Source organism: Puma concolor, chromosome B1 (genome assembly GCF_028749965.1).
Source record: "Puma concolor isolate L17-30 chromosome B1, mPumCon1.1.hap2, whole genome shotgun sequence".
In the NCBI taxonomy this organism is placed as follows: Eukaryota; Metazoa; Chordata; class Mammalia; order Carnivora; family Felidae; genus Puma; species Puma concolor.
In genome coordinates, this window is record NC_141670.1 from 144,380,984 (window position 1) to 144,669,341 (window position 288,358).

The 288,358-nt window shown below is 40.3% G+C and overlaps 4 protein-coding genes, 2 long non-coding RNA genes and 1 pseudogene across 13 annotated transcripts; 4 read left to right on the plus strand and 3 right to left on the minus strand.

The window, feature by feature from the left end:
- Positions 1–7,898: 7,898 nt before the first annotated feature.
- Positions 7,899–73,094, minus strand: CCNG2 (cyclin G2). 4 transcript variants are annotated; one of them, XM_086704819.1, is made up of 9 exons: positions 16,456–16,762; positions 15,575–15,601; positions 15,352–15,489; positions 14,606–14,743; positions 13,087–13,337; positions 12,819–12,897; positions 12,632–12,730; positions 10,503–10,708; positions 7,899–9,346 (listed from the first exon to the last, which is right to left on the minus strand). In XM_086704819.1, the coding sequence occupies exons 3-9, from the start codon at positions 15,487–15,489 to the stop codon at positions 9,226–9,228; spliced, it is 1,032 nt and encodes a 343-aa protein (XP_086560945.1). In that variant the 5' UTR covers positions 15,575–15,601; positions 16,456–16,762; the 3' UTR covers positions 7,899–9,225. The 4 variants fall into 4 exon arrangements, with proteins under 4 accessions (XP_086560945.1, XP_086560947.1, XP_086560946.1 ...); XM_086704821.1 differs by lacking the exons at positions 15,575–15,601; positions 16,456–16,762 and adding an exon at positions 72,845–73,094; XM_086704820.1 differs by lacking the exon at positions 15,575–15,601 and having other exon boundaries at positions 15,352–15,527.
- LOC147581913 (uncharacterized) lies at positions 17,134–28,287 on the plus strand. Its single transcript, XR_015250397.1, has 2 exons — positions 17,134–17,433; positions 27,784–28,287. It is a non-coding gene; the product is annotated as an uncharacterized LOC147581913 (long non-coding RNA).
- A 7,701-nt stretch (positions 73,095–80,795) lies between the features above and the next one.
- CCNI (cyclin I) lies at positions 80,796–117,733 on the plus strand. 2 transcript variants are annotated; one of them, XM_025921445.2, is made up of 7 exons: positions 80,796–81,351; positions 90,349–90,505; positions 105,639–105,767; positions 108,735–108,809; positions 108,963–109,103; positions 109,395–109,625; positions 116,170–117,733. In XM_025921445.2, the coding sequence occupies exons 2-7, from the start codon at positions 90,392–90,394 to the stop codon at positions 116,617–116,619; spliced, it is 1,140 nt and encodes a 379-aa protein (XP_025777230.1). In that variant the 5' UTR covers positions 80,796–81,351; positions 90,349–90,391; the 3' UTR covers positions 116,620–117,733. The 2 variants fall into 2 exon arrangements, with proteins under 2 accessions (XP_025777230.1, XP_025777231.1); XM_025921446.2 differs by lacking the exon at positions 90,349–90,505.
- Positions 117,734–121,931: 4,198 nt separating this feature from the next.
- On the plus strand, positions 121,932–124,047 carry LOC147581914 (uncharacterized). Its single transcript, XR_015250399.1, has 2 exons — positions 121,932–122,970; positions 123,865–124,047. It is a non-coding gene; the product is annotated as an uncharacterized LOC147581914 (long non-coding RNA).
- Positions 123,828–213,698, minus strand: SEPTIN11 (septin 11). Of its 4 annotated transcripts, none has more exons than XM_086704814.1 (10): positions 213,497–213,698; positions 168,570–168,684; positions 156,888–157,083; positions 149,947–150,133; positions 146,657–146,818; positions 141,901–141,997; positions 140,490–140,658; positions 134,519–134,651; positions 132,848–133,035; positions 123,828–123,991 (listed from the first exon to the last, which is right to left on the minus strand). In XM_086704814.1, the coding sequence occupies exons 1-10, from the start codon at positions 213,521–213,523 to the stop codon at positions 123,988–123,990; spliced, it is 1,278 nt and encodes a 425-aa protein (XP_086560940.1). In that variant the 5' UTR covers positions 213,524–213,698; the 3' UTR covers positions 123,828–123,987. The 4 variants fall into 4 exon arrangements, with proteins under 4 accessions (XP_086560940.1, XP_086560939.1, XP_025777234.2 ...); XM_086704813.1 differs by lacking the exon at positions 123,828–123,991 and adding an exon at positions 124,500–124,679; XM_025921449.2 differs by lacking the exon at positions 123,828–123,991 and adding an exon at positions 125,540–126,733.
- On the minus strand, positions 202,825–213,481 carry LOC147581915 (mitochondrial import receptor subunit TOM5 homolog pseudogene; annotated as a pseudogene).
- A 35,619-nt stretch (positions 213,699–249,317) lies between the features above and the next one.
- Positions 249,318–253,873, plus strand: SOWAHB (sosondowah ankyrin repeat domain family member B). The gene has a single exon (XM_025922404.2). The coding sequence runs from the start codon at positions 249,854–249,856 to the stop codon at positions 252,194–252,196; it is 2,343 nt and encodes a 780-aa protein (XP_025778189.1). The 5' UTR covers positions 249,318–249,853; the 3' UTR covers positions 252,197–253,873.
- Positions 253,874–288,358: the final 34,485 nt, after the last annotated feature.

The following is a 288,358-nucleotide window of genomic DNA, read 5'->3' on the forward strand; positions in this document are numbered from 1 at the left end:
GCCCTTTAGGAATCTAATGATCCCAATCACTTTTTCTGACCCCCTTCCCCCGTCCCCATCAAAATCCTCTGGTGCAGAAGTAAGGAAACGAATTGACATGCTCATTGATGGAAGTATAAATTCTGAAAGTATAACGTTTCAGGAGAATAGGTCAACAATATAAAATTTTAAATGTGTATTCCCTTAGAATAAACCCAGGAATTTCACTTCTAGAAATGTATCCTGAAGAAGGGCACCTGGCTTGCTCGGTGGGAAGAGCATGCAACTCTTGATGTGGGGTAGTGAGTTTGAGCCCCACATCGGGTGTACAGATTACTAAAAATAAAGAAACTTAAAAATTTTTCAATGTATCCTAAAGAAATTATTATATGGATAAACCAAAATGTATGCATATGAATGTTTACTGCTGCTTTGATTACAAATACTGAACAATTGGAAACAAAATAAACATCCATTAGAAGGGGATCTTAAATAAATTGTCACGTAAGCATACAATGAAACATTCCACCGCCATTAAAATTAAGGAAGGAGATCCATACAATTGACACTGACTTTTGCCCTGGCACATTGTTAAATGAGAAAAGTGGGTTATAGAAGTGTATAGAGAGTAGAGTCCCAGTTATATTAAAAAAAAAAAAAAAAAGTTTATGGGTACCTGGATGGCTCAGTTAATGGTGTCTGACTCTTGATTTTGGCTCAGGTTATGATCTCATAGTTCATGAGTTCGAGCCCTGCATCAGGCTCTGTGCTGACAGTGAGGAGCCTGCTTGAGATTCTCTCTCCTTCTCTACCTCTCCCCAGCTCATTCTCTCTCTCTCTCTCTCTCTCTCTCTCTGCCTCAAAATAAATAATAATTAACTTAAAAAACTTTTAAAAAGTTTATATGTTTATACTTGTATAAAAAGAATGAAATGATAAATAGCATTTTGTTAACAGTATCTCTGAGGGGTAGCATTGTAGGTATTATCACTTTCTCTATATTGTTTACATTTTTAGAAAGGAAATTTATTAACAGAAAAAATATTTTTGATGTAATTTTTAAAACTGTCTCTCAGGAAAATATATGCAATGCCTTCACACTGACAACCATTTATATTTGTAAAGAGATTCCCAGTTTACAAAATAACTTCTATTTTCTCACAAACTCATTCAGTCCTCACAACATTGTGATGTAGGAAAATCTTAGCATTGTCAAAGATTAGCAAAACTAGGCATTAGTTAAGGTGGTGAAAAGAGAAACCAGGAGAGAAAGAGCTAAGCAGAGGCTCAATAAAAAATGACAAAGTTGGGGGCGCCTGGGTGGCTCAGTCGGTTGAGCATCTGACTTTGGCTCAGGTTGTGATCTCACGGTCTGTGAGTTCGAGCCCCGTGTTGGGCTCTGTGCTGACAGCTCAGAGCCTGGAGCCTGACTCAGATTCTGTGTCTCCCTGTCTCTCTGTACCTCCCCCACTTGCACTCTGTCTCTCTTTCTCTCAAAAATAAATAAACATTAAAAAAAATTTTTTTTTAAGTGACAGAGTTGGTGAGTGTAAATGTGGTTAGGCCAGCTGTGCCCTGTATCCAGCAGCTTTCAAAGTTAGGATGCTAGCTTCCCACAGACACTGGGAGACAGAAGCCCTACTCTTCCTAATGATTACATCGCAGAGGTTTTCAGATACTTGAGAAAGACACTCCTGAGTATCACACATCAAAGGACTAGAAAAAGTGTCACATGTCAAAGGATTAGAAAAAGGATTCACAACATTTGGACCTTTTTAGTAAGTGCTGTAGGAAAGGGAAGTCCTAGGTGTTGGCTAGAATGGACCGTAAGTTCTCTTCCCAGCTGTGGGGGCTGGGGTTGTCCCAGGGACATAACCAAAAGCTAAAGGCCTGCTAAAATTTGCTCAAGTCTCTAGTGCAGGGGTTTGGATGGAGTGATCTTGCTAAGAATTTTTGCAGTTCTCGGTATCTCCCCTTTTCAGATTAAAACACTTGTTCAGAGATGGTAGGTAACACCTTGGAGATGCACCAGTTGCATCTTTCTCTGGAAAGGACCTGCCATCCCCTGTAAGGAGACCAGTAGCCAACAGCCACCAGGGGCAGCCCCTTCAGGAGCCACCTCTGCACCAGGCCACGCTCTTCGAGAACAGACCCCAGCCAGTGACTGAGCACTGGGAGTGCTGAGCCTGGCCATTACCACCCATGGGGCTGTTCTAACTGGCAGCTGGAGTTCCCAGGTTAGGTGAGTCTTTGTCAGACCTGCCTCACAGCCCCAGGCTCTCCCTGTCAACCCACCTTCCTCCCACTTTCTCATTCACAGGCACCACCCCTGAACAAACCTACTGCACTTCTGACTTCTCAGCATCTGCTTTCTAAGGTTCCCAAACTAACACATGTTTCTTGCCCAAAACTATACTCACAGTGAACAGGTACTCAAACCATAGTTTCTGAATCCCATTACAGTATAAACCCTGCTGGAGATATTTGCATTTCCTCAGACTCATACTCTTTAGCTAAAAGAAAGATTTTCCAGAAGTGAGAATGACAGAATGCACTAGAGGGAAACAGGGATGTGAGGGGCACAGGAAAGAGGATGGACCATCAAGGCCTCCCTGAAATTACCAAAATCACACCAAATGATTATCAGAAATCATTTGGTTCTATCCAGAAGATGCTATACTGTGCCTTGAACATATTTCTGTTATTGTACTTCTTACATTGCATAGTAATTGATTGTCTGCCTCTCCCTTTAGAGTATGAGCTTCTCAATGGTAACACCTGGGTTTTGATTCCTTTTTGTATTCTAAGTGCCTAGAGTAAAAGTCACTACATCATAGCAGCTCAACAATAGTTGAATAAATTGAGTCTTATCTTAGCAGGGAAGTAAGAAGATTGGGCAAAAGTAGGGTAATAATTATTATAGCCAATATTTACTGGGAGCATATCAAGCACTGTTTCAAATTCTTTATCTTGTGTCATCATGTCATTCTATACACATAGTAACCCCACCAGTTAGTGTTACTGTGGTGATGTCCAGGAAGCAGACTCTGAGACAAAGTTTATGCTGCAGGATGTTCCTTAGGAAGCACCCTTGGGATCAACATCCATGGCAGAGAGGGAAAGGAAGCATGTTAGGGTGTAGGGAATTGAGCCACAATGCAGGCCCAACAGCAACCTCAGCCAACCCCCATGGGGAGCACTGAGACCAAAATGATCCATCTGGGTTTTCCTGTGTTGGACCAAAGTGACCAAGCCTTTATGCCTCCTCTTGCCTTAATCTGGCGTAGATGTGGGCTCTCCTGGGCAGGGTATGACCTTGGGTGGGGCTGTTCTGGGTGCATGACCTCAAAAGGGTTGTTAGCTGAAGGTTTTGTGTCAAAAGCACTCCCAACAGCTGAAACATCTAGGCAGCACATTTCTGTGTCCAAAACAAGTAAGTAATGTCACTTACCCCTTTACACAGAGAAACTGAGGCACAAACACTTTAGTTTAACAGCCAATCAGGTCACATACTGAATGGCCAAACCAGGATCAAATCTTGACAGTCTGGTTAGAGAGCCTGTGTTCCTGATCACTACATCTTACTCATGAATAACGTGTATAAATTGTAGCAGTGGGCTATGGCCCCCTGCCTGCCTAGTAATGATGTGAAATCCTAACTTTGGGAAAGGTGAATTCATCTTTGCATACAAGGAAGTTCATCTCCACAAGCTATAAATCACTGCAATCAGGAATGGAAAAGGCACCATCAGGTGAGATACATGTAGAAGATGTTGACACCTGTTTTACCCAGCATTATACTAGGCACCATGAAGGATAAAAAGGAAGCATATCACATGGTCTCTTCTCAAGAGCAGCTTAGAAGTTAGGCAAAGGAATAAACCACAGACACATTGAAATAATTATTGGAAAAATCCCAGAACAGTAAATGAGCAAGTGGGAGATGATGGTTACGTTGGATAATAGTAAGACAAGCAAAGGGCAAGCAGACCTTTAACCAAACAGTCCTTTATTGATACAAAGTTCCACCCCCTTTAACACCGAATGACTGCGGGCCTTGGAACCCAAGATAATGATAAAGTATAAATTATAACCTAAGCATAAAAAGGAACCAGGAATTGGGAAGGGCCCACATTGGGAAGGGCTCAGGAGAGCACAAAGAAGTTTCCAGGGCAAATTAAAATCCCAGCTTTTGAGAGACTTCATCTTCTCCACCAATATACGGTCTTGAATTTTTCTATTACCACTTGTAACTCCTGGGCAATTAAAGACATTTTAACTCTAAATCTTAGCCACTTTTTCTTCATATGGGTGTAAGCACTTAGAAGGTGAAGAGAAGAATACTGTGACTTATTTTACTGGTATAATGAGCAGCATTTTCCTTATAAGAACTTTTATGTCACTCATTCAACAACTGTTTAATGAGTGCCATCAACATCTGGGTAGTAGTTTAGCATTGTGGTTAAGAAAGAGCATAGGGTTTGGCAGACGGGCTTGGTTTGGATCTCAGCCCTGCTACTTATCAGATCTATGTCAAAGTACTTGTCTAATCCTTAGCTTCTTTCTTTGTAAAATGGGACCAACAGCAGTATTTGTCTAATAGATTATGGCAAAAATGAAATAATTCTTGTAGGGTGCCTGAAACATATCAATTGGTCAGTAAAGTTACTTGTTATGAGTAACAGCCAGAGGAGAAGGAGGGCCAGATACTATGCTGGGTGTTAGGAATGCAACAAGCAGCCCCTGCCTTCCCAGAGCGGACAGGTAAGGTAAGCAAACAAGGGAGACAGACAAGCAGGGTATTGACTGCTAGGGTAAGGAAAATATAGTTTTATGGAAACATGTAGCACTGAGAAAGAGAGGAAAATGAAGGAGCTCCAGAAAGATTTCTTGGAAGAAAATATCATCATAACCTTTAAAAGTCATATTCTTTGCTGTGCATTGTTTGGTTTCACCACTAAGTTGCATGAGGGCAGGGACATTGTGCGTTGTGTTTGGTTTTATGTGTAAAGCTCTTATTGTAGTGCCTCGCACATTAATAGGCATTCACATATCGGGAGGAAATGGAATGACTCTGAAGGTGGAAGGTAGGAGTTTGCCAGATGAGGATGACAGGAAAGGTGTTCCAGGCAGATGAAAGAGTATGCATGAAGCCACTGAGGTGAACAGAAGCATAGTGAATAGGAGGAGGTAAAAGGCAATCAGGCTGGAGCACCTGGGTGGCTCAGTCAGTTATGCACCCGACTTTGGCTCAGGTCATGATCTCGCGTTTTGTGGGTTTGAGACCCACATGGGGCTCTGCACCGACAGTGCAGAGCCTGCTTGGGATTCTCTCTCTTCCTCTCTGCCCCTGTCTCACTCATGCTCTCTCTCACAAATAAGCTTAAAGGCAATTAGGCTGGAAAGGTGTACATGGCTGCCATGAGGGATGAAGCTGAGAAGGGAGCAGGGATCAAATCAAGCAGGGTCTTGTAAGCCTTGGTAAGCAGTTTGAACTTGATGCAAAGGAACAATGTGAAGCCATTAAGGATTTTAATCAAAGAAAGGATATAATCAGTGTGGGTTTTTTGAAGCTCATTCTTTATTCTGTTAATACCCTAATAACTCAAATCTATTTTAAAAGGAAAAAATGGAAACTACAGATACGCATTATTAGACAGAAAAACATAATATCAGCACTCAGAACTAACCATCAGACAATAAATAACAAGCAGCCTATCTCAATTAACTCTTGCTGTATATAACAAACCACCCCAAAACCTAGTGGCTTAAAAAAATTCATTGTTTTCATGAGTCTGTGGATTGAGTGGGATGAGCTAGGTGGTTCCTTGGCTCTGTGTGTTGTAGCCGAGGACACCTGTGCAAGTTGCATTCAGCCGGAAGCTTAGCTAACACTAGAACATCCAAGATGACTTCTCATCCTCAAGAAGCACCTCTCTCCACCTGGCCTCTCCTCTTTCAGTAATCTAACCCAAGCTTCTCTGCAGCATGGTGGCTGGCCTCCAAGAAGGATAAAAGGGAAGCTGCCAGTCTTCTTAAAGCCTTAGGGTTGGACATACACTGAAATTCTTCCACTGCACTTTGGTAAGCAAAACCAGGCACGAGGCCAGCTGAAATTCAAGGGGAACAGACTCCACCTCTTGATGGGAAAGAGCAGCATGTATGCATAGGGATGGAAAGAATCATTAGCTATTAGGAAACTATCTACCACACAACCTGATTTGCTAAACACAAAAACAGTAAGTTGTTGACCAATTTCTGGTACAAATAATTAGAAACACTTGGTTCAAAAGTGACAAATGCAAAGTACATGGTCTTTGTCCATGTAAGAACCTGGTAAAATGGGTTGCCTAAAAAAAATTAAAAAAAAAAAAAAAAAAGAGTTGCCTAAATAAGCTAGCAATTTGTATGTGCACAGGGGAAGGTGGGAGGCAAGGGGGAACATCATGTTAGAACTTAGTGTTGAAAGAAAAGGAATTGAAGGGAAAAGTCAAATCTTTGACAAAAAAAAAAATCAAAAAAACACTGGTTAAAATTGTCATGAATTCTACAACCAATGCCTCTATAGTTGACCTGAATATTAACTGAGTGTGACAGGTGATTAAAACATGTTATTTGTTCAATCTCTCTTCCTGAGGGCCAAATGGGTGGAGACCAGGGAACCAGGCAATGATACAGCAGCATGAGGCAGCAGAAGCAATGAAGTATGCATGCCACATCCTAGGAGATGACTAAGATCTTGTAGTGACTCTGCTGTACAGGGTTAAGTACAGGGTTCAACCAAGCCAGTGGCAGAAAAGAGGAGACAGAGTAGTACGAAGAGCTATACAGTATAAATGAAATCATATAAATGGAAACCTCCAGTAAAGAGGTAGGAGGAGATGTGGATATCCCTTAAGTTTCCAACTTGAGTAAATGGAATACCTATTCACCAAGATAAACATACAGGAATAGCAGGTTTGGGAGTATTCAAAAACTTGCAATTGGGGTGGCCAGTTGTGAAAAAACAAGGTGGGAGCTCAGTAAAGACGGCTAGACCAAACGTACTGAAAGCCAGAAAGGGAACAGATGAAACCATGTGTGCAAATTCACAGTAAGAGCATCTAGTAAGAAAAGCAGTGAAATCCTGAACTGAATGAAGAGGGTTGTGAGATTTAGAAAACCACCAATACCTTTTATGTTTCAACAAATCAAAATCTGAAAGCAGAATATATTGTCTATTACCCAAATTACCTAAGGAGAAGGTTATCCTCAAGCCAAGAGTCACCCCTAGGAGGGTTAGGAAAACATGGCCCTATCTTATCTCCAAGGGAGAAGAGGTATTAGTATTAAATGAAAACCACATTAGTAGATCTGATTTTCTAACCAACTAGAGAAAACAAGTCTGCAAAATTAACTAGACGGGTAACATATGCTCCTACACACACACACACATACACACATGCCATGACTTTCAAAACAAGCCTAAGTCTTGGAAAAAGAGGTCCAAAGAGCCAGAGGCTGGCAGGGTCAGTCATAATAACACCCCTCGTGTTTACTTGCCAAGCAACCTTCTGATTAGAATTTGGCGTGTCTGCAGAAAGAAAACTATCGATCTCCCAACCTGAGTATTCCAGTGTACTTGATACCTGTTGCCTTTCGCTATAAATTAATAGGCATTCAGGTCAATACATCACTCTTTTGTTTCATATAAGTCCACCCCAGAGAGCGGTCAATTCTCGAGTGACAGATTTGCTTTCAGTATCTCCAAGGCTGAGGGCCAAACTGTGATGAAGAAATATTACCTAGAGGACTTCTGGTAACCAGATAGACAGCTTACCTTGGAGGCACTCCAGCCTCACTTCAAGCCTTCCCACTGAAATACAGCAAGCACTTTTTCTTTTTGCCAAAAAAATTAAGATAAGATTGCAGACGAAGAGTATAATTCATTAATCTTTTTATTTTGAGTTGTAATCTATCATTACTTCAAAAAGATTCACTTCAGAAAACATCCAATGGATGTTGACTGACCATTTAAAAAGTCATCAATGTATTATTTAGAATAACAGAATACACAATAAATTATATTTACATGCAATGACTAGACTACCACACACACAAGGTAAAAAAATACAGTATTTTTATGTACATTTTTAAAGATTTACATTTTCATATACAATTTATAAAGTTAAAAAAAATTCTCTGTACAAAATCCCAAGTGTACAGAGTTTGTAAATCCCTATTCTCATGGCTGTACCACCACACAGATATGCTTAAAACTAGAATGCTACAAACACTTAACTTTTTTTTTTTTTTTTACTTCATGTTCAGTCTTGGCACCCATACACTAATACCAATATTTTTAAAACGTGAATTATAAAGGGAATAAAACATAATCATGCAGACTTTTTTTAATATGAAAATGAAATAAAATATGCTACAAAGATCAACATTTATCATTCCAGTTACCTATAGTTCTCTTCAACTTCCTGTACTGCTTTCATATAGATGCATGCATAACTAATAGATTATGGATTGTTTTAATAACATTAAAATAATACTATAGTCTGACAATACTTAGGCATTAGAAATGCAACTATCTAACAACCCTAGCCTGCCAATGATTTCTGCTTTAGCAGAAACCTCAATTAACACATTATATACTAAAATTCACAGAAATGTCACTATTATAATTCCTAAGTTTATAGAGTCTGCATCAGAGAGTAAGTGATCATTTAGAAAACAACAAAGCAACAAAAAAAGTTGTCTGACATTTAAGAGTATATTCTCTGTTCTGAGAATGGAAAGTACGGGAGATCTATGATAAACCATTAAAGGATTATCCAATGTCCCTGCTGAGGAAGCACTTTTATGCTCCCAATCTGTTTAAAGAAAGACACGTGAAGGCTTTATAAAAAGTTTAAGATAAGCTACACTATTCATCTTTAAAAATCTTCTTGAAAAGTAATAAATTGAAGGTATCAGCACCTTCCCTCCTCCCCCAAGTAGCTAAAGATCAATGAGAAAAATAAAGTGCCAATGTGTAAAACATTGTTAATTGTTTACGAGGCACTAACCCATTGGATGGCTTAGGATTAAATATGAAAATAGGCCAGATCTGATCTGAATAATAAATAGAAGGTAGGTATTCTAGTCTATGCGATTCCTGCCTAGGTGGGGGATGGACCAGAAAACTACCTACTCCCCCATTTATTGCTTTGAAACCTGTATACACACTTTAAATTCTGACACAGAACAATTACATTTCTAAGATGGAAAGCACAATGTCTGTGCCACTTTGAAGTTGAAAAAGAAAGTGCACTCTTGATCGCTGGAAGGAGAGCTGCTGAGACTCTCTTCACAACTCATATCTTCACAAGAGTCCTCACTAAAGGGAGAACAAGACACAAGAAGAAGATTCCATTATTTAGAAAATACTTAAAGGTTTTACAGGCCAAATGAAACTGCTAAATGGGTATCTTTAGTCTCAGGGTTTCTGTATCAAAATTTAAACTTTATAGAGACAAAATTTAACTTATAAGGACTTCCTAAAATGAATTGTAATCTATTGTAATCTTAGAAAATATAGATTCTAAGAGATTTAGATAAATTACCATCTGCCAAACTATTATTCTTGTACCAATTAATACATATTAGCAACTAACTACAATTCTAACCACTTTAAATCCAATAAATGGAGACTAAGGACAACATATCTTCAATCACATGGTTTTGATATCTTTCTTGCATTAACAATTGTATCCCTATTACTCTCAAATATCAAACCAAGAAACCAGTAAACTGTGAAAATAAAACTCGTTATTTCTAGATGGTAAAACAATCAAATTTAATAAAAGTATTCATTTCATGAACGAAAATGAACTCTGAGCAAGACAATGGCATCTGACAAAACTGTAAAAATATCTACATAAGTCTGCCACATTAGTGGCGGTGGTTCCCTCTCTTTTCTGGTCATTTAACCCACAGCACCATATTAGGAATCCATACTAACCCTGAAAAGCTGGTAAAGCCATTTCAGGTTTTGTTTGTTCTTAAACTAGATTTCAGAGAGCAAGGGAGATGTGAAACAACCAGTTTTCAAAAAGGGAGGCAATGAAACAAGTCATACTGAGAAAGACAAATACTGTATGATCTCACTTCAGTGTGGAATCTAAGAATGAAAAAAACAAAAACCAGAACTCATAGATGCAGAGAACATATTGGTGGTTGACAGAGGGAGGGATAAAATAGACGAAAGTGGTCAAAAGGTACAAACTTCCAGTTACAAGTCCTGGAGATGGAATACAGAGCATCATCTTTTGCTTTTTTTAATAACGAAAAAAAAAAGGGAGGGGGGGAAGTTGGGAGCATATCACTAAATCCTCACCTATTTTAATAAAACTATCTCTAGCTAATTTTCTCAGCTGAAGAGATGATGCTATTGGCTTTCTCTAATACTGTGTAGTATTGCCAGGTTCCATTTTGAGTGTAGAATCAGTGTTACTTCCTCTGAGGAGGTCTAATTTGTCAAGGAACCTGCTTACCTTTCACTTTCATCAAAACAACCCCCTTCTGGTATTGTTGGCAGCTCAGGAACACTATAGTAGCTGTTGTGGAGGTTCTGGGCTGTGCGCCTTGAAACAATCCAAACCAGTTTCTTAAGATCTGGTTTGCAACATTCAGGAGAAGAATATTCAGCTAAGCATTTAGAAACCAACTCCCTCCAGTAAATGAACTCGGTGTCATTAACCTGGAAAAAAATATTTTAACGAAGAAGTTAAATACCTCAGAATCACCTGTGATGCTTAAAATATACCGATGCCTGGCTCCCACCACCAGATATTCTTATTTGATATGGGATGTGAGCTGGACATCAAGATTTTTTTAAAGCTCCACAAGTGATTCGAATGAGCAGTCAAAATTTGATAACCGCTGATTTAAGGGAGGAGCATCACAGATACAAACAATTTACACAGAACCTAATAAAATGCTTTGCCTATTTTAAGAAAATACACTGACCTAAAAACATTAGGTCTGCTAATCAGCCAATTATTAAGTATATCCTTTAATAGCCTCAATGAAAGGAATGTAACATGATTTAGGTTTCCGTGACATAGCACTGTTTGGATTGCTAAAGACACCAGATATATGCTAATGGGGAAGTTAGCAATATGACAGAAGAGGAATTTCCCCAAAAGGGCATAGCCTCTCCACCACTGGGAAATGCCCCAATTTATTAATGAGTCAATTTTCACTTAAGATATTTCCAGATAACGTTATTATAAAAGGTTTGGATTAAAACTAGTAAGTTCATTATTTAAATGAAAGCTAGAATTCATCTGCTAAAAACAAAACACTTCACAAATACTTTTGCCACAAACAGAAGATAATTTTATATCATCGTGGTCTCCATTTCCACCTAATCCAGCTACATCTTAACCCCTTTGCAATCTGGCTTCTACCACTAGCTTCTCTTTCTACTGACATCTCCACTAGGTATAGAATAGCCTCCTTCAATTCTTTTTATACTGGGCATCTCATCTAAATTCAATATTCCTGACCACCTCCTCATTGGTAACTTTTTTCCAACCTGACGGCGCACTTACTTGTCTCATGTACCCTCCTTCACTGGACTCTTAAGGGGAAACCACCAACACTGAAAACCCAGAGTTTCAACTGACCCCTAAACAAAGAACTCCCACAAGTTTCTTCTGGTTTCTATTATTATTTCTTCATGAGAAATTTCATATTTCAATCTCCAACTACAATTTACCTTCTGAGTTTTTATTCCAGGCTGCCAAATATCTGCTAAATATCTACCTACCTGAAAGATATACAAATACCTAAAATCAATTTGATCACAAATTAGTGTCTCTCAAGCTTCCTTCAATGGGGTCAACATTCTCCCCATCACTAGGTTCAAATCTTGGTCCTTGTCTCATTTCCATGCTTGGCTTCCAAAATCACTATTTGAGTTGGATCTCCTTACTCCTGGCTTCTGACTATCACCTAGACATTCCAACTATAAGCCAACCTTAAAATGATTCCCAAACTCTTCTAGTCCACCAACCTTCTGGCCACAAGCCTCTGCTACCCAAACTTTCATTGTCTAAGATTTTTTTGGTTCAATGAGACTCCCAGTCATAGTGCCTCTCACAGTCTGCCCTGCCTCTGTGCTAACAGAACCCTGAGGCACTCCTTTTAGTACTAACACCCTTTACTGAAAACTTATTGAGCTGGCTTAAAGAGGTTTAAAAAGAAAAACACTGTTGAAGTTATTTTGGTAATGCTACTAATGGGATAATGATTCAGCCCTACAGATGTAACGGGCTGCCATTAGTATATTTACTAAGTCTATTTCCTAGTATGTATTTTTGAATAATCTGCATGTTGCACTGCAGAACACTGTTATCAATAAGTGAGAATACCAGAGAAGATACAACATCTGAACATAGAAAGAAGCTAGGGTAAGTGATCAGGTTCCCTTCCAGTTTAATACTGTCTGGGTCAGAGCTGCATTTTGAGAACGTCAACACATGAGGTACAAAACAAAAGTGGAAAAGGTAAAAGGCCCATAAGGTTATTATTTAATGTTTAAATCACCACAGGGGTAAAAAACTGATAAATTAGGTAACAAGTCTGCTTTAAAGAATAAGAACTGAAGATCAATTACCTTGGAATGTTTTTTAACAAGCAGAAGAATTTCCAGTAATTCAATGGATTTCAAAGTTTCTACTTCCAAATTGAGAAGGCACAAAGCTAACACAGATGGCTATTAAAAAAAAAAAAAGAAAAAAATATTTTTTTAAAAAATTAAAAACAGAAACAGCGAGACCTATGTAAGCAAGAAATCAACTTACTTTTGCTTTTGAAAAGGTAAGTCGGCAGTTGCAAGCTTTCAGTTGAGCTTCTAGTTTATCTAGACTCAGTATTTCTTTCCTATACAATGAAAAGGTAGGACAAAATATTTACTTATTAAACTTCCAAAGACTTAAATGATTCTAAAAACTTGCTGTTGAAAATCCAAGTTGAAAGTTTAGAAAAGTAAAAATATAAACTTCACTGACATTACAACTGTTAGCTACAGGAACGCTAAAGCACAAAATTTTTACTTTTAATCCCACTGACCTTTCTGATGTATGACACAGTACGATAGTATGGTATAAGTGCAAAAAGTTTAAGGCAGTAGTAGCTTCCAATTCATAGTGCAATTTTTCTGAAATAATTTTTTCCATCCGTTTTATGTCAGAAGCAGTACATTTACATTGACTGATCCGGATTACGTCATGAGTGGATGGAATATTGCATTCTTCTTCAACTATTCTAGCAGCCAGCAAAAAACAACAGACTCCAATGCAAGACAAATGTTTAGGTTTCACCTGAAAAGCAAAGAACAAAAAGCTTCTTCTAACAACTGTCACTCTGATTCAGTAAAGCCGACACTTAATATGATGATGTCCCTAACTCTTAAGACAGAACACAATCTGTTACCAATACTTTACCCTTATTCACAATTATAATTAATCATTTTTACATTTTAAACTGACTTAACTTCCTCTTTTTTAAAAGGCATTTTAAGCATTTAAATTAAGTAATTTAAATGCAAATTTAACAGCTAGGTTTCTAACACTGAATTATACTTTGTATTTCAAACATGAAATTCCTAATAGTGCAATCTCCCCCAAAATAAATTAAGCCTTTCAACTCCAAGAAAATATATACTTCTTTGAATATAAAAATAATACGTGTAACTTATTTTTTTATCTTCTTCTCTACTTATCTTTAAATATCATCCTACATTTCAGTGCAAATTTGCCCAAGAGAAATATTGCATCAGTTGTGCAGAACAGAGCATATGTAAAAGCTGCCATGGACAGATGGCTGCCCTTTTCTTTTCAGTGCCCTGAAAACTGACCCAGCAGCTGACAGCAATCCTATTGGCAGAAGAATTGCCACATTTTTCTAACAGTAGCTGGTTAATAAGACTATGGTTCCCCGCTTTGAAAAGACTTCTCACAGGGAAGGCAGTAGGTCACCTTTAACATACTGCTATACTTGAATTTATGTTTCAGTATTAAAAATACCTAAGCTCCAACAGAAAATGTGATGAAAGATGAAAATGTGAAAACCTTATTTTGAGAATTATATACGTATATAGGGAATACCTAAAAACAGTGTTCTTCATTTTATCACGTCTGCAAAGAGAAGGCATAGAAGAGGTACAGCAAAACCAAACTTAAAATCCAACACAGTTAATTCTGTAATCTCTTAACCTGGCACTAAAGATCACAATTCCAATTAAAAATGTTTATGCACAGTGACATAATTACATTCACTTGTCAAACATTTATCGAACCTCTGTATCCTAGGCACTGTGCTGTGCACCAGGTTTAGAAATATAAAGATATAGGGACGCCTGGGTGTCTCAGTCGGTTAAGCGTCCAACTCTTGATTTTGGCTTAGCTCATGATCTCATGGGTTCCTGAGTTCAGGGCCCTGCACTGGGCTCCATGCTGACAGTATGGAGCATGTTTGGGATTCTGTCTCTCTCCCCTCTCTGCTCTTTCCCTGCTCGTTCTCGTTCTCTCTCTCTCTCAAAAACAAAACAAAACACACACACACACACACACACACACTAGTTAAATACCTTCATAAGAGCCAAGAATCTGTCCAAAATATTGACAGCCAGGACAAAAGTTTCAGTGCAAGATCCAAAAAAGTTGGTTAAACTCCTTAAATCTTCTACTTTGGCATTTCTCAATCTTGGACACAAAGTGTTATCATCCTGAAATAAAAACCAAGAGCCAAAGTTATGACTTTCTTAGAACTAGATAAATACACATAATTAGATTCAAATAGAGTAATTTTTTCCCTTAACCTTTAAGAATATGGGGGGAAAGAGTGGAATCATTTAATGCTACAAACCTTTTCAGGTACAAAATATGTATACCTATCACTGCTTTTTTAAAATCTACATTACAGAAGAGCTTCAGAAAACTGTTGTCACTTCCAGGGGTTATAGCAAATATAACTCCCTTGTAATGGAGATAGTTAGATTTTTGTTTTTTCTAATAAAGAAAAGGCCCTACTATGAAGTATTTCACGGGCAAAGGCTATTTCCACAACGGAACTACTCAATTACGACGTTGAGTCTCTCCCCCCCCCCCCCCCCACCCCAGAAGCTGCAGGTTGGAGGTACCACATTTGAAGAAACACTTCTCGAGGGTCAGTATCACTCTCGTGCATAAGATTGTAAGATTTATCTTAGTACTCTAGAAAGACAAAATTTTATCTTAAGAAACTTTGCAGCCTTTAATCTTGATTCAACTTAAAAGTTATCCTTTTCCAAGCCCTATCAGCTGTTTGAGCAAGACATCTTTTCTGGGAGCTTACCTCCGGTGTAGCCTCGATCAAGCTCAGCCCTTTTTCTCGAGGTTGGAATCTCTGTTCCTGTTCTAAATAGAGGTTCAACAATCCGAAGAGCTGGACCCCTTCACGACCCGCCAAATACTCTGCCCCTAAATCCTTCATCTGCAGCAAAGACACCACGCACAGTTAGAGTAGGTATTCTGGGGAGGGGGTGGGGAGTGGGCAAAAAAAGAGCTGGGGTCAATACCTCAAGCTAGAGACGCCCCAGCACACCCTAGGTAGGAGCGGATGAGGGGATCAGTCACGTCCTCCAGAACCCCGGCGCAATCCTCCCCCACCGCCAGGGAGGTGTGGCAGGAGGAGGGGCCGCGCTGTCGTCCGCCGGCCAGCGCTGGGTCAGACCGGCCAGCCCCAGCCTCCCCGAGGTTTCACAAACCGGAAACTGCCCTGGAGCGGCAGTGTCCGTCCGCCCTACCTGAAGCCGTGGGGGGGAGGGGCTTCTGCCCGCGGAAAGCACCCGGGGAACCTAAGGCAGCGGGTCTTGGGAGTGGGCGCTTTACACAATAAGGGGGAGGGGAAAGAAAGTCTCGCGACTGAACAAAGAACCGGAGGGAGGAGACTCCCGAGCCCCGCCTCTCCCGGGGAGCCCAGCTCCTGAAGCCCCTCTCGCTGGAGTTCAGCCCCCAAGCCTTCTCATCTGCTTCGGCAGCGCCTATCCCCGCTCCACCCGAGTGGCAAGACCCCGATCCGAGAGAGCGGTGGGGTGGCGTGGCCCACCCAGTCGGGGGACAGAAGTCCAGCCCACCCCATGCCTGGACATCACCCGTCCATCCACTGATCCCAGGTTCCTCAACCGTGCTGAGCCCTGGGGCTGTCAATCCAGGAAGCACCACCCCAGCGAGCCCCCGTGACAAAATGGGGGTGGGTTGCAACTAAAGAATTGTCTTCAGCCTCCTCGACTCACCACTCCTCCTTCCAACATCTTTCCGTCTCCAGTGCTCACTCCCCCGGAGCAGGGCTGAGGGCAGGACCGGAGTCGCTCCAGGGCCGATTGGGTACTCCCACATCCCCCTACCACGTCCCAACCACAAACAAAGAAACCCCGCGAGCCCGGGCGAACCCACTCACCGTGCCGGAGAGGAGCCTCCACCGGCCCGCGGCGTCACGGTCCGGTGAGGACTGGGCACGGCGGGGGCGTCCGAACCTGTCTCCGGAGGTCGGGGACCCGCCGCCTCAGCGGTGCCCCCGGACCGGCATCGGACCCTTCCCCCCCCACTGCCACCTCCGCCTCGGCCTCACAGCCGGAGCTTCATCCCGCTCCCCGTGCGCCCACCCTCCGGCTGGGGCGCAGTGCCGGCCCTTCTAACCCTGGCCCTTTGCGGGCACCGCCGCCTCCACAGCGGAGGCCGAACCAAACCCCTTGTTTTTGTTTTGAGTTTTCGACGCCCCCAAGGGGGCGGGGCACGTGACTCCCCGCGGAGGGATCCGCGGCTACCGCAAAAGACTTTGAAAAAGAGTCCCACCCCATACTGCTGTCCCCAGCCGGATTTGTGCCCTCTTCAGCTCGGTTTTGCTTTGCCGAGCCATCCCTCCCTCTCGGTCCCTGGGCGGAGGGTTGAATCTGGGCGTCGGCTTTCCGCGATTGATCCGGAGAGGGGAAAGACAGGGAGTGATAGGCTTGAGAGGCGGAAGGAGACGGTTTCTGGTCGCATTGCACCTTTTAAAGGTCCCCATTTGTTTTGTTTTCGCTGTTTTGAAAAGTCCGCCCAAAGCAGCCAGCTCTCCGATTGGATACTGGTACAGAGATCAGAATGCTGAGCATCTGATGCACTCTAGAATCCGGATTGGCTAACTGATTAGCCTTTGAGTCCTCTGATTGGCTTTCGTCTTATCCGGAGCCTCTATCTTCCTTGGGGCCTTAGCAACTCTGGGGTCTGGATTGCGCATGCCTGATGGCTCCGGAGGAATTTATAGACCTTACCCCGGGGGTCTAGTCCCTCCCACCCCCACCTCCACTCGTCCTGGGGGTATGCCACTCTACGCTCTTACCTTAGAAGAGCCGTAACAGCTAGAAAACATTTATTTGTTCTGCGGGTCCACTTTACGGTAATAGTCAATCAAGTTATTATAAAATTTTGGGGGTGTTTACTGGAATATTTACAAGTAAAATGCTATCTCGTGTTCGCTTTAAAGTTTTTCCTACCAAGAGGAAAACAATGGAGATGATAAGTGAAACGAAATTGGGAAAACGTTAAGAGGTGATGAAGCTGGGAGATGGGTACAAGAGTGTTGGTTATAAGTATTCTTTTTACTTTGATGTGCCTTCAGATTTTTCCATGTACAAGAGGGGACTTAAAAAAACAACTTAATCTGTGTATGTGGATAAGGGCACATAAACTTTTAATCATTATATATCATGCCTCCAGAGGTTGTCATTGTGCTGTTGTTTTAATGAAGACTCCCAGAGGCTTCTTGGTCTCAGGCACCCATAAATTATAACTTATTGTCCATTATAATTAACGTTATTAACAGGCCACACCTCTTATGAAGCAGAGCAAAAAGGCAAAACAAAGGGTGCCTTAGGCCAGAGAAACAAACCTGCACACAGAATGTCTTTGAGAGGTGTAAGAGACTCCCTTCTAACATTTATACTTTCTTCACTTTCTCTGTCAATTTCCAGCCACAGTCAGCCAAATACACAAATCAGTAAATAGTAGGTTCTTGAGTTCTCATCTAAGAAATCAGCCCTGAGGAACAGATTCTCTTTTCTGTTCATCTGCATGTTTTCTGTGAGTTGTTTTATTACTTGTAGAATATGAGAAATCATACAACACTGCTTTAGAAGCAGATTCTCTTCTTTTCAGAGCAGCTAAGGAAGTTTAGAAATAGATCCCTATGCATATTAGAGGGGACTAGACACGAGAGTCTCCAGCACAAGAGCAACTGAGTGGAAGGGAAACTCAAAGAGCAAATCCTATTTTAGAAAAAAAATAAAATTACATTAACAGACTACTTTTAAATGATTTACAGACTGCATAATTTTGTGCAATGCCTGTGATCTTGTAAACACTATTAAAACTATTGTTTTTATTTGACATAAACTTTTTGCTGGAAATCTGTGCTGAAAAACATAAGTGAGGATATGTAACTAATATGGAAAATAAAGCTAAGATTAGAATTAAGTAGATAACAGCTCATTGTGGTATATAAGGAGGCTTCAGAGACAGAAAGCAGCTGGACAGAAAACATACATCTCAAGAGAAAGGAGAGTTTGTGGCCAAAACATGAAAACTTTTTTCAAGTAGGAGGGCAAAGATAGAAAAGGAACATAAAATAAGTGATGTGAAAGAGGAAATGTAAAATTATGTGGTAGAAGATTTTTTAAATAGAGATGGTATAAAGCAAAAGAAAGAGATCAAGAAATTGTATTTGACTTAGATCACTGTTATAAAGTTATACAAAATGTGTACTATATGATATTTCATAATTGGGTTTTTTTTTAATCTTTTATCAGGCAGCCTTTTGAATGATGAGCTGTTCTCTAAGAGTAAGACAAGAAAGCTTGGTAATCTGTGTTCAATTTCCTGCTCTCAGCAGGCTCTATTCAGTAAGGGAGAAAAGACTGATCAACTTGTCCAGTATGGAGCCCTTTACCCACCTCAATCCACTTACCTTTTTAAGATAAAGGGAATAGCAATCATCAAAAAATAGTGGACAAGTAGTTACATCATCCTCTTTTTCAAAACACCTCCTTTTAACAACAATGATATTCTGATAATGCAAGTTTTCTTTTGTTATGCTCATTTTTTTGGTTATTAATATGGCCTTCATTTTTTAATTTTAATTTTTAAATCTTTTTTTTTTTTTTTTTTTTTTTTCCAGAGAGCAAGAGTGAGCATGTGCATGATAGGGGTGGGGGAAAGGGACAGAGGGAGAGAGAGAATCTTAAGCAGGCTCCATGCTTGGTGCAGAGCCTGATGCAGGGCTTGATCCCATCACCCTGGGATCAGGACCTGGGCAGAAACCAGGAGTGAGACGCTCTACCAACTGAGCCATCCAGGCGCCCGAAGCCTTTATTTTTTAATCTTTAAAATTTTTAAATAAGTTATTTTTGAGAGAGAGGGAGAGAGAAAGAAGGGATGGGGCAGAGAGAGGGAGAGAATCCAAACAGTATCCTTGCTATAGCACAGAACCCAATGTGGGGCTCAACCCCATCAACCATGAGATCAGGACCTGAGGTGAAATCACGAGTCAGACACTTAACAGACTGAGCCACCCAGGTGTCCCAAATTTTTAACCTTTTTTAATGACAGACCTTCTCCAGGCTCCATTTGTCTGCTCTTATCACTTAAGTTTACTTTCCTGCAGCTGTGGGTCTTATTTATTTAAAAGACATTTTCCTCTAGGTGCCTTTAGGCTACCTTTCAGTGTTTCCTAAGCTTTCTTGGGGGCGACTTTCCTGCATTAGGCACGCATACAAAACAGGGAATCAGAAATCTGGCAGTTCCTGGGATGCCTGGGTGGCTCAATCTATTAAGTGTCTGACTTGGGCTCAGGTCATGATCTCATGGTTCATGAGTTCAAGCCCTGTGTTGGGCTCTGTGCTGACAGTTCAGGGGAAAAAAAAAAAAAAAAAGGAATCTGGCAGTCCCCAAAAAGGACTTTGAGGGGATTTATTTCATTACAAGATACTTGGTGTTCTACAGCGCAGTGATAGGGGTGCAGTGTGATTGGGTAATAATCTGTCCCCAATAACCCCATGAAGGTCAGACAGGGAACTTGTCCTCAGTGACATCTGAGACTGTGAAACTAGAAAGTGGGCACAGAGCAGGAAATAAACAGCACACCCACAGAAACACAGCCTTCATTCAGCGAATCCTTGACTCTTGAGGAGTGTCCTTCAAACCACTCAGCACTTAAGCTTCTACCTTGGAAATAAAATAGAGTATTTCCACGCAGCTGCTGCACTGCTTCCCTTAGTGCTTTATACTTGGACTTTCCCGGAACTTTGTAAGGCATCAGAATCCCCATACAACTTTTCTGATAATATCTTTCTTCTTACAAATGGTAGTTTTAAACAATGAATCCTAGCTTTTTATTTAACAGACATTTAATGAATATATACTAGATACCAGGCATAGAACTAGGCCTCAGGGATACAAAAATAGGTAAATAAAACACAGTCCCAGAATATGCCCAGAATATGCTGGTACATCTGAGGTGTAGGGCAAAAGCCCTAGCCGAGGGATCTGAATGCCTGACTTTGAGTCCCAGCTTTCTTTTTTAAAAAAATTTTTTAACGTTTATTTATTTTTAAGAGAGAGAGAGACAGAGTGTGAATGGGAGAGGGGCAGAGAGAGAGGGAAACACAGAATGTGAAGCAGGCCTCAGGTTCTGAGCTGTCAGCACAGAGCCTGATGGGGGCTTGAACCCACGAACTGTGAGCTGGTGACCTGAGCCGAAGTCAGACGCTTAACTGACTGAGCCATCCAGGCACCCCCTTACTTAGTAGAAATAGCACCTGAAATACCTTGAATAATGTGAATTGTACTGAACCTCAACTTTGTAATATGGAAAGAAAAATAGGAATAATCACCAGGGGTAGTTGTTTCCTCTTCTTATGTAAAGAAACATTTGTAAAAGCACTTTTACTATATCCACCTATGTATGCTGTCAGGACTTTCACAATGCTGTGACTTCTTGAAGGAAAAGAAGGGACCATCCCTAGCTTTGTCAAAGGAATCTAATAGCAAGCAGCCCTGAAAGGAAACAACCTCAGGGTGGGGACTGGTAAAGCTGACATAATGCCACACTCCCTCTTCCACTCATGCACTATTTCTGGCTCTGAGCCTTGGCTAGTTTCTGTCATTTAGGTGTTTTGTAGACCCAAACCTCCTGTTTAGATTAACCTTGCTGGCAGAACCTGGCAAAGGGGACAGGAATGCTTTCTGGAGGGAAAGGAACAGAGAAAGCATAAACTAACCTGGGGTGCCATCTTGAAGTAATTCAGGTTTTCAACCAAGTGCTCCTTTTTTTTTAAATCCGAACTTGAAGGAATGAGATGATTTTATATGCAGACAATTAATTCCTTTCTTCAAGCAATCAATAAATGAGTGAACATCTCATATATTCTGCCTTGTGACTTTTTCTCATAGACAAGCCCCCAAATCTGAAATTAGCGAATTCAACATTTACCATTTATTTACTATATATAGAACTTGTTGTTTTTGTTGTTGTCAATGTTGGAGCATGTTGTATCTTTCAGAGGGAGTGTTTATCCATGAGAGGGTTAGTGATATTCATAATACAGTTAATCCCCCAAAAGTGATGTGCTCAGCCTTGGAATTGTGGGACCTACCACACGGTAGGGACCTTCTGAAGAGACCTTTTGCCAGCCAGCCAGGTTGGGCCCTCCCAGTCCTACTATCCTGCAAGTGAGTCAGCCTTAAAAGAACTATCTCTGAAAAACCCTCGAACTCAATGCACATTTAACCTCAGTGTCCTGACTCATTACTTAGTGTCCAGAACTCTTTCTGTTACGCTAAAGTTAACTGAAATAAATGGAGTCGCTTTGACATGGCATGGAGAGATGAGTAAAGGAGCATGCAACCGATAATTTGGCAATTCTTGAAATCAGAGATGATTATCTCAAAATGGTATATCTGTCCCAAAGCAAATATATTTTAAGTGGTCCAGGCTGCATTCTGGGACATTGTACATTATTAATTACATAACACATTCTTCTTTTATGACTTGTTCCAAGAACCATAACCTAAGTCAGATATTTCCTGTCTTTTCTTGCCATCACAGCGCTCTGGGAAGTTGATACTGTCAGTAAAGAATCATTGAGGAGACATCTGTTGAATACATCGTCTTAATGCTAAGGAAGTTTTCATTTTCTGTGAAAGTAATTAGCACTTATTTTAATCTCAGATGAAAAGGCAATTGACATTTAAGGTGATATGAATAAGTAATATAAGCTTAAATTTTGCTTTTGTTATTTTAAGGTGTCTTCAAAATGAAGGATTTTTTTTTTAATTTCTAAGAAGAAAGGTTGCATAATTTCAAAGATCCTCAGGTCTGCTTAATTACATATATTATGTTTTTTAACCACACTCTGAATAAGAAATTCTGTCTACATTCAAGAACAGAACTAACTTTTTTTTTTTAGTTTACATCCAAATTACGTAGCATATGGTGCAACAATGATGTCAGGAGTAGATTCCTAAATGCCCCTTACCCATTTAGCCCATACCCCCTCCCACAACCCCTCTAGTAGCCCTCTGTCTGTTTTCCATATTTAAGAGTCTCTTATGTTTTGTCCCTCTCCCTGTTTTTATATTTTTGCTTCCCTTCCCTTATGTTCATCTGAACAGAACTAAATTTTTAAGGAGGGGTTGAAGCTTTCCAATTTAGAGGAGTTCTCTCTAGGAAAAAAGAGTAGGATTAACAATACAAAATTAGATACGAGCGTGAATGTTTATTTAAGATGAAGCAAATCAAGAAAAATTGTAAATTTTTAAAAGCTGATATATGCTAACTGGCCCAGTTACTTATTGCTGTGCAGTGAATCGCTCTAAAACTTAATGGCTTAAAATAACGATAATCTTATTATTGTCACTCACAGTTCTCAGTTGGGCTGAGCTCAGTGATGCAGTCAGTCCTTTCTCAGGGTCCTTCATGAAGTTGCATTGAGATGGTGGTTGGGGCTGGAGCCATCTTGTGGCTTGCTCCCTCACATGTCCGGAGTGGGGGCTGACTTGTGGGCTGGGCTGAGGCTGGTGGCCAGAATGCCTACATGTGTGGCCTTTCTCTGTGGTCTTTTTACTTCCTCACAGCATGGTGACAAGGCTTAAAGAAACCCAGGTGAACGCTGCGGCTCCTTTTACAAACTGCCCCTGGCAATCACATTGTTTCTATACTAGTTTCATACTGCTACTATAACAAATCACCATAAATTTAGTGACTCAAAACTACACAAATGTATTATTGTGTAGTTCTGGGGGTCAAAAATTTGAAATGAGTCTCACTAGGCTCAAATCAAGGTGTTGGCAGAGCTGTGTTCCTTCTGGAGGCTTCTATGGAAGAAACATTTCCTTGCCTTTTCCAGCTTCTTAAGACCATCACATTCCTTGGCTTGTAGCCCCTTTCTTTATCTTCAAAGCCAGTATCCCAGAATCTTCAAATCCTTCTCAACTCTGACTCTTCTGCCTTCCTTTTCCCCTTTTGAAGATCTTTGTGACCTTTCTCATTCACAGTATGAGCTGTAAAACTTCAGGGCATCATTGAAAACTAGCCATACTCATTAATTAGCTTGTCTGTTTCCTTATTGCAGAAACATATTTTGAGTTTCATGTTGTCTGTGTCAACATCAATATTTTATATCAAATCAGCAATAAATTTTTTATTAATAAACTGCTCAATGCATGGTTATAAAACTCTTTGCCAAAGTTAATGGCTTCAAACTCTCCGATTACCTCTTCATAAGATAATATTGTAATATAATTTCCTATAGAATTTTGTAAAATTTAGTCTTTCCTCAAGCATGGCTTAAAAATTAAAATAAAAAAATTGTTGCTACCTTAAGATATTTCTTTCAGTTTTATGACTCATTAGGAATATCATAATACATGAAAAAACTGGATAAAGTTTTTCTTAAATAAGACATCAATCCTAAAGTATAATATTTGCATGTTTCTAAGTTAAAAATATTAAAGTGGTATGTCCCCACATCAACTTCCCCTTAGCCAGATCCCAAAATACTGGTGGACACTCAAATACCTCCAAACACAGGAGAAAATGGTGCAGTGGAATTTGACATGGAGAGAGACAGCAGCCTTAACTGACTACAATTAAAATGTCTTCCTTTTGCAAAACTAAACAAAAAAAGGGGGGGGGGGGTCTGCTAGACCCCCACCCCCCTGCCCCGAGACCTCAGGAAGAGCCTGTGCAAGTGAGGTCCTCTAAAGCGACACAATAAATCCACATCAGCTTCACGATAAATCCACACTTAGTAATCAATAATTAACTGTCAACCATTATACCAAGTGATTTATATGTATTGACATAATTTTAATGGCTGTAACACACATAGAGGCAGAAAAAGAGGTCCAGAGAGTTTAAGTAACTTGATCCCACACCAGGTACTGGTGGATTCAGGTGGATTCAGTATGCACTAGCAGACTCCATGACCCACACTCCTTTTTTTTTTTAAGAATTTTTTTAAAGTTTATTTATTTTGAGAGAGAGAGAGAGCCAGAGGCGAGGGGGCAGAGAGAGAGAAATGGAGAGAGAATCCAGCAGGCTCTGCACCACCAGTGCAGAGAGCCCCATGAGAGGCTTGAACTCATGAACCGTGAGATCATAACCTGAGCCAAAGTCAGCCGCTTAACTGACAGAGCCACCCAAGCGCCTCTATGACCTCACATTCTTAACCACTATTTTACATAGTGATTCTGGTATCAGGAAGAAGGAGCATAAAACTCCAAATTTGGACATAAGCTTGCTCCATTTAGTGCATTTCTTCTTAAATTCATGTAAAATGGTTGCATCAGTAGTTTAGGTTAGCCTAAATCAAGGCAATTTAGATTTGGATGTTTTACTAAGAAAATTAATAATTAGCCACCTGCATACTTGTGCAATGTGTTTTTCTTTTGTTGTTATTTTTTTCTTAAATAGCAAGAAATCAGATTTTTCTCTGCCAAAGTAATCTGAAAAGAAGTTGTCCAGGGGTGCCTGGGTGACTCAGTTGGTTAAGCATCCAACTCTTGGTTTCGGCTTAGGTCATGATCTCATGGTTCATGGGTTTGAACCCTCTGTAGGGCTCTGCACTGACAGAGTGGAGCCTGCTTGGGATTCTCTCTCTTCCTTTCTCTCTGCCCCTCCTCTCTCTCTCTCAAAATAAATAAATAAACTTAAGAAAAGAAAAAAGAAATTGTCCAGATAGAGACCAGACCTACCTGGATTAACTCTTCCCTGGAATTTTGAATTAATGTGTTTCCAACAAAGAGGCCAATTGTTTGAGCACAATTTCACCACTCCAATCACAGGAAAGCCAATAAGGGAAGAAAAAAGAGGCACTTTCTCCTCTGCCTTTCTTTAGACATTGCAGGGAGATGTCTAAAGACTTAAAACATCATGTGAGAATGTCATATCAGTAGTTGGCAAATGTCCGAGCACTAGAGGGAAACTGCTGCTGTGTTCCTACTGGTCTTAATAAGGGGCTATTTTGCAGATATCTGGGCTGTTTTCCATCTTAGGATATGTAAATATTTTTTCTCTTTATAACAGAAGATTGTAATCAGCAAATACTCTGATTGCCCTACCATGGTTAGTTGTACTCTCCTCAGAACCTTCATGAGGAAGTCAAGCTCTCTAATCATTCACTGCTAAAAATAGCAGTTTTGAGCCTTACTGCCTGCGCTGGACAGAAGGAAGGTGGACCTGAGGAGGGGTAGCACAAATACTATGTGGAAGATACTTCTCTTGGCATGAACCCAGAGGTTACCAATTTACTGTGCTTATTGTGTTGTGCAATGTTTGTAAGTTTTTATGATGGACATAATATCTGATCTTCTATTTAAACACAATAGAAACTTATTGACTCATTCTGCATGAAGATTAGCCTCTAGAATATTCAGGTTTTTGTAGCCATGTGCTTTATAAATGCAGCCCACACTGCATTTTAAAATTGTTGCTGCTTCTTTGTTCAATTTAATAAACATTAACAGGGCAGCTGCTCTATAGGAGGCACAGTGGTAGAAATAAGAGATACAAAGTGGCTACGGTTAAACACTGCCCACAAGGAGCTCCCAGCCTAGTAGGGGAGAATCAAGTCTACAAATAACAATATTACTCTGTGATCTAGGACTGTACCCAAAGTATAGCAAACAAGACCTGGGAACAAGTTGTATCAAGAGGGGGAAGGGAGATTAGGTAAATACGTATATAGGACAAGATTATTGCTTGCTTCTAGAAAAGTTGCTTTTACTCTATGGCTCTATCTTCTCCATTCAACTCAGAATGTTGTATTTATTTTTAAAACTGAGCTGTTTCTGGGGCACCTGGGTGGCTCAGTCGGTTGAGCGTCTGACTTTGGCTCAGGTCATGATCTCGCGGTCTGTGAGTTCGAGCCTCACGTCGGGCTCTGTGCTGACAGCTCAGAGCATGGAGCCTGCTTCGGATTCTGTGTTTCCCTCTCTCTCTGCCCCTCCCCCACTCATGCTCTGTCTCTCTCTCTCTCTCTCTCTCTCTCTCTCTGTTGAAAATAAATAGACATTAAAAAAAAAACAAACAAAAAACTGAGCTGCTTCTGTCCTAAGAACAGATTAGGAGCCTCTGAGTTTCTCAGGTATTCATGTTGGTAGAACTTCTACCTTCAGAATGTTCTTTTAACACTGGTGTTTGTCAGGTATTTGTGATATTCATTATCTTAACTAAAACTACTTCAAATTACATTTTATGACTTATTTAGGCTAAGTCAGAATATTGCCATTCCCTATAAATGGATTCCTTTCATGTATTTTAATTATGAAGATAATAAAAACACATTAGAGAAAATATGGAAAAAGGAATCACCTATAACCAAACCATCCTACACAACTAATGTTATTGTGGTGATATAAAATCTGCTGGTCTCTTTTCTAATGTTCTAAAAAAAATTTTTTTTAATGTTTATTTTTGAGAGAGAGAGACAGCACAAGCAGGGGAGAGGCAGACACAGAATGAGAAGCAGGCTCCAGGCTCTGAGCTGTCAGCACAGAGAGCCCAACGTGGAGCTTGAACTCACGAACTGTGAGATCATGACTGGAGCCAAAGTCGGACGCTTAACTGACTGAGCCACCCAGATGCCCTTCTTTTCTGATGTTTTTAAAAAATCATACTGCTGAGGGCCCCCTGGGTGGCTCAGTTGGTTAAACGTCCGACTTTGGCTCCGGTCATGATCTCGCAGTTCGTGAGTTCAAGCCCCGCATCGGGCTTTGTGGTGCAGCCTGGAGCCTGGAGCCTGTTTCTGATTCTGTGTCTCCCTCTCTCTCTGCCCCTCCCCTGCTCGTGCTCTGTCTCTCAATAATAAATAAACATAAAAAATTTAAAAAAAAGTCATACTGCTGAAATATACATACAAGAGAGTATGTATAGTTTACACACCATTTAAAGACCGATGATAAAACAAGTGATATATCCACCACTCAAGTTAATATATATAGAATATAATCTGTACCTTTGAAGCCTCTGGATGCCTTACTGGGGTCACATCTCCCACTCTCTCTAAAAGTAGTTCTAGTACTAAATTTTCAGTTAATCATTCTCTTCCTTTAAAAAATAGATTGGTTTATGTGTATCCCTGAACAAAATATTGTTTTGTGTCTGAATTTTATGTAAGTAGAATCATATTGAATGCATTAGTCTGTGACTTCTTTTGACATTATGGTTTGTTGGTTTGTTTTCCTTTTTAAGAGAAAACCTGAATGGGAGCCCAGCCTCAGAACACTGGATGCTGTTAGCTTTTGCTGCCCTCCTGGATCAACTTTATGTTTTTGAGCTTCCTACATGTTTGCCTACAGCCATAGCAATTTTAATTGCTGGATAATGTTACATTGTATGAAAATACCACATTCTATCCATTTTACTAAGTGGATGGATTTTGGATATCTTTCCAGTTTATCACGATTATAAAAACTGCTGCAATTCATGCCTCCCCCCCCCCCGCCCCCCGCCCCACCACATCTCTTTGTACATACATCCAAGAGTTTTTCTATGTTAGATACCTATAAGTGGAATTTTTAAGCCTCAGGGCATGAGCATTTTCAACTGGATTGAGTAGCATCAATGGATTTCCTGAGAAGTTGAACTAACTTCCACTCCCATCAACTCTCTATGAGAGTTCCTGTGGTGACACATCCTCACCAACAGGTTACCTGTTTTTTGATACGTAAAAATAAAATTCAGAATGACTTACAAGTCTGTATCTTCTTTATATAAAGCTAACCACAGAGCAGATGCTCAGTAAAAATTCTCTGGTTGCTAGATTTTGGAGACTATATTCTAGAACATTCAAGACCACTATACTTAAACATACAAGTTCTATTTCCATAGATAAGAGAACGCTCTGCTTTTATTTTTAAATTAACAAATACGTACATACATAAACATATATGCAGACACATACATACACTCAAACACAATATGTAATGCTTGATTATTAACAAAAAGCATGGGGGCAAAGAAACACTATTTCTTCAGTTAAAAAAAGAGAACCTGAAATTTTTCTACCGTACACACCCACACACGTACATGCATGGTGTATATGGCACACGTGTATGTGTGTGTGTATATGTTCCTCCTTAGATATTTGAATCTGTGAATAAATGGGTTTTAAAACCTTGTAATTTGAACATAGTAGTCCATTTCACATGTTCCTCATTTGAAACCACTGATTAGAGGTTCTCAAATTGTGTAGAAATCAAATTAAAAATACATAGTTTAGAGGCACCTGGGTGGCTCAGTCGGTTGAGCATCTGACTTTGGCTCAGGTCATGATTCCACAGTTTGTGAGTTCCAGCCCCGCATCAGGCTCTTGCTGATAGCTCAGAGCCTGCAGCCTGCTTCAGATTCTGTGTCTCCCTCTCTCCCTGTCCCTCCCCCACTCATGCTCTGTCTCTCTCTCTCAAAAATAAATAAACATTAAAAAAAAAAAACCCAAAACATAGTTTAGGGGCACCTGGGTGGCTCAGTCAGTTAAGTGTCTGACTTTGGCTCAGGTCATGATCTCACGGTTTATGAGTTCAAGCTCTGCATCAGGCTCCGTATCAATAGTGCAGAACCTGCTTGGGATTCTCTCCCTTTCTCTCTGCCCCTCCCCGCTGATGTGGTCTCTCTCTCTCTCTCTCTCTCTCTCTCTCTCTCTCTCTCTCTCAAAATAAACTTAAAACAAAATAGATACAGAGCTCCTGGGAGGCTCAGTCGGTTAAGGGTCCGACTCTTGGTTTCCGCTCAGGTCGACATCCCAGTTCCTGGGATGGAGCACTATGTCGGGCTCAGAGCTGCCAGTGCAGAGACTGCTTCTGATTCTTTCTCCTTCTCCCTCTGCCCCTTCCCCACTTGCAAGCTCTATCAAAATAAACATTTTTTTTTAAATTAAATAATTTAAAAATACACAGTTTAAAGTGATCTTAATAAAAAAATATGACTCTATCCAAGAAGAAATAGTTTTGGTGAATTACTTGAAACTCTAAATTTACTGTTTCTCTATATCAGATTTTCATCCTCCTGCCATTGCTGCCAATTTAAAACCAAGTTTATTTAAAAATATGTATCTTTTATTCATCTGTCAATACAATCAATTTCAACTTAAAACTTTGGTAATTTTAAAGCTAAAGACAGTGGATTCATGCAATTTTGACATATTTCAAAATCAGAATATAAAAATTTTAATGATAGTTGTAAAAAAATAAAGCCATTTCTTACTAGTTAAATACATGATTCTTATCTAAAGTTTAAATGACTACTAAGTGATAATACATTACAAGGAGTAAGACAATTGCCTTTGTTATCTAATAATTTTGAGAATTATTAGAAAATCAATACTTTTCAGATACTTCAACTGCACAGAAGTTGTGTTTTACCAGTCAGGAAAGATAATGAAGTAAGCAGCAGAGAATATAAGCTTTCTAGTATCACACCTGATGAATTGTATTGGATCTCATATTTAAAGTAGTATATATTCTAATTTTCACTGATAACACTTCATTCATGTTTTTAATTTTTCATTAAATAAAAATGGAGTGGCTGGGCCTGATAGGGCCTGAGTAATCTGGGTAATTATGAAATCTACATTATACTTTGTACTGCATAGACTTTAATTTCACAATAAGTATGCATATGCCTGACCTCAGCTGTCTAATAGTTGAAAGATCCTGAAACCTCTAACCATCACACTTAGCTCTGAATATTGTCCCTGACACCTACTAGCTGAGTGATCTCTCAGAGTCTCCATTCCCACATTTGTAAAAACAGAAAATAACTCCTGACTATCTTAGAAAACTGTCTGGGAAGATTAGGTGAAAGAACGTATATAAATGCCATTAGTAAAACATAAGATGCTAAACAAATGTAAATTGTTGTTGTTGTTATTGTTATCATTATTATTGTTTTGGGGGGTTCAAACTCCAGTTTTATTGTTTAATATCTCTATGACTTATATGGCAAGTGACTTAACTTTTTAAAGCCTTTTTTCTTATCTGAAAATATCAGTTTTATGAGGATTAAATGAAATAATACATATGGCGAGCTTAAGCACAGAGCAGATGGTGAAGACTTAGCAAAGGTAACTGTTACTTCTTATTGTAACTTATTACCATATCAGGAGAATAATTGCTTGAGTCATTCTTCCAATAATCATAATAGATAATACTGAACTGTCCATATGGTCGATGACCTGCACGTTAGAGAGATCTGATTTGGACAGCACCCAAGCCAAAGCAAAGAAACAGATGTTTTCTCTCTATAGAGCTAACCTGCCATTATGAGAACTGACCCTTGTTCTTATTAGTTAACTGGCTGAATCAACCTGGACATAAACTATGTAAACAAATTTCATATGCCAAGAATATTGTTGCAAAGCCCAAGGATCAACATCACTATAATTTGATGACTATTACACTCATAAAATGTTTAGATAAAAATTAATATTGCTTGTTTACTTCATACAAGGACAATTCAATCATGGCCTATTTCTTTCTTATTCAAGATACAATTCTGTACTCTGTCCTTCCTTATTGCCCATTTCTACAACCAAATGACTTGGGCTGTCTCTTCCCAGTTGTCTTTTTTCCATGGTTTTTGAGAGGTGGACAAAATGGGTATCTATGGAGAAAAGCCACGTGCTACTTCTCACAGGCTTAATTCACTTTCCCCTCCAGCCTTTGAGGTCAGACATCTCCAAGAAGTTTATGACCCAAATTCAGGTCAGCCACGTGCCAGGGAAAGCAGACAGCTGTATGGGACAATTCTGGCTCCAAATGATGCTAACCCTTTATGTTATTCCATTAAAAAAAAATAAAGTGACATACATTTAAAAAGTATGAAATTTTTGGTATATTGTAGTATGTGGCATACAGAACAACAGTAATGTAAACCAAGTAAATATTGTTTTATTTCTCCATAAATATATAACAGCGTGTGTTCCCAGCAGTCACTGAATCATGGTGACTTCTGATCTTATCCCAACCAGTTGCACAAGTACTGGGAATCAAACACCTGTTTATTTGTTAATGCAACTGAAGGAACTTGATCACTGGGTTTCAATGACTCTAAAATAGACGCACACATTCTGCTTCAGATCAAACAATATATTTCCTTTCGTGTATAGGTTTGTTGTTAATAATCTGTTTCCTATTTGAAAAATAAAATGGTGTGATTCATATATTTACCCCACTGCTGATGGTAACTTATTTTTTTTGTTCTCAGGGAATAATAAATTCTATATGAATATTATCAGCCAGTTTTTAAGTTTTAGGGATTGTATATGGTGTCAATAACTGACTTGGCCTTACCTTGGGGTGTAAGACAGTTAAATGCACTTACATCACATCATATCCTAATATAGGAAATGTATTCGCTTCCAAACTATAGATTAATTATAGACTTTGGCCTCTTCAATATTCTTTTGGAAGAAGTTTTTCCCTACTACCCAAAGAGATTTACTGGGTTATATATTAGTTGTTACTCTGCCACTTCTGGAAGAGTTTTCTAAAACAGCACAAAAACATTGATGAGGAGAAAAACATTCACTATGGCTCAGTGAGCACTTACTGAGCAACTACTGTGTACCAGGTACCATGATGGACACTGGAAAAAAAAGAGAAAGGAAGACGAAAATGTAGCCCTTCACTGGTCAAAAGGCAAGCACATAGGTCATTCAAATAAAACATTGTAAATGCTATAATATAGGTGAGCACAGGGCCGTGGAAGTACAGAGGAGAAACTGAAGCCTTCTTTACTGAATTTCAGACTCACTAATCCAACAGCCTACTGGATATCATTCACTTCTCAACACGTGCAACACAGAACTCAGAAACTGTCCCATTCAAATACCTGTGTAGCAGAAGCTGCAGGTAACCTGTTCATTTTCTCTGGCCTCCAGAGTCTGTCCAGGCTGTATGTGAGAACAGCCCTGAACCAATGACTGAGTGGGTGGATATATAACCCATCTGTCTCCCAACACAGGTGGGATAGCTCAGAGATGGGATAATTCTTTCATTTGTTCTACAATGGTCTCACTGAATCTCTGCATAGTGAGGACCATTATCGTAAACATGGGTCAAGTAGAAGACCCCAGAAATTCTCATCCTTACTAGGACTGTAGCCTAAAAACAATGCCTCAACCCTGATGGAACTTCAGAGATTAGCATTCCCATCAAAGATTTAACAAAAAGCAGGGGTAACGAGACCTATAGTATTCCCATTTACTTTGCCTGTTTGACCTATAGGGAAGTTGGATGGATCCTTGCACATGACTGTACAGTATGGCAAACTCCATCAGGTGCCTTCAACTGCAGCTGCTATTTAAATGTAGCCTCTTTCCTGGAACACATCAAGCGTCTCTGGCACCTGGTGTGCGGCTATTGATTTGAAAATAAATCTTTTCCCATATCAGCGTGCACCGACCACCAGAAGCCATTTGTGTTTATCAGATGTAGCCTCAGTACTATGTCAGCTTTCCTGCTCTCTGCCACAATGTATTTGGCAGAGATTATGCTGATGTCACAGTCCACATAAAATCACACCGGGCTACTGCATTGAGGGCATTATATTGGTTGGGCCTGATCAGGACCTCAAGAGGAAGTAGCAGGTATTTTCTGTGACTTAGAAAACACATGTGAGTCAGAGAATAGGAGATAAACCCCATGAAGGTTCAGAGGCTCATTACATACGTGAAGTTCCTGGGAATCAAACAGTATAGAACATCTCAAGATGCCCTTCAAACTGAAAGATCGTTGCTGCACCTTGTAACGGTCTACCTCTAAAGAAGAGGCACCTCTTGGTGCCTTTTTGGATTTTAGAGGTAATATATGCCATATTTGAGTGGGCTACTTAGGTCCCACTTACAAGTAATCTGCAAAGCTGCCAGCATTGAGGGGGACCAAAATAAGTATGGGATGAAGGGCAAGCTGCTATTCTTGGTGACCCAGAAGACTCAATGATACTTGGACTCAATGATACTTGACAAATGGGAGGTTGAGTGAAGTTTCTGGCAAGCAACAGTTGCAGAATCAAGTGTAGAACTCAGGGTTTTGAAGCAAATGCATGCCTCATCCACCGATAAAAATTCTTTTCAGAAACCACTTCTGCTGTGATACCGGTACTGAATGCCTTACATATATTCTGAATTTCCCATTATGAACTAGGTGACCTTCCTGGCCGTAAGATTGGGTATACAAAGAAGCGACTATCATCAAATGGAAATAGTATACAAGAGATTGAGCCCAAGCAGGTCCAGAAGGGCACAATTAAGTTGCCCAAGCAGGTGGCTTACTCCAATATCAACTCCTGGCTCTTCTTCAATCCATATCTATAGCCCCATAGGGGAGTTTCTTATTACCAGTTGAATGAGGAGGAAGAAGATCAGTCCTGATTTACAGATAGTAAAACAATATCCTGGGACAAACTGGAATAGACCGTTGCAGCGTTATAGTTCTACTCAGAACTATATGCCCCAAAGACAGAACTTCGAGTAATATATTTGGTTGTCCATGTTTTTTGAACTAAGAGATGGCCAGAAGTATGGACTTACCCTGGTTCATGGGCAGTTGGTAACAGTTTGACTGGATGTTCAGGGGCTTAGTTAAAAAACAACAACAAAAAAGGACTGGAATAATGGTGAGAAGGGATCTGTGGCAAAGATGTATGAATGGATGTCTCATAATAAGCACAGAGTATGAAGTTGTTTGTGAATACCCTCCAAACAGCATACATCACAGAGGAAGCTTTCAGGAATCACGTTGGTAGAAAAAAATGACATAGTCTGTATAAATCAGTTTCTTTCACCAGCCGTTGCAGGGCTTGCTCACTGGGCCCATATATAACATGGTCACGGTGGCAAGAATGGAACCTATTTGTGGACTTAACAACATGGACTGGCCTAGCCACTGTTACTGATGAGTCCATAATTGGCCAACATAAGGGATCAATACTGAGTCCCCAATGTAGCACTGTTCCCCAGGGGACCAGCCAGCTACCAAGTGCAGACTGATTAAGGTGGATCCCTATATTATAGAGGAGGCAGAGACTTGCCCTCACTAAAATAGACATGTATTTTGGAGATAGATTTGCCTTTCCTTGTTGTAATGCTTTTGCAAACATCACCATTTGTGGACTTTAAGAATGTTTTATTTGCCATAGTGGCATTCTGTACAATGTTGCTCCTGGTCAAAGAATTCATTTCACAAGCAAAGAAGCAATGGGTTTACCCATGGAATTCACTTGTCTTACCACATGTCTATCAGTCAGAAGCAGTTAGCTTACAGGAAGAGTGGAATAGCCTCCTGAACTCACAATGTCTCCCAGAGAATGGGGCTCTAGCATACAAGATAAAAACACTCTTAATCAGCAACTAATATGTAATGCAGTCCCTTCCATAACCAAAATACACAGGTTCAGGAATCAAGGGGGACATGGGAATGCATCCCCTCAATATTACATTTAATGACTATTCCCAGAAGTTTTGTTACCCATCCTTGCAATTTACAGTTCTGTTGATTTGGAGATCTTGGTTCCAAAGAGCAGAATATTTTTGCCAGGAGAAAGAACAATGGCTCCATTGAATTGGAAGTTAAAATTGATACCTGCCTCTTTAGGACTCTTCTTATTACTGGCTGAATGCATACTTTAGACTACTGGAACGATGGATCCAGATTACTGAGGTAAAACTGAATTGCCACTAAACAACAAAGGAAGAGGGTGAGGACTATGTCTAGAGCCCAGGGGATACTTTGAGGAGCTTCTCACTACTTCAATGTAATAGAACACTACAGCCATAAAAAAAGTCAGGACAAGTGAATATTTAGATGCCTCCATACTGAAAGTTTACATGAGGCAAAGTTTACCACCAGGCAAAGAATTCCTATCAGCTGAAGTCCTACCCGAGGAGAAATAAAATATAGAAAGAAAGAGAGAAATTATTAGTATCAACGATGGTCTTGTGACAAGTTTTAGAAATAAAGACTGTAGCAGCTTTGTATATTTTTTCTTGCTTGTCATGAATGTGTGTGTATATACAGAGAGAAAGAGGGGAAAAAAATGATTTTATTCTCTCTCCTTCTTCCCCTTATTATTTTACACAAGTTTTGCTGGAGGTTACCTTTACAAGTTAGTCTATAGTAGAAGAATATTCAGGTGAGACTATGACTGAATTTGAGGAATACTTGACATGGTCCAGATGTAGGTGGTGCAACCGACGCCCAGAAACTGATTCAATGATTATCAGCACCTTGTGTCTCCTCAATTTGACAAGAAAGGAAAAATATCTTCAATTACACAAAGGATAGTTGAGTCTTGCTGAGTGGAAATATAGAGTTCTTTTCATTTTCCATCTGATCGAATACCAGGGTGAGTATGGATGCTGTGTAGCTGAGGAGTAAACTGTGTCAGTTACTAAGCTGTTATCTCTCAGCTGCAAATGCACTCTTCTCTACTCTTGTTTTGTGATGCTGATACAGGAACTCCCACACTTTTGTTCTGCCAGCTGGCTGCCTGTTAGGCACCACTAAGAAGGTATTCGAGAAGGATACTGCAAAACTGCAGGAGGATGAGGGCACTTTCTGCCTGCTTTCTGTGCCTGTGAGTATTGCTCTAGCATCATGTCTTCACCCTAGCAGCACTATTTCTTTTCCTCCCAAAGCAGCAGCTTAACTCTATTTGCAGTTTTTCCTCTTCCTGTAGAACCATCCTCATTTTGCCCTACTTTAAAGAGAGCAGCAGGCAGCAGGCACCTTTTCCTCAGAGATCTGGCTTCCAGCCCAAAGGGCGCCTCTTCCAAACTTGAGAGATACCAGCACCAACTGAGCAATCCCTCAGGCTATGATATCTGAATTTCAGCTCCAAGCTTCTAAGTTTTAATAAACCCAACATCTCTCTGTTCCACCAGCCTTGGAGTGGTAGCTGCTCCCAGCAATTGTTACTTCCCTAGTAATTTGGTGGGTTTTTTTTCTTTCGTCTTTTTTGGTTCGCTAGGTACCAACATTGTACCTAGATAATAATTCCTTGTGTTACATTTTGGTGTGCTTTTTGTCTTCTGACTGATACAGACACCTTCCTAGGATTCCCTCACCTGCTCCATCCTCCATTCTAGGCTGGAAATTTCTCTCCCACCGTACTACCATTAACAACCCTCTAGCACAATAATTATCATATAATTTTGTGGTTGTCTGTTTTCTTATATCCCTGATAAATGGGGAACTCTGTATTCCTAAATTAGTCATCCTGGCATCTCCATTTCCCAAAATAATGCCTAGAAAATAGAGACATTTGATGGATATTTTTTTGGGTGAGTAAAGGAATACTCTAGGAAGTTTCCTAATGGGAAGATGACAGAGGAAAGAGTAGCCAGCAGACCAGTGGTTCACCAATATATTGATCTCAGCATTCCTTTGGAGAGTAATATACTGGCAAATATTGAATAAACAGCTTTAAAAAAAAAACTCTGATTTGTAGCATTTGCTGATTTTTCTTTTGTAAACACTTCCTCCATTGCTGATGTCAAGCCATCAACATGATGTCATTGAATGCAGAGCTGGAAGGAGATCCACACAATTGGCTCCCATGAACCAGTGCCTTCAAGCTCCAACACACCATTGCTTTACAAAGTCATTAAGGACTTCAAAGGACTTTGGTTTATGTAAATTACATCTGCAAATATTTACAGCATTAGTAATTAGAGCTGAGAAATTTTTCGACTATTTCTTAGCTCTATTAAAAATAACAATAATCCCACTACTTGTTAACATAAATAACATTTTTGTAAAATATAACTATACTTTCAAAACAAAAAATAATTAGTGAGAAGAGGAGCATGGTTTTACATTTTGGCAAATCTCTTAATTATGAATTATGAGAAGACAACTGGATTCTCATATCTCCTTCAACATTCATTCTATTGGGATATGTTGTTTTGGTTTAAGTATATGACGAAAATATGGTCCCACGTAGATATGTTATTACAAAAAGGAGGAAGAATGCATATTTTAATATCCATTTCAGATCATTGAGGACATTCTTCTTTGACAATACACTAAAACTCAGAAAGTGGTAGTTTCTTTTTTTTTTTAATGTTTATTTATTTTTGAGACAGAGAGAGACAGTGTGCAAGTGGGGGAGGGGCAGAGAGAGGGAGACACAGAATCTGAAACAGGCTCCAGGCTCTGAGCTGTCAGCACAGAGCCCGACGCGGAGCTCAAACCCACAAACTGTGAGATCATGACCTGAGCCGAAGTCGGACGCTTAACCGACTAAGCCACCCAGGCGCCCCGAAAGTGATAGTTTCTTAAAGGTTAGTTATAATGTGGAATCTGAAACCATACAATAAACTTTTAAACTCTACTACAAGAATGTCCATTTGTCTATCTTGCATTCTGAGTGGATCTTTTACCCAGCATGATTTTGTAAAATAAAACATTGGTCATTTGGAAAGTATTGCTTCACTGAGTTATACAGCTCTTTCAAATATTGACATGCTTCATTATATAAGGTCAAAAATTATTTTCACTAATATCACCACCAATCTCATCAGTAAAGTTTTTTTTTTTTTTAATATTTTTTTTCAACGTTTTTTATTTATTTTTGGGACAGAGAGAGACAGAGCATGAACGGGGGAGGGGCAGAGAGAGAGGGAGACACAGAATCGGAAACAGGCTCCAGGCTCCGAGCCATCAGCCCAGAGCCTGACACGGGGCTCGAACTCACGGACCGCGAGATCGTGACCTGGCTGAAGTCGGATGCCCAACCGACTGCGCCACCCAGGCGCCCCAGTAAAGTTTTTAATACTCAGAAACTATCAAGCTCACTGCGGTGGAGATAAGTTTCCCAAAATTCTAATTTTCACTCCTGTTTTTCTCATTGGCAAAAACCACCATCAATTGTTTTCCTTTAAGTGACAGGTTCACTTCATGCATTTTTAATAAAGTGTTTGCCAATGCCCAAGTCTGAATAACTATAATTTTCTGTCAACCATTTTTTCAAGAAATAATGTTCCATGTGAAAAGCAACCAGTTCAGCTTACGTCTACAGCAATTGTCCAAATGATATTACTCAAGGCAACTATTGTACTCTTCTCTCTGCAACAGAAGTGCTTTATGCATATTTCCCACTTCTTTACATAGAATATTGAAAAATATATAACCAAGTGTCAAGATTCAATAAAATTTATTTTACCATTCCATCTAGGACTTTTTTTAAAAAATATTTATTTATCTTTGAAAGAGACAGAGACAGAATGTGAGTGGGTTAGGGGCAGAGAGAGAGGGAGAGACAGAATCAGAAATAGGCTCCAGGCTCTGAGCTATCAGCACAGAACCCAATGCGGGGCTGGAATTCATGAGCTATGAGATCATGACCTGAGCTGAAGTTGGACGCTTAACCAACTGAGCCACCCAGGCACCCCTCCATCAAGGACATTCTTAAGGGAAATTGGCTTGCTTGCTTTCTTGCTTTCTTGGTTTTTACTGCGAGTGCAAGATGGTGAGAAAATATAATGACTCCTAGTACAATTCAGTGCCACTGCCTTGAGACATACTAAGATGCCAGCAATTTTAACCACTATTGCTTTATCCCATTAGTGCAAATGTTAACACAGAGAAACAGTATTATAATATTGTACTATCTTAGTATTAAAATAAAAATAATTTGGGGGTACTTGGGTGTCTCAGTCAGTTAAGTGTCCAACTTCAGCTCAGGTCATGACCTCACAGTTTGTGGGTTCAAGCCCTGCATTGGGCTCTGTGCTGACAGCTCAGAGCCTGGAGCCTGCTTCAGATTCTGTGTGTGTCTCTCTCTCTGCCCCTCCCCCACTTACACTCCATCTCTCAAAAATAAATAAACGTTAAAAAAATAAAAAATAATAATAATTTTAACCTCACAGACTCCAAAGAGGATCTCCCGGGGAGTCTATTGACCACACTTTGAGAATCACTGCACAAGACAACTGAAAAAGTATCTAGCCACAAGTCATCTTCTGGGAGGTTTGCATATATATAAGGGCCATACAAATGTGAATGACTGAACATTTTTGGGAAGTTGTTTTACCAGGTCACTATGAAGGAAGGAAAGAAAGAAAGAAAGAAAGAAAGAAAGAAAGAAAGAAGAAAGAAAAAGAAAGAAGGAAAGAAAGAAAGAAAAGGAAAGAAAGAACTTATTGAGAGCTATATTAAACAAATGAATCATGTCCATGGTCTCTCCTGAGACAGAGCAGCTCTGGAATGTCATGATTTACCATGAGACCATACAGCTTTTTCATAACACCCAGCATCCCTATTACTGTCCAGCTATGACTTTGGACTGAGGACACCCAATATAGAGGATCATAGCAACCAGGATATTATAACGACATTAATCCAAGAGCTATTCTGAAACAGAGATTAACTAAACAGAAATCAGACTCCTTCTCTCCAAAATTTAAATATAGAAATTAAAAAAAGAAGAATCACAAAAATAGGCACGTAGATCAGGAGAACAGAACAGAAAACCCAGAAATGAACCCACAATTATGTGGTTGATTAATCTTTGACAAAGCAGGAAAGAATATCCAATAGGAAAAAAACTGTCTCTTCAACAAATGGTGTTGGGAACACTGGATAGCAACATGCAAAAGAATGAAACTGGATCACTTTCTTACACCATACACAAAAATAAATTCAAAATGGAATTAAGACCTAAATGTGAGGCCTGAAAAATCTTAGAAGAGAGCACAGGCAGTAACTTCTTTGACGTCAGCTGTAGCAAATTCTTTCCAGATATGTCTCATGAGGCAAGGGAAACAAAAACAAAAATAAACTATTGGGACTTCACCAGAATAAAAGGCTTTACACAGCGAAGGAAACAATCAACAAAACTAAAAGGCAACCTTCAGAATAGGAGAAGATATTTGCCAATGACATATCTGATAAAGGGTTAGTATCCAAAATACACAAAGAACTTATAAAACTCAATAGTCAAAAAGTGAATAATTCAACTAAAAAACAGCAGAAGATATGAATAGACATTTTTTCAAAGAAGACATACAGAGGACCAACAAGCACATGAAAAGATGCTCAATATCACTCATCATTCTGGAAATACAAATCAAAACTCTGATGAGATATCACCTCATACCTGTCAGAATGGCTAAAATCAACAACACAAGAAACAACAGGTATTGGTGAGGATATGGAGAAAAAGGAATCCTCTTGCACCGTTGGCAGAAACGCAAACTGGTGGTGCCACTCTGGAAAGCACTATGGAGGTTCCTCAAAAAGTTAAAAATACAACTACCCCACTATCCAGCAATTGCATTACTAGACATTTACCTGAAGAATACAAAAATACTAATTCAAAGGGATACACGCACCCTGATGTTTACAGCAGTGTTACCTACAATAGCCAAATTATGTAAACACCTCAAGTGTCCATCACCTGATGAATGGATTAAGAAGGTGTGGTGTGTGTGTGTGTGTGTATATATATATATATATATATATATATATATATATGCAATGGAATATTAGCCATAAAAAAGAATGAAATCTTGCCATTTGCAACAACATGGATGGATCTAGAGAGTATTATAAGTGGAATAAGTCAGAGACGGGTACCATATGATTTCATTCATATGTAGAATTTAAGAAACAGAACAAATGAGCAAAGAGGAAAAAAGAGAGAAGGAGGCAAACCAAGAAACAGATTCTTAACTGTAGAGAACTGATTATTACCAGAAAGAGAGTGGATGGGGGTGAGGGGTTAACTAGGTGATGGTGACTAAGGAATGCACTTGTTGTGATGAGTACTAGGTGATATATGGAAGTGTTGAATCACTATAGTGCACACCTGAGACTAATATTACACTGGATGTTAACTAACTGGAATTTAAATTAAAAAAGAAAAAGAAAAAAGAAAAAAATATGAACTAGAGAAAAAAAGAATCAGCAAGTGTAGATGACATAGAAACTGAGAGGGAAAAAAACACTCAGATCAGAAATGGGGTAGTCAGGGCTATAATGGCTCACAAGCATACAAAAATTGTAATAAGCTGAAGCTACAAGAAAGAGACAATGAGTGAGGGAAAACAGATGAAGTAGAGAAAGGGGGCTGAAGAGAGGGTGAGCAAGTTGGTCAGTAGAGCTGCAAAAGCAATTAAAAAAGAGGTGAAGAGGAACCAAGTCATCATGATGGTAAAAGGGCAACAAACTCCTGCTACTGAAAGGCTAACTAGAAAATCCAGTTCTTAGAGTAGCTGTGCCAGGCCTCAGCTCTCTGCTGAGATTCCTTTTGTCTATGTATTTCCTTCCAAGAACCCAGTGTTTAAAAAAACAAAAACAAAAACAAAAACTTGAGTGTTCCTTGTAACCACTGCAGTCCGATGAACTCCTAACTACTAGGGAAGGCATCATGCTGGGTACTTTCACATCATTGTCTCAATTTAAGCCATATTTCTTGGCTTAAACATATGTACCAACAATGCTCCCACACATCAGGTGCAATGGGAACAAACAAGGTTGACATGACTTTCATTTCCATAAGCCATAAAATACATAAAATACAGAGGCTACAAGCCAGAGGGAACTGTGTAGTTGGAGAATTTGTTGCTTTCTGGGGTGTCCCCAGTTGGGATTATTTTAGTTGCAAAAAAAAAAAAAAAAAAACTCCAAAAAACAAAAAACAAATCCAGTTGAATTAAATTAAGCTAACAGGGAGAATTCATTATAAACTGCAGGGGTATCTCATAGAAACTTAAAGAGATGCTCAGCCTCAGAAAGAGCCACCTCTGGATTCCTTGTGTCTCCATCATGTTTCTCTAAGTGTAACCACTGCATTCTTCTGTCCATGTACCCTACCTTTCTGCCTCCCCGGTAGAATGAGGCTACCCACAACTCCTGACTTTGCAGGTCACCATCTAATTCCCAGGGAAATTGAACCAATTTCCTCCTTCCTTGCCTTCTTTGTTCCCTCTACTCTTCATCCACCTCAATTCCAAATTTGTAGAAAAAGTGCTCTGATTGGTCTCGCCTCAGTCAAATATTCATCACTGGTACAATGAACTGCAACTGAGAGGCAGAGTCAAGGAACCACCTTACACAAAATGGAATTGATGGTTGGAATAATGTGGGGGTTGGGGAGTGCTTGGTTTTACTACCATGAATCACCAGATGGGGCAATTAAGTGAGGGGTGGTGTTTATTATTAGTTGGCTGATTCCAAAAGATGTCCACTACAAAGGATGAACCATATATCACCACCACATTAAGCGAAAACAACTCTTCAGTGATTCCAAGTTGATGAGGCTCCATCTCACAGCTTTGGAAAAGGACATTTGAGGTCTACCACCCTCAAAATACAAACAATAACAAAAACCACTTTCTGACACCCAGCAATAATGTCAAAATATGTTTTGAGAAATCTCTCCCTTTGCAGACTTCCCCCAGCATGTGCCTTATGCCTCCCACAGCCCACTTTGTCACTAAACCTGGGCTGGCCATCGCCCATGCACTACTCCACCTTCTAGACCTGTTCTTCACCCAAGTATTACCTATCTGTTCTATATTGCAGCCTTTTCCTCCATGATAACAGCTGGAAAAATAACCTGTGTTAGAGTTTTAATTGTCTGATGCTGTTAGCCATTCCAAATAAGACATATACCAATTATATATATATATATATATACAGAGAGAGAGAGAGAGAGAGAGAGAGAAGTGGTTCTGACAGTAGCAACAACCACCCTGGGCCACTTAAAAAAAAAAAAAAAAGATACATTAAGAAAGGAGGCCCATCAATGTACTACTTCTAATGCAGCCCATTTCTCCTAAAATGTGGATCTTGACCTTTCCTTCTGTTCCCATTCCAAACAGTAGTCTTGTTTTCCAGACCTACTTTGTAATTGCTGTGTGTTTGCACATTTTAGCCATCACGCTGTGTTCTTTGCAGAATAAATAATATTATAAACAGAAGGCACTACATGCAAAATCCTAAGGAGTCTGCATTTGTGCAATACCTTCTAACATCCTAAAGAATGAACAAATTTAGTTTTTAATGAGCCCTAAGAGAGTTTTCAAAGATAGGAATTTTCCAAAATTTGCAGTTTCTGTCCTCTTAAAATGCAAATTTACAAGCGTCCAGCAAGAGCTGGTTTTTTAAAAAGGAACATGGGTGTTTACATGCATTTTAATAAGTATTACCCATATTTTCAGCTCCTTTCTCATTTAAGGGGCTGCAAATCATCTTAGAAACTGACCTACTTAATCTAAAATTCTGTAACTGTGGTACAGTAACCAACAAAAGGAGATTATAAATTATTCTGTCATAGCTTCCACCTCACTCTGTCAGCTATAAAATCTATACGCAGATCATAGACTTGAATTCTACTTCTCTCTTGCACAAAAAGACAGTATGCCTTACTGGTCAGACTGTGGACACGTAACCAGACTCCCTAGATTTAAACCCTTCAGTCAACAGTTGGGAGGCTTAGGGAAAGTCGCTTAAACTCTCTGTACCTCACTTTCCTCACCTGCAAAATGGGAATCATAACATTATCCACTCTCACAAATATTGTGAAGATTATTTAATATCGCAAAGCTCTTTGAAAAACACTGGTCAGGGTGCCTAGGTGGCTGTTAAGCGTCCGACTTCGGCTCAGGTCATGATCTCATGGCTCAGAGCCTGGAGCCTGCTTTGGATTCTGCGTCTCCTTCTCTCTCTGCCCCTTCCCCGCTCATGCTCTGTCTCTCTCTCACTCACTCAAAAATAAATACACATTAGGGGCGCCTGGGTGGCTCAGTCGGTTAAGCGTCCGACTTCAGCCAGGTCACGATCTCGCGGTCCGTGAGTCCGAGCCCCGCGTCGGGCTCTGGGCTGATGGCTCGGAGCCTGGAGCCTGTTTCAGATTCTGTGTCTCCCTCTCTCTGTGACCCTCCCCCGTTCATGCTCTGTCTCTCTCTGTCTCAAAAATAAATAAACGTTAAAAAAAATTAAAAAAAAAATAAATAAATAAATACACATTAAAACTTTTTTTTAAAAAAAAAGAAAAAACACTGGCCATACTAAGCATTACTTATTAATGCACTAACTTTATAACCTCCACTGACTCTTGGTTATTGCTGATGAATACTCTTTCCCTGACCTAATTTTAACCAGCCTCCTATGAGCTCTCTGCTGGGCTAGGTCAGACCTTAGGTTTCACTCTTTGTCCTGTAGAATCCAGTTTAAGCAAGAATCCTGCTAAATCAGTTTAATGATCTCTTATCACCCTGGCCTGCTTTCAGCAAGAATTCTATTGAACCTGCTAGCAAGAATCCTCCTTAACTTATAATGTTTCCTCTTAGTAATTTTCCATCCACTGACTCCCCCACCTACCTTGGCTTGTCCTTACTGGAGTCAGAGTGGAGTCAGATCTCTCTCCTCTACTACAGAACTTCACTGAGGTAGCCCCAACTTGAATAAAGTCTGCCTTACCATCTCTAACAAGTGTCATGAATAATTTTTTCTTTAACACTGCCCTGTTTTTATTTTTAAATGATTAATCATCCTTGTGCAGCATGGGAGAAGAGATGTATTTGGGAGATGGTTCTAATATTTTAATCTTGTCTTGAATAATTTAATCTAATTTATTAATATTTAGGAGTTAGTACTAGAATGTTTATGCCTTAACTACATAGGAAAGTTGAAAAGGAATATGTAATTATTTAGAAGGACCAGCCTGTGAGAGTTAGAAGAGACAACAAGAATTACCTCCACCAGAAAAAAAACATGGTCTTATGATAAAAATTATTTTAATTTTGATAAGGTTTGCATTGATATTGTTCTTTATCATGCAGTCATAAGCTCATTTGTTGAGATGTGTAAATAAGGAATGTAATAGCTAAATCTCCCAACCTTGTTAGGGCTCTGATAAAGATGATTGCCTCTCCAGGAAGGTTACCAATTTCCCCTAGATAGGTTTTATTCTATTATCTTGCAAAAGGAAGCATGGAAAAACATTTGACTGAATGGCTTTTAATGACCACAAATTTGTGGGAAAGTGCTAAAACATATATCATTCATGTAGATACATACATATTTACTGTTCTGTTAGAGATATTCCTTGGAGGACAGACTAAGTGCCAAAAAATATTAAAAAGTCACATTAAAAAACTAGTTGTTTAGTCTTCAGAAGAAAAATAGAGGGGATATGAGGCAACATGTTAAAATGTTGAGGTCTCTATTAAAACTTTTATAGACCTACATAATGTTACCAATCCTATCCCAGACAATGCATCTAGGAAACTATTCAATAACTTAAAACAACACCTGTTGCCTTAGATCAGGTTTTGTAGATGCAGAGGCCAAGAAAGGGTTCTGATATGTATACTTTATTGAGTGAATGCCGTTTAGGAAAAAACTGTAATGTAAGGAGGAGAAGAAGCAGGATAGAAAAGAGTTGAGTAAGGATATGGTCCCTGGTAAAATCTGGGAAAAATATGAAAGAGTGGAAATGAGTTAGTCCTTGGTTACACTTGGAGAAGGGAAGGTATAACCACTCAGGAATCTCCAGTGAAGGAGCCCTACTTAGCCCAGGTCAAGTATCTGGAGAAAGTCACAGCTATAAGCTATTAGCCCAGCTGCTGAAGGATGGCTGCCCCAGCCTATAAAGGGGATCTGGGCTGGGATAATGCTCCTCATTTTTCTTTAGTGATGAGTTTTAGCACATGACAATAGAGACTTCACTTTGTACATGCTCTATATCCCTGGTACTTATCACAGTGCCTAGTTATAGTAGGTTTTTTTAAATAAACTGTTTCATTGATTTAAATTACATAGTGAGAGTAGCCTATTGAATTTTTTAAAAATATTTTATTTATATTTGAGAGAGAGAGAGAGAGAGAGAGAGAGAGACAGAGTTTGAGCAGGGGAGGGACAGAGACGGAGGGAGACACAGAATCCGAAGCAGGCTCCAGGCTCCTGAGCTGTCAGCACAGAGCCTGACGTGGGGCTTGAACCCATGAACTGTGAGATCATGACCTGAGCCAGTCAGACACTTAACTGACTGAGCCACCCAGGCACCCCACCTATTGAATTTACAAAAGCAGTTTCTTAAAAGAGCCATTTAAAGTCAGATTTTATTGGGGCACCTGGGTGACTCTGTTGGTTAAGCATCTGACTTCGGCTCAGGTCATGATCTGACAGTTTGTGGGTTTGAGCCCCATGTTGGGTTCTGTGCTGACAGCTCAGAGCCTGGAGCCAGGTTCAGATTCTGTGTCTCCCTCTTTCTCTGTCCTTCCCTCACTCATGCTCTGTCTCCACCTCCCTCTCAAAAACGAATATTAAAAATAAATAAATAATTTTTTAAATTCATATTTTATTTTGCCCATTGCTAAGTAACATTGTGGTGTTTCCCTTCATGCCCTTGTTACCACCCCAGCTGCTTACATTTTATATTGCTTTCTGCATATCAGTAAGAGAGGAAGGAAATGTGGTCTTGTGGTTGGAAGAGTAACTTGAGAACCCAGAGATTCTAGCATTACCTCTCTCATTGGATGTCCAAGTGAAGTCACTGAACCTCCCAAACCCTCAGTTTTAGGAAGGGAGAGTAATAACTCCTTAAAATGGTCTGTTTTATTTCAGATTGACTACATCTTTCGAACCTTTTTATGTTAACCCTTTTTATGGTATACACCATGAATGAGAATTATCTTAAACACCTTTCTACAGGAGAGAGGAGGCTAGAAGCTCTAATGTTTACAGAACACATTCCTGGAAACTTAGAATCTGCTTACACACTCTGCTGTGGATAGAGAAAAGCTCAGATGAGCTTGTCTTTGCTTATAACGCACATGGGCAATGCACATGGCCCCATTTTGTATGTATATACATAGAGGGTAGAGAGATCTCAATGGTGAATCTGATGAGGTTACTGCCAAAGGGACACTGCTCCCTCATTAGCAAGAGCACTGGGCTTCTTTCACTCTGCTTCGGGTTTTGTCCATCCTCCTCCTTAGACCTAGAGAAACTGGTGACCATTTTCTCCCTGTCTACAATCATCTGACCATACCTCATATACCTCACTGAGTGGGGGCCAGATCACATGCAAGAAAGTCTTCATTTTTAAAAAAAAATTTTTTTTAACGTTTATTTATTTTTGAGATAGAGAGAGACAGAGCATGAATGGGGGAGGGTCAGAGAGAGGGAGACACAGAATCTGAAACAGGCTCCAGGCTCTGAGCTGTCAGCACAGAGCCCGACGCGGGGCTCAAACTCACAGACCGCGAGATCATGACCTGAACTGAAGTCGGCCACTTAACCGACTGAGCCACCCAGGCGCCCCGAAAATCTTCATTTTTTAAATGGATTGAGATAGGTTGGCCAAAATATCATGTTATAGAAATTATGTAACTGAAGCCCTTAAAATTAGAGAAAATTGGGGAATAAGGGCCTATCAGAAAAATGCAAAGATCTTACTGCATAGGATATATACATGCAAACACGAGTGGAATTAATAGCCTAATTAAAATGTTTGCTCATAAATTACATATAGATTAAATTATAAATTAATAAAAGCTTTTATAACCACAAATTATGCCAGGTATTTACCTCAAGAATAATCATCTGGCTCCACCAGGACCGAGGACTTGGGGGTAGAGGCATAGAAGGTTTTGCTACTTGATTTAGAGAGAGAATTTCTGAAGTTGACTCTGTATTTGTGTGTGTTTTTACTGCAATTGTAAATAACTACATGTGTGAAGTGGGAGGGAAAGCTGGTTTGGGGGAGGCAGGGATAAATAGGCATGGGCAAGTAAATGGAAAGTTCATAGGTCTCTAAGGATAAATCTTAAACATTTCCCATCATTATACAGTGACAGGGTCAGATGGAGAATTCTACTACCCCCATTATCATATCACGGTAGGGTTAGATGGCAAATAGGTTTAGGGCAAGGAAAACTGGTTTTGACTGGCGTCTCTCTTCTCAAACATAAGAATCTTGTCCACTGAAAGATTTAGTCCTTTATATATATCACGCCCAGTGTCCAAGCCCTCTCCTTTCTTAGCCTCTATCCTAACTCAGCTAGCTTACTGCTAAGGATAGTCCTCAGGAGTGGGTATAAAGATACCTACAAACAAGTTAAGGACATTTGGGGTCATCACTGCTGCGTGTCTGAGTACTGGGGTAGAAGGGACATTAGGAAGAGAGAAAATATGGTAGAACCTCAGTAGTGGTCATCATAATTGGGTTCCTACTCAGTCTTGGACACACAGAAACACTTTCCAGCTTCCCTTGAAGTTAAGTAGGGGCCATGCATGGGCTCTGGCCAATGAATGGAGAGTAGGAGTGATGTGTGTTATTTCCAGTCTATAGCAATTGAGAGCACATGTGTGTTCTCATTCTCTCTCATCCCCTGCTTCAGTGCTGCTGGAAGTCTTGTGTTTCAGATAGAGTAGCTGTTAGATGAAAGCAACCTGACTCCTAAGTCATCACTTGCAAGGAAGCTCCCTGAAAAGCTACTGGACCTATAGTACACTTTGCACGAGTGAGTTAAGTGAAGGTTTAGGGTTTATTTATTGCTGCAGCATAGCAGAGCCTCCCCTGACTAATGCAGAGAGAGATGAAGAAACAGATGCAAGGAGGTATATATACCCAGCCCTGCTCTCCTCACCACTTTCCAGAGCTACAAAGAAGGAGCCTCTGTTCTAGAAAAGGCATAAAAAAGTCTTCAGTGAAGGTGGACTTTTATATCTGTCTGCTTCTGTACTTTTACAATAAGAATGTACTTGCTATGTAAGTTTTAAAATAAAAAAGTTACCAAAAAAATTCCCTGGGCAACTTTCAGAAGGCTTCATAATGAGGAATTTGGAAGACCTCCACAACCCTCAAAAATGTTTCCTCCATTTATAGAAAGATTTATTTGGGTTACCAAGTGCTCATTTAAAAAAAGAAAAAGAGTCCGTGAGGCAGCATAAACAACTGAATTCCTGGATTGGTAGGATTTGCATCACAAATCCTGGTTGTTGCTGCCTCAGGTCAGCTAGATTTGACAGGTTGATGGTGTGCACCATCTCACTCCACCTCCCTCCAGTTGGTGAGCCCCGGCTTTTTTCCCCCCTCACAGTGATTAGCAACAAGACCCCAACCTTCTTTAGCAAAATGACATGGTTTCCATTGATAAAGTGTATTTCCCGCTAGCAGCCTGAAACGCTTCGTGGAAGGAGGTAGGATATAATAAAATACAATTGTACATAATAGGCACTCCTGACTTGTGTAAAAAAAAAAAAATGTGGGATGACCACTCTGTTGAGTAAACCACGAGAAATTAGAGTAGCTCCTTTGAATGCATTCCATGAGACATCAGCTCACTGGACTCTGTGAAAATGACTTCTTTATTAATACTGTTGGTGTCACTAGCAACTGCATAAGGCAATAAAATCATCATAAATTCTGCTTCACAACCTTGGTAGCACAACGGGGCCTAGAGGCAATACTCCTGAGTCATCCGCGTAAAAATACCTTCACAGACCCTTGTGTTAGCAAACATTGACAAGAAAGAGGCCCAAATAGACAAAAGGACCCTGAGCTCTCTCCTTCCTTAGCTCTGCCCACTCGACCCCACTGCTACCTACGCTGAATTCCCTCTTCCCAAAACTCTGGGAACTGCTCTAATCAGTAATTTATTCTCTTCAACTGATTAACTGCTCACAGGTAGGAATACATTTCTCCCAGTGAGCTACCACAAGCAGGAATTTTCTCTGTAAGTCTTTTATCTCTGCTTGTGGAGCCATAGAGCTATCTGTTGATGGGATTTTACACATCCACACTCAGAATGTTTTGGGGACAAAGGGTCTATGAAATCACACAGAATTATTAGTAGCGTGGCCCAGAAATGGGAGCTAATCAAGATCGTTTCATGCTCCTGAAGTGAAGGTCAAAAATCACAGGTCTGAGGGCGCCTGGGGGGCTCAGTGGGTTAAGTGTCCGACTTCAGCTCAGGTCATGACCTCGTGGTTTGTGGGTTCGTGCCCCACATCAGGCTCTGTGCTGACAGCTCAGAGCCTGGAGCCTGCTTCGAATTCTGTGTTTCCCTTTCTCTCTGTCCCTCCCCCACTTGTGCTCTGTCTCTTTCTCTCTCTCCAATCACAGCTCTGTGAGTCTCTCCTCAAAAGGCTCTCTCTCCTAAATGAAGATCTGACAGGTTTCTGGGAAGCCTGTCCCCAGGAGTCCTCAGTGATAGCCAAGTTTTCTCCCCACCCTGGACCCGGCCTTGCCCTTGTGTGGATTTTTTTAGAACACCCCTTCTTATGGACCTCCCCTTTCTCAGCTGTCTGAGTAGGAATTTCCACTGCCTTCCTTATTTCCAAATTTTAACATTTCTCCTTCCTATGTTCTTAAGAACTGAGATGCATAGTCGACTTTTTCTAGGAAATCTGATTTTATTTTCATTATGGAAATATATTTTTATACCACCTCTTTTCTGAAAATTTGGAATGTTCTGATTTAATAAAGAAGTGCCCTAACTTACTCAGAATATAAAAGTATGAGATTGTCATATTTTTTGAAGTCTCGTTTTAGCATCCATTATTAGAGGGCCCAGAATCTCCAAATTCCCCAACCAAATGCATATACATGTCATCACATCTTTTTCAATTAAAATTGGTCCTGGTACCAATTCCTATGTGTGTGGGGTTCCTTACATGTCAACAAGCAATTCCGACACTATCTGACTGGAGACAGCATCAGATTCCACAGGTTAAGAGTTCAGTCCTACAAGATTGTCCTTCCCGCACATGTGCCAGTGGTAAGTCTAGGTTATTACCCGTGCTCCTGATCCAATGGCTACAGATTGGAGGTTCCCACCACCCTCTCCTGGAGCTCCATTAATTTGCTAGAGTGGTTCACAAAATTCAGAGAAATATTTTACTTACTAGATCACAGGTTTTTTAATAAAAGGATATAACTCAGAAATAGCTAGTTATATGAAAGAGATGCAGAGGGTAAGGTGTGGGAAAAGGGTACAGAGCTTCCATGCCTCCCCAAGCATGACACTCTCCCCAGAATACCTATGTGTTCACCAACCCAGAAACTCTCTGAACCCCACCCTTTTGGGGTTTTGTGGAGGCTTCCTTACATAAGCACACCTGATTTAATCATTAGCCATTGCTTTGATTCAACATCCAGGCCCTCTCAAGGCAGTCAGGGTGTAGGACTGAAAGTTCCATACCTCTAATTGCATGGTTGGTCCTGCTGGCAACCAACCCCCTCCCTTAAATACTTTCCAGAAGTCACTTTATTAACATAACAAAAGACACCTTGATCATTCTCAACACTTAGGAAGTGACCTGGGTTTGGGAAACTATGAGCCAAGAACTGTGGAAGACCAAATATATATAAGAAATATATTTTGCAGGGTGCCTGGGTGGCTCAGTCGGTAGGGAATCTGACTCTTGGTTTCGGTCCAGTTCATGACCTCACAGTTCGTGAGATTGAGCTCCACATCAGGCTCTGTGCTGACAGAGGGGAGCCTGCTTGGAATTCTCTCTCCCTCGTTCTCTCTGCCTTCCCCTGCCTGTGCTTGTTCCTGCATGCATTCTCTCTCTCTCTCAAAATAAATAAACAAACATTAAAAAAATACATACATATTTTGGTTATTCAGATGACCAAAATGTAGTTCTTATAAGTCATAGATCAAACACATGTGAAGACTATTGTATTAAGCCTGAGTAATTATAATGAAGTTAAACTGGTCTGAAAGAACAGACATTGTGGCTCACTCGGTACTTCAACCCAATTCCAACTTTCTTTGATAAAACAAGTATTTGTTCCTGATTCTTCATCAAGTTTCTGTGTTATCTCCAAAAATAATTTTAAAAAATTTTAGAAAAGCCTGCATCAGATTTTCATGGAGGAAAATTGATTCATTGCCTATGTTGTAAAATTGCAACTAATTTGAGTAATAAATTATGATTCCTTCAAGTTTTCTATTTATTAAAATTCCAAAAATTAGATGGACTAAAGGGTGTTTTTCTAATTTAAAATATCTGAATAATGTAACTGCCCTGAAGGTTTCCCTGTTGCAACTTCACATTGCCATGTTATTTGAGTAGCTTAAAACCCATGAATCTTTGGTAACATACAATACACTGTAGATGTTAAATATAAGACAACGGGCCCAAAACAGAATCAGTTAATTGTAAGCCCCATGTCACCAAACCTATACTTTATTATAGTTTCAGTTCTCCCAGGAATGGAACTCAAACCAATCAGAAGTCACCTCATCAGCACTTGTTAGGTAATCTGCCTGATAGAACCGTGCCGTCCCCTAAAGGAAAGTGATCTTGCCATAACCATTTGCTTTTTTGCCTAGTATGACTTCCTTGTTCCAACTCTCATCTGTCTATAAAAGCCTTTCATTTTGCACAGCTCCTCGGAGCTCCTTTCTGGATGCTGCTCAATTTATGAATTATTGAATAAAGCCAATAATATTGTCAAAAACCGACCTCCATGCTTCTGAGCCAAAATATAACTCAAAGACCGAGTTTGGGATAAAGATGAAATAGAACTTTCTTGCTTTGCCGGGCAAAGGGGGCTGCAGCAGGCCAAGTCCTTCAAAAATTGCAAACCCACCCAAAAGAAGGGGCTGAAGGCAGGGGTGGGGGGTGGGAGGGTTTACAGGGAAATACAGGATCTAGCCAGTTTTGACAGCAATTGTGCACATGCTGTCAGCCAGCTTCATTTGTCTCCTCAGGGTGATATGGGATTCCTAAAACAAAAGGCTAAGAAAGGAGGAGAGGTATGCAGAATAGAGAGGAAAAGGGTTACTTTAAAACTGAGTTTCACTGAGGCATTAGTGCAGCCATTTTGACTTTTGTTCAACTTTATGCTTTTAAGCAGTTTCAATTTGATCTTTAAAATTTACTCAATTCAAATTTGTTTTTTTAGCATAGATTACACATTGACCTATGTAGTGTCATTTATAGCCAAAACAATAAGAGGCTGTATTGTTAAAAGATGTGGAGCCACACAGAATGACACATGGAGGTGTGTAAAAACTTGACCTGGCCTAAAACTTTCTCCCCTCCAACATCACCCTAATAACCCGAGATGTGAACTAGGAAAGACAACAGAAGAAATGGGGTTTTCTTGACTCTATTTTCCTCTCTTATGTTGTGAATGAGTGTTGAAGAGCAATGCATTGGTCAAAAGGGAGACAGCAGGAGAGAAGTCAGAAGAAACATAGAAGTTTCAAAAAACACAAATTGAATAGCCAGTCCCTTCATAAATTATTAGTAATGGTGCTCTCAACTATTGATTAACCACATGAACGGGAGGGAGTTCCTATACTAGTCTGCTAGGGCTGCTATACTGAAGTCCCACAGACTGGATGGCTTAAGCAACACATTTATTTTCCTTCACAGTCCTGGAGGTTAGAAGTCAGATCAGGAGCATCTGGGTGGCTCAGTCGGTTAAGCATCCCAACTCTTGATTTTGGGCTCAGGTTATTATCTCATGGTTCGTGAGAGAGTGTGGAGCCTGCTTGGGATTCCCTCTCTCCCCCTCTCTCTCTGCCCCTCCCCTGGCTGCGCATGTGGTATCTCTCTCTTTCTCTCTCAAAAATAAATAAATAAACATTAAAAAATAAAGAAGTATGAGATCAAAGTGTTGGCAGGTTTGATTTCTCGGTGAGGCCTCTCTCGTTGGCTTGTAGGTGACTGTCTTCTCCCTGTGTCTTTATATCATCTTCTCTCTATACATACGTGTCTGTGTCGAAATTTCCTTTTTTTCTTTTTTTTAAGTTTTTAATTTTGATTCTAGTACAGTTAACAGAGCGTTATATTAGTTTCAGGTGTACCATAAAGTGATTCAACAACTCTATATATTACTCAGTGCTCATTGTGATAAGTGTACTCTTGATCCCCATCACCTATGTCACCTCTCCTCCCCTCTAGTAACCATCCATTTGTTCTCTGTAGTTAGGAGTCTGTTTCTTAGTTTGTCTCTCTCTTTCTCTCTTTTTCCTTTGCTCACTTGTTTTGTTTCTTAAATTCCACATAGGAGTGAAATGTATGGTATTTGTCTTTCCCTGACTGACTTATTTTGCTCAAAATTATGCTCTCTAACTCCATCCATGTCATTGTAAATGGCAAGATTTCATTCTTTTTCATGGCTGAATAACATTCCATTGTATACATACCATATCTTCTTTATCTATTCATTTATTGATGGACACCTGGGTTGCTTCCATAGTTTGACTATTGTAAATAATGCTGCAATAAACATCAGGGTGCATGTGTCCCTTTGAATTAGTGTTTTTGTATTTTTTGGGTAAATACCCAGTAGTGTGATTGCTAGATTGTAGGGTAGTTCTATTTTTAACTTTTTGAGGAAATTTCATACTGTTTTCCAGAGTGGCTACACCAGTTTGAATTCCCACCAACATTGTAAGAGGATTCCCTTTTTTCTACATCCTCACCGACACTTGTTGTTTCTTGTGTTTTTTATCATAGCCGTCTTGACAGGTGTGAGGTGATATTTCATTGCAGTTTTAATTTTTTCTTCTTAAAAGGACACTAGTCCCATTGGATTAGAACCCATTATAATTATTTATTGTAACTTAGTCACCTATTTAAAGGCCCAATCTTCAAATACAGTCACATTTTGAAGTGCTGGGGGTTAGGACTACAACATATAACTTTTAGGAGGGACACAGTTCAGCTCATAACAGAGCCCCAGCACCAAATTTTGGTGCTGAAAACCACCAACATTCCGTTTATAATAAGCAATGCATCTTTTTAAGTGCATCAAGGGGCTGAGAGGGAAAAAAAAAAATACACACAAACAGGCCAAAAACTAAAGTGGAACCTAGGTAAATAAAGGGAACAGTGAAACTGTTTTCACTTTGAGATTACTTGTCAAAACCTGGTAAATGTAAACATCCGTTTTTTTGCTTTTGCTTTTTAATTTACAGGGAAAAGAGAACGGGAGATGAAACATAAGACCTACCCAAAGTATGGAACCTAATAAAAGCCCCCTCAAACCGAAAGGATAAGCATTCAGTGTAAGGGTGAGCTAGAAAGAAACCTGGCCCCTACTCATACCTGCAAACCATGGATGGTACCTCCAGGAAAACTCCCACTCTTCAATCATGGTGTTGAGTGAAGGGAAAATTCCTTTTCTAATAATTCATAGTTACAAACCAGCCTCAAGCAAGTCAGTAGCCAGGAGTCGTACTATTTTTTTGCCCAAAAAACTCTAAAACCTAGAATTTAAGTTAGAGTCTTATATTGGTCTTATTCCCAGGTATCTGGCAGAAGTATTCTGGTCACTGATTGCCGAATAAGAACCCACATTCCTCCAAACTTTGTACTATAAGACAGTGATATTATTATACTTATGGATTCTGTAGGTCAAGAATTTGGAAAGTATACAACAGGGACAACTTGTCTTTGCTCCATGGTGTCTGGTGCCTATCTGAGAAGACTGAGATCAGGGGGTCACTGAGGGGCTGGAAGCTGGAATTATCTGTAAACTAGTTTACTCTCATGTCTGGTGGTGGATGCATCCTGTTGGCTAGGACTTCAGCTGAGCCTGTTGGCAAGTATACCTGCATATGGCCTTTCCTTGTGGCTGCATGGGCTTTCTCATAGCATGGTGGCTGGTTCCAAGTGCAAAGCATCCCAATAGAACCAGGGGAAAACTGTCTTGCCTTTTATCTTCCAGGCTTGGAAGTCCCATAGAATCATTTCCACCCTCACCCACAAGGCCTCCCAGATTCAAGGAGCAAGAACATAGACCCCACTTCTCAATGGGAAGAGTGTCAAAGTCACATTGTAAGAAGAGCGTGTGGAATGCATGATACTGTTGTCACCATCTTTGGCACATACAATCCATTATTCAAAAGCATATGCAATTTCTTTTTGGAAGAGCATTTTTTTCAACTCAGAATTCAAAGTATTTCCCCAGAAAACATCCCAAGGAATAGCAGCACAAAAATCACAAAATACATAAAATTCATAAAGAAGACATTTTTTGCAAAGTTAGCAGAAGCAACCAACAGAAGAATCAGACCTACAAACCTTCAGATATTAGAACTATTAGGCACAGAAAATAAAATAATTGTTTATTTAATGTGTTCCAATGAATAAAATAAAGGCAAAAATATGAAAATGGAAGAAAATACCAAAAAAATGACAAAGCAAATTTGAAAAAGAACCAAGAATTTCTAAAAATGAGAATATAAGCATTAAAATTTAAAACTCAGTGGGTGAGCTAAACATCAGATTAGCCACTATTAAAGAAAAAAATCATGAACTAGAAGATAGATTGGAGGAAATTGCAGAGTGTAGCACAAAAACTTAAAGGCATGCGAAATATAAAAGAAGGATTAGCATGGAGGATAGAGGAAAAGGCCTAATATTTACCCATTCAGAGTTCAAAAAGGAGAAAAGAGAGAGAATAAGGTGGAAGCAATATTTGAAGTGATAAGATCTGATAATTTTATGAGCCAATGAAAGACACCAGTCTACAGTTTTAGAATTATCTATGAATCCCAAGCAGGATATATAAGAGGAAATCCATACCTAGACATATCATAGTGAAACTGCAATCCAGAAACAAACAAAAAAAATATTTTAAAATCTATTCTCCCAAGGAGTTAACAGTTATGCTGACATCAGACTTCTCAATAGGTATATGAAAGCCCTGAGTCAATAGAATAAAATCTTCAAATATGTAAATCTAAAATTCTATATCTAGCAAAAGGGTGAAATTAAGACATTTCCAGAAGCAAGAAAATGCAGAGTTTATCACCAATATATCTTAACACAGAATGTCCAAAAGATTGAAAGAAGAAAAGTAATTCCAGATGAAAAGTCTAAGATATAAGGATGAATGGTGAGCAAAGAAAATACATCTAAATAAATATTGCCTATATATCATAAATATATAGTTCTATCTAAATATAACATATATAGATATAATATAACAACAATAATGTGTTCTTGGGTTAAAATAGCCAACAACAATTGTATATAAGTCAGGAGAGGGGTAATCAAAGCAAAGGTGATCCAAAGATCTTTCTATGGTTTAGCAGGAAATTAAAGATAGTATAAATTTCTAAAGTAACCACTAAAATAATAGAGATGGAATGAGAAAAACTGCTCAAATAATAAAAAAGAAGTCATGACAGAAGAAAAAAAAAACATAGGTAATGTGGGAAATAAAAGCTGAGAAATAAATTACAAAAGCAATCTCAATTAATGTAAGTAAATGGACTAACTGCTCCATTTAAAAGAAAGCTATTAGGGGCGCCTGGGTGGCGCAGTCGGTTAAGCGTCCGACTTCAGCCAGGTCACGATCTCGTGGTCCGTGAGTTCGAGCCCCGCGTCGGGCTCTGGGCTGATGGCTCAGAGCCTGGAGCCTGTTTCCGATTCTGTGTCTCCCTCTCTCTCTGCCCCTCCCCCGTTCATGCTCTGTCTCTCTCTGTCCCAAAAATGAATAAACGTTGAAAAAAAAAAATTTAAAAGAAAGCTATTAGACTGGATAACAACAACAAAGTCCAGCTGTTGAGCTGTTTACATGTGTGTTGGGTCTTCTCTACTCTTCTCTGTCTGGCTCTATGCCCAGGTCTGTGCTCTGCGTTCCTGAGATCCTTTGCTCTTTAACTTCCAGTTGAGTTTGGTCAGTAGCTGATAGTGGCAGAAGATCACAGGGCAGGAGGAGAGAGAAGTAGGTGTTATAATTCCCCCAGCTTCCCTTATGCTGGGCCAGAGTTTTTTAGTGTTATCTCTATTTAAGATCACAGATCCTGCAGGTGTCCCCTCTCCCAGCAACAGCTTATACTGGGTTCTACTAACAGTGCTCCCTCTCTTTGACCCTTCAGAACTAGGGTATAAATGCTTTTCTGTATTTTTAGTGTCTGAGTATTTTACTATCTCTTATTTCTTATTCCTTAATGCTGTCAATACCTCTCTAAATAAATTTTATTAAACTCTCCTCAATGAACATTTTGAGGGTACTGCCTTTTTATTTCCTACCAGAATCCTGACTCACAACAGGAGACACACTTAAAACATAATAACACTAAAAGGCTGAAAAGAAAAGGTTGAAAATGTTAGCGCATGCAAATACCAACTAAAAAAAGAAAAAGCAAAAGCTGATGTCACTATACTAAAATAGACTTTAAGATTAAAAGACAGTATTAGAGATAAAAGACATACATGATGGAAAATTCACCAGTAATATAACATTATTAATACCATAGCCTCAAATTATATAAAGTGAAAAAAAATTGAGACAAGAATTAGATAAATATGTCAACCTAATGCAGAGTGAAAAAGATAAGAATGATCTACAAATAAGTGTTTTTAAAAAGTACACCATATACTTGAATGGTTTTATAACAGGCCATTTATATTCCTAATTTTATGTTTTCTAGATTAATATCACCCTTAGTTTGCATTTACCTTAGAAAATACTGGTTGGCAGTGGAGAAAGGCAAGTACAAATGTAGAGGATTGAAGAGCAGAGCTGGAAAATGCATCTGGATCTGGGCAGTTCTGAAACTCATGTGCTAAACTATTATGCAACACAATGCTCCAATATTATCACTTAGAGCATATTGTAATAGTTTAGTTAACGTATCTACTGCCCCCAAAGATTAAACTCTTTCAGAGTCTGAATCATACCCATCTTTGTATTCCAGCACTTAAACAGTGCCTGGCAAATGACAAGGGCTCAGTATTTTCTTCTGGGATGAATGAATAGCAACTGTACATGTATCAGTTAAATAAAAATTTAAGGTGCTCCATAATTGAATGTGAAAGTTAATGGGACAGACAATAAGTGGTTTTAGGGGCTCCAAGAAAAGATCCAGCTGTACTATAGCATTTGTGAAGACTTCATTGTGCTCTGGAATGAGACCTTAACTCAAGAAGGGATTTGATTTGATGACAAGAGAAAAGCTGCAGGTGCAAAAGTAAAGGCAAACAACTGAAATGAACATGGTGTGTTTACAGTATATTGGCAAACTCAGTGTAATAGAGAGAAATAAAAGAAAGATTAGCTCAGAAGGGTGGGAGCAATTTGTGGCATGCTTTGGAAGTCATGTTGAAGGATGTGGATAGCATAGAAAAAAGATTAAAAGCAGACTTCTAGTTTCATGTGGGGCTTGCATCCCACAACCACCAGTAGCTAGGTGATCCTGGGAGTTTCCTAAATGTTCTAAAATTCTTCCTGCCTTGCAGAAGCCACCACTCCTGAGCTGCCTGTGCTGCTCAGTCATGGTCATCCCCATGTTCTTCAACATGGCATCAATGGTGAGCTCTTGGGCTGCATCTCCTTCCAGCTGTTTGCAGACAAATTTCCAAAGACAGCAGAAAACTTTCAAGTTGTGAGCACTGGAAAGAATTTTGTTTTCATAGAATTATTCTGCACTTTTTGTGCCAGGTGGCGACTTCATTCATAATGGGACTAGTAAGTTCACCTATGGGGAGAAGTTTGATGAATAGAGTTTCATCCCAAATCACATTAGTCTTGTTATCTTGTCCATGGCAAATGCTAGACCCAAGACAAACCAGCTTTTCGTGTGTACTGAGACTGAGTGGTTGGATGGCCTTTGGCAAGGTGACAGAGCACTTTGGGTCCAGAAATGGCAAGATTAGCAAGAAGAGTATCATGGCTGACTGTACAATTATGCTCATCATGTTAAGTGTACTCTTTAATCCTCTTACCTATGTCACCATCCCCTCATGCACCTCCCCTCTGGTAACCACCAGTTTGTTCTCTATGAAAAGTTCTTAGAGTAAGAGGAAAACAGGGTAAAGCCCTGCTAATGAGCCAGATGTGTTATGTGCTCTGAGAGGTCAGGATTAGAGGTGAAAGCAGGCCATTACATGGACTACTGTTAGTAAAGTGATGGTGCAGACATTCAAGGAATGCCAAGAAAGCTGAGAAATAAAGGCCTCAACCTCAGTAAAAAAGGCAAGACCAGTTGCTGAGAGTGAATGGAAGAGGATGAGGCTGAATGCTTAGTTGGGACCTTGGAAGAAAAGATACAGACCATTGGAATTTGGGTAATTTGAGGGGAGTTTACAGAACTGTGAGCAAGGCTTAGGAAGAAGAACAAGGGACGGGGCATTACCCCAGGGCTGGAAGTAGGTGGGACTACGACCATCCGTAGGCCTGAAGAAACAAAAGGAGGGACACATACTGGGACCAGAGATAGCTCTTTGGAGAGGACCATCTGACTGGAACTATGGCCTTTCGGTAAAGGGATATAGCCCACCTGCAGGGAACTGGTAAGGAGGTAGCTCGGGAGTAAATAATCTGATCCACTCTCCTCCCACACTCTAGATTTTAGCTAAAATCATTCGTGGAACTCAACTAGAAGCCATAGGGCAAGGGATCCAGGTTGTTGCAACCTCATGGTCAGCTTCCTGGGCACAGAGCAGGGTAGGTAAGGTGTAGAATGGGTCCAACACAACTGCTTAAGAAGAGTGGGAAAGGTTCAGCAATGACAGGTGAGAAAAAGGATGGGGAGCCAAAACATGAAAAAGAATTGCTGGGCTTCTCCAGAAGATCCAGCTGATCTAGGCCATACTTTAAAATAAAGCTATTCTCTTTATCTGATTACAAGGATCATACATGGTCATGGTAGAATATTTCAGAAGTATTAAAATCAAAGAAGAAAATTAAAATTACCCCAAATTCCATTCTCCAATGGTAATCAAATCTAACATTTTGAATATACTTTCATTATTTTCTCTGTGGACAAATAAACTTTTCAAACAACAAAATGAGATTACATTATACACACTTGAATCATCTAAAGTTCTTTGGATATAAGCAACAGAAACCAAATCAGATTAATTTAAGATTAATTACTTAACTAATTCAATATTTATTGCCTGCCTAGAATGTATAAGGAATTTAATAGTATTACAAAACAGATTAAGTTTATAATTTCATGGAATTCACATTCCAGTAGAGAGAGATATATTATATATATATATATATGGTGAAGTGCCCAAGAGGTAGTGGAAAGACTTTACTCCCTGTAGGCAGGAAGGAGTGGGGAGGGTTTGCCAGAGCCAGCAAGAGCTATAGCTATGGGAGATTATATAATATATGTAATATATTATATATATATAATATTTTTGGGGGAGTCATAAATGCTGTAAAAAAATAAAACTGGTGGGGCACCTCTGTGGTTCAGTCAGTTAAGTGTCTGATTCTTTTTTTTTTTTTTTTTAATTTTTTTTTCAACGTTTATTTATTTTTGGGACAGAGAGAGACAAAGCATGAACGGGGGAGGGGCAGAGAGAGAGGGAGACACAGAATCGGAAACAGGCTCCAGGCTCTGAGCCATCAGCCCAGAGCCTGATGCGGGGCTCGAACCCACGGGCCGCGAGATCGTGACCTGGCTGAAGTCGGACGCTTAACCGACTGCGCCACCCAGGCGCCCCAGTGTCTGATTCTTAATTTTGGCTCAGGTCATGATCTCATGGTTCATGGGTTTGAGCCCCATATAGGGCTCTGCATTAACAGCGAGGAGCCTGCTTGGGATTCTCTTTCTCCCTATTTCTCTGCCTCTCCCTCAATTGCACTCTCTCTGTCTCTCTCTCAAAATAAACATTTTTAAAAAACTGAGTGAGGGATAGAGGTGGGAGGCTAACGCAATCGTCAATGTGAAAAATCGTGGCTTGGACTAGGAAGGTAATGAAAGAGGTAGTGAGAGTTGGATTCTGGATGTATTTCAAGGTAGAGCTGACAGATTTGCTGGTGAGAGTGCATAGATGTTCTCTGATTGCCCCTTCAGATCCACACTCCATTCTCTCCCATAGGCTGGAAGTCTGACCTCCACAGACCACACACCTGCATTCTCCTGTCCTTCTTTGGTTGGGTTCAGACAACTGGAGATTGGAGGGCAGGAGGAGAACAAGACCAGGACGGTTATTCTCCTGGATCCTTCCCCGCCACCCTTCAGTCTGGCAAAAACTACCCTTCTCTCCTGTTAGGCAGCAATCTCCCATAGCTATAGCTCTTGCTGGCTCTGGCAAACCCTCCCCACTCCATGCTCCTTCCTGCCTACAGGGAGTAAAGTCTTTCCGCTACCTCTTGGGCACTTCACCATTTCTTACTAGTTTCCCTCAACCAGACCACATATTTCTAAACAATCTTTTGAATTTTCCTCAGATACCCTTTTAGTATGCTATTTGTATCCTGCAGGGACCCGGAGGTCACAGCAGGTGAAAAAGGAGTCCAAGATGACTTGGAAGTTTCTGGTTTGACCATCTGGAAGAATGGAGTTGCTATTTACTGAACTGAGGGAAAAATTAATAGTGTAAAATGAACTCATTAGAAGGATATGGGGTAGCCCACAGAAGAGAATAAAAAGAAATGTAAAAGAGTGGATTGAGGCTCCCAGTTGGTGGAGAGCTCAGATTCAGAAGTTGGCAATCATTAGACTAGGGTTCCTAAAGGAAAAATGGGCTCACAGTATTCCACTTAAACAGAAGGCACCAGAGATCAGCTCTTACTGCCTGAAGGGGGAAATAAAACAAAACAAAACAAAACTTGCTGACTACATTTAGCTACAGCATTTAACAAGCTTAGGGCCTAGAGGAAACCAAATACTGCTAAGCATCCTTCAATGCACAAGACAACTCTTTCAACAAAGAATTCCTCAGCCTAACGCACCAATATTGCCAAGATTGAGAAACCTTGCTCCAAATGGAGGCTATCACTTGCTCCAGTTTCTAGGTCTGAGGACAACAAATCAGATTACGGTACTCTAGATCCATGACCTCAAAATTCTATTGGTAACCAACTTTAAAAGTGGTAGTGGTAAATATATGGGTACTGCCCAAAAAAGGCTGTGCAGGAATAGGCATCACATCTGGAGATCTTAGTTTAAGAGTTGAGACTTTATCTTTACAAACCTATAGTAAACTGCAAGGGCCCAACTGAACACAACCCCACTCACTGTAGTGTTTAAATTAGTGTTTTAAATAGCGCATTGTGTATGCGCTCACATTTGCAACTAAAATTAATAAAGTTGCACATCATGTAACAACTTTAAAACTCCTGCAGGAACCTCTCCAGGAAGCAGAGAGCTATGGTATTGTCCAATGACAGTTTCTGAAGCAGGCTCACACACAGGTTGCATTCATCAGGCACAACATGCTTTCTGTGTCCCAAGGATCCTCTTGAGACATTCTGATTTACCTGGAGTAGGTAGACAAACTCATTAGAGAATGCAGCATACACTTCAGACATACTTTTGTCCTTAGCACAATGGTAGAACTGAGAATTTGAGACTGGCCCGGGGCCAGGGAGGAGGCACTGAGAGCAGATGAAGAAGAGGAACTTTGCAAATGAGCCACAGAGCCTCAGTGCTTGGACGACTCACTTGTTTCCTAACATTCTGGCAGAGACATTTTTCATAAAGTAAGAATGATTTTTTTTTTCTATTTGGAGCTAGAAAGTTTTGCGTCTAAAATAAACATGATTCATGTCCCAAGAAAGCTCCGTTCTAGAGAACTCTGTATCCTTGGCTGACTTATGACTCCCAAACCCTCAGGATCTGATTTCTGATTCCCAATTCTGAGGTACTACCTCTCTGCCATTTATTTTCAAGGTCCAGGAGGACCTCGCACCTTAAAAGAAAAGGGTAGAAATTGTGCAGCTATGTTCCAGGAGTTTGAGTTTCAATTATCAGAAAAGTGAGATCATTCTACGGTTTTCCCCTCCTCATTTTGCTACCTCTGGAAGTCCCCTAAATTTACTTAACAGTATTTCCTTGAAGCTATAAAGGCAGGCTTTTTTTTTTTTTTTCCTTAGCTCAGGAATGTTTTCATTATAAATATGAGATGCACAGAGATCTTGCTTGAGTACTAACAGTTTAGGCTGTCAAGTTAGTTCAGTAACATAATTCAGTCAACTCTATTAACTGATTTTTTTTTCTGTCACAAATAAATATGTAAGTCCTCTTTTCAGACATGTGTGGTTTGAACTTTATGCATATTAATAATCAGTGTGAGTTAATTAGCAATTATTCATTCAAAATATCCTTAACTCATAAGGTTAACCAGAGTATATTTATACTATTATTAAATCTTTGTGTGTGTGTGTATGCTTTATACATGTAACATAAACACTTCACATTTTAAAACATATTCTATATTTCTTTCACAATCATTATAGTACTTGGAGTAATTTTAAAAAATTAATTTCATTAAAATTTTTTTTAATTAATTTATTTTTGAGAGAGAGAGACAGAGAGAGCAAGCTGGGAAGGGACAGAGAGAGAGAGAGAGAGAGAGAGAGAGAGAATCACAAGCAGGCTCTGCACTGTCAGTACGGAGCCCAATGTGGGGCTCGAACTCATAAACTGTGAGAACATGACCTGAGCTGAAACCAAGAGTTGAACGCTTAACAGACTGAGCCACCTAGGTGCCCCTCATTTTTTAAAGTTACATTTGGTATTCATGTGTTTATTTCTTATTTTATGATATGGAAAAATGACATCTGTGGGGCATTTTTATTCCCCAAATACAGCAAATATTCTGTGAAACATTATGATATTCATTGTTATCTTTTGAAGCTTCTGATTTTCCTTCTCTTCATTGACTTATTCTTTCTGGTTATAAAACAGCTAAATTAAAATATAAGTTTATGACAAATCCCTCTTAAATTCCGTATACAAAATTAGTATTCTTTCAGGCACTGATAATAATGGAAATCCCTATGGGGCTCCTGGGTGGCTCGGTTGGTTGAGCATCTGACTTTAGCTCGAGTCATGATCTCCTAGTTCGTGAGTTCAAGCCCCACATAGGATTCACTGCTGTCAGCTCAGACCCTGCTTCAGATCTTCTGTCTCCCTCTCTCTGCCTGCCCCACTTGTGCTCTCTCAAAAATAAACATTTAAATAATAATAATAATTGGAATCTCTAGTAAATGTATCATTAAAATCTTATTAATTCACTACAGAGTTCACTTAGCTTATCTCAAAATGCAGTCTTCAGCCTACCTGAGGGTGCAGGAGTTAAAATGCAGATTCAGGACTTCATCTCAGAAGTTCAGATTCAGTAGTCCAGACCTGACCCAAGAATCTGGTTTTTCTCTCAAAGTAGCCAACAAGTAGCACTCTTACAAACATCTTTTACACATGTGTGCTTACTCAGCTTGACTGAGCTATAATTGACAAATAAAATTGTAATATATTTAAAGTATATAAAGTGATTTGATATGTGTATACATTGTGAAAGGATTCCCACATTTGACTTTATTAACACATCCATCACCTCACATATTTACCTTCTCCCCCCCCCCCCCCCCCCCCCGCCCGCTTTGGTGAGAACACTTCTATTCTCGGCAAGTTTCAATTGTACAATACAATTTAACAGCTATAGGGACCAGGTTATACTTTACATCCTCAGACCTTATTCATCTTATAACTGAAGGCTTGTGTTCTTTACCCACCTGTGTCCACGCCCCCTACCCTCCTGGCAACCACCATCCTGCTCTCTGTTTATATGGGTTTGATTTTTTTCCTTTAGTTCCACACATAAGTGATACCGTGCAGTATTTGTCTTTATGTGACTTATTTCACTCAGCACAATGCCCTCCCGGCCCACCAATGTTATTACAAATGGCAAGATTTGCTTTTTTTTTTTTTTAAAGACTAAATAATATTCCATTGTAGATTTAGAGATATAGATATAGATACATAGACATAGACATAGATATACAGATATCTCTTATCACCTGCTGATGGAAACTTAGGTTTATCCATACTTCAGCTATTGGGAATAATGTTGCAATGGGCATGGGAGTGCATATATCTCTTCAAGACAATGATTACATTTCCTTTGAATATACATACCCAAAAGTGGGATTACTGGGCCACATGTTAGTTATATTTTTAATTTTTTGAGGGAAACTCCATATTGCTTTCCACAGTGGCTGCATCAGTTTACATCCTACCAACAGTGCTCAAGGATTCCCTTTTCCTCCATATCTCACTAGCAATGAGGGACATGGGGAGAGATCAGTAAAGACAAGTCTTTTTGGTAATAGAGATCCTAACAGGTGTGAGGTGATATCTCATTGTGGTTTTGATTTGTATTTCCGGGATGATTAATGATATTGAGTATCTTTTCAGATGTTGGCCATTTGTTATGTCTTCTTTGGGTCTTTTGCCCATTTTTTATGTGTTTTTGTTTTTTGTTTTTGTTTCTTTGTTTCTGTTTTGTTGTTGTTGTTCTTTTGTTTCCATTTTTGTTTTGCTATGTAACTGAGTTCCTTGTATATTTTGGATATTACCCCCTTATTGGATGTGTGTTTTGTAAATATTTTCTTCTATTCTGTGGGTTGCCGTTTCATTTTGTTGATTGTTTCCTTTGCTGTGCAGACTTTTAGTTTGATGTGGTCCCTCCTGTTAAGTTTTGCTTTTGTTTCCTTTGATTTTGGTGTCAAATCCAAAAAATCATTGCCAAGACCAATGCCAAGGACATTTATCAATGCTACTCACAGATCATGTAATTCAAAGGAAATGATGGAAATCATGAAAGATTTCAAAAGGAGATAAAGAAATCTATTATTTCTTCCTATCTGTTATTATTTATCCAAACTAAAGAAGAAATCCTGGTGATAAAATGCACCACATTTTCATAAACTGATGCCACCTGAGAGGAGACTGAAGCTGCCAATTCTAGGGCATAAAGTGGATGAAGGCAAGGGAGGAAAGTTATACGGTCATGGGAATAGATGACCTATAGTGCCTTTTGGGGGATCACCCCTGGTACCAGTTATGGTATTTGGTCAGATGGTATTTTGTAACTAACCAGAGGTTTAACACTATTCTAGGACCAACTCTGATCAGCCCAATTTGAACTGGGATTAAAAACATAAAAAAAATATTATGTCTGTACTAGATATATCAGTCATATTTCCATTCACAGCCTATTCTAAGAGAATCTGCCTTCTAGCCTTTGGCCATGACTATTCTAAAAGACTCTGCCTTTGTGGGAGAGAGCCAAAGCATAAGAGACTGTTGAGAACTGAGAACAAACTAAGGGTTGATGGGGGGTGGGAGGGAGGAGAGGGTGGGTGATGGGTATTGAGGAGGGCACCTTTTGGGATGAGCACTGGGTGTTGTATGGAAACCAATTTGACAATAAATTTCATATATAAAAAAAAAAAAAGACTCTGCCTTTGGTCATGCTTGTCTCAGGTGACTCTGCTTTCCTGGCTACAACTGATTGAACCAGGGGTAGACATCTGATTCAGCCTGAGCCAATTAGATGTTCTCATGTCAGAAGTTGAATGAGAACACAGAGATTGAGACTAGCCAAATTGTGCAGAGGAGCTCTCAGCCATGGAGGATTGGGGCAAATATGATACCATGGCAAATCAAAGTCTCAGAGGAGAATTACAGGGGAGTGAACTTCCAAAGCTTTAGAAAGATCAGAAATGGGGATGTAGAGGAGATGGAACAAGTGGACATGCCCAGAGGAGCAGAGATGAGAAAAAGTAGTTTTTGGACGGCCAGCTACTTCCTGTGAAATAGGACTCTACCTTCTGAAATTAGATTCCCTGATATTCCCTGCATCCCTTCAATAAATAACCTTCCCACACATGGTGAGAGAGTTAAGTCGAGGGGGTTTCTGCTGCCATTGGCAGAGATCCCTAAGCAAGACTATCTGAGCTTATCAGCCACAGTTTTCAGAGTTAACTAGGAAGGAAGCACACATCCTGTGAATGTGCTCAAGACTGCAGGGCTTCCTGTGGGATGCACGTCGAGTGTTGAAGCTCAGCCTGATGGGCTGGCCCTTTGTGACAGTGCAGTGACGGTGCAAAGGTGACACTTTTTGCAGCGACGGTCAGCATTAAGGGATACTGCTGCACAGTGGGCTGAGATTTTTCTTTACTGTTTTCTTACTACCTCCACTCCTTTGCTCCAAAGACTAGTAAGAACCTCAAGGGAACTAGGATGAAAGTGATGTATCCGCCAGAGCACCAACTGCTAGGTTGTTTTCCCAAAAAATGTTTTTAAGAGATACAGATCATATTAATATGTGGCAGAGTTTGCTAATTGTCCTCTCAACATCCTTTGTCTTCCATACTAATGACAGCTTAAGCTACATCTAAATATAGCTAAAGACAGCATAGTAAATGGAATGTAAGCAGAATGACATCTGCAACTTCTGGGTCAGGTGTTTTCTTCACTCTTTTTCCTTCAAAGTGAGCTTGGAATCAGGATGTGCTGGTGAGCTCTTTTCGGGGCACAAAAATGAAGCCAAATCTCTAAGGCTGGAAAACCAACAAGACGGACAGAGTTGATTCTCTATATTATAGAGCCACCACTTTGGTATCTTTATTTTTGAGTCTTTTGTTTCAACAACCTAGGCAGTAGCCTAAATAAGGCCATCATTGTGCAGACCTTTCAGATGATTCTCTCCCCATTTACTGGAACCTGATATAAATCTAAGGGAAGAGCACAGAACATGTTTGAAGACATGGTAGATATAACACTGCACAGTAAATCCGTATCAGGGGCAAGAAACAGAGCCCCGGGAGGTGAAGCAGATCCACTAAGATTTTAACAGGATCTTAGAATAAAGAGAATATTTAAGAATACTTAGGGAAGTGCTAGCTAGAGGGGTGGGGAGGTGGGCAAAATGAGTGACGGGCATTAAGGAGGGCTCTTGTTGGGATGAGCACTGGGTGTTATATGTAAGTGATGAACCACTGGTTCTACTCCTGAAACCAATACTACACTGCGAACTAACTTGAAATTAAATAAACTAAAAAAAAAAAAAAAAAAAAGAATATTTAGGAAAGCAGAAACTCTAAGTATTTTCTAAGAATACATAGGAAAGTTACACAAAATATTTGCATAGCTATTCTCAGTTTTCCCTTAAAATTATGATCACTGCATATTTCCCAATAAGTATACTTGTGTTTGTAACATTATCTCCTGCTTTTGTGGTCAGCTTGTGCTCAGCTTAATGTTTCAACTCAGCCCAAGGCCTTATACACAGTTGATACTCAATAAATATTTACAGAGTCAGACGGAGTCCCATATGACTGCAGCTCTTACTAGTAAATGTAGCTTGCAAAATCAACTGACATTAGCCTCAGTCTGTACCATACGATGTACCAGGATATGTTTAAATATGCCTTCAAGAATTTATTGCATTCATCTTAAAGAATTTGGAAGTTACTTAAAATGTATCTTTTACAATACTTACTCTTGAAAGAAGGAGAAGGGGGGGGCTGTAATGAAAAGGTATAATCTCATCAACTTACTGGCAAATACAACATGGAGTGATGTTGCTCTGGCCAGGATATTTCATCCCAGGAAATAATTCTTTCTAGCAGCTTCTCTGGGGGTCCTACTCAGAAAAGAGGCTTGACCCAAAAAAAGCTATTGAATGATAGTGGATAACAGTTTAAAAAAACCCAGTTAACTCTAAAGAATGGAGATGGTCAATCTAAATACAAAAAGTTTCTGATAAGAAAAATAAAACTTACAAAACTGAATAATAAAGATTGATTTCATATATAATCTTCAGCTACAACAGTTTCTCCTTATCTCTTTCTTATCTAACCATAATATTAAATGAAAAGTCATATTATTGTTCATAGTAATAATTCTATTAGTAAGTAATTATAAGTCTATTATAAAAAGAGTTTTATGTTTCTACTCCTTTGTTAACAGAAAGTGAATTTTTCTCTTAAAAAGTGAGAGTTATGTTTAACTCGGGGGCTTTACTTACGCACTTTATAGAAAGTAGGGCCACCAAAGGCTCTAATGGATCTTGAGAAAGAGAGATGGAGAGAGGGTCAGAGAGAGAGAATACTTTGGAACTCACAGTAGTCTCTACAGGAAAGGATCAGGTGAGAGAGAGGCTGCCCCCTAATTTCTTTGGGGGTTACCTAACGTGGGCAGGGAACTCACTCCGCAGAGTTGCAAGTTAAAGTGTCCAGACACAGACACTTCAGGAGTTAAGTAGTGTCACATTAAATGTTACCTGATCCAGTGCCACATAAGTCGACAACAGAGCATTAAGAGCTAAAAGCTGTAAGAAATGTGTCAACATAAAATTTGACACTGTGAGCTCTATAAAAATGGAAAGCAAGTCCACACCGTTTAGAAATTCATTGAAAGGATTATAACACCAGCAAAGAGAGAATCCCTCAGTTCACCTCACTCTTTCTTTACTTAGAACAGCATAGATACTGACTTGCAAGGGACCTAATCCAACAACAGCAATGAGGACAGCGATGGTTGGCTAAGCGTAAAATGTGAGGCAGTGACCCCCACAGGTCATGCCAAGGTCAGTACACATCTGAAGAGAGCCAGCAGCGCAGCTGTGCAAAGGCAACCAGGCAGAGAGCAGAGATGAAATTCTTTCAATGTCTATCAAACAGATCAAAGTTTACTCTTCTCGAAACTGCCAAGGGAAAGCAGAGAGTTTGAGTGCCAGGAGGATTGGGGCACCAGCATTGACAGGGGTTGCTCAGAGCCAGCAATTCCTGTTGTCATGCCATCTACCCCTTGGGTTATACCCCTTCAAGCTGCTGTAGGACATGAGGCTACGTACTGATTGCAGCAAGCTTTAACGAAATTTTTTAATGTAAGATGGTTGACTCTTAATCCAAAAAAAGCCCCCCACTCAAAAAAAACCTGTTGAAAATCTTTTCTAATGCTGGCTTTTACTGTAATTCAACTCCTGGGATTAGAAATAATTTTAGTATTATGATAAAGGATCCTGGTTTTGTTAGCATAGAAATTACATTTTGTCTCGGTTCCTTAGTTTAATGTGTATCAAACTTATAAAAGTCAACAGCTACCACTTGACATTAAAAGTTTTATAAATTCATTTTGAATTCAGTGAATAGTGAGAACTTAGTGAATAACTACTTGGCTTTTGAATAGTTTTAGAAACTAAAGCACTAAAATATGTTAAAAGCAAAGGCAAATAGCAAGATACTATGTATAAATATAAAAGCAACATTATCAGTAACATAGATAGCCTTGTTTTTTCACATAGACAAGATCCAGTTTCTGTGGCCTTAACTATAACTTTCTACAGTAAAGAATATGGTGCATATATTATAATGCATGTGGGAGTAGTTGTCAAAAGAAGTCTGTTCTATTCAACAATTCTCTGGGTGGAAAAAAAAAAACCTGACTTGGCATTCAAATCGGTCTTTTAATATTCATTACCTATTTATATGTATGTTATAAATTTCTTATAGTGGTCAGGAAGCCAAGTTTCAATGGACCTATAAAAATTGATCAGTGGCTCTCTCTGAGAGGCATGATGGAGAATATCTGATATCCTAGGAGGAATGGAAGGTCCCATGGAATACTGCAGTCTCTTTAGCACAATAGTTGTTTCCTCTCAATATTATTTCTGCAGCATTATTTTTCCTCCTTACCAACCTTATCCCCAAGCATTCAGAAGACAATATGGACTCAGGAATAGAAATTATCTTACAGAATAGTGAGTTTGGGGTTTTTTTTTTTTTTTTTGCTTTAAAATGCAAGTGGTTATAAATATAGATAAGATTTAAGTCAAAATTAGCTGATCATTTTCTACACAGGTTGATCCAAAGAGTATTTTGTTTAGATTTTGGGGTCTTCATTTCTGCCATCACAGACTTCAAATGAGTAATAGTATAAGGAATAGTTTTCTGAAATATGCAAAGGAACACAATTAAAAGGAGGAGTATATTCCTTTAGAATGGATTAGTTAAGAGGATTTATGGAATACCTCCAGTGGCAATCTTTCTAGGTAAAACAGGAAAACTATTTTTCCGAGATGGTTTAGATTTAATTTTACTAAAGACAGAAAGATAAAGAAACAATCAAAATCTCCTTTATTCATTGACCTCGTATTTGTGTTGATATATTTGAAAATAAAAGAAACTGATTTTGATAAAAGCTTTGTTTCTTCATACTGTTAATGAAGCCCTTTTCCTAACGCACTAAATATGGAAATCACACTTGGTTGAGCTTGTAGGATGATCAGTAGCAACGAGGAGATGGTGGGGGAAAGAAAAGAACACAGAGCAGCACTGATGCATTAAATATTTCTTTTTTAGGAAGCTAGCATCTCTTTCAAACGATGTTGATGTCTTCTTTACTCACCCACAAAATCTGCTCATTTGATAGAATTCACCAACCCATCTAGTGGTGTTATCCACCCATGGGTGCTCTGAAACTCACAAATTATATAATGATGTGTTTAAGAGGGAAAGTGAAAATTGGCCTATATCCATAGAACTAACTCCCAAACTCTCTTACCTTCTTTTATGCTTTACCACCAGGTCTCTGCCCCTATTTATTTTGCAAGTCCAGCTCTGTTTCCCTTCTAGTTTGTTGCATCTTTGGCTCTGCTGGTTGTCCAGACTTTGCTTCCTGTTCTCTCCGGCTACGGCAGGATGTAACCACAGACTTGTAATTCAGATCACTTTCCAGTGGCCTCACAAGACTCTCCTGCCCACGCTATATGTGTCTTGTTCTCGACGAAGGCCCAGAATGGAGTGGGCCAAAAGAATAGGCTGGAACCATTATGACTTCAAGTTCTGAAGCTCCGAGATAAACATAAAGAATTTCCTGCTCGATGTTAGCTACAAAGAAAAATATCTCCAGCAGCAAGGATGAAACAGCTTTTCTTTTATGCACCCTCTGCAAAGAAAAGATGCTTGAACAATATTTATACTTTTAGAACCACCAAGTCCAGCTGGTATACAAACTGGGTCCGTTAGTTCCCACCTACATTTTTGTCTTTCTTCCTAATTTTGCATTTCAGTCTGGTAGGAGGCATGGCTTAAAAGGAATCCTTGAAAAAAGGCACGAAAACAAAAGAAAAAGTTAAGAGAAAAAAGTCCAAGTGAGGAGAATAGAGAAAAATAGTTTTGAAATGAGTAAACATTTGAAATATGGGAAAGGCTAATTACTAAAACTATGTGGATTGGAAATCATTGAAAGGAAAAAGTGTAATGTCAATAAAACCAAATTTTTCACTTGTCAAAATAGTACTGAAGATGAAGCATGACAAATATTCCAATATACATTCCCTAATAGAATTACAAAATTCTATGGGAATGCCCCACCAATATCAGATGTTCAAAGTCATGTCTGGTTAGACATCAGAAAGCCATGAGAGAGCCACTGGTTAATTTTTGTAAATTCAGCAATCTGCTGAGTATGGCATTTGGGGCCCTTTGCAATCTGAACCCCAAATTGTCTGTACTGTACAAGGTGTTATGATGGTTAATTTTATCTGTCATCTTGGCTAGGCTGTAGTCCCCAGATATTTGGTCAACAATTATCTTGGATGTTTCTGTGAAGGTGTTTTTTTGGATGAGATTTAACATTTAAATTGGACTTCGAATAAAGCAGATTACCCTCCATAACATGGGTGGGCATCATCTAATCAGTTGAAGGCCTTACTAGAACAAAGACTGACCTTTTCTGAACAAGAAGGAATTCTGCCAGCAGACTGCATTTGGACTTGAACTGCAACTCTTTCCTGGGTCTCTAGACCACCGGCCTACTCTGCAGATTTTGGACTTACCAAACCTCCATGATCATGGGAGCTAATTCCTTGGAATAAATTCCCCTTTCTCTCTCTCCATATAGAGATAAATGTAGATATAGATGGAGTTGCATCCTTTTGGTTCTGTTTCTCTGAAGAAACTTGCCTAATACAGGTAGTGATAAGATCTGGATTCTAGAACTAAAAATAGGGTTCAGAATCTGGCTCTGCCACTTACCGTTTAACACATGATGGGAAAGTTACTTTACCTTTCTAAGCCTGTTTCCTCATCTTTAAAATGGGAATAACAATAACTCCCTTAATTCTGTATTCTTTTGTTTCTGTTCTTCCCTTGCCTGTCATAAGTTTGTTCCTGTCTACTGAGCTAAACCTTACTCTTCTTTCCATACCTGTGATGGTTCTAAAAATATGTTCACAAATTCTTTGATGCTCTTCAAGTTTAATTCCCTTCTCCTTAAGTATGGCCTGGTTTTAGTGAGTTGCTTCTAACTAGTAGAAGAATATGGCAGAAGTGACAGTACATCATTTCCCAGTTTAGGTTATAAGATGACTGCAGCTTCCACCTTGGTATTCTGATTCTCTGTTTCTGTTTGCCTCTGTCTCTCTCATTACTTGTATGAGGGAGCCGACATGAACAGCCCTTTGGAGAGGCCCAGTGGCAAGGAACCGAAGCCTCCTGACTACAGCCACACGATGAACTTGCAAGCAGATTGTCCAGGCCCCTCATGGCATCAGCTCCAGCCAACAACTTCCCTGTAGTCTCATTGGAAACCCTGAATTAGAACTACCCAGCTAAGATACTCCTGGATCTTGAGCCTCCAAGACCGTGTAAGACCCTAAATACTTGTTTTATATGGCTGTTATTTTGTAAATATAAATTTGATACACAGCAAATAATGCCACATTCAAGTTTATAAAAGCACCCCTGATCAACAGAATTTCTCTTCTGCTTACCCATAGCATTCTGCATAAAACTATTATAAAACTTTTCATGTTATATGAATAATGTTCGTTAATGCAATTGTCTCACTTGCATGGCTGAGAGCTGCTTGAGGGTGGCCATCTTTAACTGTATTAAGTGTAAAAAAAAAAAAATCACACTCAAGCCTGGCACATAAAGGACTCTTACAATAGTTAGCCTGTTAGTGTCTCCAGTGTCATACGTTGATCTAAGTCTTTGCAAATATTTTCCCGTTTAATCCTCATAAAAACCTATGAGACGTATTATTACCCTCATTTTACAGATGATGAAACTGAGGTCAAGTTATAGAGAAGCTGATTAACTTGCTCACAGGCACACAGCTAGTAAATGTTGCTGAATTACAGAATGAATGAATACGTTTCTTACAAACAGGACCATGTATGACTCACCTTCCATACAGTGCCTAGCCCAATATGCGACTGGGACTCAGTATTTACTAAATCACTGTCTGGTAATAAAAGTAGCTTAGCTATGTGAGAAAGTAGTTTTGGAAACCCTGCTTGTGGATAATTTCAATTGATTCCCCAAATAGTTCTTTTCCTTTACTTATAAGAAGAAGGGTTGCAGTAAACATATGTTGTGATGAGACTAAAACTTTGGAAGACATTTACCTCTCTGTCCATACATCCCCCATAAATGTTTGACAAGAAACAATATGTATTGGTAGTTTGATTATATTAGATATGTTTAAAAAGATTTTTTTCCCTGAAGTTACTAAATTTGGTCGTTCAAGATTCAAAACAGTTTGTGAAAGAGTAAAGTGGTGGCATTTGAATGGTATATTTTTGTTCCAACAAGAACAACAAAAGAATATTTCTACTGAAGACTCTTTGACTTACAAATTTAAAATAGGTGACTGCTGTTTGACTTCTGAGGCCCTTCTTAATGAAGCATGCAACCAATGATCCCTTTGGGTGAGGTCTTTCTAAATAAGCACCTGAATATGAAAAACCTAAACTAAAGCCAGCTTGCCTTCAGAGTTGGTCAGTCTGGAAAGCAGCTTGTGGCTTCCTATTTTTGAATTTTCGACTTGTTTTGTCTGAGCCCTTTCTCCCCACTTACTAGTAAGTAGGAGGTCTTTATATTATTTGATTTCTCTTGATGTCTATTTGGGAGGTTTATTCCTCTTACATTCTGTCACCATAGTGATTAATGAAAACATATTTTGGAAGCTGTAAAAAGGATCCTTAAGTGTAAGCAGATGCTAAAGATAAGTGGTTATAGTGGAAATAAATCATTTCCTTGGTTCCTGTAGGCCTCAGTATTTCTCCTTCAAGACAGTACCTTCATAAATCTTCTGCTGGGAACATTATCCTAAAAGTTTCATTTAAGACAAAGGAGACCAGAAATTTCTGTCATTAAAGATTTAATAGCCTGTCTTCTATACTCATAAAAATGTAAGCCGTGTACTTCTAATTATTTTTCTTTAAAGATTAAGGATGGCAAACCATTTTCTGCTCATCAACTTGATTCCCTTCAGTTGTCTCACTTTACACTATTTTGCATTTCCGAACAGAGCCTTTCTTATGACAGTAACACTGTTTCTCAGGTGTTTCCCTACTCTACCACTCTGCATTTGGAGCAAGGCAGGTTTATTATTTCAAGATTCAATATTCCAGTCATGAACTAAAACAGGTCTAAGAAAATTTAATAACCCCTTTTCAAGCAGAAATCAACTCTCTAGAAATACAAATATAAACTGCTAACTAAAAACTTAAAAAAAAATTATGTGTTCTAAGATTAAAGGCAAGACAAAAATAACCAGAGGGTTAGTATTTTTGTTCAAAGAGTTAATGTAGGCCAGAAATATCCACAGGGTGAGGCAGGAAAGGGTAGTAATTGGAAGCACACCAGGCTCCAGAGTTAGACATCCTAGGTCTGAATCCTGGCTATGCCTCTTCACGCCTGCAGATTTACTTTACCTCCTTATCTTCTGTAAAATGGGGACAACAAAAAATACCTACTATCGAGGAGGAGGAGTGCTGTGGGAATAAAAATGAGAGAATGCAACATGAGTGCACTGCCTGTACATAGTAAGTAATCAATGTATTTTAGTTATCATTATTTTCAAGTGCCATATGGAAAGATATTTATTTTTACTATTAGGACAAAAGGGAAACATTTCTAAAAAGACTGAAAAAAATGAAAAACGATGAATTTCTTGCCAATACATAGATATTAATATATTTACTTCATATGCCTTATTTCTTTTCTAAGGGAACTTCGAAGGCTTTCCTTTTTTACAACTATACTCATTGTAAAAGCAATTTCACAATTATTAAGAAAATAGAGATGTTGATTGCAAGGTCTTATGGGTGAACAGGGTAGAAGAAAGTTGATAGTTTTTGTTGGGACAACTGAAACTTGTTCTTACCACCTATAAATTACTTGAAATTCCGTTTATAGTATTGTAGATTAAATTGTCACTGGCACTCTGACAGACAGACAGTTTTAATAAACATAAAGTTCAAAAGGGTTAAGTACATAATGAAGTAGAAGCTCTTAAATGTTCCCAGTTACATTTTAATTGGTTTAACCCCTCTGCCAAATGGCCTGGCAAATTGGTATTCATCAAAAGCCATGAAGCTGTAAGTACTATTGGACCCAGTAATAACCCAAAAAAGGTCACAAATGAAGATGTTAATTGGATTCTTTTTGTTGCTTTCATTTTTTTTGACAACTGCATTATTGATACATAATTCACATTTCATTCCATTCAATTAAATGTACAATTCAATAGTTTTAAGTATATTTGGAGTTGTGCAACCATCATCACAATCAATTTTTAGAACATTTTCCTCAAAAAGAAACCCAACATCCTTTGGCTATCGTCTCCCAATTCCATCTTTGCAACCAGTGCTAAGCAACACTAATCCTTTATGCCTCTATAGATTTTCCTATTCTGGACATTTCATATAAATGGAGTCATTACACTAAGTGAAAGAAACCAGGCACAAAAGACAACATATGTTTTCAAGGATTATCCATGTTACATCATATATCAGTACCTCCTTTTTTATGGCCAAATATCCCATTGTTTAGATGTACCACGTTTAATCTATACATTTATCAGTTGGTGGACACTTGTGATACTTTACTTTTTTGGCTATTATGAATAATACTGTTATGAATATTCATGGACAGGTGTTTTTTTAATTAAAAATTTTATTTTTATAGTAATCTCTACATCCAACGTGGGGCTTGAACTCACAACCCTGAGATCAAGGGTTGCATGCCCTATTGACTGAGCCTGCCAGGTGCTCCCCATGAACAAGTTTTTGCTTGGGCATGTTCTCATTTTTCCTGGCTACAGATCTAGAAGTAAAATTTATAATGATTCTTACAGGAGTGAAAATCATGGTCCAACAATGTAATTATGCTGCGCTCCCAAAGGTATTATGCAGAAGTGTTACACTCTCAAAAGTATTCTGCAGAAAAATGTTTGCCATGTAGAAGGAAAGCCACATAGTAATATGGGAAAAGGCCACATGAAGTGCAAAAAAAGCAGGATACAACCCACTTAAAATCCTTCCTGGGCTTCCCATTCTCTGCTCTGTCCTATGGACCTGTGGTCCTCAGTTCTCTCCCCCTCAATTCTCAAGACAGCTATATGTACTACCTTTCAGAGATTTTTAGAACATCTCAGCTTCAGACCCTTTGTACGTGTTGTTTCATCTGCCTGTATCACTTTTTCCCCACTTCTTTGCCTAGTGGTTTCAAGTCTCATCTTAAATGTCACTTCCTCAGAGAAACCTTCTCTGATATCCCTAACTAGGCTAAGGTTAAGTGTTTCCACTGCAGTCTGCAATTTTCCATCTTAATACTTTTGAATCTGGTAATTTTCTAGTAATCAAATATTGAGAGGTTATTAAAGGGACAGGGACACAGGATGAAACAAAATATGCAAGATCCCTGTCATCCTAGATCTTGTATTTTAGGGTGGGAATACATCTACATGTATACAACTCAATATACTGGGTAATTTTATTCTTCATTTCATTTTATTTTATTCCAGTGTAGTTAACATACAGTGTTATATCAGTTTCTGGTGTATAATATATTCAACAATTCTATGTATTACTCAGTGCTCACCCAGTTAAGTGTACTATTAATCCCCTTCACCTATTTCCCCCATCCCCCCCCCCCCCACCTCCCTCTGGTAACTCATTTGTTTGTTCTTATAGCTGAGTCTGTTTTTGGTTTGTCTTTTTTTGTTAGCTGTTTAGTATCTTAAATACCACATGAGGGATATATGTCTTTCTCTCATTAGCTTATTTCACTTAGCATTATACTCCATAAATCCAACTATGTTGTTGTAAATGGCAAGTTCACTTTTTATGGCTGCATAATACTCCATTATATATATATATATATATATATATATATATATATATATATGTATACTACATCTTCTTTACCCACTCACCTATCAATGGACAGGTGGGCTGCTTCCAGTTTGGCTATTGTAAATAATGCTGCAATAAACACATGGGTGCATATATCCCTTCAAATTAGTGTTTTGTAATCTTTGGGTAAAAATGTACTGAGTAATTTTAGATAGTGATAATCAGATTAATGTTTATCCTGTTTGGATTGTACACTCCATGAAGGCAGGAGCTATTTCTGTCTTGGTTACTTCCAGTTTGCTAGACCTTAGCACTGAGTCTAAGTGCTGAATATGCTCAATATAATTTTTGTCAATGACTGGTAAAATAGGCCTATAAAAAATAGGAGCTACTCCTGTAAATAGTTGACTTTGAGGGCTTTTTTTTCCTTTTTGTAATTTCACATATTCTTTCTATAATTGCAGCAACTAAAAGATGAGCCCAAAATTATCATAGGTGAATAAAAGAACCTCAAATAAAACACATTTATATGTCCCCACACACTCATTAAAGACCTGGTAATAAAACCTACTCAAATACTCAGATGTGTTGGTTAAGCGTATAGAATGCCCTTGGCGCATTACCAAGAAGGTTCCCCACCATCAGGAGTATAATTTACGGTTGTAAAAGACGACTTTAGCACCCAAGAAGGTGCTTATGGATATGAACCTCTGAATTGCCAGATTTCTAAAGCCCTTGAGAATCTACCTCCATCCACTATGCGCCACAGAGAAAAACCGCAATTCTACTTATACGTAATTGTCAGACACTTTTTTGCGAGGTCAACAAAGAATGCAAGATCTTTACACAACAGAGTACCAGCCCCTTCCCAATAAACCCTTCTTACAAGCTCTAGAGACCTATTAGGTTGGATAAAATCAGGTGGCTCTGGGGTCGTCCAGAAGAGCATCCAGACAAAACCCCACCCCCCAAGCGGAGCTCTCAGCCGCTTCTTTCTTCCCCGGGGCGCATGCGCACAGCGCACTCTCCGGCCACCGCACGCCTCTGCCAGCGAGTGGAGAGCGCTTACGTCACTGTGAAGCTGATGATGTGCCCTTCCGCTTCTCCAAGGAAAATGAGTCCGTGCACTTTTGACCTCCCTTAGCACACAGAAAACGTCTTCCTTTCTTCCACCCCAGTGCTAAAGACTTCTCCCTCCCGTCTCCAACAGCTCAGCTTTTTTTTTGCCGGGCTCCTCTGTACGTTCGTAGGACGAGGAAGGCGGCGGAGAGGAAAAACGACAGGGCACGAGACCAGTTTAGCCTTGTTTACAGGGAGTGAGCAAGTCTAGGAATCGGTCCGCGAGGGCGGAGCCGAGGAACCGGCACTTCTTCCTTCCCTCCCCTCCCTCCCCAGCCTTCCCCGCGAGCGGACGCGGCAGCGCCTCTGTCTCGCTTTTTCTTATTTTCCCCCCCTTCCCCTTTTTTTTCCTTTTTCTCCCCTTCCCCCCTTTTCACCATTTCCCCTCGGAGGCGCTTCCCCCGGGCAGGGGCAGAGCCGGTCTCACCCCCCGCCTCTCCCCGGCCCCCGCCGCCCTATGGCGAGAGGGAACCCCCTCCCCACCCGGGCACTAGCGGCGGCGGTTGGAGGAGTGGGACCGGCGGTGGCCGCGGCAGCCTCAGGTCCGGGGAAGTCATGGAACTAATTCGCTGACCCACCGGCCACAGCCGTGCGTCCCGCTCGATCGCCAGCGCCCGCGCTCCCCCGGCCCGGTTCCCCCTCTTCTCCCTCCTCAGTCGGTCCGGTCCTCGTCCCGCGCGCCCCGCCGACGCGCGCTGAGGAAAATGGGGTGGTAACGGGCCCCCGGATGACCCCGCGTCACCACTGTGAGGCCTACAGCTCCGCCGGGGAGGAGGAGGAGGAGGAGGAAGAGGAGGAGAAGGTGAGGGGGCGGGGGGGGGGGGGACTCGCGTCTCCGCGCCCCGCGCTCGCGCCCCCCCCCCCCATTGCCCCTCCACCCCGTGCCACCTGAAGGGAAGCTCCGGGAGCCGCGCTCCGCGGCTGAGGCCCGGCCCCCGCCTCCCCCTCCAAAGGAAACCTTCGCGACCACCCCCCACTCCGCCCTCTCCACGCCAGAACGGTTCAGCACCTGCCCAGTTTGTAAACGGTTCTGCTGTGTTCCCTTTCGGGCTAGTTTTTTGTCAGCGAGTAACTTTTTTGTAGCAGCAGCAAATTGTCTACTTTGGTGCACTGGGCACCTCGAGCCTGTGTAACACACAAAGAAGGAGACACACCCCCACCCTTAGACTTCAACACTACTGCGGGAGCCAAAGGAAGATAATTGACATTGCAAAGCGGAATGAATGCCAAAAGATCCGTTGAACGGCCAGTACTGCGGGCACTCGCGGGAGGGGAATGTTACCCCGGGTGTGAGTGGGTGGGGGAAATTGGAAAGGAGGTGAGATAGAAAGGCGGGGTTGAAGTCCCCGAAATTTTGAAAAGAGGACAGAACGGCCCCCTCTTGAGCTCGAGGTTCCATTGCAGGTCATTTGGGCAAGGGTTGAGAGTTGGGTAGCAAAGTAGTGGAAGGTGTTCCTGGGGAGGTAGAATGGAGTCACTGAAGGCCTCTGAATGTCAAGCTCAAGTCTTCAGCTTTTTTATTCTCTCAGTGGAGAGCGCCTCCGTTTGAGGAGCAGGGTATGATGTTAATAAATAACACTTGTTGAACCTTTTTATCTGACGGCATTGTTCAAAGCAGTTTGCAGCTCACTGAAGCCTCAAAAGGACTCGTGGTGAGGCAGGTAGTTCGGGAGCCTTAGTTTATCCAAGAGGAAAACTGAGGGTCCACAGGATGAAGTAATTTACCCTGTAGGTGACAGCTAGAGCCGGGTGGCCAGAATTCTGGCCCGTACAGCCTATGTTGTAGAGTCTCTAATTTACCGAAAAATGCATTTGTTGAAAACATTAACGATAGGATTATCTGCTTCTGCTTTTTCCACGTGATTTGTGGTAGATGAGATAGAAGGTAGTGGACAAATAATGAAGAATGAACAGGGTTTAGATTTGCAGATTTGGAACCAGAAGGATGGGAGATTCTGAACTTCTGGACTGGGATAAATTTCTTACTACTGATGTAGAGCAGACTAGTTAGAATCAGCATGTGTGGGGAAGGCACGGTAGCGATGATTTGCAGCGACCGATAACTGGGTTTAAGCGACAGTGTGACTCCTAGTAGGTTAGAATGGAGCTCTACGAAGGTTTTTGGTGAAGACTGGAAGCTGAGAGCGTGTACACGTTTTATTCCGATTGTAAAATACTTTAAAAACGAAAGGTACCTTTCTGTACGTTTCTTCATCTTTAAAAATGGGTGTAATAATAATACCAACTTTGTTAGGTTGTATAAGGATTAAATGAGTTCATATGGTGTAATACTTTGAACAATACCTGGCTGAGTCGTAAGCACTGATTGCTTTTTCTTATTCAGAACTTAAGCATAAGCTATTTATTAGGCATAGTGCTAAACTCTGGAGTGTTTGCTATCAAAGAACTCAGGGTTAGTAGGAGAGACAGGTCTATCACAGAGCAGATAAATTCAAAAGTAGGATTATGTCCAAGTACAGATGTGAGAAGGCAGGGTACTATTTACAGACCTGTGCAAATGACAGCTCCGTAGAAAGGGAAGTGCCAGCTAGAGAAGGACATTTCAGGTTGAAAGACCAGTGTGTGGAAAGGCATGGAGCTAGGGAAGCAAACAGCAGGCTGTTTTGGAATTACAAGTACCTGCAGTTCATTATTAGGTTAGGAACATAAAGTCAAGATGGTCACATTAAAATCCCTCTTTTTAGAATAGGAACTTAGTTCCAGAAGTCAGCATCAGTACAGAATTATTTTAATGGAGTTGGTGTTATGGTGACAATAAATATAAGAATTCTGTATTAATAAAGTTTCTGTTGTTTATCCAGCCCTGTGCAGCACGTTTTCTTAGAAGAGCAGGAGGCTCTGTATGTAGATTTGTAATTTAGTTTATACTGTACAGTAGGCATTTTATAAACTATTCACTCATACATTAAGTTATTTGATAAACATGGAGAAAGAAGCAGCAGTGGTAATTGAAAGAATGGCAGGAGAAATGTGAAACTACTGTAAAGTTAGAAGTGTATGGAATATGCCAACCAAAACAATCTTTTTGTTTCTTAGTTCCTAGAGACTTCTAGCTGTCTGAGCATTCAAAGTTTTGGATGTAACTAATGGCATAAAATAATAAGATATATATAACCATAAAGTTCTAGTATTTCAAACAGTAAAATTATATTTTAAGTGTTTGTATTTTAAAAAAAAAAAATTTTTTTTAATGTTTATTTTTGAGAAGGAGAGAGCATAAGTGAGGGGCAGGGAGAGAGGGAGACACAGAATCCGAAGCAGGCTCCATCCAGGCTCTGAGCTGTCAGCACCGACGGGACATGGGGCTTGAACTCATGAGCAGTGAGATCATGACCTGAGCCGAAGTTGGATGCTCAACGACCTAAGCCATCCAGGCGCCCCTGTATTTTATTCTTCAGCAGGTTTCATTATTCATCTAACTTAATCTATTTTACACATCAGAAAACAAACTTGTGCATTATCAGAGAAACAAAACTCAAGTTAATGTTTTCTTCACTGTACCATTATTTGTCTTACTAGAATCTTAAAAAAGGAATCTAAAAGGTGTCCTGGTAATATAAATACTTCCATAACTTGTCTTCTGTTGGGGGGGGAGGGAGGTTTTCCAACATTCTTAACTTGAGAGTAATTTCAAAAAGAAACCCTATTCCTAGATTCATCTATCATTAATATATCACCCCACTTGTTTTATCATTTATCCTCTCTTTCTTTGTCGCATATATATGTTGCATGCATTATGGCCCTTTACTCCTAAGTATTTTACTGTGTATTTCCCAAAAAATAGGAATATTCTCTTATAGAATTGCAGTAAAGTTATCATTAGTAAGTTTAACATTGATAACATTTTTAAAAAATCTTTTTAAAATGTTTACTTTTTGAGAGGAGAGAGCATGAGGAGCAGAGAGACAGAATCCAAATAGGGTCCAGGCTCTGAGCTGTCAGCACAGAGCCTGGCATGAGGCTAAACTCCCAACCGTGAGATCATGACCTGAGCTCAACCCAACTGAGCCACCCAGGTGACCTTAACATTGATAACATCTACTTTAATTTGTCTGTTCCCATTATGTCAGTTGACCCAGTAATGACTTTTAGCAGTTTATCTTCCCAGTACAGGATTGAGTCTACGGTCAGATATTGAACTTCCATTTTTCTGTAGCCTCTGATCTGGAATATTTCTGCAAGTGTCCTCCATGCTTTTTTCTTTCACTTGGATTATTTATGTCTTATTTTTGAAAGATAAAGGAAGTTTTAACTCTTTATTTTTTGTTACATTCCCCTAGTGTGAGCAAAGAATGGTTCCTTTATTTACTCATTTTCATATGGTGTATTACATAAATTGATTTCCTGAATGTTAAAGCAACTTTGCATTCCTGGGCTAAATCCCACTTGATTACGGTGTATAGTCTTTTATTTATTTATTTATTTATTTTTTTGCTAGTATTTTGTTAAGGAATTCCACATCTGCATTTAGAAGAGATGTTCATGGGGCACCTGGATGGCTCAGTCGCTTAGACGTCTGACTTCAACTCAGGTCATGATCTCATGGTTCATGGGTTCGAGCCCTGCGTTGGGCTCTGTGCTGATAGCTCAGAGCCTGGAGCCTGCTTCGAATTCTGTGTCTCCCTCTCTCTGTGCCCCTCCCCTGCTTGCTCTCTGCCTGTCTCTCTCTCTCAAAAATAAATGAAAATTAAAAATTAAAAAAAGAATAGATGTTCATCAATAGTTTTCTAGTGCTGTTGTCTTTGCTTCACTGGCCTTATAAAGTAAGTTGAGAAATGCTCTTTACTTTTTGGAGGAGTTTGTGAAGAATTTTTAAAATTTTTCTGCAGATGTTTGGTAGAATTCACTAGTAAGCCACTTGGGCATAGGCTTTTCTTTGACAATTGTTTGTTTATTGAATCAGTTTCTTGTATGGCTGTTCAGCTTTTTCTGTTTCTTTTGAAGTCCGTTTTGATAATCTGTGGTTCTAGGTGCTTGTCCATTTCATGCAAATTGTCCAATTTATTTGCAAACAATTCATAAAATTTCTTTATAATACCTTTTATTTCTACAGCATAGGTGGTAATGTCTTTTCTTTATTCCTGATTTTAGTACTTTAACCTTTCTGTTTTTTCTTGGTTGGTGTAGCTAAAGGTTTGCCAATTTTGTTGATCTTTTCAAAGAACCAACTTTTGGTTTCATTGATTTTTCTCTATTTCTCTATTCCTTCATTAATTTCTGCTCATATTTTTTCTGATTTGCTTTTGGTATAGTTTGCTCCACTTGCACCCTATAAGTTTTGGCATATTAGGTTTTCTTTTTCATTCATCTTGAAGTATTTTCTAATTTCCCTCATGATTTCTTCTTTGACCCAGATTCCTTTGTTTTAAAAACAGTTGTTAAATTGTTTTTAAACAATTGGAAAATAGTTTCTCAAAAATACCCAAAAAACAGAAACTACCCTATGACCCAGCAATTGCACTGCCAGGTATTTATCCAAAGGATACAAAAATGCTGATTTGAAGGGGCACATGCACCCCAATGTTTATAGCAGTACTATCAACAAAGTATGGAAAGAGCCGAATTGTTTGAAATTGTTAAATTTCAAATCTAAATATTTGAAAGTCTTACTTAGAATCTTAACTGTAGAAGATTGAAGAACAGGAATCTCTTGAATCTGATGTTACTCTTCTTTACATGATTTGATGCTGTGCATGCATCTCTGTCCCCTATTCATCCGATTTAAAAGTAATTTTCAAAGCAAACATTTTGAGGGAAGAGTAATCACAGGGGCAGCTAGCCATTGGAGAATGTTGAGAAAGTTGGGGGATCCTGGTGAGCCACCCTGTTGGGTGTAGCTAATAGAATGAAACAGGTAACTTTCGACAAGAGTTAATTATGTACTAAAATGGTAAAGAAAAAGCCTTAGAACCAATGAAGTTTAATCTCCAACTAATATAGGTGTTTTTTCTAAATATCTCTTAACAGATGGTCATCTAGCTTATACTCCATTTCCAAGGTTAATATTTATATCTGCTTCAGATGAAATTATAGTGACTTTGTTCATCTAATTTTAGAGAATCTGGGAAAACTACCAAGGCAACAAAATTGGAATCTCAGAACACCTCAGCGTAATGTAACAATAGTTAGAATCTAATAAGGTGACTCTCCTTCAAGATGATTTTTTTAAAAAGAAAGAGTATATTTATGGTCCTGAACAAGGTCCCGTCTACCTTCAAAAAAAGGGCACCAAAACTGCACGCACAATGGAGTGGGGCAGGTGAAGAGAATTTGCCTGAGTGTACCTTAGTAAGTCTTAAGAGTTTTAGTTGACCATAAATTCTATCTGAATTGATAGTGTGATGCAGACTCCAAAAAAAATAGCTAATGATCTTAGACTGTATCAATACTGAAACTGGTGCTAATTTAGAAGAACAAAAATCATGTCATGTGAGGAAACCTTGAACAGTTTTACAGCTATGAAAAAGATGAGTTGGTGGGCATGGTAGCCGCTTTCAAACATTTGAAGGATTGGCTTGTGAAAGATTAGATTTGGGTTTGTTCGTTTTGCTTCTTGGTGGTTTTTGTTTTTTGCCCCAAGGATTGAAACCAGCCTTTGGTTGAGTCCCAGTTTTATCAGGGTTCTATGAGTGATAAAAAGGTAATATTGGTAGGTATCATTTCATTATCCTATTGTTTATTATTTCATAGGAGGTATAGTGGGAAGGGATAGAACCTGGTACTGGCACAAAAACAGACACATGGATCAATGGAACAGAATACAGAACCCAGAAATGGAACCACAAATGTGTGGCCAACTAATCTTTGACACCGCAGGAAAGAATATCCAATGGAAAAAAAAGCAAGTGTTGTTGGGAAAACTGGACAGTAATGTGCAGAAGAATGACCACTTTCTTACACTGTACACGAAATAAAGTCAAAATGTATGAAAGGCCTAAATGTAAGACAAGAAACGATCAAAATTCTAGAGGAGGACACAGGTAATAACCTCTTTGACTTCACTGTGACAACTTCTTACTAGACATGTCTCAGAGGCAAGGAAAACAAAAGCAAAAATGAACCATTGGGACCTCATCAAGATAAAAAGCTGCACAGTGAAAAAAACAACAAAACTAAGAGGCAGCCTACAGAATGGGAGATGATATTTGCAAATGACTATTGGATAAAGGGTTAGTATCCAAAACCTAGGAATAATTTACCAAACTCAACACCCAAAAAACAAATAATCTAGTGAAGAAATGGGCAGAAGACATGAACAGACACTTTTTCAAAGAAGACATCCAGATGACTAACGGACACATGAAAAGATGCTCAACCTCACTTCGTCATCAGGGAAATACAAATCAAAACCACAATGAGATACCACCTCACACCTGTCAAAATGGCTAAAATGAACAACTCTGGAAATAACATGTTGACGAGGATGCAGAGAAAGGGGAACACTTTTGCACTGTTGGTGGGAATGCATACTGGTGCAGACACTCTGGAAAATAGTTTCTCAAAAATACCCAAAAAACAGAAACTACCCTATGACCCAGCAATTGCACTGCCAGGTATTTATCCAAAGGATACAAAAATGCTGATTTGAAGGGGCACATGCACCCCAATGTTTATAGCAGTACTATCAACAAAGTATGGAAAGAGCCCAAATGTCCATCAACTGATGAATGGATAAAGAAGATGTGGTATATATATATACAACAGAATATTACTCAGCAGTTAAAAAAAAAAAAATGGAATCTTGCCATTTGCAACAGTGTGGATGGAACTAGAGTGTATTATGCTAAGCAAAATAAGAGAAAGACAAATAAGATTTCACTCCTATGTGGAATTTAAGAAATGAAACATGAAAATAGGAAAAGGGAAGGAAAAGTAAGAAAAACAGGGAGGCAAACCACAAGAGACTCCTAATTACAGAGAATAAACTGAGGGTTGCTGGAGGGGAGTTGATTGGGGGGATGGGCTAAATGGGTGATGGACATTAACGAGGGCACTTTTAGGGATGAGCACTGGGTGTTATATGTAAGTGATGAGTCACTTAATTTTCTTAAAACCATTACTATGCTGTAAACTAACTTGGATTTAAATTAGAGGAAAGAGTACCTGGAGTTGAGGATAAGGGTGGCATGGAAATTGAATAAGTTTATTTGTTTTAAAAAATTTTTAATTTTATTTAAAACAAATTTTCATGTCAATTCTAGGCATTTAAATTTTTTTTTAATCCCATAAATTTGAAGCGCATACATAATATACACAGTTGAAAAATGAAATAGTTATATGAGGTTTATAATGAAGAACCGCAGTCTCCTGCTTCTGGACATTCTCACCCTTTTCTCACTTTCTTGAGGTGAATCTCTGAGCACTTATCTGTTTCTCTTGTTATTTAAGATATTTTCAAATAACTTGCCCTACCGTTTTTTTGATATTTCAGTTTTAGGTATTAATAGTTTTCCTACTGTGACATGTAAAGGGGTGGCTCTCGTTTTACCTTGTAATACCTCTCATCTTCTCAGTGCAGTTTTATCCGTTTGATAAAGTCCCTATTTAGTATATTCATTATTATTGTTATGTACATGTCGATATTATTACGTTTGCCTTCTTGCATAATCTTTTTTTCTGATATTAATTACCCTTTCATTTCCTTAGCTTTTATCAAATCTAGTTGAGTCTTGCCACATTTTAGCTTCTCAGTCCAATTTTTTTTTATTTTGAGAGAGACAAAAGGACAGAGTGTGAGTGGGGGAAGGGCAGAGAGAGAGAATCCCAAGTAGGCTCTGTGCTGTCAGCACTTGGGGTGGGGTTGGGGGCGGTGGGGTTGTGCTTGATCTCACAAACCTTGAGATAGTGACCTGAGCTGAAATCAAGTCAGATACTTAACCAGCTGAGCCCACGTAGGCACCCCTCAATCCAATTTTCTAAGCATGGTTGTACATCTCAGTCTCTAGTTTCTTTTTCTTTTCTTTCTTTATTTTATTCTATTATTTTTTTAAAAAAAACTTAAAGACCTTTCTCCTGGACTTTCAGTTGCACTGCACTGATCTGGACTGTTGCTCTTTAGACTTGCTCATTTTAGGGTGCCCGTCACTTTATCGTTGAGTTTTCTAGATGATCACTCTCTAGTAGAACTTTCTGCAGTGATACAGATGTTCCTTTTCTGCACTATCTGATGCAGTATCCACAAACTACATGTGGCTATTGAGCATTTGAAATGGGGCAGTAGTGACTGAGGAATTATATTTTAACTTCATTTAATTCTAATATAAATAGTTCTGTGTTTAGTTAGCGGACACTGTATTGGAAGCACAAATAAAGACGATTTCATACTGATTATATGGGAATGAGTGGGATATAATGCTATGGATTTCATTTTTTTTTAATGAAAGAAAAGGTTAGTAACCTTTATCTGATTAGATTTTTAAGAGGAATATTTGGGATAACTACTTCTAAGAATTACTAGTATGAAAATCCAATGACTTAAAATTTGTTGGCACAATTTGAGATGTAATAATATATTTTCTTCAGAGTCTATAGGTTCTATCAATTTTATGTCCATGTTTTTATTGTCTTTACTACTGGGTTTCATATTAAAAGTGAATATGTTTAGGTAACATAATTATTGTAACATTTTAATGTATTTTAAAGACCTATGAAATCCTATACTGCCTTGTAACATTCTTATTTTGTTTTATGAATTGCTTAATAAGAACAACAGATTTGTACAATGCTACATGTACTCTATAATTAAAGAAAAAGCATTGTTTTATATTTGATTTTATAGGTAGCTACATCAAGCTGGGAGGCAGGCAGATCCAAAGGATATCATGAAGTTTCCAGGGCCTTTGGAAAACCAGAGATTGTCTTTCCTGTTGGAAAAGGCAATCTCTAGGGAAGCCCAGATGTGGAAGGTGAATGTGCCGAAAATGCCTACCAATCAGGTAATGATTTTTCTCTTCACTCTAGATAGATGACTTAGAAATAAGTGTACTACTCTCATATAGTGGTGTCTTGACACTGCATGGGAGAAATACATACTATTAAAGGATATGCTCTATTTTTTATTTAAGAAACTTCTTGTTTCATTCTGAAACAAGAATGAACTTTTTGTTAGTTTGTGTTATCTGAGTTACAGCTTTAAGAAGATACATTTGTTCTCTTTCACTATAGCCCAGTGCTAACACCAATAAGCCTTCTTTATTTCTAGGTATATAGTTAGCTATGGAAGCTGAAATTATCTTTAGTACACAAAAATTGTTCTTTCTTTCTTGAATATTTATAAGGGGTTCAAGTAAGCTACTAAGATAATGCCAATGTTGGATGCTTCTAGAGAGATAGGCTTCTTACCACTCAATTACTATTAGCCATATGCCTTTTCTTTTAGAAATGTTTATGCTTCTAACATATAATCCTATTAATGTTTTTTTTTAACAAATAATTATTCAGTTTATGCACTTCCAAAGCTTATTTTATAAGCTCTTTTTTATCCCTAGTATCTTGCATTGTGCTTGGGATAAAGAACAGTGGCCAAGAAATTTTTGATCTGTGTAGGTAAATGAATAGCAAATATCTGAGTTCCTCCTTTGTTGGTTTAGGTTAACCTTTGTTTGTAGGTTTTTGAAATCTAAATGCATCTTCTAATTCTAACCTATTTCTGTCATTCTTTGTCACAAGCTGATGAAAAATGTTTTGCATTTATTGTTACTTATTTGTCATTTAGCAGATTGAAATTAGTTAACTGGAGTGTGTTACCATATTTAATCCTTTGAAATAGGTAATAGTCCCTTTGCTCAAGACTTTATAAATTATTTTTAACGTTTATTTATTTTTGAGACAGAGAGAGACAGAGCATGAATGGGGGAGGGTCAGAGAGAGAGGGAGACACAGAATCCAAAGGAGGCTGCAGGCTGTGAGCTGTCAGCACAGAGCCTGATGCAGGGCTCGAACTCATGGACTATGAGATTCATGACCTGAGCCGAAATCGGACGCTTAACCGACTGAGCCACCCAGGCGCCCCAGGACTCAAGACTTTAATAAGTAGTAGAGTTATAATTTGAACCTGAGGTAGTTCTCTTCCCATTATACTTTGTTTTCAGTTTTTACTTTTATGTACTTGTGTGATTTTTAATTTTTTTATTACTTTTTTTTTTAAAGTTTATTTATTTTGAGAGAGAGCGAAAGAGTGCAAGCTGGGAAGGGGAAGAGAGAGGGAGAGACAGAATCCCAAGCAGGCTCTGCGCCATCAGCACAGAGTCCGATGTGGGGCTCAATCCCACGAAACATGAGATCATGACCTGAGCTGAGATCAAGAGTCGGATTCTTAACCAACTGAGCCACCTAGGCACCCCATCTTGTGTGATTTTTTTAGATTACTTGGGAATTCAGTCATTCAGTAAATGTTCATTAAGTAACTGTTACATTCTGAGCACTTCTAAGCATTGAAGATACATCAGTGAGAAAACTGAAATTCCTGTCCTTGTGTTCTGACATTCTGGTATGCCTCAAAGCTTAAATACACCTGGCTTTAGAACCATTTCTTTCTTCCTTCTTCTGCCGTCTCCTTGAGTCAGCATGTAACCAACAATAATATTCTTTTACAACATAGTCTTTAAAGGTGATACTCTACCAAGATTATAGTATATTGCTATGTTATCACTTAACCTGGCCTATTTCTATAGGTGACTTAGTAAATACTACTGAGGTAATACCAGAGAATAGAACAGTATTAAACTTCTAAGAGGGAATACTTAAGGATTTGCTTTTAGTAACATCAAGTAGAAGCCAAAGTTAATTCTCAAATGTGGATGGGCTTGTTCTGATGGAGATAGGGAATAGGGTAGGGATAAGAGGAAAGAGCTGTAAGGGCTGGAGCCACTTTCCATAGTAACCCCCAAAGACACTTCTGTATTCTAGTTCTAATTTTTTTATTTTCTTCTATCACTCTTCACGGACTGGCTTTTTTACTTCTCTTTCCACGATTACTTCTAATCATGTTTTCCCTTCTTGATTTCTTGGAGAAAAGAAACAGTCTTGTTGTTAAGCCATATACATACTTTGTCCAACTTTTCTAATGTTTTTTTAAGTGCTGGTAAAAATGGAAAAATAAAATATTTTAATTTTCTGCTTTGCGTCTTTCCTTCAGTTTCCTTATGTTTCTTTCTCTACCTAAACTCTACCTCTGGATCACTCTCTTACAGTTCTCTTTTAATGTGCAGCTCGTATCCCCAAGTTTAGAACAGAGTGGTCACACGAGAATGTTATACACCTATCACTCCCTGTGTGTGTGCTTCTACAGCACTTTTTATTTCCCTTATAGCACACAATATTATTTCCTAATGATGTGATTGTGAGTTCCTTTGGGCTAGGGTTGTGTTATTTTATTTACTGGCATATAATAGACATATAGTAGTAAACATTTACTGGCATATGATATAGTAGTAAACATCTTTTAAATGAATATTATCATTTCTTTGTAATTATTTCAGGTTAGAGAAGTTCTTTTACATAATAGTACGTTCAATTACACGATAATTTTGTTATATGAATTTGGGGGAAAAATTGAAGACTGGTCAAAGTGACATGCACTTTCAGATATTCTTTATTTTGCTAAAGTGCTTTTGATATGCAAAGACAAAACTGTGCTTGAAGCTGTTACTATAAAGATGGTTTTCATTAGAAGTTTGAAACTCTAAGGAATCTTCAAAGGCCATATAATTATGTAGTTTCCAATACATGATCTTGAGCCACTGGGCTTCTGAGTGTATCAGAGTCACCCAGGAGATGTCTTACAGAGATTCCAGGCCTCACTCAGACTTCTTGGGCTTGTGGTGGCAATTATGGAAATATGTATTTTAAAAAGCTTTATAGTTTTATTAACATGAATTAGATTTGGGAATCACTGATTTACTCTAACCACACAGTAGAAAAGTTCTCCTTCTAACATCTCTGGTAAGTGATCCTCTGTTTTGGATATTTTATTCATTCTACTATGGAAAAACTATAAATTATTGTCAAGTTTTTCCTAAATTGAACCTGAAAACTCCTTCTTTCTAGTGGCCACTTACTGGTTCTAGTTTTGTCCACTGGAGCAATACAGAATAAATTTCCTTGTTTTAAGTGGTAGCCCTTTATCTATTCAAAAATGTGTTAAGCCCAAAAAGTCATCTCTTTTCCTTTTTTTTTCTTTTTTTCTCTTTCTTTCTTTCTTTCTTTCTTTCTTTCTTTCTTTCTTTCTTTCTTTCTTTCTTTCTTTCTTTCATTCAAGTTAGTTAACGTACAGTGTAGTCTTGGTTTTAGGAGTAGAACCCAGCGACTCGTCTCTTACATATGACACCCAGTGCTCATCACTAAAAGTGCCCTCCTTAGTGCCCATCACCCATTTAACCTATTCCTCTACCCACCTCCCCTCCAGCGACCCTTAGTTTGTTCTCTGTATTTAATAGTCTCTTATGGTTTGTCTCCCTGTTTTTATCTTATTTTTGCTTCCCTTCCCTTATGTTCATCTGTTGTGTTTCTTAAATTCCACATAGGAGTGAAATCATATATTTGTCTTTCTCTGACTTATTTTGCTTAGCATAATACTTGCTAGTTGCATTCACATTGTTGCAAATGGCAAGATTTCATTTTTTTAATTGCGAGTAATATTTCATTGTATGCATATATGTACACACACCCCACATCTTCTTTATCCATTCATTAGTTAATGGACATTTGGGCTCTTTCCATACTTTGTTGATAGTGCTGCTATAAACATTAGAGTGCATGTGCCCCTTCAAATCAGCATTTTTGTATCTTTCGGGTAAATACCTAGTAGTGCAATTGCTGGGTCGTAGGGTAGGTCTGTTTTTAATTTTTTGAGGAACCTCCATACTGTTCTCCATAGTGGCTGCACCAGTTTGCGTTCCAAGTAGCAGTGCAAAAATGTTCCTCTTTCTCCGCATTCTTGCCAACATCTGTTGTTTCCGGAGTTGTTCATTTTAGCCATTCTGACAGGTGTGAGGTGGTATCTCATTGTGGTTTTGATTTGTATTTCCCTGATGACGAGTGAGGCTGAGCATCTTTTCATGTGTCTGTTAGTCATCTGGATGTCTTCTTTGAAAAAGTGTTCATGTCTTCTGCCCATTTCTGCACTAGATTATTTGTTTTTTGGGTGTTGAGTTTGGTAAATTCTTTCTAGATTTTGGATACTAACCCTTTATTCCAATAGTCATTTGCAAATATCTTCTCCCATTCTGTAGGCTGCCTCTTAGTTTTGTTGATTGTTTCCTTCACTGTGCGACATCTCTCTTGTTTTTTAACCATTTTTTGATTAAGATTTCTCTCGTACCACCCCATGGTTTCTTTTTCAAGATCTACTCTTTTTAGTGTGTTTCTTAAGTTGTGATCTTTCAGTTGTAGTTAATAATAAGCAATGAAGTGAAACTATTACTTTATCTTGGTTTGATAATTTCATTAAAGCAGCCTAAATTTAGTTTAGTTTTGGCAGCATCATGTTGGCTTATTGAACTTGTTTTTAAAGCCGCCTTTTTTTTTTTAAACATTTTTTTAAAATGTTTATTTATATTTGAGAGAGAAAGACAGAGGGTGAGAGGGGGGAGGGGCAGAGAGAGAGGGAGACCGAATCCGAAGTAGGCTCCAGGTTCTGAGCTGTCAGCACAAAGCCCAATGCAGGGCTCAAACTCACAAGCAGTGAGATCATGACCTGAGCCGAAGTCGGACACTTAACCAACTGAGCCACCCTGGTGCCCCTCCCTCTCTTTAAATACTGCATTGCCTTAGTTATTATAGCATTATAATAAGTGTTTGGTGGCATAAACTTTGTGTTTTTCTCAAGATTGTGTTGGCTATTCTTAGCCCTTTGCTCTTTGAATATATTTTAAAATGCACTGGTCAATTAAAAAGTTTGGGGAGTCAGTTACTGAATCTGTCAGTTTGGGGAGAATTCTTTGTAATATGAGTCTTCCATTTCATGAACATAGACTATCTCTCCATGTTCTTTAAAGTTGGTCCTCTGGGGCACCTGGGTGGCTCAGTCCGTAAAGCATCTGACTTCGGCTCAGGGCATGGTCTCACGGTTCATGAGTTTGAGCCCCTTGTCAGGCTGTGTGCTGACAACTCGGAGCCTGGAGCCTGCTTCAGATTCTGTCTCTCTCTCTCTGTCTCTCTGTCTCTCTCTCTGTCTCTCTCTCTCTCTCTAGCCCCACTTCCTCTGCTTGCGCTCTGTCTCTCAAAACTGAATAAATGTTAAAAAAAAAAAAAAATTAAAGTTGGTCCTAAGTTTCTTTTAATAATGGTTCGTAGTTTAGGTTTATTTCTAGATATTTGAGTCTTGGTGAGGCTATTACAAATGGTATTTTAGATTTTTTATTTTTTTAATATGCTGTTTCTGTACACGTATATGGAAATAAAATAGCTTTTTATATATTGATTATACTAAATTAGCTTACAGACTGATTTGTATTTTTTTATTTAAAAAAATTTTAATGTTTATTAGTTTTGAGAGAGAGCTAGAGCGCGTGAGCTGGGGAGGGGCAGAGAGAGAGCGAGAGACACAGAATCCGAAGCAGGTTCCAGGCCTCCAGCTGTCAGCACAGAGGCCAAGGTGGGGTTTGAACTCACAAACCGTGAGATCATGACCTGAGCCAAAGTCAGACACTTATGCAACTGAGCCACCCAGGCATCCCAGACTCATTTGTATTTTTGTATATTATACATAGACATGTTTACTATAAATAATCATGGTTTTGTTTCTTCCTATCCAGTTCTTAATACTTCTTATTTATTTTTCTTGTTTTATGGAATTAGCTAGGGCCTCCAGAATCCCACTGAATATAAGTAGCAAGTATCTTTGTCTCAGTTTTAGTTTGAGGGGAAAGTTTTGAGTATTTCACCATTATGTATAATATTTGTTATATATTCTTTAGGTCATCTTGATCAGATTGGGAAGATTATCTCCCTTAATTTGTCAAGAGATTTTTTTCTAAATAGGTATTAAGGTTTTTTACATCATTGGATTTTGTTAAGTTTGCTTAGGAATATTGCATTTATGTTCATGGGTAAGATTGGTTTGTAATGCCTTTTGTCAGGTTTTCATAATAAAGTATGCTGGCTTTGTAAAGTGAATTGGGAAATGTTCCTGCTTTTTTTAAAAAAAAATGCTCTCAATTTGTTTAGGTCGGTGTTATTTCTTTCTTAAAGGTTGGCAGGTTCCACTGGGGGCCTAGAGATTTATTTGTGGGAAAGTATTAAATAATTCAATTTCTTTGGTAAATGTGAGACTAATCAGGTCTTCGTTTAAATCTTATTTTAGTTTTGTAAATTGTGTTTTTCAAGGAATTCATTTATTTCATTTAAATTGTCAAATTATTTGTGTAAAGTTGTTTAATATCATGTTTCTTTTTTTTTAAAGGTAGAGAGAGTGCACACATGAGCAGGGGAGGGGGAGAGAGAGAGAGAGAGAGAGAGAGAGAGAGAGAGAGAGAGAATTGTAAGCAGGCTCCATGCCCAGCACAGAGCCCCCACATGTGAGTTGATCTCACAACCATGAGATCACGACCTGAGTGTAAATCAAGAGTCAGACGCTCAACCAGCTGAGCCACCCAGGCAGCCCTATAATATCTTTTTAACATTGAAAAAGTTCATAATGATGTTCTTTTTTCATTTACTTAGTGATTTGTGCTTTTTTTTTTGATTAGTGTTTCTAGAGATCTGTGGATTAGTCTTTTAGTTCTGTTGATATTCCCTGTTGTACATTTGCTTTTTTTTTTTTTTTTTTAAGTAGGCTTCCCACCCAGCACAGAACCCAGTGTGGGGCTTGAACTCAAGACTGTGGCATCCAGACCTGAGCTGAGGTCGAGTTGGATGCCTGAGCCACCCAGGCACCCCACACATGTGTTTTCTTTGCTCTTTTTTTCATTTCTTGCTTCTGTTACCTTTGTGTAATTTGCTGTTCTTTATCTTGAAGTAGATGCTTAAAAAATTGATTCTTCTATTTTAAGATACACATTTAAAATTAAGGTTTCCTCGAAGTGTAGTTGTTCAACCATGTCTCATTTGCCTCATGGGGTTCTTAATTTCAGTTACTATATTTTTTAGTTCTAGAATTTCCTTTTGGATTTTTTTATAGGTATCATTTTTCTAGTGAAATTCTTCATTTTTTCATCTATTTTCCTGCTTTTCCTCTATTTTCTTGTATGTTAAGTCCTTTTTTCCTTTTTTTAAAAATGTTTATTTATTTATTTTGAAAGAGAGCACGAGCAGGGGAGGGGCAGAGAGAGAGGAAGAGAGAGAATCCCAAGCAGAGGCTCTGCACTGTCAGCACAGAGCCTGATGTGGGGCCCTATCCCATGAACCACGAGATCATGCCCTGAACTGAAACCAAGAGTTGGATGTTCAGCTGACTGAGCCACCCACGTGTCCCTTAAGTCCTTTTCTGATAATTCAAAGATCTAGGTCTTTTTGTTGTTAATCCCTTTTTTCTCTTGGTTTTTGGTCACTTCGTTCTTTTATCATACCTCCTTAATTTTTCTTAATTAAGTTTTTAATTTTAATTCCAGTATTGTTAACATACAGTGTTATATTAGAGTCCAGATGTACAATATAGTGATTCAGTGTATCTATTCCTTACTCAGTGCTCATCAAGATAAGTGTATTCTTAATCCCTTTCACCTATTTCACCCATTCCCCCCCACCATCCTCCCCTCTGGCAACCATCAACTTGTTGTCTGTAGTAGAGTCTATTTCTTGGTTTGTGTGTCTCTCTCTTTTTCTCCCCTTTTGTTCGTTTGTTCCATTTCTTAAATTCCACATATGAGTGAAATCATATGGTATTTGCCTTTCTCTGACTGACTTTGCTTAGCATTATACTATATAGCATACCCAATAATTTTTAATTGGATGCTGAACATTATGAAAAATTGTAAAGGCTCTAGATGTTTTCTTGTTACAGAAGGGTTCAGTCTTTTTTTGGTGGGCAAACTGAGTAGGAGATGAATCGCTTTAACCCAGTCAGAGATGGTGCTGATTGAAGTCTGGGCAGCAGTTGGGTATGGCTTCATCTGCCTCTGGTTTACCCCCCTCCTAGAGTGTAACCAAGAATTCCACCGGAGAACTTGGGAGGTTGCTGAAGGGTGCTGAACTCATTCTTCCTTTTCAGAGGCTTTTGCTTAGCTTCTTACATCTCTATCCTTCCCAACTTCAGAATTTCATTCAAGGGATTCCTGGGTGGCTCAGTTAAGAGTCCTGTTTTGGTTTCTGCTCAGGTCACGATCTCATGGTTCATGAGTTCAGGTCCATGTCAGGCTCTGCACTATTAGTGCAGAGCCTGCTTGGGATTCTTTCTCCCTCTGTTGCCTATCCCCCATGTGCTCTCTAGTTCTCTCAAAATAAATAAATAATAAACTTAAAATTTAATTTCAAAATTAAGGGGGAAATCAACTGAGTGTCACATTTAGTTCTCTGACCCTCCCTGTCCCTCTAGGTTCTTGGCTCCTCAAGTCTCCATATTTTGTCTCTAGCCCTATAAAAGCCTCAAAAGCTCTGTAGGTTTCCTTGCCCATACTCAGTCTTTTGGCATACTCACAGGAGGGGCAGATGCCCTGAAGGAAAACTACTATAGAATATTGATTCCTCTCGTTTAAGGTTTCCCCATATTCAAAAGTGAATAGAGCACTCCTGTGAAAACTTTTGTAAGCTGAAATGTTGTAAAGTGAAGAAACAATTACCATTAACTTATCAGGGAAATTTTTTGAGTGTTCCTAAACCATCTCTTTGGCTTTTCTGATACCTTAGGAGACATCTTGCTAACAGATGGACAAAGTAACTCAAGATAGTACTGATGCTCACAGACAATGTTCAAGGCCATGGTGGCTTGATGCTGAGATACTGAGTATAGTACTGGGGAAAGGAGATTGGCAGTACCGATCTGCTGCTCTGGGTGTGCCATCACCATCTCCTTAACATCTTGTTGCAAAACAAGTGCCGAATGCTGTGTTTACTTTTTGCCTTTTTTCGTAAAAGTGAAAATTCTCTTCAGAGTTTTTCATGTACTAATGTAGATTTTCAGTAAAAGCTAAGTGACATAACATGGACTTTTGAAATTTGAGCGTACCTGTACCTCACATCCAGGATCTTAGATCTGCAAAGCCTGGTGGTCCTAGAAGTTCTGATGACTTCAAAACAGGTGGTGGTGGTGGTGGTGGTGGTGGTGGTGGTGGTGGTGGTGGTGGTGGTGGTTAATAGCTTTTCTAGTTCTCCGCTGGACTGTAGGTTATTACCTAATCTGTCATAGCGAAAAGCAGAAATGTAACTTTTCTTAATGTTGAACTTTAGAGATGTGACAGGAGAGGCTGTGGGAGCAGAGGAAAGTACTTTGCTCAACTAGAGTTACTAGGAAAAGTGTAGTGAGGAGTGACCATTGAAATAGCTCTTCAAGGATAAATAATAGGACAGGTAAAAGAGAAGGGGTGTGTTCCAACCAGAGGGAACAGTATGAACAGAGGAGCAGTGATATAATAAAATAGCATGGCAGAAGCAAGGAAGGACTATAAATAATACAAGTGCTATCCTTACAGTATGAATTTTAAGGCAGAAAGAGATGGAAGGTGAGTGAGGCTGGAGAGGTAGATCATAGGGATTTGTATGCCATGCCTGGGGGATTGTACTTAATCTTTTAGGTAATGGTGAGCCTTTTAGAGTTTAAAGCTGGGGAGGATTTGTATTTTAATGATCAGAATGTAACATGTGAAATATAAAGCCCTATGTTTTACCAGGTTGAATCAATGCATTATAAATTCTCTTGAGGATTGGTTGTTAACCAATGAACTGAACTCTCTTAACCCTATTTGAGGAATCCACGGAAAAGAAAACATCCCTTGATCAAGAAGTACTATCTGCGGTGGGCAGGCAGTTCTGCTTTCCTTTCTTCCTTCTGTCCTTCCTTCTGAATGGGATTACTTAGGCACAGAACTTAATTTTTCTAAAGCTATCCTAATAATATTACTGTTTCATAAGTACATGCTTGAATCGATTTGAAAAAGTGATGTTAGTATGACTTCCCTAAGAGTGAGTCTTAAACTGTTACCTTTTGTGAGTTTTTTGTTGTAGTTGTTATTTTTGTTAATTTTGACTAGTGATATTAATACTAGCCATGCAAGAATGCTTTCTTGGCTCTGTTCCCAAATTTTTTTTTTTTTTTTTAAATTAAGTCGACTGTAGTTTCTAATTTTTTTTTTTCAACATTTTTTATTTATTTTTGGGACAGAGAGAGACAGAGCATGAACGGGGGAGGGGCAGAGAGAGAGGGAGACACAGAATCGGAAACAGGCTCCAGGCTCCGAGTCATCAGCCCAGAGCCTGACGCGGGGCTCGAACTCACGAACCGCGAGATCGTGACCTGGCTGAAGTCAGCCGCTTAACCGACTGCGCCCCCCAGGCACCCCCCCCAAATTTTAATATAAGATGTAAAGTCTAAAGATCCTGTTATGATCTCTTTTATAACTAGTTGTATTATACTTGGTTTAAAAATTATATGTAATATTTTGTAAATTTTTTCTGGCATCACTAGAGCATCAGGTATTTTTAGAAGTGGAAAGAACAAAACTAGTATTTTAAGTGCCTTTTGCATTCTGTTTCTACATTTAGTTTTATAGCTACGATATGAAATCTATATAACCATGTTCCCTATGTTACATACTCTTATAGCACATTATGTTCATCTTTTGTGGCACTTCTTACAGTTATATGTTTGTGTTATCTGTTTAATGTCAAAAATACCAAATAAACACACTATGTAATATAATTTATGAGTTAGGGATCTTTTTCTCCTCTATCCCCATTGTGTAGATGTCTGAGCTGAAGGTGGAATTAATGGTGTCTTTGTTCTTTGTTCTTTCACCTCCCTAAAACCTCCCCAGTTCCATCAGATTCTGTCACCATCTGTTTCTCCTTGCATGCATGTATTTCCATGTCATTGATTTGTTTGGATGGCTTGCTTAACATTACTTTTCTGTTTTGGCATTTTATTTTTTTTAATTTTTTTCAACGTTTTTTATTTATTTTTGGGACAGAGAGAGACAGAGCATGAACGGGGGAGGGGCAGAGAGAGAGGGAGACACAGAATCGGAAACAGGCTCCAGGCTCCGAGCCATCAGCCCAGAGCCTGACGTGGGGCTCGGACTCACGGACCGCGAGATCGTGACCTGGCTGAAGTCGGACGCTTAACTGACTGCGCCACCCAGGCGCCCCATGGCATTTTAGATAAAAGCTCATCTTGGTAGGAATTTAATTTCTCTTGAATGCTTAAGTCTCTCCATATACAAGTATCGTGACTGCCTTCATTTGGCTCTCAGGGAGCCCCTAGACCGGAACTAGTTCTTAAAGTAGCACCTGAGACATGAAAAGATGTTCAGCGTCGCTCCTTATCAGGGAAATACAAATCAAAACCACACTCAGGTATCACCTCACGCCAGTCAGAGTGGCCAAAATGAACAAATCAGGAGACTATGGATGCTGGAGAGGATGTGGAGAAACGGGAACCCTCTTGCACTGTTGGTGGGAATGCAAATTGGTGCAGCCGCTCTGGAAAGCAGTGTGGAGGTTCCTCAGAAAATTAAAAATAGACCTACCCTATGACCCAGCAATAGCACTGCTAGGAATTTATCCAAGGGACACAGGAGTACTGATGCATAGGGGCACTTGTACCCCAATGTTCATAGCAGCACTCTCAACAATAGCCAAATTATGGAAAGAGCCTAAATGTCCATCCACTGATGAATGGATAAAGAAATTGTGGTTTATATACACAATGGAATACTACGTGGCAATGAGAAAAAATGAAATATGGCCTTTTGTAGCAACGTGGATGGAACTGGAGAGTGTGATGCTAAGTGAAATAAGCCATACAGAGAAAGACAGATACCATATGGTTTCACTCTTATGTGGATCCTGAGAAACTTAACAGGAACCCATGGGGGAGGGGAAGGAAAAAAAAAAAAAAAGGTTAGAGTGTGAGAGAGCCAAAGCATAAGAGACTGTTGAGAACTGAGAACAAACTAAGGGTTGATAGGGGGTGGGAGGGAGGAGAGGGTGGGTGATGGGTATTGAGGAGGGCACCTTTTGGGATGAGCACTGGGTGTTGTATGGAAACCAATTTGAGAATAAATTTCATATATAAATAAAAAAATAAATAAATAAAGTAGCACCTGAGGGCTCTGTGGAAAATGTTATAACCAGTGACTATGCTAACTGCTTTTTGACTCAGGGCCTAGCTGTCAGTCTGTGTCTGCTTCCTCTCGCCTTTCTCAAGAAGCTACAGCTCCAGATGATAATGTTTTGCCACCCTTTTGAGACTCTTTGAGAGAGAATTGAAGCTCCTGGTTCTAATGGCCTAACTCCAGTTTCCTCTGTCATGTTGGACGATAGTCTGTGCAGGATATAAATTCCCTTGCTACTCTATGCACCCAGAACCTGTCAAGCCCATAGCTTCAGTTTCATGAACTGCCTTATGTTTCTTTTTGATCAGTGGCATTATACCACTGATTCTCAGAGTATCTGTTTCTAGCAGTCTTTTTCACCCACCTTGATTTAATTTGTAAGTCAGAAGAGCTTAACAATAGGTTATTTCCTCTGTGTTAACATCATTCCTATGCTTCAGAGTAAAGTTCACAGGCTTAAAAAAACAGCTCTTTTCCGTGCCTTTAAAATGATCATATTGTTTCCTCACTTTTAAGATGCAGATGTGTTGTTGTCTCTTATAAGAAGCTTTCATTCTACCTCCACACAGGACCAAGTGCCCTTCCAGTATGCTCCCTTATTGCCTCCTACATACCTCTCTTTTTTATGCTAATCATAGTTGATTGATATTTTCTTAAGTTTGCCTCACTATGAGACTTTAAGTTTCAGAGTTTAAATAGGAAGTTTTTTTATTCATCATTGTATTCCCAGGACCTGTCATATCATAGACACTAAATATTTATTAATATGAACTGAATTAAATGTTTTGATTGTCAGATGTTTTCAGATTATTGGTCATAGTTTCAACACCAGTTTGGTGGTGAGATGTTAACATGAGAGGTTGTAAACCATTTTTATCTCATTTTCTTGTCCATATTTCTTGTGTAGTATTCTAGGGTCATTCTTTTTTTTTTTTTAATTTTTTTTTTTTTCAATGTTTATTTATTTTTGGGACAGAGAGATACAGAGCATGAACGGGGGAGGGGCAGAGAGAGAGGGAGACACAGAATCGGAAACAGGCTCCAGGCTCTGAGCCATCAGCCCAGAGCCTGACGCGGGGCTCGAACTCATGGACCGCGAGATCGTGACCTGGCTGAAGTCGGACGCTTAACCGACTCCGCCACCCAGGCGCCCCTAGGGTCATTCTTTATTGACAAAAGGAGTTGACCAGTAGGTAGATATGGCAGTTAATCTTCTAAAATACCAGTTAAAACTGGGTTTAGAGTTAGATGTAAAAATGATAATAAGTGTGATTAGTTGGTTTGACCCACACTAAGAAACACTTTACTATGTTGTGCCAAAGTGAAAAGTGACAGAGAAGTTGGAAAAAAAAATGAGAAATTGGCTAGCCAGTTCAATGGCAGAGATTTTAATGAGCACCAAGTCATGTATTTCTCACAAGACTAAAGAAAGCCAGGAGGAGGGAGAGAGAGAAATTCCAACTTAAACTTGGAGGAGATAAAGTTGTTAAGATATACAGCCCTCTATGTTTTAAAAAAAAAAAAAAAATTTTTTTTAATGTTTATTTATTATTGAGAGACAGAGAGAGACAGAGCATGAGCATAGGAGGGGCAGACAGAGGAGGAGACACAGAATCCAAAGCAGGCTCCAGGCTCTGAGCTGTTACCACAGAGCCCGAAGTGGGGCTCAAATTCACAAACTGCCAAGATCATGACCTGAGCCGAAGTCAGACGCTCAACTGACTCAGCCACCCAGGCACCCCAGCCCTCCATGTTTTAATAGCTCTTAATGTATCTTTCTGTGCTATAAGAATTAATTTCATAAAATTGACCCAGAGTAATCAGGAAAAAGGTTTAAGCTATGACCTCTCTACTTTCTAAGGAATTAGATAAATAATATATTTTAAAAGCTTTCCATGTAAAATGGTTATGATTATAAAGACTGCAGTGCTTTATAACCTGGGTTAAGGATTAAACCTTTACTTGTCTGGAACCCTCACTTACTAAAAATACTTTTTTCCACTAATCACAGTCATTTCTGTACTTTGTTGTGTTTACCTGGCAGAAGTAGTACTTACAGATCTATTTCGTTTATTATAAGTATTAGGTTTTATTTATTTTTTTTTGTGGGGCCTGAAAAACTCAAGGGTAAAGTTATCTAATAATTACTTTAAAGTGTATACCATCTAAAAATTAAGCCTATAAAGCAGTTTAAAATAATATATAGGAAGCATTAACATTATATGTTTGTATAGTAGTATCTCCATTGGTAAATTAGTTCAGGTGATTTTCTCTTCAGTATTCTTCTGTGATCTTTAAATTTGTAATTCATTTGTTGTCACTGGTATCTTTCATTTATTCTTGTTGATTTTAGTTTTAATTTTAATGGGCTATTATCCTATTACCATACTCCATTTGTATTTCCTAAGATGGTTTAATGGCTATTTGCTGCCTTAGAAAGAAATTCCCTGTATTTTCTTATTCTCTAGAATTGGGAAACTTAATTCCAAAGTTACTATCAGTTGATAATAGTGATACCTAAACTTTTAAAGTCTTATATATTCCCTGAACACCTTAGATTAATTGAAGTATAAGTATATGGTGAAATGACATAATGAAGATTATTTAATAAAGAAAAAGAGACTGGTGGATATTGATAATAAATGCTATGATCAGTAAATAACATTTTATCTTCATTCATCTCAAGCTTGATAGATTTTGAGTAAAGTTAACATTTTTAACATCTAAATGTATTCCATTGCATTTGCTAACCTTTTATAAGAGAGAATTCATTCTTGATGGTAACTTGGAACTTCACTTGTTCTCTCTCTCTCTCTCTCTTTTTTTTTTTTTTTCTCTTTCTCTTTTACTTGTTCCCTTATAGAATGTTTCTCCATCCCAGAGAGATGAAGTGATTCAGTGGCTGGCCAAACTCAAGTACCAATTCAACCTTTACCCAGAAACATTTGCTTTGGCTAGCAGTCTTTTGGACAGGTTTTTAGCTACTGTAAAGGTAAATATTTTAGGATACAGTTAAACACAACCTCTTGTTTGAGGGTTTATATGCTAAACCAGGGGCAATTAGTAAACATTCTGGAAAGTGAAAAAGATTGGAAAACCTTCCTGGAAATGGTATATGTGCCTATTAAGACATGATGTTTTTTGCCATTGCTTTAAATTTTTGGAAATATTTCTAATTGTATTCTGTAATTTTCTTTTTGCTACAAGTATTCATAACTTATACTTAACCTGTGAAATTTTTGATTTCCTGATTTTAAATACCGTATATCAGCAGAACGTTGTCTTTTAACACATTGGTGTACTAGAAGTGGACAGTGAACTAGACTAGAAAAGTGTAAGCCTATTGCACATTTTTTTCTTTATTTATTGAATATCCATATTGTGTAGTGTTTTGAAAATATATAAATACATTCTAGAGGCATACATTTGGAGTATAACAAGATGAACAACGTAAAATAAGTTTGTTATATTTTTGTTGAATGACAGCATACAAAAATACATAAAGAAATTTATATTGTCCCTGTTGGTGTAATATATCATTGGCTATATTATGTGAAATTTGTCATAGTAGGCCCTCAATTGATTTAAATCAGAAATACAGCATTCATTTAATGGCAAGGCATGAAAAAGTAGAAGAGTAAATCATTTGTTGTCATTTGTATGCCTAGGAATATGTAAGCTGAGGGAACTACGAATTCAGTGTCGGGGATGCTGTACTCTTTGTTATAAAAAATAGAAGCCAGTGGAAGAATTTGGATGGCCACTCAGTTACCTTTTTATAAAGTTTCACACTTGTACTCTTAAGAGACTTAAAGAATTTTTAATTATAATGATACTAATTGCCTGAAATGTAGGTAATCTGAGATGTCTACTTTTATCTCTGTATCAAGTCCCCCCCCCTCACATTCCCCCTACTATAGCTAACCTCCCTTACAGAGAAAGATAGTGTCCTTTCTTGATTTTTATGTTCTTCACAAATTATTAATAACCTTATTGTAGCTTCTGTCACAGAAAAGGTTCTTACCTTATTATTGAACATTTTAAACAAATTTGGGGGAGTTTCTGGATCAGTGAGAGAATGTTGCCAAGTATAATGTCATTATTTTCATGTTTCTTATTTAATGGGTCCTGTCATGTTATTAGCATAAGATTCTCTTAGATGGTTAATCTGTGTTGAAATATGTATTCATGTTTTAAATAAAAGCAGACCATACAAGGTTGCAGCAATGAATGGAGCCTCAATCCTAGCTGTGCAGAAGAAAATGCTACGTAGCTCTTGAAAAGTATGGACCCTGATGGGGCACCTGACTGGCTCAGTTGGAAGAGTGTGCAGCTCTTGATCTTGGGGTTATGAGTTTGAGCCCTACTTTGGGTGTAGAGATTACTTAAAGAAACTTAAATTTTTTAAACAAGTATGAACCCTGAGCCCTATTTAGCTTCTGAATCTGAATCTCTAGTTGGTGATATCTGGATGTCTGTATTTAAAGAAACAAAACAAACTGCACAGATGATTCTGATGTACATCCAGGAATGAGAACTACTGTTTCTTTAAAAAAAAAAAAATCACACTTGCTATTGGGATTCTTTTTATTATAAAATTTATTGGTGCCCTTGATTTAAGGGTTGCATTACCTAACCTAAAGTTGTTAACTGTTGGGCTCTTCTTTATAGTGAACTCTGATTACCTCAAGGATTTGGTCTGTTGTATACTTGGGGAGATAAGGGAGCCTGGAAAATGGTCTTAGCTACAAGATCTGCCTTCACTTCCTATATCGCTTGTGTGATGTCCCTTAACTGCTGAGACATAATAGACATGACAATATTTTTGGAAGTGCTTTCTAAATCATAATATTCTGATTAATATTAATGGTTGTCTGAAAATGTTGATAGTTTTGAACCAGCTGTTATTTTTCATGTAGGCAGAGGACTAGAAGGTTCTAGACAGTATGCCACTTTAAGGCAGTGGTCACTGGCGTGTTTATTAAATAAGTTAATCAAAGCTGCATCAGGTTACCTGAAGATTTCCATAATTTCACAGGAATGTAATATTTGAGTATAAAATAAATGTCAAAACAGGGCTTATTTATGTTACATAACTTCTATGTCATTCAGTATAATTGGACTTAATTGTCCTGGTTATTTGAAACTGTATTCTGATGCTGGGTTGGCAAACTCTTATACTACCAATAAGATAGAAAGTAGGCCTACCTTGTCATAGATCAGTAAAACAGGCAAATTCAAGCCCTCCTATGTGTGTTAAACCCTTTAGAAAGATTTCCCCCCTACTAATTGATTCTGTATGTATTTAGGAACCTTTCTTATGGAACTTGAATATATGTATATGTATATATGTATATGATGCATATACATATGAATATATGAATATGTATATATGTATATATACACACAATACACACTTGTTTTTGTGGACACTTAATTAGAAAATTTCTATTCATCTGCCAACCTTAATTTTTAAAGCATTTGGAATGTGTTTATAGTCTTTTTTTTTATATTCTTTCGGTTTAATTCTCCTAACGTCTAGTAGTTAGTATTACTGACGTGACAGGTAAAGAGAGTAAGATTAAAATTAGCTCAAAAAATACACACATGTACAAAGAGTTAATTTTTGGAACTTTATTAAATAAAAATTGTCTTCTAAAATTAAATTTTTTTTTGCTGGATAGAAATTTAACTTTAGCTAACTAGCATTGGTTGAATTTTTAGCAATGTAGTATAGTATTTTCATAGAATATAATATGGCTAGGGTTGTGAACTTAAAAAAGTTGGTCCTGGTCTTAGAAAACAATGGGTGGGAATCAGATTAATTATTCCTAGAATTTTGTGCATACTGTCTCACCTGTATATCTAGTTTTGTTTGTTTGTTTTTTTTTTTTAACAAACTCTTACAACTTTTTGAAAAATCACTGAAGTTGCTTTTTTCTCCTCTTCAAAATTTTAGGCCCACCCAAAATACTTGAGTTGTATTGCAATCAGCTGTTTTTTCCTAGCTGCCAAGACTGTTGAGGAGGATGAGGTAAATATTTTCCTTTAAAGATTAGTTATGTCTTTTTCTTGAAAATTTCTCTCCATTTATTAGCTTGCTTTCTATTTATCTGAACAAAAATAGAAAATTAGCTTATTTTTTTCTGTCCTCTTGCCCTGCCGTGTTCCTCTTTGCTTTTGACAGAGAATTCCAGTATTAAAGGTGTTGGCAAGAGACAGTTTCTGTGGATGTTCTTCATCTGAAATTCTGAGGATGGAGAGAATTATTCTGGATAAGTTGAATTGGGATCTTCACACAGCTACGCCATTGGATTTTCTTCACATTGTAAGTATACCTGATTCTCTCAGATTTTTATTTGAATATGTAGTCTTGTTTTAGTAACCTAGAAAGTAGATTGCCCACTCATTTTTTTTTGTTGTTGTGATTTTTAGGAAAAGAAAAATTATAGATAACCAAGGAAAACTGGGAAATTAACATATATGTCAAATTAACATGAAACTAAAACTACAGACTTAAGAAATTGAGTAATACACCTGAGGTTATATCAGTTTCTGTGCATAATTTACCTAAAACTTAAAATAAAACTAGTATGATGTTCTTACGATTTCTTTTCAGTTCCATGCCATTGCAGTGTCAGCTAGGCCTCAGTTACTTTTCAGTTTGCCCAAACTGAGCCCATCTCAACATTTGGCAGTCCTTACCAAGCAACTCCTTCATTGTATGGCCTGCAACCAACTTCTGCAATTCAAAGGATCCATGCTTGCTCTGGCCATGGTTAGTTTGGAAATGGAGAAACTTATTCCTGATTGGCTTCCTCTTACAATTGAACTGCTTCAGAAAGCACAGGTAGGTGCCAATCAAATTAAGTGTTCATTTTAAGTTCATCTCTCATTGGGATACGTAGGGTTGCTAGATGACTATAAAACTAAGAGACATTTCTAATCTTATAATGGCAAACTGCTTTTAAGAGGAGACAAGAGTAAAGTAATACATACTTCAAACTTACGGGCTAGGTGAACTTTCTTCTCTTGTAAAGCTTAGTCTTTTTTTTGCTTCTTTTCAACCCTTCTAAGTTACTTAAATTTTTAAGAATCTTGACAAATTAATAAGAATCTCTATAATATATTGTCCTTTAGTTTTGTACGAAGAACCTTCTTAGCTATATTTGTAGGTTTCACCATAGTACTTCTATACTTCGCTTATTTTGTAAAAATCAAAAACATAAATGGCAAGAAGTTTGCTTTTTAGACAAGCAAATAATTGACTAGAAAGTGAAGTATTTGTACTAGACTTTGTCAAGTAGAAGCTAACTTTCTGAAAGAGGTTTTGTCCTGGTAGTTCCTATTATTGCCTAAAATCAGTCAATCACTTCTATCTGCAAATTGGTATAAAATTTTACAGGCCAGTTAAATTTTTTGTCAACTATCTATATAAAATGTAAGAGTTTTAATGGAGAAAATTCTCAAATGGATAGTTAGTAATGGTACTATATGTTAGCAAATGCTTTGAATAATCTTATGTCACCCAATAGAATGTAAAGTTTAGATCTGCAAACCATACTCCTCTGCCAACTGAGTCCATAAAAGACTTATGAATTCACTTTCCCTTTATATGTCCTTATTTATTCTTATTTGGTAGTAGTTATTCTGATATATTTTATTGGATTTTATTTAGAGAAGAGACTTAAATTCTGAGTTAAAGTAATTATATTTTATAATAAAAAAACTAGTCTTAGCAAAGAGCTTCAGTTATTGAACTAATAAAACTTAGAATACTATTAAAGAAAAATGAGAATAATACTTGAATTTGGCGTTTTGTAAGATGCTTATAATTGATGTCATAGATATGAACTGTAAAAGTTAACAGACATAGAAATACCTCAGTGCTACCTCTTAGCTCTGAAAATTTTAGGCCCTAGTCTGTGAGCAGAGAAGGATTGAGGGTCTTTTCATAAAAGGTTGGTGATCAACACAGTATATTAGCTAGAGGCCCATTCCTCTTTTGTTTTGTTTAGTTTTTAGCATGGGTCAGCTTGTTCTATATCCCTGGGATAGATAGGCATATGATGTTAGTTAGAAACACAGGCTGTTTCTCCTTTACAGGAGAGAAATTTTTTTTTCTTCAATTTTTTTTTTTTTAACGTTTGTTTATTTTTGAGAGAGAGAGAGACAGAGACAGAGCGTGAGCAGGGGAGGGACAGAGAGAGAGGGAGACACAGAATCTGTAGCAGGCTCCAGGCCCTGAGCTGTTTGTCAGCACAGAGCCCGACATGGGGCTCGAACCATGAACTTATGAGATCGTGACCTGAGCTGAAGTCGGACGCTTAACCGATTGAGCCACCCAGGCACCGTGAGATAAGTTCTTCTAGCGTACCTTAGATTGTTATAATTGAAAAGTATTTTTTTCCATTGAAATAAATGCTATAGTGAAAGTAGATTCTAGGAGATAGTTGATATTTAGTGAGAATTTTTAGAAACTATCACAAATCATAGAAGAGAATAGTGTGGTACAGGAAATTTACTTTGCTTATCTATTGTATTGGAAAGTGAAGTTGAATGTTAGTCATTTACATTAGACTATGGAAGTGGGGTATGGGACATTAATAGAAAACCTCTACATTTCATTTTTCATTTTTTTATTGGGACAAATGACATCTTTAAATGCTGTGACTTGATCTCTGTGCTAATTCCCAAAGCTAGTACAGGAAAAGTTGTTATATGAACTGTTACTGTCACAAAGAAAGGACGGACTTTGAAGCATAAATAATAAGAATGTTATAAATAGCATATGTATTCTGTAGCTTTGAGAGTTTGTTTCTAAAAAACACTGGAAAATAAGCTTATCTTATTCTCTTTCATAAGTCTTCTGGTGTTTTGTGTTAAGAAAATGTTCATTGAAACTTGTTCCTTTTTTACTGAAGTAGTATTATAGACTTGGAATTCTTGGAATTTGAAGGGATCTTCTTAGAAATTCCATTCAACTCCTTTATTTTAAATCTGCAGTTCAGGGTACTTGGTACTTTCTCAGAGACCCACAGGACTACTTCGTAAAGGACCAATGCTTTGTCCATACAAACCTTAAAGATTTAGTTCAGTGGTTTTCAGCATTTCTTTTAGAACTGGAATCCTTCCCTTGACTCCAGTAAAATCTTGTACACACACAATCCCAGAATGTAAGGTAGGAAAGTATTTCTTTGTAATATGTATTTGGGGCAGAGAACTGTTGGATGCAGAGTCTGAACATGGCCCCTTCCCTTCTGCATATTGTTTGGATATAGTTTGAAAACCAGTGTTTAATTTTCTTACACATACATAAATAGTTCTATTCCACAAACTTTTACTGGAAAATCTGTGATCTGGGCACTGGGAATACAGTGGTTGTAAAAAAACAAAAAAAAAGGTTCTGCCCCGTGTAGTATTCAAATTCTAATGGAGAAGATAAAAACAATGTCACAGCACTTGAGATTTTGGTACTTGGTCTTAACAGTTCTCTAAAACCAGCTGGGACTGATAGCCAACATATGTGGCCTAAACCTGGTGGATCTGGATTCTTGAAGGCTCAGTGCTATGTTTGCTAAGTTCATTTGTGTTTAGGTAGGAATACGAGGTCTAATATCTTTGTAATTAGATGTGTTCAAATAAATATTCCTCCTGGATTCTTGGGTCTAGTATAGGAAATTTTTGTGGAGTATTGGTGAGACCATGCCAGAATTACTTATAACATGTTTCCCAGTATCCTGGTTTGAGAGGACTGCTGATTTTTATCCTAAATACCTCATGCTGTGTGGGAGCCACTGTCACTGGCTCTGCCTTTGTTCCCTCTGGAATTCAGACAAAGTTTCCCTGGTTTGAAAGGCAAGCCTAGTTGACCTCCCAGTTCCCTCCTAGTTGACCATCCCTGCCTCTTAGCTACATGTTGGTCGCCATTTTGAGATGGCCAAACCTCTTTCTCTTACCCCTTTTTTCATTGCCCTACTTCTGTAGCTGTACTCACATCTTCCTCTTTCTGACTGATGTGGCCCACCTTTGAGAATCTCAGGATGTTAACTTTGCTGAAAGAGTGTGGTGGTCTTCCTAGTCCCTAGCCAAGCAGTAGTCACAGTTGATGTTCTCTCCAGTAGTTTAAAACTAGAGGAGGGAGTTATGTGGTGCCTGGGTGGCTAAGTTGGTTGAGGGTCCAGCTTTTAGCCCGGGTCATGATCTTGTGATTTGTGGGTTGGAGCCTGGTGTCAGGCTCTGTGCTGACAGCTCAGGCCCTGGAGCCTGCTTCAGATTCTGTGTTCTCTCTCTCTCTCTCTCTCTCTCTCTCAAAAAAAAAAAAAAATAAATAATAAAAAAAATAATTTTTTTTTTTTTTTTTTTTTTTTAACTAGAGTAGGGAGTTAAAGAAGCAGGTCTTCCTCACCAGGATCTCCCAGTTCTTCTTTAAGGTGCCTAAGATCAGACTGCTGCAGCAGATGTTTTCAGTCCTTCATGCTGTCCACCAAACATGGGTCCTTCAGAACCTATCATTTATGTGATGGTATTCTTCGCCCCTTTCCCATCTGGATGTCTGCCCTATAATTGCTCCACCTTCCTTGGTGAGCAACATTACAGTTGTGTTTGTTTCCTTAGCAAGCGATACTTAAAAATGTTTACCGTATTTGAAGTCTGTGAACGTAGTCATGAAAAATAACAATAGATGTTCTCTTAACATCCTACAATTAGAATGAGTTCACTTTAAAACAGTTTCATTAGAGGACTTGTCTGGTGTATGAAGTTGTAGTAATTCCAGTTTATGTGCTTGTTTTGTTTCCTCCACTGGATCTCAGCAAGGGTCATACTCTTAAGTAGAACAAATTCAGGTAGTAAATTAGAAGGAATTTCTTTTGATATGTTATTTTGGAAAAAGGATTTAGTTGGATGAAAGAATTCATATAGATGGTATTGATTTGAATAATGTCTTTCTAGCTCTGTCATTTTCTAAAATACAGTTGACTCTTGAACAACACAGGTTTGAACTGCATGGGTCCAGTTATAAATGGATTTTTTTACAGTATGCTTTTATAAATATGTCTTACGATTTCCTTAACATTTTCTTTTCTCCATCTTTATTGTAAGTGTATAATGCATACACAAAATGTGTGCTTATCAACTATTTATGTTATTGGTAAGGCTTCTGGTCAACAGTAGGCTATTAATAAAGTTTTGGGGAGTTGAAAGTTAGATGCAGATTTTCAACTTTGGGGGTTGGTGCCCATAACTGCCCCATGTTGTTCAAGGGTCAACTGTCTAACGTTCTATTAAAATCTATTAATTTTTTCACAGAGAAAGATTATAGTGGCATAGTCTTCCTTTTACTTGAAATACATGTCTTTTTTCAAACCAGTGGCATCTATATGAACTCTACTTTTCAGGATTCTGCTGTGGTATTATGTCCCGTGGCCAAGGCATTAGAGTATTTATGATACTTTTGTGGGCCCCTGAGCATTAGTCATTTGCTAAAGAACAATATTATACTCTAGCCCTTTTTTCACTTCCCAATTTGTGTCTTTCATTTCTGTTACCACTCTTTTGTGGGCTTCTTAAAGCATTGGCTAGGGTACCTCTTTCTTTAAAGAACTTTTAAAGCCCCATTCCTCTTCTGTGTTTTTTGTTCCACTGTTCTTAGCATGACTCAGCTTGTTCTGCATCCCTGAGACATGATAAGCCCTAGCCTATGGTTGTAAGCTTAATAGTTGGGGACTATCTTTAAGTATTATAAATTCTTTTAAGGGAAGAAAAGAAATTCTAAGACTAGTTAATAGTATTTTGCCCTTAAGGTGTTACCTAGTGTCTTTTAAACTAGGAAAAAATTTAGTGAACAAAACGGTAGATATTAAAAGTGGTCATTTTCGTGTATTATTTCTGACAGTTTTAGGCATTTTAACATTTGTACTGTGATAACACCTGCTGTTGATTTCTTCTTTCCACTGATGCTTTCCTGCATAACAAATAATATTCTTACCGATAAAAATAGTATTGTGACCAAATATGTTTCTGTTATCGCAGACCATATTACTTTATTTTCTCTCTGGTATTTCACATAGTTATGCTGTGTACTGCAGGTTACATAGGTATAAATAAGATGTGGTTAAGAAATGTCCAAAAATACTTGTAAAATATACAAGACTAGAAAGTGACCCTGATAGTTAATAGTTTAAATAGGCTTCCTGGAGGTGGTGGCAGTTAGCAGGTCTGGATGGAATTGGTAATCCAGTTTTAACAGGTAGAAACAGGATGAGCAAGGATAAAGTAAGAAAGGGCAAGATTTACACAGAATAGAGAAAGCAGGCCTGTTTGGCAGAAATTGGGATAAGTCAGGGAATAAGACTGAAAAAGAGGGTTGGGGTCAGATTGTAGAGAGCCTTTATACCAAGCTAAAGAGGTTAGCTTATTTCTGGTAGGCATTGGGGTGCCGCTAAAAAAATTGAATAGGGGAAGAAATGTATGTTGCCTAGAGGAAGATTATTTTAACTAGAGCTATAATTACAGGGAAAGGAGGACAGAGAGACTAATTGGACTCCTTGAAAGCCTCCTATTACAGTCACTGTGCTAGAAGAGAAAGTTTGGGAATAGAAATGAATATGATACAATGGCTGCCTTTTGGGGGCTTATAGTCTGTAATGGAAAAAGTAAATGTTTAATGGATTATTTTAATACGATGTGGTGTATAATGACAGGTTGAAATAGATATAGATGGCCCTGGAATTTGGGTGTGTGGTGGCAAGAGGAGTTAAGGGTAGCTTCAGAAAGGATACCTGAACTATCCTGAAGGTTAAGAAGAAATTAGTCAAACCCCAAATTAAAAACATTTCTTCTTAAAGTTGTCAAGCCTGCTAATTTCTACAAAAATATAATTTGTCAGAAGTTCTCATTTGCTGTTTTAAACAAAATACTTAAATTGTTCTAAATTCTTAGCTAGATGATCTTCCCCATCCCTTGCTTAAATTTTTTTGTGCCTCTGGTTTTTTCCTTAAATTTTTAATGAATTTTATGTTTATCTGTTCCTTGGTCCTCATGAAGAGATTGGAAGTGGCAGAGGGTGGAGTGAAGGGCCCTGTAGACAAGAGGAATACACTGGACAAGACTGGACATTGCATATACACAGTGAACAAAAGAGAATAGTTTCTGTTTTCATGAAGATGTTGCATATAATTGCAGTTACAGAATTAAAGTTCCAAAGAGACTTCCATTAGAAGTACAGATTTGGTCATAATCCCTAAGAAGATGATGGGTAGACTGGAGGAATAGCTGAATTTCAAGTAGATGTGGGGAGAGACAAAGCTGGGGAGGACAGAGGGCGCAGTGAGGAAAAGCTGCCAGCATATTAATTAAATGATCAACCTTTGTTTTTTTTTTTCCTGGCCCAGATGGCTAGCTCCCAGCTGATCCACTGTCGGGAGCTTGTGGCACATCACCTTTCTTCTCTGCAGTCTTCCCTGCCTCTAAATTCCGTTTATGTCTACCGTCCCCTCAAGCACACCCTGGTGACCTGTGACAAAGGAGTGTTCAGATTACATCCCTCCTCTGTCCCAGGCCCAGATTTAGATTTCTCCAAGGACAACAGCAAACCAGAAGTGCCAGTCAGAGGTGCAGCAGCCTTCTACCATCATCTCCCAGCTGCCAGTGGGTGCAAGCATACCTCTGCTAAACGCAAAGTAGAGGAAATGGAAGTGGATGACTTCTATGATGGAATCAAACGGCTCTATAATGAAGATAATGCTTCAGAAAGTGTGGGTTCTGTTTGTGGCACTGATCTGTCAAGGCAAGAGGGACATGCTTCTCCTTGTCCACCTTTGCAGCCAGTTTCTGTCATGTAGCTTCAAGTGTTACCTTCAAGTGCAAACTAAGGCAGACTACTCTGGGAATTAGGAACATGGAAAACCAGGAAAGGTTCTATAAAGTTATATACCTTATCAGGCCGATTTGAAGTGAGCCAGAAAAAAACCCATTTACTTGGGTAGCAAATTATAATCAACATTATTTAAGCATTTAAAGACCAAAAAAGTTAGAAACTTCAAAAAAGATCAAATTTTCTTTTTAAGTTAAATTTTTTTTAGTATTTGTCAGTTTCATTCTTTTCTCTGCTAAGATGTAATGGAGATTGACCCCATGTCAAAAATTTATATTCAAGTGTTTTAAGTTCCAAAATTCATAGCTAGCACACTCTGTCACCAGCATCCTGATTTAATTTTCCTCATTTTTGCTTGCTTGTTTATTGAATACTAAATGAACTTTATGCATGTTGATCTATAGCCTGACTTCCACTGATTAGGAAACCCTCAAAATTATTTTTTAGCAATTTAGTGAATAAATTCATTTCAGTGTGACAGCCATGTTTGATCCATGATTCAAATTAATCCCAAAAGGGTACTTTAAAATTGCCCCATATGAATGAGAAGTGGTAATAGAAAAAGGACTGACATTACCACATTGATTTTGTGTTTCTTATTTCAATTCCTGGAGTCTGGAAACAAAATTATTGTTTTATTTTTGTTTTTCTTAAGTTGAAGCTTAAAAGTGGCATGTAATTAGGATATGGTTAGATTTGTTGAAAGCATTTTTGAAATTTATATAAAAGAATTTGTGATAAAGTTAATGTATCCAGGTGCTCACCAAAGAAACATGTACCAACTAAGATTTTTTTTTTTTTGGTAACTGATCAGTTTTCATTCATTTGTAATCAGTAGGAGAGACTGTCTGGATGTCGGGGCAGCTCTATGATTTGGGTCTATAACATGTAATAACTGAATTCAGTGCCCTAGATTTATGTTAAGCTATTAGGATTTTCTTGATGGAAGTTATTCACCCTCCCTGTATTTCTCTTAATGACTTTTGGATCCTCAGCTCCCTGTTCAGTCTGAAGAAGGTATTGCAGTCAGAACCATGTGCTGATGATAAAAAGCCTCTGGTAGCAATAAAAGTTGTCCTTAACCTTTGTATCTTTAACTTTTTTTCTGCTTGTGAAGAGGTACAAGTTCCTGATTGCTTAGACACTGGTATTGGGATAAAAATCCCAAATATATGCTCACAGAAAATAAAACAGGATTTAAATGTGACTGAGGAATGTAGGTTTTGACGTAAAGAATTTTTCTATTATCTCTTTTTCTTACCTTCCAAATAGTAAATTTTCATTTGATGGAATGGTTTGTGAGAGCACCCATGTCTGGATGACATCATTTTTAGCCCACTGGTTTCATTCTGTTTAGCAGAGCAAGAGTATTCTTAGGTCACCACTTGACTTCTTTGAAATTACTAAGGTTTGACTGCCTGCACAACCTTGCAATCCATTCAAATGGGAAACTTTTACTTCCGTGTAAGTACAGGCAGTGGGAGGGAAGTTTTAAAAACATGAACTATTTATGGGTGAAGATAGCAAGAGATTGGCTTTGTAGATACACATTGTAAAAAATCACTTACCCTAATTTTCATCTGGTCTGTTAATTCTCCTGCATTGGGGAGCTCTAAGAAATTTACAACTACACATGTTCACCATTTCTGTTAAATAAATGGCACTTAATCCCCCCTACCTCCATTTAACAGATGTTCAAACTAGGGATGAAACTGAGTCTAACATTAGAATATTTCTAGTCCAGCCACTACAGATTGAATATAAGAGGGCAATAAGATTTTAATTAGTTGACTTTGAGGTTTTCTAATCTTACCAAAAACTGATAAATCAGTTTGGAACATAGTATTGTTTCTAAAAAAAAAAAAGTGTTTTTTAAAATATTTTGGAGAGAGAGTGCACACAAGCAGGACAGCAGAGAGAGAGGGAGACACAGAATTCAAAGCAGGCTACAGGCTCTGAGCCGTCAGCACAGAGCCCAACGTGGGGCTCGAACTCATGAATCGAGAGATCATAAACTGAGCCAAAGTCAGACACTTAACTGACTGAGCCACCCAGGTGCCCCAGAACATGGTAGTTCTGGAAAACTGAGTTGGGATGGTTGGGCTGCCAGCTTTCATGCTTCAAAGCTATTTAGCCCATAGTTCAATTAAATGAAGGTACTTAGGGGACCAGACCTTCCTGAGCACCCTTTTCAGTTCACTGTTCCAGAGACCTGAGCTACCATGGGTTCTTGGCTCTGAGGAGCCTAAACTCATGGATCGAGACAGAAAAAGCACAATATTCTTGAACAGCATGGAGTTTTTCATTGAATATGTTCCTGCTCATTACTCTGTCCCGAGTTACTTGTCTTAAATCTTGGCATCACATCACAAATTATTCTTTCAGTATTTGGAAACTTGAGTTTTATGGGTAATTGGTATCTCCACGTGGTTAGAAAGCCTATCATTCCATGAAACCTCCACAAAGGCAAGGGAATAAATAGGTATAAATTATCCAATCTTTCATTTAACAGAAAAAGTTAAAGTGAATGCTCTACCTCTTGAAATTCAGACTATAGCGAAGAAGCTATTTTTTGTTCAATTTGAGAGTATAAAGTTATCTGTGGAGAATTGAATGTTTTTTCCACAGATGATGTATTAGTGTGGGGGAGGGGGAAGGCTGGGAATGGGGAGTGTTCCCAAATGCCAGTAAAAAGGTAAAACCAATTTGCCTCAAGTGTTGCTGACACTGCCTTTGGTTTGAAGGAAGCTAGAGCATAGCTCTTCACTCAGTTGAGCTGATGAGACGGAGCTTAACATCTCCACTGTTGGAATTAAGACATTGGTGTCTGTCCCCCAGGTAGTATTTATTTTCTTCTGTTAGAAACAACATATGTGTGTCCACTGTACTCTACATACCTGGATTTTCAAGCTTCCTAATTTACTCATTCTGGAGTTCCTGAAATAAGAAAGTAAGTCGTGCTTGAACATTACTGCCCAGAGCAACACTGGCCTTTCACTTAATGTGACTGCTGATGCTAGGCCAACATGGTAAGGAGCTTGTCTTTGTCCTAAAGGTAGTTTGTACATTTTCAGGTGGAAAGGGAAGATACTATGCCAGATGGTCTCACAACCATCCTGAAAACTCCTACCCCTGGTCTGCATTAGCAAGTTGAGGGTTAGAGAATTATCTAATGCCACATAGCTAAGAATTAATAAGGCTCAATTTCTAACTCAAACCTTTGCCCTTTATATTTGATAACACAAAGCGTTGTCTAATGTAATTACTTCTGAAACCTCAAAATTCTTGAAATTAGCCTTTAAATTGTTAATAGAATGTCTCCTCTTCCTGTTATTAAATGTTTTGAGCTTTGGCCACTAGGTGGTGCCTCAAGGAAAATAAAACATCTTTTTAAGTATCTGGGAGAAATTGAGTCACTTGGGCTGACTGTAGGAGAGTGAGGAGTTGAACACTTGTCTCTTGTTAAACATTAACATCATTTGCAGTTATAAATTCACATTTAAGCACAGGAGACCTGTGTATGTATCTGGGACTGAGGGGAAATGCCCAAGATCTGCCATGGTATGGTGCAGATTGTGACGACAGATCTCCTACCAAAATCAGAAACAAAACCAGTTTTACAAAACTAATCATAATTTTTGTCAGTTGTCTAGTCGTGCAAAATAACCTAGAAATGCGATTGAGAATACTTGAAAATAGCCAACCCCCCAAATCTTGCTGGATTTGACCAAATTCATTAAGACAGAAAAGATGAAGTACATGCTTATATAGCATAGATTGCATCAAGGAATTAAAGCTTTCACTCACCATGAGTTTATGGGTTCTATGATGTACCAATATGCCTAAGACCCAGGTGTAGGATAGAGACCTCTTGTCTTGCAAGCCCTTTATTATTGAAAAGTGTAATAAGAGTTAACCAAGAATATCTTACCAGAGAAATTTGGGCAGCGCTCACAATTCATTTTTAGTTTCCAGGAGCTTCTGAGTTAAGGGTGAACTGGGAAAAACCTCTCCCTTTGTCTTGACTATAAAGTACAATCTTCATAGCCTATCAAATGCCAGAAGTGTTGATCTTAATGTGTTACACAACAGCAGAGTAGCAGAAAAGTATAGGCCCGGTGAACTGGTTTCTCATTTCTCAGAAACAGCTTATTTTGTTAGGAAAGAGGCCACTCCAGACTGAAGGGCAACCTTAAGCAATCAATGAAAAGCAATCTGGGCAAGGTGGGGGAGAGGGCTTTTGCTTTTCAGAATACAATGTCTTTAAGCAATTTAGCATTGAAAGGGCTTACCTTTTGCTCCAAAAACTTGCTGTGTTCATAAGATATACAGAGACAAGTGCAATTCATAGTGTTTGGCTACATTCCCAGCATCTAATGTAGGCCTGGTACAGTATAGAGAATAAAGTGTTTGTAAAGAGAGAGAGGGACAGGGTGGGGAAGGTGGGTGGATGGATGTGAATAAAGGGCAGGAGTGCTAGAATTGCGCCTTCACAGTTCTAAGAGCATTGGGCAGAGAATGCATGGTTAAGTTGGACTCTTTGAACAATTATTATTCTGCACTACCCCATACACACTTTTGGTTTTTGTTTGTTTTAAATGTGGGACAGGGACCAGCCTCATTATAATAGCCTCTGCCTCCTCTGATCTAGGTGCTGTAATTTTGAAAGTTTCTACATGGACCAAAGTGCCATTCAACTCACAGCACTGCAAGTAACTGATTTGAGGCAGATGTTAGATCTTCATTTGTGCTTCAACAATATTCCACTGACAGCCAAGAGATCTCATTTCTGTATAGCTACTTGTCAGGTTAGGAAGGTTGGGAAGGGAGGTGAGTCGATATCTAGGCTCACAATTCATCTTTTCTTCTTGTAGTGCAACTATGCAAAACTACAATTAGTCTTTTCAAATCAACACATTAAATCCCTTCGATAGCCAAGGGGGTTTCAGCTACTTGCTAGAGACTGATCTGAAAGCCAGATGGTACCAGTCACAAGGACTAAATGCCATGGTCTTAAGAACTCAAGTGCAAGGATCTTCAAAGGGATCCACAATGATACCACTGTCTGTCTCCAGGGTGGAAAGGACAGTCATCTGCAAAGCAAAAGGTTTGGTGTAGAAACAGCATTGAAATACAGTGAAGGTTCTGTAGTTTTTCAGACATCCAGAACGGTTTACTTATAAGCTAGGCCAATAGGCAAAAACCCATCAATAACTAAGAAGGAAGTTTCATTTGGTAGATACAGTGGATTGGCGGGGTGGGGGGTGGGGGGGGGGGGAGGGAGTTTGGCCTAGCATATTGGGAAGATGAGTTAATTTTTTTTCCGCTCCAGCTCAGCAAATACTGATTCAGAAGATCTCTCCTTTATACATGCGCCAATCTCAAGTAGACCATCTAGACTACACTTGTAGCAAGCAAGAAGGCAATCTGAAATCAAGTAATATTTTTAAAAAGACCAAATGAAAAATAAAAAGCCCATTACCAATGGAAATCCGTTCAGTTGGCTCAGTTCTTGCTTTTCTTTTCGACAATCTAGCTAGGGATAAGCAAATGATTTTTATTATTGATGATAATTAGTCCTGGGATGGTTTCACATCTCTTCACTGGTCAGCCAGGAGAACTTGAGAACCTATCAGTTTTTTCAACACCTGAGAAAAGGAACCACCTGAAGTAAAACTCCAAATCAATGGAGAGGACAGCACACTTGACCGGTGGCATCTGGTCAGCTTTCCCTAGGTCACTGAACAGAAGCTAACCTATTGTAATAACTTGTTCCCCCACGTTTCCTCTAACCTGGCCAAAATGGGAGAAAAAAGGGAATAGCAACAATAGACTGTACATTTCTCTACTTAAAAAAAAACTACTACCTGCTTGGATTTTTAAATATTGCTCAAAAAAAGGTCTTTACCAGCTGATGCAGAATTCATTTTTAACATGACTGATGGGGTTAAATTCATATCAAAATATTAAAAATAAATCTCATTACTGTTCTTAGTACGTACATGGTTCCACATAATAGGGTGTTTGTGTTTAACTTACAAAACTGATAGGTCATGCTCTGGTATCAGTTAAGGAGTTGCCACCTACCCTTCCACCCCTAAACCACTGGTGACATCACTAGCAGATTTATATGTTTACAGATTATAATGTAATATGGAGGGGATAGCTCTTGACATATTTTGATCATTTAATCAGATGAATTTGACTTTATTGCATTTAATTACAGTATCTTTCTAAGAAAGCCTCTCACCAGTGTGCTCATCCAATTGCTCTAAAGAAACCTCTTTCCAAGAAGCAAATGATTCAAATGATTTAAGAGGTAGGGACTGTTGTTTCATTTCACCACAGAAGCACGTGTTACCATTCTTAAATGGAGGAGAACACTCCCAAGTGCAACCCGTGCCACCAATAGTATTTTCATGGTCCTCCTAACATGGGGCTGAAAAGTGATGGAAATAAGCAAAGACTAGATATAGACAAGTAATGAAATTATAAGGTAACTTAAATGCATGTTCGTGCTCTAGAACAGAAATGACTTTAGAAGTTGTCCCTTGATTAGGAAAAGTGCCCCCAATAGGTGGCTGCTAATACAGTAATCTAGCCCTTCCATCTCTCCAGCCCTTCACAATTGGGTCAGCATTAGAAACCACAGCCTCAACTGGCAGAAGTGTGTGTCTGCAGTTTGGGTGTACTTTAAGTGAATTCTAGCAAACTTTTTTCCACAGACATGGTAGAGAAAGCCACCTGGGTAACTGAGAAGACAATGTGATCAGAACCATTGTATTGAAGCGATTGTCTGGGACAGCTTTATAGTTTGTTGGGGTTTGGTCCCATGATCTGGGACACAAAAAACTCTGGAAACAAGGTAAAGCAGAGGTTCACAGTACATAGAAAGGCAGGGATGGGCCAGAAAGTTATTTTAAGGTACCTTAAAGTATAAAGTGAGTCCCAGAGGCAGAAAAGTCCTCTACCCAACACTGGCACGTTTTAAACATGATTAAGACTTGTAGGTCATAACCCCAGTGACAGCAGAGGGATCTTTTGGTTGTATCTGAGATGACAGATTCTTAACCAGAATTCTGTGACTTAAACTTCACTTAAATTTCCCCTTGAACTTAAAACTGGCATAATTTTGATACCAAACTAAGTTTGAATAACCAATACATAAAACAGAACTGGCTAACTGGATTTTTTTTTTTTTTTTCCAAAACAGAATCCCAAACCCAAAACAACTCTTATAAGGGATGCAGATAACAGAAAAAGAGTTAAATAAAACAACAATGGTTCCTGAATTTAAAGGAAGGATGCCCACTTCTCTCTCTCAAGAGGCAGATGGTCAGCTGAAAAATAAAAACATTGCATCAATAGAACACTCCGAATAAAAAAATTGTAGCCATCTCTGTTCATGCAATATCAAATGTTAAAAAAAAAAAAAAAAAAAAAAAAAAATCCCAAACGCGAAAACAACTCATAAAACTAACAAAAGGAAGGAGAATGTTGCCCGGATCTTATGACCTGATTGATGGTTGAGGGTCCTGATGGGGCTGTTCAGAATGTTGCTCATGGGACAGAGAGGTCTGGAGTTAACATGAAATCAAGTTTGCGGACCCTGGAGGCGGTGACCACCTCAGAGTAGGGTACACGCTGTCTTCAGTCCGTGAGTTCTCAGATCAGCAGCTTCAAGAACATGACAGCTAAGCAAGAGGATTCCAACACATGGCTATCTTGGGTCTTGGCCCAAGTTCTTTTTTTCACTCAATTTCCTTTTAAGTACTATTGAGTATTCCTGTTTTTGGTAGTGATGAGTCACTTTAGTAACCACTATGGGCAGTGGTTTGTAAACAGACATTGACAAGTACAAACAGCAATGCAATATTTGACCCAGACTTTAAAAGAATAGGAGGCGATGGTGGAAATGAGGTAACTCTTCCCCAACACGTGTGAACAGACAGCTCCTGCTCTTCTAATGCTCTATGTCCATTAGGAGAGAGTAGGGCTTGTCAACAGGATGGTTACATAAAGAAGAAGCTACAGAAGAGAAAAAAGAAAGATTCAGATTCAAATTTGATTCTTAAAGTCTTAAAAAATAAAAAAAAAAAAAGGAGGGGCTTTTCTACAACTGTGAAAGAACAGCAGTGTATCAGTTACAGGGATGACTTCCCGGAGCACAGCTGGGGCTGAGCAGCCCAGCAGCGGTAGCACCAGAGGCCAGGGAAGAAGAGGAGAACTCGGCTTGGCCCGGAGGCGGTGCGGTGCCAGGAACACCAATCAGGACAGAAGGGAATGGGAATGGGGGAGAAAGGGTAGCAGAGACCATATGTGAAATACAGGATGCCACATGGCAAGTATCTGGGAGGAGCTGGAGCCGTGCAGATGGTAGCATTTGAAATCCACCAGACAAGGCAGGAAAGCAGGAGACTCTTTCATCCCTACTTCTTTTGCCCAACATAATAACCATGTGTACATATGCATACCAAACACTGACTAAAAAGAACTCACAAAAGGGCACACATTGTTTGGGTAAAAATATATTTTCCCCCACTTTTATGTCTTGGCACTAGTGATATATGCATAGATTACCTGTCCACCACTCTCCTACCTTAACAGACACCAAATTACCGAGCATGTTTGCTAAGTGATTACTTTCTTACTTGAAAAAAATGATATAGTTCATATCGATACAATTATTTTAGTTTTTAAAAAGGACGAGTGTCTAACATGCAGCTTACATATATGACAATTCTGCATTAACACTGAAAGTAGATTACACAACACTTTTTTTTTAGAAACACATTGGTTATTTTCAAACAGCAAAATGACAGTGTTCTACAACTACAGTTTAAGGCATATCAGCATATTTTAAAATTAAGAAATAGACAAAGTTCTAATGCTGTTCACAGCTTTTCAATTTATTTAAAAAATTCCCTTCATACCTACATACAATCTAGACTTTGTAGGTCATAATTTCCACTAAAGAGTCATCACATATGTATCCTGTCAATGGAACCAAGACTTCTGGAAGCTGAGACTTGACGATTTCAGACACTTGCAAATGGCAAAGCAAAGGGATCTGAAAGGACGGTTTGGAAGGACCACACAGAGACAGTATGACATGGGTTGATAACAGCTGAAACCAAGATTCAACAGTCTATATGTGACACACTAATGGATATGTCAAGAAAGTAAAGAAACCCAGTCCATTTGTTTGAGGTGCACAAGATATGAAGACTAAGTGTTATTGCTGGTGAGATTCCAAAGCAGAGAAGGAAGGTAATAAAGAACGTGTGCTCAGTGTGACATTAAATGTTCCCCTGGTTGAGATGCCCTTTCTGGACAAAACTTTGACCAGTTAAGAAGGAGCCTAGGTTGGGAAAACATAGTCTCTAACTGCCAATAAATTCCCCAAATGCTTCTCCATCACATTCTACTGCATGTACAACTGTTACGAGTATCTAAAGTCCAGAAGCAATGGTCATTATGGTTGAACAAAAGATTTGGAGAGAGGCCAGCTAGATCTGGCAAAAAAACAAAACAACAGGTGTGTTCACTGCTAGCAGTTAGCATAAGGGAAAGACCATTAAATCAAGATCATCAAAAAAATTAAGCAGTCATAAAAGCAGCTTGGCATAAAAAACATTTTCCTCTTGATTTTCTCCAATGGAAGGTGGTAGTTTCTTATTCTACCTTTATTTACATAGTCAGAACCAAGGACCCTCTAATCTCCAGCGATGCCCACAATGCTGTGTAGAACACAGCTGGGAACAATAATTTCTGACCTCCATACTGGTATCAAGAAAAAACTGAATTTATATTTCTTGTGGAAAAGGTACAAATGTGGTTATTTTAAATATATAGTTTTTTTTTTTTTTTTTGTAAGCAAAGGCTACTCAAACCATTACCTCCCTATACCTCCCTCCAAAAAAGGAAAAAAAAAAAAAATTCACCTATCCCGTTTGTTTCTCTAATTTTAAAAAAATCCAAAAGATCTCAAAGTTTTCTTACTACTGTACTTACATGCAAAGGCGAAAGCACATCCAATTAGATTTGAGGGTATCATTTATTCCGTGCAGAGCCAAGGACTACTGTGAAAAAAGGCACAGATACAGAAAGAAGAGAAGGGCAGCAATAACAAACCAAACAGGGTGGGGGAGCAGGAGTAGAAAAGAGTTCAGAAGCAACATGTTAAAAAAAAAAAGCTTCTAGAACTTTCTTTTGACTTTTTATTCCCTGACTCTCCATATGATTCATTTTGTCATGAAAATTTTCATGGGAGGAAAAAAAAAATCAACAATCTTGGAATCAAAAAGTCAGCTGGATGGATGCCTTTCACAGCGAGGCTCACTTTTGAAAAGGTTTCAGTGATGCATTAAAAATGGTCATTTTAAAATGACCATTTTTGGAATTTACATGTATATTTTCTGTTACAAGGCACAAAAATGCTCACACAAGCAGCGGTTGGAACAAGCATACAACACAAGTATTCAAGCTTTTGTCTGGTGCACAGCACATGAGCAAATTTAGCCATGGTTAGAATCGGCATGCCATCTAGTATTTGGCTGCTCCACAACTAGCTTTGGACTAGAATCATTCAAGAAAACAAAACAAAAACATTAGTCCAGTACCTCCTCAATCAGTCTTTATACCACCATTGCTGATTCTAGTTTGCAGTTTCTAGCCCAGCTTAGTTTGGGCTCCAGTGAAACTGAACTTTTACTTTGCCTACTTAAGCCTAACTCAGTTCATGGAAGACCATAACTTCTTTCCCCTAAAAGTATGATTGAGAATGAAGAGAAGGAAAAAAAAGAAACTTTTTTGGAATCAACTAGAGACTTATTTAAAAAAAGGGGGGGGGGGTGGATTGCATGTGTGTGTCAGGGAAGGTACAGTGTCTTCTATCCTATTTACCTAATGTCTGACTAGTGAAGGCTGGGAGGAAGCACAGAGCTGGAGCATCAGGTTCGTGAGAAAGAATACTCTTTTAAGTAAGGAACAGCAGAGTATTGAGTTAGAAGTTGGGAAGATCTTGTTAATGGAGGGGGAAAAGAAATCAAGAAGATGAAGGGATAAGCCTCACAAAGGAACAGAACCGAAAGGAGAGTCAATATACCCCTTTCCGTGGTCTGTGTCATGGCCTGTGGGTTGGCCCTGATTCTCAATGACAGGGTGATGGGCTGGGACACAGAGAGCAGGTGGAGCTAGTCATGGTGAGGACAAAATGAAGAAACTCCTTCAAGACAACTGGATATGAAAGACCAGCTGCTCTAGTTCTCCTTCCCGTTATCGCCAAATATGGAAAGGAGACCATGCACAGAAGCTAGATGTGCAGTTGAATTTCTACCTTCTTCACTCATGGCTTTGTGTCAAGTTCCTTCCCATTTCCTTCTTAATGTTTTATTTTTTTATTTTTGAGAAAGGAAGACAGAGAGTGTGTGTGTAAACAGGGGGAGGGGCAGAGAGAGAAGGGCACTGAGAGAGGATCTGAAGCAGACTGTGGTGACAGCAGAGAGCCCGATGCGGGGCTTGAACTCATGAACCGTGAGACTGTGACCTGAGCCAAAGTCCGATGCTTGACTGACTGAGCCACCCAGGCGTGCCCCCCTTCCCATTTCTACCTTAAATTGATGCGATCCCCTCATAATTTGTGCTGCAGATGATATACAGTTTATAACAAATTTTCTATTTGAAGCATTTCTGAAAATTTTCTCCTCATGACTGAAAAGTATTATTAGAAGTACGGATATCCTAGAATCGGTCATTGACCACGGAGAGCGTGAAAGAGTGCTCATTGTAAGTGGAAGGGAGGTTGTGGGAAACCCATCATCCTTAGTAGGGGATTCTTCTACTAGGCAATGTTATACGACCTGACCTTGGAGATCACTAACTGTGAGAGGATCAGGTTGTGCTGATAAAAGAGACCATCAGCAGTTCTCTCATTACAGTCCAACTTGTCCAGGATTTGAGAGATAGGGGTTCAGACATATTTTGAAAGACGTATGAGGGGACAGTGTGAAGAGACCCACAACATGGGTCAAATAAAATTATAATAATGAATATCCATGCAAATGCATAGGTCCTAAAAAGCTGACCCACCGTTCTACCTACATACAAAGCTACCCTGGTTGGGGCACGTGTGGAGAAGAGGCAGAGTGAGTTCAGGGCTTCTGCCACCATGGAGATGAGAAATCAAGAAAAGCCAAGTTGTTGTCATGGCTATTCAGGGTTATGGTTCAGCTGCTGAGACGATGAGAAGTTCTCCTGACAGACGTACATGGAGCCATTGACCCTCCGTCCCTCGGTCCAAAGCAACATACAAGCAACAGGCATGCTTCCTGCTGCCGCTCTGAACAGGCATAAAAGGCAAATCATTTACTTTCCAGAAACAAAGTCCAGCTGCACAGAGCTTTTGGTGTTATTCTCTTGTTCTATCATTTTCCACTACCCAACAACATTCAGCAAAATGAGTTAATAGTTATTGGTGTCTGGGGAAGGGTAAAAAAATAAAATAAAACAAAAGGACACAGATGGCAGAGATACAATATTACTGCAAAAGCAGGTGAATGCGGGACCATCCTTGGCTTGCCAGGCTTTATGTGAAGCTTGCACTGCAAGTTAAAAAACAAAACAAAAAAGTTAGAAATAATAATAAATAAAAAAGAAAGGAAAATTAGGAGTGCCAGCACCAGCATTCGGTGATGGTGAATGCTCATGCAATGATTATGGAATCGACAGAAATTAAAACCACAAATTTGAGTAAGCTAGTCTACACGACAAGCAAAAGCAAAATTTTAATACTGAATTAACACATGGTTAGTTTCCGTTTGCATGTAATTTACGAGTGACTTCTTGAAACCACTACATGTGACAGTGGAAGGATTTGCTATTTGATTTTCATTTTCTCAAATAACATAAATCACAATCTATTAGGTTTGGTCATCACATTGGTACTGAATAGGAGCAACACCTTCCCATTACTGAGCGGCTGGAGTCAGAGAATAAATCTACAATAATGTCTTCAAAAGATGAACTTGGGGACTGGGATACAGTGAGTGGTCATGCTATTAATCTACTTGGAAAGGGAAAACAGGATGAGCATCGTGTGGCTACAGCTACAGCAGGTGCCAGGAGCCTTCCCCCGCGTTTAGGTACAACGCAAAACCAAACCCGAGATCCGCACATCTAATTTTAGGCAAGTCTGAAACATGCAACTTCATTCCTTAGCAAGAATAAAAAAAAAAAAAAAAAAAAAAAAAAAGTTTTTTTTTTTTTTTTTTTTTTTAAAGATGAGTGGATGACTGTATAAAACCATGGTTATCAGATGCCAGGTACAGTTTTAAAATGATGGATTTTAAAACTTCCTTTTGGAATGGATGAAACGTCACCACCAACGCCCACTGGCAATTGTGCAAAGTTTCAGAAAAGAATGCTGTCCACTGAACAACTTACCCTCCGGTACTTGCACCACTGCGGCATAGCCGCAAACAAGGGAAGTGCCTTGGTGGCCAGAAAGGGCAGGAGGTGGGGTCCGGCTAAAGGCAGTGCCAGGGTTAGCTAGCTCTACTTTGTCTGTAATCTTAGGGAAGGTTATATGCTCTCATGCCACTACAGCTCAAGTAGAAGCATAAAGCCTTACCTACGTTATAAAGGGAGCGTGTCATTAGAATAGAAAAAACAGAATTTAAAACTATTAGAAAAACTAATTTCCGAGGTGGAAGCATACCAGGTGAATAAATAAGCGTCTCTTTCGTAAAAATTGTCTCCCTGAAACAGAGCCAGCCCCTAAGTGGCATGTATGGTGACTCCAGCATCTCTTCCAGCTACACGAGGAGACAGGAGTCTCCCATTTATTTTCAAAGAGCTGCTCTGGTTACCCTGGTGACTGTCTTTCTGTGGTCCTCTCTAACCAGAACTCTCCCCTGGCTGGAAGGGGTGGCGGGGGCGGGAGAGGGGTGGTTAACTTTTATACTTCAGGCCTCCAACTTGCAGTTGCTTTCTGTGCTCAAATGGGAAAGTTGTAGAAAAGGTTAAGAACCTGCCAACACGTAGGTGCCATCATCAGGTACAAAACCTGGTCACTACTGCACACCAAATGAAGTCTAATTCTATTAATGATACACAAGAATGTATAAATAAGGCTAAAACAGAATTTGCACATACTTCATGTAAACTTGAAAAGCATTATACACAACTAAGGCCCAAGGCTGGGGTGAAAATAACCTAAAATGATCAAAAGGGCAAGGAAAAACCTCCCTACGCTGGGAAGTCTATTACTGGAGAGACCTTTTTTTAATGGAGGCACAGTACGGATCCGCTCTTGGAACTAGTATTGCTTAAAGGCACATCCAGCGTTCGTGAAATACCCTTGGAACACTGCTGGTCTTTTAAAAACATTTTTAGTTCTGAAACATGTACCTTTATGCACATTAGTGCTTAAGGGTAAGAAAAACTTGACTTTGGGTTTCCTAAGCTGTGAGTCAGCAGGTTTTTTGTTTCATCCATGCCTATGGATGTGGTCATTTACACACACACACACACACACACACACACACACACACACACACTCTCTCTCTCTCTCTCTCTCTCTCTCTCTCTCTCTCTCTCTCTCTCTCATTTTTATCTTGGGTTAGTTAGGATCAACAAGTGTATAGATAGTGCCAAATGACTTTCATTTCATCTCTGAATCTCTGCATGGGGAACGTCACCATGAGTGACTGATACTCTCCCAACAAGCACAGCACAAGGCACTTTCTTGAACTGGATTAGAATCTAGGCAATTGTTACTCCCAGAATTAATCCAGCATAAGTAAAGTATCAGCCCTTGGGAGGCCTTGAACACTTGGGTCTGCACCAACCCCATAGAAATCACACCACATCTACACCAGCTACTTTCTATTGTTTAGAAAACATGCTTATTTCTTTGCTCTCTTGACACATTTTCTGCTGTCTCAGAGCTTGGAAAGTCAAAGGCATAATTTAAAACTCTCTCCGTGTATCACTGTAGAAGTCTATTGTGCTTTCTGCCACAGGCAGTGTAATGAGGTCCCTCAGGGGTGAGTCTGCATGCTCACCAAGACTAAGGACACCACCACTGTGCCCAGTCCCCCATGATAGGTGTCAATTACTGAGCAGATTCAATCCTATCTGCTCTATTTGTTAAAATTTAATTCTTTGCCTACCCAAGTACCAACATTTTTATCGTTTACTTAATTGTCCGCTTTTCCCCTAGAATCTCGGCATCTAAGGATAAAGAGCAAGAATCCTGAAACACATTCAGGGCTGCCTTATCGCTGCCCTAGGAGCACCGTGTGTTAGACCAAGCAGGGCAGTATCTGTGGGTTCGCCATCCAGCCACCACAAAAGATTTCCTAGAAGGTACTGTACTGACCACTGTGCTTATTGTCAATCCAGTAGCGATTGTCATAAAACCGCACTCTCTAGTCGTTAAGGTGTTTGATGTAGAGCTTCAAATCATGAGAGAATTTCAAGGCAGGCCCAAGTCTCCCACTGGATTCAGGCAGCCACTATTGGAGTATTACAGGAAGTGACTACTTTAAGAGCAGAATCTGACCCTTTGGCACATTAAATCAAAGCCATATTTAAAAAAAAAAAAAATTTTTTTTTTTCGTATGGAGATAGGTGTGTTTTGAGGATTGGTGAGGGTGTCTTAACTGGAAGGGTATTTTGATCCCATTTCCACAATAAAACAATTCACCATCTTATTGAATTTAAGGGAAAACTTGTGGCCACTAGCGGTTCGTCCCGATCTTCCATTTCGGAAACAAGGTTTTCGGTGACCGGCTTATCAAGCCTCACGACACAGGATAGAAAAATTTTAACAATCATCATTTTAGGATGCCCTTTATCAAGAGTCATGAGGATTGTCTCCAGGGAGTAGTGAAGAGATATGGACTGTCTTCTCAAGAGTCCTAGTGTTGGTGCAGAAGATGCCACCGGAGACAGCAGGTTCCTCCAGCCCTGATTGCTTGGTCATGTGGTCAAGTTTTATAAATTAATATTTCTGTACCCTTTACAAATACTTTAAAAACCTGTATCATCTTCCCTGCACTGTAGAGAAAAGACTTGCATTTATCTTTCTGGTAACAGACCAGTTTCCAGTCTGTAAATGGGAAAAAGTAGAAACATGCAAGAGGAATCAATGGTTAGAGGGCCCCAATGCATGGGGGGGGACACCCGCTTACTTTTTCTTATCCTTGTCTTTCTTGGTTTGCTGGGCCCCAGACTGCTGTGCCTGGGACTGCAGGAGCTGAGCCGCTGCCTTCTTCTTCTGGAAGTTGTTCACCTCCTCCTCCAGCTCCTTCTTCTTGTCTTCCACTTTCTTCTTCTCTTCTTGGTGTGTCCGCTTTAGGAGGTCAAACTTCTCATGGAGCTGGAGAGGAAAAGAGGAGGCCAAGTTTGGTGAGGGGAGTGGAAAGTTACAGCTGAAGATCTTCTGCATCTGTTCAAACCCCAAACATGCCTCGTGTTCCTGCACATGCTTTAATCCCACGAGGGAAGCACCGTCTGGCACTCCTGGAGGAGCCAGGCTGAGAGGGCAAAGATCACCCCTCGGAGCCCTATGAGCCTTTGAGATTTGGAGCCTGTGGCACTCATTAAAGGGAATTCTGTTCATTTTTACTGATAATAAAATACATATTCATTGTAAAAAGCATAAGGAAGAAAATAAAAATTATCCATGCTCCTAACAGAAATTACCCAAGTGGTAATGGTAGTTCTTTATTTCTGGTCCTTTTTCAAAATGTGTAATATACATTTACTTAGAGACATACACAGTGACCACAGATGATGTATGGTGTTCAAATAATAAGAATATGTTGGGAGATTTCTGGCAAATTTCTTGACAAACCAAATTCAGAAAATTATCACAAGGCAGAAACAAAAGCAGGAAGGAAGGGAGGGAGGGAGGGAGGGAGGGAGGGAGGGAGGGAGGGAGGGAAGGAGGGAGGAAGGGAAGAAAGAATGAAGGGAATAACTCTTACTAGATAATTCTAGATTTCCATCCAGCATCCACTTGGTATTTATAATCAACAACAAATAAGGCTCAACTTTCCTTTCTCTGTAGCAAAACTATACTGAGTGCTTAGCTATTTAAATAACCTCTAAATTTCAGTGGCCTTTATAAAGATAAATGAAAAGACAATGATGAAGAAATTATTTAGACAATTTGGAAATGAATATAGCTATAGGTCATGCACTTGAGATACTCATTATCTGCCATCAGAGACAAACAGATTACTCTCCCTCCCTCCCCCTCTCACGCTCTCCGTATGAGATAAGTGTTATGCAGAAACCCATATAACCTTCTAGGAGGCAGTTAATCTGGACTGGTCACGGGCAATGAGAGGAGTCAAAGGATGCTGGAGCAGGGAGAGCATGCCCACAAAGGAAGAAGATGCATATACAGATAGGGCATATGGAGACCCATTACCCATCAGGTTGTGCCAAAGGGCCCATCCACTGTTTAGCTCACTGAGTTGGCTCACAGACTAAGACAATAATAGTAATAACAGTCCAGAATCCCAGCTCTTATGTTGCAAGACTTATAAATTAAGGAGATATTGAGCTACAGAGAACACGAGACCACGCCTGAAGACCTAAGGTCTAGTTTTGGTTTCAGCTCTGCTACTTACTAGGTATGTGACTGCATAACTCATTTAAGCTTTATGGCTCTCAGTTTTATCATCTGTAAAATGGGAATAATACATGACCTGCTTCTCTTACCATGGTAGCTGCTCATGTGATAAAATATATGTAGAAAGTACTTAGGAGAGCATGAAGTTCTATATAATGTGAAGTATTAATAACACGTCTTACTTATTTTTCTCTCACTTGAAGGAGGACAGATGGCTTACCTCTTTCTCTGCCTCTTTGAGTTCAGCTTCTTTCTCCTTCACTCTCATAACAAACATTTGCCTCATTTCTTCTTCTTTCTTCTGAAGTTCTCCCAGAAATTCATTTCTTTTTGCTTCGTACGTCTCCTGAAGACTATTCAAAAGCCAAACCGAGGACAGTGTTGTGAAGTTGAATAGGAAATTTCAGCTCATATAATTTCTACTCATCGCTTCCAAAAAATAGGTAAGGCTGCCACTTACCATATCAAAGGACACATAAAATGGCACACCATCTTCTTTTGAGTTATGCAGTGATCAGAAAGACAAGCACATCAAGAGCCAGAGATGAGTCAATAAACACAATTTGGCAGTACAGGGATATCTTACTGGCTAAGTGTATCCTATCTCTATTCACACAGAGAAAGCCTGGGTTGGACTGGCCGGTATTTTCCAGATCAGCAAACAAGTAGACACCAAGATGAGAGTTAGAATTTTAAAAAATGAAGGTAGTAGTGTAGGGAGAGAGTGCAAAGGCACTGGAGCCACACACACCAGGGTTTGGATTCTGGCCACAGCAACTTACTGACTGATCTTGGGATGGGCACAGACCCTATGCTTCCGTGTTCTCTGTGTAAGATGCAGCTAAACCAGCATTTACCTTCTAGAGATAGGATTATGGGGATTCAGTGAGGGCAAAGTGAGTAAAGCATTCGATATACCATCAGTGCTTAGCAAATATTACCCTTCCCCACTCACCTCCCTCCAGCCCCCAATTCAGAAAACAGACTCAGTGAACCATCTAGAGACAATAGTATATCTAAACATATTATAGAAAATTGCTGCTTTTCAAGTTATATTATCAATTGAAAGTAGAGCAGGGAAGAGTTTTATTTTTATCTTAAATCCCATCCTCCTCCTGACTCTCTACAGAACGTTGAGCCCAATATTTTAAATTGAATGCTAGATTCAGCTTTACCTCTAAGTCAGAACAAATATATTGGCAGAAAAATTGCTTTTGGTAACACAACTTAAGAAAACACACCCCCATACCTACACCTACACAGAGAGACAAGTGCTGATATTTGATAAGGTGCGGTTTCTAGTTCTCCCTTGCAGTCTCCCTAGAACAGCACCCATTACAGTAATGCGAGTCTGCAGAATATCCATCTCTACCCGTGGGCTGAATTCATCCTAAGTGCTGACTCCAAATTGGAGTGGATAACCTGTGGATAACCCTGGGGACCATGCAGAGCTGCCTCCCAGCATCCACACTGGTCCTTTCAGAAGGAGAAAAAGGACATTCAGATAGTAGGAGCAAGCATGCATGGAGTCAAACAGTCAGAAAATGTCTTCAATAGGATTGCTTATACTTCTATAATCAACACTTTTATTGGTTGATTAAAAATAAGTTCTCCTACCCTCAAGGGTGTCCACACTAACCTGTTAATGAACAATCAAGCACTTTGAGTTTCCAGAGGTATATTTAGCTTTCACTTATGAAACAAAAACATTTTGGGCCAATGTTGACATTGGCTAATACTAATAGCAATATTTAGACTTGAGATTTAAGATATATAGCCATGGAGATATAGAAATGTATTGACAGAACTAATTCATGGGTTTGATTTTGCTTGTTAGCATCTAATAAACTCTTCATTACCAGTATTTAGATCAGAACTGCTGAAGGCAGAAGATGACCTCTCCCTGCTATAAAATTTGGGGGGAATCTCTGTTTTTTGTTTATGATAATGAATAGATCTCCCTTTTTAAGGGAAAGGAGAATGAGAACAGGTACTTCAGTTCAGACTTCATTCTGGTAATTCACACAGTGTAATTCTCTCTCTGTTACAATCTTCTGGAACTACCTAGTGAAGGGTATCCTGGAGAATAACACATCACCAGTGGTACGAAGCAATTTACACACAAGAATTCACTAATCCTTACACACCCAATAAGGTGGGTATTACTATCTACCTCCCACTTCACAGACGAAGAAACTTGGAGACAAGTGTTTAGTAATCTGTCCAGGTCACACAGTGAAGAGTAACAGACCTGGGATTTGCACCCAGGCCATCAAGCTCAGACAGGAACTCTATCCACTGCACTCCATTGCACAGAGGTCTGCATGTTCCCCAAAACAAATGGGTCTCATGAACCTGAAAACTTTGTGATCTCTTGAGAGAATAGTGGTAATTAAACCCTTTTTGTGACCTGACAAGAGTCAGGGGAAGGGGGCACTCTGAGATAAGGAATGGGCAGTTTGGACAGGGACTGTTGGGGTAAAGTACAAAGGAGTCTCAGGAGAAAAGAATCAGGAACAGGATCAGTCCAGTCCCTATTGTGTCCTACATCCTCTTCCCTCTTCTGGCATCTTCAGATGCCAGCCGGAAGGGGCCAAGGTCTGAGGGAGAGGGACCTGGGTCCAGAGAATGCATGCTGCTCTGGTTGGGCTGAAGACCACAGGGCAGCAGGTGGTAAGATGGGCACAGGAGAAAGCAAGCTGACATGTGGGTAGGTAGGTAGACAGACAGATACACAGATTCTGCCACAGGACAACAAAGACACAACTCTAAATTGAGGCAGGTCAAGGATACCACCAGAAATACACTCAGTTAGCTTTACTGGCTCCAACGTACTTCCAAGGCTTTCGTACAGCCTCTTACTGTGTTTGTCCAGCTCCTGGTTTTGCTTCCTGCTGTACGATATATTCAGGTGATGGCTGCCCCTTACTAGCCTTGGCTTTAGAGATTACTCTGTGCTTTATAAACACAAGAGCAGCTTGGAGGACAAAGAGTGGATACCGGGTGCTCAAAGGAAGGATGGACCTCACTGTACACCCACAAAAAATCCTCTGCTTTGGGAATATACTTATATTCTTCCCAGCTCACCCAAAATTCACATGGAAAAAAATCCAAGAGCATCTGGGAATGATGGCTTTGAAGATGAAATTTTGGGAAACCAGTCAAATCAGCAGCAGCTTTTGCTTCCCCTTAATTGTGGTGCCCTTCGTGCAGGGTCCCCTCACTGCACCCCTTCAGTGTGGTCCCAGGCTCAAGAAGTGCCAGGGATGCTGGAAATGCCTCAGAGGGAAAGTCTGAGACATCTATAAAATGTTGCTACTGCCAATGTCAGAGAAACTGCCTGTGGTCTCTTCCAGGAGTTTTATGGTTTCAGAGCTCACATTTAGGCCTTTAATCCATTTTGAGTTTATTTATATGCATGGTGTGAAAAGTGGTCCACTTTCATTCTTTTGCATGTAGCTGCCCAGTTTTCCCAACACCGTTTATTGAAGGGACTATCTTTTCCCCATTGCATATTCTTGCCTCCTTTGTCACAGATTCTGACCACAGAAGGGTGAGTTTATTTCTGTGATCTCTACCCTGTTCCACTGATCTATGGGTCTATCTTTGTGCCAGTACCAAACTGTTTCAATTACTAGACGCTTGTAGTATATCTTGAAATCTGGGATTACGATACCTCCAGCTTTGTTCTTCTTTCTAGATATGTCTCCTCAGGCAAGGGAAACAAAAGCAAAAGTAAACTATTTGGACTGCATCAGAATAAAAAACTTCTGCACAGCAAAGGAAATCAACAAAATGGCAAGGTAACCTACTGAACGGGAGAAAATATTTGCAAATGAAATAGCTGATAAGGCAGAGGACCTGAATAGATATTTTTCCAAAGAAGACATACAGACATACAGATGAAAAGATGCTCAATATTACTAATCATCAGGGAAATACAAATCAAAATCACAATGAGATATCACCTTATGCTTTTCAAAATGGCTAATATCAAAAAGACAAGAAATAATAAGCAGTGGTGAGGACGTGGAGAAAAGAGAACCCTCATGCACTTTTGGTGGGAATGTAAATCGGTGCGACCACTGTGGAGAACGGTATGGAGATTCTTCAAAAAATTAAAAATAGAAATACCATATAATCTAGCAATTCTACTACTGAATATTTACCTAAAGAAAATAAAAATATTAGTTTGAAAAGATATGTGTACTTTATGTTTATTGCAGCATTATTTATAATAGTCAAGATATGGAAGGAACCTGAGCACCCACCAATAAATGGGTGGATAAAGAAAATGTGGCATGTATACACAATGGAATATTGCTCCGCTTATTTAAAAAAAGAATGAGATAGGGGCACCTGGGTGGCTCAGTCGGTTAAGCGGCCGACTTCGGCTCAGGTCGTGATCTCACAGTCCGTGAGTTCAAGCCCCGCGTCGGGCTCTGTACTGACAGCTCAGAGCCTGGAGCCTATTTCAGATTCTGTGTCTCCCTCTCTCTGACCCTCCCCTGTTCATGCTCTGTCTCTCCCTGTCTCAAAAATAAATAAAACGTTAAAAAAAAAAAAAAAAAAAAAGAATGAGATATTGCTATTTGTGACAACATGGATAGACCCAGAGGATATTATGCTAAGTGAAATAAGTTGAGCAGAGAAAGACAAATACCATATGGTTTCATTTATATGTGGAATCTAAAATAATAATAATAATAATAATAATAATAATAATAATAAACGAACAAAGCAACAAACAAGCAAACAAAAACCAGACCCTTAAATATAAAGAACAAACTGGTGGTTGCCAGAGGGGAGGTGGATCAGGGGAATGGGTGTAATAGGTAAAGAGGATTAAGAGGTACAGACTTCCAGTTATACAATAAGTAAGTCATGGAGATGACAAGTACAGCATGGGCAATATAATCAATGATATTGTAATAATGTTGTTTGGTGACAGACAGTGACCACTGAGGAAGGTACAGAATTACTGAATCACTGTGTTGTACATCTGAAACGAATATAATACTGTATGTTAATTAGACCTCAATAAAAAAAATAAATATAGTGAGATGTAAAAACAAAACAAAACAAAACAAAACAAAACAAAACGGAAACCTTAGGCCAGAAGAAATGGAACCAAATGGGACATGGAAGATGTGTGAATAAAGCATATCCTCTACAAGTCAAAAGGCCTGGACAACATCTGCCATCATCCTGAAGTCCCTGAAGTGAGCGAGGCCAGAGCAGGAGGCTGCACCCAGCTTGGCCAGGCCTTCAAGAGCCCTGCTGGACCTACCCAGCAACACCTCCTTCTGGTGGGCAGTTACCCTGCGCTTGCAGGAGGTATTTTAATTTAAATGCCAAAAACAGAGACAGCAGAAGACCAAGGAACGGCAGCCCCTAATCATGCCCAGGCACACCTCACATCACCTCAACTGAAATCTCCATTAAGACCCAGTGTGGGCCCAGTTTGGACAAAGCAATCCTCTTCTGGGCCCACAGGTGGCAAACCTGGCCTGGTGGCCCTGCCTTCCCTCCCCACTCTGTGGCCAACGTACTCAGCCCCTGCCGCCCCTCCCCCACGGCCTAGGTTCTGACAGCAGCTGGGCCTTTGCTGGGCCGCTAATTCTGCATTAATTCCCCCCTTCACATTTTGCCACTTCATCTCCATCCATCGATGATGTGGGAAAACACACAAGAAACTTTCTACAAGTTATTCCCTTTCTTCCTCATTAGTTGTTAGCATTGGACTGAAACACAGAGAGCTGATAAGAGTCCTGGGAAGTGAAACCTGGCTGGCAACCATGAACGAACGGAGCAAACTGTACTGAGCGGCCACACCTCTGTAAATGCCTAGACCAGGCTCTGTGCCTCTGTGAGTATAATGATTAAGAGCAGGGGTTCAAAACTCACTCCATCACTTCCTACTTGTAGGACCTTGGGTAGGTTGCTTACACTTTCAGTGCCTTAGTTTCCTCATCTGTAAAATGAGGATGGCAATGACATCATCTACATCGCTTAGTTGAGATAATACCAATAAAGTGGTTATCGCAATGCCTGGCAATTATGCTTACTAACGTGTCCCCACCAGGTCCCTCAATCACTGCTATCTCAATCTGACAAGCATTTTGGTGATGGAACAACACACCATTCAAGCCACTGTCTGGGAAACAGCTGATTGCTAGGTGCCCTCATACCTGAAGGGCTTGCTGTCAGGGTCAGTGTCCTTGAACCCCATCTCCTCAAGCTTACAGCGCCGATACAGTTCATAATGGCGGGTGTGAGTCTGTTCTCGCAAATCTTCCATGTTCACGCGGATCAGCATCTCCCGAAGTTTCACAAAATCACAGTGGTTTTCATTCTCAACTGCAAGAGATGGGAAGGTGGAAGCGGCTATCAGCAATGACATCCCTAAAAATCTGAAGTGACACTTTCAAAAAGTTATCACCATCGCTCCTGAAATCTCAAAGCTGTGTGAAGACCCTTCACTGGATTCGCCTTACATTCCCAACGAGGACAAGATTTTCGACAATGTGGACCATAATGTTGATGACCACAGTGATCGCAGAGTGTCTGCTCAGGGCAGGGCATTGCAAGAGGAACTTTATAAATATTGTCTTTATCCTTCAGAACAATTCTGCCAAGTAGGCATTGTGACTCTCGTCTTGTAGATGCAGAAGCAAGGCTTTGGTAAGGAAGCTGACTTCCTGAGTACTGGGAGCAGAGTCTATGTTCAAACACAACATCTGGCTGCAAAGCCAGGTCTATTTCCACTACTCCGTGCCCCCTGGAAGTATACAAGGCAGGTTCTACATACCACTTCCCTTAATTTCATCAACACTATGAAAAAAGCTTTATTATAGAGAAATAGGTAAGATTCATAAAAATTGTAATTTTCTTAGAGATCTGAAAGGTACAATTTCTTTTCCCTTTTCACAGATTTATTGCCTTTATTCAGAAAAAAAGAAAAGGGGGACTGATAGATCTTAAACTAATGAAGAAACTTTCTATAGCTATCCTACTTAACCTATAGCATCAGATGTCCTCCCTCAAAACACACAAAGGCAGGAAAATAGGGTCCTTGCCTATCAAAGTGACATATGGGAAGCTTCTTCAGGTCAGAGACTATGATCATGTCTCCCAGCACCAAATAGGTCATAATTCTCAGATATCCACTGAGATAACATTTAATTGGAAGACAGGTTTTCCAGAGATAATGGAGAAACAAGTAACTTCTTGTTTACAAGAAACCTTTTGCAGCTTTCTTACTATACTTTGCTGATGAAACTGGTATGAAAGTTGTTGAAACTTCTAGGGAAGAGCTCTTTTCTACCAGGAATTTGTACTCAATTTGCCACATAAGCCAATATTCTTGAGGGGCTGCCTCACCGGAAGTAGGGCACTGTGGTCACTTCTCCCCACCATCTACCTACTTGGTCACAGGGTCTTGCTTCCTCACTTCACAACTGCCATGTGTACAACCCTCCCTTCGTCCTGCCTTTGGTTGAGGACCTCCCCCAAAACCTCCCCAAACAGGGCAGAGAGAGAAGAAGCGAGTCACCACAGGAGTTAAATGTGGAGACCCCCTTCCCCCTAATGTGCACATACCCTGCACCACACCCCAGGGGTACTGCCTGGCCTTCGCCATCTTGTTGCCGATCTTCACCTCTTCAGTGCTGCCGACCACAGCAAACGGGAGATGGACCTGAGAAGCAACACAAGGACAGAGTTGTTACCTTCTCCAGGTCTTGCCCAGGCTGGTTCTCCACCTTGCCTAGGCTCTGCCCCTTCTGCCAGCCTCACTTAGTGAGGGGGAGACAAAGGGGAGGGTGGGTAGAAGAGGGAGGAAGCTCTGCAGGTCAGCAGAGGTGGGCTTCGTGTACCCCACCCCTCCTATGACCAAATATTAATTATGTGGTATGAGCTAGATTCAAAGGAAACCGTAGGTGTCTTTGCAACCACACAGGAAGCTTCTGACACATGTTGTCCAAGACTGTAGCCGCTAATATATGTGGCCACTGAGCATCAGAAACAGGGCTTACAGGATCAAGAAACTGAATTTTAGTTTTATATACTTGTTTTTCTTTTCCTGTTTTTTTAAGTACAGTTATTTTGAGAGAGACAGAGACAGCGCAAGTAGGGGAAGGGCAGAGAGAGAGGGAGGGAGAATCCCAAGCAGGCCCTGACAGCAGAGCCCCATGTGAGGCTCGAACTCTCAAACCAAGAGATCATGACCTAAGCTGAAATTAAGAGTTGGGGGCTTAACCAACTGAGCCACGCAGATGTCCCACTTTTATTTACTTTTAATTATTTTACCTTTGAACTTAAAAATATAACAAAATATTTTTCCGTGAAATAAAACTGTATTGTTTTGGGACTGCACTTCATTTTGCTTTAAACTTAAATTTTCTAAAAAAAAAAAACAAACAAAAAAAACTAAAAAACTAGTTTACTCAATGTGGATGCAAACATTAGAGGAAAATTATCTTTTTGGTACTTATTTCATGTTGAAAAATTTTCAAGTGTGTTAGGAGTAATTTGGGTATGCTTCCAAATTGGGATATGCTGTAACTGTAAAATATACATCGGATTTCAAAGACTTACTATGAAAATATCTCATTAATTTTTATATTGATTGCATATTGAAATAATATTTTATTTTATTTTTTTAACATTTATTTATTTTTGAGACAGAGAGAGACAGAGCATGAACGGGGGAAGGTCAGAGAGAGAGGGAGACACAGAATTGGAAGCAGGCCCCAGGCTCTGAGCCATCAGCCCAGAGCCTGACGCGGAACTCGAACTCACAGACCGGGAGATCGTGACCCAAGCTGAAGTCGGACACTTAACCGACTGAGCCACCCAGGCGCCCCTTGAAATAATATTTTAAATATATTCAGTTAAATACGTTTTTAATTAATTTCACATTTCTTTTTACTTTTTTTAATGTGACTACTGGGAAATGTTAAATTGTTTGTGTGGTTCATATTATATTTCTAACAGCATTGCTTTACAGTTGGCCATTGCACAAAATTCAAATCAGAACTACATTTTAGCCCAAATTATTGGCCCAAGCTTTGCAACCCAGACTTCTACCAAGCAGAGGTGGTGTTCAAAACTGACTATTTCACGTTGCTTTATTTGGTAGCTATGGCTACATTCTGGGAGTGCGGGTGGTGGGGACAGTAATTCCATATTTTTTTCTATTAAAATGTAAGAATAAGAAGATCTGAAATGGTTGTTCTGAGAATTATTATTTCAGTTCCTTGATCCACTGCTCTTCTACTGTAGGCAAGTTGAGAAAGATGAGAATGTCCTACAGCCAAATCCTCTCCCACAGAGGACATAACCCTCAGCCCAGGATGCCCAGGTGGTACTTCATTTGCTGCTCAAGATACTTAAATTCTCTGGTTCATCTCATACTCTATAGGAAGGAAAGAAAGCACATTCCTTTCACAGACTCCAAGTCTGGAACTGTAATGTGTCCCCTGAAGTTGAGGAGCAACAGGGCCCCGCTGGCCACCATTCTGCCATAATGACCAAGGAAAGAGTTTTCTACGCTCACACTGAGTGACAAAAGCAACTGCCAGTGAAATCTGTTTTCCACATATCATATGGGATTTCATCACCAGGAATTATTGGCAAGGAAGAGACTTAAAAAAAAAATCTTGTTAAAGAACAAGATTAATTTCGGACTATCAGTTTGATTAATCTGATAAAGAGACAAAGAGCCAAGATTCATGGGTCTTTTTTCTAATGTTTATTTTTGAGAGAGAGAGAGAGAGAGAGAGAGAGAGAGATTGAGTGAGTGGGCGAGGGGCAGAAAGAGAGGGAGACACAGAATCTGAAGCAGGCTCCAGGCTCCGAGCTATCAGCACAGAGCCCGATGCGGGGCTCAAGCCCAGTAACTACGAGAACATGACCTGAGCCAAAGTCGGATGTTTAACCGAATGAGCCACCCAGGCATCCCCACGGGTAGTTTCTTTCCAAGAAATTTAACACAAATGTAGTTTCATGAGCACCCAAAATAATTTAAAAGGAAGGGGAGAGATATAAAGAGAACATTAGACAATATTCACTCATGTCATTTATTGAATCCTACGCTGAAGTTCTATAGCAGAAGAACCCCAAACTGAAGTTCTACAGCAGAATAAACCAGCGCTATCTCAGCCTGGGCTCTAATGATGCTGTAAAACAGGCACACTGCTCTGCTGGCACTGGAGCTGAGCTGCCTGCGTTCAAATCCTCCCTGCACGACCGATGGCTGGACCATGCCAGGCTGCAGTTTCCTCATATGCGAATTAGGGATAATAATAGTGCCTACCTATGGGACTGGTGTGAGGATTAGATGTAAATAAAACCTCTCACGGTGGCTGATGCACAGTAAATCCTCCATAAATGTAAAAAGTGTCTGGTGCTATGATGGCTATGAAACTCAGTACCCATAGCCAGAGAATTTTAGATGTGGGAGAGACCTCACATATTATCCATTTCGATCCTGCCTCTACAGTATCTAAATGAGTTGAGATACGGAATCTGTTGTCCACCACCTTGTGATGGGAACTCACTCCTTCCACAGGGTGCTTGCTGTGCTGCGGTGGCACCGATGGCCAAATGTTCATTTCTCGCTGGGCCCAAACCCCTCACTACCCTTCAGTTCTGTCTTTTGAATGAGAACAGTTACCCTCCGTCATGATGACCTTCCTTTCGTACCCCCTCCGGCCATCCTCCCAGGAAGAATCTGCTCCCCAGTTTTCACAAATTCCAGAGTCTTCACGATCCTGGCCACAGGAGCAAGACAACCAGAGTAGGTCACACAACTCCGAGTGTGACCACACTAGAGCAAAGTGGAGAATGGACAATCTCTGCTCTAATGGGCCCTTAAATTTTCAATTCATACAAACAGCCCCAGAGAAGGGAGAAGTTACATTTGCTTCCAAAGTCCTAGTCATATTGGGAATAATTTAAGGAAAATATTCCTCCATAAATGATAACAGTGCTATATAGAAAAGTCCATATGCTGAACTGAAGAAACAAGAAGGAGTTTTGTGAAATATCTCTGTTCTCCTAAATTATGATAGCAAACAACACAAAACTGGTATCAGGGTTGAAATCTTAGTGCTGCTTTGACCAAGCCATTTAATTCTCTAGATGAGCTTCAGTCTGAGTCCCTTTATATGAAATGTCCAGAATAGGCAAATGTCCAGAAGAGACAAGAAAGTAGAGTAGTAGTTGTCTAGGGCTGGGATGGTTAGAGGGTTGACAACTAAAAGGAACATGATTTCTTTTTCAGGTGATGAAAAGGTTCTAAAATTGGCGGTGGCAATGGTTGCACAACTCTGTGAATATACTAAAAACCACTGAATTGTATGCTTTAAACGGGTAACTTGTACAGTATATCAATTATATCTCAATATGGCTGTTAAAAAGAGTGTCTTCAGGGCAATTTAATAATGACTTCATTAGACACTTTTCATGATCAGATCTAAGGAAAGTAGAACACAACTCAACCTACCACAATTTAAAAATGTACACTGACTTCTGCTGCCACCAGCATACTTTTGAATCAATTTTTAGCACATATTCAGGGGAAGGCAACTTATTTAATAGCTTCTAATTATATTTCACAGAAGCTAACCTACAATTTTAAGAATCCCAAAAGCCATCATTGGTCATCTACTATGTGCAAAGGATGCTAGTTTTACACAAGTTATGCATTCCCAAATGGAAAAAAAAAGTATAGGAATTGTGGCCCAGAGATGAGCCATGTATCTCTTTGTGAGATACACAAAGAGGCAGTGAGAAAGATTCGGGCATCAGCAGATAGCATAGAGGACACGGACATCATATCACAGGTGCACTTAGAATTGCTAAAGCTTTACTCAGTTCTCTCTTGTTCTCTGCCTGTGACATGGAGAAATTCTACCCTCAACTGCCAATTAACCTAATGATTCAGGAAAGAGTAGGGGAAACAGAATGGAGCGAAAGGCAGCAACCCATCACAGAAGCAAAAGGAAGGCAGGTGGAGATATTTCTGCCAACAATGGCAGAAACAAGCAGAGATCTATTTCCTTTAAGCTGCTTTGTGTGAGATGGTGCTGGGCTGGCATTCCCAAGAGGTCTGCTGTAGAAACTCTGCCTGTTGGAGCAGGAAGGAAACTGGAGATAGGCTTGTCTAACTTTCCCATTTGATAGATGGATACCCTGAGGAGTAGGGTGGTTAAATGACTTGCCATAGTGGCAGAGCTGGGCAACGCTAAAGAATCCGATTCCTGGCCCAGTGCTCCAGTCACTCTACAATGCTGCTACCAAGAAAAGCTTTCAGGACAATTTCTGGTAGGTTCTTCCTAACTTGAGGACTTACACTCATTGTTGCATTAATCTCTGCCACCGTTTCTTCATCTGTGGGGAACTGATATATCTGGACTCCATTGCTGACTAGTTCACTCATGATCTTACTCTTGAATTTGTGCAATTCATTTTTGGCAATCGTGTCAGCTTTTGCAATTATTGGAATGATGTTCACCTATAAAACAAACATACCCATTTTTACACAATTCCAATATAAGAAAAATAAGACAAATGAATGAAACATAACAAAAGTTGTAAAGCTTCACTTAAAAAATAGATATTGAAAATAAGGCTTTGTGCCCAGAGGGAAAATTAAGAAGACATGGATAATCTTTAAGCTCCATCTGTGAACACTTTTACTTCCTCTCATCCGGCACTGACAGCATACTTGTAATTTCCTCTTCTGTGCTACCTCATTTTTTTTTTTTTTTAACAGAGTAGAAGGAAGTGTTACTCTATGACAAATAGCAATAACAAAGAAGCCTATTCTTTGAATAACCAACCACTCCTTTTAGACCCCTCCCAGCTATTTTAAAAGCTTGATTTTTGCATGTTCCTCACAGCGCAGAGCAAAGACTGTGTTAGAATAGTGGAATATTCATCTCTATGCAGGATAACACCCTCTCTTTTTTTCTAATGACTACTAGGGGTAGAGAACCTACGTATTAACCAGAACAAAGACGGCTTCACCTACTTTTAAAGTTTTCAAAATCACACCAATTAATTCTTTTGAAACACCAGCTTCTAGCACATTACTTCTTCATGTCAGAATGAAACCTAGCGGCAAAGGCTCGCTTTCAGAGCATTGACTACAGAGACCAGGGAGAAGGCAGAGTTTGAAAACAGTGGCAGAAAGCCCAGGGTGAGAGCTGAGGACACCCTCAAGCCCAAGCCTCAAACCCCAAAGTGGGTCATTCTCCCAACTTTGCCCAGCACTGCCCACACAGCACATTTTTAAAAATTCGTTTTTTAAGATTAACTTTCTTCCACTCCCTGGTAGCCACAGAGGTTTCAGTAAGACACAACTGACATCTGACACCTGGGGCCATGCTCTCCCAGCTCAGGGGAAAGGGGGACAGACTCAGTGAGAAAGCCACACTAGCAAGAGATGAGGGAGTCCTTAGGGAGGTTTTCTTGGCCATGTCTGCATTCCTTTGCTTCTTTTATTCCAAGAGCCGAATCAAAACCCCTGATACACCACAATGAGAAGACGTGTGGATAGAATAACATATTCTTCACCTATTCCTCCACCCACTCCTACCTCATCATGCTTGGACTCATCCAGCAAGAGAAACACTAATGGTGGGGATATGTCTGGGTCAGAGCCCAAGAAACAGAACACTTCCCCGTTGTTCTTGTTGGTTATCTTCTGTACATGTTTAGTATTCAGTGACTATTACACAGACAAAATGGCAGAGGTTCATACTTTCTTGACCAGTTTGATCAGAGTAGATAGACGCCACAGGCAATTGAGATTTAAAACCTCTTTTTCCTCAGTGGCAGGTGCTTGAAAATCATTTCTGAAATTATATGTTTATGATATATATACTTAAGCACCTGAACTCTTCACTTCACTTGTATAAACAACCTTTGCAAATACCACTTTCAGATGCTCTCCAGCCCTCCATCTCTACAGCAGTATCGGTTCTTTAAAAGCAGTTTAACCTGTTTTCAGGGACTTTTTTTTCCAGCTGTGTTCATTTGCCTTATTTTCTTTCCCTTTTTAAACCAGCCCTACTAAGCATAACCCTTTGTTGAATATTTGCCGGGCTTGGTCCACAAACATGGCCTCAGTTAGGACACCACCTCCATCTCTGCCCCTCCCCAGCCCTGTTACCAGGGACACGGCAGCCTGGGGAGCCAGCCTCACGGCCCAGAGCCCTCAACTGCCTGCCTGCCCGTGGCTCACTGTTGCGGACACAAATCCATGAAAAGGATTCTATTTATTCTCCCGAGAGTCCTCCAGCTGCAATAGTCCCTTCACATCACTAGACCATTTTTCTGTAAACCAAGGTGTCTGTGCATGCTGGAAGCCCAAGGAACCTGGCCCTGTGTCAGCCACTGCAGCCCATTTGGCGGCCAGTTCAGCCAGAGGCCTCGGGGACAGCTGGTCATCTGACTGCCCTCCATTACGTTCCTCTGGAGAGAAAGCATCTTTCAAACACCATTGTTTGGACAAAAAAATAACACCCAACAAACCCCCTAAAGATGATACAACTTTTTATGGAACTCCAAGGAAAGTTAAAAAAAATACCACAGCTTCTTTTTCTGGCTGTTTTCCTTTTCATTTGCTTCTTCAATTCAGAATATACTGCCTTCCATTTATTTCAAAATGAAAAATCAAATTAATTGTAAAGTACATCACTTAATGTTATCAAACTTATCAGTACCTTTCTTCAAATGTTGTAAAAGGAAGAGTTTATTAATGTGGAAAGCCCAGGTGTCAAACTGAAACCACTTTTTAAAAACATTTGGGTGCAATTCAGTTTTAAATCTAAGAAGCTGGACTGTCCTTATCACATAAGGAAAAAAATTAACACCTTTTTTTTTTTCACTCAAAACTTCATATTAAAGCCAAACCTTTAAAACAGAAATTTAGAGAAGGTTTTAGGAAAGTAAACAATTTGTGACTTTATATTTCAATCTCCCTAAATTTAACCCTTCCTATGACCATTTAGATGTCTCCGCTATATAATTCCCCAACCTTCATCAGAGCATCCGCTGGTGCTAATTTAAGAACTAAAAATACTTGGTAAAGAGCTCGATGGTTTTATTTGTTTGTTTTATTTTGTTTAGCCTAACATCCAGAGGTTTTGAAGCATTTTTCTCACATTGCTAAACCCTATTGTTCTGTAAACCAGAAAAGACAATTATGGGGTTGGAGGAAGGGGGAGGGATGAATAGGCAAGAGCACAGAGGAGTTTGGGGGCAGGAAAACTACTCTGTATGCCTCCACGATACAGGTCTTTGTAGGTTTGTCCAAGCCCACAGGCTGTGCAACAATAAAAGTGAACCCTAATGTAAATAACAGACTTTGGGTGATTATGGTGTGTCAACACAGATGCGTTGACTGTAACAACCCATCAATGGGACCCATCGGGTGGGGGTGCTGATGTGGGGCAGGGGTATACATGCGTCTCTGTACCTTCCTCTTAATTTTGCTGTGAACCTAAAACTGCTACAATAAACTGTCTTGTAAAACAAAACAACTCCAATTACATTAAAAGAAGGAAATAAATCAGGGCCTTCAGATAAAGGTGATCCAAAAGGCGAGTGGATAGTCACCAAAGTGTCAGTGAGTACCTTGCTGTCCAGCTTTTTCATGGTGACTAGGTCCAGAGACTTCAGTGAATGGCCAGTAGGGGCAATGAAGTAGAGGCATGCGTGGATCCTGGTGTCGTGGTAGTTGAAGAGAGAACGTTTGATCTTCAATTCCTCTTGTAAGTAGGCTTCAAATTGAGCATCAATATATTCCACTATTGGCTTATAGCTAGAATGCAGAAGAATTTTTTTTTTTTTTTTTAAACACATCTTCAAATCAGCATATTTCTAGCCTTCAACCTCTTGTGCAGCTCCATGCAGGCAGTCAAGTCTTCAATGGTTCCCTCTCCTAAGAGCTGAAGTCCCAGTTCCTTACCTGGGCACCCCAGGCCTTCCATCATCTGGTCCCTGAACATCTCTCCAGCTCCTCTCTCCCACTTCCTCCCTGGCTCACCATTTCTGTCCCAGTCATCACACACAGCTGCCTTCATGACCTGGTTCATGCTAACCCCCTACCCGGAACAGTCTCCTTCCTAGTATTCCCCTGGCTAACATTCATCCTTTAAAGCAGAGATTATAAATATGTGAACCATGCTGTCACTTCCCATGGAAGACATTACTAAGACATTGTGGCATTCTTTCCTGCTGGGCCAAAATGGAAGTCTCAAAATCTGTCTCAGTAAAGTGATTTTGACAGCCTCTACCAACTGATTGGCTTTGGCGCACAAAAGGAAAGTGGTTTTTGATTTCAGGCTATGGCATAACCTAGTGGGAGCTCTGCCCCCATGCTCTGTCCCATTCCTCCAGAGATGAGGGCCCCTCTGTGCTCTCATCTAGCCCAGTGCTCCTGGGCCATTATAGGCTTCAAGATTATTTCCAACTCTGAAATTTTATGATTTGAATGTAAACTCTATATCCCTTTCTTCTCACCAAATCATAATTCAAATTTGTTTTGAATAATTAATTATGTAGGATTCTATTAGCAGACCATCATCATTAATAACATATTGGAAAAAAGCATTCAATAAACCATATGTTCTCCAAGGACTAAGCAGTACATTAGGTAGGTTGCTGTGGAAAAGCTATAAACTTTCAGGTTTCCAGGGACCTGCTCAGGAGAAACCAGTGAGATTGGGTTACTAGGAACACAATGGGTTAATTCTCCCCAAACCTATTACCTTGCTGAGGAATGACTTACACTTTAAGAAAAATAAAAACCTTTCAACACTTTGCTCCCCCAACCATATATTAAACTGAAATCCTTAAGAGAACAACAAATCTTTGAAATAAGGATGACAGCACACACTCTTAAGAGAAAACACAAACAAAACAAAAAACACATTTATAACCAAAAACCAAAAGCACTCAGAAAACGGTTTTTGATATTTTTCTTTGGTCATTCATTACAATCCACTGATTCAATCTGAGCAGACAAAAACTCTAGCGGTTAAAAGAAAAAGTAGGATACACCAGTAAGTAAATAGGACAAAAGAAATCCCAATAAATTCCAATAGAAAGAAGGAACAAGTGAGAAGTTTCTTCTATGTTTTCCACTTTCAAAATACAAGCGGGTATTCTGAAGCAACAGTGGTTAGAAGCATGGATTCAAGACAGATGGACTCCAACCCCACAACTTACAGGATATGTAACTTTGGGCAAGTTCCTAAACCTCTCTGTCTCCATTTCCTCATAAGTAACTCAAGGAAAAAAGGTACCTATATCAGAGAGCTACTGTGACAAATGTGTGAGCTAACATATGTAAAGGCCTAGCACATAAAAGATACAACTATTTCATAGTAATAATAATTTTCAAAAAGCAACAACTAAGAGAAAAGCAAGCTTGACTTTTGAGAAAGTTGGGGGTGGCAGGGAGGAACCTTCCACTCACTCAGTTCCATGGTAACCATCCTGCTACTGTGCTCATGCCCTGTAGGGAAGTGGACTGGGCCACGCCACCGAGGTTCACCCATGCCAGCCGAGAGCCTGATCTTCCAGTCTCCTGACACTGAGGCATGTGTTTGGGGAACCAGGCTCTCTCTCCAGCACCCTCTTAGGAAAGGAAAGGAAAAGCAACTCACAAGCAATTGCTCCTTCCTGCCTCACTAGTTCCTGATTTTTAGCTTCTCAGCACCTCCTCCCAGCAGTGGTCCACATAGGTTTCTGCTTTCTGTTAATTTCCCTGTTGCCTCTGGTGTTGTTTCTAATCCTCCAAGATTATAGGAGGTATAACATCTCTCCTTTTCCAGTGAGGCATGTTTTCTGCCCTAGATTCAATATACCCGAAGAAACTTTTTGTTCTCCTCTTATACCTTGAATTCCTTCTGCCTTCCCCTGTCAGGGAGTTCTGGCCAATCATCCAATCTCTGTTTTTTCCCTTTATGTGATCTCCCTAGAAAATTCCATTTATTCCTGTGTTCTACTTACCATCTAAGTGATGATAAATCACAAATTTCTGCTTGTAGCCCAGATCATCCACCCAAGTTTCAGCCCCATCCATACAACTGCTTACAAGATATCTGCATTGGCTCTTCTAAATGTGTCCAGGATGGGACTCTTCATCTTGCCCCCAAACCATCTCTCTGTTTTCCTTCGCTTGGCGAATGGCACCTCCATCCATACCAATCAGAGACCTCCTCTTCTACTTCCTCCACACAATCCAGCGTGAAATTCCACCAATTTTACCTTCCAACTATTATAAACAAATTAAAGAAACGTATTCCAGGAAAACTATTTACCAAAATCATTATTCCCTGTGTTTAAGTCAGCCAGTGGTTTTGTATTCCCCTTCACAATCCTTTAAACAAATTACCTGCCCCTCTTCTACTCCTTTCCACTTCTTATCTACATCCAGTCATAAAGATAAGGAGGCTTAATCCCAATTTTGCCTTTTGATAGTTTCCATTTTATAGAAAGACACCCATCTGGTTTTTGTTTGGCCAATTCTAACTTCTCTGGGTTTCAGCCACACAAAGCAGGGGAAAGTGAAGGACGGCAAATCATATGCAGTGTTTACATTCTCACATCATTTCCTTTTCAGTCATGGGGATGGTCCTTTTTACCCACAACTCATTTCTTTTCATATACCTCCAGCCACAGAATTCACAACAAAATACAGAGGTTGACCTAAAACTGATGGGAGAAATATTTTATGCAATGTTTTCTATCCACCCAAGTTACCCACTGACCATTCTTCCAAAAGAACCAATGGCATTGTTCAGAGAGTGACTCTCCATTTTACATACGGCCAGATACCTACCATTCATATATTTTTCTCTATCTTGCTGTTAGTGAAAGTTAGTTTTCCTCATCTCTCAACTACCTCCCCATCAGAAAGGTGGTAAAAACAGAAATTAAAGACCAAATGGTCCACTTCACTACCATTTTATAACTCTGATATAAAGATTTGGTGAGTTTGAGGAGTTCAATTATCCATGATTTTCAAGGCTAATAATCATCACAGTTAGCAATATGCCATTGATATTCTAGCTCCCATCTCCCAAATGTTGGGCAAATGAATTATTCTATTTCCAGTTCTATGACAAAACTTGGTTTTCCTTCTCCAGACCTCTTTGCTTCTTCACTGGAAAGTACAGACAGCAAAACAAGGAAGCCCTTAAACCATGAAGAGTTAATCATGCTATTAAACATAACAGGAAACCTTACCAGATCTCTCTTCCTGCCCCCTTCTAGCTAGCTCAGTCCCAGGCAGATACTCATGCAGGAATGCATGCTGACATGACTGAAGCCTATATAAACAAGCTGGGACATTCTTGAAGTCCTGCATTCATGGCAGAAAAGCTTGCCTCATCCCCAAAGTAGTAAAAATAATCATGGGTTTATAGAAACGGTATATTGCTTCCCATATGATTACATATCAATGCAAAAATGCATACCTCACATCCAATTCTTTTATGGAATCAGATTGTCCAAAAAAAAAAATTTTTTTTTAAGACAATAGTCACTTGGGTTTGGAGTCAACAGTGTCAACAATGCCTTCTGGGGCACAGAGTTCTAAATGCCATTTAAAGAGGTTATGCAACAGCTGTCAAGAAATTTCAGAAGAAAAAAAAAATTTGGTATCTAGGTTAGGTTAATATCACACTTCCTCTCTTCTAAATCTCCTTGGAAACTATTATTTGACCCAAATGAGTCAGATAATTTCTTAAAGGGACCTCCAGCTGCAAATATGAGAATTGGTATTGTAGTAGCCACTTGGCTATTCAGTGCTGGCCAGTGAAAATCCACCAGGCTAAAGGAAAATCCCCACTTAGGGGACAGGCAATTCAGTGGCAACACTGAGGCAATGAGCCTGAGAGGGAAGAGCACATGGAATCTTAGCAGCAAGATGCTGGCAGATGTTCTCATTCCTGCAGGAAGGGACCCTGAAGGTCCAGTTACTGCCTTCCAATCAGAGCGCGCAAACATAACATTCTCTAACCCCAGAGAGAAACCTGTGTGGGTCGGAGAGATGGAGATACATCTTGCTCTGAGTACACTGTGATTGCCCAATGACCAGGAACCCTGGCTCTCTCCCCAGCTCCCACAATGCACCTGTGCTCTTTTTCTTGTTCCAAGGCTTTCCCCTCATCTATTTCACTTGGCATCACAATCAGCCTTCAGGCAGTAACCTCTCCATCATTCCTTGGCATTGAGGTCATAAATGAAGAGCAATAGCCCAGCTGCAGGGTCTGAGCTTAGCTGTCCCCACCCCGCACAATGTACAGATAGTTCACTTTGACCAGATGCAAAATAAAATCCTTCTCACTACATGTAACAATTGCTCCTGTTATTACAGGACAATGTTTATTGAAGAGCATCTAAATTGCTCTATAGATAAAATAGAGCTCAGTGCTCAGCTAGAGAATGAATTAAATATTTCTTCCTAATTACTATGGTGCCCGTATACATCAGGGATACTTAAAATATCTCTAGGCAATACACACACATTCTAGATTAAAAAAATAGTTCAAGTTCCTCTTTACAAAACACATACATATAATACATACCATTTTGGAGAAAAAAAATTTTTAAAGAAAAATCCCTGGTACTAATAAAATTTCCGAGCCCTAAGCAAACATAACTTATTGATGTGGTGTTTTACTCCCTTAATGTTGTCACTGCACGAAAATGTCTCTGGAGGCCTCCTTCTAGAATCATCTTTGGGCCTGGGAAAATTTTAACTTTCTCTGACTTCTTTTGAAAATGAATACAGTATTCAAAATAGTCCTAAGACACTTGATGTTGAGAATGATGAATAGGATGGATGATCTCGAGGAGTGTGAACAATATTTTGGGACTGAGGTTAACCTATGGGTTGAGCACCAGGAAGTTTTAAGATTAATAGCTTCTCTCAATAAAGGCATATAGCAACTCAGAGAGCAGAGTCAAACTTACTTGGCTTTATAAATTGAGTATGTGTTTTCTAAAAATAAAAATAAAACCTTACTGTATTATAATTATACCTTCAAGTTTATGTGAACCAGTTTTAATGAATGAATACATAAGATTGATTTACCAGGTAGTAACCTCTATCTACACACAAACCATTGGAACAAAATTCTTAGAAAGTATTTTATTTCTTAAGCAGCTTAAACACATCTTTTCTTCCACATATATGGATTATTGTATACATTACTTTATTAGCTTAACAAACTCCACTGGATAGAAAGGGAAAGTTTAATCCAGCTGACCTCAATTCCCCATTAGGCTTGACTGAATCCACAATCATTACTCAGACTCGATTTGACAATTCTGCACCAGGCATGCTGCCCACCCCTTTAGCAGCCTACAGAAAGACCCAGACACTTCACAGAAGACTCAGTGCCTCACACCAAGCACTCACATCAATAGCAAGATCTGTGCCAGCTGGAAATCAAGATTTTTCCAACAGATCTTCCATAAAAATGCTTTCTTCACTTTAAGGTTTTAGGAGCTAATACCACTTTGACCAAAGACATCAAAATACGGGAATACCCCCCTATTATTACCATACCCCTCTTCCAGGCCTTGCCTTTCACAGTGTCCTTCCTTAGGCCTCTGCCTAAGAATAGGACTGAATACAGGATCACACGGGAAGAGACCTCAGCGATCGTCTGGTGACATTCTCTTAAAGTGAGATAAATTGTCAAGGTCCCATAACCTGTCAATCTCAGAATCCAGGCTCTAACCCAGGTCGCCTAAATCCTGAGCTGTGGATTCTTTGGCAGAATCTCATCAGCTCTGTTTTCATTCAAAATCTGTAAGAATTTGGGGGTTAAGTCAAAATCCCAATGTGCCTCAGGGACTAGGAGAGTTTGGCAGATGCATTTTTGAATTCCTGATTCTTTAATGCCTTCTTATTTTGCAGAGTTGCAAAACAAACAAACAAAACAAAAACAACGCATTTCCCAGATTCTTGCAGCTAGTATTCTAGATGTGGTTTAGTTTCTACCATATAGATGCAGCCACACAAGACCCAGAAGCAGGGAGTGAGGAACACACAGCAGAGGCCACCATTGTTCTCCTTGCAAGGGATGGGGAAGGCAATAAAAATCATCCTGTAACACTGTCCCAACTCTAGGACAGAACTGGTGGAGGTTCTAAACACCTCCCCTCAGCATTATGGGTACCAGTGGCAGGTGACCAGTGGCAGGGGTTTCTGCTAACTGTCCTGTTGGGTCATTGAGTGTTTCTCTAGATTGCTTTTCCTGCTGGGAAAGGTCCCAAATCTAGTTCCATGACCCTGCTGGAAAAATGCCATAAGCTAATGTATTCCTAAGAAATTCCTTTTTTCCTTACACGAGCTAGAATCAACTGTGTTGTCTCATTCTGACCTCGGGGAAGAACATTCTAAGAAAACTTCTCAGAGGAAAAGAATGTCTTATCTTTTAGGCAACAGAAAATCAGCCCCATAATTAGTGAACATTTTTAGCCTTTGAATTTACCCAGGACAAGTCCTGCTATCTCCTGATCCATTTATATCCCCACAAAATCCCAAAACGTACCTGTCATCTTTGTTTATCTGGTCTCCAAATCCCACAGTGTCAACGATGGTTAACTTCAGCCGTACATTGCTTTCCTGAAGCTCATAACTTCTGGCTTTTAACCGGACACCTGGTTCATTGTGAGTAGCTGGGTCACTTTCAAATTTGGTGTTGAATAAAGTGTCCATTAACGTGGATTTGCCGATGCCGGTCTCACCTACGTGGCCACAAGAGAGACATCAGAGAATGTGTCTATCAATGCCTCTCAGACATCAGTTCAATTCATTAGGAATTTCTTACATTTGTAAAAAAATTTTAGAAGTCAGTATCACCAGAAATCCCACTATGAAAAGATAGTTCTTTACCTATGTGATCAAATATCTCCCTAGAAAAGTCTTAATGAATTCCAGAAACCAATTAGCATAAAAGATCTTGTACTTACAGGTCAGGATGCTGTTCTTAACCTCTATATAGAGAAAAAGAACCTGTAAGCTTGCCTGTGGTCAGTTTGTACATTACAAAGACATAAACTGTATCTCTTCTTCTCCTAAATGTTGATGTGTGAAGTTATAGAAATTTAAAAAATACTCTATTGTTTCTGATACCAGGAAAAAAAGACTGATCTCATTTATATTATCTGATGTCACCAAATTACCTGATACCATCTAAAGTTGAAAAGAATTACATTTTTCAAAACAACACTCTTGACAATTACAGCAATAACAACAAATCCAGCTAAAGTTACTGAGGGCTTACTTTGTGCCAGGTCCTGTAGCAGGGCCTTCCCATGCATTATCGCATTTAAATCCTACTACTGTCCTCCATTAAATAGGTTTCCTTCATTTTACTGATAGGACAGTAAGGCCTAGCTACGGTAAAGGGAGTTGTCTAAAGTCACATTGTTATGTGGCAGAGTCAGGGCTCAAACCCAAGTTTGTGTGGTTCTAACACCTACACTCAACCAACACAGCATCCTGACTTTACTATTATAGAGAAACCGATGGCCTGATCTTTCCTAATATTAGTTATGCATCTGTGTGAATCCTCCCTATTATTCCCATTTTTCTTTCTTTATTCGACTGGAATCAAGATGGGAAACACTTATTACATAGTTTTCCCAGTTTCAAGGTGATATCTGTGACAATGAGACTAAATGCAGTTGAATGACTTCCAACAACGGCCTTGTTAATTCACTTTGATAGTTAAATCTGTGTTTATCGCAGCTCTAATGTGTACAAAGAAGAGTGGCAGGGACTGGTAACACTACTCTAATCAAAATGATGAGACCCAAATGTGGAAGGAGCAATGAAGAACGTGAGCTAGGCCTCCAAAATCATGCCAAGCAAAATTCCCTCTTTTTTTTTAATCTTTAGTTTTGAGAGAGGGAAGGGAAGGGAAGGGAAGGGAAGGGGAGGGGAGGGGAGGGGAGGGGAGGGGAGGGAGGGGAGGGGAGGGGAGGGGAGGGGAGGGGAGGGGAGGGGAGGGGAGGGGAGGGAAGGGAAGGGAAGGGAAGGGAAGGGAAGGGAAGGGAAGGGAAGGGAAGGGAAGGGAAGGGAAGGGAAGGGAAGGGAAGGGAGGAAAGAAAGAAAGGAAGGAAGGAAGGAAGGAAGGAAGGAAGGAAGGAAGGAAGGAAGGAAGGAAGAGGGGGAGGGGCAGACAGAAGGAGACAGAGAAACCAAAGCAGGCTCTGTGCTGACAGCAGAAAACACGACATAGGGCTCAAAGTCAAAAACCATGAGATCATGACCTGAGCCGAAGTCAGATGCTTAACTGATTGAACCATCCAGGCACCCGGCAAGATTCTCTCTTCAACCCAATTCTTATGTTGAGTCAAAAATAGCTGGCAATGAGAAAGAACCCACCTTTGTCATGGGTGGTGGTGGCTGATTGTGTGTGATCATGGAAAGAGGGAGGTAAAAATCAAGAAACATTATCCATAACAATGCCTTTGTTTTTCAAATCTGGAAAATTTCCCAATTACACTTCCCGTTCAATTTAAACATGCCAATATGCTGCAGCTCTTTCAACAAATCCAAATCCCATGATGTTCCTCTTCTAAAGGATTGCTATAAAGACTTTAGGATGGTGACAGTTCTATGGGAAAAAGAAGAGCTCTGGGATTTGCAACAGTCCCACTGTAACGACAAATCCACATATTAATGAGAAGTTCTGTAATAATACTCATGGCTTTCAAACACAATGTGAAAGTGAAGACGGAGTCTTTTTGGATTTGAGCTTTCTCTTAGAAGCTTTATGTTTTACCACTGTCAATAACAATTCACTCACAGGATAAAAATTGTTGAAGTACATCTGCCTTACTCCTTAGCCTTTCCCATTGGGCCCTTATACATCTAAGATCAAAGAATGTCCTCCTTCACCAGGCTTCATTTAGCCAGTACTTTTTCCAGTGCCTACTTTGTGCCAAGTTCTGGGAATACAAGAATGATCTAGCTTGATATGGTGCTCTCCCATTGCGTAGAATTTGACCTGGAACATGAATGAATAGCAGTCAGGCTCTAATTTATTGTTACGGAATGATATTCTAAGTGTCTGCCATAACTACATTCCTCTTATGAGCAAGACCACACCCTGTGATCTTGCTAGTAACCACAGGTAACTGGACCAGGATTAGCTCCCTTGACCAAAAATACCTAGAGCAGCCTGATCATTAAGCTGGACAGTGACCTGTCCATCCAATTAGAACTTCTCTCTTTCGGAGTTTGAATGAGATACACAATCCACACACAAAGCAACAGCATGGAAAAGAAAAGAAGCCTTGAGGCAGAAAAGGCTGTAAATAAATAGAAGATGTGTTGTTGACAGACAACTAATTGAGAATACAGGAAAAGAGAGCAGATAGATGAGGTAGAGCTTAGTATCCAAAATTCATTCCTTACTAATATTTGAGTACTCTGTGACAAGCATAGATGCTACAGAGAATACAAATGATACTGACTGAACTTCTATAATATCCTGAATGTCATCCCAGATCTTCACAAAGTCTAGCAACAGTTGAAGACTGTTTCCTGTCTTCCTTGGCTTCTTGAATATTCTTACAAAAAAGCCCATCAATAAAAGTTATCTAGGGGCACCTGGGTGGCTCAGTCGGTCGAGCATCTGACTTTGGCTCAGGACATGATCTCACGGTTTGTGAGTTTGAGCCCTGTGTCGGGCTCTGTGCTGACAGCTTGGAGCCTGGAGCCTGCTTCAGATTTTGTATCTCCCTCTCTCTGCCCCTCACCCACTCATATTCTGTCTGTCTGTCTGTCTCTCTCTCTCTCTTTCTCAAAAGTAAATAAACATTAAAAAAAAATTTTTTTTAGTCATCTGAACTAGTTTCTGCTCCCTAATGTGATAGAGCTCAAAACATTCATATCCATGTTTCATGGCTTAACAAAAATAACTTTGAGCAAAACAAAGTTACTATGTGATGGATACAGAAACAAAGAGAGCTCTCACTCTATATACTTAGAATCTGGTAGGCAAGTCAATACTGTAGGCACTGGAGTCATTTGAAGCACCTGCTACCTGTGTAACTTTCTCAAGTGCAGCCAACTTCTTTTCAGGATTTATCCATTTTCAGAACTTGGACAAAGGAACAAGAGCAGAACTATCTTATAAACGTCTCTCCACAAGGTTAAAGTTTCTGTCAGTACAAAGTGACCCATTTAACTTTCATCTCTTTTCCTAAAACAGCAATCAAGACTTCAATTTACATGGTAAGGATTCTTGGTTACTTAGGACTGAAATTACCATCCCATTTTACTAGGTTGAGAGTTAGTTAAGCATGTGTGAATCAGGAACATCGTGCTTTTTCTTTCTTTCTTTCTTTCTTTCTTTCTTTCTTTCTTTCTTTCTTTCTTTCTTTCTTTCTTTCTTTTTTTTTAAGGCAAGGTAATTTTAATTATCATGTACATTAAGGTGGAAATTATGAACAATTAGCATTCCAGGCACTACTTATAGCACAGGGTTAATCAATGGGTTGGAAAAACCACTGTTCCTCTAAATTTCAGAGTGTTTTGCTTTCCATTTCTATGCTCCGTGCTTTTAAGGGCCGTAATTAGACGCAGCTACTCTAGCAGCAGTGTGATTCACCAAAAGCAGCTGAGAAGGAAATGACAGATTTTGGAATAAAAGGAATTACAGAACTAGGGGAGGTTTTGAGTGCATTAGCTTGTGAGGCCTCTCTCCTCAGAAAGTGGGGCATCCTCTATAATTCTGAGATACCCAAAAGAGCAAAAAGGCTTCATTCTAATTGAGTAACTGAAAGCCTACTGGGCAAAGGCTTGGATTCAAACCCAATAACCATAACAATATTTTGAGAAAATAAATGACTAACACCAACTCTGAAGCATTTCAGAACTCCCTAGCAGACTATCTGGCACAGAACAGGCATTTATTAAAAGTTAATTGAGGGGGGAAAAATGATCATGGTGATAATTTATACTGAGATTTACCATTCTGGTAGATTTTTCAGAGTTTGTTGTGTATTCTGCTATAAACACATCTGCCTAAACATTCCGTTGTTGCAGGAGAGACTTGCTCTTCAAGTGCTATCTGTGGCTTCTGTTTTTCTTGCTCCTGCCAGTGCTGGTGAACATGACACCCACATCACAGAGGGAAGCAGTGCTACTTTCCATGCTATTCTCAGGCTTATTTAAACCACAAGCCCTAAGCTGGACATTAACAAAGAGAGAAAGAAACAGAGAAAGAAAAAGAAAAAAAGACACAGAAGGATTGTATTATTAATTAGAAGGTAACTGCAGATTGAGTTGATCAATGGTGATGCTGATCAATGCTGATCGATGATTCAGCATCTTCTACTGATTGCCACATTTGGCAACCTATATAATTATCCAAGTAATTGTGCATGAAGGTCTGCCTGCCTCCTCTAAATATTCCAGATTTTATTCTTGGATGGAGCCACATAATCAGAGACCTATGTACCTAAGCTGTGTTTTTTAACTCCTTTGATGAAACGTGCTTTGGCTAATACCACCAGCCTGCATGAGGGACTTGAAAGAACGGCATTATGACACTTGGCATTGCATGGATTAATGCACTGATCTAGGGAATACCCAGGAACCTAGGCCTAGCTGTAGTGACACACACCATAGCTCTTCTCAAAATCCCTGGGGAGATTTTTCTAGGGGAAACTATTTCATCTGCAGCAACTATTTAGTTTTTACTTTACAAATACTATAAATCTGACACTGTTGAACTTTTAACTCATGTTTGGCACATAATATGTGCTCAGTGAGTGTCCTTTGGATGAATGGGTTCACTCTAAGCTCTGACCACTGGCTGAGAGACAAATGTATCCCTGACAGAATTAACTGGCACAGATTGACTTGATAGCTCTGAGTTCTGACCCTATCTCTGGCTTCTTTTATTTTCTCAGGTTAATCTTATCTTTATGCATTTACTCATTATTTCACCCTATAAACCATTTCATATCCTTTCCTAGAAAAGCAAACCAGGATAAAAGTGTACACCTGAAACAAATGTAACATTGTGTCAGCTGTTCCCAAATAAAAATCTTTTAATAAAATTCTTTAGAAAAAAAATTGAGGTGTAAAATTCCACAGTTTATGCTGATACTGTAGTCTTGGCTAAAATTATCTTAAACTTGTGTGTTTTCCATTCCTCTTCTATCATCCTCTCAAAACAACTATAGCTGGATTATAAGAAAGATTTTTATTTTCAAGATGTATTATTAATTTACTTTGACCCTACTACCGAACTGGTTGCTCTTCGAAAGCATGTGTGGTACAGTATTTTATCCATCTTTGTATATGCACAAAGAACTTACATACTTCTGGACTGATGTTGAAGCTTCTCATAGATCCAATGCCATTTTTGAAAACGAATAAGATATATAAATTTAAGATTGTGAAGAAAGGCTGAATAATTTTAGACTCTCTGGAGAAATACAGCATGAATAAGAAAGAAAGGGCTTTATTTAAATGCAAGTGCAACGTGGGGGGTGATTTTGTGTGTTATAAGCAAGATGGAAGGCAGGAAGGGAGACTATGAACTCCTGGGTGTTCTGATGCCCAATTTAACACCAAGAATTTTCGTCCCTGCTAAGTGAATACTACTCTTCTCTTTTTTTTTTAAATTTTTTTTTCAACGTTTTTTATTTATTTTTGGGACAGAGAGAGACAGAGCACGAACGGGGGAGGGGCAGAGAGAGGGAGACACAGAATCGGAAACAGGCTCCAGGCTCCGAGCCATCAGCCCAGAGCCTGACGTGGGGCTCGAACTCACGGACCGCGAGATCGTGACCTGGCTGAAGCCGGACGCTTAACCGACTGCGCCACCCAGGCGCCCCACTACTCTTCTCTTTATTACATTTCTTTCCAGGACTCAACAGAGATGGGTTCTAATCCCATACCAGACATTTAATTCATTCCCTCTAAAACTACACTAAACTCATGACAGGATTAGTTTCTGCCCTGGTTTGTTTCCTTTCTTTGCAAGGTAAAAGCTCTTGCCACAAAATAAAATTAGATTCTAAGACCTTTTTTTTTTTTTTTTAATTTTTTTTTTTTCAACGTTTATTTATTTTTGGGACAGAGAGAGACAGAGCATGAACGGGGGAGGGGCAGAGAGAGAGGGAGACACAGAATCGGAAACAGGCTCCAGGCTCTGAGCCATCAGCCCAGAGCCTGACACGGGGCTCGAACTCACGGACCGCGAGATCGTGACCTGGCTGAAGTCGGACGCTTAACCGACTGCGCCACCCAGGCGCCCCAGGACCTTTTTGATAAACATGATCAGTTTCCTTTCAAGGATCACAATTCTTTTTTTAAAATTCTCAATCCCCTCCCATATTTATCACATGAAAATGATGCTGTAACTATCACACATGTGCATAATGTGTTAAATACACGGGGCCCCAAGGTAGCTCAGTCAGTTAGGTGGTTAAGCCTCCCCACTCCTGATTTCAGCTCAGCTCACAGTTCATGGGTTTGAGCCCCAAGTTGGGCTATGCGTTATGTCCCTCTCTCTCTGCCCCTCCCCCTGTCATGTGCTCTCTCTCTCAATAAATAAATAAATTTAAACAAAAACAAAGGGACATTAGGATGACAAGGTGAAAAGAAAGTACCATGGATACACTTAAATTAAATGACACCTACTCCTCTGAGTGGCTGTCAAGATATTTCAATCAACTAGTTACTTTTTCATACACCCTTACTTTAAAAATAGATGGACCATTAATTGGCAGAGTTGTTTTCGTATACAGATATTTTGCTATAAAATATTTGTGGCAAAGGGATTATGCTTAATACTTAATCCTGACACTCTGGTGTCCCAAAGAGCTAATGCTGGCTCCAGCCAAATGGCTCTAAGGAGTCATGGAAGAATAGCCAGGATTCACAGTGGAGTGAAAAGAAGAAGAAGAAGGAGGAGGAGGAGGAGGAGGAGGAGGAGGAATAACAGAAGAATATGAACAGCATGATCTCATTTGTATAAAACCAAAACATAAAAGTATTTATGTAATTGTGAGAGATCTGTTTGTATCTGTCCATGCCCTACCTCCTTTCTGATTGTGTCTTCTTTCTCACAGGGAACCTCTTGTGTTTTGCGGTGGACTAACCCCTGATCCCACCCTGAGTGGGCACATGATTCAGGCCTGGTCAATCACAGACATCCTGTGACTGTTCAGCGAGACTTGTCAGAACGGCTGGTTCTTTCCTCTGGGGTTGTTAAGCCGGCCAAAACTGCTGGAAGCCATACTACCCCCATGAAGAAAAAGCCTGAACATGAAGCCAAGCAGAAGCAAGCAGGATCAAGAACCAGAGACACGCTCTTGAAAACATGCTGCGGATCCCTAGAGACAGCTGTTCTTAATTACATGATTCCGCAGATTACCTTTTTAGTGTGCTTTGGAGTTGCAGAGGCCTCTTAACTGAGTTTAAACCAGATTTCTGGAGTTCTCTGTGGAAATTTTCCTAATACAAAAACAATCAAAGAGAAATGCAACACTGCTGGCTTTGAAGATGGAAGAAAGGGTCCACGAGCCAAGGATTCAGGTCGCCTCTAGAAGCTGGCAATGGTAAGGAAATGTATGTTCCCCCAGAGGTTCTGGAAAAAAACACCGCCCTATGGATGCCTTAATTTTAGTTTGGTGAGACACATGTGGGACTTCTACAGAACGGTAAGATAATAAATTGGTGTTGTTTTAAGCCACCAAAAATAATTTTTTTTTTAATTTTTTTTTTTTCCAACGTTTATTTATTTTTGGGACAGAGAGAGACAGAGCATGAACGGGGGAGGGGCAGAGAGAGAGGGAGACACAGAATCGGAAACAGGCTCCAGGCTCCGAGCCATCAGCCCAGAGCCTGACGCGGGGCTCGAACTCACGGACCGCGAGATCGTGACCTGGCTGAAGTCGGACGCTTAACCAACTGCGCCACCCAGGTGCCCCCAAAAATAATTTTTAAGTATGGAAAAATACAGAAGATTTCTAGAAGGATTCCACAGTGCTACCTCTATGGAATAGAAATAGGATAGGAGGGGAAAAGGGCTGGGGGAGACCTTATAATTTTTTAAGCAACAAATACATATTATTTTAATTAGATTAAAAACTAATTTTAAAAATGTTTAAGAATGAGCGGTGCCTGGGTGGCTCAGTCGGTTAAGCATCCGACTTCAGCTCAGGTCATGATCTTGCAGTCCCCTGAGTTTGAGCCCCGAGTCAGGCTCTGTGCTGACAGCATGGAACTTGCTTCGGGTTCTGTGTGTGTCTCTCTCTCTGCCCCTCCCCTGCTCTCTCTCTCTCTCTCTCTCAAAAATAAATAAACATTAAAAAAATTTTTTTTTCTTTTTAATGTTTAAGAATGAGCCCAGGGGCACCTGGGTGGTGCAGTTGGTTAACATCTGACTCTTGATCTCAGCTTACGTCATGATCTCACAGTTGTGAGATCGAGGCCCAAGTCAGGCTGGGCATGGAGCCTCCTTGGGATTCTCTCTCTCCCTTTGCCCCACCCCTACTTGCACTCTCTCCCTCTCTCCCTTAAAAAAAAAAAAAAAAAAAAAAAAGAATAGAAAAGAAAAGAAAAGAACAAGACAAAAATAAGCCCAGAATAAAGATCACAGGCATGTTCACCCACCTAGGACAGTCAGGACAGCAGCTGCTTTACAAATCCATCAGGGCAGCATGCATGTGGCTTGTGATGAATTCCAACCAGCATCCTAATTGTGCTATTTAGCAGACAGGGTCAGCCAATGAGCCAATACACCCCACTGCACACTACATACTGGGTCAAACCAGGTCCTTCCAGCCAGCCCAACCCCACTGAAAGGCTTTACCCTGCTTGCAGGGGCTGGGACATAACTCTCACATGTATTCTTGAAGCTGATTTTGGAGACAGGGTTGGGGGGAATGGGGAAGAGAAGCCAGAATAGTAATTGGCCTACAATTTAGCACACTTTTCAATAGAAAATCAACAAATTGCCAACAAATTGCTACGCTAATGAAGAATTGCCCTGCTCTGCAATGAGCATTTACCCTAAGAGAAAAGACAACTCATTTATGCCACGCTGTACAACTAGCTGCCATTCAGGAGTTCTGCTGCTGAATTTTAAATGGCTTCATGCAGGGAAAAGGGGAATGCATGAGAGCAGGCTGCTTTGGTCATATTTCTCTCCAGTTATTCTCTTATCCAATGCTTAAGACATAATGCCAGAGTGGGAGCTCATCTCATGTGCCAGTTGTGGCTCTCCACAAATGAACACCCACTACAGGGGCCACATTTAATATGTTCGAGCAGTTTTTTTTTTTTTTTTTTAAGTTTATTTGAGAGAGAGAGAGAGAGAGAGAGAGAGAGAGAGAGAGAGGGAGGGAGAGAGAAAGCACATGCATGCACAAGAGGAGGAGGAGCAGAGAGATAAGGAGTGAGATAATCCAAGCAGGTTCCATGCTGTCAACAGAGTAGACTGGGGCTTGATCTCACGAACTGTGAGATCATGACCTGAGCAGATATCAAGAATCAGATGCTTAACCAACTGAGCCAGCGAGGTGGCCCCAAGAAGTTTTTGAAAAAGAAAATATCTGCCCCTTCTCCCAATAACCAAGAAAATTTAAAAATGATGGTTCTTATGTTTAATGCATACCTTTTCTAAATTCACTTCATTTTACTTGGATGAGAGAACTCTGGTACATTCTGCCAAGTTTAGGGAAAGGATGGTCCACATGGCTACATATGTGTAATTTCTTCCTGTCCATCTCAGACTGATATCTCATAAGTATACGCCCAGAAGACAATGGCCACAAAACAGTGCAGTCCAAACCACTTTACTGCTGTATAGCCTGGCCATTCGTCAGGAGTGACAGCGAAGGAAAGGCCATTATCTGTTCCAGGGACATTTCTGCTTCAAACCAACCAATTTATATTTCTATTTTCCTCTTTTTTCCCCCATGTTCATTTCTAACTTTCCTTCTCTTACTTTAAAAAGGATATGGCTAAGACAGAAGAAAAGTAGCAAGGCCAGAGGCCTAGGCTAATGTACAACATTTACAGGATACATAAAACATACTGAGGAGGTGGGGCACCTGGGTGGCTCAGTTGGTTAAGTATCTGACTCTTGATTTCAGCTCAGGTCATGATCTCACAGTGGTTGTGAAATTAAGCCCCACACTGACCCTGGGGTCAGGCTCCATGCTGGGCATGGACCTTGCTTAAGATTCTCTCTCTCCCACTCAGTCTGCCCCTCCCCCTCTGGCACCCACTCTGAAACAACAACACAACAAACAAACATATTGAGGAAGCAGATAAATCAGGTCTCTTGGGATTTTTTCCCCAGTTATCTACCAGGAATAAACTAAGGTCAATTTTAAATTCCAATTTAAAAACAGAAGTTTAGGGGCGCCTGGGTGGCTCAGTCGGTTAAGCGTCCGACTTCGGCTCAGGTCATGATCTCACGGTCCGTGAGTTCGAGCCCCACGTCGGGCTCTGTGCTGACAGCTCAGAGCCTGGAGCCTGCTTCAGATTCTGTGTCTCCCTCTCTCTCTGACCTTCCCCCATTCATGCTCTGTCTCTCTGTCTCAAAAATAAATAAACATTAAAAAAAAAATTAAAAAAAATAAAAACGAAGTTTAATTTGATAATTCGGGCAGAAAATTTATTTCAACTATAAAATAGAATTTTAAATTCTTTTGCTCTAAAAACAAAAAATTTAAACATTATGTTTATTAAGGTAGTTAAGAATAATTTCAGATTTTACTTATGTTAGGTAGTATATCTTTAAAAAGACCAACGGTGGTAACTGTTGCATTGTAGTCAGAGACCCTGGAAATAAAAATGCTTTTCAATGATCTTACAATGTGTGTACATATCAGTTCCTTCTTACAATTTCCTATAGTCTAGTTAGGATCTAAGTCCTCCCCACCCCACCGCCCAAAAAAGTTAAAATAAATATTTTAATAACAATATTGAACGACTGCTTGATGGTGTGACACAAATAAAAACAATTTGAGTAACATCACAAAGCTTACAAAACATTTACCAAACACAAGTCTCAACCTCTGTAACTGTGTGACATATACAGAGCGGGTATTATTGCCCTGCTTTACTGATGAAAAAAGCGAACAAAATTATCATTCCCCTCTTTCCCTGAAAAGTGCCACTCTGACAGTCACCTGCCAACAGCTAAGGGTCAGACTCCTTGCTCAGCAGCAAGAGATGAGTCACTTACCAACACAGAGGATGTTGAAACAGAATCCTTGAGAAGTAGACTTGTTGACCAGCTGGTCAGGGAGACTGTCAAATCCAACATGGCCAGAAAGGGACAAGTTTCGAAGCTCTTCATTCTAGAATTTCAGAGGGGAAACATTTGAGAATTCTTGAACTATGCCACCTGGGTCTCCCACGTTGTGGACATTACCATTTCCCTTCCTCTCTTCTTGACAGGTATGGAAGAAGGAGATTCTCTCTGTACCCACATCCTTCTTGGCTCCTGCACAGGTGATGGGACCAAAAATTCCAAAGCCATGCTCTTACCACAAAATCACACTGGCTCCCAAAGCAGATTCTATCCCAAGGCATCTCGCTTCCTGCTAAAAGTGTACTGGCCCAGGGAAATAGGAGCTTCCGGAGGTGGCTACTTCAGATATGCATTAAGTGATATAAAAAACAATCATGTTGATGGCTTCAAGGATTCAAAAAAAACTTCCAATTTACTTTCAACCCAGAATGAAAAATAAGTAACACTCTTCTAGATATAGGAAGGAGTTTTGAGACCCTCAGAGTGGAGGATACATACTTGTTACAAATATAAAAATTCTGTAACCACTATACATGCAACATATTTAAAACTATTTGGCACTTGAACTGATCCCATCTCCACCATCTGCTGTACAGGTGTTCAGGGCATCTTTGCTTCACCCTGAACAGCACCCAGCACAGGCTCTGTGTTCACTGGGACTTCTCAGAGTCTACTGAAGGACACTGGGATAAGGTAGTCATCATACACTTAAAAAGTTGGGTGGTTTATGTTCTTTATAATGTGCTGACTGCCTCCATGACTTTGAATGAATCTCATATGTGTTAGAGGTAATCTGTGAAAACTTTCTTTCCAGGAAAACAGAGGTCAGCTACGGTCCTTCAATTACAACATCATGGTTATGGTTTGGGATTCCAGAAACTAGATACTGAAAGCCTCCTTGAAAACAAGACTCCTGGTATTCTGGCTCTCTTACCAGGTCTTTATATTTAAAATAGTAGGGGCACCTGGCTGCCTCAGTAGGTAAAACATACTACTCTTGATCTTGGCGTCATGAGTTTGAGCCCCCCACATTGGGTGCAGAGATCACTTAAATAAATAAATAGGTAAATTCAAAATACTGAACTTTGAGTGAGAAAATGACCCTCAAAATTCTATTTTTTTAATAAAAAAGAAAAAGCTTTGCACAGGATCATTTAATCAGTATTTCTTTTCAAAAAGATTGGTTTTCATTATTCTTCTATTTGTTACACAATGGTGAGAGTGATTTCTTTTAATAATCAAGGACTGAGACTCCATTTTCACATCACTCTGGTCACTATACAGGCAGGGAAATGTGACTCTCTAAATATAGTGATTTAAATGGAATGTTTTATGAACATTATAATGCCTAAGGTCCTTGCCATTCTAAAATTCTAATTCTGTGAAATAAAACTAAAAACCAGCACACTGCCTGAATACCATGATGGCAGCTGCAGGTTTGAGGTCAATGGGACAAAGAACAGATGCCTGGTCTATGAATAGTTTCCTTGAAACCTGCCAACAGTGAATATGAGACTCGAGAGTAGGCACTTCTCCTTGAACAGGATGGCATGGTCGACAGCTCCCGAGCAGCTTTGGTAGCAGGGCCCCATGCGCAGCAGGCCTGGGAGCTGGCCAGGCCTCCCAATACCACTGTGTGGCCCCAATTCTACCACCTGCCCCTGCCTCTTCAATACCTCAAAGGTTCAGACATCAGGTATTTTTAGGGTGTTTACCACATCCTCCAAGACTTGGGGGAGGAGGATTTGAAAGGAGTCTGGGTTATATTTAGATCTCTTTCCACCACAGCTGCACAATGGCTGTCGTGCATCAGGCCCGGGAGACACCATCACACGAGCCTTCATTTTAGTTGCATCACTGACCTGAACAGTCAGTGAAGGGCCTGAAAAGAGGCAAAGCAAGGAAGAACCATCATCCTACACTCCCCCTCCTCCCACCACAACAATTCTTTTCATTTCCGGAGAAGGGTGGGGGTGAGGAAAGAGTGGTTTATTACTGTGGATTCCACATTGTTGGGTTTTTAGATTCAGATAGATATCCACCCATGAGCCAATCCTGGGAAAGAATCAGAGTTAGTAATTATAGCTCTCATCCCAGAACCCAATGCACAGCATCTCATATTCTCACCATTTCCAAAACATGAGAAACCACCCACACACCCACTGAGTATTTTTATACCCGCTGAAAACCACATACAAAATGAAGGGTTATAAAACAGTTTGGTCTTGAAATTTTTTAAATTTAAATTTATTTCTTCAGAGTCTTCTAACTTTGTAATATGAAATATGTAAATATTATATTGCCATTTTAAAATTCCATAATTTGAGCCTAATTCTCTGCCCAGGATTAAAAAAATTCTGAGGGCTATTGCCCATCAGTATGTGATTGGGAAAAGGCAAGTAGGAAGTTCCTCCTGTGGTTCATGAGCCGGTTTAAAAACTGGAAAGCGCTATAAGCAAAGCAAAGAAAGGCTCTAAGTCCCACACAGCAGCTGAATTGAATTCCTGCACTCCAACATCTTATGTTTCCATGTTTACTGCTTCTTGCCTTAGCTGCCTCTCCCCAAAAAGTATGGGATCTCTTTCGAGTTACGGATGCGGTCTGAGGGAATTTCATATACAGTAAAACCTTGATTTGTAAGCACAATTCGTTCTGGAAACATGCTTGTAATCCAAAGCACTCATATATCAAAGTAAATTTCAAGAACCACTGGCTCAGTTGTGATCACATGACATTTGGCACCACATACAACTTGTATTACAAGACATCACTTGTTTATCAAGTTAAAATTTATTAGAAATGTTTGCTCGTCTTGTGGAACATTCACAGAAAAAGTTATTTGCAATCCAAGGTTTTACTGTATTTTCATGTCCTTACCATTACCACACATCTAGAAATGACTCTCAGCATTTTCTAATACTGAACTTTTTGCCTGAGTTCCAGTTCTGACTTTCTGGAATGGTTCCCTTGGGTTGTCCCACCTGTACTTCAAACTGATGTTCGTGAAACTGAAATTGTATTTCCCTATCCCAAACCTATTCCTACTCTAGAGTTCTCTATTTCTGTTAATGGCACTTACCTATGCTTGAGACCCTCCTACACTTTGCATAAATTCCAGAGAGTTATCAAGACCACATCCTCCTCTTTATTCTTCTCTACTCAACCACCTTCCAACTTGTTTCCTTGCCCCCACCCCACTCCCCCTAATCTTTGTAGCTGCAAAAGGATCTCAGAACACAAAGACCCACAATCCAAACCCCTTGGCCTGCCATCTCAGGGCCTCCATGGGTTAACCCCAAATCCCTTACCTCCTCTCCCATTTCTCCCCATGGAGCACCTTCCACTGCAGCTAACCTGAATTACTTACTGTTCCTCAGACAACCCCCATGTCTCTCCCCAACAGTTTATTCACACCATTTCCTCTACTTGGAAGGACCTTTATAGCCAATGTTTACATATCCAAACCTTCCAGATACTGCTGAAATTTGATCTTCAGCATTATCTCTATTATTAAATCTCAGACTTTCAATAAATACTCCCCTTAGCAAAGAAAGGAAAATAATGATTGGATAAAGATGGGTCAGGGTATTTGGTATTCCATGTTCATCATAACAGCTAATATTTATTGACCATTTCCAATGTTCCAGAAAAGCCTTAATAACGAGTGAACTGGTTAATTTATCTTAACAATTCTATGAAGTAGTTACTATTACCCAACCTCAACTTCAGATGAGAATACAGGCACAGAAATTTAGTAACTTGCTCAAGGTCACAAAGATAAGCTGAGGAGCTGAAATCTGAGCCCAGAAGTTAGGTTCTAGAATCCAGAGACCTTGCATTTAGTCACTGGTATCACAGGATGATCTACTAAGTTCTCAGGTAGCCCCAGACAATACAATGGTTTCAGCCACTAACAAAATCTGTTATGTTAAAGTAGAAAAAAATTCCCTAAAATCATAATTCTTCGGCAACCATTAGAGATGGAAGTTGAGAATGAGAATTGGCAAAGTAGCTCCAAATATATTTTCACTGGTCCTGGCAATGCCAAGGCCAGACTGATTTATGCAGCCATGGCACATGAAGCCAATAATAAGGCTTAGTTCTGACCATTCTTTAAATGAAAGTGCCAACACGGAGCCACTAGGTAACTAACTATAAGACCTTAATTGAGTTAGTCCTCCATTTGCTAATCTATCTATGGAGGGTCTGTGATTACATGATTTCTTTGCCCGCTCCATCTTGAAATGAGCTGTGACTAAATTCTATGGTATAAAGTAATTTAATGGCCTCATTTTTCTCTTTTTAGGTCACCTCCACATGAACACAATTATGTATTTGTTCATTCAGAATCACTCACTGCTCAGGGGCACCTGGGTGGCTCAGTCAGCTAAGCATCCGACTTCCACTTTGGTCATGATCTCACAGCTTGTGAGTTTGAGCCCTGCCTCAGGTTCTGTGGTAACAGCTCAGGGCCTGGAGCCTGCTTCTGATTCTGTGTCTCCCTCTCTCTCTCTCTCTCTGCCCTTCCCCTGCTCTCTCTCTCTCTTAAAATAAATAAACATTAAAAAAATATACTCACTGCTCAAAGCACTAAGGGAGTAGATGTTATTTTTGTTATTCATTGATAAACTCTTCCTGCCCTTAACAGGTTTACCATGTAGCAGGATATAATTTAATGTAATACTACTAAGGATAAAAATGATAAAGTGACTTTATGGTTGAGACAGGTTGATATAGGGGGAGAAGTAGCTTTTGGCTAGGGAAATTCAAGGAACATCTTTTGGAGGCCAGAGCTCCCCAACTCTACCAGGGGAAAGAAGTCCAGATTGCAGAAGCCTTCTAGATAAATATTTATCGACCATTTCCAATGTTCCAGAAAAGCCTGTCTTTGCCCAAAGGGTCAGTTTACTATGAATATAGACTCTGAAGTTTATAATCGACAAGTTTTTCAAAGATGCCTAACTGATTTCATTATTGAAATAATTATAAAATAAGTTATCTAAGAATATATGCCAACACCTACATTCTGAGTGCTACTTTAAAAAAATTTTTTTTATGATTATTTATTTTTGAGACAGAGAGAGACAGAGCATGAACGGGGGACAGTCAGAGAGAGGGAGACACAAAATCTGAAGCAGGCTACAGGCTCCAAGCTGTCAGCACAGAGCCCGACGTGGTGCTCGAACTCACGGACTGTGAGATCATGACCTGAGCCGAAGTCAGAATGCTTAACCGACTGAGCCACCCAGGCGCCCCATGAGTGCTACTTTAAAATAAGTTCCACAACTCCAAATCTTGCTTAACCAGGAGCAGGATGGCAAAGGGCCTGGAGTCAGACAGACGTGGATTTGAATGCCAGCTTTGCTTCCTACTTTTCTTAGTCTGATGGAGCACTTGGCAGGGTGGCTGGGAGTGAAGGAGTCAGCAAGTATGAGAGTGCCTAACACTTAACAGGTCCTCAGGAAACCTGGGTTTCCTTTCCCTAAATTGGGTGGGAGGAAGAGACGGCTGTGAGTTTAAAATCAGAAATGAATGAGCTCAGCTAGTGCTGCTGGGCACCCCAGGAGAAGCTGCTGATCAGCAAAACCCTCAGACTCACCAAGAAAGAAAGATCACAAAGGGAAGAACAGAAAGAACAAAAAGGAAGTGAAGGAGAGAAAGAAGATGCTAACAGGAAGAAAATTCACCCTAAATAGGAAAGTCATTTACAAAGCTGGGGGGAAGCCACAGAATCACATTCCTGTCTGGAGGCATCAACATCTTCCACAGCTGGAAACCATTCTGGATTCCCCGATTCACTCTTCACTGTATTTTAATTCAGCCCAGAGCCTCCAGAGGTGAAGAAACTGGATGTGCCTAGATGGGTTCTATTCACCGTATTCAAAGTGAAAGGCTAGCCCCTTTCTTTACATTTAAAACTGAAGGCTTCCGTGGGTGTGGTTAGGTGATCTATGGCTGCCGATCCTTATCAGACAGAAACAAGAAAAGAGAGCTTGTTAACCAAGGTGACGTAGGTTTTAATGTACCACGCAAACAATTAGACTTAAGTTTTACTTTCAAAAGTAGATATTACCATTTAAGTTTAGAAAGATTTCACCCCTTAAAATATATATATATACACATATATATTTAAGCAATAACTTTTATGCATTCATTTAGAGAACTGGAGATTTTGTTGACAAGAAGTGGCAATTACATTCTTCTCAAAGCTTCATTTTATAGATAATAACTTATATTGATCCAAGTCAAATCCTGGGCTTATGTTTCCTCATCTGTAAATGAGGAGGTTTAACCAAAAAGCCTCTAAGCAAAGTCTTTCGTTCTAATGCTAATTCTATGGGTTTTTTTTTTTTTTTATGCTTATTATTTTTGAGAGAGACAGAGTGTAAGAGAGGGAGGGGCAGAGAGAGAGAGAGAGAGAGAGGGAGACACAAAATCTGAAGCAGGCTCCAGTCTCTGAGCTGTCAGCACAGAGCCCAACACGGGGCTTGAACTCACGAACCAAGAGATCATTACTGATCATTACCAAAGTCCGACACTTAACCACTGAGCCACCCAGGTGTCCCCTATGGTTTCTTGAGTCTGAAAATCACAGACACATAAATCCAGTTGTCATGTTGCTTGAAGAAAGCCAACACAAGGTGGAAAATTCCTGATAGTGTATTTTCTCTTCCCAAATCAAGATGGCTCAATTTTTAAATGACCCTTGAAAGCGAGTTTCTATCACTTATCCTGGGAAACTCCAAACCTAATTGAAATCTGTGTGTATACCTCTGTTTTCCGGCTTAAACAAACAAAAATGTAAAGTTAACTATAATTATGAGTTAGTTTTTAAAAAATGTTATAAACCCACCCTTTACAGCTGCCCTGCTTAGAAACATTTTTTTTTCCTTCAGCTGTATCTGCTGACTTCCACAAGATTTTTGAAAAGTGGATTTATAGCCTCAAAACAAAAAATAACTCTTCTGTGTAAGTTAATCATCTGTGCTCAAGAAAAAAAGTAAATGTTTATTCATTCAATATTTATTGTGTGCCACTATATGCTAGACACTGCAAAATGCTAAGGAGGTGACAGTGAGAAAATAAAGCATCCTTAACTCACGAACCCTAGAGTCTAGTGGGGCACATCGATGTTAATCAAGTAGTCACTAACATATAATCATAAACTATCCAAAGTACAAGATGTGGTGCAACCTTATAACTCATGTGATTAGCTAGTCATTCTTCCAGGGAATCCACCTGCCTGGAGTATGTAAAAACGGTGTTAGCCTGCACCACTGTCAGATATTAATTTAGTATATAGCCCCTATGTATAGTTGAATTCAGATGAAAGCAGAGTCTATTTGACCAGCATTGCCTGATGGATGGAGGTAGAAATGACTAAGACTCAAGTCTTAAAGCAAATGTCCAATTTTAAGTACTGCTGAGATGGAACCAGGAGACATACTCCCTCTGCTCTGTCTTATCCCCATAATGATGATGCCCACTAGGAGAAAAGAGAAGGTGCATATCCTTCTTCATCTTAGGTAGTGCCTTGTCATGAGGTCCTGTTTCAGTGGACGGGTGCCACCCAGATGAAGCTGGGCAGAGAAGAACATGCTGTGCCTTACATGAAATCCTTGACTGAACACCAGCCAGTGTTTGGAGAGATCCTGGCCTCACCAACTTCCCAAGAAGTAAGTTATACCCAAGTGCCTGATGGATCATTTTCATAAATACACATTCTTATCGACACCACGTTTTAGAGAGTATTGAACTGGTTTCGTATTCTTTTAAAGAAAGCAAAGTTGGTGGGAAGATGGGAGACGCCTTTAGTTCCCAGGCAAAGGGGAAAACCCTGGAATGTGAAGTATCTCAAACCACAACTATGAAGTCTGCAGGGGGATGCCATTAAAGCCAGGCATTGCTGGGGTAATTTCCATAATATAAAACGTCTGAAGCATCTTGTTACCAATGAGGATCCCATTCTTTAAGGATGACTTGGAAAACACTGGCTATGCTGCTTGTCATCTATACCATGAAATCCCAATGTTGGAGCCAAGAAAACCCCCAAGGAAATTGTCTCACACAAGCAGCAGTATAGAGACAGCCAGGAAGAAGGAACAGTCAGGAGGAAAACCCTAAGAGGAAAAAAACTTGAGTGAGAAGAAGCATCCCCAGGGACCAGCTCCCAAGTCACAAAGCCAGGGAAGGAGCATCCCCAGGGGGCAGCTCCCAAGTCACAAAACCCAGAGAAGGAACATCCCTAGGGGCAAGCTCCCAAGTCAGAAATCCAGGTAGATCAGCTCTGCCCAACAAACCCAAGGAGCCACCCTTAAAAACACCACCAAATAACCAGAAAAGATTTTGATAAATATTGAGTAACTGTCCCAATTTCAAGTGTCCTTTCTAAGTTAAGTCTCTCCAAAAGACTGCCAGAGGAGGAACAAATTTTGCTTTGCCAGATCCTTGCAAAAATAATTTGGTGTAGGGTTTTCTTTGGGAATGATATGACTACACGGAAATTTTACTTTCTAATTGTTATGTTTCTGTAATATTTGACTTATTATGAACAAACACCTCACACCTTTTAAATGGAAAAGAAATAAAAGATTTTAAACATCAGGAAATGCTAAAAGCAATAATAACAAATAACAAATTATAAAAATCATTTTAAAGGAAGTAATAATAAAGGGGTAACAGGATAAAACGTGTAAGTATTTGGTTTTTTTCTAATAACAGAACCAAGTCCCATTGAAAGTGATAAAAGTGAGCAGAAAAGTAGAACAGCGCAGTGGAAATTGCTTGACATGTAAAGTCAGAGGGCTCAAGGGCAACTTTGGCATTATTTAGCTGTGTGACCTATGGTAAGTCATTTAACTCTCAGCTTCAATTCTGTCAACTTTAAGATAAAGGACTTCACAGGGCTATTGCAGGAATTAACATAATTCTCTATCCTCACCTCAGTTTACACACTTTTCTCAGATGACCTCTTCCTAGCCCGCCACTTGAGTGACCTTCCAAAGGCTAATGACTGCCTTGGCATAACCTGTAGCCACTTCTCCCTCCTGGGCATCCCTGGTGCCGGCATCACTAAGCCAACAACTCCCAAGTGGAGCTCATCCTATCTTCCATTCTCAACTTAAATCTGTCCTTCCTCACCTTTACTTATGTTAAGTGGCAACATCTACCTCAAGGTATCAGTGAGTCCCTAGAATAACATTGATTAGCATGCATATTGCTATAACCCTGATACAAATCTGCATAAATTTATAGGCTTCCACCCTCTTGCAGGAAAAAAAAAGTCCACTGCATAATCATCTTAAACCCCCTGCTAGCCTCTGAATTCAACAGTGAAGACTTCTCTTTTTAAAATTATTTTAAATGTTTATTTATTTTTGAGACACACACACACACACACACACACACACACACACACACACACACGGACAGAGTGTGGGTGGAGGAGGGGCAGACAGACAGGGAGACACAGAATCCAAAGCAGGCCCCAAGCTCCAAGCTGTCAGCACAGAGCCCCACGTGGGGCTCGAACCCACGAACTGAGAGATCATGACCTGAGCCAGAGTTAGATGCTTAACCACTGAGCCACCTAGGCCCCCCAACCATGAAGACTTCTTGAGGACATTCGTACCAAGCTGGCTTTTCTCCTTTGTGTCCAAATGTAACAACTACCCACCACACCATTTTTGGCCAAATCTTTCCCACCCAACCCTTTAAGTGACTGAGTCCAGTCTATCAGCTGATTTCATGACTTGGATACTCCCCTTTTCCTCACACTACCCCCATTAGACTTCACCAAAATTTGTATCTGTGTAATGTTTCACACAGTCATATTCGCCACCTCCTCATTCTCTGATAAGGAGGCAAGTACAGCACCCGATTGGTTTTTCATATAGACTGGGCCAGGTGGACAGACAGCACTGCAGTGAACACCCAGCACCTGGTGCCTGGTCTGCCCTTCTCTCCATTACACTTGGCCTGGCTCTGAAGGGAAGAATTCACAGTGGTTGCTGAGTGAAGCCTGATCCCAAAGCCCTGGACACACAGTGCTGGCGTGGTTCTTGTTCACTGGTGCCCCCCAGCTCCTTTCTGTCTTCTCTGCATCCTACCTCACATCAAACAGCAATGGCCCACACTTCCTCCAAGACCTGGCTGGCTTGTTTGTGATTAAAGTCCCACCTCTGACCCATCAGAACTTCGATTTCTCACATAATTAGGAAAGATACTGTTTAAAAGCAGTCCTCAGAAATGGGTATGAGAAGCGCACAGAGCCCCAGTTGCCGCTTACAACCCTGGATCGTGAGGAAGTCGGGGGGGGGAGGAGGGAGGTGGTGTTGAATTATTAGTAAAGCAGACTGTCAGCAAATAGCCACCGAGCGTGACAATCCAAAAATTGCAAAAAGTGGGAGCACTTTTTTCTTACAGACAGAATGTGTTTTTAAAAGTCCGTATAAGCTCAGAGTGGTTAAGTCTAACTGCATGCCAAGAATTAACAACAACAAAAAAGACATTTTCTTAAGTTTCCAAAGACCAGTCTTTCTTTTTGAGTCAAAGTGACTAATGCCTGTAACAGCCTAACGTTACAAAGTGCTGATCAGCAGAAAGTCTCATGTTTGGGAATGACAAGGCCCACATGTGCATTCCAGAGACTCTTACAAATTTTGCAGTACTTAGAGGAAGACGAGGTGGGAGGGAAGCAATGTGACAAACAGTCAAGAAGTATTTATAAAAGCACGATCCAATTAGAAACAGATGCTACAGCTGTTCTCTCGCACCACTCCACATCACAAAGATGATGAGAAGCCCTTCCCATGGCTAGCCACCTAGGAAAGTTAATGAAAAAACCATGGAGGAGGGCCATAATCATTTAAAAACCCTCTGGCTCTGCAGTGGGATCCCAAGTAACTGGATTCCATTTCAAACATATCACCTATCTTGCAGAGGAGAAAACACCCAAATGTCTCACAGTTGCTCATGTGGGTCATTTTTGTCCCTTCTGCCTGCCTTTATGGTGTAGTATAGCTTCCATGCAAGCTTTTTCAAAACAGTGATGAATAGGAGGTCAAAGATAATTAATGGCCCTTATCAGTTGGGAGTTTTTTCCTCAACTTCTCATGTACAGTTCCACTCCTCATATTCACACATCAATTCCTCAGTGCTTCCTTTCTGAGAAATATTGTGGCTCAGTTCATGTATTTCTATTCACTGAATGCATTAATCAGCAAATAATGAAATATGGATGGGACACTTCCTTCCCTATGCCACCATTTCTATCACCGGATATAAATTAGCCACTTCCTTTTTGAAAGATATCATTTTGTCCTGTCCCTTTCTGATAATGGAAGGGGATTTCAGTTATGGCAATGACCATGTAATGGTAGTCTCTGAAAAAGGAGAAGAAAAAAATCCAAACCAGCTCTAAAGCAGTCAGAAACAAAAGCACCATGGATGTTTCAGCCCCAACCTTGCTAATGAAAGTAGCCATATTCAGTTCCTAAATCAGGCTGGTCTAGAACATCTCGGAGTGCAGCAATACATGTCTAGCACCTGAGAATTGAGAGGCTACACCGAAAATGACCAACGCCATGGTTAATACATTCTCAGGAAATAAACATACAAGTTAACATTTGATATCACTCAGCAAATATTATTAAACAATCCTGGCCAAAATTCTCAAGTCTTCATAAGTGTTCTACTGCATCTTAATCTCAATCCTGGATAAAACACTATCAGGGTGGAATGGAGGTCGTTTACATACATTTGGGGCATGTATTAATTTCCTGTTGCCATGTAACACATTACCACAAACCTGGGGCTTAAGACAACGCCTACTTATTAGCTCTTGATTGTAAAGGTCAGAAGTCTGGGTGGTATGGCTGCGTTCTCCGCTCAGGATATTACAAGGCTAAAATCAAGGTGATGGTGTCCAAGCTGAGTTCTGATCTGGAAGCTCTGGGGGAAAATTCCACTTCCAAGCTCATTTTAATTATTGTCAGGATTCAATTCCTTGCAGCTGTAGGACTGACGTCCTCCTGTCCATGATGGCTATCAGCCAGGGACTGACACAAAAGGTCGCCTACAGTTACTAGCCATGTGGCCACCACCTCTTCACAGCCAACAGGGAATCCCTCATGTCCCTCTTCACATTTCAAATCTCCTTCAAGAAGAGTCTAGTTCCTTTTAAGGGACTGATTAGGTCCTGTCTACCCAGGATAATCTTCCTATCTGAAAGTCAGCTGTGCCATAACATAACTCAATCATGGGAGTGACTGTCCCATCATATTCCCAAGTTTTGGGGGTTATACAGGTGTGTTCACCAGGGCACTGGGATTTGGGGGCCATCTTATGATTCTGTGTTATAATATGCCTATATTCTCCCATGTAACTTTAGGATAGGATAATATTAGCACTTACCTAACTCAAAACAAAACACAGCTAAGTCTCCAGGAAAAAAAAAAGACAAATTAGTAAAAGCATAGTGAATGAGATCTCCCTCAAGGCAAGTTACCACTAACTAGAGAGTCACTTTGCCTTTCCTTCCAATAACGGAAGTAAACTTTGCAAATATTTAAGTGCCTCTACATAATAAGAATTCTAGGAAATGCAAAAGCTTTTAAGGAACTTAAGCCTTATTAGGGGAGAAAGTCACTGAGACAAAACAGAAGACAAATGCAAAATGTCTGGTGATGAAATACAGCACAAAGCTTATCAAGATTGGACAATGGAGATGGACATCGGCCCTAGCAAGAAAGTAAGGTTTCCTTAGAGGAAGACAGATCTGACCTAGGTCATGGTAAGGTTAAATTAGATTCAGAGTGTTGTGGAGAAGGAATGGAGATGGGAGGAGAGAAAGAAGTAGTCTGTCAAGGGAAGCAGCAGGAAAACAAAGAGATCCACAGGGCAAGGAAATCAACGAACTGGAAAAAGTGAATAATTAAGAATAGAGGATATAAGACTTTAAAACTGGTTCACATTTCAGTTTACTGGAAATATTCCTTAAAGTGAAGTATTATAAAGAAACATATAAGCAATACATAACTAAATACATGCCCAGGCTCTGTTGCTGGGTGTTCCAGTGCTGAGTGAGGGATGGGAACTAGGAACAATCACTGAGCAGTCATCATGAAAGATTTTTCTGTTCCAACCAGTGCACTTAGGAACATCTCACCAGAGCAACAGACCAAGGGATCTTGAGTGTAGAACTGCCTTCTAGCCAAGGTTTTAACCCAGATTAGAAGCCTGGGCAACCATCCAAATGGTAAGCTATTTCATGCAAACTTCCTTTAGAGCATTAAAAAAAAAAAAAAAAAAAAGTGTATCTTGCAGAGAACCTAATACATTGACTCCAGTAGTTATGACTATAATTTCTGCCATTCTAATCAAGCTAAAGCTTTCTTCTTTCTTACTCTGTTCTCCTCAAAAAAATAGAACCAATTAACCCCTAAAAGAGAAATACTTCCACCAGCAGAACAGACAACTTTCTGCCTTAAAGAAGTTAACTGCATATTATAGAAGCATCCATCCAGCCATAAAAGAAAGGTGGTTTAGGGGTTTTCTCACACATATTGGTGTGCTTAGGAAAACAGACCCAAGGGACTACATTATAATTTTCCTCTATTCTCAAATGTTTGCTACTGATGGACGGTTTTGGATGCTGGCTTCCTTGTCTTGATCAGCTAATGCAAAACAAACCTTCTTTTCACATGCTGCCACAGAAGAATGTTCCCACAGTCCCCTTCACCCCTCCATTGTCTCTTAAAGAAGCATTTTCATTATCATTATTATCATGGTATTTCTGAATAACCAAGTAGGACCCAAGGAGGATGGACGGAAACCTCTACTACATACAACATTGTTATAAAATCCCATTAGCTCTCAAAAATAGATGATAAAATACGTGCAGCAAATAGCAGAGGTTACAATTTCATGCACGTTGTTCCCACAGAGCACAAAGGGGCTGGGTCAGCAGCCCAGACTTCTCACTGAGATGGGGTCTGGTTCCACCCCAATGCTCCTCGATTAACAGATTAAGAATTAGGGGATATGTGAATGGGAATATGTTTCTGACAGTCTCTGATAGCACGATTAGAGGGAGGCATTAAACTGAAATCAAAACTTGAAAAATTATACCTTGGCAAGAGATCCTTACTGTAATTCATATATTCGGTACAAAGGAAAAACTGAGAAAGTTAAATGAGAGCCAGTGTGAAAGAAAGTCTTAGGCACTGATCCAAGTAGCTGCCTTTAAACTCTTCCAAAGCCTAATGGTTCATTAGAATAATTATTATTCACATAGTGAAAATGAAAGGCAGGCAGGGGGGAAAAAGTGGTAATTAGACTGGCAAAAACAAGAAAAGCAACTTTGGCCATTTAGATTTGAGAAAAATCCAAGCCTCAAATCCCTCCCACATAAAGAGGGTCAGACCATATATCTTACTATAATCATGGCTACACAGAGTTAAACCCCTTTTGCCACAATTGCACCAACTGTGCATAGTGAGGTTGGTTATTACCAGGAGTGGGTTTTGTGCACTGTGGTAGCTGCAACCACCAATGTAGGGAAACTTGGCATCTATCCCCCCAGGACTCCTGCTCAAGCCAACTTCCTACACACTCTTTAGCCCAGATATTAATAATTCAGAAGACAGTGTGACAGCCACAAGTCATCTGGCTGGCTACTCACACGCACAAAACACTCAGGGAATAATCACTAATTATTAGTGAAGCTTAGGTCCTCACAGAAGAGTAAAGCACTAATAAATGTACTTTGTACTCTGGGATCAGGGTGGAAAAGTAGACTGATATCTTTTAAAGGTATCAATTCAAAGTTGCCTGGAGTATGTGAACAATGAAGGTTAAAGTATTCAGAGCAGTGAAAAGAGGGAACAGGCTCTACCACTACTTTAGCCAGAGAACTAAAAAGCGGGGTGGGGGTGGGGGTGATATTTCTCTTGATCAATCAACCAAAAAGCAATAACTGAAGATTTATGTAAAGACTACAATGCTAAGTGTGGTTTAGCAAAAACAAACAAGATAACAAGATACCCCAAGATGACCGTGTGTGGTCTCTTCGAGTATTTCAATATTTTCCTCCTTTCGCCACAACCGTCATGTAAATAATGGTTTACTGGATACTTTTTTTTACCACATACTGTACCTGGACCTTTATAAAAAAATCTTCCTGCTTAATCCTTATAACCTCGTGAAACAGATGTCATTAGCTCCATTTTATAGATGAGGAAACAAACCAAAGCTCAATTAAATGGCAGAACCAGCATTCAAACCAGTTTTGCCAGATTCCAAATCCATCACCACCAATACCTTAAACTGGACAGTTGACTCTTTGAAGCAACCCATCTCTGCACCGAGAATGCCTCCATCCTTAACTCTATGTGAGAAATCCTACTCATCCTTAAAATTCCAGGCAAAATCCTATCTTCTTCATTAAGCTTCCCTGGTTCCTTAAATTACACACCACTGCTCTCCATTCACTGTACTGGGGCCACTCGTCACATCCAGCATCTAATACTACATTTAGCTTTCCACTGGTCAGGCCCTGGGAAGAATGTGGATTTCTTAAGGACAGGAAACCTGCTTTACTCCTCTTCCTCTGTATGGTACCACAAGGTCACCTGTGCCAGTGCTGTATATTTAGGGTGAATGAATGCAGAGACACAGTTCTCACAGAGTTAACAGTCTTCTCCTCTGCCTCCCCCAACAAAAAAGGACTGCCATGCAGGCGTGGCATTCGTTATGGGCTAAAATGCCCAGGGTGTGTTTGATGGAGGAGATGAGGTTTAAGAGGGTCATTGGAAAATGGAGAAGAGAGATTAATGCTTCAGCCACATGCTTCAGTATGGTCTCTTCCCAACACTTAGAGGCAAGCAATTGTGCCTAGTGTGAAGTCCAACATCATATGGGCTCTTACTCTCAGGAAATAATCATTCTGCTACGTTAAAGTTAACACTTACAAAGTGCTTATGTGCACTCTCTCCCTCTCTCCATAAATAGATTTATATGCATATGCCAGGCACCATCCTGGGTACTTTACATTGATCTCACTTATCACTCACCATCACTTCTGAGATAGGTACTATTATTATTCCCATTTATAGTTGAAGCTCAGAGATTGAGCTGCTCAGGGTGGTTGGTTCCAAGCCAGGCAGACTACCTCCAAAGTGATTGCTACTACGTTAATAAGGCCTGGCCAACCTTTTATATACCACAGAGTGATATGCGTGTCTTGGCCATCAGGGCACATCCACAGCTTCACACAAGTGCATTGTACTACCGAGGTCACCATCCCCGGGGTCAGAAATGAGAGTAGCCCTGCCACACCACAGGTCCTAAGCCACTATGTGGAAACACAAGGAAAGTGGAAGCTAAGGGGCGTGGGGAAAGCAGGAAGCAAGAGGAGTAAGAATCTGAGAAGTGATGCATTTCCACAACTGCCCAAACTGATTTATTTTGCACACAGAAAGAACAAGTCTAAACTAAAGATTATAGATTAAAGCTAACAGCCCACAGCAATCTCACTCATCTAAAAAGCAAAACTTGGGGCGCCTGGGTGGCGCAGTCGGTTAAGCGTCCGACTTCAGCCAGGTCACGATCTCGCGGTCCGTGAGTTTGAGCCCCGTGTCAGGCTCTGGGCTGATGGCTCAGAGCCTGGAGCCTGCTTCTGATTTTGTGTCTCCCTCTCTCTCTGCCCCTCCCCCGTTCATGCTCTGTCTCTCTCTGTCCCAAAAATAAATAAACGTTGAAAAAAAAAATTAAAAAAAAAAAAATAAAAAGCAAAACTTAGCAAGCCTCCTTATTTCTCTCTAGCAAAGCTATAAAAACCAGTCACAGAAGAAAATCAACCAAAGCTCATACAGAAGATGCAAGGAACATGCATCAGAGATAGAGTAAGAAATGCAGTTAGCCATCCGGACTAATTAAAACCACATGACTAATGCATCAAATTCCTCACTTCCACCTTGGCTACTCACAGACCACTGAGGAGCGAAGGCAAAGATGGTTATATTTCCCCCTCAAACTTCCAGGAAGTAAGGGCTACAGAAGAAGAAATATTTTCTGTATCCCTGCTTACTGTGTGCAAGGAACTGGCAAGCCATTTTATCAACTTAATTCTTCTTTAAAAAGATGTCCCTTTCGGGATAAGAGGACATCTCCAGATTCATTACCTCATCCAGTCTAGAGGAGGGTAAAGAGTCTTATCAGTCACATATTTAAGACTAAAGAGAGGGGTGCCTGGGTGGCGCAGTCGGTTAAGCGTCCGACTTCAGCCAGGTCACGATCTTGCGGTCCGTGAGTTCGAGCCCTGCGTCAGGCTCTGGGCTGATGGCTCAGAGCCTGGAGCCTGTTTCTGATTTTGTGTCTCCCTCTGTCTCTGCCCCTCCCCCGTTCATGCTCTGTCTCTCCCTGTCCCAAAAATAAATAAACGTTGAAAAAGACTAAAGAGAAAATAAATATCTGTTGATATACTGATGGAAAACCATTTTCCACTTTTCCTGAGTTTATATTAAAAAATAAACCTTTTAGGGGCTCCTGGCTGGCTCAGTCAGTAGAGCATGCAACTCTTGATCTCAGGGTTGTAAGTTCGAGCACTACGCAGGGTATACAGATTACTTAAAAAATGAAATCTTAAAAAAATAAAAATAAAAATAAACCTTTAAAACTAGTAATATTTTCACCCTCAGGGTTACTAACATTCATAATTCTAAAGCTCACCCTGATCTAGGCATTAGTTGGCAATTTCACTTATGTTGTTTCACTTAATGTAATATTTACTCAGACTCCCATCTCTGAAGGCATTTTACTTGCAATCACATTCCTTTACATGCACTTCTCTGCAGCTTACAATTTGAAACAAATGTCCAGACTGCCAGCCACTGTGGCACCAACACAAAATACCCGTTTTGTTTTGTTTTGTTTGCTAACAATCTATGAGGTAATTACAAATAGTTTACTCAAGGCCATGGAAACCATATTCAGATTTCATCTATTTAGGCAATAATATTTCTGCATGGGAAACAAATGGCAAAACATTCTAAAATCAAATTTTAATAAATCTAAAGTTACATATTATTGAATACCATTTTCTTCCCCTCCAATAAAAACTGGTAGTTGCTTTTTCTTAAGATTTTTCCTATGGTCTAAATTTCTCTCTCACCAAATATATACCCTTCAGAATACTCTCCTCCCCACCTCATTCCATATTATATTGCGTAGCTGGACAAAGCCACCTTAAAGCAAATAAGCACACACACATATAAAACTACTTCAGCCATTATGTTCCAAAGCTAAAAATCATTGAAGGCTTCCAGCCTTATTCCAGGTTGGGTATACTTTAAATGACACATACTACCATTTCTCTGGGCTTCAGTTTCATCATCTACAACACAGATGAGAGGGGTTGTTGAGCAAGGGTACATGAATGATGTCTACTTCTTAAATTACGAGATTCTATCACTCACAATGGGATCAGAGAAGAAAAGCTGCCAGAGCCCACATTAGAGTATCTTAGTACAAATATTCAGCCATCAAAACAAAAGTATAAAATACTGAAGCCAAATGTGAAGAAACAACGGAGGGACAGATCCTAATGCAAGTCAAATAGTTGGTTGCCCTGTCCAAGAAGCACAAACTTTAGTACAGTTTTGAAACCACAAAAACAGCCTATTTTCCAGCAGAAAGCAAAACAACTAACTAGCCTTTGTGGGCCTGTATCAATGAGACACAGAAGGCTTGAAGCAGTGGGAGGCCATTGTCATTAGACCATTCCCACACCAAGAGAGCTCATGATTCTAGCCCCATATTTCAGTTTGAAAGTCTCTAATTTTTTTACTCATACAATAAGGGAATCATAAGCCTTAGCTCTTGTGTTAACACACGTACAGGAAGTGAAAAGGGACTCTGATAGATATAATTATAATTCGTGTATCTAAACAGGTGTGTTTTAAAGCTAGAAAGATTCAAGAGATATATGCCAAAACAGCAGAAAGGATTGGATGAGGAAAAGAACAGATTCATCGTTTCCCCCAAGTACTAGAAACATCCAGCCCAAGTAACTGAACATTAACCGAAAGCTTTGATGCCCCAGAGCAGCCTACATGATGGCATCCCTGTCTCTCATAGTCACCAGCAGATGCAAACTCTACCCTGGATTTGCATAAAATCATTTTCTTGTTTTTCTTTATAGTGTTACTTATACACCACCTCGGCATAGTCATCAAGAGTCCTAACTTCAAAATAATAGAAGTGCCTACTTCCTTCCTCATGCCTCCTATCAGGAAATCCAATGCTCTTCCCTGGAGGGGAATGAATGGGGATACAGAGACTAGGAGAGTTACTTGAAACGAGTAGTTCTCAAAGTGTGGTCAGAGGTTTCCTGGGGCCTCTCCGGGAACTTTTTTGGGGTGTATAAGTTCTTCCTTTTCTAACCATATTTCTGTGCAGCTAAATCTTCTTCATGTACTTCAACTACAACGATATATTGCATTGGAGTAAATGAAAAGCAGATCTGAAGACCAGGCTGTCTTCTATTAAGTCAGACATTAAAAAGATCTGCAAAAATATAAAACAATGCATCTCATCAATTTTTTGGTTTGGAAAAATATATTTATATTGCATAAAACTGTTACGTATGTTAACATAGAATGTGATCATTGTTATTTTTAATATTTTTAATAAATGTTTTTAAAAGTTAAAAAAACAAAAGTGGATTGATGTTGTCACAAAAACCCCTTAGGAATGGCTATGGGACATACTTTGTTTTGTAAAGTATGCCAACTAACCAAGTATGTCCCAAATTGACACTGTCACAGTAAGCACTTTGGGATGGCAGAGAGAATTTCAAATGGTGCTCTGTGTTGTAAGTCATTGGATACTCTTTAGTCTACAGGCTAGAGGGGCACACACAGCACCAACAGTAGCCCAAGCTGTGTTACATAACACTTTTACAAGGGCTCACATTTTTACAAAGTGTGCTTCACCATAAATGTCCAAGTGCGTTGAGGACCTAAGTTAAACTTGATTCAATATCATCTGCAGCCCAGCTCTGAAACCGTTAAGATATTTTGCATCATAAACTAGTGGGTGACCAGTGTCCTAAACATGAGGTAAGAGCCTGAAAGGGGAGTTTAGGTTTTCTCCACTGGGCAACTAGAAACCACCAAAGAATCTGCTGACAAACTACCTATCTAGAATGCCTCAGTTCAACTGTCCTTGGATTTGTAGTATAAGCAAAAGTCAGGGGATTTGGCTCCAGTTCTGAGTCTGTGGGCCTAAAGCAGGTCACTTACTCTCCTGGGTCTTGGCTTCCTTCTCTGTCAAATGAAAGAGCTGGATGAGATTATTTCTTTAAAAATCATTCCTGCTCAAACACTCTGTGAAAGTCCAAGCAACAAAAACCCGAAGGCAAAGGCTAATTTTGCCTCCACAGCATCTAGGACAGGGTGTGGCAGAATGTCAGGGATCAACACGGGTTACTGAGCTGTAAACAGTTGACAAGCACCATAGCTAAGGGGTAATCTTTTTTTTTTTTTTTTTTTTTTTTTTTTTTACTTATTTTTGGGACAGAGAGAGACAGAGCATGAACGGGGGAGGGGCAGAGAGAGAGGGAGACACAGAATCGGAGACAGGCTCCAGGCTCTGAGCCATCAGCCCAGAGCCCGACGCGGGGCTCGAACTCACGGACCGCGAGATCGTGACCTGGCTGAAGTCGGACGCTTAACCGACTGCGCCACCCAGGCGCCCCTAAGGGGTAATCTTAAGGAGGAAGAGAGCAACAGGAAGAGGAAGTAGGGAGCATCAACAGGGACATCCAGGATGTTGTTGTTTTTTTTTAATTATTTTTTTTTAATGTTTATTTATTCTTGAGAGAGAGAGACAGACAGAGACAGAAGGTGAGCAGGAGAGAAGCAGAGATAGAGGGAGACACAGAATCTGAAGCAGGCTCCAGGCTCCAGACTCTGAGCTGTCAGCACAGACCCTGAAGTGGGGCTTGAACTTACAAACTTAGATCATGACCTGAAGTCAGACGCTTAACCAACTGAGCCACGCAGGGGCCCACAGGATACTTTAATCCAGATTTCAGCTGCTGGGTAAAATGTATGACCACCACTAATACTGAAGGGGAAAGAACCCAATTCTTTAGGTTTAAATGGGGGGACTTCATTTGAGTGATCAAAAGAACATGGCGACAGTGAAAAAAGAAAGAACCAAAGCCAGAGGAAGTACTCTTGAGGCTCAAATAAACCCTACTTCTCTAGAGACCTTAAGAAATGCCTTCATCAACAAGGGGAGGTAAAAGTGCTACCAATTCACCCAAACTATCAGAGATAAGAATATAAAGATGTCCATGAAGTGTACTGAAATTGTACAAGGACCCCCACTCTAGAAATAGCAGCTTATTGCTTTAAATCTATAAAATGTGCTAACATTCACATGGTTCTATTTATATCCTGGGCTTAATATGCATTAAAGTATGCATCCTCACAACCCTATAAGAGAGATACAATGATCCACATTTTACAGATGTCACAGAGATATAAAGAAACTTGCCCAAGGTCTCAGAGCAAGTAAGTAGCAATGCCAGAATTTTTAACGTGCTTCAACACTATGAAATTGTATTAGTGATTCACCTCAGCATTTCTTCCGTATAAACAAATGTTAGTTTTTGTCTGGTTTGCTTGACTTGTGTCTCACTGTCAATGAAGTGGAAGGTTAGGTTTAGGATAGTCTAACAAAATGCATGCCAAGCTGGAGAGTTGAACCGTGGATGGAGGAGCCCTGGGGAGATGGTCATGTTCTGAGTATCAGCAAGACACCTGCTTTCCTCGTGCATGCTCTGTGTGGCTGCCTCATATGCATGCGTGTGTCTCATGAAGACATGCCAACAAGGTCCATCCAATCCCCTTAGCGATTGGATCCCCAATCCCGTACAGCAACATGGAGTTTTGCCCTTGACCTGAGTGAAGGTGCTAGAGAGCCAGGTCATAGCTTGGGAGAAATTGGCCCATTCCTCACCCAGGCAGATGGTAGCAAAGAAGGGTAGAGAAGATGGACCCTTGCAAGGAAAGGGCTTTGATTTGTTTTTAAAAGTTTCAAGCAATAAAGTCCGGCAAAATCTTCTTGCTTCCACTAAGAGCAACTAACTCAGGGCATGCCAAAAGATGCTTGACCGAGCCTGCTTTTCAAGTAGAACAGGCACAATCATCGACTCCAGGGACTCATCGCTCAGTATCTTCACAAATACTTTTTATTTCCAAAAATATGTAACAATCACTTTTGGATGGCACATAGTTCAGAAAGAATTGAACTCAAATCTTGATACCACTTACTTACCAGCTGTGTGAATTGGGCAAGTTATTTAACTTCCTAGAGTCTGTTCTTTCATCTGTAAAATGGGATAATTATGGCACCTACTCGTAAGTTTGACTAAATGAAATGATGCATATAAAGTGCTCAGGCACAGTACCTGCCATACACTGAGTATCCAGTATTATTACTTATTATTATTACTAAGAGAACTTTTTAAACCTGGAAATAACCCACTTGAAAGGAATATTAAAAGGGGATTTCTCCCCCACCTCCAAACTGCTAACGTAAAGGCCCTATCACTAACCCAAGCTCCCTTGCTTGTCCTCCAGCTAGCTCAGTGTGTACTCAACTGTTAATTACAAGTTAGGTGTTAATTAACTCATAAAAGTCTCTTCAAGTCACAGAGCATTGAATGTCTGCATCCCTCTAAAAAAGGCTGGATTCTTGAGCTCTGTTACTTTTCACGTCCTGGGTTCCGAGCTCTTCCCTTTCTGTCTCCTCTTTGAGTTGTTTCTAATTTATTATTTCAGGACATCTCTCACTGGATGAATAGACTCTGTTTCTTAACAGTTGCTACATTCTTGTCCCCTCTAAACCACTGAGCAAAAGACAAAACAGTTGTTAACTATAATTAAATGAACTTCTGTGAAGAGTGAACTAGATTTCTAAAGCAAGACCCAAAATACAAACCAAAAAGACGATGACACATTTAAAGCTTCTGTACAACAAGACACCAAAAACAAAAGTAAAGATACATGGCAGACTGGGAGAAGATTATTTGCACATATAAAAGGATGAACGTCAGCAAAATTGAAAGAAATAGCCCAGCTGGGGGTTGGGGGGGGGGAGGGGTGGAAGGCAAGCATGTGAATAGGTTATTCACAAGAAATAAGTACAAATGGCCAATGACCACATGAAAAGATGTTCAGCCTCACTATAATCATGGCAGTTAGATAGCCTAACCACCTGAAGATTATTGTATCTTGCAGTGCCACTGACCATCTTGACTTAAGAATTACTTAGGAAAGTAATTTCCATTCCTATATTTTAAAAGGCCTATTTTTTAAAGGACCATGTAAAGCTGGACAGAAAAGAGGCACTGTAAGTACCACCTGGCATTTCATACGCAGACCCTCACCGGCTCATTCCGATATTCTTTTAAGATGAGCAGTGTATCACCAAATATCCCCACAGTCATGACCATGTTAAGGTGGCTCTCTTTCCCCCACTTTCCCAAGCAAATACTACCCTTTTAAGTAGCTCGTAAAAGTCTTGGTATATTCACAAGTGTTATGCTACACTCAGACAAGATTCAGTGATCATAATTAAGACACATTTAGCTAAAATAATGAACTTCAATACTCTGTTACAGAACAACGCATAAAATGATTTAAGTTTTAAAAATTGTGTGATCTCTCACCAACCGACATCTCAGGCAAATGTGCATGAAGTCTCTGGTGCCATTTTTAGATCTAATTTAATATTTAAATACCAATATCTTAAGTGATAGGCTTGGGAAAAAAGAACTCTCTGAAATTAATATAAAAAAACACAAAGATGCATGGAACAGTGTGATAAGCATCAGCTACAAGTCAGTCACGAGTAAAAAACCCCAGCTCTGCAACTGTTGAGGCAGGTTGCTTCTAAGTCCCCTTTTCTTTAATTGTAAAGTAGGGATAGTATCGATATTAAAGGTTTGCTATAGTTTCTTTTTTTTTTTTTTAATTTTTTTTTTTTAACGTTTATTTATTTTTGGGACAGAGACAGAGCATGAACAGGGGAGGGGCAGACAGAGAGGGAGACACAGAATCGGAAGCAGGCTCCAGGCTCCGAGCCATCAGCCCAGAGCCCGACTCGGGGCTGGAACTCATGGACCGTGAGATGGTGACCTGAGCTGAAGTCAGATGCTTAACCGACTGAGCCACCCAGGCGCCCCCAGTTTCAACTGACATAATAGAAAGCCCTGGTATAGTCTTGACCACTTTGAGCAATTTCATAGTAGACAACATTTAAAATATTTATCAATTTAATGTCAATTCTGCTAGCCATTGAATACATTTATATGGTACATACATACAGATATCACACATAAACTGTAAAAAAATGTGAAGATTTGTTCTTCCCATGAATCCTGTATCCTCACTTCTACAGGACAAGACATCTATGAAAAACCACTTCTCACGCTATAATCTCCAGCATTTTCACCAAGCATGTTGGCAGTTCTCAGGAAGGTAGTAAGTAATAAAAACACTCCAAGCAGCACACTAATTGCTACACAGAATAGCTTCAGGGGTTGTTGCCATACATATAATTTCAATAATTAGGAAAAATAAACCCAGGGAAGACCCTGAACACAGCATCAAAGAGAACTACAAAGAGAACAACCTTTACCATTTCCCAAGGCTGCCTCACCCGGTCACTCCACAATATTTTCTGATGAACAGGAGCAAATTATCTTATGCTTTGTCAACTCCAATTTTTATGGTCTGAGCAACCCCGGGCTGAGACAAGAAACAGGTGAAATGAAAATTAAATCTTCAGCCCATTGCATTTGTGTTCATTTCTTAGCCCTTCAAAGCTCCCTCTTGTCAACCATTAAATAATGCTGAGAATTCCTGGGGAAATTTAGCAGATCGTTAAATTCTTTGTTCGGTAATCTCCTTCCAGGATGTTATGCCAGTTATTTTTACTGATTAAGTCCACTATACAGGCAGAAAGCCTGGGCCTGTTACTGCACAGTTATTTTTGATGTATTCACTGAGGAATTCCTTTTGCCAGGCACTATTCTTTGCTGAATGGACAATACGAAAATGAATCAGGCATGAAAACTATGGTACAACATACCTGCTTATTACAAGAGCCTAAGATAAATGGGAATTCAGAAAGCTGTCTTCCAAACTCTGCCTGGGTGAAGGGAAAGCAGAGGGGCCTGGAAAGTCTTGAAGGATGAGTAGCTACAGAGGGTGGGAAGAGGCTAGGAGAAAGGCATTTACATGAGGTGCAAGACAGAGTGTGAAAAAAGGGGACGTATGGTGCCCAGGGCCCTGCAAGGAGGCAGGCCCTGCAAGGAACTGCAGGAACCAATTGAGGATTATGAAAAGAAAGGCATCAAATCATGGAAAGACCAGCATACCATCCTGGGGAGGTGAGCCTTCATCCTGAAGAGAACAGTAGGGAAGGGTATTTTTGCAGAAATAAATTAAGAGGGAGGAAAACAGACTCAGCCTGTCCGACACTTTTTTCCTGCAGAAAACCTTTACCCCAATAAAAAGGCCCTTTAGTTCTAAAGTTTAGTTCTGTAGTTCTTTTCAAGAACTAGAGTAAAGCACTCGAATTTAAAGTAATAGTCAAAAGGGGCCTGAAATGTCAGAAGTGAATTTCTAACTAACCCTCCTGTTCAAAGTAGTACAGAAAAATCGCATTTCCAAGTGGCTGTTTGTGATGGCTCTTTAGCTGTATTTATTCAGCTGTGGGGCACTAAGATCTTTATGAACCATGAATTTTGTAGAGTTTGGCTTTCTCCAATTGACTGGATTTAGGTTGGATTTCTGTTTTCTAATTTATTAAGAAAAATGAGCATATATTAAATATTAATTCCCTTGATGCCTAAAGTCAAAAGATATATTTCATTTTGTCAGCAGTCTCAAATATGATTCAGAGGTCATAATATCCTTCAAATAAATTTTCCCCTATCAAAGTTCCCATGTCTCTTATACTTAGTTTTGTAATCCCCAAAATACTAAAATGCCACGTCTTTTACAAAAGTTGTTTTGAGAAAGCCAATGTTCAGTGGATTCAATTCAGAAAACTAGGAGAAGAAAAGGTCTAAAGTTTATGACATTTCTTTCTGTGGGTCCATTTGCTCCCCCCACTCCTCCACCAACAAATCACAATTAGGCTTCAATTTCAGTAACAGGGCAATGTTTTCAAGAGTCTCAGATCCCCAACTCGGGGTGTAATATTAATATAACTGCATACCAAAGTATTGTGCTGTTGATCAAGACAAAATGAAAATCATTCTCATTTCAACTGACTTCTGTTGGCCTGAAAACAGAAACAAATCCAGCATCTGACTTTGGCTTGGTCGTCTTTTCTTCAAGGCAAAGGGAGGCTTTTCAAGCCAAACATAGCACGTGGGGGAAAGACTGTTCCACATATGCACACAGAGCTTTCAATACCACATTTCTCAGTAAAAAAAATGCTCTAGTATAACAATGTTTGAGCAGGATAACATGAGAAGGGCTGAATGGTCGATGACCATGTAAAATGTCAACCATGCCTTTAGAAGAACAGGAAGCTACCCCAATACTCATCACCCTTTTGCTCAAGCTACTGTCTTGAAGCATATGACACTACCATTTTTGTAGTTGAAACAACTGAAATCAACTATTTCATGTGGTTCAACCCACCACATGCAGAAAGGTAATAAATTGCCACATTTTCCTGTTGAGTACCTAACTGGTTTTTGCTTTCTAAAAATAGTATGGAAAGGTAGGCTTTTGGAAAGAAGCGTACGAAAACTGACACAAGAACAGCACCAGAAATTTTAACAATAAAAATGTTTTGGGGCGCCTGGGTGGCTCAGGCAGTTAAGTGTCTGACTCTTGATTTTGGCTCAGGTCATGATCTCACGGTTCCAGAGATCAAGCCCCCTGTTGGTGTCCGTCAGTGTACAGCCTGCTTGGGATTCTCTCTCTCCCTCTCTCTGCCCCACCCCAACTGGCACACACTCATTGTTTCTCTCTGTTAAAAAAAAAAAAAAAGTTCTAACAAGGACAAGCTAAATCTACTGCCTAGGAAGATCTTTTCTACCTATTCTGTTTACTAAACATCTGACTTCCTTGTTTTTCTGAAAGACTGCCTAATTGCCACAAATAAATCCTGGAAGACACATTTTCCTATAGGCAGGAAGAAGAAGAGAGGAAAAGAAAGGAAGGTTGGGTTCCTGCTGGACAGGAAAGAGTTAATGAGAACTTTCAGCCTCAGCCCAACTCCCCAGGCCTCAGTTTCCTCCTCTCAAAGGAAGGCCCTGGATTGGGTGACCTCTGAAGTCTGTCCTGGCTCCAGCGCTAACAATTTATTGGGATTTGGTAACAGACCCTATTCTACCTATCTCCACTTGCATTTCACATCATCCTACTGCCAAACTCATAAATAATTTCACAGCCTGTAAGGAACAGCCATTAACTGTCATTGGACCTAAACCAAAAAAAAAAAATCCAACCCCGTTCACTATATATAGCACACGTTTCTGCAGAGGGACGTTGGCACTGGACACCAACACTCAAGAGTCCCCCCTGCTCTCTCGTTGTGGGCCCTAGACACACTGTACGAGGTCCTGCTCCTCCCAATCTGATCTCCTACAGCTCAGACCTGTTAGGAGATACCCTGTTAAGGAAACCATTTTCCTTACTGCCTTCAAGTAATTGCTTCACTTCTGTTTTAAAAACAAGCACCTTTTCTAGAAAAAATGCTTTACTTATTCAAATCTGAAAGCATTTAAAAAGACACCCCCCCCCCCAAAAGTTAATGGCTTCTTTATTCAAATACAAGAAAATATAAATGAATTATCTTCAATGGAAATCAGATTGCTCACTGGCAGTCTCAGCCCACAAACATGTTTATGTGGCCCACACAGTATTTTAAAAATATTTGACTTAACTGCCAACATTTTCAGATGGGGAAATTTCACCTCAAACTCTAAATGTCCGTGCTCTCTTGAAAAACTGAAAACTATGGCACCACTGAGGTCCTCATTTAGCCAGGTAGAGCTAAGAGGTGGCACACGTTGGCCCATTTACAACATTTAACTGAAGAATCTGAGAGTTGTCCTTTTCGGTACTTTTTTTCCCTCTCATCAATAAGCCAAATAATGAAGCTGGTCAAAAATGGTTTATTTATGGGGCGCCTGGGTGGCTCAGTCGGTTAGGCGGCCGACTTCGGCTCAGGTCATGATCTCGCGGTCCGTGAGTTCGAGCCCCGCGTCGGGCTCTGTGCTGATGGCTCAGAGCCTGGAGCCTGTTTCGGATTCTGTGTCTCCCTCTCTCTGACCCTCCCCCGTTCATGCTCTGTCTCTCTCTGTCTCAAAAATAAATAAAAAACGTTAAAAAAAATTAAAAAAAAAATGGTTTATTTATATCTCTCCCTTACTATTTTACCATGCCATAAATAATTCAATCCAGAACCAAACTGAGGCCTATCAAAGCTGTGATAAACCACTGTTCATTAACTATTTTAAAGAGAATACATAAGGCAAACTTCTATTTTTTATTAATGTGATGGCTACATCAAGTTCAGCACTCTTCTAACTGTTATAAAGTGTAAGCATTAATTGAGACCTAGATTACATGAATTTATCTTCTTTTTCAAGATGCGTTATTGCTGGGTTTAAATTTCGGTTTTTTTCTAAATCTGTGAACTTAATATGATAAGAAAAATCTGCTACTCATACTAATATTTCACCCTCTTTGCTGAAAATAGTTGCTGTATTTCCCAATCAGGTCATGGTCATTTTACAAGCCTTACTAGTTACTTGTTTTTACCCTGCATGAAAAGGACAGTGCATGTGATTTGACAAAACATCTCCCTAAGTCAAGTCATGTTCTTAGCCCTAATGTGGATGCAAATATTTCTTGTCAAGTAGAGATAAGAAAGCCCATTTCACTGGAGTATTTGCAAAAAAATGGCATAAATCCTGAGTCACAGTAACATCAACACATAGGGTATTAACCAACTATTCGCTTTCTCCAGGAACCATGCAATAAAAGCAAACTGGACGAAGTTGCAATGTAGATGCTGAGATTAGACATAGCTCTTCCCTCTCTCCCAGGAATGTGGTTAACAGAAGCTCGGGGAACTCCTGGAGAGTTAACTATGGAAAAGGAATGGCATCCTGTTGCAACAGTAAGCTTGCAGTTGTTCAGAATGTTGCTGAAATTTTTAATAGCTCTTATTCTGAAACATATCATCTTTTTCCATCAATAAAACAGCTGAGCCAAGGCCTGGGCACATTTCTGATGATACAAGATCCTTTACCATCACAAATTCTTCCTCTTAAATCCTAAGTTCCAAATTTAGAATATACATATTCTGCACAATATCATAAGGAAGAAAATCATTATTAGCTCCTAAATTCAACTACAAAAGCACAGTAACAATTCTTGCTTTACATTGTGAAGGAAGAAAAGCACTTTTAAATATCAATGATGCAAGCATTATTTCCTTCAATGTGTCCACATGATCAAAATGTGCTTGCTACAAGAGTTTCTTTTATAAACAGAAATACAGAAAATAAACAGGCATTTCCTATAATAATATACACCAGTAACCGGCATAAATTCTCAACCCATAAGAGAAAATTTTATGTTATTTACACAAACATTTCTCTCCAAAAGAGTATCTATAATACCTCAAATAGACTTAGAAAAAACATGTCTGCTCTAAAAGAGGCCCTAAGAGTCTGCCGTTTTAAAAAGTAGGTAAGCGTGACTTAATGCTACAGTTTTACCTCAGCCAGTCAGTCAGCTGATCAGGCCAGGGTGACAGACCAAGTGCTGGGCCACTCAAAGGGAGCTCAGAACAAGCTACTCCTCTCTGGAAATAAACATTCTGAGGAGATTGGGCTAAAGCCAAATGATCCTCAGCTTGCTTTCCACCTTTAAAAATCCTATGACTCTATTGCACTGTTGGCATTCAATAAGGTTCAATGATAAACACTGCATATGAACGTTTAAATGATGAAATTATCCATGAACCCGAAGCTCAAGAAAAGCACACGTAACCAAGCTTGGGGCAGTAACTATTCCATCTATGCACTCATGCCTGGCCATTCATTACAATGATGGTGATGATGAAATATCTCAACCACAGAGAATATCACTCATCTATATACTCAGTACCTATCTTTGACAAACTATAACTTTTACCATCCATACACTTGACATTTTTTTGCCTTTTGTTTTAAATCACAAATTCACTTTGACGATCCCTGAATACCTCTTCCTGATGCCATGTTCCTCCTACCCCCAGGTCACCAGCATAGCTCTTAAAACTAAATGAGATCAGACTGAGCCTGGGATTTACTCCAAAATAACTAGGGGCATGGGGGGGGCGGGGGTGACGCTGACTGGCTGGAGCAAGAGCATATGACTCCTGATCTCAGGGTTACAAATTTGAGCTCCATGTTGGATGTGGAGATTACATAATAATAATAATAATAATAATAATAATAATAATAATAGTTTTTAAAAAACAAACTTGGGGTGCCTGGCTGGCTCAGTTGGTACAGCATGTGACTCTTGATCTCAGGTTTGTACATCGAAGCCCCAAGATGGGTATAGAAATTACTTAAAAAATAAAACCCTGAAAAACAAACAAGGGCGCCTGGGTGGTTCAGTCGGATAAGCATCAGACTTGATTTGGGCTCCGGTCATGATTTCACGGTTTGTAAGATCCAGCCCCACATAGAGCTCCGTGCTGACAGTGTGGAGCCTGCTTGGGATTCTCTGTCTCTCTTTCTCTCTGTCCTTCCCCTGCTCTCTCTCTCTCTCAAAATAAATAAACTTGAAAAAACAAATAATTTGGGGGGTCGGGATGAGGAGAGAGGAGGTTAGAGAAAAGGGGTAAGAGATGACATAAGAATGGCCTAGGTGATAGGATAGAAGGGTTGAGTATACCTTCTCTCTTGTGTAATGTTTGGAATTTTTCTTAATAAAGTTTTCTAAAATATGAGAAAGAAATATCAGATTATAAATACTTCTAGACCATACTTCTTGTTTTAAATTTTTTTTAAATTTTTTAATCTTTATTTATTTTTGAGAGAGAGAGAAAGAGACAGAGTATGGTTGGGGGAGGGGCAGAGAGAGAGAGGGAAACAGAATCTGAAGCAGGCTCCAGGCTCTGAGCTGTCAGCAGAGCCTGATAACGGGGCTCGAACTCATGAACCATGAGATCATGACCTGAGCCAAAGTCAGATGCTTAAACTACTGAGCCACCCAGGCGTCCCTTGTTTTAAAATTTTTAAATTTTTTATTTTTTTAAATGTTTATTTATTTTGGAGAGGGAGAGAGACCACAAGCAGGGGAGGGGCATAGAGAAAGGGAGACAAGAATCCGAAGCAGTCTCCATGCTCTGAGCTGTCAGCATAGAGTCCAATGTGGGACTCAAACCCATGAACCACAACATCATGACCTGAAGTAAAGTTGAACGCTTAACAGACTGAGTCGCCCAGGTACCCCTAGACAATACTCATAAAGTTCACTGTTCAACATGGTAGCCACTAGCCACATGTGGGTATTTAAATTTAAATGCAAATTAATTACAATTAAACAAGATAAAAAAAATCTAATTCTATGGTTGCACCAGCCCCATTTCAAGTGTTCGATAGGTACATATGGATAGCGCATACTGGAGAATGCAGTAATAGAACATTTCTATCATTGCAAAAAGTTCTGACAGCATTATTCTGCAGACTAGGGTTGTACCTCCATTTGGAAAGAAGGTATAACCAGTAGTTAGAAGACTTTAACTTATTTACCATGGCCTGATCCATCAAATAGGAGCTGAAGAGCTTGGGTTCAAGAACAGTGTCTACTCAGACTATCTCATAAGAAAACTGTAAAGATCAATGTTTACCCAATGAAAGCTAATCAACAAGAAAAATGTGTGCAATTGTACAATTTCAATTAGGACACCACTGTAGTGGGTGCAAGGAGTTCAATGGCAAAGGCAATGTGCAAATTAGCAACATTCCAAATGTATGTTTAAAGACAAAAAAAAAAAATCTGAAAAATAATTCCAGTTTTAGTTTGAGAAATAACACATTTCAGTATCCAATTTTTCTCCTCCCACTCCCTTTATTTTGGAAAAAAAAGCAAAGGATTGGAAAAGGCTTTGAAAACAAAGACGTATATAATAAACAATCAAGTCATTCCAAAAGGCAGAGAGAGGTACAGACCTATATCGCCCACCCCCAAAAAAGTCAAAACCAACCTCAGAGTGAAAGCAAAGGTAAGAAATTTGGGGAAAACTGGAGAATGAATCTGTTTGGCTTGTGGTATTTCCAAGGATGTCCCCTACATTATCAGAAACTGCCTATGGGATAGGCTCAAAGTGAAGAGATGATGTGAATAACTCTGATGAGTCGAAGAACTTTCAGGCAGATACTTAAGTTAATCTGGGCCCATAAAATTGCTGAACATTAGCTCACAAGAAGTTGCCTCAAAAGTTTTTACCTCATTCTTCCAATCTATGCAGTATAGGCCACAAAATTTCTTTTTCAAAAACAGTTTTAAGCTTTGGCCCAAGTTCACAGTTCATGTATCAAAAACGTTTTCCCCCATACACTCTGTATCTCGTTTCTAGATTATAAAATATATAACTGACTTGAAATGGGTACATTAAAGAAATCACAGAACAAAGTAAGCACTATACATTCAGAGACAAGTACTTCCATCCTGAGAGACTGTGGGTTCCTCCCCAATGAAGTAGAAATGAAAATTATAGAAAAGATTAGATGATGCATCCAGTTTTCTTCTTTTCTGAGCATAGCTCTTAATAGTTTGAAGTCTTCCCTCCAATAAATAGTAAAACCCTGATTAAAGAAATATCAGTTTGTTCTCAGCGTATTTTTTTTTAATTCTAGAGGAATTTGGTATGTTACCAAGTAACATTCACAAGAGTTTGTGAATGTGTACAAGGGTTTGTTTCCCAAACCAGGAAACAAGGTGTTTTCATCAAAATGCAGAGGTCTGAAACTAGGGCTTGCACGCATAAAGCTCTTTGGGGAAATGATCCAAAGGAACAGGAGTGGGGACCGAGAAGTATGAAACAGGGAAGGAGGCACAGTCATCCTAAACATATGTATATGGAGCTAATCACACTGTGGGCTGAGGCTAGGGCCCATGTGGGACCCTCTGAGGAGCCATATATATTGTGCCTCAGAATTGTCCAAAGTTAGTGACAAAAGAGAGAAGTATTTGTCCATCAGATTCCATCCCCCATCAGGCAAGTGTTGGCCCATGGGATGGAAACGCCCTTGGACAGCCAGATGTGTACATAGGTCAAAATAGTGAAGCAGAGCCCAGGTGGCTACAGCAGAGAAGCCTGGGGGAGAAAGCTATAGATATGAGGTCTACACCTGCCTGAAACGCACACAGCAACAGCATGAATTACATAAAGGTGGACTGAGAGGAAGCAGGCTGGCACAAGTCTTATCCAAAGGATCAATTTTGTTCATTCAGTCACATGTTTATTAACCAGGGGGGAAGGCGGCGGGGGGGGGGGGGGGTGCACAACACAGTCTCTCCCTGCAAATCTGGAAGTAAGGCTAAGAATACATGAATGTGGTCAAGGCTAGCAGAACATATGTTTGTGGTAATGAGAGATTTATTTTTTTTTTAAATGTTTTAATGTTTATTTTTCAGAGACAGAGACAGAGAGTGAGTCGGGGAGGAGCAAAAGGAGAGGGAAACACAGAATCTGAATCATGGCTCCAGGCTCTGAGCTGACAGCACAGAGCCCCCACATCCGGCTCTAACCTACCAACCGGGAGATCATGACATGAGCTAAAGTCAGGTGCTCCACTGACTGAGCCACCCAGGCACCCCTGAGAGATTTTTTTAAAAAACATTCACAACCAGGGGCGCCTGAGTGGCGCAGTCGGTTAAGCGTCCGGCTTCAGCCAGGTCACGATCTCGCGGTCCGTGAGTTCGAGCCCCGCGTCGGGCTCTGGGCTGATGGCTCAGAGCCTGGAGCCTGTTTCCGATTCTGTGTCTCCCTCTCTCTCTGCCCCTCCCCCGTTCATGCTTTGTCTCTCTCTGTTCCAAAAATAAATAAAAAACGTTGAAAAAAAAAATTAAAAAAAAAAAACATTCACAACTATATTTGATCATTCCTGTTTATGTATGTATGTATGTATGTATGTATATTTATTTTTGAGAGAAAGAGAACACAACCAGGCGAGAAGCAGAAAGAGAGGGAGACATACAATCCAAAACAGGCTCCAGGCTCTGAGCTATCAGCCTAGAGCTGGACACAGGGCCTCAACCCACAAACCACGAGATCATGACCTGAGCTGAAGTCAGACGCCCAACCAACTGAGCCACCCAGGTGCCCCATTCCTATTTATTTTAAATAGGGTCTTGAAGAAAGCAGTGGTGAGGGTTGGGGTGGAGACTCCAGAACACTATAAAGGTGACACACGAGCGTTGCAGGCAATCACTGCTGCAGGAATTCAGAGACAGAAAAATTACCAAAACTTGGATGGCGAGTCAAGGCTTCGAGGAGACAGTATATTGGATCTATGCCTCAGAGGTGTGCTCTGATTAGAAAAAGGGAAGACTGCATTTTAGGTGTGTGAGAGAAGGGGCAAATGCTCACTTCCTGCTGGGGTGGGGTGCGGTGGGTTGGCAGTTCTGGCTGGAGCCCAGTCTTTGGTATAAAGTCATTATTAGTTCCATATTTATTTCCTTTTTATTGAGGATGAATGTTTCACACATCACTGAAAGCACTTTGTATGTCTTAACTTATTTAATCCTACAAATCTTTGAGGAAGGTACCATTATTATTTTATAGCTGACGCATGAGATGTACACAAGGTATGTAACTTGCCTAAGATCACAGAGATGGTTAAATGGCAGAGCCGATACCCTAGAACCCAAGCAGTCTGACTGTAGAGCCTATGTTCATAATCCAAATGTAATATAGTACTACTGCCTCTCAGTGAGAGAAAACAAAGCAAGAAAGAGAAGGGTGCCATCTGATGCATCTGCATTTAGGAACAGATGGGCTGGGAAAGGACAGATTTGGAAGCATCCCAAGGGAAATAATTCTGTCAAGCAGCTGGAAGTCCTAATGGCCTCAAAACCATTTCCCAGAGAGTACAGTCCCAGAGTTGGGGCCACCAGAGAACAGCACAGAAGGTCTTTCAGAAGGTCACCACCCATCCCTTACTTAGTTAGGATGCTACTGCAAACTCACGGTGAGTGAACAATAGGAATAATCACATCCTCTGCCTTCAATTCATTCTGGCTGCTTAACACACACACACACACACACACACACACACACACACACACACACACAATTCCTCAGCATTCTACCATGTCCAACTAGAATCAGAACAGGACAGAGAGAGTGGGAAAAATCATTACAGACTGGGAAAGACTTTTCAAAAATAATGAGGACCCTTGGCTCCGTAGCAGATTCCCTGACTAGGACCCTTGGCTCCATTGTAGATTCCCTGACTAGGACAGTATGGTGAACTGTTACTATTCAAAATAACCACCCCCACCCCAGCCCAGGATGGGGAATTAAATCCTCATTCCAGGGCCCTCAAGTCTTGGTCAATTGACTGGCAGAGCCACTCTTTGCAGAAGGATTATCCATCGCCATCTTGCTGAATTTAGGAGTGAAAATTTACTTTAGCCAATGAAATTCATGTAGAAGTGACCCATGGTAAGAGCTTGATAGTTCAGGGGTCAGTATATCTTTTTCCTCTGCCACCAGACTGGCAAGGTCCAGATAGAGGACCTGGATCCTGGGGTCAGAACAGCATGGAGATCTCGGAGGATGAATCAAAGATTGTGGTTAAGAAATAAACCTTTGTTGTGTAAGCTACCAAAATTTGGGACAAATGCGTTACTTCAGCATAAGTTAGTCTAACAGACCGACACAAATTGTAGCATAAGTTAGTCTAACAGACCAACACAAATTGTAGGTCTATATGTATATTGGTCTAAGAGCCTTGGTTCTAAAGCCTAGTGCTCCCAGTAACTGGCTGTACACATTAGGTATTAGTTTCTTTGTTCCTCAGTTTCCTTGTCTATGTTACTTCTTGGGAATTTTGTAAGGATAAAGTGAGATAATTATCTTGACAATTCAAATAAAATTTAAAAATCAAGATGCCAAGAAGGCTTGCTGTGCACAGAGGTTTTTGGTTTTTTTTAACTTAATTATAGTTAATATACAATGCTACATTAGTTTCAGGTGCACAACATAGTGATTCAACAACTCCATACATTAAGCTATGCTCACCATAAGTGCAATTACCATCTGTCACCACACAACACCATTACAATATTATTGGCTATATACCCCATGCCGAAAGTCTCATTCCTGTGACCCATTCACTCTATAACTGGAAGTTTGTATTCTCTTCATCTCCTTCACCTATTTTGCCCATCCCCCAACCCCTTCCCCTCTGGCAACCATCAGTTTGTTCTCTGTATTTATGATTATGTTTGGCATCTTGTTTGTTCATTCACCTTGTTTTTAAGATTCCACCTAAGTGAAATCCTATAGTATTATCTTTCTCTGACTTATTTCACTTAGCATAATACCCTCTAGGTCCATCCATGTTGTCACAAATAGCAAGATCTTTTTTATGGCTGAGTAATACTCCACTGTGTGTGTGTGTATATACACACACACACACACACACACACACACAACTTCTTTATCCATTTATCAATGGATACTTAGGTTGTTTCCATATCTTGGCTACTGCAATAACATAAAGGTGCATATATCTTTTTGAAGTACTGTCTGTATTTTCTTTAGGTAAATACCCAATAGTGGAATTACAGGATCATATAGTATTTCTATTTTTAATTTTTTGAGGAACCTCCATACTGTTTTCCACAATGGTTGTGCCAATTACATTCCCACCAACAGTGCATGAAGGTTCCCTTTTCTCTATATCCTTGCTAACACTTGTTATTTCTTATTGTTTTGGTACTGACAGGTGTAAGGTGATATCTCATTGTGGTTTTGATTTGCATTTCCTTATGATTAATGATGTTGAGCATCTTTTCATATGTCTGTTGGCCATCTGCATGTCTTCCTTGGAAAAATGCCTATTCAGGTCCTCTTCTCATTTTCTAATTGATTTTTTTGGGAGGGTGTTGAGTTGTGAAAGTTCTTTATATATTTTGGATATTAACCCCTTATTAGCTATTTCATTTGCAAGTATCTCGTGCCATTCAGTAGGTTGCCTTTTAGTTTGGTTGATGGTTTCCTTTGCTGTGCAAAAGATTTTTATTTTGGTATAGTCCCAATAGTTTACTTTTGCTTTGTTTCCTTTGTCTCAAGAGACATATTTAGAAAAATGTTGCTAAGGTCAATGTCCAAGAGATTACTACTTCCTTTAAGTGGTTTGAAGTCTCACATTTATGTCCTTAATCCCTTTTGAGTTTATTTTTGTGTATAGTGTAAGAAAATGGTCCAGTTTCATCCTTTTGCATGTAGCTGTCTGGTTTTCCCAGCACCATTTATTGAGGAAACTTTCATTACCCTAGTGTATATTCTTGCCTCCTTTGTAATAGATTACTTGGCCACATAAGTATGGGTTTATTTCTGGGCTCTCTATCCTGTTCCATTGATCTATGTGTCTATTTCTGTGTCAGTACCTTTTATTTTAATTACCATAAGTTTGAAGTGCATCTTGAAATCTGGGATTGTGATACCTACAGCTTTGTACTTTCTCAAGATTGCCCTATTTGAAGTCTTTTGTGATTCCATACAACTTTTAGGATTATTTGTTCTAGTTCCATGAAAAATACTATTGGCATTTTCCTAGGGATTGCATTGAATCTATAGATTGCTTTGGGTAGTATGGACATTTTCACAATATTAATTCTTCCAATCCATGAGCATGGTATATCTTTCCATTTGTGTCATCAATTTCTTTCATCTTAAAAAAAAATTAAAAATCAGGATGCTGAACAGCTTCCTGTTCACAGATGGTTTTGGTTAAGCCTTTTCCTTTCAACAGTAGGTCTGAGTAAATGTAATGGGCACCCTTAATGATACTCACAAAATTTATATTGACATGAAAACAATACACAAAAGGATGAAGTGAGTGAAAAGGTGTTAAGTCTTCAGAAAACCATAGCTTTTAATAGACTTTACTCCTACTTTCATAGAATCCTGTGGTTTTTTTTAATATTCTTTATGGAGAACACTGTTGGACACTTGTAGTCCAAGACAGAAGGGGTCCTACCATTCTTCCACCCTTTAGGACTCACTTGCTTCAATGTTTAAGAAAACAAGACTTTGTAGTTCTACATCTTGAGGAAGGCCTCAATACAGAAGACTAAACAGAGGAAGACCTATACTGGGGATGTTGTCACTGGATCCCTCCTCCTCTTTGTGTGTTTCCTCTGTCTTCACTTCCTCTATTCTTAAGGATGCAATCTGGTCATGAAAGGAATCAACTCCTCTATCCTTTCTCATCTCCCCTCTATTCTACTGAATCCTGAAGAATTCAATACTCTGCAGACTTTCAAGGTCTTCTATCAACCAATTCCAAGAATCTGAGATATCTTAAGTTGGGGCACAGGGTGGGTAGGATATAAAATATCTTTAAAACTGTGTAGAAAATATGCACGTGTCTTAAAGAATACACTGCATTATCTGGTCTCCTCCCACCTGCCTAGACCCACATCTATTTTCTCTACCCCACCCTGAACAGTGACGTCATAGGTGGATTTCCTCAAAAGGCTGTCTCACACCCAGAGCTTTGCAGGAGCTATTCCCTTGGCTTAGTACACTTTTCCACCTCATTTTCCTTACTCATCCTTTTGCTTCCTTACCCATCCTTCAGAGAAATTTTTAGAGAGCAGCAGGGATGGCATCTCAAATACTCAACATCATAACTTCAGCATCTGCTCAGAGAAAGTATGAAAGAAATATCTGATGAAGCAGATGGATTAGGAAACTAAGAATGGCTATTGATGTGTTTAGGTTGTTGTGGGTTGTTTTGTTTTTCAATTTCTAAGCTATCTGTATTACTTCTTCTATAAGAAAAAACTTATGAAGAAAATCATAAATTCATCCCAAAGTAATGTTACTTAATTATCAAAACAGGTATGTGTATACACACACACACACACACACATTTTTTTTGGAGACATAATTCCTTTATAATTAATACTTGCTAGAAAATGGAGTTTGACATTACTTACTATTATTTCAACATTCACACAGGCTGAATGTCACAGGTATATGGGTGTACTATCACTACAAAATGTCTTTACTTCTCAAGTAGTTTTAAATTATAGCTATGAAGGTCAGTTACCAGAGCCAAACTTGTTCTTAACAAGTAGAATTTTTATATCCATTCAATCAAAGAGTCCCTCACATCTTTCTGGGCCTATTCATTTGCAGATAGGAGTAGAAATTGTAACTGGGCTCCTCATATCATGCATTCACATGTGATGCCCATCTTCACATGCTTTCCAATTTCTTTAGGCTAAAAGATGTGACTTGCAGCAGGGCCACATAGCTAAGGAAGTTCCATATGGAGGAGATCACATCCTCGAGCATCTTCCCTTTCACCTCCTCAGAGTCCAGCTTTGGCACAAGCCCCTCAATCAGGAACATCTCGGCTTTGCTTCCCCAGCTTTCAGCTGCCATACTCTATTCTTTTCAGAGGCTTATGCTTTATGCTATGTATTTTTTCACGACAATTTTTAAAATGCAAAAAAAAAGGAGGGGGGCATGAACAAAGCTTCTGCTTGTTGGATACCAAAGACATTCTTTTTGGAACATGAAGCCTGATCAACCTCTTCATCTCAGCCTGCCCCTCCCACAAAATATCACACTCAATCCCACACGGTCACAGTTCAGCAGGTGGACAGAATGCAACCACATAGGTCAAGTTCCTGCATCCTTTGACTTGAGCAAGACACTCACACTCAGTGGCATGGATCCTTAAAAAGGTGTCTCTAATGCCTTGGTTCTGGCATATGAGGGTAAAGACTCCTGATTTCTACCTGAGACCAGGCCTGAGAGGACACAAATTTGATTTCATATCACCCAGCAAATTATTTTTAGAAGCCTGTCTCTATCACCTCAGCCCAAATATTAGTTTTCATGTTCCACAGTGGTTGCATTGATAGGTTGCCAGCAGGCCTGAGTGGGTCAGAGGCAGTACTGCTTAGTTGGGAGGGAGTTTTCTGTCAATCTGGATTTAAAAAACAACAACCACAAAGCAGGTATCAATTATATTGTAAAGTAGATCTCCTTAGGGAACAGGATAGAAGCTTTGGATCTGCTGGGTCTTTGTTTAAATAATGGTTCACTTCACTGACCCCAGTTGAAACAGGTCTAGCTAGCACTATGAAAGAGTTTTCAATAAATTATAAAATCCAAGAGCAGCCCATACCCACCCCACCCCCAGTCAAGTTTAAGGTCCTATAAAGAGAAACACTGGCTTAGAAAACTCTATACCCTGCCCCACAGGAAGTCTAAACCCAAAGATCCTTATCAGCTGTGGCATCATCAGTGGATATAAATACTAGGCCTTCTGGCAATCAATCAAAGTAGGACATCCAAATCATTCGCTCCTTTGTCTGGACACAGACAGAGGGTGGCCCCTTTGAAAGCACTAAGCATCGGTGTCAATTATATGGGTGTCCAAAGAGACAGGGTTCAGCAGACACACAGTTTGGTTTCTAAGTCACAGTTTTTAGGAGATGGGTTAAGCTTACTTGTGTAAATCTCACAAAGTTGATGAAAACATGCTAACAATCTAATAACTCTTACATCAGGATGGTGGGGTATGGGTAGTTTTGTTCTTTTAATCAATTTCCACAGATCTGTTTTTCATTGCAATGTAAACACTTCATTTGTAAGGAAGATATTTTAAAGCATAAAAAAAAAAAACTATAGCTTTCAAAGATTTGAAAAGGACAGATTACTATACCTCAAACACTTCCAGCATTCCTTAATAATTGCTTATAGAATCTCAGTGTGTATAATTTATACCACTGACAGAATTTTAATTTTTAAAGACCTCCCCCTAGATGACAGTCCCTTTATCATTTAGATAGCCATCCCGCAGACCTTTTTCAGCTCCATTAAGCTTTTGCCAGGTACAAAAGAGCCAGAATCCTTCATGCAAGGACCACAGCATCAAGTCTTAGAAATGGCAATTTTGTAACACGGGAAAATAACGTTTCACTGTCAGTCCTCACCCTCCTCCTGCTGAAAACAGACCATATCTTCAGGAACCGTCTCTAATGATTCCCAGACAAGATCTTTACCTGCATCATAAGTGTTGACTCAGCAACAGGCACATAATTTCCTTTCTCCCTAAATGGCTTACATACTCCATACTCACTGAAGTTCATCACTTCACTATGCATAGACACTAAATCTCTCAGAAAATAAAAGCTCCAGGTAAAAAGAGAAGGTCTCTCTTGTCCACTGATGTAACCCTGGCTCCCAGAACAGTACCTGGCACATAGGAGGTACTCGGTAAATATTTTTAAATGAGTGAATGAACTTGGTTTTTCCATTTCTTTTGGCTCCACAGATAAAAGAATAATTAAATAGGTTTCTTGAAGGATATCATGCGAAATCTCCATCGCTGCAAAAGTTTAAATACATACCATCTGTTAGGGATAAAGTAAGAAATATTTTTGCATTGGGAAGAAGGCTGAACTGAATAATCTCTTAAAGTTCCTTTCAACTCCTAGGCTATATAACTTGAACACCACACCTTAAGAGAGAGTGGATCAGCTACATAAAGCCTGATTCCCAGGTAGAGTAAATTACCATGTTCTGTTTAAAAGAAAGATAATAGCTGTCCTGGGACTTGGATGCAAAAATACCAACTCACCCAAAATGTGGACACATCCCTAAGGGAGAAATGCTCTCATTAATCATTAGTTATATTCTGAAACAGATGTGCTTTAGGGTCTTCTCAGAGCCAAGCACCAACACCATCCAAGAGAAAATGGAGACACTAGGGGTCGAAATTAGAACAAAAATAAACAGTATCACACTGAACTCAAACTTTTGTTTTCCAGCCAACAAATCAACTTAAGAAACATCTTAATTCAGCCTTAAGGTTTAAATGGTTATAACTGAATATAACCAATTCAAAAGACAGAAAATACTGCATCTGCCATACAAGGTTTTTCCCCAGTAAAATCTCATATTTACCTAGGATATCACACAAAGACATTCAAGTTCAAGAATGCCTAACATTGAGAGCAAATTATTCTAACTGAACTTTCCTTCAATCTGGATGGGAGAGGCAGTTTGTAGGGAAAGGAGATCTATTCATGTTTCCCTAAACAACTTTTTTAAAAAGTCTAAATTCTAAAGGAGTAACTAGGGAAACTCCATTCATACATAGATCAACTTTGGAGTGGTTCTTTTCTCTCAACACACCCTTCCTTTCATTTGTTCAAATCAGAGAATAGATAAAGGAACAGGAGGGGCAGAGAATTCTAAGATGAAGGATGTAGTGTTGATCCCTTGGAGCTGGGTTTGGATAAATCTGTATTTACGAGGGTTGTTTTGAAGGTACGACTATAGGCACGACACTTAAGGCAAGAACTGAATGAACAAAGTAAAACAATTCAACAATTCGTTGGAAATGTATGAAAAGACTTTTCAACTTTGTAGTCAACTTTAGATCACCCAGACCACAGCTCAGTCCAAAAAAAAAAATCTTGTTTTTAAACTGCAATTTAATCTTAATTCCAGTGACAACGGGGAATGTGCAGAGAAAGCAGTTACCTCCTCTGTACACATACTCTTTTTGGAATCTCCTCTATTATTTGAATAAGAGGTCTTAGAGAAGAATTCTGTGGGATTAAGCTCACATCTGGTTGGCAGACCTGGTGTTGGATATGATTATGGCCACACAACTAAATCTCAAATCCACATACTGTTCCTATTTAACTGACATATATGAACTAACTAATTTATAGAAAATGTGCAGCAAATTATTTCTTCCACCTCCCCCAAGCCTCAAGAATGCACCAGCAATAGGTGTTACTGAACAGCCCCCCCCCCCCCAAATTTGCATTCCTAGACACTCTCCAATTATCTCAAGCAGTTATCAGTTATTTTAGTTATGGAAATATGTGCCCTGGAAATAAGTACAGTGTGGGGACGGTGAGAGAGAAGGGGGTAATTTAACCAGATAAACTTGACCTCTCTGTACCTCAATTTCCCCCACCAGAAAAATAAAGGGATTAGCACAGAGACTATGTAAATTCCCTCAGTAACAATAATCCAGGACCACTAATTATCAAGGGCACAATTTGTGTGCAAGGGGAAACCTGATTCTTAAGCGTCAGGTCATTAAATATTAGAGTATAAAATGCCCAAAAAACCCAGTTACACTTCAATAGGACCACAGCACATTGTGACAGTGGAGAACGTCTTTGAAAACACGCCTGCAGCCAAACCACCAAACCGAGTTAAAGCACGCAGAAGGACCCCGCGAAGTTCCCGGGGCGGGGTGGGGGCGGGGGCAGCAAAAGGCGCGTGTATCTGGAGAGGAGTTCGAGGAAGAGCTTGGAGTCCGAGCACAGCCTTGCATTCCTGGGGCTTCGGAGCTTCCAGTACGTCTGAAAGTCTCTCGTGTGGAACCACAAGACCTCTCAAGCCACCACCTGCGGCCACACAGTTGTGGGAGGGAGAGGAGAAAAGGAAGGAGGCAGAGCGGGAAAAACCTCGCTCGAGGCGCGCCCCAAAACCGGTGGTGCGAAAGTGGACTTCGAACATCGACAAAGAAACGGGGAAAGAGAAGGAAGGAGGACTCCGCCTTTCCCACCCGGCTCTGCTCCTTTCAATAAAAAAGGAAGGGCCGCCGCCGTCCCTCCCCCCACCCCCCCCCACCGCCTTTCACCCTAGGATGCGGAGCACCGACTGAGACCGCACCCTCAAAGTCCGGCTCTGAATCGCGAGCTGAGTCTTGCACCCCACCAGGCGCTGCTCCTGCCCGGCTCTGAATTTGGGGCGGGAGCGCACCCTCGGTCCTTCGCTCGCCCCGATCCGCGGGGCACCGGGTTCTCCACTCGCCCGCCCTAACCTTCCTCTTCCTCGCGTCCGCGCCTCCTCGGTTCGCCGCCCCCGGTCTTCTAACCTCGGAGCATTTAATACTTCCACCCACCACGACAAGGGGGCCTTGTGAAAACTTTGTGTGTGTGTGGCTAGGGCTTTTGTCCACATCCTGGGCAGGGCCAGGTCAGCCGGGTGGGTGCCTGGGGGTGTCCCGGCTCTCACGATGGGGAAGCCACCACGGAAATCCCAGCCTTTCATTTCTGATCCGCTTCTACGGCCGTGTGACAGCGCGCTTCGGGGAACAATTCCCATGCCCTGGTCGCCCCTCGGCGAGGGGGAGTCAGGAGGAAACCCCCGCACTCGGTGCCTCTCTCGACTGTCACGAGAGAAAAGGTGTGCACGCCGAGAGGGAGGCAGCCGAGAAATACCGTGCCTGAAAGAAACCCTTTAAAGGGAAAAGAGGGAAGGGGTCCTTTCTCTCCCACATCTCCGGAACCCGGGCGCGATGAGGCGATACACTGTTGCATCACGTAGTAGCCCAGCCTCTAGTCTCCTAGCCCTCCCCTCAGCTCCAGACGCGCGCCCAATCTCACGCACACACCCACAGCCGCCACCATCCGGAGCCCCCGCCCGGGCCCCGGTATTCCCCCCCCGTCACCCCCCTGAAAGCGGGGACCACCCAGTGCCACGAGAGCCGCGGGCAAGGGTGGTGAGGCCCCAGCACTCACAGACGGTCTCCCCACGGCCACGGCCATCGCGGCTGCGGCTCCAACTCCAGCTGCGCCCGGGTGCTCTCCGCCAACACTGGCTGCTGCTCCCGCTCGCGCTCGGGCTCGGGCTCCGGCTCGCCTCCCCCGCGCCTCCCTCGCGGCTGCGCTCTGCCAGCACCCGGCTCCCGCTCGAAGCCAGCGGCATCTGCTCCCCCCACGCCGCCGCCCCTCCCGCTTTATTAGAGCAACATGGCTACCCGCCTGGAAGGGACCATTTGCTTCCCCGGGAAGGGGTGTGAGTCTGCGCGCCCGGGCTGAGGCGGTGGGAGGGGGGATGGCGTGCGGGCCTCCAGCCGGGGTCAGCGGGCTCAGGCCGCAGGACTCGCCCTCAGCGAAGGTAGCCGTGGGCCCCGAAACGACCCTCTCCAGTGCCACCGAGACTCCCGCAGCCTGTACTCTGGCCGCCACCCCCCGCTCCACCACGTGCTGGAGTCCGAGTAAAATCCTGGGCGCGGAGGTCCTAGCCTCGGGTTCCGCCACGCGCTTCACGAAGCAGGAGAGGCTGCGGAGAAGGTGAAGGGACACTGGGGCTAGACGGGTCTGCGGGGACAGCATCTCGCGGCCAGTTAGCCCAGGGCAAGCACGCTCCACCCGGAGGAACCGGCTTGGAAGGGCTGCGGGCCAACCGGGGAGAGAGAGAGCGGTGGGCGACCGAGGTGGGGCTGGGCAGACCCCCACGAGGAAGCGTTGCCCCTCCACAATTCTTTTCATAAGGGAGAGACTAAAAGGCTGGAAGCTGTCCCTAAAGCGCGCGGCTGGGTAGGGGATCACATGGAGAGGAAGAGGCCATAGTAGTTGCGGCTGCGGACGACCCAACCACCGCCGGCTGGAGAGGAAGAAAAGGACGCCCCCGCTGGAGAATTCACGCAGCTGTTGGCAGCCCCAGAGCGTGGGGCCAAGGCCTTCCCCGGGTGCAGCGAGAGCTCGTTGGTCACCCGTGGGGGCTCAGCCGACCTTATTTGATTGCTGGAGACAGACCCGACGACGCGGAGGCGCGCGGGCGGGAGTGCGGCTGAGGAGGGGCGCGGCGACAGCGCCGGGCGGGTGACCGTGAAGTCGGCGCGACTCCGGCCGCGTGGGGCTGGAGAACTCCTCCGCTGTGGGGAAGGACTTGCGCAGCAGATGTTGGGGCGTTACTGCGTGTCTGTTTGGCGGACGGCATGGCAGGGTTCTGGCGCGTGCTGGGTGGCGAGGTGTGCTAGAGCTGCTGTAGGTGACCGCGGCCCCTCGTGGAGCGGGAGGGGCGGACCTCGAGGACGAGGTGATTGGGCATAGCAACCTGTCCTCGGCGGGATTGGAGAGCGGGGAAAGTGTGGTGCGGAGGAGAAGGGTGGTGATCAGCCCACGCGATCGCGCCCTCAGGGAAAGCCTGGGCCTATTGAATTAGGTGAAAGACAAACCGCCTGTTTAGACTGAGGCGCCTCAGAGTCTGACCTAAGCGCCCAGGTTTGTCGCGGCTTTGCGTCTGCCTCTGTCCACCCGCCCCCACCCACCCACCCACCGTGGGCCGCAGGATTAGAACGCGCCGCCTTTGGCTAAGGATGAGTGGGCTCCGGGCGTGGGTCCAGCCGCTGTGAAGCAGACGCTGGGTTGCCCCGGGAAGTGTTGAGGGGCTCGGTGCTGAATTCCACCCGTAGGGCTGAGAGTACCGATGAAAGGAAGATGAGGATCTCTGGATGGAGACCTGTTGTGCGTGTGGGCGGGCCCAGACTAGCAGGGAAGGAACCTAGTCAGTTTTGACCAGTATCTGCCCCCTTGACTTCACATCTTTTGAAGAAATGGACCAACATTTATGCCAGGCATACAGTAGGCACTACGTGTTGAATTCAGGTGACCGTGTGGATGGGTGACGTGCAAAGGGAAGGGGAAAAGAGAAATACTTTGATCTGCTCTCTGTATATAGCCATTTTTTCCTTCTCCCTTGGGGAGGATTAGACAGTGGCACTGCCCACGGACCAAAGGTCTCACGTAAACCCTGTAAAAAAAAACATCGCTCTTCACCTTGCCAACCAGATGTAAGGGCAATTGGAAACCAGCTCTCCATTTTGTGTTCCGTTGACCAGGCCAGATAGCAGGATTTAATTAATTGTTTTTATTTTTATTTATTTCTTCGGTTCGTGTTTATGTTGAAAACCTCAGATTAGACTGTAAGACTATGAACTCGCTACTTGGTGGGTGGGTTAGTTTATTCTCATCACAAAAGCTTAAAGTCACTTATTCCAACAGCTCAACTGTTGGTAGAAAGCCTTTTAGGACAAAATGATCCCAGTTTACCCCACTTCTGCCTGAATTTTTTCACTGACAAGGAGCATTGCCTTAAGTTCCCCCTCTCTGCGTTTTGTTTGTTTTGGCAGGTAGGCATAAATATATTTAATAAAAATACAGTTTTTATTACTTTTGGCCAAGAAGGCTATTTCAGAATGTCATTTCTCATTATGAAGCTATTTAAATAATCATTCTACAACCAGACCTACCTAGGTTCAAAAATCCTGGCTTTACCACTTCATAACTGTGTGACCTTGGGCGAGTTACTTAACCTTTCAGCACTTCAATTTTCTCATCTTAAAATCTGTTTAATAATAGCTCTTCCGTAATAGAGTTACAAAGGGATTAGATTACCTTTTTAGATTATACTGTGGTAAGAACTAAAAATTTTTAAATGCAGATGCCTCTCTGACTCTTAACCAGTGTGCAATCTGCTGAGAGACAGATGTTTAAACAATTCTGCTAGATAAGACAAATCCTAGAAAAGATATATGAATTATGGGGATGCCTGGGTGGCTCAGTTGGTTGAGTGTCCGACTTCAGCTCAGGTCATGATCTCACAGTTTGTGGGTTTGAGCCCCGTGTCAGACTCTGTGCTGACAGCTCAGAGCCTGGAGCCTGCTTTGGATTCTCTCTCGCTCTCTCTCTCTCGCTGACCCTCCCCTGCTCATGCTCTGTCTCTCAAAAATGAATAAACATTAAAAAAATTTTTTTTAAAGAAAAGATATATGAATTATGGGATTTTAAAGTATGGTAAAAGGAACTATTCACTCTGTCAGAACAGGAAAGGGTTCACCAAGGAAGTGGAGCAGGACAGAGAGCAAGGAAGACATTCTACTTTGTTCCTTTAGCCCCAGGAGTAGTAACAGCTTCTTAGTGTTACTAATTTCGGGATGCCTTGCCATCTCTTATTTGTCCTTCTAACTTTGCCTACTTCAGCGCTTCCCAAATATTAGTACCTATGAGTCACCTAGGGATCCTGTTTGTTTATTTTTTTATTTTTTTAAGTTTATTTATTTTGAGGGAGAGAGAGAGAGCAAGCACACGTGGGAGAGGGGCAGAATCCCAAGCAGGCTTTGCACCATCAGTGCAGAGCCCAATGCGGGGCTTGAACTCACCAGCTGTGAGATCATGACCTGAGCTGAGATCGGGAGGCTTAACTGACTCCACCACCCAGGTGCCTCTTAGGGATCTGTTTAAATGCAGATTCTAATTCACTAGGTCTACATGGGGCCTGAGAGTCTCCAGTTCCCTCTGGCTCCCAGGTGATGCTGATACTGCTGGTCTGGTAATCAATCATACTAGACTAGCAAGGGTTTACAGTTGATAAGCAGTTCCTTTATTTAAGTTTCTTTGTTTGAAAAATCTGCATTAAATTCTTTTTTCCACTAAGAACCTGGTAGATATAGATGGAAACACACAAAAACTTGAAATTGTCATTCATGAGCTCAATCTCTTTTCCTAATTGTGAAAACATTTGTTAAAAAATCCATTCTGGGGGCACCTGGCTGGCTCAGTGAGTAGAGCCTCTGACTCTTAATCTCAGGGTCTGTACATTCAAGCCCCACATTGGGTGTAGAGATTACTTTTTAAAAAATTCATTCTGAACATTGTAAATTTACCAGTAATTCTCAAATTCTCTCTTGCTTTTTATGCTCCTTGAAAACCAGGACAATATTTGCCCCTCTTTAGTCTTCTGGCATTTCTTTTCTCTGGCTTTCCAAAGCTGACTGTATTGATTCCACAATCACTTATGCTAAGTATTTCATGGATAATTCATTTAGGCCTGGAAAGTTTAACCCACTTAAAATAATTGGTTGCTCATTAACCACATTGGATTTTAGTAGCCTTTTAATCATTAAAATAATTTTGCTCATTAAAAAATTACTATCTTTAAGAGAGGAGACAAAAATTGAGGGGTCTTGTCCCCCCCACCCCTTTTTGTCATTTGATAGCATTATATCCTCAGAACCCAAGAAGTGGCTTTCACCCTTTCTTGTTCACCCTCTTGTGGCAAGCATTACTTGAAAAACAAAAAAATTCTGGAAATTCCTTGGTATTCTTTTTTTTAAAAGCAAAAATTATGTAAGCCTACAGTAAAGTATTCATCCTTGTAGGCTTGTGCTACTCTTTCATACGTGCTCTTTTAAAATCTGATCTTGTGGGGGCGCCTGGGTGGCGCAGTCGGTTAAGCGTCCGACTTCAGCCAGGTCACGATCTCGCGGTCCGGGAGTTCGAGCCCCGCGTCGGGCTCTGGGCTGATGGCTCAGAGCCTGGAGCCTGTTTCCGATTCTGTGTCTCCCTCTCTCTCTGCCCCTCCCCCGTTCATGCTCTGTCTCTCTCTGTCCCAAAAATAAATAAACGTTGAAAAAAAAAATTTTTTTTTAAAAAATAAAAAAAAAAAATAAAATCTGATCTTGTTAAGAAACACCCTGTGAAATGACATGCTCCCTGGAATATGAGGACTTGGACACTGGCCACTCTCTTTGGCAGCCAGCCCTGGAGTAGGGTCAGTTCCCCTGTTGTGGCACCCCTAATTATCAGATAATTCCTTTCTCCCTGGGAGCAGTCATTTCCATGTCAGTTGTTATTTCTCTTTGTGAGCCTAAAAAAAGTATGTAGCTGAAGTCCCTCTGACTACTAGATGTTGCCACGGAGAAGAGAATCCTATATGTGCACCTGTATATTATGACAGCAATATCGCTTCTGTATTCTCACCTTTTGTCTCAACCTATTTGCTAGCTACCATTCCACCATTATCAGTTTCCACCAGCTGAATAATTCTATTGCACGGGGTTACTCTGCACCTACATTTCTTCTCTTGTAGACTTGTTCCTTTTGAATGAGGTAATACTTCCGTATTTCAGCCATAGGTTCCTTGCTATTTCATCTACCAATATCTGTTCAGTTGCATTCATTTCCTTCTGTTAAGTTTTCCAAGTTCTGTTTGCTTTGCCGTTAATTCTCCCTTTCCAACCTGAGATTTCAAAAATCACCAGCACTATATTCCAAGTTTCATTTAGTCCATCTAGATCAACAGAAGTGGATATCAGTCAGTTGGTATGATAAATTTTAGCGGATTATGCTTCATGCCTCACCATTATACTCTTTAGAAGAATAATAGAGTCAGCCATTGCAAGGCTTCCTCCATATTCATCCATAGCGAAAAACGTGGGCTTGGGAGTCAGAACAATAGGGGTCATGTTCCTGCACTGCCAAATATCATATGCTATGCAGTTTCTTAAATTGATATATTGATTTGGGTATAGGCTATTTCTATAGTAAAAACACCCCAGGCATGCCTGGGTGGCTCAGTCCATTAAACGACCCACTCTTGATTTCTGCTCGGGTCATGATCTCACAGTGGTGAGTTCAAGTCCTTTGTCAGGCTCCACTCTGACTCTCTCTGTCCTTCCCATTCTCTCTCTTTCTCAATAGGTAAAATAAACTTAAAAAAAAAAATTGCTGGGGCGCCTGGGTGGCGCAGTGGGTTAAGCGTCCAACTTCAGCCAGGTCACGATCTCGCGGTCCGTGAGTTCGAGCCCCGCGTCAGGCTCTGGGCTGTTTCCGATTCTGTGTCTCCCTCTCTCTCTGCCCCTCCCCCGTTCATGCTCTGTCTCTCTCTGTCCCAAAAATAAATAAAAAAACGTTGAAAAAAAATTAAAAAAAAAAAAATTGTTGGGGTGCCTGGGTGGCTCAGTCAGTTGAGCATCTGACTTCAGCTCAGGTCATGATCTCAAGATCCGTGAGTTTGAGCCCCACTTCGGGCTCTGTGCTGACAGCTCAGAGCCTGGAACCTGTTTCAGATTCTGTGGTCTCCCCCTCTCTCTGACCCTCCCCCATTCATGCTCTGCCTCTGTCTCAAAAAAATAAATAAACGTTAAAAAAAAATTGTTAAAGAAAAGAAACACCCCAAAAGTCAGTGATCTGAAAAAGATAAATGTTTATGTCTGATGAAAAGTTCAGGAGGTGGTGAGCAGTCCAGAGGCCTGGCAGCTGTGATTCTTGAGGCCATCCAGAAGTCCACATTCCTTGTTGCAACCTTGTTGCTCCATCGAGTTCTGATTATTAACTTGTACACTCTGAATAAAGCTGGTTCACCAACACCGTATCCATAGTCCAGCCCGTGGGAAAGATGAAAGAGATGAAGAGGCAACGGAAAGGAAGCAATTTCCTTTTAAGGAAGTGACCTGGTCATAGCATGCGTCACCTCTGCTCACAATCCATTGCGAAAACTCGGTCACACAAATGTACTCAGGTGCAGGGGAGGCTAGGATTTGTGATCTCTTATATGACACCAAATGCCACGCTAAAAGGAAGAAATGAAAAATAGATATTGGGGGAAATCAGTCTCAGATGTAATATATTTACATAGTTTAAATTTTGTTTTAATGTTTATTTTTGAGACAGATAGTGTGTGGGGGGGAGGGGCAGAGAGAGCCAGAGACACAGAACCTGAAGCAGGCTACCGGCTCTGAGCTGTCAGCACAGAACCTGACGGAGGCTCCAATTCATGAGCTGTGAGATCATGACCTGAGCCAAAGCCGGATGCTTAACCAAGTGAGCTACCCAAGCGCCCCTATATTTATGTAGTTTAAAAAAATAATGTAAAATTGTGTACAATGAAGTCTCCCACTCCATATACCATCTGTCCAGTTCCCATCCCTTTCCCTGACAGATAAATAATTAGTGTCTGGTCTATCTTTCCAGAGTTTTCTTAAAGCAACTTCAAGCAAATTTAAATATATATTCTTATTTCTTACCTTATCCCAAGTTTTACATAAAAGAAAAACCACACAGATCATTCTGTACCTTATTTTGTTTATTTAACACTATTTTGCACATCCTTTTATATGACTGACTAGTTATCTTTCTTATTCTTTTATACTGTTGCCTAGTACTTTTAAGGCTGTATCATCATCTATTTAATAGTCCCATTGATAAATTCAGGGTTGTTCCTGATCTTTTACCGTTACAAATGATGCTGAAATAATAACCTTGTGTTTGTAATTTTGAACGTGAGAAAGCATATCTGTAAGATACATTTCCAGAAGTAAGATTAGCCGATCCTATGATACTGAGCCAGTCTCTTGATCTCGTTAAGTCTCATTTTCTGTACCTATAAAATGAAGTTCATATTTACCTCATAGATAGGGTCATTATGATAATGAAATAACTAAATATAAAGTTATTCTACGATAGTATCAAAATCATAAAATAGAGATACATTTATGAAAATATGCATAAGATTTGTACTCTCAAAACTACATAACACTGCTGAGAGAAAGGAAACCTAAACTGAGAAATATACCATGTTCATGGATTAGAAGACTCAATATTTTTAAGATGTAATTCTCTCCAAATCAGTCTATGGATTTGGTGTAATCCCAATTGAAATCCCAGGGAGCTTTTGTAACAGAAATTGAAAACCTGATTCTAAAATTTAATGCAGAAACACAAAAGACCTAGGATAACTAAAATAATTTTGAAAAAGAACAAAATAACAAAGTTGGAGGACTTAAACTACTTAATTTCAGGGTTTACTAAAAAGCTAAAATAATCAAGACATCGTTGAATTGGCCAAAATATAGACACATAGTTTTTGAATGATTCAGAGAATCCAAACATAGACCCACACATGTATGGTCAATTGAATTTTGATAAAGATGCCAAGGTAATTCCATGGGAAAGGATAGTCTTTTCAAGAAATTCTACTAGAACCATTACATGTCCATATAGACAAAAAGAACCTCAACCTTTATTTTACTTATACACAAAGATTAAATCCAAGTGGGTCATAAACCTAAATGTAAACACTAAAACTAACATTTGGGGTGCCTGGCTGGCTTAGTCAGTGGAGCATGCAACTCTTGATCTTAGGGTCATGAATTTGAGCCCCATGCTGGACATAGAGATTACTTTTTTTTTTTAATTTTTTTTTAATGTTTATTTATTTTTAAGACAGACACAGAGCATGAACGGGGGAGGGGCAGAGAGAGAGGGAGACACAGAATCGGAAGCAGGCTCCAGGCTCTGAGCCATCAGCCCAGAGCCCGAGGCGGGGCTCGAACTCACGGACCGTGAGATCGTGACCTGAGCTGAAGTCGGACGCCCAACTGACTGAGCTACCCAGGCGCCCCAAGAGATTACTTTTTTAACAAGTAACACTTCTAGAAGAAATCATAGGAAAATTTTAATGACTGGATTAGGCAATAATTTGTTAGGACACAGAAAGCACTAACCAATTGGACATTATCAAAATTCAAACTTTGGCTTCTCCAAAGAAACTATTAATAAAATGAAAAGGCAACCCACAGATTGCAAAAAAAAAAAAAAAAAAAAAAAAATATCTGTAATACTTGGTTTTCTTAATGGGCAAAACACGTGAATATACACATCATAAAACAAGATACATATTTGGCCAAATGTGCATGAAATGACACTCATCATTATCTTTAGGGAAATGCAAATTAGACTACACACACACACACACACATATCACCTACTAGAATGCTGAAAATCAGAAAACCTGGCAATACTAATTGTTAGGGAGGATATGAAGTAACTGGAATTCTGATGCATTGTTTGTAAAATATACAGCCACTTTGAAAAACAGCTTGGCACTTTCTTATAAAGTTAAACATCTATCTACTATGTAACTCAACAGTTCCTATCAGAGGTATTTACACAAGAAAAATGACAACATGTATCCACAAAAAGAGTGTTTGTAGCAGCTTTGTTTATAATAGCTAAACAATGGAAAGAATCCAAGAGTCTCAACTGGTTAGTTGATACATTGTGATATACCAATACAACTGGACACTACTTAGCAATAAAATATACTATAGATATATGCAAAATGTGGATAAATCTAAAAAATAGGCTGAGTGATGGGGAGCCTGGGTGGCTCAGTGAGTTAAGCATTCGACTTTGGCTCAGGTCATGATCTCGCAGTTCACGAGTTCCAGCCCGGCATTGGGCTCTGTGTTGACAGCTCAGACCCTAGAGCCTGCTTTAGATTCTGTGTCTCCCTCTCTCTCTGTCCCTCCCCTGCTCATGCTCTCTCTCTCTCAAAAATAAATTAAAAAAATAAAAATAAAAATAGGCTAAGTGAAAGAAACCAGACAGGAAGTATATACAATGTGATTCCATTTATATGAAATTATAAAAACAAACATATAGAAAGCAAAACAGTGGTAACCTAGGGTCTCAACTGGGGAGAATTGACTTGAAAAGGGCACAAGAGGAATTTTTGGAGTAATGAAAATGTTCTATAATTGTAATGATTATACAGGTGAATTTGTCAAAGCTTATTGATCTATATGCTTAAAATGGATATGTATTATTGTATATTATATATCAATAAAATTTATTTTTAAAATCACTGGGGCGCCTGGGTGGCTCAGTCGGTTAAGCATCCGACTTCGGCTCAGGTCATGATCTCGCGGTCCATGAGTTTGAGCCCCACGTCAGGCTCTGTGCTGACAGCTCAGAGCCTGGAGCCTGTTTCAGATTCTGTTTCTCCCTCTCTCTCTGACCCTCCTCCGTTCATGCTGTCTCTCCCTGTCTCAAAAATAAATAAACGTAAAAAAAATATATTTTAAAAAAATCACTGTACCAATGTAGTTGCTTTTATAATCAAAAACTCTACGATAGGTCTGTTTCTCTAGAAGTCATCACATACCATCAAATTTCTGTTTAGACTTATCGAATGCTTACTCTGTCAGGCACCATGCAAAGTATTTTGTATGCCTATCTCATTTAGTCCTCACAAGAGCTCTCTGATATCTCCCTACCTTACAGATGAGGACAGTGAAGCACAGAGACATTAAGAAAATTGTCCAGCGTCCAGTCATCATCGTGACACTAGTAAGAGGCAGAGCCAAGATCAAAATTGAGGTTTGTTAGACTTCATTATTCACATCTTTCATCATCAGGCTGTGTCCCTCCTTCTTAGCACTTGCATCTTTCTTAATGCAGCTCTTGGGAGCTTTACTTACCAAGAATAAGCTGCATTATTAAAATACTAACACAAGCTTTAGCATTTGAAGGAGAATCTTTAGATGGGAAGAGATAGCTGACCGAGCAGACCTAATCTGATTCTTACAGAGTATATGTTTAGCACAACATGGAACATAGGAGGCACTCAATATACATTTGCTATTACTGTTGTTGTTCTATCATTTTCACTAATTCTTAGGATCTCTTCCTCCCTGCTGCCACTACTATACTGATATCCAGAGTCCACTGATCCCATTTAATGCTTTGGCTTCAGTCTCGCCAAAAACTCCTCCCTATTTGCCCCTTGGCCCAATAGAAATTGGCTAGAACTTTACAACAAGACTTTAATGCTAGTGAAGTACAAAAGGCAAATAAGCAAAGTCAGTAACTAGGATAAAAACCATCTGACTTACAGGGCACCTGGGTGGTTCAGTCAGTTAAGTGTCATCTCTTGATTTCGACTCAGGTCATGATCTCACAGTTTGTGGGATCGAGTTCCACATCGGGCTCTGCATTGACAGCACAGAGCCTGCTTGGGGTTCTCTCTCTCCCTCCCTTTCTGTCCTTACCCCATTCATGTGCATATATACTCTCTCTCTAAATAAATAAATTTAAAAATATTTTTAAAAACCTATCTGGCTTACAAAATACATGTTCTTACCATTTATTAAACATTTACCAATAATGTACTATACAAAAAAGCAAAATGTAAGACAATGTGTACTGTGCCACCATTTCTCTAAAAAGAGAAGAACTCCTAAAAATGAACATGCATAGAATATCTCTAGAAGGATGCACAGGAAACTGGAAATACTGTTTGCCTCTGTGAAAGGGCATATGGGGCAGGTGTGAGCCAAGATAATAAACACTGTGGGTGACTCAACCATATCTATTTTATTCAAATGCATCTGGAAAACTGACTTTTTCTCCAGGGATGGCTCTGACTGGTATATATATGGTTCCATTCCCTTGACAGTGACCTGTTATGGGTGACCCAATTCTGTCTAATGAAATGAGAGGAGAGGTTTGCTGGAAGCTTCTCAGATTTATGCTTTCTCACTCTTATTTTTTCTCTGTCCTGTTGGATGCAAACAAGGAAGCATGAAGCCCAAGGTTTCCATTTTTCAAGTATAAAAGGAATTCAGCCTTAGGCTAAAGCCCATGGACTAGACAGCAGAGTAGAAAGACCGATAAAATCTGGGTCCTTAACAATACTGTGAAGCTGCTATATCAACTAACTCTGAACCCTATCCCCATCTCTCTGGTAAGCGAACTAATACATTTCCCTATCATCCAAGCCAGTTTTAGTCAGCTGACAAGTTTCTGCTACTTGCAGCTGAAAACAATGAATGCAGATAAAGACATTTTTCCTTTTGCATATCTCCTGTATTTTGCTTTTTAAATCATGTGCATGTACATCTATTTTAAAAGATTTTAAGAGTTCATTGTGTTCCAAGCATTGGGAAATCGCACTTAACAAAAATTCCCTTTAATCTTAAGGATGTGGAGTTACCCTTTACAGAGTTATATAGGTGGAATTATATGAAATTGACATATTTATATGTCAAAATGGTCAAATATTGGCAATTTTAATGCCTTTTTTTTTTTTTTTTTGAGAGAGAGAGAGAGAGAGAGCACACAGGGGAGGGCCAGAGAGAGAAGGAGACCTAGAATCCTAAGCAGGCTCCAAGCTCTGAGCTGTCAGCACAGAGCCAACGCGGGGCTCAACTCACAGACTGCGAGGTCATGACCTGAGCTAAAGTTGGATGCTTAATCAACGGAGCCACCCTGGTACTCCAAATACTGGCAGTTTTATAGTTTAAATTACTAGCCATAGTGTTCACATGAAAGAAATTATACGCATGTTAGTACCAAGGGCATCACTCCTCCCATGCCAATGCCCTGAATATTCTGGCCCTCAATGAACTTTTCCCTTGGGCTTTCCCCAGTTGCTGGCTGTTTTCATCATTTCTACTCCTACACTACAGAATTGATGGAGGGAGAAAGATAAGAGCCCTGTAAATCAGATCACCATATATTTGTGCTATCTACACAATACACCTGCTTTTTGTTTTTGTCTATTGCCTGACATTTCCTCTAGTAGCTATTTTATGCTTCTTACTTAAAGAGAAAACCATGTATTCTGAACAGAGGTGCCCTTATATACCCTCACGTACAAGTTGGTGCATGTGTCCATAGCCCTCAGCATCCCTTCTCTTTTCCAAAAATGCTGCCCTCAAACTCTGCTCTCTCAATTGTCTGATGTTGGAGCAGAAGACAAATAGGACACTAATATGATATTGAATATTGGTTAGCTGCTACTGTATAACAAATTACCCCCAAATGTAGTGACTTGATAAACAATGATTATCACAATTTCTGTGGGTCAGGAAATCAGAAGCAGCCTAGCTAGGTGATTCTGGGCTCAGGGTCTCTTAATGACATCTCAGTCACAACATCGAGGCGGCAGTCATCTGAAGGCTTGGCAGAGGTAAATGGTCTGCTTCCAAGGTGACTCACTCAGACGCCTGCAAACTGGCACTGGTTGTGGGTGAGAGGACTCAGTTCTTCGCCACGCAGACTTCACCACATGGCCGATTGAGTGTCCTTGTGACATACACAGCAACTGACCTTCCAGAACGAAGTAATCCAAAACAGAGAAGAGAGCAAATAGTGGAGAGTCCGCCCCCAGTGAGGACTTCTAGAGCAAATACTACCCATCAGAGTTGTCTGTCTTTGGGCAGAGATGGCCAGGCCTTTACACCCACCCTGCTCAGTCACTAGATGACGGCTTCTGGAAGCTGTGACCTTATGAGGGGCATTTCTCCACAGCTCAGGCACACCCTGAAGAACTGTTAGTTGAGACTGTTTGCTAACTGCACTCCCAGTGGCTGGAAAGCCAATCGTTCCTTGAAGGGGATCTGTGGTATTTATTTGTTTACTACAAGCCTCTGGTCCTTTAAAGTTTTTCCCAGTTTCAAAGCGATTTATTTTTTTATTGGCTATCATTTTTTAATGAACATTCTTTTTTTTTTTAATTTTTTTTAACGTTTATTTATTTTTGAGACAGTGAGAGAAAGAGCATGAATGGGGGAGGGGCAGAGAGAGAGGGAGACACAGAATCCGAAGCAGGCTCCGAGCCATCAGCCCAGAGCCCAACGCGGGGCTCGAACTCACGGACCGCGAGATCATGACCAGAGCTGAAGTCGGATGCTCAACCGACTGAGCCACCCAGGTGCCCCTGAACATTCTATTAAAAATGTTTTTATGTTTGTAGAAAAACTGTAAAGATGGTATACCTCATATAACCCACACTCAGTCTCCCCGATTATTAACATATTTTTATGGTACACTTACTAGAATTAATCAACCTATATTTATCCATCATTATTAGCTTAAATCCATAATTTATTCAGATTTCCTTCATCGGGTAATTCAGATTACCTAATGTCCTTTTCCTGTTCCAGCACATTTAGTTGTCGTGTTTGCTTGTGCTTCTCTTGGCTGTGACAGTTTCTCAAACTTTCTTTGCTTTTGATGCCCCTGACAGTTTTTTTTTTTTTATTCTTTTTTTAATGTTTATTTATTTTTGAGAGAGACAGAGACAGAATGCGAGTGGGTTAGGGTCAGAGAGAGGGAGACACAGAATCCGAAGCAGGCTCCAGGCTCCAAGCCGTCAGCACAGAGCCCAATGGGGGCTCGAACTCACAGAGCTGTGAGATCATGACGTGAGCCCAAGTCAGATGCTCGACTGACTGAGCCACCCAGGTGCCCCTCCCTTGACACTTTTGAGGAGTACTGCTCAAGTGTTTGGTAGAATGTCTTTCAGCTTGGATTTGTCTGATAGTTTCCTCAAGCTTAGACTGAGGTTATGAGTCTGTGGCAGGAAGGTAAAAGAGGTAAAGTGCCGGGGCGCCTGGGTGGCGCAGTCGGTTAAGCGTCCGACTTCAGCCAGGTCACGATCTCGCGGTCCGTGAGTTCGAGCCCCGCGTCAGGCTCTGGGCTGATGGCTCAGGGCCTGGAGCCTGTTTCTGATTCTGTGTCTCCCTCTCTCTCTGCCCCTCCCCCATTCATGCTCTGTCTCTCTCTGTCCCAAAAATAAATAAACGTGGAAAAAAAATTAAAAAAAAAAAAAAAAGAGGTAAAGTGCCATTCTAATTACATCATACAGTGTAGATGACAAACGCTACCTCAGCCTGATGATTAAGTCAATATCAACAATGAGTCATGTTGATAGTATAGTATCCATGATATGATGTAATGAGAATAGCATTGGGAGCTATTTCAGTTGGCTACTGTGTCCCTTTAACATACCTCTTTTATTGATTTTTGTTTTTGTTTTTGGGTGTGGTTTCTTTTTTTGTTTTTTGGGTTTTGGTTTTTTTCGGGGGGGGTGGTGTTTTGTTTTGTTTTTGAGCACTTTCTTATTTTCTGGCACTACAAAAATGCTTCAGGCTTATCTTGTATATTCCCTGCTCCAGTCCTAGAATCTGCCACTTCTCTAATAGGCTTTGGTTCCTTTCACTGGAGGATGGCATTTAGAAACTGAGATCTAGGTGCTAGGGGTGCTCATTGCTAATTGGGGTATGGTTGCTTCTAGGCCCTCCTAGTGTCGGAGTAAGGACATATGTGTGTCTACTGACCTGTGTATTTGCATATGTCTACACATATTTTTATACGTAGTGATTTATATCTATATGAAGATAAACATGAGTCCATACGAACGTCCCCAACTCAAATCCATTAGTCCATAGAACATTCTAGCCTTCTTCCTTGTTTGTAACCTCCCAATTCAGCAATGAGAAACGTGGCTCAAATCATCCACCATTCATTTAGTGAGTGGTTCAATGTTAGTGTACTCGTATAGCAGTTTCAGAATTGTTAACATATACCCTATAAGAAACAACTGTATCAATTGGAGCACAGTATTTATTATGTGTTCTACCTTGTGTACAGTTTCTTTTGACTTTAACCTACAGACTTCACTCATTTCCAGAGTTACTCAGGTCAGCACCTTTCCCTTCAGTGAGGACTTTTCATTCATCTGTAATACAGTTAGATTCCTTCGTCACACTCTGTGTTCCATCCTGGGATCCCCAACCTCCTAAATGATTTTTTTTTTTTTTTTAGTTTACATTCATTAAGGTTCCCTCTTTATGCAAGTTATGTGGGTTTTGACAAATGCATAATGTCACGGTTTCATTCCATATATGATTCATACAGCATCATGCAGAATAGGTTCACCATCCTAAAGCATCTTCGGTATTATACCTATTCAACCTTTCCCAAACCCCTTACAACCACTGATCTGTTTACAGAGTTTATAGTTTTGCCTTTCCCAGAATGTCACAAAAATGCAATCATACATTATATAGCCTTTTCAGGCTGACTTTTTTCAGATAGCAATATGCCCATACTTCCTTTTTACCTTTCATTCAATATCTAACTACTATTGGATAGAAACAAGTTCCTATAAAGAAAATTTTAAGAAGTCTTAATTAGGTTAGGATTCTTTTTGTGTGTGTGCACATTTTGAAGGTTTTGATCCATATTGATGTTTTACAGGAAGGCTCTCTACACTCTTGCCACTATTGAGTTTCAGTTTTTTTTTTTTTTTAAGTTTTTATTTAAATCCCAGTTAGTTAACATACAGTGTTATATTAGTTTCAGGTGTACCATATAGCAAATCAATACTTCCACACGTCATCACTGGGTATCACTGTTAAAAATCTTTGCCATTTTCATAGTAACGAATGACAGTTTGTAGTTTTTTAAATTTATTTTTTTGTAGTTTTTTAAATTTAAATTTCTATGACAATTAGTGGTTGAATTTTTAAAATATTTTTATTAGCCATTATTTTCTTTCTTTGTAAATTTTCTACTTGTATTGTTTGCCTATTATTTCCATAAGGAGTATTTAACTTTTTTATTGAATCATAGAAGTTTTTATGCATGAAGGGTATCAACCATTGTTATAGATATATAAAACATCTTTCTGGCTATAAAATAGTCCATTGTATCAGTGCATCAAAATTTTGTAATCATTCTCTGATTATTGAATGTTAGTTTGTTTCCATGTTTTTTTTTCTTTTTTCTCTTTCCTTCATCTCTCCTTCCTTTTATTCTTCATTCCTGCTATTATAAAAAACACAATAAACATCTTTGCACACATGTGTCTAAATTTTTAATTATTTCCTTAAGAGATGTTCCTGGAAGTGAAATTACTGGATGTAAGAGTATGAATATTTAAAAATTTTTGATATATAGAGTTATTTTTCAGAAAGAACCAACCAATTTATATTCCCATTACTAATATATTGGGGTCCCCAGGCCAAGACACTTTCATAAAGACAAATGCTTCCTTAAAAACAGAACAACCATATGTTCCAGCAATTTCACTCCTGGGTATGTATCCAAAGGAAATGAAAACAGGATATTAAAGAGATATCTGCACCCCCCCCCCATTAATTACAGCATTATGCACAACCGCCAACATATGGAAACAATCTAAGTGTCCACCAGTGGAGGAATGGATAAAGAAGATGTGTAAATAAATAAATATATATATATATATATATATATATATACTATATATATAAGTATTAATAGAATATCATTCAGCAATGACAAACAAGCAAATCCTGCCATTGCAACAATATCAAAGGACTGTAAGGGCCGTATGCTAAGTGAGATAAGTCAGGCAAAGACAGATAATGTATGACATTACTTATATATGGAATTTAAAAATGCCGAACTCACAAAAACAGAGAGTAGAATTGTGGTTACCAGAGGTGGGGGAATTGGGGAGATGTTGTTTAAGAGTACAAACTTGCAACCAGTGGATAAATAGGTCCTGGAGATCTAATGCACAGCATAGTAGTTATATGCGACAATACTGAATTATAAACATCCAAGTTACTAAGAGTTCCATCTTAATTGTTCCCACCACAAAAAAGAAATGATAATTATGTGACATGATAGAGCTATCAGATAAAGCTACAGTGGTAATCATATTGCAATACATAAATGCATCAAATGAACACATTGTACACCTTAAACTTACACAATGTTATATGTCAATTATACCTCAATAAAAATAAAAGTTTAAAAATAGAAGCCAAATTATTCCCTTTGCACATACCTGGCACTGCCCAAGGGATGCCCTTCTTTAAGCCTGTTCAGATAAATCCAGAAGTCCTACAGTGGTCTTTTCAATTAGCATGTGTAATTAAGAACTTGTATTGACAGACCTACGGCTGCTTATTACAAGATTCATTCTATTCCATTTTCACCATTTTTTAGAACTTCCACATAAGCCACAAAAGTATTGTGAATTGAAAAGGGACATACTGACAGCAAACAACAGCATACTTGTTAAATATACTTGTCTAGGAAAGATATAGCCTAAGAAATAATTAAAGAAATTCAATCCTAGTGCTGAAAGAAACACAAAGTTTCTAGCATTCTTCTGTAGAATTGTCATGTTAGATAATGACCTTTTGTGACTAAACATTTGTGGAATCATTGAATAGTAGTCAAAGGATTTATATTTATACACAGGCTGTTTCTTATTAATGCTCTTCTACTTATTTCTTCAAGGAAATAGTACTCGATTTGATATTTCTTATATAAGTAGAACTATGACCTCAATATAGAAACACAATGAAAAGGAGAAATGAGAAAGGAGAAAGAAAGAGCAAAAAATTCTTACCAAATATTCTCCTGTACCAGATTTTTTCCTTTTTTTTTTTTTTTTTTTTTTTTTTTTTAAGTAAGCTCTATACACAATGCGGCACTGGAACCCATGACCCTGAGATCAAGAGCCACATGTTCTACTGACTGAGCCATCCAGGCACCACTTTCTATACCAAATTTTTAATCATACCTAAAATTTCCCTGCTTACAAAGTTTTCTGTATATTTTAGATAACCTCACAGAATTATGTAAACATGCTTTAGCAAGACGTCAACGCTGGCTTACTGTAGAAACACAATCTAAGCATTGCCTAGAACCATGAAATTCTGTCTCAATTGTCAGATATAATAATAATTACAATATGTTAGGATCTTACTATAGGATCTAGTAGGTGCTATCCGCGCATTCTCAGTCATCACAGCAATTGTGAAATGAGCTTACCAAAAGCAAGATCTGAGACAAGAAATTACGTGCAAATAGACTATTTGGAAGGTGATCCCAGGAAGCACAAGGGAGGTAGCAGGAAAAGTGAGACAAGTAGGTGAGAAAAGCCAAAACAGGGTTTATTAATGAGCTGGTTACCACTGTGGGGCTCAATCCAGTTGGAGATACACTGAGGAACTTGTTAATGTGCCCCAAATTGCCCCGCTGAGAGTCAGGAAGATTCTCTCTCACTGGTGGAGGTTTGCACTTGGGGACATTAACTCCTTGTACTTCTGGGCTGTCCAAGTCCCTGGGCACCAGAAAAAGCCCAAGAGCAGTGAAAGAGATGGAAGCAGCCCAGAGGCGGGCAGCTGACAGGGCATGGGAGCTATCCCATGCAGCAGCAGTGGGCTGAGGGGCAATGGAGCATGGCATTGACGGTGTCAGTGTATTAACCTGTTTTTTTTTAACATGAAATTTATTGTCACATTGGTTTCCATACAACACCCAGTGCTCATCGCAACATTAACTTGGTTTTAAATTAATAAACTAGAATTCAGAAAGATTACCTGCCTAAGGTTACATTGCAGGTAAGGGGCAGACCAGGGATCCGTTTAGTGTGACTACAATCCTATGCTCATTACTACTCCTACAACACGTTAATGTTGTAGGCACACCCTGAAGATTATAGAATTAATTACAGAAATTTGGAGCCAGGAAGTACATTAGAGATTCTTGAATCTGTTTCCCAGGGTAAGGAATCAGGATGCTGCATTAACTTGTGAGTTGAGATAATAGAGCTGGATGGTTTCAGAGTAGGACCTAGAACCAACACCTGAGACTTCCATACAGTTTCCTTCCACTATAATGCACAGCCCTTTTTGTAAATATATTTAACTCATTGAGAAAATAAAAAGATACATATTTATTTTTATCACAAATATAATATACGTTCCATTTGGAAGTTAAAATTACAGAATGGCCTCATTTCTTCTAAATAGTATCATGAGTCCTGCCTGATGGAATCCTAAAGATTATTACGTATTTGATTAGTTCTCTTCGTGTTGCCTGATACTTTCTCTCCTATAAAGTAACTTCCTAAATAAAAGTAGTAAAGCTGAAATTAAATAAGCAATTAAAAACAAATGAACTACTTACTCGTTATGGTCTCTAGGAACCACTTTGAATGAAATAAAGTGTTATTCAATTAGCAAACTGAAAATTGTCTACATAATTTTGTTCATGTTCACCATTTCCTCAAGGTGCTATGAACAGAGACTCCTATAGTTTTAAAATATTAGGAAAGTAACATAAGACGTTTTCTCTAGTGTAAAGGCACTCTATAAAGACCCGTCGTAAGACTCTAACGGCAATCTTTTAAAATGAGAAAAAATTCCATTCAAATCTGACACTATGAGGACCCCACTGGTTAAGGGCTCAGTCTCATAAGACTGCCCCCACTTGGCAAACATCTGCAAGTCCAGGGGGCCACCTGCACTAGATAGAAGAGGTTGACTACAAATTTGGGGCTTCCTATGATCTGTTGAGGTTTCATAATTCACTAGAATGAGTCATAGAACTCAGAAAAGTACTATACATTTATTTATTTATTTATTTATTTATTTATTTATTTATTTATTTATTTAAAGTTTATGTATTTATTTTTTGAGAGAGAAAGAGAGTGTGAGCAGGAGAGGGGCAAAGAGAGAGAGAGGGGAAGGATCCCAAGCAGGCTCAGCACCGTCAGCACAGAGCCTGACGCGGGGCTCCAACTCACGAATTGTGAGATCCTGACCTGAGCCTAAATCAAGAGTTGGATGCTTAATGGACTGAGCCACCCAGGCGCCTCAGGAAAGCACTGTACTTTTAATTACTGTTTTATTATAAAGGATCAACTCAGGATCAGCCAAATAGAAGTACATATAGGACCAGGTCTGGAAGAGGAAAGGTTGGAAGCCTATGCCACCGTCCCAGTACATTGACATATTCCCCAACTCTGAACCTCTAGAGTTTTTATCAAGGTTTCATTATTACATAGATATGATTGATTAAATCACAGTTATGTGTTTGGTCTCAGTCTCCCCATAAAATTAGCAGTCACTCCCCATTGCCACCTCCCACAGCCGCCAGTAACTTACTTTTCGTCTCTATGGATTTGCCAATACTACACATTTTGTATAAATGGAATCATATAGTATATGGTCTTCATGACTGGTTTCTTTCAACTAGTATAATATTTTCTTTTTTTTAACTTTAGGTTTATTTATTTATTTTGAGATAGAGAGTGAGGGCAGGCAGGGGTGGGGCAGAGAGAGGGGGGAGACAGAGGATCTGAAGCCGGCTCTGTGCTGATATCACAGAGCCTGACGCAGGGTGCGAACTCACAAACCGTGAGATCATGACTTGAGCTGAAACCAAGAGTCGGATGCTTAACTGACTGAGCCACCCAGGCACCCCTCAACTAGTATATTTTCAAGGTTCATCCATGTTGTAGCATGAATCATTATTACTGCATTCCTTTTTATTGACTAACAATATTCCATTCCATTAGGATAGATCACATTTTGTTCATCCAGACAAAAATCATCATCAATTTGGTGTGTGAGACTTGAGCTGTTGCTGTCTTCTGGCTATTTGAACGATGCTGGTATGAATATTCAGGTACAAGTTTCTATGTGACCGTGTTTTCGTTTCTCTTGGATATATGAGTAGGAGTAGAGTTGCTATGTTACATGGTTTCTCCATATTTAACCTTTGGGAAAATTACTGTTTTCCAAAGTAGCAGCACCGTTTTACTTTCCTCCCAGGAGTGTGCGAACAGCACTGGATATTATCTCTTCACCCATGAAGAAATGAAAACTCTTCCCTTAGCTCCATTTTTTTACATGGAAGTATAGTTGGTACACAATGTTACGTAAGTTTCAGGTGTACAACATGGTGATTTGACATGTCTCTACAGTAATGCTATGCTCACCACAAGTGTACCTACAATCTGCCACCACACAATGCTATTACAATACTATGCGCTGCATTCCCTACCTTTTACTCCCATGACTTATTTGTTCCATAACTGAAAGCCTGTATGTCCTACTTCCTTTCACCCATTTTTTCCATTTTATCCACCCCTCTGGCAACCAACAGTGTGTTCTCTGTGTTTATGAGGTCTGTTTCTGCTTTTTTGTTTATTCATTCGCTTGCTTGCCCTAACGCCAATTTTTAAAAACCAGGGAAAAGATTTTATTTGGCCTGGTGAGGGTCAGTTCTTCCTTCCTGGCAGCTGGAATGCAGATGTGATGGATGGTGGTGGGACAGCCATCTAGACTATGACAGGAAAATCCCATTTTGAGAAACGGTGGCACAACGAGACGGGTGGAAATGGACATCTGATGATTGCACACTGTCATACCAACTCTGGGCTGCTCGTGGTCATGTGTAAAGAAAGAAACTTTTTTTCTTTTCAAATTTTTATTTAAATTCTAGTTAGTTACCATACAGTGTAATAGTGGCTTCAGGAGTAGAATTCAGGGATCCATCACTTACATACAACACCCAGAGCTCATCCGAACAAGTGCCCTCCTTAGTAGCCATCACCACGTAGCCCATCCCCACCCACCTCCCTTTGTCAATCCTCAGTTTCTTCTCTATCTTTAAGAGTCTCGTATAGTTTGTTTCCTCTCTCTCTTTGTCCCTCCTCCCATATGCTCATCTGTTTTGTTTCTTCAATTCCACATATGAATGAAATCATGTGGTATGTGTCTTTCTCTGACTGACATTTCACTTAGCATGATACTCTCTAGCTCCATCCACATCATTGCAAATGTCAAGATTTCATTCTTTCTGATGGCTGAGTAATATCCTATTGTGTTTTTTTAAAATCTTCTTAATGTTTATTTATTTTTGAGAGACAAAGAAAGACAGAGCATGAGCAGAGGAGGGGCAGAGGGACAGAGGTGGAAACAGAATCCGAAGCAGGCTCCAGCTCAGAGCCTGATGCAGGGCTCGAACTCATGAGCTGAGCCAAAGTTAGACGCTTAACTGACTGGGCCACAAGGCGCCTCTACCACATCTTCTCTATCCATTCATTATTAGTCAATGGACATTTGGGGTCTCTCCACAGTTTGGCGATTGTTGATAGTGCTGCTATAAACATTAGGGTGCATGTACCCCTTCAAATCTGTAGTTTTGTATCCTTTGGGTAAATACCTAGTAGTGCAATTGCTGGGTCGTAGGGTAGTTCTATTTTTAACTTTTTGAGGAACCTCCATACTGTTCTCCAGAGTGGCTGCATCAGTTTGCATTCCCACCAACAGTACAAGAGGGTTCCCCTAAGAAAGAAACTTTTATCTTACTAGGTCACTGTGACTGGTTTTCTGTCACTCTTGGCTGAACTGAATCCTAACCAATAATCGTCTACCAGAACGTGCTGGGCACCTTCTCTCTGGGCCGGGTACCATCCTACAGAAACACTCCGTGTGCCTTAACTCAGTGATCCTCCACATCAAACCAATGAGATAAGTGCTCTTACACTTACCACCTCCCTTCAGTTTGAGATAGAAAACTGAGGCTCAGGACAATTAAATAACTTGCCCAAGTTCACACAAATTACACACAGAAGACACTGCCTCCAGAGCTCATGTCTGAAACTGTCCGGCTGAGACACCAACAAATTAATGAACCAAGAACAAATTGACCATGATAATACTAAGCTAACAGTAATATATAATTAATAAACAAGAAGAACGGTAAGCAGAGCCTCAGCTACCTCTGTTTACTCCTGATGATACATAAGAAATGGACTGTTTGAAATCGGAGGGAAATCCAACTATCCGCAGATGTGCATTGGCCAAGCATTTCTGTGGCTGCCAGGCTTTAGAGTAGAGAGCTAAGGGCGCCTGTGTGGCTCAGTGGATTATGCGTCCGACTTTGGCTCAGGTTGTGGTCTCACGGTTCATGGGTTCGAGCCCCGCATAGGGCTCTGCACTGACAGGAGCCAGGAGCCTGCTTTGGATTCTGTGTCTCCCTCTCTCTCTGCCCCTCTCCCGCTCATGCTCTGTCTTTCTCTCAAAAATAAATAAATATGAAAAAAAACTAGAGTAGAGAGCTCAATTAGAATCTTTAGCACTCTGTTGATATGTGTCAATTGTAGTTTATAAACGTCAATTTTTAATAACCCATTTAGTAGATTACTAAGTAGCCCTTAGCTGCCCGCAAAAAGAAGAATCACAGAAATTATACATCTTTCACATGTAACGAATGAAGATCTGCATTTGCTCAACTTACAGTCTGTCAGAAGGAGCTACAGGCCATACCTTGAGAATCATCCTTATAAAATGTTGTATGTGAAATTAAGGCTCTTGCTTTAAATCTGCGGCCCTCTGTTTCTTGTTTCTTTATATTTCATATGTTTCTGTATATCTCATATGTATCTCATGTTGGTTGGAGATTTAAGATAATGAATGTTTTGAGGGACACCTGGGTGGCTCAGTCAGTTAAGCATCAGACTCTTGATTTCGGTTCAGGTCATGATCTCACGGTTCATGAGTGTGAGCTCTGTGTCAGGCTCTGCACTGACAGAGTGGAACTTGGGTTTCTCTCTCTCCCTCTCTTTCACTCTCTCTCTGATCTTCTCCCCATGTAGGCTCTCTGCCTCTCTCTCAAAATAAATAAATAAGCACATTTTTTAAAAAGAATGTTTTGAGATTATTAAATTCAGTTAACACTTGCAACACCCACTAACAAGAGCTGTATGGCATAGGGACAAATGATGACTAAGAATGATCCTTCCTTTCTGGAGACTCACAATCCACTAGGGAGATGCTAACAAGACAAGCACAGAGGTAAGTTCTAAAGGAATAGAGAAGAAAGGGATTATTTGTGCCTCAGGATGTTAGAGAAGTCTTGAACAATCATTAGGACCCTGCCAAATGGAGAAGAGAGAAACCAGACTGAGAAAAAGTAACAAAAGCATAAAACTGTAGAAAAAAATGGAACAGGCTTAGGGAATGGCAAGTAGCCCAGGGCAATTTATTTATTTAAAACTATATGCATATACTGCTATACTAATGTACACTATAAAAACAAACATAAATAAAAATTATAAGGAAAAAATAAGCAGTTGTAATCATCACCATGGTGAGCACTAGGTAGTTAAAAACAGTGAGAACTAAAATTCATTCATTTATTTTCTAACTTTGTAATGTCTAACAATATGAAACTGAACAATTTATTTATGTTTGGCTGGGTGCTTTACTTTCTCTGGGAAAGTGGGGAAGATTGTGAGAGCTAATAAAAGCATGATACGCTACTTGGGAATGTTTGTGAACCATCATTCTATAAACACAAAAATTATAGTCACAGCAGGCTCTACGTGTATGTTGCCAAAAAAAAAAAGATATTGCTAATCACGATAGATTTATGTTTATTTATCTTGAGAGAGAGAGAGAGGAAGAGAGCTGGAGAGGGGCAGAGAGAGAGAGGGAGAGAAAATCCCAAGCAGGCTCTGAGCTGTCAGCACAGAGCCCCAAGTGGGGCTCGAACCCATGAACCGTAAGATCATGACCTGAGACTAAATCAAGAGTCAGATGCTTAACTGACTGAGCTTCAAGCACCCCTATCATGATGGCTTTTAATACTATTATCAGCTAATACTTCAAGCCCCAATTCACACTTGAGGAGTAGCTCATCATTAAAAATGGAGAATATAAATCACTGTTTCAAATGTTCTTTACTACAGTTTTAAATTTGGGGCCCGGGGCGCCTGGGTGGCGCAGTCGGTTAAGCGTCCAACTTCAGCCAGGTCACGATCTCGCGGTCTGTGAGTTCGAGCCCCGCGTCAGGCTCTGGGCTGATGGCTCAGAGCCTGGAGCCTGTTTCCGATTCTGTGTCTCCCTCTCTCTCTGCCCCTCCCCCATTCATGCTCTGTCTCTCTCTGTCCCAAAAATAAATAAACGTTGAAAAAAAAAATTTAAAAATAAATAAATAAATAAATAAATAAATTTGGGGCCCAATTCTTGTCAGATGTAGATAGTTACTGTTTTAAGTTTAAGGCTGTTTAAGGCTCATACTAGGCATAAGCCTTCCTTAGGCTTAAAATTAAGTATTATCTTTAATTTGTAGTTTCTTTTGAGAATTTTTAAAAAATCATTTGCCTTCTTGGTGAAGATTAATTTAAAACTACATAATATAGGGGCGCCTGGGTGGCGCAGTCGGTTAAGCGTCCGACTTCAGCCAGGTCACGATCTCTCGGTCCGTGAGTTCGAGCCCCGCGTCAGGCTCTGGGCTGATGGCTCAGAGCCTGGAGCCTGTTTCCGATTCTGTGTCTCCCTCTCTCTCTGCCCCTCCCCCGTTCATGCTCTGTCTCTCTCTGTCCCAAAAATAAATAAACGTTGAAAAAAAAAATTAAAAAAAAAAAAAAACTACATAATATAATCTGCAAATTCACTCAAAAGGTGTACAAATACAGGGGCGCCTGGGTGGCTCACTGCTGTCAGCACAGAGCCTAGTTCGGATACTCTGTCCCCCCGTCTCCACCCCTCCCCTGGTCTCTCTCGCGCGCGTGCACTCTCTCTCTCTCAAAAATGAATAAACACTTATTTTAAAAAAGGTATACAAATACCAACAATGTTATAGTATAGTATAAAAACAAAAACTATTTAGTATAAAAACTTTTATACTAAGGCAAAGAAGTGAGGATGCCACCATCAACCTATAGCATCTTCCCTTAGGGTACTTCCCTTACTGCCTACAACACGAGGCAGTCCAAGTGCCCATCTATATATGCGTGTGGCATCTCCCTCACTAGTATATAAAGTCAATGAGCACAATACCATATACACGGGAGGCATTCAATACACATGTATTGAATGAATGAAAGAATGAATAGGGAGAAAAGGTAGATCTTTGCAGGTAGATATTAAAGAGCTTGACCTTGTAAGCAATGAAGAACCATTGCAGAGTTGTAGACCTTTTCTGTTACTGTTTTAACAAGACAGCAGCATGATCAGATCTAGTTTTTAGGCTTAGAAGATGAGCAGCAGGGTGGAGGATGGACTGGAGTTAGAGAAGGAAGACTAGGAATTTGAGATAAAGTTCAAGAGATGGAGTTGATAGAACTTAATGACTTATTGGCTGTGGGGGTGTGGAAGTGTTTGGCATTAATTCAAGTTGTCTAGTTTGGATGCCTGTGAACTTGATAATATAGGAAGAGTGACTTTGGGGGAAGGAAAGGATAATGAGGGCTGATCTGGACATGCTGAATTTGAGCCCACAGAGACCCAGAAAAAAGCTGGCAATGTGAGACTGGAGCTCAGGAGGAAGGCTCAAATGCAATGACCTATTTTGAGGTGATAATTAAAACAATATTTGATGATGAGATTTCTCCCAAAGAGATGACACATTTGAAAGAGAAGTTCATCCTATCACTTCTCAGCTTTAAGGCTGTTGGACACCTGTGATCTAAAAGATAAAATCCAAATGTCTTAAATCAATACTCAAAACCCTTCTCAGTCTATTGCCAACTTATCTCTTGTTCAGTCTTTTATTCAACCCATCAGTCCTTACAGAGAGCCTGGATGTGCCACAGTGTGTGCCAGGGACAGAGAGATGACTAAGTCTTGGTTGATGGCCTGGGGAAGAGGGACAACACAACAGAGTATTAGGATTTGGTAAAATATGGATAGTAACAGGGACTATCTCATAGGCTGTAGCAAGAATTGAATAAGCTCTACACATAAAACCCTTAAAACAGTGCTGAATATGTATTAACTGTTATTATAGGAGGGGCAGGTAATGGGCCTAGGAGTGTGGCTCCCTCAATTGGGTGGCAACTGAGATGAATCTTGAAGACAATTTAAGTTAGCTAACATAAGGGGAAAAAGGGTGGATATAGAGAAAGACATTCCTGAACTTCTTATTCTCTTGTGTAGTAGGCTGAATGTTGGGTCCCAGAAATATATGTGCATGTCCAAATCCCTGCAACCTGCGGATGTGACCTTACTTGTAAAAAGGTAAAGCTTTACAGATGTAATTAAATTAAGGATCTTATGATCATATTATCCTGGATTTTCTGAGTGGGTCCTAAATCCAATGACAAATATCCTTGTAAGAGACAGAAGAAGAGATGGCCATGTGAAGAGAGCCAGAGATTGGAGTGATGTGGCCACAAGCCAAAGAAGCCAAGAAATGTGGACAGTAACTGGGAGCTGGAAGAAGAAGAGAAGGATTCTCTCCTAGAGTCTCTAGAAGGAGTCCAGCTCCTCCAACACCTTGATTTCTACCGTCTAACCTCCAGAACCATGAAGGAATACATTTCTGTTATTTTAAGCCACTCAGGTTGTGACCATGCATCACAGCAGCCCCGGGAATAATACACATTGTTATTCTGAGTCCTCTGCACAACTAATTCTTTGCTAGTGGTGAACAAGATGCAGTCTGGCCCTCATGGAGCCTACATTCTGATTGAGAGGGCCACACAAAAATGAACAAATATATAATTTCTTTTTTAAAAATTTTTTTATTGCTTTTGAGAGAGAGCATGAGTGGGGTAGGAGCAGAGAGAAAGGGAGAGAGACAATCCCAAGCAGGCTCTGCACTGTCAGTGTCAAGCCAGGGCTGGAACTCATGAACCATGAGATCATGACCTGAGCCGAAACCAAGAGTCAGATGCTTAACCAACTGAGCCACTCAGGCGCCCCTATAAATTATTTCTTTTTGTTTAATTAAAAAAATTTTTTAATGTTTATTTATTTTTGAAAGAGAGAGAGAGAACATGAGCAGAGGAAGGGCACAGAGAGAGGAAGACACAGAATCCAAAGCAGGCTCCAGGCTCTGAGCTGTCAGCACAGAGCCTGACACGGGGCTCAAACTCACAACCTGAGATCAGGACCTAAGTGGAAGTTGAACCCTTAACCGACTGAGCCACCAAGGCACCCCCCCCTCATAAATTATTTCTAATAGTAGGTGTTAGGGGCTATGAAAGTTAAGCTCTGAATTCTATATCCAATTGCCCACTTGCCATCTCTACTTAAATGTCTAACGGGCATCTCAAACTTAACTTTTCCCAAATAGAAATGCCTGAGATGCATGGAGGTGGGACACTGATCAAGATGGTCTGGGGGAGGTGATATATGCAGGAAGAATAGATGAGCTAAAGCAGTGACTAAAGGTAGGGCAGTTCCAAACAAGGCTCTCATTTTTGCTTTTGTTTTACTTTAGGAAGGAAAACAGCCAGTGGAGGTGATGAGAAGAGGCTGCAGATTCAGGGCAGAGGGGTTCAGAAGGAGTAATGTTTCAGAGGAGGTGGGATGTTAAGAGGCAAAGGTGGGAAAACAGTGTAGGTATCAGGGTCTTTGAAGGGAAACAGGTACAGAGTAAAGGCTAAATGATGTTGACTCCAGATTAAAATCATCTATCACTTACTGGTTGTAAAATAGTAGGAAATTACATTCGCTGGATCTTCATTTCCTCAACTATAAAAAAGGATAACAATAGCTCCTACCTCATAGGAATTTGTTCGGAGAATTAAATATATTAATATGTGTTTAAAGTATCTGGCTCAGTGTCTGGCAATGAATATGCAATAAATGTCATTATTACTATTAACATTATTAAAGGTAGCATCAGGTTTAGAATCAGAATGTGAGCACTGAAAGGAACTTCAGAATCATCTAGTCAGATGCCTTCATTGTACAAATGGAGAAACTCAGGCTGAGAGTGTTTGTAAATTGGCCAAGTTTAAAGAAATAGTTGGAGGCAGAGCCAAGACTTGACTAATCAATTGAAAGTCTGCTTTCCCCGAGTGGGCTTCACATATAGATTTGGAAATCCTAAGAATAGAAGTGGTAAGTGAATCTGGGCATGCAGTCAAAGTAACTCAAGTAGGACACAGTGAATGAGCAGAGAATGTGGAAAGGAGAAATGGAAAGAAGGGCTAGCAAAAAGGGTGGTCAAGGAGGTAAGAGAAGCACCAGACAAGAGTAATGAAGCCAAGACAGAGACTTCAAAGGATTAAAATGGCCAACTGAGTCAAATACGCCAGAAAGTTGAGGAAAGAGTATGACTCTAGTGCAAAATGCTACATTTGAAGTCAACTTGATTTGAGTATCAGTTCCACAAGATGCTAAACTCTGAGAGACTTGGGTTTCCCACGGGTAAAATCAGGACGTATGTGGAAAATCTACTGACTCTTTTGACAAATTGATACCCATACCTTCTAAAGTTGGGAGGAGTCACTCCACTTGGAGAGCAGTAGCTGGACCTTAGTCCAGACCCTGAAATTAACCTTACTCTTGTTTCTGTCACACTCATAGCCACAACCAGCAGATGGGCCATGGGAGGAAAACATGGATTTACAGTTCCTCTCTTTGCCATTAATATGGCTGAGACACGTTACATAATATTAAGTAAGATACTAGTAAAGGCTGGACTTCTAATGTTGGGGCTGGTCATGGAACTCTTTGTTTCACCTTCTAGATCCCCTCTGTAGATAAATTCATCTCATCCATTAGCTTTAATTTTTTATTATTTTTAACAATAAAATAAGTTTTCAATAATTTTATTATTTTTAAAAATATTTATTTTTGGGACAGTGCAAGCAGGGGAGGGGCAGAGAGAGGGGGTCAGAGGATCTGAAGCAGGCTCTGCACTGACAGGCTGTCAGCATGCAGCCTGATGTGGGGTTCGATCTCATGAACCGTGAGTTCATGAACCGAGCCGAATTCGGATGCTCAACTGACTAAGCCACCCAGATGCCCCAAGACTCTCAAATGTATTTCTCCATTTCTGAATTCACCCCTGAGCTCCAGACCTACATGCCCTGCTACCTTACTCTAGACCATTATTTAGATGTCTAATAATCATCTCAAACTTAAGCTTTCCAAAAGGGAACCCTTGACTTCCTGCCCCCAAACCAGGTCTTACCTCAGTAGTCACGATCTTGGTGAGTTTTAGTCAACACACTAGCACATTCTCTAGGTTTTATCTCCAGAACATTTTCCAAATCTCAATCCCTCTCTACACCTGATACTTGCTATTGCAAACTACCACCATCTCTTCTTACCTGGGCCACCGCAGTAGTCTCCCAAGTGGATTTTCTGCTTCTACCTCAGCATCCCCCTTAATCTATTCTCCACACAGCAACCAGATAAACTGTTTCATATGGAAATCACTGGTTACCCTCCTGATTATAAACCTCCAAGGCTTCCCATCACACTTAGATTAAAACCCAAACCCCACTAGGCCTTATAAGATCCAACCCTGCTCACTGTTTGGACTTCTTCTCACTCCGCATCTCTCACTCTCTTTCTCGCTCTCTGATCCAGCTTAGCCCCCAGTTTGCTTTCTGCTCCTGAAACACACCACACTCATTTCTGATGTAACATTAGCTATTCCCTCAATCTGGGGTGCCTTCCCCATCCTGCTCTGCTATTCTCCATCTTTACATGGCTGTCCTCCTCATCACTGAGGTCTCTGTTTATTGCCATCCTCGGAGAGAGGCCTTCTCTGTCCATCCTTGCTAGAGTAGCTCTCTGGTCGGTCTCCATCATATCCCTTGGCTTTTGTTTCTAATTAGTTGTCACTAGTGATATTTTCATGTTCACTTTTATGTTTATTGTGGCTCTTCCCTACTGGAATGTAAGTTTCCTGAAAGCAGAGATTTTGTCTGTTTGGTTTACCACTGGGTTTTGGAGCCTCTGAAAAATGCATATGCATGGTAGGCCTTCAATGAATACCAATGAACAGACAAACAAATAAATAAAGGTAGGCTCTGGGCTGGAGAAAGGACATAAGTGCAGAGAGCCCTGTATCGTTAGTTCATCTGACTTGTAAGTTAGAGCCCTGAACTTCAGCAGGAAAATGCCTTCCCCTTGCTACTTCAGAGTGCCCTGGGGACTACCCAGACTTGTAGTGAGTGGGTGAGTGAGTGAGAGAGACAAAGAGGAAGGCAGAAAGGAAGAGGAGGGGAAGGAGGAGGAAGAGAAGAGATAGAAAGAGAGACTGGGAGAGAAAGACAGAGTGGTGGGGAGCCCTGGTTTACTCTCATGCTTGTGTAAGGTTCACTTTAGCTCTGGTTTCCCCTGAGGATCTCCCTGCCTACCTGGATGATGGACATTGGGCAGTTCCACCTTCTTGGATGGAAATGTCATTCTATATCCACTGTAGAGGTTTGGACCAAAGGCAAAGAATAAGCACATCAGAATACATCCTACAAGAAATACAATCATATTAATAGCAAAGAGAGCTACTTTGTGCAAGGCAATGGTCTCTACTCTACACATTTCCCACACGTATTCTGAAGATCAGATAAAGGGAAGTGATCTGGATTGTGCCACACATGGATAAGTCACTATATTACACTGCTGATGAGGAAAGTGAGTACTCCTGGCAAAATGCCCTCTGTGTTACTCATGCCACAAGACTGGGGGGTTTACAAAGGCGATTTCGGTGTCCTCTCTATCCCAGATGACTCCCATATCTCCTTCAGCACCCCCTCATGGTTCCGTAATGTTACGATGCTCTCACTTCCACTATGCTTCATCCTCATGGTTGCACTCTGAATCTTATCGTACCCTCAAAACAACTCCACTGTGGAAACCTTCAGCCAGAAGACGTAAGAATATTTGATGTTCCGCTCACAATATCCCACCCTTCTAGCTCTCATATTCACTTACTCCCATTGTCCCTGCTTTTCAAACCCCACTAAGACTTCCTCAAACCTTTTCTCCCCATCTCTTAGCCCACCAATTAATGTAGTAGCTATTTTTTTTTTTCTTTCTATTCTCAATAGGAAAAGTGGCTCTCCCTGTCCTGTCCCAGGGAATCTCTCTACCTGAACTCTGGACTCCAGCCCCACCTCCAGCTCCTAATTTATCAATTATTTACTCTCTCCTCTAGGTCTTCAACTTATCTCTTCCTGGCGTTTTTCCCTCAGCACATAGATCATATCTCTTCAAACAACTACTGAAAAAACAACCAACCAAACTTAGATTACAGGATCTGATATTCTCCTTATCTAGATTTCTCTCCTTCCTTTCATGGCCAAGTCTCTCACCCCACGGTCACCCCACTCACTCTTCATCCCTCTGAAACCTGACTTCTGTCCCCACCACTCTTCTGACACTGCTCCAGACCAGACTCCAGTGACCTAACAAGCTACGGTCCTATTTCACTTCTTATCAAACTTGGCGTCATCTCTAGAAAGCTGTCCCTTCTTCTGCTTCTGTGCTTCTGTGCCAGCCCACTCTGTGGTGTTCCTCTTCCCCTCCAGCAGCTCCTTCTAAGTCTCCCTAACTCATTTCTATTCCCCTTTCTCTTTGGTAAGGGAGGATTTACCCTCTACCCCTTCCCTTCCCACCGCCTGTAAATCTCTCTCTAAGCAATTTTGTCATTGCCTAAGGCTTCAACAGTTATTCACATATGCTAATCTCATACGTTCTTGGAGTCTCAAACCTATATTGCTTTCTAGATATTCCTGTCTTTATGGCCCACAGGCACCTCTACCTCAATATGCCTTGAATGGAAATTATAATCTTTCCCATTTCAAAAACTGACTTTCCTCCATATTTTCTATCCATGTAGATATAACAACTATCCATCCAGTGACTCAGGCTAGATGCAAGAGAGAAGCCAAGTTTGTTCCTCCCCACCATCCTGGCTCCTCTGGCTCCAAATCCTGTCGAATTTACCCACTAGCTATCTCTTCAATCCATCTGTTCATCTCCCTGTCTTTGACGCTGCTGGACTCAGACCTTTCACAACCTTGTTCTGGATCATCTCAATAACTTCTGGACTGTTCTCCCTGCTGAGAGCTTCCTCTCCCTCCTCCAGCCTGGAGATTTGATACTGTTTTTTTCTTTGTCATGGCGATTCATTTATGTCCTTTTTTCTCTTTAGTGTCTTTTTCAAACTAAAAAGTAATACACTGTTATTGTAAAATAGCCAAAAAGTTTATAAGGTCATAAAGAAAAAGTTAAAGTCACCTTAATCCAGTCCTCAAATCTTACTCCCAAATAAGCCTTTTGGTTTTTCTAAAAATATGATCATATTCAACATATTCTATTTGTTTTACTTTAAGAGGCACTTGTTTTTCCTCGCATTTAACATCTCTGAAACCAAAATGTATCATACAATCCATGGCATCTTAAATTTCTTAAATATACTACTGTTCTGCAATGTACTATTTTTACTTATTAATCTGGGTCATGATTCCAAACCAGCACTGCCTCCAGGATGATCTTTCTAAAGTAGGAATCTAGTCAGGTCACTACCTTCCCCAAAATTCTTCAAAGCTCCCCTCCTTTCCCCTCCCCCGTCCCCCCCACCACCCCACCTCCATTCCCCTCCATGCTATAGGCCCTTCATTTTCTGACTCTCCTGCTTTTCCAGTTTCTTTTCCGGCACATCTGCACACAGTCTTCCTTAAAGCCTACTACAGTAAAACCTGGATTACCAGTAACTTGTTCTGCGAAGGTTCTGCAAGATGAGCAAACATTTCTACTAAATTTTAACTTGATAAATGAATGATGTCTTGCAATACAAGTGTATGAGTAGTGCTTCAAGTCCAAACTTATGTCCATATCATCACTCCTCCTTGCCATTAGACCCCTTCTTTTATTTTTAAAAAATGTTTCTTATTTATTTTCGAGAGAGAGAGAGCGAGAGCGAGCAGAGGAGGAGCAGAGAGAAAGGGAGACAGAGAATCCCAAGCAGGCTCCTCACTGTCAGCATAGAGGCTGATGTGGGGCTCCAACTCACCAACTGTGAGATCATGACCTGAGCTGAAATCAAGTCTGATGCTTAACTGAGCCCCCCAGGTGCCCTAAGACCCCTTGTTTAACCAGAAGTTTTGAGAAATATCAAAGGGCGGGGGGGGGGGAATGGTTCTTTCCACTTTCTGCTCTAAAACGCCCACCTGAGTTTACCATTTGGACTCCTTCCTGCCCTAGGCATACACACACCTCAGTCCCATCAAAACTCCACACCAGGAAATAAACACAAAAGGAAGCTGAAGTTTAATACAAAACTTTTATTTCAATAATCATCTGAAAAACTTGATGTTAATGTTCCACCTCAGCAAAAACCACTATCCCCCTCTCAACCCAGTGTTGGGTTTGAACCACCATTGGCATTTGAAAATGCCAAAAACAGACAAAAATTGTTCCCAGTTCTTCATTCTGCCCTAGATAATGTAAAGCCAAGGCTTCCAATTCATTCATGGAAAACTACCAGGGTACTACTGGGAACTTAAAGCTCATGTGCCTGGCAGTCACGAAGATTGGTCCGTGTTGACAACTGTCGGGCCAACATACTTTCAACACCCTCCCTTAGGCAAAAAGGATAGGGACTCATGAAACCACCAAAAATAGTAGAGCAGAAGGAAAAGTGCAAAGATAAGCGGGGAGTATAGGAGAAAAAAGTGGTGTGACGGGGCAGGAGATAGAGACTTTATAATAGGAAATACAGCTGAAGGAAAGAGTGGGGGAGGGCATGGAACTGTACAGGTACACACACAGGTAAAACAATAAAAGTATCTTGGGCATGGAAACAGAACCGACAAACAAGAAAGACCTCCACTCAAAGACCTCAATTAAAGAAAGTAAACAGATGAAATGGAAGGGGAAAGCAGTTGTTAGGAAAAGCACTGTAATTCCACAGTCTTGAGGCCAATGAAAAAGACAGCTCCAATCTACAAATGGACTGGATATTAGGAAGTTTGCAGGCTCTCAATGGAGAATGAGAGTCAAGCCGCCATTCTAAGGTTGGGAGCAGTGGGGTTAAAGTAGGCAAGCTTGTAATGTGCACCTTAATAGGCTTCAACGTGTGGGGAGAAACCTTACATTCTGAGAGGAAAGACAAGAAACACCACTCAGGCCAACACAAAAGGGACTGTACAAAAATCTCTTCTGTTCACAAACTTTGGAGTAAATAGAAGCAAGGTAACAATAGACAACAAATACCTTAACTGCATAGTTCCTGTTCCCTTAAAGCTGCTGGGGCAATCAACTATCTGATTTTTCCTAAACGTGAGACAATTACTAAGGCAAAGAAAGGCCGAAACCAACCGGCAACTTTCAGCATGATTTCTCCTTTCAGTACAGACTTAGGTGTATTTAGATCTCTTGCAGCCGGGTGCCGGAGGAGAAGCCGGGGCAGTGTGTCCAGATCAAGGAAGGCTTATTTGGGACGCAAAGTCTTCAATACCACGACTTCAATACCACCTCAGGGAATCTGAAATTACTACCCCAGAGCGTTAATAAAGGCACCTTTTTGGGAGACCGCAGAATGCCAGTAAATGTACACCTTCTTCCCCACCCATCGACTTTCGCCATGACTTGCGCAGGAACGGGTTTTCCTTGCTTTCGTTTCTATGTGGCCGAGACCCAAAGGAGCGGCCGGTCGCTTACCTGCTTTCCATTTCCCGGCCCGGGAGGGGCTCCGCGTCCTGCAGAGAGGTTCGCTGCCGGCTCCCTCTGGCTGGCGACTCACCTACGGAGCTGTCTCTGGCTGGGACCAGCCTGACTCATCTGGGAGAGGTGGCAGGGCCGGGGAGACCTCAGAGGGCGGAAGGACAGGAGGAGGCGGGCCGGGCCCTTCCTCCAGAGCCAGGGAAGAGGCGTCGCCGGGGCGCAGGTGAAACCGATTCCGACCTATCCCGGGAACTTTCGCTGCGGGGACTCGCTGGGAGAGGCCCGCGTCGCGCAGGGGCGGTGGGGGAACCGCCCTCTCCCACCCGGACTGCGTGCGGGGGCTCAGCCCGGGGCCCTTGCGCGCTCTTGGCGCGCTCCGGGACTGCAAGCAGCGCCGCCCTCCACGGCTGATGGAGGCGGGTGGCGCCGCCCCGAGCGCAGGTGACACACCGCAGGCCAGGGTTTCGGCTGGCAGGGGAGAGCTCCGGGAGGGCGCGGACACCCGGGGCCAGGGGACGACAAGGCAGCGATGGCCAGAGAGTTGAGCCAGGAGGCACTACTGGATTTTCTGTGCCAGGCTGGAGGAAGAGTGACCAACGCCGCCTTGCTGGGCCACTTCAAGAGCTTTCTCCGAGACCCCGACGCGCCCCCCAGCCAACACCAGCGCCGCCGCGAGCTCTTCAAGGGCTTCGTCAACTCGGTAGCCGCAGTGCGCCAGGACCCCGACGGCACCAAGTATGTGGTGCTCAAGAGGAGGTACAGGGACCTTTTGGGGGAGGAGGGGCTGCAGCGACCCCGCGACCCGCCCGCTGCCGCCGCCCCTACAGGAAGAGCTGCTCCCTGTTCCCCGCAAGGCGCGCGCCAAAGGGATCCGCCGCCGCAGCCGCCCAGGAGGCGGCGGCACGAGAAGGGGCCAGAGGAGGAGCCAGCAGGTGCCGCAGCCCCAGCCGCCCACGCAGGTTGTAATGGACTCACCGCCAGCCGCACCCGGGAGGCAGCCCGGGGAGGCGGCGGGCGGAGGGGCGGCTCTGGCCACAGGGCCGGAGCGAGGTGCGCGGCTGTGGAGACGCAGGGCCGCTGCTGCTGGGAATGCCACCAAAACAGCCTGGAGGGACTCCCGGACGAGCAGGTGCTCGGCGCAGTCCCAGACCCCGCCACCGCCACCGCCGGGGACAAGCCGGCGCGTGTCCCGCTGGCCCGGGATGATCGCGAGCCTCCCGGGCAGCAGCCGGAAGGCTTGCCCGCTGAGCACGCACCGGTGCCCACAGCGCCCTGCTCTCCTCCTGCAACCGTCGAGGCTGCTGGAAGTGGGGCTTGGCCGCCTCCTCTCCTGTCCCTCCCTACTTCCCCTGCAGACCAGCCAGAGCTGCTGACCCCGAGCTCTCTGCATTATTCCATCCTGCAGCAGCAGCAACAGCGCACTTGGGAATGGGTGGCCAGACATCCCCAGATACCCAAGGCCCGGAACCAAGGACCCATCAGAGCCTGGTCAGTGCTGCCGGACAATTTCCCCCAGATACCATCTGAGCCCAACTTCTGTGTCCCAGAACCTAACTCAGAGCCTCTAGACCCCTCTCTTTCATCTCATTCTCTCCTTCCTGTTGTTCCGGAATCCTGTCCCCAGAATACTCCATTGACAATCTTTCGTAGCATTCGTAGTCAGCTGTCCCTCCAAGATCTGGATGACTTTGTGGACCAAGAGAGCCATGGCAGCGAGGAGAGCAGCAGTGGGCCCAAAGAGTCCCCAGGGGGTTCTGAAGAGGGGCTGCAAGTTACCCTGGGAACCCCAGATTGGAGAAAGCTCAGGGATCCGGCTGGGGGCCTTTCTCCAAAAGAGGGCAGCCCCAGCAGGAGCCCTCAGGGCCTCAGAAACAGAGGGGATGGTCACACCTCTCAGCAGGTCTCGACAAAGGCTAATGGCCTTGTAGGCCACCCCCAGGAATCTTTCCCCTGGCCAACTCCTAAGTTAAGGAGAGCCCTCAGGAGGAGCTCACAGTCAGGGAGAGCCAAATTGTCTTCTTCCGATGAGGAGTGTCTTGAGCAGGACTTGCTGAAAAGGACTCGTCGCCCACCACGGTCCAGGAAACCCTCCAAGGCAGGAGCAGTGTCCAGCCCAAGAGTGGATGCTGCTTTGACACCACAACCTGCAGACATTAAGGCTGCTGCTGCTGCTGAGTGGCGTCCTCACACCCCCTGGGCCGAGGGTGGGGAGGAATCTGCAGCCTTGGTCCCCCACAGACCTGAGCACAAGTCATCTCTGGTCCCCCTAGATGCCAGGGAGCATGAATGGATCGTGAAGCTTGCCAGTGGCTCTTGGATTCACGTGTTGACTTTGTTTTGGGAGGACCCCCAGCTGGCTCTGCACAAAGACTTCTTGACTGGGTACACGGCCTTGCACTGGATAGCCAAACATGGTGACCTCAGGGCCCTTCAGGACTTTGTCTCTAGTGCACAGAAAGCCGGGGTTACTCTTGATGTAAATGTGAAGTCCAGTTGTGGATATACCCCTCTGCACCTTGCAGCCATTCACGGCCACCAGGGGGTCATCAAAGTGCTAGTGCAGAGGTTGGCTTCTCGGGTCAATGTCCGGGACAGCAGTGGGAAGAAGCCATGGCAGTATCTGACCAGTAATACCTCTGGGGAGGTATGGCAGTTACTGGAAGCCCCTCGGGGAAGGCCCATTTTTCCTGTCTATCCTTTAGTCCGAAGCTCTTCCCCCACCAGGAAGGCCAAGAGCCGGGAAATATCTAGAAATATCACCCGGAAGTCTTCCCTTGCTGCACTACTCAAAAGTCAGCACAGCAAATGGAAATTGGCCAACCAGTATGAGAAATTCCCCAATCCAAGGGAAAGAGAAGAGTATAGTGACTGAGGTGGGCCCCTCTTTTGAACATGGCAGCCACACACCACACACCAGCACATCCTTGAGGTGTTCATTGAGAAAATTCAGGGGGAATAGAAAAATTGCTGAGGCGTTGGTAAGGAAGAGATCATCTGACGTGGTTTACCTCGTGTTTACCTGCCTGGATTTTATGTCAGCACATCCTGGACCTTAGGGGTCACCCAAACTTTCTGACAGCTCAAGTCTTTGGGCCATTGAAACCTAGACACAGGGCAGAGTCAGACTTAAAACCCAGTAAATAGTCTTCCTCTTTCCTTGTCACCACAGATCTGGGCACAGTGAGCCACATTGGTTTTCGAAGCAGCAGCCCCAGGCCTTGACTACAGAGAGAACAGATGTTTAAGAAAAAGGGAGGCAATTCAAGGGATTGAGGAAGCTCAAACAAAATCCTCTGGCTAGTACCTCTCTGGCCTCTATTCATTTGGAGAATAAATCCTGGCTGAGTGGAAAGCACCACGTTTGAAATCAGATGGCTTCTATTTTCTTCTTTTTCTCTTTTTCTTTCTTCCTTCCCTCCCTGCCTCCCCCTCCTTCTTCCCTTCCTCCTTCCCTCTCCTTCTTTCCTTCCTCCCTCCTTCCTTCCTCCCTCCCTCCCTCCTCCCTCCTTTCTTCCTTCCCTCTTCTTTCTTTCCCTTTCTTTTCTTTCCCTTTCTTTCTTTCTTTCTTTCTTTCTTTCTTTCTTTCTTTCTTTCTTTCTTTCTTTCTTTCTTTCTTTCTTTCTTTCTTTCTTTCTTTCTTTCTTTCCAAATCAATGAAATAAAATTATTACTGGAGAGTGGAGCTTATTTTAAGATTCCTCAGCCCTATCTTCAGATCTTCCTTTGAATTCAGCCTAAGGTGGCTAATATGTGAGATGATTAATACCTTATTTGTATCTCTTCTCCACGATTAGAGAAGCAGTTAGGTAGGATCCAGTTATGACTGGCATTCAGGCTCTGCTTTTTTAAATAAATCAACCTAAGGGAAAATTTCCAAATGTAAAAACTGTTGGCTCATTTGCATAGTTGCTGAAATCATCTTTCATGGAAACTCCCTGTGTAACAAATGGCAAAATCAGCATTAGTAGTTTTCAATAGGATGGAAGAGCCAATGTTCATATTCTGGGGAAGCAATAAGGGTTAAGAGGTAAATGCTTCCCCACCGGGAATTTTCTAAGCTGCTAAAAATATAATTTAATTTGCACTAAACTTGTTGCCAATTAAGATTAAACATTAGCCTTGAAGTGCTGTATCTCTAACAGGAAGTGTTCCTTTTATTTGTTTGTGATGGTTCTGATCTCTGTGGGTCCATGGAATGAGAGAATGGCTACTCTGTAAATTGCAGTAGAACATTAAGATTTCAGAATGTAAATTCAAAGAGGCTGAAATATTAAATTTCCATATGGAAATTGTTAATATTTTATGGAATGTTTTCATGTGCAATGTCAGTGATGTATTTTCACAGTATTTTTGTGTTTCTTCTGGTTATTTTTCACCATTGAAATATCAACAAATCTTTATAAGTTATTGTACTTATGCTGATTACTATTGACTTTCTTCTTTAGAAAATTGTGTTTCAAATGAGTGTCAAATATTTCTTTATAGTTTTACCTTATAATTTTGCTGAAATAAATATAATTCTGTTCAATTAGAAAACATACGAAAGATAGGTATAATACATAACTCTACAGGTTGTTTTTTTCCAAAAAGACCTTTATAAGAGATGAAGCTTTGGCAAATCAAATCAAGAAAAAAACAACGATCACAGACGGTGGGGGCATGATTAGGAGAAATGAAATTTGAAAGCATAAAAGATAAATAACTATATAAGTACCCTAGTGAGAGATTTTCAAGGAAAAAAATTTATAAATATCAACTTTTTTTAAAAGTCAAAGAATGTTTTTACCTTACCATATTTTCATCACAACATCAATTTATTCAGCAAACATATTATTGCCTAGTGCTGTGGGGTTTACAAGGGTGAGTGCGCTGTGACCTCACCTTTCTTGAAACTTACCATCTAATTATTCTTCTTAACTTAAAGTCTAATGAGATTTGTTGCTGATTGATGTATACCTTATCTTGTTCCCAAGGTGTCTTTCAAAGCTGCATTATATTAGATATAAGCTTTTAAATTTTTTTTTTCAACGTTTATTTATTTTGGGGACAGAGAGAGACAGAGCATGAACGGGGAAGGGGCAGAGAGAGAGGGAGACACAGAATGGGAAGCAGGCTCCAGGCTCTGAGCCATCAGCCCAGAGCCCGACGCGGGGCTCGAACTCACGGACCGCGAGATCGTGACCTGGCTGAAGTCGGACGCTTAACCGACTGCACCACCCAGGCGCCCCATAAGCTTTTAAAATGAGACAGAGAGTGGGGCGCCTGGATGGCCCAATTGGTTAATTGTCCTACTCTTGATCTCAGCTCAGTTCTTGATCTCAGGGTCATGAGTTCAAGTCTCACCTTGAGCTGCACACTGGGTGTGAAGCCTACTTAAAACAAAATGAGACAGGGGCGCCTGGGTGGCGCAGTCGGTTAAGCGTCCGACTTCAGCCAGGTCACGATCTCGCGGTCCGTGAGTTCGAGCCCCGCGTCAGGCTCTGGGCTGATGGCTCAGAGCCTGGAGCCTGTTTCCGATTCTGTGTCTCCCTCTCTCTCTGCCCCTCCCCCGTTCATGCTCTGTCTCTCTCTGTCCCAAAAATAAATAAACGTTGAAAAAAAAAAAATTAAAAAAAACAAAATGAGACAAAGAGAAAAAAGGTGGTACCAGGAATGAGGACAAAACAACCACTATGCAAGAAAAAATTTTCAAAGTGTCCTAAGTACAAAATTAAGCGCTGCAGAGAATTTCAAAGGAGAGATTTCCTTGGGCTGGGAAAATCAGGGAGGGCTTCATGGAGGCCTGAATCTTCAAGTGAATGCTGCTGGCTTTCCAAAGAAACCAGCTTTATTGGTTCTACCACATTCTTGACATCTGTTTCAGTGTGTGATTTGCATAGCACTGGTGTTGACAGATGGCTCACTGGTTAGAACACAGTCCTGGGTCTCATGTTGATTCTTATGAGGATTCAGGTTCCTTTGGCCTTTGTCCACACATCATACTTATGGCTTTGGTTAACTCTCTTACATGGTCAACATTTATGTTAGGAGGGGGCAGGGCTGAAGAGGGTACTGAGAGCAGAGTAAAATACAAATCTGATTGTGTCACTCTCTTGCTCAACTTGTGAAGTCCAGGCTAGGAGGGCTGACAGGCCTACAGCATATTTTTCCAGCCTCCTGCCAACCACTCCCTGGCATGAACCCTACACTGCAGCCACACCAGACCCACTGGAGTGCTAATGGCCCTACCCTCTCAGTTTCTGTCTTGGTGCTAAATTCCCTCAGCTCAGAATCCCTATCACAGTTTAAGTGGCAACCTTTTCCTTATTTTTCAAGGGACAGTTCAAATGTCAAGCCTCTAAGAAGATTCCAGGGTAAACACCTCCAAACCAGAAGATGTATAGCTTTTTCACCAGAATTCTCATAATGCTGTGCACACACTTCACTGAAAGTTTCTGCCACAGGGCAGTTTAATAAATTGTTTGAATGTTTTATTTTTCCTGAAGACTTTGAAGATTGGAGAATACGTTTTCAATGCATCAAAATTTAGCAGATATTTATGGAACATCTACTATGTGACAAAGATATAATTCTTACCTTCAAGAAGTCATAATCTATTGGGGAAGGAGGGTCACTGAAAAAGAATTTTAGCACCGCAAAGTAGGTGGATAGATGTGTGCATCTAGACTATGAGAATAGTATTTGTGGAGGATTTTCTTTGTATTAGGCTCTATGTTTGTAGGACATAAAACATGTTTATAGAAATACAACATCCAATAAGGTGGACACATTTCCTACTCTCACAGCACTTTTCAGGACCAGGGAAGTTGAGAAGGTAAAATGGAGTTGCCTGGGTGGCTCAGTTGGTTAACTGTCTGACTCTTGATTTTGGCTCAGGTCATGATCTCAGGGTCGTGAGATCCAGTGAGCCTCTGTGGGACTTTGTGCTGGTAGTGGAGCCTGCTTAAGATACTCTCTCTTTCTGGGGCACCTGGGTGGCTGTCAGTTAAGCATCCAACTTCAGCTCAGGTCATGATCTCATGGCTCGTGAGTTCGAGCCCTGTGTCAGGCTCTGTGCTGACAGCTCACAGCCTGGAACCTGCTTTGAATTCTGTGTCTCCCTCTCTCTCTCTGCCCCCTCCCCTGCTCCCACTCTGTCTCTGTCTCTCTCAAAAATAAATAAATGATAAAAACAATAAAAAAAAAAAAGATTCTCTCTCCTTCTTCCTCCACCCCTCCTCCTCATGCTCTCACACTCTCTCTTGAAAGAAAACAACAACAAAAAAAGGTAAAATGGAAGTTAGTCTTTGAAGGGCCAAGTGGAGAAAGAAGGAGAGAATATTCCAGAAGAAGAAAGGAGCTTGAGTAAAGCTGCAGGGTGTGTTTGAGGGATACTTTGACACCTGTGGCTGTGGCGAATACACAGGCTGAAGTGAGGTAGTGTGGAAACAGATGAAGATATAACGGTAATTTAAGGCCAGGTTGAGAAAAGGGTCTTTTATGCTATGTCAAGAAATACAGGCATTTTTGGGGCGCCTGGTTGAGCGTCTTCTTTCAGCTCAGATCATAATCTCGCCGTCCATGAGTTCGAGCCTGGCATCGGGCTCTGTGCTGACAGCCCAGAATCTGCTTCAGATTCTGTGTCTCACTCTCTCTCTCACCTCCCCTGCTTGCACTCTGTCTTTCTCTCTCTCAAAAATAAATAAACATTAAAAAAATTATTTTTAAAGAAATATAGGCGCTTTCTAAGAAGCTAAGGATTGTCGAAACTCCTCCAGAAAGCCTTAGTGTTATTGCAAATATAGATGATTTCCTAAAGTCTTAATATGAAGACAAAAATATATATCAAAGTATTAGGTAGGATGTACTTAGTTTAAAAGTTTCCCTTTCAAATCTTTCTTAAGTCTTTAGTGTTGTTAATGCTTATTTGCCAGGAAGTAGTGGTAGGCAACAGAATAATTTAACAAATGGCAATTTAATAATAAAGACAAACATCAGAAACTGTCAGATAACCTTAGCTCAATCTCTTGCCTTTTTGTGTAGACATAGTTGTAAAGTAGTGAATTTCAATCTTATACATATATATGGTATATACCACAGTCTTATTTCCTGCTAGTAAAATCGCTTATGGTTCAACATTTCAGGATGTTACCTATAGCATGCCAAGACTTCCGGACGTTTTTGATTGTAAATTTTTTAATTTTTTTTTTTAACATTTATTTATTTTTTGAGAGACATAGAGACACAGAGCACAAGTTGGGAGGGGCAGAGAGAGAAGGAGACACAGAATCCGAAGCAGGCTCCAGGCTCCGAGCTGTCAGCACAGAGCCCGACGCCAGGCTCGAATTCACAAACTGTGAGATCATGACCTGAGCCGAAGTTGGACGCCCAACCAACTGAGCCACCCAGGCGCCCCTGATTGTAAATTTTTAAAAATAACTATTGAGATTCAATTCCCATACCATACAATTCACCTATTTAAAACATACATTTCAGTGGGTTTTAGTGTATTCTCAACCATCACCACAATAAATTCCTGTATAAGTTTGAGACCCACTGACCCAGGCAATGGGAAGCCATTAACACTTTATTGCAGGGGAATGCTTTATGTAGACTGAAGCAAAACAGATTCCTCTTGCTAGGGTAAGGGAAACAAACAAGAAGCAGAGACCAGTTACTATAGTTTCTTAGAATTATGTTAGAAATATTACAAATATCGTAGCCAGATAAGGTGAATAAGATTGGTTGCCTACAGTGAGGAGAGCAAATTCTAGTCAGAGAGGCTGATTTGGTTGAATAGAATTAGGGAAGAACCAAAAGGGTCTATTTCCTCTCATCTGTAAACTGCCCTTGTTCAGTGATTATATCATTTGATTACTCTGATGACTGTCTAGGTTCATGATGCCACTGGATCTAAGAGTGTCAAACTCTATATGGGCTGATCAGCATAGCAGAGCTAGAGTGTGTGCTTGTGTTTGCTAACATCAAACATAATTCAAAATGTGTAATGAAAGCATAGGGAGGTGCAGTACTTAAGCACATGACAATGAAGCTAGGTTGCCTGAGTTCCTCTGTGCCTGGTCCACAATAGATCTTGAATAAATGTTAGCTGTTACCTATTTATTTATTTATCTATAGAGGGAGAGAGCATGTGCATACAAGCAGGGGAGGGACAAGAGAGAGAATCTTTTTTTTAATGTTTATTTATTTTGAGAGAGAGAGAGAGCGCTCATGAGTGGGGAAGGGGCAAAGAGGGAGAGAGAGAATCCCAAGCAAGCTCCACATCATCCGCATGGAGCCCCACAGAGGGCTCAATTCTACAAAACTGTGAGATCACGACCCGAGCTGAAATCGAGAGATGGATACTTAACCGACTGAGCCATCCAGGCACCCCAGCTGTTATTATTTTTAACACCATTTAAAATAAGCAGTTCACTTTAAATTTCCATCTATGCTGGAGACAAAAATCCTCTGGTTGATTAAAAAGGTGCTACAAGAACAAGGTTTGCTACTCAAACGTTTTTCCTTATGCTCCTACATGAAAAAGATGCTCGCATTTCTCATTTCTGATGAAAAAGTCTATTTAACTATCCCTTGTGTGTAACAATCACTAGCTATTACGATATGTCATTAAACAGAATTATGTAGAACTGAAGTCCCATAAACTGACAGTTGTCAAATTAGCAGTTCTGTTCTGGCCTGGAACTAAAACCCGGGCAAAACTCTGAAGAGGTAAGGTTTATGAGGAGTTGAGTGTGTGGTTATTTGAAGCCATTATCACTTGTGAAATTTAAAACATCTAAATTCAACTATGTAGTAAACTTCATCAAAATTTCACTAACTTGGTCAAAATGAAATCTCATTGAAGTGGATTAAAAATTATTGACACTGGGGCACCTGGCTGGGTCAGTCAGTGGAGTGTGCAATTCGATCTCAGAATTGTAAGTTCAACCCCCACGTTGGGTGTAGAGATAACTTAAAAATAAAATCTAAAAAAAATTATTGACATATTAAATTATTCCTCCTTTTTGGTCTGAAAATAGTACTTCTTGATACCCACCTCTAAGTTTAACTCTTCTACTTTTTAAGAGTTGGGTTAAAAAAAAAAAGCATTATTGTATGTAAATTATGCCTCAATTAGGCAAGGAAATGATAAGACAAATAAAGATAATTTTCAACTAGTTTGTTGGGACCAAAGCCAGCACCCTGTTTTGAGAGGGTCTAATTCTTTTCTGTGTTCTATTTCTTCTGTTGAGATGAGTAAACACTCCCAAATCTAGCAGTTTCTAATAGGTATTTCTATACCATCAGTCTTTCTGAAACCATAAGAGTTAATCTTACAGGACTTGAAGCTTTTTGCCATTTATGTCCTGAAATACAATCAGCTTTCCACTGAGCTCTTATCTTTTGCTGTCAACTAGGGAAGTGATGCAGGGACATGAATATAGTGAAACCAAGCAATTTACCTCAATCCCATGAGGGGTCTCATAGTCCGAATGACTGAGCCAGTCAAGGTAGGACTGAGACCAGGAGGAATCAGGCCAGGAATAGTCCTATTTCCTTAGTGGTCTGAGGACTTAGGATTGCCGGATCACATAAGGTTGTCTCGATGAGAGTATTTGGAGTTTCTAATTAAAATGAACTTTAAAAAGTGAGCAAATGAGGGGCGCCCGCGGGGCTTAGTTGGTTAAGTGGCCAACTTTGGCTCAGGTCATGATCTTGCAGTTTGCGAGTTGGAGCCCTGCTTCCAGACCCCTCCAGATCCTCTGTGCCCCTCTCTCCCCGCCCCTCCCCCGCTCACGCTCGCTCTCAAAAATAAATAAACATTAAAGAAAGTTTTTAAAAGTGAGCAAATGAGGGGTGCCTGGGTGGCTCAGTCGGTTGAGCGTCTGACTTCGGCTCAGGTCATAATCTCTCGATCCGTGAGTTCAAGCCCCGCGTCGGGCTCTGTGCTGACAGCTCAGAGCCTGGAGCCTGCTTCAGATTCTGTGTCTCCTCTCTCTGACCCTCCCCCATTCATGCTCTGTCTCTCTCTGTCCCCAAAATAAATAAACTTAAAAAAAAAAAGTGAGCAAATGAGTATTCATTCAGCTAATGCCAATAGCTTTGTCTGAACTGATGGTCTAGGGAGTCATATTGATTTTTCTTTATGGAAAGGGCTAGCATATATCACCTACATAGGACTAGCTATGCCTTTACAGTGTATGTTGACTGAATGTTCTTAATTTTCACCTCGTATGACATTAAATTGCTCTATGCTGAATATAAAATCTCTGTGAGCCTTGATTTCGCGAGGAAAGGAGAGGGGAAAGAAAAAGAAAAAGAGACCAATGGCATCAAGTTGGCCTCTGATCTTCAGGATGGAAGGTGCTGAAATGTGCAATATTACTAACAGGTAGCAGCAAATTTGGGGAAACCATAAAAGGTGGATTTTGCTTTATCCTGAGGCCAAATCTTCTCACAGTAGTGATTTTAATTCTTGATTCCTAAGGGGCATATGACCTAAGTAACATTTCCTAATGGCATATAATTAGCTAATCCGTGGAGCCATCTCTCTGTGCATTGCAGAGAGATCAGAAAATATTGCCCTGATTTCTTGGGCAAGATTCCTGATGCCTGTTACAGATGCTTGGGAAAACCGAATTCTAGAACCACCTTTCAAAACTGAGGTATAAGCACTTCTTTCAGAATCAGTGTGAATTTCAGTGTAGATGATATTTCACAGGCATTTTCTCTTCTGATCTTCGTTCTTGGCCAGCTACAGGCTTTAGTCAGGGACTGACTGAGGGGTTGAAACGCAAGACTACTTATTAAGATGGTAAAATTATTTGAAAACATCAATTACTGGTGTTATTGATATTTTTGTCACCCCCACACCCACCATGTATGTTCTAAAGGCGTAATAGGGAGTTGAGCTGGTTGTAGCTGTATTCTTCCACCATAGGATTTATTGTACTTATTTAAGATGTGTTCCCGATTGTTAGTGAAGGAAAGCATCTGCATGAGGCAGCTAACCCAGAGACCACTAAAATTCCTAATCCTGTGAATAGCCTGTGATTCTTTGAGAAAAGGATTAATTCTCTAAGCACAGAGCAAAGACAGACATCTGTAGGCCGAAGTTGTATTAGAGGTTACCTGACCGTAACTCTCTGTCTCTTACATGTGTGACACCTAACACGTTCTTGTGGTCTCTTGGGTCCAGGTGTTTTCCCTATAAATGCTTCTTCAAAGCATTAAAAGCCGAGTGGCAGAGCAGGTGGACAAGTATCACCTGGCAATCCCAGCACTGTGGGCACGAGATGGCTCTTATTCTGCCATAGTTAATGCTTCCCTCTTTATTGTGGTACATCTCTGACTCAGATTCTGTTTTGGAGGTTTTAGTGTGGTATATTCTTCAGTTCAAAACTCCCTATGCCTTTATGCATTGTCTGTGAGTTGGGAAAATGTTGAGGAAATCGTATCTATAAATGTAAAGCCGCAGCACCTAAATACTGACTTATGATGGAAAATGGCTTTGAAGTAATGGATTGTTGGTGTTCATAAAAAGAAATAGAAAATTTATATGAGGAGATGTTAGTGAAGTAGTATTTTGTGATGTGGAAAGGTACCACTATAAATATTCCCATTATCTGGTAGGTTTGGGAAATGGATTGCTTTGATTAGTAAATTATTCCAGTTAACAGAGTTTTCTTACATATGCTTTACATAATTAATAGTTTAAGATAATTGAACTACAGTTAAATATACACAGCAGTAAAACTAAGCACAAAGTAATTTATGTGTTTCAAAAAACCATGCAGGTCTTTAAGTGCTTTGTGCTTATCATTATGAATATCAATTATTTCTGCATTAAAAATTTTTTAATGTTTATTTATTTTTGAGAGACAGAGAGAGACAGAGCGCAAATAGAGGAGGGAGCAGAGAGAGAGGGATACACAGAATCCAAGCAGGCTCCAGGCTCTGAGCTGTCAGCACAGAGCCAGACATGGGGCTCGAACTCAGGAACCGTGAGATCATGACCTGAGCTGAAGTTGGACGCTTAACCAACTAAGCCACCCAGGCGCCCTTTATCTCTGCATTTTAGATGCACAGAATCAAAGTCAGTTGATGAAAGTTTGAGTTTTATAAATTTTACATCATTTGTATGATTTAAAAAAATTTGAAAATCATACAAATAATACAAGCTTATTGCTAAAAAAAAAAAAAAAAGATCAGATAACACAGGTAAAGAGAAGAAAAGAACACAAAAACTGCCCTCATTTCACCTTAAGGGAATTACTTATAATATTTTTGTGTGTATCCTTCCAGAATTTATAACAAAAATGAAACGATGCTATGCATAGCAGTTTCCAACTTATTTTGTTTAATGTATTGTTATTTTCCCACTTAAATTAGGTATTATATATTGAGTTCAAGGTAAAGAAAAGTTTCTGTCTTCAGATGGCTGAATGTGGGCCACTTGAGAATTTATTTGTAGACCAGATTCTGCTTCAGTGTCACTTTCTTTCTCTGGCAACCAAGGAACTATATCTCAAATGTACTAAGTGTTGAATTATTTAAAAAGTCATTCTTTGCATTCCTTTCATTAGAAGCAATAATTTTCTTTTGTTTTTGTCCAGCTTCATTGCCCATTGTTCTGGGTGCACGATTTTTCAGGTACGAGGCCCCTCCTCCAGGAAACTGGTTGCCTGCTCCCACCCAGGGAAGGAACTCCCAAATGTGACTACCCATCTGTCACCTGTAACTGCTTATGGGGCAGCGGAGACGTGAGACAGGTGTGGGCCAGATATGATTGAAGAACCTTTACTACGCTTGACTGCAACTCAAAATGGGCTAGATCTACCACTACCACTGGTCCAGTTTTTTTATCTTTATTTTTCCTGAGAGTTAGGGAGTCTATTTTAGAACTACTTCACCACTCATCGAAAGGATGCAGAAGGGAGAATAGGAATCTAAAATATTTAAAAAAAATTTTTTTTAATGTTTATTTATTTTTGAGACAGAGACAGAGCGTGAGCATGGGATGGGCAGAGAGGGAGGGAGACACAGAATCTGAAGCAGGCTCCAGGCTCTGAGCTGTCAGCACAGAGCCCGACGGGGCTCGAACTCACGGACCGCAAGATCATGACCTGAGCTGAAGTCGGACGCTTAACCGACCAAGCCACCCAGGCGCCCCGAATCGAAAATATTTTTATTTTATCATATATTACATCTTATCATAGATCTTTTATTGAAAGCATTTTCTGAAGATGAGCAATGTTGTAGTTTTATTTTTTTCGTAATAATTTTTAAAAGCAATTCAGTCATGCTCACAGAAGATATAGTCTAAGGAGTAATAAATTCTAATGATTTCCAATCCTTTACATTCCTTTTTAACTTTGGGTTGCCTAATTCAAACTAGCTTGCGTATTTCATTTTGCCCTGCATTATTTTCATTAACAACATATTCCATACATTAAAACTATTTTCAGAACAAATGTAAACAATTTAGTTTACATTTTCAATAGCCAGAAGGTACGCCGCTATGTTAATATATGATAGTTTGCTTAGCTATTCCCCTACTGTTTGACATTTGGGTCATTTCTCAAGGTCACAAATAGTACTGATGTCAATATCTTTGTAAAAAAATAATTAGGAGGTTCTTTTATTTCTTGGCTATTTTACCAGGTGCAATTTTAGTTTTTTTGTTACATTTATCAGCTTGTACTTCAGAAAGATTGAGTCAAGGTAAAGTGATACCAGCAAGGAAGTAAATATTAAGGAAATCTGAATAAGCTGTAGACTTTAGTTAATACCAATATGCTATCAATGTTGGTTCATTAATTGTAACAAATGTACTATACCTGTTTATAGTAATCTTATTAGTGAGATATTACTAATAGGGGAACTGTGGGGGTGGGGGAGGCAGTATATCTGAACTCTATGTACTATCTCAGTTTTTCTGTAAATCTAAAGTTGTTCTTAATAAGTCTATTAATAGGAAGGGAAGTACAGAATAAAGATGGTAACATGTTAACATTTGAGAAATAGGAGTAAAAGGTAACTAGTTCTTTGTTCAGTTCTCGTAACTTTTCTCCAAGTTTGAAATTATTTCAAACTAGAAAGTTAAAAAATATATAACAGATTATCCGTTTCTTGAACTAAACCTAACCTCAATGACCCAACAATAATTATTCCTTCAATGTAATAAAGGGATGTTGCCGATATTGTTAATTAAGGTTAGTCACAGCCAATGGGAATCTCAAATGACATGTTACTGGGCAGAATCCAGGTCCCTGCAAGGAGGAAGTGGGCAGGGCTGGAGGAGGAAATAACTACAGGCTATTTTCTGGCCAGAGAAATAAAGGTTCCAGTGTAATCCTGAAGTATATCCTAGCAGCCACTTGAGTTTAAAAATTTTTTAATGTTTATTTATTTTTGAGAGAGAGAGATAGAGCGCAAGAAGGGGAGGGGCAGAGAGAGAAGGAGACACAGAGTCGGAAGCAGGCTCCAGGCTCTGAGCTGTCAGCACAGAGTCCAACGTGGGGCTTGAACCCACAGACTGTGCAATCGTGACCTGAGCCAAAGTCAGACGCTTAACCAACTGAGCCACCCAGCTGCCAAAATCACTTGAGTTTTAAAAGGGTATCTTGAGCCCTTGTCTTCTCTGCTGGTAGTTTTCCAAAGACCCCACAGTCTCCTGACCTAACCACTCCTTCACCCAGCCAATTTCATAGAGACGCCCTCTGGAGAGGGGAAGAGGTAGATATATGCACCGGCACCAACCCCTTAACCTGAGGTAAGAAAAAAAAAGGGGGGGGGGTGGTGGGGAGAAATAAGGAAGAAGTTAAATTATACAGTGTAACAACAACAGCAGCACAGCGGTTGATGGGTGTGTTGAAGCCATTTTTTTCTCACAAGCTTCACTTTATGACTCAGACTCTTGAAGAATCATTGTGTTTTAATTACACGCCTGACGGAGAAGTGGAACTCGGGGCTGGCTACAAATGGAATAAAATTCCCTTTAGAATTAGGTGAAAGCTTCCAGCAAAGATTTCCTTTTCCTCCCAGCGTAGTCTCCAAGCAGTTGGATGTATTATTTGGCAAGTGCTAGGATGGTGATCACATGGAATGTGTGGACATCCCACCTTTTCGCCTCTAGGGCACCTCTGGGAGAGGAATCCGTGCCAGACAGCCAGACTCTCACTGCACCCTCCAAGTTTTAAGATGATAAAATTACACTGAAGCACTGAGGAGATATTATCATTGTTTATCCGAAGTGCATGTCCAGTGACTGAGTAGCAGAGATTCTTAGAATCAGGAAAGGAAGGTTAGAGCGATTCTTCAGCTTGTTTTTTCATATTAACAGACCTATCAAAGCGTCCAGTTTAGTAGTGATAAAAGTGACTGCTCACCTATAGTGTTATTATCCCAAAATGACAAGACATAAGACACCGGTTCAAATTTAAAGCATAGGCGTTTTCTTTTTCTTTTTTCTATTTTCTATTTTTTCCATCAGAGCAGGCAAGCGAATGTGAAGTGCTCTGTAAAGCTTCCAACTTGGGGTGGCAGGGGTCAGCTGTGCTGTAGCTCGGTGAACTTTGCAGAATTTATCTTCCATAGCAGACAGAGCTCAGGACAATTGGCCACTTCTGAATTACAAATAGGTCATGACCTTGGAAGATGGTGGGAAGCATGTTTTTCATAGCATGTGGTCTATGGCTCATCTGTATCATTACTTCTCTTTTTAGAAAAAAATGGTAGAAACCTAACCTCCAACCCAGATTTAGTGAGTCTGAACCTCTGGGGCCAGGACTGGGGAATCTCATTTAATTCCCAGGTTCTGGTAATTATTCTGCTCACTGAAGTTTGAGGACTGACTTCTGCTCTGCATTCCTCAGGCATTGTATAATATGGAAAATTTCAGATAAGACCACCAATATTTCCGGGAGTCTGAGAGAGTTTTTGCAGTTGATTTGGGCTAAATGTTTTTTGAATTGCCAGTTTCCTACAGGATCTCATAAAACATCATAAATCTTTGTCCCTATATTCTCAAAGTCAAAGTCCTAAACAAAAACTTCACCAGAGACACACATTTTAGTCAGAAGGGCTTCAAAAAAGTTTCATGTTATTTGCTTCAATGTTTACTACACTTTTAGAAAAATTATAATGGTAATAAAATCACATTTAAAATTTAGAAAAGGGAATAAAAGGGAAAAGTCATATATTATCCCACCACACACACCATACCATTGTTAGCATTTTGATATAGTTCTGACTACAGCTTTGGGATTTTCTCTCCTCAATAGTTGTAGTCATAGGATAATACAATTTCTACCACATTATTCTAGATTCTTCTTGAACATTACTTCTAATACCTGTAGAATTTATGTAGCCCTTCCTTTATTACCTATTGAGGGAGCCTGTTTCCAATTTTTAATTATTTATTAAAAATTTTTTTTTTGTTTATTTATTTTTGAGAGACAGAGAGAGACAGAGCATGAGTGGAGGAGGGGTGAAGAGAGAGGGAGACACAGAATCAGAAGCAGGCTCCAGGCTCTGAGCTGTCAGTACTGAGCCCAGCACAGGGCTTGAACCCATGAACAGGGAGATCATGACCTGAGCCAAAGTTGGATGCTTAACTGATTGAACCACCCAGGCACCCCTTTAATTATTTATAAGTAATTCTTCAGTCAGTACTTTTATGCAGAAAACATTTTCTGCATTTAAAATTGTTTCCTTAGGATTTTCAGAAGTAAAATTACTTGGTTAAAAAGTAACAATTATTTTTTGAAACGTTTGTACAAATTAATGCAATTTCAATCTGGGCATAACAGATGGTCCCTAAACTTTATTCGTATACACTTAAAAAAAATCAACCACTAAAATAATTAGTCATGAACGTTAGTGATATATATATGTCTGTACATATACACTTGTATATAAACAATTCACTAATTATCATTCTTCAATGATAGCTCCATAAATCAGTTTATGTAGACTTCTGTTAGTGAAAGAATCATTTAACAGAGGCTTTTGTTGCTTTGAATAGAGTATATTCTGTGAGTGTTCAATCTAACAGTTTCTCCCTGTGTGCCTCCCAAGATTCCAGGCACTGTGCTAGAGAATATGATACACATATTCCTCCTAACAGAATCCAGAGACTAGAGATGTGTTGGTAAAGACAGAAACAAGCAAGTACAAAATAATATGGTGAGTGCTGGAGTAGTATTCTTTACCTTAGATTAAAAAAATGTTTTTAATGTTTACTTTTATTTATTTATTTATTTTTTTAATTTTCTTTTCAACGTTTTTTATTTATTTTTGGGACACAGAGAGACAGAGCATGAATGGGGGAGGGGCAGAGAGAGAGGGAGACACAGAATCGGAAACAGGCTCCAGGCTCCGAGCCATCAGCCCAGAGCCTGACGCGGGGCTCGAACTCACGGACAGTGAGATCGTGACCTGGCTGAAGTCGGACGCTTAACTGACTGCGCCACCCAGGCGCCCCTACTTTTATTTATTTTTGAGAGAGAGAGAGAGAGAGAGAGCGAGAGAGACAGAGTGCAAGCAGGGGAGGGGCAGAGAGAGAGAGGGAGACACAGAATCAGAAGCAGGCTCCAGGCTCTGAGCTGTCAGCACAGAGACTGATACAGGGCTCAAACTCACAAACTGTGAGATCATGACCTGAGCTGAAGTCAGACACTTAACTGACTGAGCCACCCAGGTGCCCCCTTTTTTTTTAAATGTTTACTTTTGAGAGAGAGAGAGAGACCCAGACTCCGAAGCAGGCTCCAAGCTGTCCGTCCAGAGGCCCACCGGGGGCTCAAACTCACCAACCGTGAGATCATGAACTTAGCCGAAGTCAGGCGCTTAACCGACTGACTGAGCCATCCAGACACCCCACTCTACCTTAGAGTTTAAGGACGTCTTGTTTCAGGTTAAGTGGTCAGGGAAGGCTTCTTGGAGGAAGTATGGTCCGAGCTGGGACCTAAAAGGATGAATGCACCTATAAAATAATCCCAGCAGCCAATAAAAATATCCTGGAGAGAAAATAGTTGCACAGTTTCTCAAAAAGTTACCTACATGAGTTATCATATGACTGAGCAATTCCACTCCTAGGTATAGATGCAAAATAATTAAAAACGTATGTTCACATAAAAGCCTGTGCACAAGTGTTCACAGCAGCGTTACTCATAATATCCAAAAAAGGAGAAATAACCCAACTGTATACCAACTGATAAATAGAGAAACAAAATGGGATATTTGTTCAGTGGAATATTTTTCAGACATAAAAGGGATGAAGTTCTGTTACATGCCACAACATGGATGAACCTTGAAAACATGATGCTAAGTGAAAGAATCCAGACACATATTGTATGATTTCATTTCTATGAAATGTCCAGAACAGAAATGTCCATAGAAGGAAGGAGGAGCTGAGTGGTTGTGGGGATGGAATAAAAAGGAATGGGGTATGACTGCCTGTGGGTATGGAGTTTCTTTCAGGGGTGATGGAGATGTTAGGTGGTAGTTACAGTTGCGTAACATTATGATTTATACACTTTAAAATGGTTAAATGGTGAATTTTATGTTGTGTGAATTTTATCCCCATTTTTTAAATTGAAAAACAAATTCTGAAACAAGAGCGCATCACTTTTGAGAAACTGAAAGAAGCTTGAATTACAGGAATGCCTGGAACAGAGAGTGAATGGGGAGTGCTCAGCTACGAACAGAAATGGGTAGCTGGTCCAGATCTTGGAGGGCCATAAAACCTGTTACAGAGTTTGGCTTTCTCCTGAAGGCTCAAAGACGCCATTGGAGGAGATTCAGTAGGGTGGTGACCTGACCTGTTGACGTGTGTTTTCCAACGATCTTCTGACTACAAAGGAGGAGACCCAGAGGTTATTTTACCCACAGGTTGTCAACTAGTTCAGGACTATTACAAACTGACCTGAGAAAATTGGATCATACACAGCACTCAGCTTCTTTTTGTAAGATGACAGTAACTGCTCAAGAAATTTAAGGTGGGAGAGACAATTAACTACCCACCCACCCAACTCAATCATGACACATGAATAACTGGTTATAATAAATGTGAGCCTCCCACCAAATTCTGCTGCCTATTTTTCCAAAGCAAACTCCATTAGCAAGCAGCATATGGTTTATACCACCTGTTCTGTAAGCTCAATTAAGTTCCCAGTTTTCTGGGGTTTTTAGGTGTGTCGGTCTGATTAAAAGGTTCTCTTGAGGCACATACAGTCTCCTTTAATGGTAATGTCTTACATAAGTATGGCGTGAAATATTTTAAAAGTTAAATTATAAGACTATAAGTAGTTTTCAGGAGACATACATGATATCTCCCCTAATAACATTACTGCAATTTTTAATTTATTACTAGTGTGTTTATTGTTGGCATTACAGTAAAATATTCCCAAAGGCATTGCTGTAATTTTAACTGTTTATATCATTATTATTTATTATGTTATAAATCATAGCAATCAAATTTACTCCCATCTATAATATTATAATTTTTATGTTCTTAAAACTTGTCATACATGAAAAATACAGCAGAATGCAGACACACATATAAATGTTCTTCTTGGAAAAGAATGGGCTTTTTGTTTCTCATAGAGGCGCTCAGATTCTTTAGTGGCATGGTTGATAATTTGTAAGATGGGAAAATTTGAATGTCCTGATAATCCAGTTTCTTCACTTTATAAATGAAAAAAACAAAAAAATGCCTTGTCCAGGATCACTCACACCAGCAATTGACCCAGCTTCTGCTTCCAAGCCATGTCTTCATGTACCAGTCATGGCTGAGCCATCTGGCTCATTCTTGTCAATTTACCAACGAGAGGCTCATTTCTGCACCTCTCATTTTATCTAGGTCTAGGTCTAGATCTGTATAAAATTCCAACCACCATTCTAGACACTGAAGATGCAGTGGTGAACAAGACATACAAAGTGCCTGTTATCATGAAGTTTATATTCTGTGGGGAGAAAAAGGCAATGAACAAAAAATCATAAGTAGACAAAACACACAGTATGTTACATTTTCCTAAGGAAAGAAATGAAGCATGGATGAGAGTAGAGAGTGTTAGGGAAGTATGGAGGTTTAAATTTCTCAAGGGGGTGATCAGAGAAGGCCTCACAAGAAGGCTATAATCTTGATGCCAAGGTCTACCATGTCCTTATCACATTCATACATTTTTGACCATGCTCCACACAGTTCTTTGACCATAGAAGACATTCAACACATATACTGAATTTAATATTTCATATACTGACACTTGAAGCAAAAAACAAGCTAAGAGCCACCCCCCCCATGACCATTTTTCCCTAGAAGAATGCAAAGAATCAGAATTTCCATAAAACTAGAAAGGTCCTTAACTATGGAACAAACTTTGATATTTAGTTATGGTTTTCATTATTTTTATTTTTTGTTAGGAGTTTCATTTTACTAAATATGGTATATTTGATATCTATATTATTTGCTCAAAATTAATGTTAACAGGGAAAGAAGCATATTTTGATTATTGGCAGAATAGCTCTTCACACAGACAAGCTTAGGTTGAGTTTCTTTTCTGAAATTCCATAAAATCAGTCACTGTGTCATGCCTGGAACTAAGGGAAGAACTTTTTTCAGAGATTAGTTTAGAATAAACGAGGTATGCCACAGAAAACAGGAAGACCTCCAATCCAATTTGTTTCCTGTGTAAGAAACACCAATATGCTCTGATTCCTTGGTGTCTCTCTCATTTTTACTAAGCATTTCTAGGGGGGAGAGGATGACAATTACCCAGAACTTGTTAAACGTATCTTCCCAATGAGATTTTTCCAGTAGAGAACCAAAGACCTAGTTCATTTACGTAATTAGCAGGAATTTATTGAGAATTTACCCTGTGCAGGTCCCAGTGGGGGCTATGAGACTATCAAAGGACCACAGAAGGACTACTAACTGTCTCGCAACTCCTCATGACTGTTGTCCAGGAGAAAGAACAATCCCCTTTCTTTTTGTGCATCTTCATTAAGCAGTAGTTGTTGTTGGCCAACACATTTCACTGCAGGTAGAATAGCAGAGGACCCATGATCTCACAGCTGGAATACCTGCTTCTTGGCCAAACCTCTATCTTTTATTTTTTTAATTGAAAAAAATTTATTGAGACATAATTCACATATCATACAATTTATCTTTTTAAAGTGTACAATTCCGTGGCTTTTAAATATTCAGGGGTGGTATAGCCATTGCCACTCTCTTATTTCAGAACACTTTCCTCCATCATTCCAAAAGGAATCCCCATCCTCATTAGTGGTGCCTCCGTTTCACCCCAACCTCCCTCTTAGCCGAGCCAACCTACTTTCAGTCTGTGTGGATTATTCTGTTTTGGAAATTTCATATAAGTGAGGTCATGCAATATGTGGCCTTTTGTGTCTGGATTCTTGCACTTAGCATCACGTTTTCAAGGTTCATCCACGTTGTAGCATGTGACAGTACTTCCTTCTTGTTTATGGCTAAATACTATTCCTTGAATAAATATACTACATTTTATTTATCCATCAGTTGGTGGACATTTTTTTTTTACTTTTTGCTGTTTTTACTTTTTGCTATTTTAAATAATACTATTCTGAACATTTATGTGCAAGTCTTTGTGTGATATGTCTTCGATTTTCTTGGAGCGGAAGGCTGTAATTAGAAGTGGAATAGGGAGCCACCTGGGTGGCTCAGTTGGTTGCACGTCCAACTCTGGAATTCGGCTCAGGTCATGATCCCAGGGTTGTGGGATGGAGCCCTGCATGGAGCTCCGTGCTAAGCATGGAGCCTGCTTGAGATTCTCTCTCTCTCTCTCTCTCTCTCTCTTTCTCTCTCTCTCTCTCCCACTGCCCCTCTGCCCCATTCATGTGCTCTCTCTCTCTCTCTCTGTCTAAAATAAAAAAAAAAATCTTAAAGAAAAAGTGGAATGCTAAGTCATATGGTAACTCTATATTTAACATTTTTAAACTCCAAATTGTTTTCTAAAGAGACTGAACTATTTTATATTTCCACCAACAGTGTGCTAGGGTTCCAATTTCTCTACATCCTTCCTCACCAGCACTTGTTATTGTCCATCTTTTTTGTTATAGCCATCCTAGTGGGTAGAAGTGGTATCTCATTGTGGTTTTAGTTTGCATTTCCCAACTGATTAGTAATGTTGAATATCTTTTCACAGGCTTATTGGAGATTTGTTTGTATTATCTGAAAAATATTTATTCACACTTTGCCCAATTTTAAATTGGGTTATTGGTCTTTTTATTATTGTACTATGTAAGTTTTTAATACATTCTTGATATTAGTCTCTTATCAGATATATCATTTATAAATATCTTCTCCCATTGTGTGGGTTGTCTTTTCACTTTCATGGTAGTGTCGTTTGCAACACAAAGGTTTTAAATTTTGATGAAGTGCAATTTATTTTTTCTTTGTTGTTATGCTTTTGGTGTTATATTTAAGAAACCACTGTACATGAAGTTTTGCTCCTATTTCTTCTAAGAATTTTATAGAGTTTAGACATTACCTTTAGGTCTTTGATTGATTGTAACTGATTTTTAAAATTTTGGTGGATAACGTGATAGTGAATTTTATGTGTCAACTTAACTGGGCTAAGAGATGCCCAGAGAGCTGGAAAAACATTATTTTTGGTCGTGTCCGTTGCAGGGGGTATGGCCAGAGTCATAAAAGATGAGTCCTCAAACAAAGTGCAGTTAAGTGAAGGTCCTCATACTCGAGTCAGACTGAGTGAGGCCCCAACTCCAGAATGAAGCTTCTTTTTTTTTTTTTTTTTCAACGTTTATTTATTTTTGGGACAGAGAGAGACAGAGCATGAACGGGGGAGGGGCAGAGAGAGAGGGAGACACAGAATCGGAAACAGGCTCCAGGCTCTGAGCCATCAGCCCAGAGCCTGACGTGGGGCTCGAACTCACGGACCGTGAGATCATGACCTGGCTGAAGTCGGACGCTTAACCGACTGCGCCACCCAGGCGCCCCGCTTCTTTTTATTAGTATAATTGCTAAAGACTATGTGCATAAAGTCAGCTAAGCAAGTGTGTTAATCAATCTAATGGTTTAGCTTTTCAAGGTTGAACTTCGAGTTAATTGGTTTCTATATCACTAGGAAGGAGATGTGAAGGAGGATCCAGCCCTGGACAATGTTAATGGCTCTAGGCGTTCCTTAAGAGCTGCAGCTGAGTTCAGCTGTGTAAACATGTCCTAAGGCCTTGCACCTTCTCCAGCCCTTCCCTTTTGAAGTCTTTTCCTTTGATGGTTCTCTCCTGCATCTCCCACATGTGTCTGTGAGGGTGTTCTTCAGAAGAGATTAGCATTTGAATTGGTAGACTGATCACACTCACCAATGTGGGTGGACATCATCCAATTCATTGATGGCCTGAATAGAACAAAATGGTGGGGGAAGGATGAACTTGCTCTCCTGCTCAAGGTAGGACATCCATCTTCTCCTGCCCTTGGACAGGCATTCTTAGTTCTTTAGACTTCAGACTTAGACTAAGACTTATACCATCAGCCCCCAAGTTCTTAGACCTTTAGGTTTAGATAGGAAATATACCACTGGCTTCTCTGGGTCTTGAGCTTGCAAACAGAAGATTGTGGGACTTCCTGGCCTTCATAATTGTGTGAGCCAATACTTCAAAACAATTCCCATTCTATATATCTACCCATATCCTATTGGTTCTGTTTCTCTGGAGAGCCATGACTAATATAGGTAGGGTTCAAACTTTATTTTTTTGCATGAGGATATCCAGTTGTCCCAGCACCATTTGTTGAAAAGACTATTCTTTGCCCCATTGAATTATCTTGGCACCCTTGTAGAAATTAACCAACCATAAATGTAATAATTTATTTCTGGATTCTCAATTCAATTCCATTGATCTATATATCTATCCTATGTTAACACCTTACTGAATGGATTACTATAGCTTTGCAGTAACTTTTGGAAGTGTATAATTGTAACTTTGCTTTTCTTTTTCAAACATGTTTTCACTATTCCGAGTCCCTTGTATTTCCATGAATTTTAGAATCAACTTGTCAATTTCTGCAAAAAAGACACTTGGAATTTTGATAGGGATTGAATCTATTGATCCATTTGGAGAGTATTGCCTCCTTAACGATGACACCATTAAGGTGTCCATGAACACAAAATGTCTTTCCATTTGGTTAGCTCTTTCCTGGGCATGTGCACAGTTCACCCGTTTGCATCTTTCTAGATTTCTAGGAATACATTGAACTTTTTCAAAGCTCCCTCTATCTCATTTCTCAACTTTCCCTTTTAATTTTCTTTTTGTTTGTTTTTGTTTTGGTCAGCTTCTTGTTTGTTTCCATTATTACCACTGACTCAGGCAGTTGTGGTGTTAAATAATTGCTATTGATTGTTTTTGACAAATGTCAAAAGGGGAAGAAGCTGTTCTGACCCAGTTCAAATTAAGACAAGACCTTAAAAACAGGGTTTTCTGGAGAACTGCCAGACATGTTAAATGATAACTTTCTCTGAGAATGGTGTTTTGGGAGTTCTAAACCCTTTCTGTCCCTTCTAGTGGCTACTAGGCTGCTGGTTTGCATGAGTGTTGTTTTGCTGCAGAGCTGGGGAGAAGGGTGGGAATAGGGCAAGTGAAAATTCCACAAAGCTCACTGTGCTTACTGAGATACAGCAGGTTTTTTGTACACGAATGCTACACTTTTACTAATTTCCAGAGTTCTGAACAAGTTGTTTTTGGCCATTTTTGTTAGTGTTCTTGTTGTTTTTATGGAAGATCAGCTTTTCAGAGGTTCTACCATTCTCACTATTGCCAACATCTTTCCACTCTGTCTTGCCATTCATTTTTGAATAAATAATTTCTCTTAACCTCTGTTTCACCATTTGAAAAAAAAGGAGACAATTGTTTCCTCAGAGACTGGTAAAGATCAAATTATACACACACACACACTCAGGCCCACTGAAAAAAAATAGAGAAAACTGTACAAATGTGAATACAATTGTTACACCCCTTGTTGGGGAGGATATAAGTTCTGTACATTCTATCTCATATCAATCCTAGTTTTTAAATCTTTCCTGGCATGTGAATTCATCTCATTATCTTTGAAGAATTGTTCAAACAGTTTGTCATTTTAGATAGTACTGAATGCTGAGAATTTCCTCTCTCACTTGAGTCCAGACTAGAGAGAATTGGGAAACCTCCTTTGTCTCCTCTTGCTGTAGAATGAAGGATAAATCAAGAATTTGAGACAAAGAGAGGTGAAGTGATTTGTTTCCATTTACATAGCTAATAATTTGTAGACTCAGCATTGACTCCCTGGCCTGACTGACTTGCTATTTCTATTATGTCACTTGGTCTCCCAAAAGGCTGGGAGTGGGAATAACAGTTCTTTTGGTACAACTTGTTCTTCATCATATATATTATTTTTAGAGACAGTAGGGAAAGATGGATTATCTGATCCAAAGCCATAGGATAGAAATGAAATTTTATTTAGAATGGAAGCATTACTGGAGTGCCTGTTTGGCTTAGTCGGTAGAGCATGCAACTCTTGCTCTCGGGGTCATGAATTCAAGCCCCACACTAGGCGTGAAGCCTACTTAAAAAAAAAATTGAAACATTATTAGCCCCAGCTTAGTATAGGTAAGTAAGGAACTCATCTGACTTTTCAAAAATTCTGTTTAAATTGTTTACTGTAGGCTGCAGATGAGCTTGAACCTCCTGCAGAAAGTGGACCAGGAAATTTTCAAGGAAATCTATAGCTACTAAGCTAAGTTTTCAAAAGCCACTGTTACTTGCTTCAACCTATAAAGTGCAAAATGTTGCACAAATAGCCCATATAATTAATTTACAATTACCTTTTGAGCAGGAAAGGCATTCATTTGGCCTTAACTCACTGGTCTCAGTGGTCATCACTAGTCCTTTTTATGCCATGAACTTTCCACTATTAAGTTTAACTTATTTCTCAGTGCTTAGTATACCTTGGGGTAATTTTTTCAGAAATGTTATGAAGGTAATAGATTGGGCCCTTGAATAACAAAGAATGGATTTCTGTTGCCTTCACGCATGAACAACACCTCAGCTGGACCATAGACAATTAGATTACAAATGTTTCTGCTCTGAAGATACAGGCATAGGTATAGACATAGTTCCACTTATTAATATAAAGTTACAACATTTCATGAGTTCTAGAGAAAGGATCTGTATGGTTTACTAAAGGGACTGCACAGAAAGCCTCAGGCCCTGGTTTGAGTGTTTTAGATGCTCCTGAGGGTATCTGCTGGTGTCTTTTGAAAGTCTGCCAAGGAGGGTTGCCTGGGTGGCTCAGTTGGTTAAGCATCCAACTTTGGCTCAGGTTATGATCTCACAGTTCATGAGTTTGGGCCCCACATCAGGCTCTCTGCCATCAGCGCAGAGCCTACTTCAGATACTCTGTCTCCCTCTCTCTCTGCCCCTCCCCTTCTCATGCTCTCTCTCTCTCAAAAATAAATAAACCTTTTTTATTTTATTTATTTTTATTTTTTTATTTATTATTATTATTATTTTTTCAATATATGAAATTTATTGTCAAATTGGTTTCCATACAACACCCAGTGCTCATCCCCAAAGGTGCCTTCCTCAATGCTCATCACCCACCCTCCCCAATAAACCTTTTTTAAAATTAAAAAAAAAAAAAAAAGTCTGCTAAGAAGTAGTGACTCTGCACTGGAGGGTGTGGACAGAAGGCTGGAAAAGGATTCAATCTCCATGGCAACATGACTAAAACCTTGCCAAATAAACTGCCCTTCTTTTGTTGCAATTTCAGGTTCAAAGGTTCTCAAAGTACAAAGATCTGAGGTCTAGCCTCCTGCCAACAATGGAAAGGCATAGAGGCTAGGGCTCAGTCAGATCCAGTGGAAGATAGATCCCAAAGTTCATTAACCCTAAGGTGGACAATCTGAAGCCAATAAATACCAGGATAATGTAATAATCCATATTCATTTCCAAGATGTAACTAGTGTATATGGCTTAACCTACCACACTATAGTAATAATAATAGCTAACATGTTCTAAGTGTTTACACATATTAATTCTTTTAATTCTCACACAACCTTAAGAACTAGGAACTATTATATCATTCCCATTTTATAGATAAAGAAACTAAGGCAAAGAGAGGACCAATCAGTTGCCCAAGGTTATATCCTTATCAAGTGGTGAAGCCTACAGTAAAATTGATTGAGGCTGATAGCAATGATAGCAAAGGCTTTGCTTCTCTCCATTACACTGTATTGGTATAATGACATAGTAAACTTTATCATCATGAATGTCTTTAAAATTACTATTGCATTATCTATAAAAAAGAGAGTTTACTGATTCTGACTATACAGAGTATTGTAGGAAAATGTGTAATGAACACATTGATGAATACAGCTTTAGATTTTTGGCTTGGGATCACTGAAGTACTTTTGCCTGGGTTCAACTGCTTCTCCTACCTGCTGCTCTTCCCCTTTTGTGACTACTTTTGTTGCTTGCAAACACATTTCTTAAAATGATATGTACTGTGAAGGACTTTAGATGAGATAATCACTCAGGTTTCTTTTGACTCTAAAATTCTGTGATCCTGTAAGAGTTGTTAAAGAAGGGTGTTATGCCTATTAAAGTCATCAACATAAATTGAAGTGATAAAAATATATTGGATATGCTGAGGGGAAACAGGTGCACTCATATATTACGTGGTTCATTTGTTAAATTTGTTCTTGAGAGCAGTTTGTGTGTGTGTGTGTGCGCGTGCGTGCGTGTGTGCCTGTGGGCATACAGCTATAAAAATCTGGTATTTCTACTTTTAGAGGATTATGTCAGTTAGGAATGCTTGTAGCTATAAATAACAAAAAACTTGACTTACAGTGGCTTAAATGCTTAGGGTTTTTAGTACTTTCCCCTTATTCGTAGAAAGGTGAGTATAGTACAATAAGATATTTTGAGAGAGAGACCACATTCACATAACGTATATTACACTATGTTGTTATAATTGTTCTATTTTATTATTAGTTGTTTTTAATCTCTTAATAAGCCTAATTTATACATTAAACTTTATCATATATATATATATATATATATATATATATAGGAAAAAACCTAATGTATACAGGGTCTGGCACTATCAATGGTTTTGGGCATTCACTGGGGGTCTTGGAATGTGTCTCCAGAGTTAAGGGGGGACTACTGTATGTTTCTTGCCTAGCAAGAGGTCTAGAGGCAGGTAGTTTCTGGCAGGGGTTCAGCAGTCCAACCTTGTTCAGGATGGACCTCTGGGGATGCTCTTGGCCTTTCTGATTTGGTTACAGGATGCTTTTTGCATTCATGCAAATTCACCACACAGACGTCTCACTGCAGAATGAGAATTCAGTGACAGCCCCAGCTGTCTGGATCTGCCATGGTGTTCACGCTGAGCTGCTCCCAGCCAGTGACTGACACAGCCGGGGTTACAGCACAGGGCCATTCCTGCAAGATGCTGTAAAAGAGTAGTGGACAGTTGGCAACATTTGCATAAGGCCCTTAGATTAGATATAGTAGTGGATCAAAGTTATTTTTTTAATTTTGACCATTGTACTGTAGTTATGTCCTTTTTAAAGGAAGTACACACAGCAATGTTTAGGGATTAGGGAATATTATATCCACAACTTATCTCAAATGGTTTGAAAAAAAAGTATACACAGAAAGAATGGTAAAGTAAACATGGTAAATGTTAATATGTGGGGAATCTGGTATACAAAAATTCTTTTTTTTTTTTTTTGAGACTTTTCTGTAAGTCTGGAATTGTTTCAAAATAAAAAATGAAACATATGTAAAGCAATACTCTGAGATTCAAACTAGGTCTCATAATAGGTATGAATTTGTCAGGTTTTATGGTACAATAAATGGGGGAAATGGTATGCTGTTACTAGTTCACCCTATGTTGTATTTCCTGATCTCTTAGACGTTTCTGTGCTAATTTATCTAATACCAACGATAACTTGCTACTTTTCAATGTAAATTAAAAAGCAAAACCAAAAACCAGTTTTCAAAGTCCTACTTTTATAAGAGAAAACCAGTGGGAAGCAGAATTTGGTGGGTCAGGTGTCGTTGTGCTGACTCATCTGCCTTGCCCTTTCTCTCCTGCTCAGCCTCTGACCTTATGTCCAATCTCTGGGGTCTGTGGTTCCAACCTTAGTTTCTGTCCCCTGGGCCCTTTGGTCTCCACGCTTTGTGTTCACTCCAGGATTAGGGCCTTAAAACTGCTGAACTTTGGTTCAGATTGCCTCTTTGCCCGTGGTATCTCTTATTGCCTTAAATAATATTCTTTGTCTAAGCCTGGACCCTAGAACCCACCACTCTTACCTGTCCTTTGGCTCAGCAAGCTTCAACCCATTCTACCCTCCTCTCCCCCAACTGGTCAGAGATAAGACCAGATCTGTTTACTCCTATTCATGCCTTCAACACATACTTACTAAAGGCCTACTAAGAACTAGGCACCATCTAAAGCCCAGGGAACAAAACAGCCCAAAACTATGCTCTCATACAGAACCAACATTCTAGTACAGGGAGGCAGAAAACAAAATAAATAAGTCAATATACAGTTTGATAGATGGGGATAGATTGCTGCAGAGCAAAATAAAGCTTGTTTTATGTGACCTGTGCCTCCAGACCTGAAAGGCAGTAACCAGGAATAAAAGAAATCAGGAGGTAGTGGTTCACTATGAATCCTGAGAGATGAGCCAACAACACTTTTCTAGTAAGAGAAACGAAGAGCTATTGCACCCAGTCAAGCTGGCACAAGTCATTAAATTCTTTCTAAGAAGGAGAATAAGCAGAGTGCAATTGGACCTTCTTGGAAAATGAATTGTGTGGTCTTTTGATAGCAATGATAAGTACCTCGTTGAGAACTGGCATCCTGGTTTCCGGCTAGGGCAGCCCATGTATGATATTAATAAGGAGATTCCAGGGGCTGGGAACCTCCAGGGCGTAATTTGCTGTCTTCACCAAGACTAAGTCCGAGCTGCAGTTTACAAAGGCATTTATCATGTCCTGTGGCTGTTCCATGTGGTTTTTGTCATTCAGGCACATGTTCAGTGTTAAGAGTCAGGCTGGTAACAGTTACTAGACTTTGGACTGAGGAGCTGCCAGGAGGAGGGAAGGAAAAGAGCTTCTGTGTCTCTGCCCCCCTGCCTCACCCTTACCCCAGCCTCAGGTCCTAAATACCCCAGAGCTGTGCTTAAGCGACCCATGGTGTCTCATCACATGTCCCCTGGAGCAGGGAGAATGGGGTCTGCTCCAAAATTGTCCTCATTCCATTATGTACCTTTTAATTAAAAAAAAAAATTACATTATTTTATGGTAAGAGATCTCAGAAACAAAACAATCTGATGGAGCCATCTCACTCTCGGCTGTCTTCAAAGTTGAGTGTGCACATCAGGCATCTAAGGGAGTAAAAGGGAGATTCGTGGGCCCCAAGCCAGATCTACAAAGTCAGAATCTCTGTGGTAGATCCAGGTGGCTGGTATGGCCACTGAAGTTTGAAAATCCCTTCCCTTTTCCCAACGACTTTATAAAATAGGCACCTGTTGTCCAAATTTTGCTGATGGTAAGACATCCCTGGCGTCCTGTTAAGCAAACTCATTCATAGGCCCCATTCAAACTCCTGAATCAGAATCTCCAAGACAGAGGCCTGGAAATTGTCTTTTAAATTAGCCCCCCCCCCCCCCCCCCCGGCTTTTTTTTAATCCTCAGAGGAATCTGAGCACTCCGCAATGGAGGCCTCCCTAAAATAGGTGATTTTTGTTTGTTTATTTATTTATTTTTGAGAGACAAAGAAAGAACACAAGTGGGGGAGGGGCAGAAAGAGAGTGAGACACAGAATCTGAAGCAGGCTACAGGCTCCAAGACGTCAGCACAGAGTCCGACGCGGGGCTTGAACTCATGGACTGTGAGGTCATAACCTGAGCAGAAGTCAGAAACCCAATCGACTAAGCCACCCAGGCGCCCAAAATAGGTGATTTTTTTTTAAAAGATGGGAAAGGGAGGCTACCACCGTCAGACTAGCAGAGAAGGCATGTCATAGATGAGCCCTGAACTGGCTTCCCTTGGGTTAAGTGTCCAGTTCTAGTTCAAGCTGCTGTGGCCAGTGAGGATGGGGTCACATGGTATAAAATATGACCATTTATATCATGGAAAGGAATGTCAGAGTTTCTGAAACTATAATCACAGCAACAAAAAGCACAGATGTGACCTAACTTTTGAGTAAAGGCTTGAGGGGTTTTCAATGTATTGTAAATGAAATTGGCAATTTAATAGGAATAAAGCAAGAAAAGATGTGGAAGGAGAGTTTAAGCTGAAAACCAACAGCACACATACATGTCAGAGTCTGAGTTTTCAGTGGGAGCCTTCCTGTTCCTCTTTGCTTGAACTATCCTGAGTTCACCACTAACTCTGGCAACCAATGGATTGCTGCCCTTATTGGAACAATTGCTCAGAAGGAAAGGCTATAAGGTAGATATAAGGTAGATATAAGGTAGAAATTCTGATTCCACGTTGCTCTCCCTATAAGATTCCCAAAAGCCATGCAGATGAAGTAATAATCTCTGAATATAAACTCAGAGCTTGCTCCAGCGATTGCCTAGTGTGTTGCAAGGTTGTTTGACCCTGTGGCATGTCACATGCTCCTCTAGACCACAGATTCTCCAACCGTTTGGTTTTAGGGACTTTTTACACTAATCAAAAGTATTGAGAATTCCACAGAGCTTTTGTTTAGATGGGTTACATCTACTGATATTTACTATATCTGGGATTAAAACAGAAATTCTTAACATTTTTAGTTCTTGATTCATTTTTAAAATAACAATAATAAAGGTATATGTGAACATAAATGTTTTTTCAAAAAACTTTTGGTGATACAAGTACCACTGTTTTACCTTTTTGCAAGTATCTTTAATGTCTGGCTTAATAAAAGGCAGCTGGATTCTCATATCGGCTTCTGCATTTGATCAGGTGTGACATCCCATGTCGTAAAGCCTCTGGAAAACTCCATAGCATCCTCATGAGAGAATGATCGTGAAAGAGGCCTCATAGACTCCCTCAAAGGGCTTTGGGGATTCCCAGATATCCTCAAACCACACTCAGAACTGCCATTGTAGTTATGAGAGTTGGTAAGAATAGAGGCCAGGCTTTGGAAAACATAAATTATTTTTTCTTCTTTTTTTTACATAGTTTGAGTAATGTAATTTTTTGTTTGTTTGTTTATTCTCGAGAGAGAGAGAGCATAAGCATGAGCAGGAGAGGAGCAGAGACAGACAGAGACACAGAATCCAAAGCAGGCTCCAGGCTCTGAGCTGTCAGCACAGAGCCCAACACGGAGATCCAACTCACCCACTGTGAGATCATGACCTGAGCTGAAGTCGGGCACTTAACCAACTGAGCCACCCAGGCACCTCTATTTTTTTCTTTTTTTTTTTTTTTTCTTTTTTCTTTCTTTCTTTATTTTAAAAATTTTTTTTTAACGTTTATTTATTTTTGAGACAGAGAGAGACAGAGCATGAACGGGGAGGGTCAGAGAGAGGGAGACACAGAATCTCAAACAGGCTCCAGGCTCTGAGCTGTCCGCACAGAGCCTGACGCGGGGCTCGAACTCACGGACCGCGAGATCATGACCTGAGCCGAAGTCGGCTGCTTAACCGACTGAGCCACCCAGGCACCTCTATTTTTTTCTTTTTGAATGTAAACCATTTCTTGCTTGGCTCTTGTTCTCTTAGTCTCTAGCTTTGTAACTTTCTCCAGCCCCTCATCAAATTCATTCTCCACTGCCATCAGCATCTCAAAATAATGCATTAACATTTATTGAGCAGTTTCTCTATGCTAGGTCCTTGTCTAAACACTCTACATGCATTATCTCCTTTCATCTTTATACCAATTGTGAACAATAGAAAATATATTCATCTCTGTCCTCAGTTTCTGGCACAGAGCTGCTAAAACCCTTGTAATTTCTTAAGTGATAAGGGCACGAGGAGCATCTTTTGTTCTAATATTTGGTCTCTGTCCCCGGTTCCCAAATCCCTTGGAATTTCCTGGGTGATAGCAGTGCCTTTGTTCTAATGAAGGGACTCTTGCTAGGATCCTGGATGGGAGCTGGCCACCAGAAGGACCAAGCCACAAATAGAAGCTTGGAATTTTCAGCTCCGCTCCCCCATTCTCTAGAGAGAGGCTGGAAATAGAATTAATAATTAATCATGCCTACGTGATGAAGTGCTCATAAAAATCCCAGAAGTATAGAGTTCAGAGAGCTTCCAGGTTGTTGAATACATGGAGGTGCTGGGAGAGAGGTGTGCCTGGAGAGGGCAGGGAAACTCCACACCCCTGTGCACATACCTTGCCCTACACTTCTCTTCTGTCTAGACATTTATCTGTATTCCTTATCATATCCTTACATATGGTAAACAGTAAGTAAACTGTTTCCTGAGTTCTGTGAGCTGCTGTAGCAAATAAACTGAACATGAGAAAGGGGTCACGGGACCTTCCAATGCATTGCCAGTCGGTCAGAAGCACAGGTGACAATGTGGACTTGTGATTGGCATCTGAAGTGAGGAGGGGCAGTCTTTTAGGACAGAGCCTTTAACCTATGGGATCTACTCTATCTCCAGGTAGATAGGGTCAGAACAGATTTGAGGGGTGCCTGGTTGGCTTAGTCAGTTAAGAGTCCAACTTTTGATCTCGGCTCAGATCATGATCTTGAGGTTTTTGAGTTTGAGCCTACGTCAGGTTCCTCGGTGGTGGTGTGGAGCCTGTTTGGGATTCTGTCTCTCTCTCTCTCTCTCTCTGGCCCTCCCTTGCTCTCTCTCTCTCAAAATAAATAAATGAAACAAACAAACAAACAAACAAAAAGAATGGATTCAAATTGTAGGATGCCCAGCTGATGTCACAGAGAATTATTTGGTGTGAGAAGAACCCTCACAATCTGGGGTCAGAAACGTCCTGAGTGTAGTAGCCACTCCATAGTAGAGGAGAAACACAGCAGGAGAATGGAGGTTTTCTTTTTTTTTTCTTTTTTTTTTTTACATTTATTTATTTTTGAGAGATAGAGACAGCATGAGCAGGGGAGGGGCAGAGAGAGAAGGAGACACAGAATCAGAAGCAGGCTCCAGGCTCCGAGCTGTCAGCACAGAGCCTGCTGCAGGGCTTGAACCCACAAACCGTGAGATCATGACCTGAGCCGAAGTCGGGCGCTTAACCGACTGACCCACCCAGGCGCCTCAAGAATGGAGGTTTTCTTAACATAAGCCGAGGAGGCAGGCAGTAGCATTACTCCTATCTTACTGATGAGGAAAAGAAGGCATTGGAGAAGCATAGTAATACACCCCAAATCACAGAATGAGTAAGTTAAGAAACCAGAACTCTAACCCAGACTTCCTGCTTTTAATTATTTGATCTTTCTAAATAGTAAGTAGCCCATTTCAAGCTCAAATATAATTTTGAAGCAAAATTTCTCATTTTGTGAATCCCCTGTGTGTTTTCAGTTTGGGGATATTCAGCTCAGAAGATTACATGTCTCTTGGGAGCCCTACAGTTTGAAGTTTTCTCCTTGCCTGTAGTTTGGCTTCTGAAAGCTTGGAGTCTTTGACAGAATGTCGCTTTGGGGCAATCGTAGTCTCAAATACATACCCTTTGAGTTTTGTTTGTTTGTTTTTGTCACCACTGTTGTTCTACCCATTTGTAGTGGGTTGAATAGCATCACCCAAAAATTCCTGTCATGGAACCTCGGGATGTGACCTTATATGGAAATAGGGTCTTTGCAGATGTTATTAAGATAAGGCTTGAAGTGACATCATACTGGATTAGGGCAAGCCCTAAATCCGATGAGAATGCCTTCATAAAAGACGGGAAAAAAACCACAAAGTGACACAGGAAAGAAGGTCATGTGAAGACAGAGGCAGAGACAGGAGTTAGCTGCCACAAGCCAAGAAACACCAGGAGCCACCAGAACCTGGAAGAGGCAAGGACAGTTTCTCTTCTAGGGACATTGGAGGGAGTGTGGCCCTGCCAACACCTGAATTTCAGATTTCTGGACTCCAGAAATGTGACAGAAAGAAATTTCTCTGTGGCCACTCGTTACAGCAGCCCTGGGACACTAATGTGCCATCCTTTAAGACCTCCCCCACAACTCCCTCCTTTCCATGGCCTTCCTTTATCATCTAAGAGAGAGGTGTTTCCCCTCCTCTGAACTCCAAGAGGAGTCTGTCTGTGCCATCGCAGAATTCTTAGGCTTCTATTTTGTGTGTGTCAGCTTCTCCAGAAGGAAAGTTCAGGGCTTTTTGCTTTAAAAAAAAATTTTGGGGGGCGCCTGGGTGGCGCAGTCGGTTAAGCGTCCGACTTCAGCCAGGTCACGATCTCGCGGTCCGGGAGTTCGAGCCCCGCGTCAGGCTCTGGGCTGATGGCTCAGAGCCTGGAGCCTGTTTCCGATTCTGTGTCTCCCTCTCTCTCTGCCCCTCCCCCGTTCATGCTCTGTCTCTCTCTGTCCCAAAAATAAATAAACGTTGAAAAAAAAAATTAAAAAAAAATTTTTTTTTTAAGTTTATTTATTTTTGAGAGAGAGAGAGAGAGAGAGAGAGACCAAGCGCTAACAGGGGAGGGGCAGAGAGAGAGAAGGAGAGAGAGGCACAGAATCTGAAGCAACCTCCAGGCTCTGACCTGTCAACACAGAACCTGACGCTGGGCAGGAACTCATGAGCCATGAGATCATGACGTGAGCCAAAGCCAGACACTTAACTGACTAAGCCACTCAGGTGCTCCAGAAAGTTCATTTTTAAACCCTTCCCTGAGTCTCTGCTTAGCTCCTAACTGGGTAATATACATACATTAAGTGTTTAATACATAATTGTTGAATGCATAGTTTTCCCAATTCTCTCTTTCCATTTAATGAATCCATTCAACAAATATTAATTGAGTGCCTATGATCCATCAGGCATTTTTTTCTTGCCTTTGGGGTAAATTCATGAACAAAAATATAAAATTCTGTCCATGTGAGCTTCCATTCTAGTGAGAATGTCAGTTTATGTATTGAAATTCAGATGCCCTAGGCCTATGTTTCAGACTAGTTTTTGTAGCTTTCCCTGTCCCTTTATTGTGTGGATCCCAGTTTCTAATGACGGAACTATTCTGGCCTCCATTCAGATCTTCCTCTGGAGTGCCAAGGTCAAGGAGTGAAGTGACTTGAAGGCATTTCAGTTCTCTCAGAATAATTCTCTCTCATAAACCTTCCTGTGTCCTGAAGTCCCTTCTGTCCATTTAAACATGTTTATAAGCTGTGTTGTAAGCTCCACTTCTGGAGGCTGTATTTGTAAATCGGCATGCAGGCTGAGAAACGAGGAGGGCACACACAAACATGGGCCCAGTGTCAGCTAGGACCCAACGCTTTGGTCTAGTCCCACACAGGTGGCTCTGTGCCACTTTTGCTGGAATCTGTGGCCCATCAGCTGTTCTCCATTGCTGCCAAAGTACAAGACTCTCTCTTTTCTAACTGGGGACAAATGCCAGACACTAGGACCACATGTAGGGATAAGTAGGGTATGTTTTTATAGGAGAAATGTGTAGAACAAAGAATGGTGTTCTCTGGCCTCATTTTGATTTTTCAGCCTTGAGGAAACTGATTGATACGAAATCCAGTCGTAGTTGATTTGACGAGTGGTGGTGGGTGGTGGTAAAGACAAAATACCAGTGCATCCATCAATCTGCCCTTAGTCCTTCGAGAGTGTGGTAAAATAGCCCTCTCATAAACTGTTCCTGGGAGAAAGTAAGGGCAATTGATATAGACTTTCTAGGGAGAATTTGGGCGATATATTTCAAAAACCTTAAAATGTTCATCCTCTCTAATTAAGTAATTTTATTTACAGGAATTGATCTTGAGGAAATAATCTTATATTTTCACAAATACTTATTCAGAAAGATCTTTTTTTGCAGTGTTCTTTAGAATAATGAGAAGCAACACAAATATCCAACAACACAGATTCGGTTAAATGAACAATGTTACATCTATGTGTTAGGATATGAGCTGGCCATTAACAATTATATTCAAGGATTGGAAAATGTTAATTTTTAAGGTAAGTGATGAGTACATGAGGGTTCATTTTAACATTCTGTATACCTTGGGGTGTGGTTGACATTTTCCATGACAAAAACTAAAATCTCTTGGTTCTCAAAGAATGTTTTACATCTAATAGAAAATGCTTATAAGGCCTTAAGTGGAAAATGCAGCTTATCAAACAGTATGTATAGACGTATTGTAGGATTCCGCTGGGTTTGTTTTGTAAGACAAAACTAAGATACACACACACACACACACACACACACACACACACACGCATATATATATATATATATATATACACACACACACACACATACACATGTTATATTTTTATATTGTGATATAAAAATTTTTTGATATTGTGTGTGTGTGTGTGTGTGTGTGTGTGTGTGTAGTGGCTGTTCCTGGATTGTACAAACATAGGAACTGTGGGGTCAGTTGGTAGAGCATACAAATCTTGATCTTGGGGTTGGGAGTTTGAGCCCCATGTGGGGTGTAGAGATTACTCAAAAATAAAATCTTATTTTAACAGTCTATTTACTTCTTTTTGTTTATTTATTATCTTTTGAGACAGAGAGATAGAGAGCGAGTGGGGGAGGGGCAGAGAGAGAGAGGGAAACAGAATCCCAAGCAGGTTCCATTCTGCCAGTGCAGAGCCAGACTCAGGACTCGGGCCCATGAACTGTGAGATCATGACCTGAGCTGAAATCAAGAGCTTGACACCTAACCTACTGAGCTACCTAGGCACCCCTTAAGTTTTATTTATTTTAGTAACCTCTACCTCCCACGTGGGGCTCAAACTCATGACCCCAAGATCAAGAGTCACATGTCCTTTCTACTGAGCCAGGCAGGTGCCCCTAAAAATAAAATCTCTAAAAATAAAAAATAAAATTTTTTATTTTTTTTTTATTTAAAAAAAATTTTTTTTTCAACGTTTTTTATTTATTTTTGGGACAGAGAGAGACAGAG

What these genes read in the sequence shown, in the direction of transcription:
- CCNG2 (XM_086704821.1), bottom strand. Translation starts at nt 15,489, where the DNA reads ATGAAGGATTTAGGGGCAGAGTATTTGGCGGGTCGTGAAGGGGTCCAG. An exon ending in CTGTGTCATACATCAGAAAG is followed by an intron (nt 12,898 to 13,086) that starts GTCAGTGGGATT and finishes TTCATTGTATAG; the next exon opens with GAAAGAAATACTGAGTCTAG. An exon ending in TTGTTAAAAAACATTCCAAG is followed by an intron (nt 10,709 to 12,631) that starts GTAATTGATCTT and finishes ATTTTTTTCCAG; the next exon opens with GTTAATGACACCGAGTTCAT.
- CCNI (XM_025921445.2), top strand. Translation starts at nt 90,392, where the DNA reads ATGAAGTTTCCAGGGCCTTTGGAAAACCAGAGATTGTCTTTCCTGTTG. An exon ending in GGTTTTTAGCTACTGTAAAG is followed by an intron (nt 105,768 to 108,734) that starts GTAAATATTTTA and finishes TCAAAATTTTAG; the next exon opens with GCCCACCCAAAATACTTGAG. An exon ending in AGACTGTTGAGGAGGATGAG is followed by an intron (nt 108,810 to 108,962) that starts GTAAATATTTTC and finishes TGCTTTTGACAG; the next exon opens with AGAATTCCAGTATTAAAGGT.
- SEPTIN11 (XM_025921449.2), bottom strand. Translation starts at nt 213,523, where the DNA reads ATGGCCGTGGCCGTGGGGAGACCGTCT. An exon ending in TTTCAACATCCTCTGTGTTG is followed by an intron (nt 157,084 to 168,569) that starts GTAAGTGACTCA and finishes GTGGCCACGTAG; the next exon opens with GTGAGACCGGCATCGGCAAA. An exon ending in TCAAAGAGGCAGAGAAAGAG is followed by an intron (nt 133,036 to 134,518) that starts GTAAGCCATCTG and finishes TTTCCTCTCCAG; the next exon opens with CTCCATGAGAAGTTTGACCT.
- SOWAHB (XM_025922404.2), top strand. Translation starts at nt 249,854, where the DNA reads ATGGCCAGAGAGTTGAGCCAGGAGGCACTACTGGATTTTCTGTGCCAG.